A 288,358-nucleotide genomic window follows, 5' to 3' on the forward strand; every position below is an offset into this window, starting at 1 on the left:
TAACAACTAACCTTTAACAATTAAGCTACAGACATTTCACAAGCTATTCACAGACTAAGAGATCCTGTGCTGTGGAATATTCAGTAAGAGGGTGAGTCATCTCAGACTTAATATAAAGTTTACCTTATTCAGTTACGACAATAATTATTTCTAATTGCCTGTGTCTTAAAAAAAGCCTTCCATCTATGCACAGGGAATAAAGCCATGTAAAATTAGACATTGGTAGGTTACTGTACTTCATGTTACCCGAAAGAATATGAAAATATTTTCTTCTTCTCGTGCTTTTATGCCAGTGAGAGCCTGGAGTCTATTACAGTTTTCTGAACCAAATCATTTTATAAACTGTTTCAGATCCGAAGATTTTGAGTCCGTGAATGAGAAAGGAAAACGGGTTAATATGAGCAGAGCCTGGGGCTGGGGTTCTGAAATGTCTCTTCCCGTCTCTGAGTGTTTTTCTCTCCTTGAGGCTGTCTCTCTGTGTTCCAGAGAGGTGGTGATTTGAAATTCCAAATATTCATTGACAATTTCATGTGAGACGGAAAAAAAATAGAAGGGTTGTATTGTAAGCCTTCTGTACCACAGCGATTCAGAGAAAAAAACTGTATTCACCTTTATTTGGTCGTTCAAATCATGTATCCGATTGCCTTAAAGTGAGGACGCAGGCATACCAAGGAATGCTAGTAAATTCCAGGGGCATAAACACTCTGGTGACTTCTAGAACGGCTGCTTTTAGTTTTCAACATCGAACAAACACCAGTCTGGCTGAATTCTGGCGTGGTCCCAACCTTAGAACACAGAATTTAAATGAGCTCAGAATCGTCTTGGAGACATGGCTAAGGCATCTTCATACCCATGACATTTTGGACTGAAGCTCTGTCAGAACACCTCCCAAACAGTAACTGATAAAAATCACAACCTCCTTCAGGAACCGGTTTCAGAAGAGAAAACTAAAGCCTTTTGAGCTATATCCACTGACTGTCTACCCTGAGAAAACAACCCATTGTTCTGCTGTGCAAATGACTAATTTGACTAATTTTTTCCCCTGGCTTGGCAGAATCTTTTATTGAACTGATTGAAATGACCAGATGTTTTGGCAGCTTATGTAGACATAATCTTAGAGACTCAATAATTGACTTAAGTAAACGTAGCAGGATGTGGACTGGCAGCAGGATTGGGGATTCTCTGTTCTGTGATGACTTCAAATCCCTTTTTAAAAGGCAGGCTGCTTGGGTAATTGAAATGCATCGAGATTGGCACCATCTCCTTCATTTACTTTGGTAATTTATAGCCTATTTAGATCTGAGCATCCCTGTAACTTTTGAAAACAAGCAAGGAAAAGCCTGAGCATTAGAGGTCTAGAAAAATTGTCTGTGAGGCTGTCTGCTCAAAGTGAAATGAAATATTTCTCTGCATAAAAATCCCCAGATGAAAAGATTGGACAAAATTTCATTTGACTCAGATTATCTAGAAAATGATACGATTGCATCTTTCTTAAGTTTGGAGTGTTTTCTCGGAGAGGGTTTCAGACCAGAATTTTCCGTGTTATTTTTTAAAAAATACTCCACTTTGCTTGGGGCACTCTTGCTGGGTCAGAATCTCTACTGACGATAAAAATATTCCTTATAAATAACTCAGAGAGGTCAACTTTCTCTTCAAAGCCTTTCCCCAGAAGAAAAATTTCGAATTGTGGTTTAGTCCTTAGAAAAGGAACAAAGCTGCATGTCTTTCCATTCCTCAGAGCCTGCTAACCTACGCTGATCATAGGACAGAAAGATGGGACAAATGTCACACTTTGGGCTGGACCACTCCCTTAGCTGCATCCCCCCCGACCCAGAGTAAGGATGCCTCCTGAAGTTGGCTAGTAAGGAAGCTTTTCAAATGTTCCTTCTTTTCAAATGTCTCTTATTTCCTTTTTTTTTTTCATTTTCTTTTCTTACCCCTTAATTCCCATATTAAAAAAAAAAAAAGTTTACAGAATCGGCACAGGCAGGCGTGCACGCATCCTCCCCTCTGCACTTAGACCTAAGTAGGTAATTAGTACCTGAGTCCAGAAGTTTGTACAAACTTCCTCTTCCTTAAGAACTTGGAGAGCAGAGGCCATTCCATTCTGACTGGCACTCTGCACCCTGTGTTCTCGGGTAAATACTGTTGTGTATTAGCATAATAACAAGCACCGCCAGCACGTTAATCATTCAGAGCTCTCTGCGAGCATGGTTTTTCCTTCATGTGGTCAGAAGGCCGACTGGCTCCACAAGTCTGTCCCTGCGCTGGCTGACACAGGAACCTTCTTGTCCCTGATAAGAGCCCATGCCAATGACCCCACCAACCGCTCTTGTTCTCTTTGAAATCTTGCCTCACTGGGTTGGTTGCTGGCCGGCCCTGTGTTAGGGAAGATGACAGAGAATGCACATGAAACTTAACCGAGGCCTGCTTGAAGCAGAGGAGAGAATAAAAATACTTTACAAGATGACTTGGATGAGATGTCACCCAGGAGGTGCAGGATCACGGCTTTTTGTTTTTTGTTTTTTTTGTTGTAGTTGTTGTTTTTTTCCCCTGCAGACAAAACAAAACAAAACAAACAAACAAACAAACAAAAAAACCAACCCACCCACAAAAACCCTCAACAAACCAAAACAAAAAAACCTAACTATAAATGAGCCACTCTCTTGTGAAGTGCTGGTTAGAATGATTGACACCTGCAGATGTGCTGAGTCTGTGGCTGCAGGTGCCAGATGTTAAGTAGCACTTAGGGACTCTTGGTGGCCAGGGCCATTTCCTTTAGTTAACGATGGTCCCTCACTCTTGTGCCGGCTTCTCCCTCTCTTTATTTCTTGCTTGATCCTGTGTGCCATCCAACCCCAAACACACAGGAAACACCAGTGGCTCGGATGCTTTTTCAAAAAAGTGCAATGGTTTTTGAAAGCGAGTTGCTTCTTTTATTGAACTCGAAGTAAAGGCAGTGGGAGGACTGGTATTTCGTGAGTTAGTGCAGTGCACACAATCCACCATGGAAGCCTCCAGAAAACCTCTGAGTAGGCGAGTGTCATCCCCTCTTATGGTTAAAGATCAGAGGCTGAGAAATTACTAAGTGCTTGGGCTGGGGATGGAAGACAGGTTTGCCTGACTCAAAACTTCTTTCCACTTAACCCCAGACAGCCAAGGCACTGCTTCTTCACACACTTAAAAGTGATTCTTCTCTTTTGTGGCAGCATTTTCATTAGTGAGGGGTTTTGAATATGAAAAAAAGGGTCAGAGTCAGTGACGCTCTAAACGTCCTTACCTATTTCTACAACATTATGAAAAGATAAGAATGATGCAATTTTTTCCCCTGGCTCTATCATTTGAGCTGATTGAGACCCGCAGACAGCCACAAGGCTGTTTAATGTCAGGAGAGCACAATTTTAAAAGGGAAACAATCAGCAAAACAACCAGTTGACTTTTTTGTTTGTTTATTTTTAACAAGTGCTTTTAATCTGGATACCAAGCTTCTACAAATTTGGAAACATTTAAATGATGGGCTGCATTCCCACTCTTCACATAAATGTTAAGTGCTCTGCAGATACAGCCATCATCTTTTTTTTCCCCCTCCAGTTTTAACTTTTCCTCCAGAAAGATGTTTTGAGAAAGAAGGGCCTATTCAGACATTTCCAAGCCCACTTGTCAAGTGGACTGCATTTGTGCCCTCTCTTGAAAAGACGCTTTACAGTGTATGAGAGCAGTTTTTGTAAATTAATATCGTCATTAAAAATAAGCTGGCTTTCTTGTCCACCTCTTTTAACTTCTTGTCGTGCAAGGCTGCCGTGCTGGGCTCTGCAGGCAGCAGTTTTGGCATGGCCCTGGGGCCCAGGGGGATATTAACTTACAAGGCTTTCCCTATTTTGCTTTTACACGTCTGAAATGATTTCAAAACTTAGCGACTGAAATACAAGTTATTAAACACACTTTACTGGAGTGTAAGGAGTGCTTTTACTCACCGTCTCCCACTTGGAGAAAAGACAGTTGGGAATGAATTCCTGTACTTGTAAGACTCATGCCCTGGCCGTGTCTGACATCTCTGTCAACACTGAGCCCCAGATTATGAAAGAAGAATTAAACTAAAAATGAAGCCCAATTCATTCATCTAGAGTTAGGTCCCAGATGCAATTTCGATGCTGCTCTAGGATTTTTAGATGCCATTTTGTTCTATTACATTTCAGGTGTTCTAGTTGAGGGGAGATACTGGGTGTGAGCTGAAATGGGAAAGAGAGATTCTTTAGTTTCTAGTTGTCAGAGCCCTTTAACTTTGCACAGGTGTCTTTCCCCGCTTCTTCCTGGCTGGTTTCTATCCCTGAGAATCAGGCGCCAGATTGGGGAGGGGGGCGCTGATCTCCTGAAGCCTCCTGGGGGTGTGAATTTTTATCCCCTTCCATGCCCGCCCCAAACAAGGGGGCTGGGTACAGCCGGGTCTGTTCCTCTCTGTGTGTGTTCCTCCGGTAGAGGGGCAGACATTGCTGGGGTACGGTCACAGGAGGCTGGGAAGTGTCTGTGGGTCTCCAGCAGCTGGAAAAGGTTTGAGGCTCTTTGGCAGATGTTTGCTGTTCCAGCCACTTCATTAATGTTGGAAACTAAACCCCCAACTATTCCTGACCAAAGCTCCACTTTGTGATTGACAGCTGGGGTGTGCTTCCTCCTCCAGAAGCCCTCTACAGTCTGAGATCAGAAGAAAACGACTGAAAAGCTAGAGAGAGGAGCAAAACAGGAGCTGGGCTAGATGCTGTTGCTGAAAAGACAAAACTATAAAGGAAAGAGTGATTCATTTAAGGCGAAAGACAAATTCGGTACAGCTAGTGAAGATCTGATGTCCCACCATGCTTTCACACACATTATAGAATTATCCCAGCTTTCATGCAGTAATTTATTTATGACCTTTACTAAGAACCTACTATATGCCAGGTGCTATGTTGGTATTGTTGATATAAGATGAACTGTCCAGTGGGTGAAAGAAACATGCAGAAGACAATGACAGAGTAAAGGAACTCAACTAAGATAGAGGTAGGACCTCAAGGGCAGCCTTGGGAAACCCGGGTCTTTTCCCAGAGAGGTGACATTTGAGATGGGCTTGGAATTAGTTTTTCAGACAGTGAAGGAGAGAGGGGATGGGGGGATCTGAAGGAAAGAGCTGTCTGTGTAAAGGCATGGACTATGAAAGGCCAGCTTTGTGAAGTAGGTATTAAGATGATCATTTACAACTGAAAAAACCACTAAGGCTCGGCTCTGATTATAAGCGACAGAGAGCTGGAGGCTCCAGACTCCAAGATCGGAAATCTCTCTCCACTACAGCTGGGGGCTTGTGCCCTCAACCCCCCCTGTGGGATTTCTTGCCTCCGTGGTAGAAAATAGGATGGAAAATCCAAGGAGCTATTATTTAATGTATTATTTAGCTATTTGAAACACAGCCGATTTCAAATCAAAGGACCAGGTGCGGCAGAGTCTGAGCAGATTTTGTGCCTGTGCTCGAGTGGACGCGGGGGAGGGGAGGGGGTTGGAGGGCGCGACTGGCAGAGGCGAAGCCGGTTCCTGCCACGCCACGCCGGCCGGCTGAGGTTTCGGCGCGGTCCCAGCCTGCGAGGTGCCCGCAGGCGTCCGGGTGGCAGCGCTGCGACGCAGGGGTACAGGAGCGCTCCTCCAGTTCTGGGTCTGAAGACAGGGTCGGAAGAGAGGGATAGAAAGAGCAAGGAAAAGAGGAAAGAAAAAAATCAGGATGGAAATGCAGAGGAGAGAAGGGGGAGGTCAACCGAGCAGAGGCGGTCCAAAGAGGTAGGAACAGTGCGGGGAAAAGAAATGGGCAGAAGGAGATGAAAGGGGCCAGTGGCGGTAGGAGAACGGGAAAAGCCGGTGGGGGAAAATAAGCCCAGATGAGGTGGAGGGAAAGGCGGGCAGGGCAAATGCACCGCCTGAAGAGTAACCCGGGCGCGCACGTTCCGTGAGGGCTTGACACAGGGTCCAAACGGCTAACGCTAGACCTCGCCAGGGTCGCCGGGTGCGATGCGGGGTCCCAGGGATCGCCCCCCCGCCGCGCTCTTCAATCCCACCAAACACCCAGTTTCTAGGCGCTGCTGACGGCGCTGCACTTTCCAGCGGGAAATATAACTCGCCATCCAACACTGTCCTCGGCGCGTACTCCGCGCCCCTGGGACGGTTCCCGGCTGGTAGCTCTGCGGGTCCCTGCCCTGCCCCAGCCCAGGAGGACCCCTCGGTCTAGCCGAGCGGCGCTTCCGGGCTTTGCGGGGAGTGTCCTCGGCCCCGTGCCGGGCAGGGGACAAATCGGCGGACCCGCCACAATAGTCTGGGGCGCTCTCGGGCCCAGCGCGGCGACCTCCGGGCCCTGCAGCGGGAAGCGCGCAGCTACCGGGACACTCGGCTCTTGAACCGCCTCCGCGGGAGGAGAAGAATGAGTGTAAGGAGATATCATAAGAATAAACGAAAACCAACCTAGATGGAGAGGAGGAGGGAAAGAAAGCCAGGGCACACGCAAACACGTCGGAATGAAGTTCCTCAAAGGCGAGTTGCGGGTCACGTCTAAGGCAAGGCTCTGATACGGTTGATTACTATTTTCTCTAAGTGCCTGATTATTAGTTCTGCAGGCGTGTCTCTTCCCTCTGAGTTGAACCACCCGCCCAGGAGCGCGCGTCCACTTGCTTCTGCGGCGACCCCAGCTCCAGGGCGAGCAGCTCGGCAGAGAGACCACAGCGACCCGGGGCCGCGAGAGGTCACCAGCCCCAAACTCGGTCTCAGAGAAGGCCATTCGCATTCATAATTCTCCATCTCCCTACTGTGCATTTCCCTTCCGGCCCTGCGCACACCAATTCCCAGACAAAATCGCGCGAAACCCGCGGCACCGGGCAGTTTCCGCGACCGCGGGTGAGGGGGCAGGATACGGGCGCCGAGGCTGGGTGGGGACCCCTGGCCCAACAATTCCAACTGAAAACAAAAGTTCGTTCAGTTACTGATTGGAACAGACTCGGAGGTTAGGCGCTCAGGAGACAGAAGGCAAACCACCCAAAGATCGCCTGACTTCGCGGCTTCCCGAACCCTACGCATCGCCAGGGACCTAGGGGACAAAAGCCGCTGTGCCCTAGTGTCTCGCGCCAGAAGCCGAGACCGGGCTAAGTGCCCGAGGGCCAGCCGCACCCGGCAGTCGCGCTGCGCGGGTCTTTTCCGCGAAGAAGAAAAGTTTGTAAACAGAGCTTAAGAATAAAAAGGAACACGTGCTTTTGTTGATTACCTTTTTTTTTTTTTTTAAACAGTTTACTACTGAGATAACGGACAGGGCAAGGGTCATTGACGGTTGGAATCTCCACGGAGCCGTCAAGTTCTCGACCTCGGCGCACACGCCGGATGCCGGAGCGCGCGGGCTGCGAGCGTAGGGGACGCGAGGGGAGGCCGCGGTCCTGGGGAAATGGCTTGCAGGGGTCAACGCGGAGAGGGAGGCACCCGGGTCCTGAGAGGCGCCAGCTCTGGGGCCCGCAGTCTCGGGAGCCTCGGCGAGGACTTGATTTGTTTCTACTAAAAGGCCTGGACCTGCCCGCCCGCCCAGTGCGGGCGATGGAAGCGGGGCCGCGAGCGGGACATGCGGGGCGCGAGGGAGGCGCGCGGAGCTCTAGCCGGGTATCTGCCAGCAAAGGCCTGGCCGGCCGGCGGGGGCGGCGCGCGCTCCCCGCACCGCGCGCACACACACGGGCGCGCACACGGCACACACACCTGGAGCTCGTCCCAGGAGGGGGGCGGGGAGGCGAGCCAAGGCGAGTGTCTTAAAATAGGCAGGCAGAGGAGCGCGAGACACTGAGAGGCGGGAGGAGGCAAGAGAGAGCGGCGGGCACGAGGCGCACAGGTCCGCGCCGGGTTGCACAGGCAGGCTGGGCGGGGTGGGCGCCGACGCCCCTCAGCGGCCGGCCCTCCGGGCGACTCCGCACCCAGCCCCGCAGGAAGCGCGCACTGATTGACAGCTGCGCTGTCCCCAAAAGGCTCCGCGAAGATGCTGATCGGGTGGGTGTAGACGCGCAGCCCGCGCGCCCTGTGCCCGCTCCCCTCCGCGTGCCTCCCAAGCCCCACCGCCTCCCGGCAGCCGAGGAGCGGGCCGAGGTCCCCGCCGGCGCGCCAGCCCCGCGGCCCCGGCCGGCGGGCGCTCGCCGGAGCTCACCATGCACTGCCACGCGGAGCTGAGGCTGAGCTCGCCCGGCCAGCTCAAAGCAGCCAGGAGGCGCTACAAGACTTTCATGATTGACGAGATCCTCTCCAAAGAGACCTGCGATTACTTTGAGAAACTTTCCCTCTACTCCGTGTGCCCGTCGCTGGTCGTGCGACCCAAGCCTCTGCATTCCTGTACTGGTAAGACGGCGCAACGGGGAGCGCGGTGGGGTGCGGCAGCTTTCGCGCGGGTGTCGGGCTCGTTACAGCCTCCGTCCTTCCACGCGAGGGCGAGAGGAAGGGGCCTGGGGATTCTGTACCGCTGCAAGGGGACTGGATTCGACCGCCGGTGGGCATTGCAGCAACGCCTGCAACCTGGGAAGGGCCTGGCAAGGTGGTCGATGGTCAGATTGGAAATGCAATCCCGCGAGAGCCGGCCGCGCTGCAGCGCCTGCACCTTCCCCTTAGCCAGCGCCGCTGTGGTTTTCATTCTGAAAGTTCAAACCCTTAACCAGGTTCAGCGCCCTAAATCACGGTTTCAGGAAGTGGTGTTACTTCTCACCTCTATTTAACTCGTCCAACCTCTTCTTTCTGCACTCGGGAATTTTACAAATAAATCAGTACCCCGAGGTTCCCAGCCAAATCCTGAATTCACTGAACTTAAAAGGATCTCCCTCTAGGGAGGTAGTTCTGGAATTTGTCTTGTTGTGGGGCAGGCTGAGGAGGTCAACCCCGTTAGTTCTAAGAGACTAAAAAGAAAAAAAAAAAAAAAAAAAAAAAGCTTACAATAAAAACCTTCATCAAATCTGTCTTCCTTTCTCCACAAGAGCCGAGACCTAATAGGAAAGATAAAGAACACTTCATAAATATATTGAAAAGTCATAGGTTTATGTAGAAAATAAATCCAGAACTTTGACGGCGTTAAGAGAAGCTTCACATTTCACAGTGCCCTGCCATTGTAAGGATTTTAGGATTTAAGGATACCAAACATGGGTATGATTCAAATTGCTCCTCCGGGGAAAAAAAAAAAAAATTGAAGCAATTTTTATCCAAAAAGTTATTGACTGTAAAAAAAAGGGAAAAATTAGTATTTCCAAACCAAAAGGCCCTTTGAGCTTAGGTTTGTTGCATGGGCGGCATGAAAGAAATTAAATTGTGCTTACATTCAAAAAGTAAATGAAGAGCTAGCAGCGTTTCGGAAAGACATTTTTGGAAGGTTCAGGCCAAGAGCTGCTAGTACACAATGCTTGGAAAAACTACATTTTCTGTTAGTTTCATTGGTAGTCCCTCTAGTACCATCAGTAAATATGTGTGTAAATACATAAAGTTCGTTTACAACCAAGTTGTGCCTACAGGTGTTTGGTAATAAAATGAATATTATATTCAGTTACTCCTTTGTGAAATAAATTTTGTCTGTAAGGTGGAATTAGGCCTGCTGGCCCATAACAAGGCTTGTCCTACTGGATTTTAAAAGCCAAGAAATAGGCAAAAGAAGAAAAGAAGAAGAAATTTTAGAAACAAGATTTCTGTTGATGTTTTTACTTTGGCGTGTCTGTCAGGTGTTAACCCTGGGATGTAATATAGATCTTGGTGAGGGGAGGTGGGCTGAATCTTGTTTGGAGCATAATCATTTGTCGCAAGAACTCAAAGCCCTTCAAGGGAAAAGAGAAGACCTGTATTAATCAGAAGTCTCCAGGCACCCTGTGGAGACACTGCATATCTGGAGGTTCCTGGGACAAAGCTGAACAGCTTCTCCTAAACACTCAGGCATAGCCTACTGCCCACAAACTATTTAGTGACTTTGTGCCATGCATTGACTGGAAGGCCGCCTTTCCTGGCTTTTAGCAATCATAGAATTGGATCAGAAAGGAAATCATGCCTGAAAAAGAGTAATAAATAGCCTCCCACAACAATGACCTAGTCATCATTGAAGCTGAACAAGTTCTGTTTTAGTGAACCTTGTGTGGGACCTAAATCAGAGGAAAATAAAATGATTCACATGTACTTTTGTGAGTTTTAACAGTGAACTGTGCATATTTCACACCCTATGAGTTTTGCTCAGTCTTGTGCTTTTGAAGTTCTTTGATGGTTTGTGGGAGAAGGTGGCTGCTGGCACCGGCATTCTGGCCCCATCATTCCCGTGCTTGGCTTCTTTAGGTGTTTCTTTTGAAAATGTGTTGTGATTTTGCTCTGGCTGAGATTTAAGATATAAAAACTGGGATTTGCCCGTGGAATTAAACCCGTAAAAACTGGCTACAAGAGTCCACACTTTCAGATCATAAGCTTGCAGTGGGTTTACGGTTACAGTTAAAGCCTTACATGAATTAGATCATGGGAATCCCATTAGTGACTTCTCAAAGGTTTGGCAAATACCATCTTTCAAAGCACTTTTGTTGTTTTTAACAGTTATGTTCAGGATCAAAAATCTTAGATTGGATGAACTTAATCTTTTTCATTAATTAAAAAAACAGCAATAAGTTGCTGGCATCCATAATGAAACTATATATGTCTCTATATTTTTTTGGATAGAGATAAATATTTAGCACTTTTGGTGGAACCAATGCATAAAATATTCAAATCTCATGGAAGGCATAGGTTGGAATTAAAGTTATTGAACTTTCTCATCCTTTTGTTTGCTGTTTTAAGATTTAAATAGCTAGCAGAAGTGAACTTTGTCAGATAAAATAATGAAAACCAAGGTAAAAAGTAACCTCCCCCTCCTGCCCTCTGCACAATAAGTAGGTAAAATCATGGTGGAAAAAACCTACAGCATTAAAAAAGCTTCTAAGTAATTAAGCAATCCAAGTTGTTTAGATTTAGCTGTCCAAATGTCAATTAATGATACTGATCTCCTAGGCACAAAAGCATGTATTCAAGTAAACTGAGAAATGGAAACGTTTTTCATCAGGCAGATAATCACCTGACAGTAATTTATTATTAGATCCTCTGACCTTGATGGAATACTCATCTTCAAAAAAAAATTATTGTTTATTTGAACAGGCCCGTTCTTATTCAAATACAGTCGTTTGAGTTTTAGGAAGTGATATCTACATTGATCTGTTTCTCCATAGATCTCTTACATGACAAACTAGATATTGAGAAAAGAGAGCCTTTTCTTAAAGCCAAACTGAAGGAACATTTGTCATTAAATTTAAAGTAAAATAAAAAAACCAAGCCCCAGGAGAACCTCTCTTTGAAAAGAAGTGTGTTAATCAGCCCATTGAAGAGATGTGAAACATGTTTACAGTTAATTTAGTTTATAACATATTGGTTTTAGTTTAAAACCCGGTAACAGTAATCCTCATTCAGAATGGAACTGTGTTGCCTTTTAGAAATCGGTGACAATCTCTTATAATCATGAGAACATTGACAGGGATTTCAGGCCAAAAATGAGGTGCAGCTTATGCTTACACTATCCCACCAACACAAGGTACAGTTTATGATATCATAAATAATATTTACCTCTTGGGTGTTTTGTTTTTCTGGTTGTGATTAAGGTTTCTTGGTGGAAAAGTCACTTGAACTGGCTTCTCAGGACTGAATAGGTTCCAGAGATATGGGCATGCTTACTTTTTTTTTTTCCTATTTTCTTTTTTTGTTTGTTCATTTTTTAATTTTTTTGAAGTGTGGTTGATTTACAGTGTGTTAATTTCACTGTACAGCAGAATGATTTGGTTATTCCTCTATATTCTTTTTCATGATGGTTTATCATAGGATATGACATATAGTTCCCTGTGCTATACAGTCGGCACTTGTGGTTCATCCATTCTCTCTATAAAATAGTTTGGGCACGGTTACTTTTGAAGGATCTCTCTTTCAGTTTGATCTTTAGAAACAGGCAGAGTTTCTAAATTTGAGGGGCACTTGGAAAAAGTGAGCAACTTGCTTGACAAATAGGTTGAGGTTGTAGCAGTTTACCCTAAGAGTTTTCATATGAGATACTGAGAAACCAACGTACTGTGCATAACCACTTATGACTTAATATAAGCATTGATGTGTATAACTTGAAATTGCCCTAGACGTCACACACACATGCGAGGAGGTGAATATGGGTATTTGCACATTTTACAACCTGTGACCACATGACTTTTAGTTATTTCACTAAAACCTATAGTCTAATGCCTTTCCTCTCCTGGAAGGAGAAGGGGTCTGTTGATTCTCTCTGTGACTTCTGATGGCCAGTCTTACGGAGGTGACTTTGGAGTTTTAGAGCTGGAAGGGATCACATAGGGATCACAGATCCACCTTCCCTGATAGAATTTTTTTTTTTTTTTTGGCCAAGTGCTGGGGCCATGCTCATAGTAGCTTCAGCCCACTCTGTGCCCCACTGTCCTTATTAGGGTCCTCAGAAATCAGGAAGCCTTTTCCAGCTCAGTTACACACCCGGGATAAATCCGTGCCGTCACACCCCGGGGACCGTCAATCAGCCAATTAAAAAGGGCATGTGGGGAAGGGTGTTTATCTTAGGAGGTGGCTTTGAGAACATTTCATTCTTTGGTGGGTCCAAGAGAAACAGGTTCTTTGGGGTGGTGTCTTTGGGTTCATTTTTATCACAAAGATTGGGTGTCATCCTGGTGGAAAAATGAAATGAGGTGTGGATGTGTGTGATGACTTCTCTGGGAGTTAGGGAACTGGCTGCTGCTTCATGGGTTGGCTCCAGTGATTCTCCAAAATTTAGCTTGGTTTTTTTAGTCGGAGACCAAAACCCATAGGATCTTGGGAACCTGAGAGCTGGGCATGGAATGTTAATGGAGAAACGTAAACTGGGGTTTGGGAAAGTGATCTTTATCAACAAGCATTTGTATTTCTGCCAGAGGCAAATAGGCTTTTATTAGCAATTACTCATAACTGCTTCTCCCGTCCCCATTCTAAGGGTAAATAAATTGAGGCATGCACGGGATAAAGAACTCATCCAGAGTCAGAATATATTTGGAGCTGAGCTCTTTTGGTCTCCCCAGCTGTTGTCTCCTTACTCCTTAGGTTTTATAACACTTTTGTGAAACAGAGATGCCAAGGGATTCTTTAGGAATCAGTTTTAACTGGTGACATAGTTCTTTAGCAGTTTCTAATAGCTAAATTTCTAATAGCTAAATAGTTCTTTAGCAGTTTCTAATAGCTAAATAGCTAATTAGATTTTTCTAATAGCAAATGGGAAATTGACTCCAAATTTGGCAAATGAAAATGCCTTTCCAAAGGTCTGTAATCTTCAGTGTCATTTAACTCAATAATTTAATCCAACAAATATTTATCCTTGCTTAGTGATGGCACTGCCATTATTTTGAAGTTTATTCTAAATCTCAACTAATAATTGGAATATTTTAAACCTTTCTCTGAAGCACCTGTAGGACCACTGCCAAGCTCTTCTTTGTGGTTCTGTAGAGGCCGCGTGGGCATTTTGGAATCGGCATGGGGAACATTATGACAATTTAATCCTTTTGCTTACCATCTGGAATTTTCTCTTTGAACTCCACCTAAAGGGTATTATCAGCACCAAAATTGCCATATGCACCTCCTTAAATACAGCTCAGTTGAAATCATCTATAGAGTAAATCTTTTGTGAAACCGGTTTCCTACAGGGTTGGTTGTGCCTCTGGGTTGAAAACAGAATTTGTGATCCCACTGTGGCCAGTATAAAGTTGCTAGTTTTGACATACCTCAGGAATCTAAGTGGAAAGATTTGTGGTTGCCAAGGGGGGGAGGGAGGGGGTGGGATGGACTGGGAATCTGGGGTTCATAGATGCAAACTATTGCCTTTGGAATGGATAAGCAATGAGATCCTGCTGTATAGCACTGGGCACTATATCTAGTCACTTGTGCTGGAGTATGGTGGAGGATAATGTGAGAAAAAGAATGTATGTGTGACTGGGTCACTTTGCTGTACAGTAGGAAACTGACAGAACTCTGTGAGCCAACTATAATGGAAAGAATAAAAATCATTAAACAAATAAAAAAGAGGAGTTCCCATCGTGGCGCAGTAGAAACGAATTCGACTAGGAACCATGAGGTTGCAGGTTTGATCCCTGGCCTTGCTCAGTGGGTTGAGGATCTGGCGTTGCCCTGAGCTGTGGTGTGGGTCGCAGGCACGGCTCGGATCCCGCGTTGCTGTGGCTCTGGCATAGGCCAGTGGCTACAGCTCCGATTGGACCCCTAGCCTGGGAACCTCCATATGCCTCGGGAGCAGCCCTAGAAAGGGCAAAAAGACAAAAAACAAAACAAAACAAAACAAAACAAAAAAACCCACATAAAAACAAACAAACACCACCTCCTTGAGACCAGAATGGAAAACAGCATTCCCCAAGAGAGAATGCAAAAGGAGGCTCTGATCTCTACATCTCACCAAAGCCCTGCAGTCCTCTAAACATATTTCAGCGAAGAGTCCACCAAGGGGTTCAGCCATAGGACTGGAAATGACTTCACTCAGGGCCAGGAGGAGTGACGAGATGGCCCAGCAGGCTCACCAAGAGCCCCCAAAATTCCCAGGTTCCATACAGAGGAGGGAGCCTCAGGTCTGAGCCCTACCTAACTGCCAGCTCCATTCCTCTTCCTCCTGACCTCAGAACAAAGGGCAAATAGCCCCTAAAATGCTTCTGGGTTAACCCTGATCTGGTCCTCTACTGGGAATGTGAAATGCCTGGCAATGTCAGGCTCCAGGCTCTTCCCTTAAAGGGCCTTAGCAGGTGCCCAAGGCAAATCAACTTTGGGCATTTACTCTCCATGCAGAGACAGAAGAGTTTCAGAAGCCACCTACATGTTGCCCCAACAGCCACTCCAAAGGACCCTGCACTACATACAAGGTAGAATCAAGTGGCTTCAAAAGTTTCAAAGAAATCTACTCTTTTTCTTTTTCCCTTATTCCTTCCCTTTTTTCATTCTCACCTCTCTTTACAATCTAAACAACGCTTTACTGTCCTTACTGCTTTTCATGTAGACTCCTAGGATGTATAAACCTAACAATTTTCTCTCTCTTTTTTTTTTTGGTCTTTTGATCTTTTTAGGGCCACACCCGCAGTGTATGGAGGCTCCCAGGCTAGGGGTCTAATCAGAGCTGTAGCCTACGGCCTGCGCCACAGCCACAGCAACGCCAGATCCAAGCCACATCCGTGACCTACACCACAGCTCACGGCAACGCCGGATCCTTAACTCCCTGAGCAAGGCCCGGGATCAAACCCTGCAACCTCATGGTTCCTAGTCGAATTCGTTTCTACTGCGCCACGATGGGAACTCCTCTTTTTTATTTGTTTAATGATTTTTATTCTTTCCATTATAGTTGGCTCACAGAGTTCTGTCAGTTTCCTACTGTACAGCAAAGTGACCCAGGAACTCCAGAGGCGGTGTTTTTAGTGTGGCAGTAGAGAGGGACTCCACTCAGCTGGATTATCCACCTTCTAACCCAGACCTTGCCAGAGCTCATGGGTGCTCACTGGACTGCCCAACCACTCGGCTTCAAGTCTCTTGGGAGCAGCAGGACAAAGAGGAAAGAGAGAGACAAGGACTAGAACATTCAGGTAATGGCTTCCCACGTATGGAGAAGGCCCTCAGTCCGCCTCGCATGCCTGCCTGCCTCTGTTTCAGCTGCTGTGAGGTTGTTATTGTGGTTTCTCCTTCCACAGCACAGAGGATAGGGTTAGAATTTACTAATAATAGGGCTCGGACCAGGACGTTGTACCAACTTGGCGGTATTAACAGAATAAGACATATGCTGATTCCAGGAAGATAGGTTTATGGGTTCCCCCCACCCCCAGAAAACCTCTGCAAACCCTCAGGATTTAATTTATTATTATTTTTTGTTGTTGTTGCAGCTTCATAACAGTTAGAAAAAGGAATGTCTTGTTTATATATAAAAACAGTTAATTTTCCATTACAGTGTCTAATTACTTATCATCACCACAGCATTTTTATATGGCAATTTAACTTCTTGGAAGTGGAAACTTGGCATACATTTAAGAAGAAGGGAGTGCACCTAGATAGATATCAGAAGATGGTCTAATTATATTTGGGCTGGAGTTGACTCCTATGTACTACGATTGCTCTGCACAAGAGCGGAGGAGGGTCACTGGGGAAGTCTCTGGTTTCTTTAGTCCTGGTTGAAACTGAATATGGAGGGAGATAATTCTGAATGTGAGATGAGGTGCAAGTACATGTGAAAAGGGACCCTGCCAGTCACCAGTTGAAGCTGATGTCAGGAGTACTTGATCAGCCTGGAGGTCAGCTGTACATGCTTCCTGACTCCACTGGCAAGGTTCATAAAGACGAACATGGCCTTTCTCCAAGGAGAGGCCAAGATGCAGCTGAGTAGAAGCCAACCTGGGAGGATCTCAGCACGAAACTAAGTATGTTAAAGAGTTCAAGCAGAGAAGCTTATGTGATTCCTTTTTATTGCATCTCCCTAGCTCACCACCTTATCCTTAGAACATGTGCTTCTGTATATTGGGGGTAGCAAAGTATTTCCTTCCTTCTTTCCTTTCTTTTTGGCAGTGTCAATGGGATGAGGAAGTTCTCAGGCCAGAGATCAGACCTGAGCCATAGCAGTGACAACACCAGATCCTTAACCACCAGGCTGCCAGGGAACTCCAGAAACACGTATGCACAGTACACCTGCCATTGAGGTGATGTCAGTGTACTTTTGGTCATTATTAAAAATAAACGCTTCTGGGGAGTTCCCATCATGGCTCAGTGGTTAACAAGCTGGACTAGGATCCATGAGGACACGGGTTCGATCCCTGGCCTTGTTCAGTGGGTTAAGGATCCGGTGTTGGCATGAGCTGTGGTGTAGGTCGCAGACGCGGCTCACATCCCGAGTTGCTGTGGCTGTAGCATAGGCTGACACCTACAGCTCTGATTCGACCCCTAGCCTGGGAACTTCCATATGCCGAGGGTGTGGCCCTAAAAAGACAAAAGACAAAAAGACAAAAAAAAAAAAAAAAAAAAAAAAAAAACCCAAAACACTTCTGGGAGTTCTCTTGTGATGCAGCAGGTTAAGGATCTGGCGTTGTCACTGCAGTGGCTTGGGTTGCTGCTGTGGCGTGGGTTCGATCCCTGGCCTGGGAACTTCCATTTGCTGTGGGCGTGGCCAGAAAGCCAAAACAAAAACATTTCTGTAGGAGATAAGTGATATGATGATTGTCCTTTCACTTTTCTTATGAGAGGATCGCTTATGACGTGGGACATGGCGTCATCTTGGGTCTGGTGGCATTGCATGAGGTCATGGCTGTATTTACCACCCCAGGAATACTTGACTGCTCCCTAGTACTGATTTACCTGCCAGCTTCCACTGCCCACTTCCCTCTTCCCAGAGTTCTCCTCACACAGGTACTTAGCCATTGTTGGTCACAGACAAGATCACAGCCCCTTGTAAATGGGAGGATGTCAACTGTGATGTTTAGTATTTAAGTGCTCTCTGGGAGAATCAACGGTGCACACTTTCCTGATGGTAACTTGTAAATCACAGAGTCCTGATATTATGCTTTGAATTGTGGGGGAATCGGAGCCAGGAAAATTGCTGAGACGCCTGGTCCTGAGTCCTGCAGCATTTATCCCAAAGGGAGCTGCAGTCTGGGGAGGAATGCTGGAAATGCATACCCTACCCCCTGAACCTCATTATTCATGTTCATAGCAGTAATGGAAATGGTGACTTTTTATGTGTGCTCAGCATGTAACAGGACTGAGTGCTTTCTGATCAGCTTCAAGTCATTCCTAAGAGACATTGCCTCCACTTTCCTGACGGGAAGCCCAGATACTCAGTAACTTTCTCAAAGTCACAGAATATGTAAAGATCTCTTCCAAAGCAATAAGAAGAAAGGCAAGTAGAAAAATTGGCAATTCAGAGAAATGAAGATGCAGATGTCCAGTGAACAGGAAAGGATGTTCCTGGTAATCAGGAAAGCGCACATGAAAATGAGGTGTCTTTCCGTACCCATCAGAGAGGCAAACATGAAAGAGTGAGTATTGCACGATGACGCGGATGCAGGGCGACCTGCATTCTCCTTCCTGGATGGTGGGGAAGTTATTTGGTGCAGTGCCTTTCAAGGCAGTGTGGTAACACTTCGAAGCTGTGGCTATACACATGCCCTCAACTCAGCAGCCCCCACCTCTGCTTATGCCCTGAGAAATCACTGCATGTGTGGGACAGGACCCTGGCAGAGGAATGCTTGTTTCTACGTTGCTTACCGTAGAGAAAACTCTCATATAGTCTCACTGCCTTTCAGAGGAAAAAGGATAAAATCGTCTGTGTTATATTCAGGCAGTGATGTTCAGTGCAGCAGTGAAGACAAATGACCCAGATCTGGTATGAATACAGATAAGATTTAGAAATACAAGGCTGCAGGGAAAAAATACGTTGTAGATGGATATTTTCCACCTGATAATGTTTATGTAATGCTTGAAAACATGCAGACTAATACTGTGTACTGTTGAGGGAGGTGAGGATGTGGAGTTGGGAGGGCTACACACAGATTTTTACTTTCCTGCATAATTATTTATTTATTGTAGAAAAGAAAAGGCCTGATGTAAGTACAGCCAAGCATTAAGATTGGACAAAATGTGGCAGTAGGTGCATGGAAGCTCAAGACATTACTGTTTGTACTTTCCGTATGTTTGAAATTTTCTATAATATAAACGTGGAAAAATGACAGTACGGGAGACCCCACGGATCTGTGAAACTCTTGCTCCTGGGGGACTTGGACATCTTTCTTAATAGTTTTCTATCCTGAAATAGAAGCTTTTAAATATAAGCTTCTTGCACTCAGCCTCACTGTGGGGAAAGAAGAACTTTATCATCAGACCCATGTGCACAACTCACCCTAAAACAACTGCTGCGGCTTCTGAATTGGCTTTTAGATCTCACCTCCCGTGGCTGGGTTGGGATGCCATTTATCACCAAGATAACTGCTGTTCCCTAGGTAATGCCTTGGCATATGAATGAATGGGCCCTGAGCTGGGCACTAGGGCTGGAGGGAATTGCTGGTGGAGTACGTTTGTGTTGTCTCCAAATATACATCAATGATCAGGCAAGCAAGAGTTGTTAGCTTTTTTCCTTTAGGGGTGTTTCAAATCACAGTGAGTTACCTTTGATGGCATCTTGCTTTTATACATATCTGTTCATATGATGTACCTCCCTTGGCTTTTGACCAGTGATCATTGCTATTGACACTTTAACTTAAAAATTGTCTAGGGACATCTGTGATTACCAGAGAATCCAGAAATGTTAAAGTGTGGCTTCCTGGCAGGGAAGAATCGTGTTGCTATTGGCATAGAAGCTGGCTGGCTGAGTTCCCTTTATATGCTGTAACCTCGATTTGATTTTTTTTTTTTTCGTCTTTTTGCCATTTCTTGGGCCACTCTCACGGCATATGGAGGTTCCCAGGCTAGGGGTCCAATCGGAGCTGTAGCCACCGGCCTACACCAGAGCCACAGCAATGCGGGATCTGAGCCGTGTCTACAACCTACACCACAGCTCACAGCAACGCCAGATCCTTAACCCACTGAGCAAGGCCAGGGATCGAACCCGCAACCTCCTGGTTCTTAGTCGGATTCGTTAACCACTGTGCCATGACGGGAACTCCTGATTTTTTAAATTATAGTTGATTTATAGTATTCCTTCAATTTCTGCTGTACAGCAAAGTTACCCAGTATATATATATATATATATATATATATATATATATATATATACACACACACACTCATATATATATATTTACATTCTTTTTTTTTTGTACTATCTTCCATCATGTTCTATTCCAAGAGATTGCACATAGTTCCCTGTGCTGTCCAGTAGGACCCCATTGCTTATCCTTTCTAAATGTAATAGTTTGCATCTACTAACCCCAAACTCCCCATTCATCCCACTCCCTACCCCCTGCCCCCCAGCAAACCCCTCTGCTTTCCATGATTTGATTTGAAAACTTTGGTGTGTGGTATCGGGGACTGTTAGGAAGGGATGAGACTCGTTACCGTGGTAATCACACAGAGAGCTGTCTGTTGGGGTGATAAATGGTCGTCCTGTGCTTTGGAGAGGTTAAACTGGACTACATAACTCTGCAGTGACAGCCGTGGTGGCAGGTGCTTTGTTCAGCCTATCTCAACAGCCACGACATTCTTCTTTTCTCTGTGAAACCGTTCCATGTAGAAATGTTGCATTAAGCTACCTTGACAAAAACCTGGCCCATTGGGAGGTCTATCTTTCTATGTCCCTTCAGAGGGAAAAAGTACTCCTTAGTGGGAATGAAACGGTTTGTATAGTCCAGAGGTTGCCAAAGCATTTCCCCTTCTGTCTAAATCCATTTATAAACAGAGAAGCAAATAGATCAAGGCACTCAGGGCCCATGTCCCACCCCAGCCGTCTATAGCCAGGGTCGCTGTGCTGTCTTCGGTGCTCGGCTGTGCAGCCGTGGTCAGCAGGAATTAAAAACCTTATCCACAGGATGGTGGCCAAATTGGACATGATCAAAGAGCCAGTGGATCAATCCGGGTTGCTGCTGGGGACAGACTTTCAGGGCTGCAGGAGCGAGGCCTTCTGCATCTTATCTTACTTGGGTGGATGCACAGGATGGCTGAGGTGAACGGAACAGACTGGAACTTCCCGTGTGCCTTCCTCAGTCCCCCTCCTGGGTCTTTCCAGTGAAATCTTAGTCTTCATAAAACAGACCCGCCAGGCTCGAGGCTGTGTGGAGCAAACGTTATCAAGAGAGTCTTTCCGAAGGGCTGCGAGTGGCTGTCCAGGGTCAAATGGAGGCCTCACTCCTCTATCCTGACAGTCTCCTCACTGGCCACAAGTGTGACCGTGCCACCTTGGATCCTCTCTTTGGAATAATAACCTTGGAAAGGACAAGTGGGGAGCAGAGATATTTAGGGTAACTTGTAACAAGTTCCACTGAAGGTGAGAGATCTATTTTAATAAGGTTCCAATGCAAGTCCTTTCTTTTTCATGACTGAACATTTCATTGAAATAATTGGTAAATCACTCCAGAGGAGGTTTTTTGGGGGTGGATGTTGTTAATTTTGTTATTCCTGGATATTTTGGCAACTCATTATTGCTCTTAGCATGTCAGACAGATGTGTGTCTTTTTTTTTTTTTTGGCTTTTCTAGGGCCGCACCTGTGGCATATGGAGGTTCCCAGGCTAGGGGTGTCATGGGAGCTATAGCTGCCAGCCTATGCCATAGCCACAGCAACGCTGCATCCTTAACCCACTGATCGAGGCCATGGATCAAACCCGCAACCTTATGGTTCCTAGCCATGGCAGGAACTCCAGCTGTGTGTCTTGAAAGCATGCTTTCAATCCTCGGTTTGGAGAGCAACATAAAGGAATGTCCTATTGGAGGACTGTTTTTGTATTTTTTTTAACCTGAGACACTGAGCTTTGGCAGTTCAAAAAATTAGCTGCATAAAGAGAATGTGTCTCACTTTTAGGGAACTGGAAAATAAAAATCACCACGATTACAAACTGTACCTGAGTGCCAGGCATTGGGTGCCAGGCATTTACACTAAATGGAAACCCTGTAAGAAATAGTGGTTATCACTGCCTTTGGGTGAGGAAGGTGCAACCCTGGGGGGTTAAGACAACGACAATGCGGGCACATGAGGAAGTGGCAGAGGTGAGATTGGAACTCACGTCTGTCTCATTCAATGTCAAGTTCCATTTTCTATATCATCATATGAAAGCATGTCCGTTGGAAGGCAGGTCTCTCTCTTTTCACGGAGGCTCCACCGCGCTCTACGTTAAAAAAAGGTCAGCGAGTGTGCCGGCTCCTCGGGTATTTATTCCGAACCCATTAACTCCTTCACACACATTTATAAGCATTTGATGTGTGGCAGTCTGTCATTTCCTGTGATTATTTGGGCTTCTGAACGATTCCACATGAATTCTAAGCAGCAGTGCTATCTTTGGAGGGAGTAGTTGGGAGATTTTGCACCTGCTGCTGTCCGGCTGGGCAGCCCTGAACTCATTGCCCCTGGATGTCAGTGTCCGTATCTGTGTGACATCCCAAGCGTCCTTTGGTCACCGTGCTTCCATAAGCTGTGGGTCTCTGGACAGAGCTTTCCCGTGGGAGCCAGGGAATTCCCCTCATTCATTCATTCATTCACTCATTCTTGTGAGCAGAGAGAAAGTATGTAACCCCTCTAGGCCAGCCAACTGCTTGAGAATTAAGACTTGGAATATTTTTCACTAAATACTTATTTGTAAGTTCAGTGGAAAACAAAAGGTCTGGCCCTTTGTTTGGCATTGAAAGAAACAAAAGAATCTCAAATTCTTTTAAAACAAAAGAATAAGAGATTAAACTTTTTTTCACATTATATCTTGTCAAGCTGGGGTGAGTTCTGGGAATCTGTTTTTTAACAGGGATTATAATGAAAAGTCAAGTTTGGAAGTCATTGTAAGTGACAGCTTGAAGATGAGATGAAGGCAGTTTGCACTCCATGACTCAAATATATGACGCCATTTAGGTGAAGTGATCCTTGAGTCAGATGGTTTTGGACTTGTTTGTGCTTTATTATCTGTGTGACCTTAGGCAAGTCACTTGGCCTTTCTGACACTCAATTTCCTCATCTATAAAAGGAAGGTAGTAATAACTACCTAATAGGGTTAGTCATGTAGGTTAAATAAGATAATGATAATCAAGCTTTTAGCATAGTTCCTGGTATATAAGTGCCAGTAATTGATAGCTTCCATTATAAATAATTATCTTACAATAATAACCTCATCATGGTTGGCTGAAGCCCAGCCCTTTAGAGAAAGACTACTCTTCTTGGTGAATGACGCTCAAGAAAAATGAAATATCCGTAAAAAACCACTTCACTCTAGGGCATTCTTGTGGGTTATGTCATTGCACTGGCTGCCTGTTAAGGCCTCTTGCAACCTGGGTGGTCTGCGAGCTGCTTAAATTCAAGTCTTTATGTGTAGGTTATGTTCCATTCCCCCCCTTAGCTTTCGGTTTTATAGGTGTGAATTCAGAATTTTGTAAATTCACACACGAGTGGCCCAGACAGGTCAAGGACTATGGCATCACAAAATGTGCTTTGTGACTTTCATTTTTACTAAAGGTGCTCAGGCTCCATTCCCCCAGATGTTTCATCACGCAGCTCTGCACCTCAAGGACCGTTTTGGAAAAGTGGCAGAATTTCTGAGCAGGTTGCCTTTCTTTTCCTGGGGAGCATAGAATTAAGCATAGTCTTTTTCTTTGGGAAGAAAATATGAGCATGTTTATTCTCTTATCTCAGAAGACTAAGAGAGAAAAAGAATCCCTTTGAGTCCTTCTCTTCTAATTGGTGGTGTGGAAAAAGGCAGCAGATTGGGACTTCATCATTGTCCTTGTATATTGTTAGGTCTGTGATTCAGAGCGAGTTCCAGATGAAACCCCTTTAAGTAACTGGTGGGTCTAGTTTACGATTGCATTACAGTCATGCAGGGTAATGATGACTGTTGTGTGGAAGGGGCCGCATGCACAGGGCTCTGCATGGATTTTTCCTGGAATTGGAATTGGAATTGGAACTAGTCACTACTGTCTTTGGAAGCCAAGGAGCTGCTGATGAAATACTTTAATCGGTGAATCCCCTCCATAGGCTGAGAAAACTCCTTTTGATGAGGCATCCTCCCCTTCCATGGTGTTCCTTCGTCCCTTCGTCCAGATGTTCATGGTGATGATGCCTACGAGCAGTCTCTAGTGACGTCATCCAGATTCAGGGACAGGTGGGGGCTGGCTGGGAGCAGGTGGGCTAGAAGGGTGGCTGTGTCCTCCTTGGAGAGAACACTGACTCTGTCCCCGCTCAGAACCGCCGTGGGAATAGGACTCGGCTGGAGATGTGGATTTTTGGCAGCTTGTTGAAAATATTCTGTTCAGCCTGTGAAGTCAGAGAAGCGAAGTGTTTTTATTCTGGTGGGAGGAGAGGAGGCAGGAATGGGTAAGGGTGGAAGGAATGTCGGGGTGGAAGGAGAGAAGTGAGGAGGAAATAAATAATTCTCCTGAAGCATCCATCCTTCTGCGCTTGTTTAGCGTTTGTGGTCCACAGTAGGAAGCCCCATTTGACAAAGAGCACGGAACACTTCGTTGTGGAAATGGCCCCGTGAGTACGTGCAGAATTCTAGGCAGAGGTGTTCCTTGTGATTGACAGTGACCCGCCCAGCCACACAGGCTGCTCATTTTCATTGTATTAATGATGCAGTCAGGAATTTCACCATCCCCAGCACGGATCACTATTATTCTACTAGGATGCAGTAATAGTGTTCACACGGTGCCCAGCAGGAGGTGCATGCACTTCAGGTGAGCAGGCAGCATGGGGCAGGGTTCAAGGTGGAGGTGCGCTCAGAAAGCCTCCCCTGTAGCCCCCGTCGGCTCATTCTGGGCCAGCTCCATGCCTCAGTTTCTGCCACTGATAAAACAAACCCCCTTCCCCAGTGAGGTGGGGCAGAGTGGTTGAGTAAAGAGTATCAGTGTAGGAGTTCCCGTCATGGCGCTGCGGAAGCGAATCCGACTAGGAACCATGAGGTTGCAGGTTCGATCCTTGGCCTCGCTTACTGGGTCAAGGAACCAATGTTGCTGTGAGCTGTGGTATAGGTCATAGACGCGGCTCGGATCTGGCGTTCCTGTGACTCTGGCAGAGGCTGACAGCTACAGCGCCGATTAGACCCCTAGCCTGGGAACCTCCATATCCCACCGGTGCGGCCCTAAAAAGACAGAAAGACCCCCCCCCCAAAAAAAGGAGTATTTATGTAATGCTCTGAGTAGATAAAGATGCACAGACTCCACATGAGGGAAGCCACGGGGTCTCAGGGTTGTGTGTTTTTCTAGATCACTAGATCCCAGAGAGACCAAATCTGACACCTGCCTGTCTGCCTATTTCCACCAGCTAAGGATGGTTTTTACATCTGTGTGTGGAAGAAAAGAAATCATAGCAACATTCCATGACATGTGAAAATTATATGAAGTCCAGATATTGGTGTCCATAAAGTTTTACTAGAGACAGCCTCTCCCCTTTCTGTACATGTGACATCATTTCTGCAGAGAGAGTGTGTGGCCCACAGAGCCTGAAATACTTACTTGCTGGCCCTTTGTGGGAATAGTTTGCAGATCCTTGAAGGAGATGGCTGGAAGCAGGGATTCCTGGACAGTGAAATGAGGTCCTTACTGATCCACAATGTAGGGTGTCCTCCGAGGCCACAGAAATACCTCCTTCGATTCCCCACAGACTGGAGTTCTGTTGTCATCCTGTGAGGCCTGAAAGTGGGAGGTTAGTGGAGAATTTTGCAAGGACTCGCTTAAACTGAGATCAGGCTCTTGGCTCTATGGAAATGTTTCCAGACTTTCCTGCACAGGGAGGGGGTCAAAAATATTTAAAGTGGTTGGGTTTCCACTGCATTTGGGTGGTGGGGACTTTACAGTTCTCACTATCCCGGGTTTTCCCAGAGGAAATCTGAGGATGTCAGCTTATGGGCTGGGAGCATCAAAACGACAGGCCTTTTTCAGTCTGGGGTTTGGGTGACTTTTACATGCTTCTTTGTAATGTGTTGCCTGCCCTCCCTTGAAATAATAGTAATAATCATGCGCATTGTGCAATCACATTAGCACAGCCCCACCCGGAAGGGTTTGCATAGCTGGATAAAGCACTTAATTGCTTTTGTACTTTCTGCTGTGGAAGTGCACGTCTGTAGGTGCCTGTGGAATTGTCAGCTCTCCAGGGTCAGGGGCCGCCAGGCCTTTCAGGAAGCATGAAGCATGATTCCCCCAGAGCTTCTGTCCCACCCTCACCTCTGTTTAAGCACTGGTTCCCCTGAGGCTTCAGTTTCCCCAGGCAGCCTTCAAGTAATGAATGAAGTGCTTGGCCAATGAGAGATTGAAATTAACCTGGAGATTGAAATTGACCTGACCATGGCTAACTTCCTAGTCATTGTTGGGCTCTTCCAGCCACTAGGCTGGAAATCCTTTAGAGTTAGCCCTGGCCACGGGGTGGAGAGGGATAAGGACAAGTGGAAGGCACAGTGACTTCAAAGGAAGAAGTGACTGATGTTGCAGGTGAAATTCTGCCTCGAAGGGGTTTGTATGTGGTGCACACTGCATCTGACTTTCTTACTCCACATCCGAGTTGAAATCATAAAGAGACAATAATAATAATAAATATGAAAACAAATAAATATAACACCAAACTTACTTGTATATGATACTTCCTATGCACCAAGCATCACTCTGAATGCCTTATGTGAATTAACGTTTTTTTTTTTTTTTTTTTGCTATTTCTTTGGGCCGCTCTCGCGGCATATGGAGGTTCCCAGGCTAGGGGTCGAATCGGAGCTGTAACCACTGGCCTGCGCCAGAGCCACAGCAATTCGGGATCCGAACCGCATCTGCAACCTACACCACAGCTCACGGCAATGCCGGATTGTTAACCCACTGAGCGAGGCCAGGGATTGAGCCCACAACCTCATGGTTCCTAGTCGGATTCGTTAACCACTGCGCCACGACAGGAACTCCTGAATTAACGTATTTAATCCTTACCACAATCTTAGGAGATACTATTATTCACTTAATAGATGAGGAAGTAGATGGAAAGAAGCAGAGAGACAGACCTCTTCTTGGATGGGGTAATGTGGAGAGGCGAGGATATAACATTTTGGGTTGCATAGAGATGGACTACGTCAAAGGATAATCTCTGATTTCTATGATGCTAGTAATGAAAGGAAAAAACCGTACTCAAACAACAGAGGAGAATCCAAACCTTGTCACCCATAGGAAAATTGTGTTGACGCGTTTGGCGCTTAGATGCCTGAAAAAAAAAAATTAAAAAAACCCCACGATGCCGGATGCAGAGTTGATCTTCAGCAATATTTTTACTTTTTCATTTTATGACCACACCCTCAACATATGGAAGTTCCCAGGCTGGGGCTCAAACCCGTGCCTCCACAGCAACCTGAGTGGTGGCAGCCAGACTCCTAACCCACTGTGCCACAGTGGGAACTCCTCCATAATATTTAAACATTTTTTTCTTTTATTATGGCTCTTTGACTTTCCTTACTTAGCTCTTTATTTCAAGGCTATAAAAACACCCTTAGTGGAGTTCCTGCTGTGGCCCAATGGGATCAGTGGTGTCTTGGGAGTGCTGGGATGCAGGTTCGATCCTTGGCTCGGCACAGTGGGTTAAAGCTCTGGTGTTGCCTAAAGCCGTGTAGGTCATGACTGCAGCTGGGATCTGATCCCTGGCCCAGGAACTCCATATGCCGAAGGGCGGCCAAAAAAGAAGAAAGAAAAAAAGAAAAAGAAAAATACCCTTAGAGTGTTTTTTTCCCCAAGGAGCAGTAAAGTTCTTAAACATCTAGAACTTAGATGTTCTAACCTAGGGAAGGTTTGGTGCCCAAATTTGCCCAGGGAGTTAATGATGGATGCAGTTCACTTTTTTTCACTGTTCCAGGCTGGATATGGTTTAAGTAAATTTCACCTGATTATTAATATTTAAAAAAACCTAAACTGTGGGTAGATAAAAATATCATCTATATATAGGATATAAAAATAACAATACAGAGGGTATAAAGAATAACAATACAGAGGTATGGAGAGGGATGGAATGGGAGTTTGGGGTTAGTGGATACAAACTAGAATATGTAGGATGGATAAACGACAAGGTCCTATTGTAGAACACAGGGAACTATTGGAGTTCCCATCGTGGCGCAGTGGTTAACGAATCCGACTAGGAACCATGAGGTTGTGGGTTCAATCCCTGGCCTTGCTCAGTAGGTTAAGAATCCGGCATTGCTGTGAGCCGTGGTATAAGTCACAGATGTGGCTTGAATCTGGTGTGGCTGTGGCTGTGGCTGTGACTGGCAGCTACAGCTCTGATTCAACCCCTAGCCTGGGAACCTCCATATGCCACGGGAGTGGCCCTAGAAAAGGCAAAAAGCCAAAAAAAAAAAAAAATATATATATATATATATACACACACACACACACCTATGTATAATCCTTATATCTATATCTGAATCACTTTGCTGTACAGCAGAGATTAACACAGCCTTGTAAATCACCTGTACTTAATTTTTAAAAAAGAATAACGAACACCTGTGACCCATCATTCAATTTAAGAAAAAGGACGTATCATGTAAGGCTGCCTATGCCCCTCCCCGAAACTGTCCCTGGCCTTTATTATCCAGTGTGTAACATATTCCACAGTAGATTTACCTGCTCCATTGATGGCCTTTCCAGTTGTTTCCAGTTCTTAGTGTAGCTATTGCTGCTCGATCATTATTTATTAAATTCTTTTAAAATTTTATTTATTTATATATTTTTGCCAAACCTGTGGTGTGTGGAAGTTCCTGGGCCAGGGATGGAATCCGAGCTGCAGCTGTGACCGGCACCACAGCTGTGGCAACTCTGGATTCTTAATCCACTACACTGGGCCAGGGATTGAACCCATGCTCCCAAAGCAACCTGAGCGGCCATAGTCAGATCCTTAACCCACTGTGCCACAGTGGGAACTCCTAAGTTTTTTTTTTTAAAAAAGACAATGGTCAGGAGGATTCATTTAATTAATTCTTCCATTAAAAACATAGTCTTAGAGCGTAATTAAAATTATAATATCTATTCCTTGCACAGATTAATGGAGTTTTCATTTTGGCACACATACAACATACTAAATGGGTTTATTTATTTTTTAGTTTTAGTTTAAAAATTTTTTTTGGCTCTTTGGCTTTTAGGGCCGCACCTGCAGCATATGGAGGTTCCCAGGCTAGGGGTCAAATCAGAGTTGTAGCCACTGGCCCACGCCACAGCCACAGCAATGCGGAATCTGAGCCATGTCTGCAACCTTCACCCACAGCTCATGGCAACACCAAATCCTTAACCCACTGAGCGAGGCCAGGGATTGAACCTGTGTTCTCATGGATACTAGTTGGGTTTGTTAACTGCTGAGCCATGATGGGCACTCCTAAATGGATTTATTTTTAATTACTTTTTTGGTTAATTTTTTTCCAGAATAGACAACGATTTGTGTACTTTATCTTCTAAATGAATCGAAGCATTTATTGTAACTATCACTAGAAAAGAACCCTGTCCAGTTTTACAATAAAGGCTTTGTAAATAATTTGATTTAAAAAATGTGAAAAATATTAATTTTCACTAGTGTGTGAAGGACTTTCTTCTCTAAATTAAACATTAAATAAGCTTTTGTCATCCAGAGCAACAAACACTATTGCCTTATGTAGGTAACATGGGCTTTGCCTACTCCTGTTTATCTGTAGACTAGAAAAGAAATTTTGAACATTTTTCAACTGGAAAAGATTGGTCTTAAAAGCTTTTGAAATCATTTGAATCATTTATAGAGTTGTGCAAAGGCACAGAGGTTTAAAGCAGAGAAAGATCCAGAGTCCACTCTGCTTTTCTTTGACTGCAAAGAAAACCAAAGCTCAGAGTAATTAAATTACTTCGCTACAATCACAGTGAGGCCCGCCAGCCTTTGCAGTACAACTTCTCTAAAACAGCTATGCGACTCTTTAGTGTCATTCCTAAATTAGAAGCCACAAGCTTCTTTTCATAATATATTTGCTTTTGCTTCACTGTATCTTCAATTACTTAGTATCCTTTAAAAAAGAAAACCATTAGTACAATCTATCATGACAGTTGGAGGTTTGATTTTTCAAATTGCTTTTCTGCATCCTGTCGCCTGTGCTGACCCGGGAGAGGTTTTAACTTGGTTCCCATAGCCTGGTTTTTGGCATCGACAATGTCCCCATTGTCTTACACCTCAGGTGTTTGAAGGCAGCCACGGAACTCGAAGGATCCTGCTGTCGTGTCAACAAATAATAGCCAGGCCTGGCTTCAGCAGCTTGTCCCCAAACTGTCCCCAGACATTCCCTCTTAAGGAAGCAGCGGCTTTGCAGGCGCGATCTTAATGAGGTCACTTGGATCAGGCCGGGCAGTGAGTGCCCCACGTTTGGGGTTGGGTGTGAGGCTTTTCGAGTTCCTGGAATCTCCCCTGGCCCTCCTGTCACACCCTCCAGCGTCCCATCCAGCCCTCTCCCTCTGCCCCATCCTGAAATAGCTATGGTTCAGCGTGGAAGAAATGTGTGCCTCTAATCCTCAGGAGCTGGTGAGCTCTGCCTTTGCCAGCCAGGGGTGTTTTAACTTTCTTCTTCTTTCAGGAGAATCCCCGAAAGCTTAAAATCGGTTTTAAAAAAACAACCTGATAGGAAACAAAACAGGACGCAGAGCCCCACTGCAGAGACTCTTTCCAGCTCTGTGCCTCTCTCAGTGACTTTGGACAAGCCACTGGTGCTTTCCTGGGCCTCCCCTTTTCGGTTGTGAAGTAGGTCTAACAACACCACTTCTCTGGGGTTTACTGGAGAGGCTGAATGGGCTGAATCTCCCAAATCTTATATAGACAGAGGATTTCGCCTCTGAAATACATTCAAGAAAGAAGAATCTGTAGTTCCTGTCATGGCTCAGTGGTTAACGAATCCGACTAGGAACCACGAGGTTGCAGGTTCAATCCCTGGCCTCGCTCAGTGGGTTAAGGATCTGGCATTGCCATGAGCTGTGGTATAGGTCACAAAAAAAAAAAGAAAAAGAAAAGAAAGAATTATGTTCTATATCAGAATCAGGAGCATACCTCCAAGCAGCCAGAGTGATAGAGCGTGGTTGCTGGATTGACAGCCTGCCCACCCCATCATACCCCAGCTGCCCGCCTCTCGGTGCTCCAGCAGGACCTGCTCAAGTGCCTCAACACATAGAAACTTTCTGTCCAACTGTCCCTCCCTTGGGACTTTCTACTTCCATCAGGCAAGGATTGTGCCTTTTTCAAAGAAGTTCTTTGAGCCACCAGCATCTATCATATTTGTGGTGTATCATAGATGCTAAAAGACATGTGGTTCTGCAGGTTACTGATCTGTTGAGAATTGTCTGTGCCTAGTGTTGCTTTCCAGTCTTTTTCTCACAGTCAGCAGTAGGTTTCTTGTTCAACCTTCCTTCCTTCTTCCATGGAGCCGAACTTCCTCCTTGTCTGGGGACCACCTGATCCTACACCTGCAGTTTTCAGATGTTGCTGCTCCTTCCCACACCCACTTTTTTTGGGGGGGGGATTAAGAATTTATAATATGCAGCCTGCCATGCTTAGGTTATAGACTGTGTTAGCTGGAATGGTTAGCTGCAGCATGAGGATCCTTACATTGAAGGCTTTCTTTATCTTTGTTAAAGCATCTGCTGGAGTTCCCCTGTGGCATAATAGAAACGAACCCGACTAGTAACCATGAGGTTGCTGGTTCGATCCCTGGCCTTGCTCAGTGGGTTAAGGATCTGGCATTGCCATGAGCTGTGGTATAGGTCACAGACGTGGCTCGGATCCCGCATGGCTGTGGCTGTGCTGTAGGCCAGTGGCTACAGCTCCGATTTGACCCCTAGCCTGGGAATGTCCAGATGCTATGAGTGCAGCCCTAAAAAGCAAGGAAAAAAAAAAAGTGTCTGGTGTTTTTTTTCTTTTTTAATTCTCTCAGTTCATCCTAATTATATTTCAACATGAGGTCTAAGGGTTCATTTCAAGTTAATCTATGAGACTCAAGTGTAACCTCTTTGCTGGGGGACCGGAGTTAAACGGCAGCTGTTAAATGGTGCATAGCAACTCCTCACAACGGCTTAAACATGAAAAAGGAATTGGAGTAATAGAATATGCTGGAATTTGATGAGGACACTGAGTACTACAGGATGCAGGATGTGAACTTGCAGTCGTAGACAATGACCGCGCCTCCGAAGACCAGAGCTCCTGAACCTTCAGCCTGGAAGAAAAGCTGTTGGGGTTACCAGCAGGGTTCCAGCTCAGCTTGTGGATTTTTACCTTCTGTAATCACACACCACCCGTTCCTTTCTTCCTTAAAGTTCCATATGATAGAGATAGAGACATCCACACTTGCCACCTTCATGAATTGTAAAGTTGATGATCAGAATAACTGCAGAACCTTTTAAAACTTTCACAGAGGAAACGTGGTAAGACATTGAAAGAAGCTGTCACCTACCACACAACACTGGCGTTAAACATCTTTTCATGAAAAAAAATCTGACTTGAGCTAGTGGATATCAAAAAATGCCCTAAAAATGTTTAAAGCATCATTTGAGAGTGAGAACCCACTTGGAAATAAAAATGATAAAAATAAAAAATCACTTGCCTCTTTTTTTGTGTGTGCACTCAAAATTAGACAAGTGGCTGTGATTTTTTTTTTGGATTTTTTTTTTGGTGAATTAGGAGTTCCTGTTGCGTTTCAGCGGTAACGAACCTGACTAGTATCCATGAGGATGAGGTTCGATCCCTGGCTTCACTCAGTAGGTTAAGGATCTGGTGTTTCCGTGAGCTGTGGTGTGGATTGCAGATGTGGCTTGGATCCTGTGTTGCTGTGGCTGTGGTGTAGGTGGGCATCTGCAGCTCCAGTTCGACTCCTAGCCCGGGAACCTCCATATGCCACAGAAAAGGGGGAAAAAAAGAAAAAAGAACCTTAGTGCATTAAATCTAACCCCTTCATGGCTCAGCAGTTAACGAACCTGACTGGGATCCACGAGGATGTGAGTTTGATCCCTGGCCTCTCAGTGGGTTAAGGGTCTGGTGTTGCCATGAGCTGTGGTGTAGGTCTCAGATGTGGCCTGGATCCTGCGTTGCTATGGCTGTGGTGTAGGCCGGTGGCCACAGCTGCAATTTGATTCCTAACCTGGGAACTTCCATACGACGTGGGTGTGCCCCCCCCCCAAAAAAGCAGCGAAAATCTAACAGCACTTATTGTTTCAACTATGGTTCATTAGTAAAAAACATGATGGCGTATTCCCCCTTCAGGGGTTATGCTGGGACTGTGGTTATGATGGGAACAGAGCGTCACAGCTCTGCCCTCGTGGCTGTGGAAGGGAGGTGCAGACACATACATGCGGAGTCCTCAGCACAACAGGTCTGACACGTTCCAGGATGGGGCAAGGGTGGTGTGTGGAGGGGCACCTGACCGGGGCTGGGACAGGGGTAGCAATAGGGAAGGCAGCAGCCTTAAGCTGACACCGCAGGATGAGGAGGTGGGCTGAGAGCAGGGCCCTCACAGAGGTAGAACATTTCTAAAAAGAGTTCATGTCCCTGAATGCCATAATGAGTATAACTGAACTTTGTTTGGTGTTTGAAGATCTTAGGACCTGCAGGGTAACTTTTTTTTTTTTTTTTTTTTTTTTGTCTTTTTGCCTTTTCTAGGACCGCTTCTGCAGTATACGGAGATTCCCAGGCTAGGGGGTCTAATCAGAGCTGTAGCTGCCAGCCTACACCAGAGCCCCAGCAACACGGGATCCGAGCTGCGTCTGCAACCTACACCACAGCTCACGGCAACGCCGGATCCTTAACCCACTGAGCAAGGCCAGGGATCGAACCCGCCACCTCATGGTTCCTAGTCGGATTCATTAACCACTGAGCCACGACGGGAGCTCCAAGGGTAATTATTTTTACTACCAGCCTTATATACCATGTTGTCGATGTGGTTCTATCAAATGCAGTAGAATGTGAAAGACAGCACTATCTGATAGGCATCTTTAGAAAGTCATGTTTTAAAAATAAACCCCACATAAACTCAGCCTAGTACTGGTGTAGTAGAAAGACAAGGTGAACTATGAGGGTGAATCGTGTGTTTTTGAATCATGACTTACTGCTGCTTTACAAATCTTCCCCCCCCCCACTTTTCATCATTTTTTTACCCGGAGCATCAGGATGTTGTCCATGTCTCTTGATGATGTTAGGGCTTTGTTTTACCGGGAATGGAGGTGCATTTGATGTACTGAGTTTCCTTTTAATTTTGAAACGAGCCTCTGGAGTGACAGGGGAAAATTGTTTCACTTCCTTTGAACTCTTTTCCTTTTGAACAGAGATATTCTCATTGGTGATGTGCTTGGAGGTTCTTAAATATCAAATAGGAAACTTAGGAAAATGCCAAATATAACTCTGTAAGTACAAATGGTTGCCTGTTCCAAGCAGGTGCATGATAAATATGTCCTGAAGGAAATTGAATGGAAAATTTACCCATTTACAGTTTATCGTGAAGCATTGGGATCCTAGTTGCAACAGGTGAAAAAGAATATGTCACTGCCATTCCCGTTGGAATTTCAGAGCTTCGTGTGTAAGTATTTTTGATTCTGGTTCATTCATCATTTGATGAGCTAAGTTCATCGGCATCTGCACGGGAGATCAGGAAACGCGTTGGCTCACTATGTACAGAACACAGTTCAGAACCGTTTTGCAAGAGGTGCGTTTGATTTGAGTTCGAGGGCTTGGCTCATGCAACCTCAAGAGAGCCAAGTGCCTGGGCTGGGGTTTGTGAGAGAAGGGGGCTGGGTAGCTGTGGGTTTTCTTGTCCTCAGAAGGCTTGGGATAACTGCGTTTTGTTCCTTTGTAACGCAGTGACTCAGAGAATATCACGCAGGACTGCTCGACCTCTCCACCTACCACTTGGGGATTGCGGTTCGTCCCAAGGGATATTTTCAGAAAGAGAAAAAGTGTAACCACTTTTGTCCATAGCTGTTCAAGGAACATCATGCAGCCCACCTGATGGTCCATAGATCAGCTCATGTCCCTCTAGGAGCGTGGCCCAGCAGTACTGACTTTGCAAGACCCAGGGCCCCAGCACTGTGGGCTCCCCTGGAGTGCCGTTAATTACCTTATTGTTTGGATTACTGTTCTCATGCGAAGACTTTCGGATTGACTGGAGGGGCAGAGTGGGAGGACACACCAGTGGTTCTGGAAGCCAGGAGAACAGATTAGCCTATAAGCCAGCTGCTGCATCTCCTATGCCTGGAGAGTCTGTGGTTCTTTGATGAGAACCCTAGGCCTTATGCCTGGGATGGAGTAATGCTGCTTATCTAAAGCACCTTTGTTTGGCGGAGGAGAAATAGAAGTTTGAGTCAGTTCAGAAAATATTCATTGAGCGCCTACTCTTTGCCATGTTGAAGGAGCAGCTACAGGGATGAATGACCCCCTCAAAGAGCCTACTGAGTCGTAGAGTAACTGCAGACATGCCACGCGTCAGTGTAAATACTTTGGAGGGGCTGATGAGCACAGAGGCACCGAGAAAGCACAAAGGAAGGGGTTCAGCCCAGTCCGGGTAGGGAGGCAGCAGAGGCTGGGGGAGGCTTTATGGGTGAGAAAACCTGAGCTGACTCTTAAAGGGTGGATGGGAATTAGCCAGGGGAATGAGACTCCTGGGGCAAGGCAGGGGCATCCTGGGCAGAGAGGAAGGGTGACCAGAGATGAGGTGGCTGGAGACAGCATAGGGTGTGTCTGGGAACAGAGGGCAGCACAGTAATAATGGGATGTCAAGTGCAGAGAGCAAGAGAGGTGGGGTCTGGAAGGAAGGGGCACGCGCCATCCCTGTGTTGTTGTGTAGGCCCTGGAGAGTCACCACATGGGTCTAAGCAAGGGCATGGCACACGTGGACTTGGGTTTGGGAAGAATCATCACGGAGGGTGACTCGGACAGGGACAAGACCCAAGGCAGGAGAGCCATTTGGGAGGCTGTTGCCATCATCCAGGAAAAAGATGAAGAACTCGGGAAATGGCAGGAGTGGGCCAAGGATGGAGCCTGGGAGGAATCCCAGCATTGAATGGGCAGGAGAAAATTTGGAGCCTAAGCAAAACACTGTCAAGGGAGGTTAGAAGGAAAAATCTGGGAAGAGGGTCAAGAAAGAGGATTTCAGAAGGAACAAGTGATCGGCCGTGTTCAGAGCAGCTGAGGGATCCAGATGACTAAAGCCTGAGAGGTGTTGAGAGCCGTGGTCTGTGGGCTGGCAGTGCCAGCAGTGCCTGGGAATTTGTCACGAAAGCAGACTCTTAACCCACACTTCGGAGATATAGGTTGGATGCGGAGATGGCTGCTGACAACTGGACTCAGCATTTTCATTGAGATGGCTGGGGCAGAATCAACATCACATGCGATTTGGGAGTTCATATAAAATGAGAAAGTGGAGGTAATCTAGTCTTGCAAGAAACCTGGCCAAGGCTGAGAAAGAGAAATTGTTAGAGACAGGTTTAAGTCAAGAAGCTATGTTTTCGTTGCATGGCCAAGACTTGAGCCCTTGTTTTTTGGCTTAAAGGAAAGTAGGAGATTGAGGTTTCTGATAAGGAGGTGGATAAAGAAGAAACAGACTTGCAGAAGATGTAAATATCCTTCCCTAGTAGCCTATGAACACATGTAAATTATTGTAGTGTGGGATGGAGTGAAATGATTGCTGTCCTGGGGTCTTGAGGCTTGGAGTTTAGTTCTGGCTCTGTGTTTCCAGAGAAAGCTTGTGTGTTAATGATACAATGTCTTAATAATAGCCACAGCTTTTTAAGGCTCAGACCTGGTTTGAAATCTGAGTCCCTCACCATTAAGTGAGTACAAATGGGCAGATTACTCAGACACTTTTAGCATTTGTTTCCTTGTTTCTAGAAAAGGCATAATAATACCCACTCTGGCGAGTTAACGCAGCGATGAAATGAGGAAGTGTGGATGCAGATGCTCGGGTGTCCCCATACTAGCATAGACGGGATAAGCACTCAACAACTGTTTGAAGGAATGATTGAGTTGATGTAAAAAAAAATCAGTGCAGAACTAGGCAGGCTGTTTAATACTGGAATGTTGCAATTTCCCCATATGTGGAATAGGGCTCATCATAGTGCCTTTTCGTTTGTAGGATTTTATAAAGAGAAAAATGAGCTATTTAGGAACCACTTGTGTAAAATTTAATGCTTTGGAAGTTAAATGAATCATTTTTACACTGCGAGTACCAGACTTTCATGGTGTGTGTTTGGGGTTTGCTGATTGGTTACCTCTTTTTGTGACTGGTCCCTAGAAGATCTTCTGAAAGGGGAAATCAATCAATGCATCAGCCAACAATCGCTAATGATAACATTCAAGAATACTGGGGGAGAGCCAAGATAAACAAACAAAAGGAGGAGCTTCAAGTCAAACAAAAGACAAGACATTGCGGGAAGGGAGTGATTCTGGCCAAGGCAGGAACACAGACAGCTCCCAGTTAAGAAGTTGTTCCAAGGAGGAGAATGGCTTTGGCGCATCACTTCTTTTTTTTTTTTTTTTTGTCTTTTTGCCTTTTCTAGGGCCGCTCCCGTGGCATATGGAGGTTCCCAGGCTAGGGGTCTAATCGGAGCTGTAGCCACCAGCCTATGCCAGAGCCACAGCAACGTGGGATCCGAGCCACGTCTGTAACCTACACCACAGCTCATTGCAACACCGGATCCTTAACCCACTGAGCAAGGGCAGGGACTGAACCCGCAACCTCATGGTTCCTAGTTGGATTTGTTAACCACTGCACCACGATGGGAACTCCAGGCGCATCACTTCTTTCTGCAAATGTGCCGTGGTTGGAGAAGTTGGTCTCTGCTAAGACCGGTGGTGTGGACCACTTTCAGTCCTTGAGCTGCGATAGCCTCCCTGCCAGCTCCATGGCCTCACAGAGCCGAATCCCCCTGGCTGCTCAGCCTCTGTATGACTCTTGGGAGGGAGCTGGGGGCGCAATGGGGATCACTCTCAGTCTCTTTCTTCAAAACTTCTTCCTTTCCACTACTTTTTACCTGCAGAATCGCTGGTGAGGGATATAGATACAACAGGACAGTAGGGCACACTTGATTTCGATGATGGAAATTGGGTGATTTCTGCCTTGTCTTCATGGACTCACTTTCAGGTCTGTGAGATTTGGACGTTATTTCCGGTGCACCCATGAATCTGGTTTCTCAACCTTCAGCCTTCCATTGGCGGCCTCCACTTGGGGACCACCACTGACCGACATGCTCTCCCACCTTTGGCCCTGGTGCTCACTCAGCTCTGGTCTTTTCCAAGCCAGTGGTGATGGTGGAAGGCACATCTGTGCTACCATGTAAGATGCTGTCTTATGTTTCCATAGAAACAACTGGCATTTTCTGTTGTCCATCCAATAGGAGGTTGTGGGTACCTGGATGTGAGAGCAGTAACTTAGCCTCCACCCCTGATTCTTGCTGAGATTGTCCTTGATTTTGGATCAGATGGAGATTTTATACTTTTCTGCACACAAAGGTCAGTAGGAGGAAGGATGGTACCAGAACGAGGGCTGGCTGAACCAGGAACCCATTCTATATAACGATTTGATCAAAATGACCATGAGAAATAATCTCATGTCCATTTCACCCTGAAATTTTTTCCAGAAATTGAGACCCACGGCCACAACCTGCTAACACAGCCATTTGGGTTACAGTTCTGACTGCTGTTGCCACATCCTGAAGTAAACCCAGTCTGATTAAAGAGGTCATGGTGGGAGGCCGCAGGCTGACATGGGGAACAATGCCCTATTCACAGGTTACAAGGGCAGGCCTGTCTCCTGTGCCAACCAAAATGGGCCCGGGAATAGGTGGCACTCTTTGAGTCTTGCTTCAGGTGATTAGAACCAATTAAGAGGGTGACACATAGCAGAGATGGGAAAGAAGAACACAGAGGGTGTCAATTCCTTCCCCTTGGCCCAAGGAAGAAAGCGAGTGTTTGCCATCTGCCTGCTTCGCAAGTCTCTCGTACGCTGCTGGACACCTTCAGCCCATCGGCTGAGCTTTCCCGGCTCTCCTTTCCCTGGGTTCATAAAACAGCAGAGATGCTACCTGCTCAGCGAGCATCACGTTGTCTTAATGCACCTGGTAGGAAGTGCCTTTCTCTTTGGAGAGTCTGGCTGTTATTTCGAGTTTCCTTCCCAGGAGGAGCACAGAAAGCCTGTCCATTTGTGTGAGCAGTGAAAGGAGGAGCCTGACAGGTGCCATGGGAGCTTCTGGTGGAGGAGCCGTTCGGAGGGCACCAGGCTTGTTTTGATCTTCGCTCAGAGGGAAGGCTTTAGTGGGCTACCCCCCAGGCTGGGAGGGGGACCCTTTGATCTCCCTTGGCCTAATAGGCAGAACCCTCTTCTCTGTTTCCTCTAAGGACAAAAATAAACAGAGAAGCTGAGTTTGTGAACAGCTGCATAAACAATGCAATTTGGAAGCATGCGAAGAATATGTGGGTTATATATACATTTGTACGCATATCCTCTTGATCTGCCTTTGCATCCTTGTGACCAACGCTTGATCTGGGAGAGATTTCCATCGGAGGCGGTAAAATCCAGTTGCCTAATGCTTCGAGGGGTTTGAGGCCTCAGAACATTTGGGCAGAAGCATTTCTCCCCCCTGGACTGCAGCCCTCCTGAGACATTCCAGCTCTAATAATTTCAAGTATAGTCAAACAGCCCTCCTTAATACGCCAAAAGTAGGCTTCTCACACTCTGGAGGGTGAGTAACTTGGTGATTGTCTAGCAGAGGTGGTGAATTTATACTCAGATGATAGAATCTGTAGGTCTTGCAAATCCATCTTCTTTTCTGAGCCCCTCCCTCCCAAAGAAGTCTTTCTTTTGACACCTATCCCTTATTTAATGGGATCACCATTTGCCTGCTCACAGGCTCGAAGCTCTGGAGGGTCCTAGATTTGTCTCCTTCACTCCCAACCTCCCATCAGTCTCCATAAATTTTCTCTTTTCGTCGTGTGTTCATTGACACTTAGTTTAGGCCATTATGACCAGGACTAATGCAACAGTTTCCTGACTGATAATATAACCCTGCATTTAAAGACGAAAAGCAGAATTGTTTGGATAATAACATGAGAGGGTGGAAAGCTCACAAATACTCTTTATTATTGTTTTTTATTGTTGGCCACACCCCCAGCACGCAGAAGTTTCCAGGCCAGGGATCGAACCCATGCCACAGCAGTGACAACACCAGGTCCTTAACTGCTAAGCCACCAGCGAACTCCACATTCACTCTTTAGATGCTTGGAAGACTAGAGAAGAAACAGGGACTTTGGAAAGACAGCAGAGGTTAAACGCAGAGAAACTGTTTCACATGAATGCTTGTTTCTAGTTATTTTCCATGGCTTTTCCTCCCTGACCTGTCCTGCAAGTTTTTGTTTTCACACCTCTGTCACAATGCTCCCTCTGCCTAGAATGCATGCAGTCCTTCCTTCTGCCCAGCAGAATCCTCTCTGTTCATCTCAGTGGCTCATGACCATCTCCTTCCGCAATCATTCCAGGCTGAAGTCTTCACTCCCTTTACTGAATTTCCAAAACTTTTATATTCTTTATTCCACATTCAGTTGAATGCCTTGCTGTATAGGCATTCAATTAGGTATATATTTTTCCTTACCCGTCTCCTTGCTTGGATTATGAATTCCCAGACAAAAGGGTTTTTTAATTGTATTTTTTTTAAATGAAGTGTATCTATTTGCAATATGGTGTTAGTCCCAGATGTAAAGTGATTCAGTTATATATATATATATATTTTAATTATTTTCCATTATAGGTTATTATAAGATATTGAATATAGTTCCCAGTGCTATACAGTAAATGCTTGTCGCTTATCCTTTTATGTGTAGCGGTGTGTATCTATTAATCCCAAACTCCTGATATATCCCTCCTCTCCCTCCTTTTCCCCTTTGGTAATTGATTGTAAGTTTGTTTTCTGTGTCTGTTAGTCTGTTTCTGTTTTAGATGTAGATTCATTTGTATTGTTTTTTAGATTCCATGTATATGATGCCATATGGTATTTGTCTGTCTCTGACTTACTTCACTCAATATATTCTCTAGGTCCATCCATGTTGCTGCAGATGGGATTCTTTCATTCTTTTTATGGCTGAGTAATAGTTCATTGTATATATAATACATCTTCTTTTTTTGTTTGTTTGTTTTTTTTTTTTGCCTTTTCTAGGGCCGCTCTTGCGGCATATGGAGGTTCCCAGGCTAAGGGTCTAATCGGAGCTGTAGCTGTTGGCCTACACTAGAGCCACAGCAACATGGGATCCAAGCCTGTCTGCGACCGGCACCACAGCTCACGGCAATGCCGGATCCTTAACCCACTGAGCAAGGCCAGGGATTGAACCTGCAACCTCATGGTTCCTAGTCGGATTTGTTAACCACTGCACCACGACAGGAACTCCCTATAATACATTTTCTTAAACCAATCATCCATTGATGGAATTTTTTTTTAAACCTCTTTGTTACGTACAGAGGTAGCATGGTGCCTGCATAATGTGACTCTTAAATAAATACCTTAAAAAGCAAATAGTACCAACCATGAGGACCTAATTCACCTAATATCCCCTCTGCCCATTATTTCTGTTTCCAACTTTATTGAAGTTGTGTTGACGTAAAAAATTGTTAAGCTATTTAAAATGACAATGTGATCCTGCTGTGTAGCACCAGGAACTATGTCAGGTCACTTGTGATGGAGCAAGATAATGTGAGAAAAAAGAATGTATACATGTATGTGGGACTGGGTCACCTTGCTGTGCAGCAGAAAATTGACAGAACACTGTAAATCAGCTATAATGGAAAAAATTAAAATCATTATAAAAAAATTAAAATGTATAATGCGGTGATTTGATACACATGCATATTGTGAAAGGATTTCCCCCCATGGAGTTAATGAATGCATCTGTTACCTCACATAGCTACCTTTTGGGGGGTGGGTAGGAACATTTAAGTTCTACTCTCTTAGCGAATTTCACTTGTGCAGTATGGCATCTCAGTTGTACGCACCGTGTTATATATTAGAGCCTCAGATCTTATTCATCTTGTAGTTGGAACTTTGTACCCTTTGGCCAACATTTCTCCAATTCTCCCACCTCCCAGCACCCCCAGCCACCATTCTTCTCTCTGCTTCTATGCATTCAACCTTTTTTTTTTTTTAAGGTTCTACGTATGTGATACCACCCAGTATGTGTCTTTCTCTGTCTTTGTGCCCATTATTATTATTATTTTGGCTGCTCCCATGGCATGTGAAAGTTTCCAGGCCAGGGATCGAACCCACGTCACAGCAGCAACCAGAGCCACAGTAGTGACAACACTTGATCTTTAACCTGCTGTGCCACCAGCAAACCCCCATTTTTTTAAATTGAAGAATAGTTGATTTATAATTTAACATTAGTTTTAGATGCACAGCAGAGAGACAATATTTTTATAGATTATTTTCTATTTAAAGTTATTATAAAATAATACCTATATTAGCCATGTTGTACATATATATTTTTATTTATGTTTTTTTATTACTCAATGAATTTATTATATTTATAGTTGTACAATGATCATCACAATCCAATTTTATAGGATTTCCATCCCAAATTCCCAGTGCATCTCCCCACCCCCCAACCTGTCTCCTCTGGAAACCATAAGTTTTTAAAGTCTGCAAGTCAGTATCTGTTTTGCAAGGAAATTCATTGTGTCCTTTTTTCAGATTCCACATGTCAGTGATAGCATTTGATGTTGGTGTCTCATTGTCTGACTGACCTCACTTAGCATGATAATTTCTATGTTGCTAAAAATGCCAGTATTTCATTCCTTTTGATGACTGAGTAATATTCCATTGTTTCTATGTACCACATCTTCTTGAGCCACTCCTCTGTTGATGAACATTTAGGTTGTTTCCATGTCTTGGCTATTGTAAACAGTGCTGCAATGAACATTGGAGTACATGTGTCTTTGCGAGTCGTGGTTTTCTCTGGATAGATGCCCAGGAGTGGGACTGCTGGATCAAATGGTAGTTCTATGTTTAGTTTTCTGAGGAATCTCCATACTGTTTTCCACAGTGGTTGCACCAATTTACAATCCCACCAACAGTGTAATAGGGTTCCTTTTTCTCCACACCCTCTCCAGCACTTATTGTTTGTGGACTTTTGGATGATGGCCCTTCTGGCTGGTATAAGGTGGTACCTCAGAGTGGTTTTGTTTGCATCTCTCTAATAATGAGTGATGTTGAACATCTTTTCATGTGTTTTTTGGCCATCCCATGTTGTGTATATTTAATTCATTTATTCACTCAGTAAACTTTGAGTGTCTACTAAATTCAGTTCTCCAGATGCTATTTCGAGCATACGGTTCTAGACTAAGGTGGAGTTGTGAAATTGCACTCAGTCTAGTACGAAAGACAGAAGAATAAACAGAAGCTACCCATAGAGTGTGATAGTGCTGTGATAGAAATGATTACAGGATGTTATACAATCACAAAGGAGGGGCAGTGGAGTTCCTGTTGTGGTTCAGCGGGTTAAGAACTCCACACAGTGTCTGTAAGAATGTGGGTTCAATCCCTGGCCTTGCTCAGTGGGTTAAGGATCTGGTGTTGCCACAAGCTGCAGCATAGATTGAAAATGCAACTTGGATATGGTGTTGCTATGGCTGTGGCGTGGGCCTCAGCTGCAGTGCCTCTTCGACCCCTAGCCCAAGAACTTCCATATGCTGCATGCGTGGCCCTAAAAAGACCAAAAAGGTGGGGGTGGGGGTGGGGTGGCATTTAACCAATCCTTTTTTTTTTTTTTTTTTTTTTTTTGCCTTTTCTAGGGCTGCTCCCATGGCATATGGAGGTTCCCAGGCTAGAGGTCAAATCCAAGCTATAGCCGGGATCTGCAACCTACACCACAGCTCACGGCTGGTTCCTAGTCGGATTTGTTAACCACTGAGCCACAGCAGGAACTCCTTAACTAATTCTTTGGAATGAAAGAAGGTGGGAAGAGGGAGAGAAGGGTTCTTGGAGGGTTTGGTACTTCTGTCAAAGCTTGGAGTACAAAAAATGTAACCAGGAGGAGAAGGAGAACCAGACATGCAGAATAATAACCTTTGTAAGTGTGTGGGGTATGAGGAGGCCTGGGGGTTTTTGGAGGACTGACCAGAGCAGTGGGTTCCATGGTGAGAGCGGAAGCTGGAGCGGTAGGCAGGGCTTTGCAGGCCCTGCTAAAGAGATTTTGTCTTGAAAAGCCTTGAAGGATGTAATTGTATGTTGATTTTATCCCATTCTAAGCTTTAAAAATTCTTTGTCTTGCAACATATTTTTTTTGTGACACGAAAGGATTTGATGAGAAGACTGTTTGTATTTCCAGATAATTGTTGGGTAAAAATATTGGAAAAGGAATAATAAAACAAGAATGGAGGGATTTCCTGTTGTGACTCAGTGGTTAACGAACCTGACAGGTATCCATGAGGATGTGGGTTCGATCCATGGCCTCTCTCAGTGGGTTAAGGATCCATCATTGCTGTGAGCTGTGGTGTAGGCCGAAGACAAGGCTCGGATCCCATGTTGCTGTGGCTGTGGTGGAGGCTGGCAGCTGCAGCTCTAATTTGACCCCAAGCCTGGGAACTTCCATATGCTGTGGGTGCAGCCCTAAGACGCAAACAACAAAACACAAAACAAAACAAGAACAGAGGCCCCTGACATGAAGATAGCTGTTGAGCAACGCTCAGTATGGACAGTCGGCCCTTCCCATCTCCCCAGACTCCTGCTGTGTTCATCCAGGTCCTCTCTGCTGTTCTTAGAACATGGCAGGCTCTTCCCTGTTTCTTTCCCTTTTTTTTTTTTTTTTTTGGCTTTTTAGGGCCATACCCGCAGCATATGAAGGTTCCTAGGCTAGGGGTTGAATCAGAGTTACAGCTGCCAGTCTACACCACAGCTACAGCAACAGAGGATCCAAGCTGTGTCTGTGACCTACACCACAGCTCATGGCAACGCCAGATCCTTAACCCACTGAGCAAGGCCAGGGATTGAACCCACAACCTCATGGTTCCTAGTCAGATTCATTTCCGCTGTGCCTAGACGGGAACTCCCTTTTCCCTGTTTCTGGTCCTTTGCCTGTGTCATTTCACTTCCTGAAACTCTCAGTCTTTCTATGGCTGGTTCTTCTCAACCTTCAGAACTTCTTTCTTTCTTTACCCCCAGACCTCACCCAGGTATGCCCCATCACTCAACCTGAGGACTTTCATAGCACTTATTACACGTTGTGATTATAGTATTGGTTCCTTGTTGTGTTATTTGTTCATCATCTCACTCTCTTTCTCTCCCCTTCTCTACACTGTAAGCTTTCTGAGATGAGACCATGTTTCTTTTGCCTACCGCAGGTGTTCAGGCAATATTTAGGTGCCCTTAAATGAGACGATTTCTACATGAACATCCACTGAATGTGGTTGAACACGAGCCCTACGAGATGGGCAGTGACCTTTGTTGACCTCGGGCTAATCGAAGGGGAGTCTCCTTACCATCCAGGACCCAGAGGGATGGCCACATGCAAATAGACAAGGCTGAATTGTTACAAGAGTCTTTCTAAGGACCTTCTTGGATAGGCTTGAGGTCGGTCTGTTATTCAGAAGGTGTCACAGTCCCTCTGATTGTGCTATGGTGACCCTCTTGAGCCGAGTCTATAAAGAAAGGCAGAGAGTAGGCTGATATGAATGAGCATAACAGTGGACATGATCGAGTTATGTTCGATTCAGAAGCCCTTTAAGTCGTGGGGGAGCTGTGCTTACATGAGAATTCTGTCACTATTGGGGGGTGATAGGCGAGGTGACATCAGCAGTGGAATGGCCACGAGGCTCATCTAGAGCAAAGTTCAGACAAAATAGGTTTCTTAACTTAGAGACAGGAAGACTGGGAGGCTTGTTCTAGTTTATAAGCTTGTCAATCCGTAAGTCAACAAGAATGTGCTGACTTGCAGTTTGTACTTGGTGATGAGCTACTTCTCAGCCCTGTCTGTGCAGAAGACTCCCCAGACCCCAGCACAGGCCAGTTATATTTAGGGGTGGGGTCTGGGAAATTAATATTTTTTAAAGCTCCTGAGGTCATTTTAACTTTCAATTGAGATTGAAACCCATAGGCATGGGGTCTCTTTGGAAGATATCAGATATAAAATAGGACTCCTGGCCTTCAGGTGCTTGAATGGATTTTGAAATTTAAGTGGAAAACTTAGGTAGTTTGTAATATATGTAGATGAGATTGGAATAGGGAGATGTTTTTGTACTTGGGATAGTTAGGGACAGTTCATTGAGTGAATTGTACACCCAGCCCTGGAATAAGTTTTGAAGGAGATACAGAGGAGGGGAGCACCCAAGAAACTTCTATTCAGATAGAGGAAAACAAAACAAAAAAATGACAGACTTGAAAAAAGCAGGGGCTGTTATTTGCTGCTGGTAAATTAGGATTGGGTGTTTATGTGCATTAAGTGCTTGAAGGGGTGATACGTTTGGAAAATAGTTTCTCGTTTGCAAGTGGAAATTGACTTTCACCTTGGAGAACTGCAAAGAACGAATGTAATTTTATCATTTAAAAGGCAAACAGTGAGGGCATATGTCTTCCCAGGCACCATGCTGAGCACTTCACATGGATTATTTCATTCAGTTCTCACAGTGTGCTTATGAGCTGTGTGTTATTATATCTCTTTTGCAGGTGGCAAAACCAAGGCTTATCGAGGTTAAAGACATTTGTCAAAGGTCACCCAAGGTATTAAGTGGTGAAGTTCAACTCAAAACCAGGGCCTGTATGGCTCTTGAGCTGGCCATGTAACCACCATCTAAAGGACCAGCATGAGCAGAGGAGGGAGGCCAGGGTAGGCAAAGTGTATTTCTTGCACGTCAAGTAATTAGCAAGAGAGGTTGAGTAGACCTTTGATTGGAAAGGTGAGAGGGGGCCCAGTTCAGTTTATCAGGGCTTCTGAGTGCCATTAGGTGGACTTTATATCCGAACACTGTGGAGTCCTTGAAGGGTTTTGCGGCAGGGAGTGCCGTTTTTATAAAAAGCCATCTTTTTGGAAGACCTTCAAGCCTGAAGATGTGGAGACCATTTCAAAAGATGTCTCAGTGGTCAGGGGCATGAAGGCCAAAGGGCCTGAGCAAAGGTCAGTGGCAGAGGGACAGGGAAGGACAGAGAAGGTGTAAGGCTCTTTGGAGAAGAATGACCGTTCTTTATGTTCAAAGACAGCAGGACATGTGGGATTGAACAGTAAAACCTCGGGGGTCATTTTGGTTTGACTTCTGTTTGAATTTCCTTCTGTTACACTAAGGTAGGGAAATTTTGGAGTTGAGAAAAAGGCAAATGGCAATTTTTCTGAAATTGTTTCACTTGTATCTAAATTAGCTCTAGGCTCGTTAAGATCATATGACCTTTGATTCACTTCCGTTCTGGATATTATTTAATTTAGGCCCTGTGACTATGCTGCTTTATACATACCGCATATCTCTGAGCTTCTGAGATAAAGGAATTACCTAAATTCAATCTTCTGTTCTGATGCAGGACTTTGGTGATATTTCTCCATGTACCAGTAAGCCTCAGTTCTCATTTCCTTTGTTTTCTTTAGTATTTTTTTTTTTTTTTTTTTTTTTTTTTGCCATTTCTAGGGCCACTCCTGCGGCATATGGAGGTTCCCAGGCTAGGGGTCTAATTGGAGTTGTAGCCTCTGGCCACAGCCACAGCCACAGCAACGCCAGATCCAAGCTGTGTCTGCAACCTACACCACAGCTCATGGCAATGCTGGATCCTTAACCCACTGAGCAAGGGTAGGGATTGAACCTGCAACCTCATGGTTCCTAGTCAGATTCATTAACCACTGAGCCATGACGGGAACGCCTGTTTTCTTTAATATTGATTACAGCCCCTGGGTTCAATATAGATCTTTCTTTAATAACCTGGGACCTTTTGCTACTGAATGAGATCTTCTCCAGGTCTTAGATGGGAAGCCTCTCCAGACCCTTTCTTAGGCTCCCATAATGCTGTGTGGATGTGTGTGTCTTCAAGTCCTGTGTTGGCACCGCACGCAGAAGCAGGGGATGGAGCAGTCTGCTCGGAGCTCATTGTGTTCACTGCCCTGTGCTCGCTTAAGACAGACCCTGCTCTGATTAGGAGGATCCTGGGTGTGTGAAAATACTACCTGAGCTGGGTATGAGAAATTCAGATGCATTATTGCTTTTTTTTTTTTTTTTTTTTTTTTTTGTCTTTTTGCTATTTCTTGGGCCGCTCCTGCGGCATATGGAGGTTCCCAGGCTAGGGGTCTAGTCGGAGCTGTGGCCGCCAGCCTACGCCAGAGCCACAGCAACGCAGGATCCGAGCCGCGTCTGCAACCTACACCACAGCTCACGGCAACACTGGATCGTTAACCCACTGAGCAAGGGCAGGGACTGAACCTGCAACCTCATGGTTCCTAGTCGGATTCGTTAACCACTGCGCCACGACGGGAACTCCGAGATGCATTATTGCTAATGATTTTCATAAGGGATAAAGTGTTCAAGCTGAAAATAATTAGAGTGAACAATAGAGCTGTCAACAGAGCTCCCAAATAATGAGACAGCAATTAATGAAATGAATGGGCTCATTGTCCTTTTGGCTCTAGGGCCTTATGCCTTTCATTTTAAGTCAGGATGACTATTGTGATAGTGTTCATTTATATCTTTAGTTAGTAGTTATTTTATACCTTCATGTAATAGTTATGTTACTTTTACTTTTATTTTAATATCTTTATTTTCTACCTTTAAGTTATTTTATACTTCTGCTAAATAGCTATTTTATACCTTCATTTAGTAGTTATTTTATACCTTATTTTGTAGTTATCATATACCTTTATGTAATAGTTATTTTACTTTTAATGTCAATTATCTTTATTTTATACCTTTACCTAATAGTTATTTTATACTTTTATTTAATAGTTATTTTTACCTTTATTTAGTAGTTATTTTATACTTTATGTAGTAGTTATTTTATACCTTTATGTAATAGTTATTTTATTTTTAATTATTTTACTTTTAATATCTTTATTTTATACCTCTATGTAATAGTAATTTTACTTTTCATGTCAATTAAATACCTTTATTTTATACATTTAGTAGTTATTTTATACCTTATTTAGGAGTTATTGTATAGCTTCATGTAATAGTTATTTTACTTTCAATTATTTTACTTTGAATATCTTTATTTTATACCTTTATTTAATAGTTATTTTCTCCTTTCATTTAATAGCTATTTTTACCTTTCTTTAGTAGCTTTTTCATATCTTTATGTAATACTTATTTTACTTTTAATATTTGCTTTTTATACCTTTAGTTGTTATTTTATACCTTTATTTAATAATTACTTTTAATTTTAATTTAATATCCTGCCTTTTATTTTAGTTAAAAAATTAGCTGCTTCTACCCCCTACACCCACCCCATTATAATAAGCCTTATGGGCAAGGATGGTTTCAGTGCTTTGTGACGTTCTAGTTCCTTCCCTGTGATAGGCTACTCATGAATGTTTCCGTGGTGTCCGTGGTGAGGAGGAGGATGAGTTTTAAGCATGCTGGCATCATCCAATAAGACAGACCCTTTGATGTTTCTATGACTTCATGGTGTGGGGCCGGGCCAGCCAGTTGTTCTCCTCATGGGCCTTTTCCCCTTTTAGATCCACAAGCATAGGAAAAGCCTCTCACCTTATTTTTTTAGCCAACCCTCCAGGATGTCATGGGAAGTGCCCTCGCACAACTATTTCAGGCAGCAAGTGACCCTTCCTTCAGCTGCCCAGGGATTTCAGATAAACGGTGTTGGTCGCTCCCCTGAGTCCATTTATTGCAACTTGTATATTAAATGCATCTCCCATCACCTTCACCATCTCTTTCCCCAGATGCTTGCAAACCATTTCCCTGACCACAGAGCACAGGGTGCTGGACGCTTCTGGCTCCTTCTCATAATGAAATTGTTCACAGTCATAAATGGAGGAGTGAACTTATCCTTCGTTGCCTGAGATATGTGTGGTCAAGACATTTATAAGACTTGGTTTAATAAACTCCTCTCACCTCATCCCAATTTTTCTTTGCTTCCTTCCTCCTGCAGGAAAAAGGGCCAACAGGCTATTTTAGGTTTTCTTTGAAGCCTTAGCTGACCCTGATAGTTTTGAAATAAACGTGTGACTGAAGACCCACCAGTTTCCCTGAATCTTCCAATGATGCTGCTTCTTGAGGCCACTTCCTCTGGGGTCTGACATCCCCTAAGCCCCCTTTGTAGGCTTCTCAGAGTCCAGGCCTGGAGAGCCCCATCCAGTTTCAGAGATGTGGGTTTTTAGAAGTCTCCTGTCACTCATTTCATCTGTGTCTTTTGTGGAAAGGATTGGATTAGATGGGCTGGCTGATCTCCATGTGGACACTCACTCCCTTGGGTCTATAGGGGGGCTCAGGGCTGGAGCTGGAGCTGGAACAGAGGGTTAAAGATGGAGGTGCCTTTTTTTTTTTATTTTTATTTAAAACTTTTTTTTCTTTTCTTTTTTCTTTTTTCTTTTTTTTGTCTTTTAGAGCTGCACCCGAAACATTTGGAAGTTCCCAGGCGAGGTGTCCAATCAGAGCTATAACTGCTGGTCTACACCACAGCTCACAGCAACACCAGATCTTTAACCCTCTGAGCGAGGCCAGGGATCGAACCGTCATCCTCAAGGATACTAGTTGGATTTGTTTCTGCTGCGCCAGGAAGGGCACTCCTGGAGGTGCTTTTTAAATCCCCACGTGTAGCTCTGAGTTGGACCTCTTGTCGCAGTGCCTGGAAATCAGGCCATGTCTGGTCCTAAACTGTTTATGCAGCTTTGACATATGGTGACGCTGGTGGTGGCTGTGGAGAGAGGAGGGTGCGGGGAGGGGCGCGGGTGGGAGCGTTGGTTAAGAAAGGCTAGAGAATGTTCATGCATGGTTAGTGGGAGGAATAGTGCTGGAGATGGAGAAGTTTGGCAGAATAGGCCCTTCCTACACGAACTTTCTCAGAAGCTTCTCAGGAATGAGCTGGCTCCATGTTTCTGAAGGACTCGCTTTGGCTACAAAGCCCAAAGATTTTGAAACGAAGGATCGTATAGACCCTTGCTAGTTAAGAAAGAAGAAATCGTAGAGGCCATTCCTGTACTTGGAATTGGTATGTTGGGCCTCATTATTTCCCCTTTGAACTCAGTCCGGCTCAATGACCTACTCAGTAAGTGAGGGGGTTAACAAGTACCTCCACTAGTTTGTATTTAATTGCTACCTTAGAGAAGTGACAGCTTGAATTTGACTCTAATAATTTCAATTCTAGGCCTAACCATGTAAAAGACCAGCCGTGGTTCTTTTCTCCTCTGTGAATGCATGCTTGCTGCTGAGATATTGGTGGGGTGTAGTTTGGCTGCTGTTTGAGGCCACTTTTGGAGGCTTTTGCAGCGTCCCAGGAGTGCATCTCTCCAGTGTCTTTATTTGTACTTTTCATGACATTACAACACCTCTGCCTTCTGCTGGTCCTCTGTAGAGCTGTGGGGATAATGATGCAGTCACAGTGGGTCAGACAGGGGCCCCACAGTGCTCTGACTCTCTTTCAGCTCCACTCCCAGGGACAAAGAAGATACTTCTCCGGGGGTAGCTCTCATCTCAGCTCTCAGATGTGCAGTGAGAGAGGGAAGGTGGAATCTGGCCTGAAAGGATGCTGCGTGGGTGCTGGGGGCAGAGCCTGGGGGTTTGGGCCATTGGAAGAGAGCTCCTGCCTCCTGGGCAAACTGCCTGTTAAGCTCTTCTCATTGGGACCTGAAAGTGGCTTTTGTCAAAAGCCCTCTTTTCTGTATTGAATGTGAAGAGCGGAGATGAGTACTTTTCCATTGCTGGAGAGATGTGGGCCCACTGAAGAATTATATTGAGTCTGAGCCGAGAGTTATGCTTTGCCTGGGAACTGGGTTCTGTCGTATTGTGCCCATATGTCCAGGGGTCTCTGCATGTGTATTGCCGTCCATATAAGGTGAAATACATCAGTGATTACACTGTCATTTGTATCACTTGCGATTTTCAGATTAAACTGCCAAATCTTGTTCTTGTATTCATCTTATTAAATAGGCAGAAGAGAGCCTAAATTTAAAATGTATATACTTGGGAGTTCTCATCATGGCTCAGTTGTAAGGAACCCGACTAGTATCCATGATGCAGGTTTGATCCCTAGCCTTGCTCACTGGGTTAAAGATCTGGCGTCGCTGTGGCTGTGGTTTCCTAGCTTGAGAACCTCCATATGCTGTGCGTGCAGCCCTGAAAACCACTCCCCCAAAATATATATGTATATACTCATTTTTAAAAAATCTATGCTTTTGTAAACCACCTATACTTCAATTTAAAGAAATCTGTGCTTTGGAGTTCCCGCTGTGGCACAGTGGGTTAAGAATGCAACTGCAGGAGTTCCCGTCGTGGCGCAGTGGTTAACAAATCCGACTAGGAACCATGAGGTTGTGGGTTTGGTCCCTGTCCTTGCTCAGTGGGTTAACGATCCGGCGTTGCCGTGAGCTGTGGTGTAGGTTGCAGACGTGGCTCGGATCCCGTGTTGCTGTGGCTCTGGCGTAGGCAGGTGGCTACAGCTCCGATTCGAACCCTAGCCTGGGAACCTCCATATGCTGTGGGAGCGGCCCTAGAAATGGCAAAAAGACAAAAAAAAAAAAAAAAAAAAAAGAATGCAACTGCTGTAGCTCTGCAGTAGCTCTGGTTGCTGCCGAGGCGCAGGTTTGATCCCTGGCCCTGGAACTTCCATATGCTGTGGGTGCAGCCATTAAAAAAAAAATCTGTGCTTTGAAGTAATCTTAGTAAAATTCTGTACTGCAACTTATTGACCTTATTATTCTTTCTGCTAATAGAATGACAGATTTTGAACCAATAATCCTGAGCGCAGAATCTAGTGACTGAGAGGAAGTATTTATTTGTGTTTGCACAACTTTTCTACAGTGTTTGTTAACTTGTCACCAGTTGGGGAAATGCATTTGACTAATTGCGGAAATAGTATTGATATATATCTCTAGGAATAATGGTTGCAAGTTCTATAAAAATGCCTCTTTGCTTCTCACATGGCCAGTGGGGAGATAGCTCATGGAAAATAAGGAAATACCTGGGTATTTGGCTACGAGTCCAAGTTCTTTGCCCATGTGTGTGGCTTGGCTTGCTTCTTTGGTTTTGGTAATAGGCTCATTATTTCTGTGTTAGATGGATTTCAGAATGTCATAGGTTGTTTCAACCCAGGCTGTTCCCCAGGAAACACAACTATTTGTCCTCTTTTTCTTGCCTGGACTAAAACCATGGTGCCATCTTTCTTCCAGGCAGAGCTGAGCCTGTCCTAATGGGGCCTCCTACATCTTTCAGAAATCCATGAGCTTTGCTGGTTTTTCTGCATGGGAGTATACACCACTTTTTTTGGTGGCTATATTTCTGTAGATTTAAATTTTCTCCATTGGAACGTGTTGCTTCCCATTGGGGAAAAAAATAATGTGACTTAAGAAAAAACAAAAATACTATATCCTTTGCCTCTCTTGCTGGGGGGGAGGAGGAATAGTACACTGAGTTACAAAAATCATGGGGCCTTGAGATAAGTATTAATTATTTTTTGCTTTTTTTAAATTGTTTTTTAGGGCCACACCTGTGGCATATGGAAATTCCCAGGCTAGGGGTCAAATCAGAGCCATAGCTGCCAGCCTGATCCATAGCCACAGCAACATAGGATCTGAGCCACTTCTGCAACCTCCTCCACAGCTCATGGCAACTCCAGATCCTTGATCCACTGAGCAAGGCCAAGGATTGAACCTGCATCCTCATGGATACTAGTAGGTTCGTTTCTGCTTCATCACAATGGGAATCCCCAGCAGTAACTATTCTTATGCAATGCGAGCCAACACCAGTGTCCAGCTCAAAAGTACAGCCTGGAAGAGATGAGGATTTGCTTGTTTTTTAATGACCACACCCATGGCATATGGAAGTTCCTGAGCCAAGGAGTGAATCCCAGCCACAGCTTCAACCTAGGCTGCAGCTGTTGTCATAACACCAGATCCCTTAACCCACTGTGCCGGGCTGGGGATTGAACCCATACCTCCACCGCAACCCAAACCCCTGCAGTTGGATTCTTAACCCACTGCGACACAGCAGGTAGAGGGTTTTAACTGTGCATGAATGTCCATTGGCTGACTGGACACCAGAATGACAGGAAGGGAGGTTCCCGGTAACAGTGTATTTTAGAACTTTGGAAGGTAACATGGTATAATTATAGGCATGATTCACAAGCAGATTTCTGTTCAGTTTCCAGATAAATGTCCTTGGATAATTTTTGTGAAAGATTAAAAGAGATAGATGTGTGTAAAGTCTAACCTGTGGTGGTGCTCAATAGCTTTCCTGCCTTTGTCTCCTCCGTCAGTCCATCACCTTGAGATTCTGGGTGGAATTTCAGGCACATGAGATGATTGAGAGGCTTGTTGAAACTCTCTTCTTCTGAAGAGACTGACCCTTTTAAAGATCCTTACTATGGGGGGAGTTATTATCCTTTAATGAACAAATCAATGTCAGTGTTGCAGGATATTGAGTCGTAATATAATCAAAGGTCCCCCCTTACTTCTTCCTTTCTTCCTGAACATGTATTAGCCCAATGTAGGAAAAATTTGCAAGCACAAGTCTTTGCAACTGGCTGGTAGAATATCAGATTATTAGTTGTTAATCTCAAATACGCTCAAGTTTCCGAAAAAACAGACCGCATGATTATAGTCATTATGGAAAACAGTACAAAAATTCCTTAAAAAAAATCTCACTTCTGAGTATGTATCCAAAGGAGATAAAAATCATCTTGAAGAGACAACTGCCCTCTCATGTTTCATGCGACAGTATTCACGACAGCCAAGACGTGGAAACAACCTGTTTGTTGACAGATACGTGGATAAAGAAGGTGTGAGATACGCACAAACACATATATACACATACATGTTGGAATATTATTCAGCCTTGGGAAAGAAGGAAATTCTGCCACTGTGACAACATGCATGAACCCGGAGGACATTGTGCTAAGTCAGAATGAGAAAGACAGGAGTTCCCATCGTGGCTCAGTGGTTAACAAATCCGACTAGGAACCATGAAGTTGCGGGTTCGATCCCTGGCCTTGCTCAGTGGGTTAAGGATCCAGTGTTGTCGTGAGCTGTGGTGTAGGTTGCAGACGAGGCTCGGATCCCCCAGTTGCTGTGGCTCTGGTGTAGGCCAGCAGCTACAGCTCGGATTTGACCCCTAGCCTGGGAACCTCCATATGCTGTTGGAGTGGCCCAAGAAATGGCAAAAAGACAAAAAAAAAAAAAAAAAAAAAAAAAAGAATGAGAAAGACAAACACTGCCTGCTCTCCCTTTTAGGTGCGATCTAAAATAGTAGAACTCAGAAGCAGAAGAAGGTGGTTACGGGGAGCTGATGGGTGGGGGTAATAATTATATATCATACACTTGAAATTTGTTCAGAGAGGAGATCTTAAGCGTTCTTCCCATGCACAAAAAAAGGTAACTATGTGAGATGCTGTGTTAATTAGCTGGATTGTGGTAATCATTTCACAATGTTCTGTGTATATCAAATCATCACATTGTGTGCACACTTTCAGTTATACAGTTTTTATTTGTCCATCATGCTTCAGTAAAACTGGAAGGAAAAGAAAAGACGTTTCAAAAGCCTAGAAACTTCCAAGGTACTCTTTACCCTGTCTTACCTTATTAAAATCATAGTGCTTTTAACACCAGGTTGCAGAATAAAAGAGTAAACGATTAAAAAAACACAGACCACATGAATGAGGAAGACAAGGACTTGGGGGCCAAACAGCACTGAGCATTTTAGTAGCGCTTGTCTAGAAAAGCAATAAAGTGACCTGAAAAGGACATTTGTCCTTTCCTTTTAGCTCTGATCCTAGTTCAGACTTTTGTTTAACACTTTATCCCATCAAAGGCTGGGTTAGGAAAAAAAAAAAAAATCTCGGTTTTGTTATTTGATGTGTCATTCGCTATAAATCACATAGCCTCAAAGTCTTAATTGTGCATGGTGAGATTTATGCAAAGATAGTCTTTGCCTTTATAGTTCAATGACCTGGATCACCTGTGAGGATGTCAGATGAGTAAGCAGTTTATCACTCCACTCCCTTGTGACCTGACAAGATTTAGTAGTTCTGGGACATTTATGTGCATGCATTTAATACTCTTGCGCTTAGCGCACTCATACTCATTTAATTCAGCTAATATTTATTTAGGTGATACCATTTGCCAAGTATGAGAAGTACAGTGTGGGAAACAGACGAATAAGACACAGACTTGATAGTCGAGTTGAGAAATGTGAGGTGCACTGTGTCGGAGTGTGGCATTGCTCATCAAGTCACTGCATCTTGGTACAAAAAGGGACCTTAAGACCCAGCCCACTCCCCCATCTATGAATGAGGAAAATTCAGAGAAAGCGTGACCTCATTGCAGACCGAAGCCAAGGCAAGCTGAATGACATTGTTGGGTCTAAATAGACAGGAAGTGGCTCAGTGCAGAGAGCTTCTTGGTGTAGCGAGCAACTGCCTTTGGTCTTGGTTGGCCACTTGGGTACCATGGTCCTCAGGATTCACATTCACTGTGTTGAAGAATCTTATTGCTGTCACTCCTATTACCAGTTATGACTGTTCTCCCTTATGATCTACAAGAGCAAGACTGAACCCTGAGTAAATATTGATGTCTGCTGTACAGCCTTCCCACTACTGCTTGGGGAGCACTGATGCTGGCTGCCACTTGCTCTTGACACCTTGAGTAGAAGAGAAAGGGAGAGGAATTCTTTCATTCTTTCCAGCATGAGCCTTCCACCAAATATACAGCTGTCATCAGTGTGATGACTTGATACACACAGACATTGTGCAGTGATTACCACACTCCAATGGGTAGATTCCTCCGAAGTCTGAGTCCTTTCTGCAGCATAGCTCTGTGTCCCCGGACCTCGAGCTGCCTGGGTTTTAAGGCTATGCTTTATCAGAAAATAATGGAATATCAGGAAGAGGAGATGTAACCATCGAAATCACGTGACCGTCTGCATGCCATTGAGGCATCCTGATGGAAATGCCTGTGTTATGCCAGTCACAGCAGAGGGCTATGTTCTGGTTATTGACTGTGTTGGGGGGGCCTTGCCAGACACCGGTTTGTTTTCGAGGGCCCCAGTTTAATGTTTGGCCTTAACTTTCCAGCAGAGAATTTTCCCGTTTGGCCACACTCTCCAGAAGCAGTTTCAACATGAGAAGTTATGAAGCTATTCCTAAGTAAGGCCCAAATGCCTTTTCATCCTGTGTGTTTTTGTTTTGCTTTCTTTCTTTTTTTTTTTTTTTTTTAGTTCCCTTGTGGCACAGCAGGTTAAGGATCCAGCATTGTCACTGCAGTGGCTTGGGTTACTGCTGTGGCATGGGTTAGATCCCTGGCCCAAGAACTTCATTTGTCACAGGCGCAGCCAAAAAATGAGTAAAAATTTTTTTCACAGTAATTGGCAGATTTGTATACTTTTACCTGTTTCTTTTTATTCTCTGATTGGAATCTCAGCTTATGTCATCCTTCAGTTTAAATGACACTCTTGCAGGTGGATCCTGATCACCTGTATTTGGTTAAATCTTAACTGAGTTGCTTCTTTGTTAACTGTCTGCCATCCATAAGGTAGGCAAAGACTTGGTCTGCCTTGTGTACTATTTTATTCCAAGTTCTTGGCACATGCTAGGTATTCCATAGTTGGTTAAACTGAATCGTATTCTTTTTAAATCCCACTTTGTTTCTGATTCTTTCCAACTAAAGGCAAGCTGTAAAGAATATACTTAAGCCAGGATTAGAATGCATAGGGAGAAGAGGGAAATTAAATTGGATTTAGAAAATTACTTTTTGGCATTAGATGTTCTGAGTTTGGCAGATGATTCTCCTCCTGAGTAATTAAGAGCTAGCCTGTGACCCACAGGGCCACTTGCAGAAAGAAATCTCCTGTGGCTTTTCCTCAAGACTGCCCAGTGCCTTGGCACAAGGCACGTTCTCCCGGTCCACCTGGTGGAGATTCCTGTGCCATGAAGCTAGGTCTGGAAATATCAGAGAAGGGGAGTTTTTTCAAACCTATGTCAAAAGATTTCCTAGTGAGTAACCTTATTGAAAGTGTATCATTCTCCTAAATTAGGAGTTTGGGGTTAACATATACACAGTACTGTATATAAAATAGATAATCAACTAGGACCTACTTATAGCACAGGGAATCTACTCATGGGAAAAAAATCTGAAAAGAATGGATATGTGTATATATCTATACAATGGATATTCACTTTGCTGTACACCTGAACCTAACACCACATTGTGAATCAACTATCCTTTGATATGAAATAAAAATTAGATTTTAAAAAATGACACTACCTCCCCAAACCCACAATACCAGTTTTATCATGAGCAAAACATCAGAAAAATCCCAGTTGAGGCAATTCTACAAAACACCTGACTGATACTCTGCAAAACTATTGAGGTCATCACAAACAAGGGAAGTCTGAGAAGCTCTCACAGCCAAGAGGTGCCTTTGGGGACATAACAATAAGATGTAGTGAGGCTCCGTGGATCCCAGGTAGTGTCTGTGAAGATTCGGGTTGGATCCCTGGCCTTGCTCAGTGGGTCAAGGATCTAGCATCGCCATGAGCTGCGATGTAGGGTCTTTGGTGCTGCTTGGATCCCGAGTTGCCGTGGCTGTGGCGTAGGTCTGCGGCTGCAGCTCCAATTCGACCCTTAGCCCAGGAACTTCCATATGCTGCAAGTGTGGTCCTAAAAACAAAAAAGAAAAAAAAAAGTAAGATGGGATTCTGGACTGGAAACAGGACATTAGATAAAAACAGAGGGGGAAAAAAAAAAAACCTGAATAAAATACAGACTTTTTTTTTTTTTTTTTTTTGTCTTTTTGCTATTTCTTGGGCCGATCCCATGGCATATGGAATTTCCCAGGCTAGGGGTCTAATCGGAGCTGTAGCTGCCAGCCTATGCCAGAGCCACAGCAACGCGGGATCCGAGCCGCGTCTGCGACCTACACCACAGCTCACGGCAACGCCGGATCGTTAACCCACTGAGCAAGGGCAGGGACCGAACCCGCAACCTCATGGTTCCTAGTCGGATTCGTTAACCACTGCGCCATGACGGGAACTCCTTTTTTTTTTTTTTAAGTGTATCATGTTGACATCCCCTGGTCATTTTCATTGAGCCTGTCTTACGTGTGCTACTTGCCATGTAGACTTCAATGTCTGTCTCGTTTGTTGGCTCTTGTTTCTTTTCCCAGCTCTGTTGAAGAAAATGTACACCAAGGCCCAGTCTTTCATCCTCTGTTAGTCTTCTCTTTCTTCTTGGGAGGTGAGTCCTCTTTTCAACCCTTCAGCTCTTGTTCTGTGTAAAATCCACATCAGAGTCCTTCAGGGAACCCTAGGTTGTGACTGTCCATGCCTGCTAGGAATTTTCACTACAGCGTCTGATTTTACCGGACGAAAGAGGCCCCTGCAAGCTTCATCTGTTTTCCTACTGAAATGTTCACATATGGCAGAGGCAGAGGTGCTCGCATCCTTGCAGGTACTGCTGATGCCTTGAGTCTTCCTGCAGCTTCTGTCTTCCCTCCTCTCCCAACCCCCTGTAGTCAGAACCCCAGTTCCTCCTCTTTTCACAACCAGGCACCGGCACTGGACGCTCTTCCACCCTGAAGTCCCATGGTTCTTGTGCCATTAAGCCTTTGCCACATGCTTCTTTGTTTAATTTACCTTTTAAAAAATATTTGTATTAAAACTCTTTTTTATTATAGTTGATTTACAATGTCCTGTCAATTTCTGCTATACAGTAAAGTGACCCAGTTATACATATATATACATGCTTTCTGTCACATTATCCTTCATGTTCCATCACAAGTGATTAGAAATAGTTCCCTGTGCTATACAGCAGGATCTCATTGCTTATCTATTCCAGATGCTATAGTTTGCATCTACTAACCCCAAACTCCCAGTCCATCCTACTCCCTCCCCTTCTCCCTGGGCAACCACAAGTCTGTTCTCCATGTCCATAAGTTTGTTTCTTTTCTATAGATAGGTTCGCTTATATTTGGAATCATGTATTAGATTCCAGATATGTGATATCATATGGTATTTGTCTTTCTACTTCTGACTTACTTCACTTCATTTGAGAGTCTCTAGTTCCACCCATGTTACTACAAATGGCATTATTTTGTTCTTTTTATGGCTGAGTAGTATTCCATTGTGCATATGTCCCACCGCATCTTAATCCATTCATCTGTTGATGGACATTTAGGTTGTTTCCATGTCTTGGCTATTGTGAATAGTGCTGCAGTGAACATAGGGGTGTATATATCTTTTTCAGTTTAAGTTTTGTTGGGATATATGCCCGTGAGTGGTATGTACCCTTTTTTTTTAATGTCTTATGTTTCCAGTTAATCAGCTTCTTTTTTTATTTTTATTTTTTTATTTTAATGATTTTTATTTTTCCGCTATAGTTGGTTTATAACGTTCTGTCAGTTTTCTACTGTACAGTAAAGTGACCCAGTCACACACACACACACATACACACATATATATAAACAAATTCTTTTTCTCATATTATCCTCCATCATGTTCAATCACAAGTGAGTAGATGCTGTTCCTTGTGCTGTACAGCAGGATCTCATTGCTTATCCACTCCAAATGCAATAGTTTGCATCTATTAACCCCAGACTCCCAGTCCATCCCACCCCCCCCCCATAGCAACCACAAGTCTGTTCTCCAAGTCCATACGTTTCTTTTCTGTGGAAGGGTTCATTTGTGGCATATATTAGATTCCAGATATAAGTGATATCATATGGTATTTGTCTTTCTCTTTCTGACTTACTTCACTTCATATGAGACTCTCTAGTTCCATCCATGTTGCTGCAAATGGCATTATTTTGTTCTTTTTTATGGCTGAGTAGTATTCCATTGTGTATATGTACCACATCTTCTTAATCCATTCATCTGTCGATGGACATTTAGGTTGTTTCTATGTCTTGGTTGTTGTGAATAGTGCTTCAGTGAACATAGGGGTGCATGTATCTTTTTCAGTGAAAGCTTTGTCAGGATATATGCCCAGGAGTAGAATTGCTGGATCATATGTACCTTTTTTTTTTATCTTGTGTTTCCAGTTAATCAGAGGTGAGGGATTGTTTCTCTTCCTGTCTTTAGCAGTTAGCACAGAGCTAAGTAGCTGTTCTGTAGACTTGCTGATGGTGGTGACAGTGAATCAGAGGATTCCTCCTGGTCAGCTGTGTGGAGTCTCTATCTCTGTGACAACAGGCCCTTAACTAGGAATTATGAAGTACAAGGGACGACACAGAGGGATGGATGAGCACAGGAAAGCAGTATTATGACTCCTTAGTGAATGGAGGCATCTCTAAAATTTGGAAAGTTAGTGCTTTTTGGCTCTTGGGAAGAATGACTGTCTTTTTTTGGTACAGTTCTTCATTATTTAAAAAATTCTTTTATGCTCATGATTCAGTGTTATCCTTCAGCAGCCTTGGGAAAAGCATAATTAGTGCCATTTTATAGAAGAGAAAGCAGAAGCTTGGAAGTGTGGTTTGATCAAGGCCACAGAGCCCAAAGGTGTCAGGACCGTGGGCCCAGCTGCAATCTTCTGATTCTAGGTAAAACCAGTTCATAAATGCACTTTTAAATTTTGTCCTAAAGATATTCTCAATCTAGTGAGAAATAGATGAGTAAACAAATGAACTCTTGCTCCCAGTTTTGAATTAAGTCAGGGTGAATAAGGACACAACCCAAAAGCCATGGGAGTGTGAAGGTGGGAGTGATTAATTCAGTCTTTGTACTAAAGAACAGCAGCTGCTCTGGGAAGCTTCCCGTCTGCGAGTGGCTATGAGGTATGTCTGAAGGCAGGTGTGGGTGTATGTAGACAGCAGAATGGCCAGGAGGAGAAAGACAATGCCATTTCCAGTGTGTTCTTTGGTGGAGGGTGACGTGGAGTGGCGATGGCTAGCGGGTGGATGATGGCCACCTTTGGGGGGGGCGGTATGACATTTTCGGCAGGATGGAAAGGTCCATAAACCCACTTGCCAGGCTTAATAGAGTTAATGGAACTTAATTGAGTTCATGTAGCTCTCGATGCAGCCCGGCATTTTTTGTGGGCGTCTGTGGTTTTGATGACATTGCAGGTTGAATGTGAGAAGATGGAGTTTGTCTCTTTGCAAAAACGAGGACTCTGAAAAGACAGCGTGATGCAATCAGCCTACCAGGGTTGCTTGGATGGCCTCAGTGTATTTCCCAAACCTTCGTTTTTCAAAATCCCAAAATGTTTTCTCCCCACTGCATCCCTCAATTTTTCAGCCCTTGTGCACCTTCTTTAGTTTTTAATTTAACTAGATGCTTATTCCAGAGGCGACCTCATGGAAGTTGCCTGTGGATTTTTGAATAAATTTATTCCACATGTTTCTAATTCATTTGCACTTAACTCATCAAAAATGCCCACCTGCATTTTTTTTAATGAGGTAGTTAATGGCTGAGATGTTTTGTCAGCCTTTAGTTGGCCTCTTAAAACATTTTCTCTCTTCTTAAATCATACATAAGGGGGCATCTTTTCCATTAACTCTTGCTGGGTTAGAAACTTCGTGTCACAAAGTTAAAAGGCCACTCAGAGCCTCATTGTATTTCCTTTCCTCCCTTTCTTGCCATTCTTACAGATTATCTGCATAGACAAGCAAATACTGAACTTTCAGGTCTGGTTACCAGTTACCGTCAGCTCAGCCTTTCCTTAGTCCACATTCAGCATAAGACAAGGCAAGTTAATTTTAACCACCCCATCTCTGTCTTCCCTGAAGTTTTTAGAATTTGACTTTGGTACCATCCCATGTCACACCAACTTCATCCTTCTTTGCCTACAACTAACCTTGGGAAGGGCTGTGGATTTTTTTTTTTTTTTTTTTTATAACAAGTCTGTAAAAACCACAGTAATTGTCCCTGGAGCTTGATGATTTCAGGGGAATGTCTGGCCAGGTGAACCATCCCACTCATTTCCTTTAGCCCTCTTATTGCTGTCAGTCGTCGTTGTATGTAGCAGTCAGGGCATTTAAAGGCTACCATCTGGCAAAGAGAAGCTGGCAGGTTCTAAGTGTTGCTGAATCTTGCTTCCCATACGAATGCACAGAGGATAAGAAAATAAACATGTGTTGTTCCCAAGCAGGTCTGCTTTCTTGATAACAAGATCCATCTACTTGAATCTGGCTCATTCACAGAGCATCCAGTGAAAAGAGGAAAGGAAAAAGAACTAACAGTAATTAAATGCCCACCAGGCACTTCACATATGTTAATGCATTTAGTCTTCACAATAATCTATAAGGGAGAACTAGTATTAGCCCTACTTTATAGAAAGGGAAATTGAAACCAAGAAAGTTTTGATAACCTGCTCAAGGTCACTCCATGAACCAGTGAGGTCCTGTTTTTTCCACTGCCCCAAATTACCAGCTGATGGGAATAATTCAGTGTGGGTGGTTTTATGATTTTTCCTAGGAAACTCAGCCATAGCTACCCAGTTGTTCCACTATGAGTCTCTGTTCAGGTTAACTGAATGCATCTGTCTCTGTGTCTGTGTGTGTGTTACTGGTGTCCCTCTGAAGCTTTCTGTGTGTATATAGGTCACACATTCCCGGGATGTAAATCAGTCAAGCAGGCAGCTTAGAGATTCTTATCCATTCAGACCTTTGACCCTTGCTTGTGTCAACCGGAAGTGTCTTGTCAATTGCAAGTGTCAAACGCATGGAGAGCCAGTTTGGGATCTGGGTTGTGGGAGGGATGGAAGAGGCGCCCACGGAAGGTGTGTAGGAGAGAGCTCTGTTCTTTGGGGCTTCTGCGCTGGGGTTCAAGTCCAGCTGTGGCTTGGGGGGATTGGCTTCCGCAGGGAAGGAGGAATGAGGTGGGGGTATGTGCCTGGAATCAGCCACCCTGGACTGTGCCTGGGCTTGGCCCAAGTGTGTCCCCGTGCAGAAGCTACACTCAGTTTGCAGAATCAGCGTGCCGGAAAGTTCTCCCAGATGTTTCACGTTTCCCCAGGCTCCCTATGCGTCAGTGGGATCAGGTTTTCTAATCCAAAACCAGACTAATCCAAATCCAGAATGGCCACACGTTTGGCAGGCAACTGTTTCTAGGTGTACGATGCACCCAATTATATGGTAGCCATCCTCCAGCCAAACCGTGGTTTCAACCCAACCCGTGGGGATGGGTTGGAAGAAAACAACTATTAGAAAAACGCGTTCACTGCGGTCATGTTTACACTCCTCTTGTCAACTACACATGTGTTTGTTTAAACAGTGTCTTTGGTTTATTACAGTCATTACTCCCTCTCAGTAGCAGATAATGTGCTTGAAACGGTCCAGAGGAGCAGGGCAGCTGCTTGCGTCAACATTTTAACATAGTGATAAGTCTCAGGGAAAGAGAAAGGCATGGTCCATACACCGTGCCATATGTTTTCTGCCTTCTTGGTAACCAAAGTACCCTCCCTAATGTGTATGGTATAATTTTTCGCCGAAGTTATAATTTCCTCCCATTTGTAAAACCTAAATTTGATTTTTAGCCAAAATATAAATAGATGGCTAGACTATCACACCGCGCCTTTGTGAGAATATGAAACGGGGAGTAGGCAAGTGCTTTGTGAAACGAGAGCTCTGGGCCAGTGCTGTTTTGGTGGAAATCAGGTCATAAGTTAAAACAAGGAAAGACAGCCAGCAGCTGGCTGGCGTATGTTTGGCCTCTCTTCTGCTCCATTGGTTTGCCTCTCAGGAGATGTGGTGCTTTGCTGCACACACTTTACACACCCTGTGTCCCTCCTGGTCCAGCCACGCTTGCTCGTTCTAGCCTTAGGGACACACATCAAAAACAACACAGTGCCTCACTGCCATTATATTTGTTTACAATGATGGTCCTCTTGACCCTCCCCCGAAACACACAACATTTATCAGCATCACAGTGGCCCTGATGTCTGATGTCTCCAACATGAGATGGTGTTCTCAAATTTTTTCACTAAGTTTGCATCAGAACATTGAGTCAAGTTTCTTGAAACTATAGGCTTTGGTGATTAGGATGTTGCCTTAAAGCACTGTCATTCTTCAGGGTTTTTTTTGTTTGTTTGTTTCTTGTCTTTTCTAGGGCCACACTTGTGGCATATGGAGGTTCCCAGGCTAGGGGTCAAATCAGAGCTACAACTGCCAGCCTACACCAAAGTCATAGCAACGCCAGATCTGAGCCATGTCTGTGACCCACACCACAGATCACGGCAACACCGGATCCTTAACCCGCTGAGCAAGGCCAGGGATTGAACCCGCAACCTCGTGGTTCCTAGTCAGATAGGTTAACCACTAAGCCACAAGGAGAACTCCCTCTTTAGTTTTTTAATGAAGGTGTTTTCGTTAGGTTTAAGCTTTTTTTTTTTTTTTTTTTTTTTTTTTTTTTTTTTTGTCTTTTTGCCATTTCCTGGGCTGCTCCCGCAGCATATGGAGGTTCCCAGACTAGGGGTCTAATTGGAGCTGCAGCCACCGGCCTACGCCAGAGCCACAACAACGTGGGATCCGAGCTGTATCTACAGCCCACACCACAGCTCACAGCAGGATCGTTAACCCACTGAGCAAGGCCAGGGATCAAACCCGCAACCTCATGGTTCCTAGTCAGATTCGTTAACCACTGAGGCACAATGGGAACTCCATCTAAAAGCCATTTTTAAAGAACAGCAATTGCTTTCAAGCTACCGGAGAATAAGATCATGCAAAGAATCAGCTTTCCTAGCATAATCTATAAGGTCAAGGTTGGTCCAGTAAATGTTAAGCAGGATTTGCTTTTTTGGAGACTAACAAGTTGATTCTAAAATTCAACCGGAAAAATGAATTAATGACAATAGCCAAGAGCATTTTGTAGAAAGGATACAAAGGGAAAATTTGTTCTACCAGATAATAATAATTTAAAAAATCCCTTAAAATCCACAGTAGTAATGTAGAATGGTCCTGTGATAGGATCATATATTAATTCAGAAGAACAGAGTCCAGAAACAGACACATGTACATAATGTAACCAAGCTATTTCTAGGGCCCCATATGGCCCAGTGTATCTATAGAATTATACTCAAAGACACAGAAATCTGATTATAGAAGACTTGAGCAGGAAGAGCTTCAGTGTTTCTGGAAGCAGTATATTCATAGATTTTACCCAGTACTCCCCCTAAAAGGTTTTTCAGAAATCCTCTCTAAGCAGCCTTCACTCTCCCCAAAGCTGCAGATTCATGGCAGACTCAAAAAAATTGGCCCCTCTCTCTGATCCACCTGGTTTCCTAACTCTTCCTGACCCCTCCTCCTCCCGACCTCACCCCCCCACCGCCCTCCGGTTAACAGCAGCACAATTGTGCTTCATGTTTGTGAACCACTCTTGGGAAGGGTGATTCTTGGCCCAATTTGGCTGATTTTCTAGAAAATAGGAATTTCTCAGGCTTCTGGTGACTAAAATTCCCCAACAGACTCCCCCAAATTCTTCTTCTTCTTTTTTTTTTTTTTTTTTTTTTTTTTTTTTGCTTTTTAGAGCTGCACCCCTGGATGTTCCCAGGCTAGGGGTCAAATTGGAGCTGCAGCTATCCCAGCCTACACCACAGCCACAGCAATGCTGGATGCTTAACCCACTGAGTGAGGCCAAGGATCAAACCCGCATCCTCATGGTTACTAGTCAGGTTTGTTTCCACAATGGGAACTCCCTCCCAGAATTCTGATAAACAAAAATTCCCAACTTCATTTCTTTGGGAACTTACTGTATCTTGAAGCTGGCATTTTAAGTCACAGACTAGTCAACAAAGGGTTTGGGGATTGAGGAGGATCCTTTTAGAAAAAAAATGACATTTATATTGAATGAGAAAAACACTTTGTAACTCTGTGTTTCAGTAGATTAGCATACATTTTACCAGATTGGGAATATATGCATGTTTGTATATACATAGGAACAATTATGGAAGTTTACGCCTGGAAATTGGGGTTGAAAACTGTGAAGGGAGACTTCTACTTTATATATTTCTGAATTGTTATAAATTTCTTTTATAATAAAATGTGTCACATTAGTAGTATAATATAAACAAAACAGCAGTTAAGATACTGACTTTTTAAAGTTTTTTAATTTATATTCAATAAGAATTCACTATTTTAGTGTATGGTTATGAGTTTTGACAGATGCATGAAACTGTGTAACCACTACCACAATCAAGACACAAAATAGTTTCATCATGTTACCACCCCCACCATTCCCTTATGGATAACTCTCTTTGTAGTCAAATTCTTCAACAACCCTTAACCTCTGGCAACCACTGATCTGTTTTTCATCTCTAGTTCTGCCTTACCCAGAATGTCATACAAATGGAATTATATAGCCTTTTAGTCATTTAGGGAAATGCATGTGTGATTCAGGCATGTATCAAGTTTGTTCCTTTTTTTTTTTTTATACTTCTGAATATGTATGTATGTACCACACTTTATTTACCCATCCACAGTTGGGTGATATTTAGATTGATTCCAGGTTTTGGTAATTACAGTCAGCCCTCTGTAATCCCAGGTTCTGCATCCATGGTTTATGCGCTATTTATATAGTGTTTGTACTGTATTTGATATTACAAGTAATCTAGAGATCCTTTAAAGTATACAAGAGGATGTATATGGGTTATATGCAAATACTATGCATTTTATATAAGGGACTTGAGCATCCTTGGATTTCGGTATTGAGGGGGTGGTCCTGGAATGAATGCTCTGAAGATACCGAGGATGACTGTACTGATAATGTCATTGTAAACATTTGCATACAAGTTTTTGTGTTTTCACCTGTATTAATACCTAGGAGGGAGAATGATGGGTTATATGATAACTCTCTATTTAACTTCATAAGAAATTGACGTTCCCGTTTTGGCTCAGTGGAAATGAATCTGACTAGCATCCATGAGGATACAGGTTTGATCCCTGGCCTTCCTCAATGGGTTAAGGATCTGGCGTTGCCAAAATGTAGGTCACTGATGTGGCTCGGATCTGGTGTTGCTGTGGTTGTGGTGTAGGCTTGCAGCTATAGCCCTGATTCGACCCCTAGCCTAGGAACCTCCATAGGCCGTGGGTGCTGCCCTAAAAAGACAAAAAAAAAAAAAAAAAAAAAAAAAAAAAAATTAAAAGGCAAAAGAGACTGCTCAGCTGCTTTTCAAAGAGGCTGTGGCCTTCTGCATTCCCATGTGAGACCATGTATGAGTGTTCCAATTGCTTTGCCTCCTCATCAGCACATGCTATTGTCAGCTTATAAAATTTTTAGCCCATTCGGACACATGTGTAGTGGTATCTCGGTGTAGTTTTAAACTGCATTTCCCTATGACCAATCATGGAGCATCTTTTCATGTGATATCTCTTTTGGGGACATGTCTGGTCAGAACTTTTTGGTCCTTTAATTCTGGGGTTATTTTTAAGTTGTTGAAAGTTGAGAGTTTCCTATGTATTCTGGACACAAATCATTTGTCAGGTGTAAGATGTGCAGATACTTCCAGTCTGTAGCTTATCTTTTCATTTTCTTCACAGTATCATTTGCAGAGCACATTTCTCTGCTTCCACAGTCACCCCAATCAGTAGTCCTCCACGCCATAGCAGTGGGAATTGGAGACAGATATCAGATCATGTCCTTTCCCAGCTCACATCTCATCCATGGTTTTTATCTGAAATAAAAATAAAATCCAAATTGTATGCTCTGGCTTTCGAGACCCTATATGATCCAACCGCAGCAGATTGCTCTGAAATTTTATTTCCTGTGACTCTGCCCGCCCTTGTTTCATCTGCTTTTATGCTATTCTGTTGTTACCAGCCAGAACCCTGGGCTGGTTAATCAACAGAAATTGATAAGAGGCCAGATGAGAAATTCAGGCAAGGCTTTAATGAGACCCATGCTGCAGCAGGGGAGCAAAAACAAGTAACAGGTTTCCTTGCTTGCTCCTTGAGGGGAAGTGAGCAGGTCCCTTCAATGGGATGGGGCGTTGGGGGGGGGGGGTTCATGAGTTGGGCTGGAAGGTAGCTTGGGTGGTCCGCCCACTCCCTTGGTGGTGCTGTGTGAAGGCATCCTGCATAGTAGGCTCCTCTTGCTCTCAACAGCTCAGACTGGCAGTTGGGTTTTTGGTCTTTTTGTATCTCCTTCTGCTGCTTGTGTGCAGTTATTTTTAGTCCCTTATAGTTTCTTTGTATTCTGTTAACTGGAGGAGACTTTTGTCCAGGTGCAAGCAAGCACTGCAGCAAAGGACCCCAGATCCCAGGTCCCGGACTGTCTGACTTTGAACACAGCTTCTCCCCACTTTGGGGCTTTGCATGAGCTGGTTCTCTGCCCCCAGGGTGTTCTTCTCTGCATTTCCCAAGGCTTTCTTCCTCACTTACCTGCAGAAATGTCACCTTTCCCATAGAGGCCTTCCCTTGACCCACCTATCTAAAATACCTGCCCTCTTCCTTACCTGCCCCACCTTCATAATCTGCTATGCTTTCCTTCATAGAATTTATCACTACTTGGCATTATATGGGTATTTATTTGTTTGCTGTCTACCTCCCCAACTGAAAGATAAGCTCCGAGAAGGTGAGGCTTTAAATGACTCACTGCTGTATCCTCAGCTTCTAGGACAGGGTACAGCCCCATAGTAGATGCTTAGTAAACATTTATGGTGGGATTTGAATACCGGATTAGAGTAATTTGTGTAGATTCAGGAGTTCCTGTTGTGGCTCAGCAATAACGAACCCGACTAGTATCCATGAGGATGTGGGTTTGATCCCTGGCCTCACCTAGTGGGTCTGGGATCTGGCATGGCCATGGGCTGTGGTGTAGGGTGCAGACGCAGATCAGATCCCACGTTGCTGTGACTGTGATGTAGACCGGCAGCTACAGCTCTGATTAGACCCCTAGCCTGGGCACCTCCATATGCCGTTGGTGTGGTCCTAAAAAGACAAAAACCAAAAACAAAAAACATGTAGATTCCTTTTCACCCTATTTCACTCCCTCGCCTTCTCCAGAGGGAATCACTGTTAATAGTTTGATGACTAACTCAGTGGACTTGCTTTAAAAACACATTTATTGGAGTTCCTGTCGTGGCCCAGCAGTAACGAACCCGACTAGTATCTGTGAGGACTCAGGTTTGAACCTAGGCCTCGCTCAGTGGGTTAAGAATCCAGCGTTGCTGTGAGCGTGGTGTAGCTCCCTAGCCTGGAAACTTCCTGTGCTGTGGGCGTGGCCCCATCAGTTTATACAGATATTTTAGATATTTTTAATAGCTATATTATAATCCATACTATGGATGTTTCATAATTTCTTTAACCATTTTCCTGTTGATAGATAGATGGATTGTTTCCCCTTTTGCACCATTATAAAAAAGGCTGCCCTGACTATGCTGGTATATAAAGCTCTGTGCACATAGGCAAATAAGACTCAAATTGTGGAATTTCCTGGTCAGTAATTTGATAGCTACTACTTAGTCTTTCTAAAAGGTTATACTCTTTGGAGTTCCCTGGTGGTTCAGCAAGTCCCTTGACTGTTGCTGCTGTGGCTCAGGTTCGATCCCTGGCCCTGGCATGTCTGTATGCCATGAGTACAGCCAAAATAAATAAATAAATAAAAAAGATTATACTGTTTCATACACTCACCAGCAATAGGTGAATATGTGAGTGTCCATTTCCCCATATCCTTGCCAACACTAGATATTACTACACCCTTAAAATATTTTCCAACAGGCAAAAAAAAAAAAAAAAAAAAGATTTAACTCTATTATAAAAGAGGAAGCTGAAACTCTGGTGATTAAAAACCTTGTTATTTCAGGCCAGGTAACTGGCTACTTCTTATATTGATAAGCTTCTAGGTTTCTAGATTATAAGTTAGCCTGCTTAATAAAGAAAGTTCCTTTTGAAAGAAAAGGCAGTCCATCGACAGAGGAGTGGATCCAGAAGATGGGTACATATACACAATGGTATATTACTCAGCCATTAAAAAGAACGAAATACCAGCATTTTTTGCAACATGGATGGACCTAGAAACTATCATGCTAAGTGAAGTCAGCCATACAATGAGACACCAACATGAAATGCTTTCACTGACATGTGGAATCTGAAAAAAGGACAGACGGAACTTCTTTGCAGAACAGATGCTGACTCACAGACATTGAAAAACTTATGGTCTCCGGAGGAGACAGTTTGGGGGGTGGGGGGATATGCCTGGGCTGTGGGATGGAAATCCTGTGATATCGGATTTTGATGATCCTTATACAACTACAGATGTGATAAATTCATTTGAGTAATAAAAAAATGGAAAAAAAAGAAAGAAAAGGCAGAATTAAGGGAGTAGAGTGCTTTGAGATGAGAAACGTCTTATACTCGTATAAGAAACTTTGAGATGCTTTTGTTATTAAAAAAAAGTCATAATGTATACAGATGCAAAACCACTGTCCCAGGAGTCCTAATTTTCTCATTATAAACTATCATTCCCAGGCTCTTTTTTTCTTCTTCTTCATTAAAAGAATCCATACCAAGAAACCTCAAGTGTTAGGGTTGGCTGGAGAGTTAATGGCAGTTGTAGCCCTGGGTGATTTATTGTTTAACAACTTTGTGGTTTCTGCTGGGCCTTACTAGAAGTGTAGTCACGGAACAAGAGAAGTCATCTGGTTTCATAACTAAAACTGACGTCCAAAACAGGAGCATGGAAATGAAAGAGAAGAGAAATGCTAATAACCCAGAGGAGAAAGAGAACAGGCGGAGGTGCCTCTGTGATGGCTCAGTTTTAACCTGGAACCACTGTGAGGGTCGTTGGGCTCTGATGCTTAAGGTGCTTTTGCAGTGAGTTGTCAGCGCTGGGCTGTGTCCCAGAGGGAAGCCCTGAAATCTTCTCTGTTTTCGTCAGCTATCCAGATGGGCTTGGGATAAAAGGTGTTTTTGTGACATTGGTATATTAGGGTTCCAAAAATGCTTCAAAATCATCTACTTCAACTCACATATGGATAACAAAACATTAGCCCAGAGGGATAAGATGATGTACGTAGGTAACGGTCATGACATTTTTAAACCCAATACTATGGAACAATGAAAGGCAAGAGCTTTTTCACTTGAACTTTAAAGATATAACCGGTTCTTCGACTAGGATCCATGAGGATATGGATGGGTTCAATCCCTGGCCTTGCTTAATGGGTTAAGGATCTGGCGTTGCCATGAGCTGTGGTATAGGTCGCAGACGTGGCTCTGATCCCATGTGGCTGTAGCTGTGGTGTAGGCCAGCAGCTGTAGCTCCAATTTGACTCCTAGCCTGGGAACTTCCATATGCTGCAGGTGCAGCCCCTAAAAAGCAAAAACAAAAAAACAAAACAAAAAAAACCCCACAAAACCCCCAAAACGACATAACCAGAGTTTCCATCATGGTGCAGTGGTTAATGAACCCAACTAGGAACCATGAGGTTTCGAGTTCGATCCCTAGCCTTGCTCAGTGGGTTAAGGATCCGGCATTGCCGTGAGCTGTGGTGTAGGTCACAGATGTGGCACGGATCCTGCATTGCTGTGGCTCTGGTGTAGGCCGGTGGCTAAAGCTCCGATTAGATCCCTAGCCTGGGAACCTTCATATGCCTCGGGTGCAGCCCTAGAAAAGACAAAAACAAAAACAAAAAAACAACATAACTGATTCCTGGACGGAAAAGTCCTCTTGCCTAGAAATTCCTAAAGCAGAAGAGGCACAGAACTAGCGTGGGTGCCATCACACCCCACCCCTGCAGGGCGGTGGCAGACGTTCATCAGCCTCAGCTCACTTTCCTCAGCTGGGCTCTGACCCAGCCTGAGAATTCTTCTTCGCACAGTGCCGGAGGCAGCTAGTGTAATGGCTCTGAGTTTTCCTGTGAATTAAAATCATTTCGGCCCCCTCTTCTAAATGATGCTTCCATGTGATTCACCGTGAGGTAAAAGCTCTGGACTTCAAGCCAGAAGAACCTGGTTTGACCCCTGAATCTGCCTGTTCCAAGCTCTGTGGCAAGATCCAGTCCCTTAGCCTTTCTGGAACTGTTTTCTTGTCTCTGAAATGAGGAAGTTGAATTAAATAATCTTTAAGCATCCTTCCAGCTCTGAAAAATGTTATGGTTCTTTTTTTTTTTTTTTTTTTTTTTTTTTTGTATGTGTGTCTTTTTTTAGGGCCACATCCATGGCATATGGATGTTCTCAGACTAGGGTCAAATCAGAGCTGCAGGTGCTGGCCACAGCCACAGCCACAGCCACACTAGATCCGAGCCACATCAGCAACCTACACTGCAGCTTTCAGCAATGCTGAATCCTTAACCCTGAGCGGGGCCAGGGATCGAACCTGCATCCATGAGGATATCAGTCAGGTTCTTAACCGGCTAAGTCACAATGGGAACACTGAAAAATGTTATGATTCAAAGTCTATACGTTTCTCAGAAAGAATTTATATTTACAACCATGTATTTTTATAAAGACTGGAGGTGGCTCTCCAGTACTTTATATATTACGAATCTATTTTGGATTCCTTAAGAATGTGCTTTTAGCTTGATCTGACTACTTCTTTCCATCTGCTCAGTGTCATTGACCCATATCTCTGAAACCAGAATTTAAGGGTTCCGAAGGGACGGCTGGAGAAAGATGCTCTTAAAAACCAGAGGAAGTGTGGGGACCCTCTTCTTGGCCTTGGGGAACTTGAATGTACTCATACACCAGGCATGGGTCCTGCCAGCCATGAGAGGTCAAGGAGGTTGAGTTACCTCTTTCCCTTCCTCCTTCTGTACCTCCTGGAGCCCAGGAGGCCCTGCCCGTCCACGGGTCTCAGCACGGGGTCCACTGAAGTCCTCCGGCCTCCGTCCACCCCACTCCTTCTTTGTCTTCCAGGCCCTGCTTCCCTTCGGGCCTACCCTCTCCTCTCGGTGATCACTCGACAGCCCGCAGTCATCTCCCACCTGGTCCCTGCCGCCCCGGGAGTCGCCCAGGCTCTGTCCCGCCACCCGGCCACCGAGGCCGCCTGCACCGAAGCCCCGGGTGAGAACCACGGCAGCAGCGAGTCGGAGACAGAACAGCCCGCGCCCCGGCAGAAGAAGCCCCGCCGGAGCCGCACCATCTTCACTGAGCTGCAGCTCATGGGTCTGGAGAAGAAGTTCCAGAAGCAGAAGTACTTGTCTACCCCCGACAGGTGAGGACCTGGGGAGGGGACTGTCTGCAGGTAGAGCCCTTGAGAAGGGAGATGAGACTCCTTTTGCTGTCGGTGTGGGACGCTGTGAGGACTGTTCTAGGAGTTTAGAGATGCAGTACACTCTGGCAGGAAGCGCGCCTTCACGAAGCTCATGTGATCTCAGCCTTGGTTTAACAGAAGCCAGCCCACACACCTTCGTGACACTCAGCTCCAGGAGCCTGCCTGCTGCTGAGTCTTTACTCCTTACCATCACTCCGTATTTGAACTTAAGGACTCCAGTACAACAGGCAAGGTCAAGTTCAGCCAGTGGTTGCCCAGGCTCTCAGCTGGGAAACAGGTTTAGTGTTTAAAGCCACTTACACTTAGAATCCCATGCAGGGGGGCTAGACCTGGAATTGGGACCCATGATCCTCCCAGGCTTCTCCCCCGCCTCCAACCCCCAACCTGCTTGGTGGGCTTGCCCGGCTCCTACTTGGAAGGGCTGGATTGACGGGGCTGCAGAGCTGTCAGATATCCTTGTGGATTTGAACGGAATCAAGTCAGGACCATTTGGCTGACACCAAGGAGGACCAGGAGGAGGGCCCTTCTTTAAAACCTTTTGAGATCCCAGTGAGGGCCACTGTGACCCCTGCTTTTACTCAGAGACCTCAGCACCTCCTCCCTGTCTTTAATCTAGCATCTTAACTGCAAAATATGCAAGCATGTGTGTCTTACCTTGTTCCTTCAAACTCACCCTGGAATGGCTGAGCTAATGTGTCATCCTATTTATTGGGAGGCTTTTCCAGGTAGCTCTTCTCTTCTCTTGCTCTCTGCCTTGTCCATATGAGGGTTTGACCCTACTCTTATTCAAGAGAAGGGAAGAAAGCTCAAACGCATCCCTTAAACTTTGGATTAGCTGGTTGACAAAAATTTAAGTGAGAGGAATATGCAAACCATTGACGAAAAGGGAATTTATTTACCAGTTCAGTTAGTTGAGTACCCATTAGCCGTGTGGCAGGGATTACAGGTCCACAAAGTAGCAGACAAGAGTAGAGGAGGTCACGGGCAAGGATGCGACTGCGGTAACTACATCACAGTGTAGGGGGGCCTGGGTGCTGGCATGGTCCTTCAGGCGGTAGCAGCACTGAGGTATTGCTGAGTGTGTTGGACTGAGCTAAGGAAACCTTCTTGGAGGAGGCAATATTTAAAGAAAGCCGCGTTCAAAACTCAGGAGGGAGAGGGCACTCCATGGAGGGATTGACACAAAAAAGACACAGACATGCTCACTGGGCCCTGTAGGTGGTCAGGTATCTCTGGCTTCAGGTATGGGGAGGCGGGTGGAGGGAGATGATGTTGCAGAGGTGGGAAGGACCCTGTGCATCTGGCCACAGAACATGGACTTTGTCATTTAGGTTGCCCATCAGTAGACATGAAGGGCTGGAAGCGATGTGGCCAGGTTTCCTTTTTTTTTTTTTTTGCCTTTTAGGGCCGCACCCAAAGCATACAGAGGTTGCCAGGCTAGGGGTCAAATCAGTAGGAGCTGCAGCTGTCAGCCTATGGCACAGCCACAGCAACGTAGGATCCAAGCTGCATCTACGAGCTGCACCACAGCTCATGCCAATGCCGGATCCTTAACCCACAGAGTGAGGCCAGGGATTGAACCTGCATCCTCACGGATGTTAGTGATTCACTCCTGCTGAGCCACAATGGGAACTCGCGATTTACATTTTAGAATCCTTACCTCGGGTACCATGAATGACTAGTGAGAGAGGGAAGAGATGGAGTAGGGAAAGTAGGTAGGAGAGGGTCCAGGGAGGGTCCCTGAAGCCCTCAGTGAACGTGGTGACAGTGGGACAGAGAGGAAAGAATAGACTGGAGAACACCTTTGAGGATGGAGCAGACAGAATTGACGTCGGTGTGAGGAAGAGAGAGGGGAGTTGAGAATTCTGTGGTTCCTGGATGGGCCACCAGGTAAGAGAGGGACAGCCATTAACCGAGGCTGGAAGGCTGAGGACAGAGTGGGTTTGGCAGAGAAAGTGCCTTCTGTTTTGGACATGGGCAGTTTGGGTCACCTTCAGGCAGATAGTGAAGATAGGTCTGGGAAGTGGGTATTAATCGATGGGATCTCTAGGTATCAGATGGCTATTCTGACGCCCCCCAGCAGGTTAACAGAGAGCCCTGTGTCGTTAGCACCCGGGTGGGGTAGACACCCCGATTTATGAAGCCGCATGCTCATGTAACATTTTGGGCTTATTTTAGGAGCCAGAGAATGTTCTTACAAAAATGGTAGTTCCAATGTTAGCTTCCGGATACCTGCCCAGGCACCTCTCAGGTGACCTACGCGGGCTTGATTCACTTGCCTGGGGAGGAGGACCATCCGGCTGGCATGGAAGCTGCCGCCTTCGCCACCCTCCCAGCTGTTCCACACCTCTGTACGTGACCGGGGCCATGAGCCTCTCTCCTCCCACAGCCTCCGCCCTCTTCCTCTTTGTTTGTTTCCCCTGTCTCCTAGGTGACCCCACTTAAGCGCGTGTGCAGGGAGGTGAGAATTTGTAACGGTGGCAGGTAATGAGAGAAAGCTGATGACAGGGAAGCGTGTTTCTGTAGCCAGAGTGAGTCAGGGGCGCGTTTTTCCCAAGTGAGCTCACCCCGTTTGCTAACACGCGGTGGCAGAGTTGTGAACTGAACCTTCCATTGACTGATGCACCTGATGGCCTCAGGTGAACCAGCGGGGAGGGCACAGGGGGAGCCGGGGGATACCTGTCTCCAGGGAGGCCTGGGAGACCAGAAGTCTGTGGGATGGGCCCCTGGGCTCTTGGTTCTTAATGACTAGCAGCCTGGGGAGCAGGGCTTCGTTAGTGGGGAGAGTAAGTGCTGTTGGCACTGGGAATTTATTAGCTTCAGTCTGTTAATCACTTTCAATAAAACCGCCAGCTTCCAGGAGCCCTTTTCCTGAGACAGCCAGATACGTGCGAATGCAGATTTAAGCCAGGTTCTCAAGGTCCTTGAAGGAAAGTGGGTTTTATTATTGGAGGTTAAAATTCGGCCCACTGGTCAAAGCAAGGGGGCTGGGCAGCTGCACCCGGAGCCAAGAGTTAAGCACCAGGAACCTTCACTCTTGTACCCACTGGTCTTCCTGATGGTGGGATATCGTTCACTACTCCCCAGTTGCGGAACATTGCAGCTGAGAGTCGCCATGGCCTAGGCTGGGGGCTCTGCAGGCTTCTATGAGATGCTGATGGACCTTATGTTCCCAATTGTGATCCTCGGAAATCACGGGGCTGCCCAGAGTGATGGTGACTGCTCAAGCTGTGTCCAGGGTGCTTATCCCAAGCTGCTGCATGGCAAGTCTCTGGCTGCTCCAGGAGCCAGGGGTGGGAGTGAGAGGTGGTCCTTCCTGATGGTGCTTGGGTGGACTTGGGGTTCTGTCAACACAGCTCAAGGCTTATACAACAGTCTCGGGGACTGAGGTGGGCAGCCTGGTTCCTTTTCTCTTTCCCAATTCATTTGCTCCACTTGGGTTGCATCCCTGAGTTCCCTCCACGAAAGCCTGGGCAAGTGCTACCCTTCGACAGATCCAGCTTGTACCAAAATACAGTGAGTGGAGCGAGCCCCTGAACAGGAGGACTTGAGTAGACCTGAACCCTGCTTCCATCTCTTACTCTTGGACCCCCTGCCAGGGCTCAGCACAGTTTTTCTGTGCAGGGCCAAGGTGTAGATATCTTAGGCTCTGTGGGCTATGTGGTCTCTGTCACAGCTACTCAGCTCTGAGGCTGTAGCATGAAAGCAGCCACAGACAGTATGTAAATGAATGAGCGTGTCTGTGTTCCAATAAAACTTTATTTATAAAAATAGGGTGTGGCCGGACTTGGCAGTGGTTGCTGGGAGATTCTAATCTCTCTGAGCCTCAGCGTGCTCATCTACTTTACCCCACAAAGGAATAGATGCAAAAGGAATAAACGAGATGGCATGTGTCTGGGGGGTTAGGGCCCAGCCTGGGACATCAGGAAACAGCTATGGTGTAGTCAGAATTATTTCTAAATACTTCACTCTTCCCGGGAATGGCTTTGACATTCAGGACTTTTCAGGAGGCTCCAGGGAAATGCAGAACCATGCTTAACAGGGGACTGGGAAGCAGGAGGGGCTACGTGTTTCTTTTGGGATCTGGCATTATAACAATTGAGGGCAGCAACAGTGGATGAGTCAGTCCGTCGAAAGGTATTTTTGTGAAAGGTATTTTTGAGCCCTTGTTCTGGATTTGGAATGCGATAGGCACTTTCGTGATTATAGAAGAAGCAGAGGACATCCTCCGCTCTTGCAGTTGAATTAGGGAGGCAGAAATAACTCATGTGAGGCAGTCAGAGACTGCTGGGAACTTGCAGCCACCTGGGCCATGGTGGACCCGTGTAGAGGAGGCAGCCCGGGGGATGGAGTTGGGTGGGAGGCTCACCCACAGGGAGGGAGGAGCTTGAGCTGGACCTGAGTGATGAGTGGGAGTCTGGTAAGGGGAATAATGGCTTGACCTTTCCTTCTCAGTCTGGATTTGGGGTCAGAGTCTTCCTGTTGTACAGGATCAGAGTGGAGTTCGTCGGTCAGGAAAGAGGACTTTGCAGTGAAGGCTCAGAAATCCTTTTTGTGTCCAAAGTGGACAGTCCTTGGGCCTGGGCATCTCTTCCTTAGCTTCCCAGAGTTTCCTCCATAGGATCTGTGAAAGGAAAGCAAAGCTCTTTGGGGAGGAATTGGTTGAATGGGGAGGTCCCCGTGTTGGGAGCAGGGCCTGGACTAATTAACAGGACCCCACCTCTACTGCTCTTTCCCTTCCTCCTCATCCTTCTTCTGCTCTCGTGCCTTCCAGGTTGGACTTGGCCCAGTCTCTGGGACTCACTCAACTGCAGGTGAAGACTTGGTATCAGAACCGCAGGATGAAATGGAAGAAAATGGTAAGAAAGAGAGTAAGACTTAGCACGGGCCTGTCATCACAGGAAATACTCATAGTACGGGGCTAGGGTGGTAGGAAGGCAGGAAGGACCATTTGATGTTTTGAACCCCAGAGATTGGAAGGCCTTGTAAGATGCTGGCAACAGGGGCGGCTGTTGGAACCAAAGGCGAAGCCATTCCTCCTGGCCTGATCAGGAGGATGTCCTGACCAGAAAGATATTCTTTTTCAGAGTTTCATTAGAAATAAAAGAAAAAGCTCCCAAGCTTCTCAGTTGCTGATTTAACCCCACTTGCTAGCCTTTGCAAAGAACTTCCTTCCCTCTCCCACGAACAGCTAAGAATAGAAGTCAGTTCTCTGTTTATAGGACATATACGGCACATCTGTTCTTGTAGTTGTGGGTCCTCTAGTGCAGGGATTCTCGAACTTTAGGGGCATCAGAGGAGCCTGGGTGGCAGGTAAGAATGCAGAACTCGAAGCCCTTCCCAGGATTCTGACTCTCTGTCATGAGGCGGGGCGTGTTGAGTAGCACCCAGGTTCCTCTGATGCAGGTGGTATTGTGACTCTGCTTTCCCTGATGCTCTTCTAGTGCCTGGCTGATGAGTCATTCCATATTTGGTTTTTATTTTATTTTATTTTTTAATGTTTTGCTTTTTAGGGCCGAACCTGCAGCACACGGAGGTTCCCAGGCTAGGGACTGAATCAGAGCTGCAGCTGCTGGCCTACACCACAGCTGCAGCCATGCAGAATCCAGACTGAGTCTGTGACTTACACCACAGCTCACAGCAACACCAGATCCTTAACCCACTGAGCAAGGCCAGGGATCAAACCCACGACCTCATGGTTCCTAGTTGGATTCATTTCCACTGAGCCACGATGGAAACTCCCATATTTGTTTTTTTGTTTGTTTGTTTGTTTTGTTTTTGGTCTTTTTGCCATTTCTTGGGCTGCTCCTGTGGCATATGGAGGTTCCCAGGCTAGGGGTCCATTCGGAGCCGTAGCCGCTGGCCTATGCCAAAGCCACAGCAACACCGAGCCATGTCTGCAACCTACACCACAGCTCACGGCAACGCTGGATCCTTAACCCACTGAGTGAGGCCAGGGATTGAACCCGCAACCTCATGGTTCCTAGTCAGATTCGTTAACCACTGAGCCACGATGGGAACTCCCCCATATTTGGTTTTTAAATGAACTTATTAGAATAAAAATGTTTTTTACCTTTCAGGAAAAAAAAAGTTAATAGGTAGTAAGTACTAGGTTTTGAGACATTTTCTCCATTCTGTGTTTGTGTTCAATATTTTTCTGAAAACTTGAGTTCTTGCTCTTACCTGCTAACAATGCAAAGAATAAATAAGTAAATTGCAAATGAATATTAATGGAGAAATGAGAAGAAAGCCACGGGGGCGTCATTCATTATATCCCCACGGGGAAAAAAAAATTCCTGAGCAAATTGCCAATTTTTCTCTCCAAGATGGAAGGATTTTTAGGTGGAGATGGCCTGGCCTATGAGTGCTCCCCCAGTGAGGCCGAGATGCCAGGTACAGGTACAGACACACGGACGGTGCATGCATTAGCAGGTACCATTCAGTGTCTCTGATGAACCATGCCTCGTCCTAGGCACTCTAGGAAGTCAGGGAGCAAAATATAACCCTGTCTTCATGGAATTCATGATCGAGCTGAAGCATCATAGTCCAGGAAGCAGCTGGGGAGCACATTATAATGAAGCACTGTTGTCTCTTTATAGATTTAGAGCCTATAAGAGTTGAGAGGAGAGGTACTGGGGGAAGTTGAAGGATACATAAGATTCAATTAAGTACGTCGTCACCCTCAAACTTCCAGAATGCTAAGACACCCGTAAAACCCTTCCGGGGGACTGATCTCTAAGGGAACCAAGATTTGGGAGCTAGAAACACTGCGCCGTGTTCCCAGGCGTGCCCCTCCCTGGTGGTTTTGGGCAAGTCTCTTCACTGCTTTCTGTGCAAGCTGCACCACCCACCCTTGTCCTCGTCCATCATCGGCGTCAAAAACCATGTCTCCCGAGTGGCAGAGGCATTGTTTCACTTGCTTATCAGCGATCTCTCATGAGTCAGATGATGAAGAACTGACAGCTGCCAGCTGCGCCAGCACCGCCCGGTGCCTGTGGGGCACCGCGTGTGCCTCTGCCTCTGACGTCACCTGTTTTCCACCCACCCTGTGCTCCTGGCACAGCCGTGGCTGGGTATTGGTGGCTATCGATGGCGTACAAAAACCAAGTGGAAGTAACGTCACAGATTTGACCTCGAGAGCATGCCACAGGCCTGCCGGATTCAGGCCCCTTTGGGAAGCCAGCATCCTCTTCATTTCATCCAGTGAACTGACCTTCTCCAGACGTCACTCCTTCCATTAAAAAATAAAACTCAAAAGAAGGTACTCAGTCAAGTGGGGGGAGGCAGACCTGTAAACCAGTAACTATACAGAACAATCAGGGTGACGGTGAAAGGGTTTACAAGACTCAGAGTCAGTGTAGAGAAGGGAGGGCTTCCTGGAAGAGGTGTGGATGAACAGATACCAGGTGAAGGTGGGAGGGGTGTCGCAGGCAGAGGGAAAGGACAGAAGCACATGGGGCCCAGAAAGGCCCTCGGAAGACTGGAGCGGGTCACGTGCAACTCCCCCAGAACAGCCAGGCATTGTTGGGATCCCCATTGCTTCATAGTTTTCCCTGGTAAACTCTTCCAAGGCTATCTCTTCAGGGACTAGGGAGGAGAAGAAAAAGATAATTGGGTAATAAAGATGTCTCAAGGCTAGTAACCTCAGTAGAACTGGAAAAAGATTAGCACTTGCTTCTCAGAGTCATTCTCGAGGCTGCCAAAGACAGCCCTAGCAAAACCAAGATAGCATCTCTTGACTAGTTTTTACCCGTCTGCATTTGAAACCTAGAGCGGGCTAGTAAATGTGACCTTGCTCACTTGATGGCACACCCACCCTCCACTGCACTTCTGCTTGGCTTAGGTTTAAGGGTCCGCAGACAGGGCTTCACAGCTCGCCAGATGTACCTCATCATTTGTGGTCCTTTCCAGCTCCAAAGTGTATGGTTCTGTTCCACGAGGGGTCCAGATGGGCAGCCCCTTCCTCCCCAAGAGTCTCCAGCTAGTCAGCAGTTCCTGAAGCAGTTCAGTTGTTACCTGTGTGATTGTGGGCAGGTGACTTAAACTTGGTGGGCCCATTTCCTGGTCAGTAATGCCTGGTGTACCGGTCATAGGGATGTGGATGTGCTGAGCTCCCAGGAGGACTCAGGACAGCGCCTGCCCCATAGGGTACCACCAAGAAATGTTAGCTGCTGGTCATCTTCTTATTATTATGTTAAAATTATTTACCTGTCCACAGAATTCATGACTCTAGAAAATCTTAACTTTTGGAGGCCAGGAGATATGGAGGTTATCCCGCAAATGAATTCTCTGGGTTCCCGGGACGCTGGTTAAGACAGTCCTGGGCCTTTGTGTGTCCTTCTTGTCCCCCCCGCCAGTCTTCCCCAGTCAAGTGCCTTAGCATCTGGGCTCGAGTGGAGTGGAGCCTCCCATCTTCAGGTGGAAAAATCTACTCACCGGTGTGCTGGGGAGAAATTCATGCTAGACAGTGCAGACTTCTCAGCTTTGTGGAAAAATCCCAGTTCCATGGCTCTCACTGTTCCATAGAGCTGCCGATGAAGAGGGAAAAAAGGAGGCAAAATAGCACTGAGTTAATGAGCCCAGGGCCTGGGATCTGCGGGGTGATTGAGTAGATGCAGATAAATACTGGAGTCAGAAATAACAGGCCCATGTTACGTATCCCTCCCACTTAGTACACAGATAAAATACTGGTGAGAGTGTTAGATTCACATGGTTGGGGTTGTGTGTTCGGATCTCAGCATGCTCTCTCCCGAGATGACAAACCACGTTGGCCAGCTCAGCTTCCTGCCTGGACAATGAGGAAGGGAGAGGTTCTTCTCTGAGCTGATGTCCGCCGTTTGATGCCTCAGCCTATCCTGACACCGTCAGCAGGAGGGCCCTGGAGTTTCTAGTTTTAGAGTCAAAGGAGGGCTGCCAGCGGGCCGGGCTCATAAAAGCAGATGCTGTGCTCGGTGTTTTTCCGAGAGGTATGTGGCCTCATGGGAAGTCGGATGTCTGGCCTCTTTGGACCAAGGGGACTAAATTGGCCCTGGGGGTTCCTGGGGAGGAGGGGTCCTGGGAGAAGGGCCATGGGGTCCATGGGAATGTGTCGCTCCTGGTGTGGGGGGTGGTTGTGAGATGATGGCACGTCTCAGGTGCGCTGGGAGGCAGGGGGCCAGAGGTCGAGTGCGGAAAGCAGCCAAGTGGGTCGTTATCTCCTCATTATTGCTTGCGCTGGAATGTTTTATTCCATTTAGAAAATGGTCTGATTGTTTTGATTTTTTTTTTTTTTCCCCATGCTGTAGGAAAACAGCCAGGTGGGGTCTATCCAAGCTGTGTGGGTGGTGTTCTCTAATTGCTGGGCTGGACTTTCTTTTGCCAATTAGGTGGCTTCCTTAGACCTGCCCTTTTAGAACCTGATTACTACATGGGGCAACTCAATTTTGTATAACCTCTTTCATACCGAGTGGAGCTGCTTTCAACATGTCAGTTCCACCTTGGCACATTTGGGTGCTTTCAAAGCCCGTGCTCAAACCGAAATCAAAATCAGATACTGACTTATATGAAGAGGAGTACAGGGACATCTTCTCCCCAGAGGTGGATTCTGTCAGCATCTCTGCCTTGTTAGAGGTCCCCTTCACATCTGTGTGTCAGCTGTTTGGGTTTAAAGCACAGTGGGTGGACAGATCCCCAGCTTGGAGGAGGCTTATGGTTTTCCTCACACCATACACAAACGTTAATGCAAAAGGAATCCTAAGTCTAACTATAAATATCAAAACTAGAGAGAACACTTAGAAGAAGATACTTATTCTTGGAGTAAATGTTTATGACCTTGAGTTAGGCAAAATTAGATATGACACAAAAGCACAAGCAACAACAAGAACAAAAAATTGGACTTCATCAAAATTTCAAGATTTTGAGGAGTTCCCATTGTGGCACAGCAGAAATGAACCTGACTGGTATCCATGAGGATGCAGGTTCAACTCCTGGCCCCGCTCATTGTCATGAACTATGGTGTAGGTCACAGACACATGGCTCAGATCCCACGTTGCCGTGGCTGTGGTGTCAAGCTGGCAGCTATATATCAGATTCGACCCCTAGTCTAGGAACTTCCATACACTGCATGTGCGGCCCTGAGAGGCAAATAAAAAAATTTGTGCTGGGAAGGACATCATCAAGAAAGTGCAAAGGCAACACACAGAATGAGAGAACATATTTGTAAATCTTACATGGGATAAAGGCCTTTTATTCAAAGTACACAGATAACTTATAACTCAATCATAAAAAAGACAACCACATTTTCCAATGGGCCCAGGATTTGAATAGACATATACCCAAGGAAGATGAGGCAACTGGCCTAAGCACATGAAAAAATGTTCAACGTCATTCGTTGTCGGGGATGTAAAAATCAAAACCATGATGAGATACCACTTCACAGCCACTGAGGTGGCTAGATCAAAGAGACATCATTGCAAGTGCTAGCGAGGAACCGGGGAACTGGGACCCTCACATACTGCGGATTGGAATGCAACATGATGCAGCTGCTTTGGAAAACAGTCTGGAAATGCCTCAGAATTTTAAACAGAATTTTAAATTCCACTTCTGGTCCTATACCCAAAAGGAATGAAAGCAGGGATTCAAACAGATAGCTGTACACCCATGTTCACAGGAACAGTATTCACCGTAGCCAAAAGGTAGAGGCAACCCACATGGCCATCAACTGATGAATGGGTAAGCGGATTGTGGTATAGCCATACAATGGATACTATTTGGCCATTAAAAGGAATGAAATACGGACATATGCTACAACATGGATGAACCTTGGAAACCTAAGTGAAAAGAAGATAGTCAAAAAGGATGACATATGGTATGACCCAGTCATATGAAATATCCAGGACAGACAAATCTGTAAAAACAGAAAGCAGATTCATGGGTGCCTAGGGTTGAGGGGGAGCAGGGGAGAAATGGGGGGTGCCTGCTAATAGGTATGGGGTTTCTTTTGGGGGGTGATGAAAATGTTCTAAAATTGGATTCTGATGAGAGCTGCACAGTTCTGGGACTGCACTGGAAAATCACTAAATTGTGCCCTGTAAATGAATGAAATGTGTGGTGTGCAAATAACATCTCAATAAAGCTGTTCAGAAAAAGAATTTACGGTTGTTGAGTTACTACGTTCATCCTTACAGTTCAGTACCTGGAGGTCCTTTGCTGCTCTTAGAAGAAGAGCCGTAATCAGTAAATATTTAGTGACTGCATAGAAAGTTTGTGGCTCAGTGGAAATGAATCCAACTAGTATCCATGAGGATGTGGGTTTGATCCCTGGCTTTGCTCAGTGGGTTAAGGATTGGGCATTGCTGTGAGCTGTGGTGTAGGCCAGCAGCTGCAGCTCCAATTTAACCCCTAGCCTGGGAACTCCCACATGCCTCAGGTGTGGCCCTAAAAAGCAAAAAAAAAAAAAAAAAAAAAAAAAAAAAAGAAAGAAAGAAAACAAGTAAGCTGGAAGTTAGATGCTTGCGGCACAAAGCAAGAAACAGATGTAGGATTTACATTTGAGGAGCTTTCATTCAAAGGCAGAAGCTAAGATTATCAAATTACCGTAGGTGTGTAAGTAAGTGGCAAAAATATATCCCACTCCTAATTACCTGTGCTAATCCAGGTCTTCCTGAAGCCCTTCTCGTGAGCTGCCCAGAAAATCAGCAGCTGCACCAGCCAGGGTTCAGAGCCAATGGAGGAAGACATGTCTGTTTTACCCCAAAGTAAACATATAAGTACTTTAAAATTTATCCCTGCCTACCTCATGGGATTCTTATGTAAGTCACAAATTGGGATAATAAATGTGCGAGTCGTTTGAAATCAGTGAAAGCCATTGGGTTGCTATTATTTTGCTTACTGTATATCTCCTTTCAATCCTGTGGAAAGATATGCTGGGGATGGTTAGTTCATTCAATGACAGTTGCTGAATGCCTGCCATGTGAAGGGCTGGGTGGGAGGGACAGGTAGCTAAGCAGGCAGTGACAGTGGTTTATGAAAAGTGCTCTGCTGGGTTGCTCACAGGGCACATGAACTTAGACTTGGGAGGTCAGGGAAGGCTCCCAGGAGACACACTGTCTTAGCTGAGATATCCAAGTTACACATGGCTGGCAAGCAATGGTTTAGGGAGGCCGCGGGGGTAGGAAAGTGGAGGGAAGGAGTTATGTCTTAGATGTGATGACTGTTCTTCTCTCATGCAGGTTCTTAAAGGTGGACAGGAAGCCCCCACAAAACCCAAAGGTCGTCCCAAGAAGAACTCCATCCCCACGTCAGAAGAGATTGAGGCTGAAGAGAAGCTGAACAGCCAGGCCCAGAGCCAGGAGGGCCAGGAGCCCTCCCAGGCCCAGGAGGGGCTCTGTGACACACAGGAGCCAAAAGCACGCGGTGTCGCCGTAGAGGGGGACCGGTCCCCAGGCCAGCCCCAGGCATTGCCAGTAGCCTCTTCAGAACCCCCGCCATCAAGCTAAAAGAAAACTCTCTGGGGGGGGAGGGGGAGACTGGGAAGAAGGGAAGGAGAGATGGCAGGGAGAACCGGGAGAGGAAAGCTTCCGGAGCCGGCGACCCGGGGAGAAGACCACTGCCAGCTCCCCGCTCCCATCCACAGGTCTCACTGAGCATCTGAGGAAGTCTTGCTCACCTCTGCCTGCTCTTCCTGAAAGGCTGCTTTAGCCACAGATACCCTTGACTAAGGGACACAGTGCCTTGGAACTGCCAGCCCCAGCTGGGTGGTGCCACGGGGCTGTCCCAGGTCCCAGCACCTGGCGCTGGGAGAATGTCCCGCTCCCCCGCCAGCTTCTGAGCAGCCAGTCATCAAAGCAGAGAGAGATGGAGGAGAGGGCGGCAGCCCAGGCGCCTTGCTGACTCAGCACTTACTTCTGTAGTTTTAAGAGAGAATTTAATGTTTGTGGTTGTTTTTTTTGGGGGGAGGGGTTGGTGAGGGCGGGCCAATAAGAGTTGGGGGAAGGGAGTTCTGAGTTAATAGAATAAAGTTTGTTTGTTTGAAGACACGAGTGCCTTTGTACCCATTATAAGAGGGCCAGGCGATCCCACGACTGATGAACCCTGTTTTCCCTGCTTCATTACGTTGCCATCCCTAAAGATGGCTGATGCAGATGTGTTAAAATGACTTTTATTTTTTAATTAAAAATAAATCTTTCAAAAGGGCTGGGTGTATTGTTTCTTCTTGAATATGGCCTATGGAAAGAGAAACCCAGAGGTGGCCTGGCTCCCTGGGCTTTAATTTCCCCAGATAGAACACTGAAGATTGGGCCAGGCCACCGGTGTCCAAATGCAGAGCAAATGGAACCGGGCTCTGTGTTCCCCCCCACCCCCCACCCCCAGCCACCTCCTGCTCAGGTGGCTCTGTTGTGGCCACTTTACATGGTGAGCTTCCAGCTTTAAAAAGTGTTTTGCTTTCTCGAAGAGATAATAAATTCATAGGTTTCAAAAGCCAAAGCTATGTAAAAAGTCTTGCTTCCCTCCCCTCCATTCTCCAACCAATAAAAGGAACCAGTTTTATTGGTTCGTGTGTATTTTTCTGTATTAAGTAGCTACTTGGATGCAATTTTTTTTTTTTTTTTTTTTGTCTTTTCAGGGCCGTACCTGCAGCATATGGAGCTTCCCAGGCCAGGGGTCTAATCAGAGCTATAGCCGCTGGCCTATGCCACAGCCTCAGCAATGCCAGAAAAGAGCCAAGTCTGCAACCTACACGGCAACTCTGGATCCTTAACCCACTAAATGAGGCAACTCTGGATCCTTAACCCACTAAATGAGGCCAGGGATCAAACCTGCAACCTCATGGTTCCTAGTTGGATTCATTAACCACTGAGCCACGATGGGAACTCCAATGCAAATTTTAACAAAAGAAAATTTGAGGACTACTTGACTCGATGTGTTCTGTGATTGTAAACTTATAAAAAGATGTCCCACTTTTAATAAGGCCAGGAAAGAAGTAGGTTCCAGACTTCCAAAAGTGAGAACTCTGACTCCCGTTTCTTGTCTGGTCTGACTGTCCTGCAGACCAGCCCAGAGGCCTGAGCCCACAGATCAGGTGTCTTTGTCACCATTTACCTGACATGGTCACTTGTGATGTCCTATGGGGCAGAGTGCTCATCTTGTGGCTTGCCAATCACGCATTACTCAGGAATTCCCAATTGTGGGCTTTGGAAATATAAACTGACTTTAATAACAGCCTCAACTAGGAGGACAAGCCTGTCACTAATTCTATAGAACAAATCATATAATTTTTGTTAAAGTTAAACTGGAATGATCTGCTTGCTTTTAGTAATCTGGCTCCATTACCACGGATAGTGACTGCAATTTTGACTTTGCTAAGGCAGTGCCTTCCTTCCCTTGGCCGTTGAAATCAACAAAGAGAAAGCAGTCTCTTTTTTCACTCTTGTGAATAGACAAAGGAGGTAAGGATTTGGTCTCTGAGAACCAGTCTGTGCAGACCACACCCAGCTGTCTGCAGGATTTCTTGCGCTGTGCCTGTGGAACGCCATCTCCCTCACCTGCAGCCCACCCCACACACAGTTTTATGATCTGCCTACAGTTGTGTCACAACTGCCAGGTGAGCAGGTGGGTCTCTGCCAGCTACGTCTCCTCCTGAGGAACTAGGCTGTCCTACGCACCACTTCCCCCCGCCCCCGGCCCCTCAACAAAGGCCTTGTTTGGAAGCTGTTTCCCTATGATGGTTTTCGGTCTCTGGCCCTGGGCTCTCACACTGTCCTTCTCTCGGTCTGATAGGGACCGTCATTGCACAGGCAGAGATCCATGCACACACGCTCAGGTTTCTTGAGCCCTGGTTCTGGGCACTCTTTCTGACCCAGGCTGAGTTCCTGGCCTGCCAGCTTTGGTATTGTTTCTTGGCCCTAAGGGTTGAAGGGATCGGTGGGGAGTTTTAAGGGCTTGGATGACCTTTCCTCCTGCTTTGGAAGCCCCAAGCCCAAGGTTACCTACACGTACAGGCTCTGGGCTTGTCCTCTGGCCTCAGCTCTGTAGAATTCCATCCTGTGCCTCAAAGATGGGCCTTTCCAATGCAGGTGGCCAAGCCCTGCTCCTCCTCCACCTCCATCCTTCCCTTTTCCCTCCTGTTCCCGAGACTTGCGACCAGCACCAGAAACCAACTCTGCATATTTCCTAGGGGCACCATTTCCTGATTTCTTGGAGGCCTCTGGATGCTGGTGCTCAACAGTCACCTAATTTTAAGGACCTTGCTAAACAAAAGCATTCTCTTTTCTCTGGCATCCAGAATGATGACCCTGAGGGTTCAGAGGTTTATTTTAAGGTCTGGTCACCTGCTGCTTTTTGTTTTCCAGAGGAGGGGACAGGGCCAAGGCAAAGGGACCACAAGGGACTCCAGCTTCCTCTGTGATGACTGGAGAGCCCTCTTCCGAGAACTCTGAGCTGATGCTGCCCCGAGGGCTGAGAAATGGGCTGTTTCCTCCAGTTTTACGGGATGCCCATTAATCAGAGTGAGGTTAAGGGTCTAACCCTGGGCTGTGTAGCTGGTCAGGAGCCACACTGAGAATGAGGCCCAGGGGTCTGAGTCCTTGCAGACAGCCTTCCTGTGAGCCTGCCTTCTCTCCCCTCCTTGGAAACTGGTCTGCGCCTCTTTGCGGGGGCTGGAGGGTAAGCTTCCAGCAGCAGTCTGCCTCCTGCACTCAGCTTTGTCCTAAGGCGGGATACGGACGGGCCTCCCTGGTGACACAGCTACCTCCACCTGGATTCCTGGGGCAGGTCCCAGACCCTCAGAATGCCTGCACTTGTGTTTGTGTTGGGGGCACGGTGCCCCCTGATTCTCTTCTCCACTGTCTACAAAGTTTTGCTGAGCCAACACTCACCCAGCCTGACTCAGACAATCCCCAAATAGGTCTCATGCTTCTAGCCCTCAAAGTAGTCTCAACAGATCTATCAGAAATCAGCCTTAAATGGGGGTGGTTTCATGTTTGAGACTGGGCAGTTCTAGAACTATCTTGGGGTGGGGGGGATCTGGGGTCCTCAGTGACCTGCCCTTCAAGTTGTTAGAGTTCCCCTGCCCTTCCATGACCTTTCAACTTCATTCTACCCGGTCTGGCCCTGCACCCTGGGCCGGGCCTGGGCCGGAGCTGGACTGACGGCCATGAAGCTCTTTCCTCAACAAGCTGTGCTCTGTCAGCCTAGTCACGAGACATCCACTCAGCAGAAAATGAGCGGGACCATGTTAAAGACTGTGCCCAGGGGTGTCCCCAACAGTGATCCTGCCTGGATCAGCCACCAGGTGACTGCCTGATTGATCCTCTGGCAGTTTTCTGCAGGTGCCGCCTAAATCTCACCCCCATCACATTTGCAGAGCAGGAAGTATTGGGGCTAAAAAGTTGAAATGTGCTTTGCACACATATGCACACACATACACAGCACACCTATCTCTCAGGATGTCTCTGCACTGAATTGCCTGTTTGCCACCCCTGCAAGGAGCTGCCACTGCTCTGTGTCGATACAGACCTGCCCCTCCCTGCTGCCCTTGCCATGGTGCCTCTTCCAGGTTTCTCCAGAGGCTTCTCCCTCCTCTGTTGACTCTTCCGCTCCTGCTCTGTGCCCAGGAGACAATGCCCTTTTCCTCCCTGCCCCAGCTCCCTCCCGCTTACCCTGCTCAGCATGAGTTTGAAGCCACCTCCTGCTGTTCCTTAGCTAACCTCACCTCCGCTCCAGTCTAACCTGTTCTTCCCTCCGGATGCTTCCTCTTAGGGCATCGGTTTGCCATCATCACTGCGGTCCTGCCATTACCTCCAAGAGCACACAGTTTTGTTGTGGTTCCCTGCTAGAGTGTAAATTCCTTGAGGCTGTTGTTCAGTTTCTGTGTTCCCAGTTTCTTTCTCTGCGCAGAGGCTCCTGCGGCCCACAGACGCTCCTGATCTCCTGCCGACACTGTTCCTGGCCCAGAGATTTTGAGTTCTCAGCAGTAGGGCGGGTCCAGCTCATGGCCACAAAAAGCTCTCCAGGTCACTGACCACTGTTGGCGCCACGTTCACCGACTGTGGGGCCTGAGGTCGCCTGCACATTTCAGAGACAAGGGAGAAAGCAGAGCAAAAAGCTCTGTCCCATCACCCAATGGAAGCAGTGCCCAGCCACTTCCCAGGGAGAGTGTGGAGGGTGATGGGAGCCTACACGTGGAGGCCCTCAAGGCCCAGGGTCAGTTCACCCTCTAACTTGATAACTCTTAGGGGGAAAGGGGTGACAGGCGCTGCAGAAGCTGCCTTCAGATTTCCTTCAAGGAGATCACAGGGGTGGGGACTGCAGCCAGCAGCTGGGGAGGAAGACTTCTACTGAAGTGCTTATCTAAAACAGAATTAAAATCCTGTCTAGGAGTTCCTGCTGTGGTGCAATGGGATCGGCAGCGACTTGGGTGTGCTAGGATGCAGGTTCAATTCCTGGCCCCACACTGTGGGTTAAGGATCCAATATTGCCATAGCTACAGCTTAGGCAGCACCTGCGGCTCAGGTCCTATCCCTGGCCCAGGAACTCCATATGCCATGGGACGGCCAAAAAAAAAAAAAAAAAAAAAAAAAAAAAATCCTGTCTAGACCTGAACCATATTTGTAGCTGATGGCAGCCTGGTGAGGCAGTGTGACCGGCCTCATGAGGCAAAGTTCAGAGGTGGCCACAGGGGGGCTTAGTTAGTCCTGGATGATGGTGAGGGAGGGGGCAGCTGCACCAGGGCTCAGCTCTGAGCACTGGAGCCAAGTCTAAAGCCTCGGGAAGGGCAGTAGCCAGACATACCCTTTCTGCCTACAGAGGGGAGGCTGGGGGAGATGGCAGCCCCTCTTGCAGCCACATTGGAAGCTGGCACAGTCCTGGGCCCCAGAAAGCAAGACACCCAGCCTTCCAGGGCCACCAGCAGCATCAGCTCCAATTAAGTCAGCAGGCACTTTCCCGGTGTCCCCTATGCCCTGTGTTGGTGCTAAGGGCAGGGGAGGCGGAAGGGGGCCAAGGAACACTGTGCCTTCTGCCCTCAAATAAGCTAACATCCTGCTGGAGACACTTACACTTCAGTGAGTTTCGGAGTGAGGGCAGGGGTTGCAGCTAGATTTTTGTGGTATTTACACTGCTCTGCTCTGAGATGGTGTTCTTTTAGGGCAAGGAAGGTGACTCATGAAGATACACCCCCACGATGTCCTCATCAGGCTGGGCTGCCAAGAGAGGGTTAATCCCTCAGCTTGGCCCCTTGTGCACCTGGAAGGCTGATTAACACTGGAACAACAGGTGTTCGATAAGTCACCTGAATATACCTCTAATCCCAGATAGTCGCCCAAATCCTGGGTGGAGGGTGGTTTGGGGCGGCCGAAAGGTCCTGGTAACATCGCCTGTAATCTGGGTGTGGATCCTGAAAGGGATGGGACTCAGCACCAGCCTGTTTCGGCCTCCCTGCCTCCTGCACTTGCCTCTCCAGTGGGCGGTGGGTGCGTGGTCCACCCTGCCTCCTCTCCTGCCTCCGTGTGTGCCCAGCCAGCTGTGCACCCATTCAGCTGTGGGCACTGGGTCATCGGTGGCCAGGAGGGTGCGGCCAGCGGGGCTGGTAAATCGCCGTGACAGGCTCCTTTCATACCTGACCTCCTTTCCTTCCCAAACCCTCTTCCCTTCTGTTTATTCTGGCTGCAGATTTATTAGACACCCAATGAAGTGCCCATTTAACTCTGCAAACTGTCATTACCCCTGCTTTATGGATAAGGTCGTTTACTGACAAAACCCTTTAAACATGCTTTAAACAGAAGGTGGGGAGGGATGAGGGAGAGGAGAGGACGAGGAAACAGTGCCCCAGGTCAGTGAGGAGGCCAGGAACAACCGAAACCAGAGGGCAGCCTCTCCTGCAGCTCAAGAATGTAGCCAGGGCCTGGAGCTGCCTGGAGCTCACCCCGTCCATCAAGATGTGTGTCATCAAGCCTGCGGGACGGGGGTCTGGAGTTCACTCTGTCTCAGCTGCGAGCACCTGCCTTGAGTGGTGGCCAAGAAGCCCAAGGCCTGTCGGTTGAGTCTTTCCCCTGGGGGATCCTTGGTCGGCGTGCTGGTCCTGCCCAGGCTCCCCTCCTCCATGTGTACCTTCTTCCCTAATACCTGGCTCTTTAAACACACATGCAGCCCGGTCCAGAGGGCAGACCCTGGTCCCGTGTCTTTCTCTGCACTCTGACCCACACGCCACGCCCCACAAGGAGGTCTGTTTACATCATCACATCCAACACCTCTACAGGCAGCCCCGTGGAGGCGGCACTATTAGCATCTCCACTCAGAGATGGGGAAGCGGAGCTAACGTGGTAAGGTCCCTGGCACCACTCCCCTAACACAGCTGGGTGTCCTTCTCACCCCCAACCTTGGCCTGTGCTTACGTCTAAGGAGGCTGAGACGACTGAGCCTGGTCTGAGGTCAGCAGACCCCCGTGTCCCTCAGCACCTCTGCTCCCACACAGCTCTAACTGGGGTACTTTTCAAAGCAGGCCCTCACGGTGGGGTTCAGGAAACAGACCTCAGTCTGCCCCTCAAGTGTGAAAGATCAAGCCCTCCATCTATGCTCCTATACCTGCAATGACACTCGCTACTCCCCCCGCCCCACCTTCTGTTGTGTTTCCAGAGGCTTGGGAATAGCTGGGAAAATAGCTGGGGTACCTGGGTTATCCCAGGGACGTTGGAAGGGTGCTAGTATCTGGAAGGAGCTCAGTGGGAGGGGTCATGTCTGGGGCCCAGCCACAGCACAGCGTCCTCCCTATGGAGTGGTGAGCATGGCTGGCGGGCTTCCACCGCAAAGCTGGAGGGGCAGAGAAGAAGCTGGGAGACCCCTGGTAGGGGCTGCCTGGAGTAGTGAGGCCTCTGTTCTAGCTCCAGACAAGGATGCTGCTCTTTCTCAGCAGTCCTGGGTGACCTCTGAGGTCCAGGCCAGTTTTGGAGCCCTGGTTCTGGCCCTAGGTCACCATGCTGCGACCCCTCACAGGCCCGGGGCTAGTCTTCCTTTTCCTCCCCAGCCTCCTCCTCTTGATTTCTCCTTCAGCCGTTTATTTCTTTTTACTGGCAGTATGTGTTCCATGCAAATAAATTCCATAATATGAGAAGTACACCATGACTCAAAGCACAGTTACACAGACACAATGACAATCCAGACAATCCAATTCAACATGCAAATAAGCAAGGAGTGTTCATTCACACACACAAACGCTGGAGCTGCGCTGGAGCTGGTTGTTTTGTACTGCTTTCTAAGGATGGCAAATATTTGCATTTGTTATCAAGGCTACTGTGCCTGTCTGGACCCTGAAACAGCAGTGTATGGTCACGGCAATCAAAGAAGTCAATGAATGTGCATGTCTAAAAAAAAAAAAAAAAAAAGCTTCTGCACAGAGGGAGCTGTACAAGACCTACTTTGCAGAATCAAGCTGGTTTTAGACTGTGTCAGGTTCTAACTATTTAAAATACTGGCTGACACAGAGTGTGCCTCAAAGCTAGCTTTATTCACAAAGGTGAAAAAGAAAGTATTTACAAAAATAGCATGAGAGAATTTTTCTGAGCTCAATTCAGGCGAGTTTCCAATGTTCAAGTTACCTCATTTTTTTTTTAACTTGCAAGATTTACCAAAAAATGCTCAGTGGATCTTTAAAATTTTTACATATTAGTTTACATGTGCTGAAGCCAAAAGCATTAATTTAAAGTTATTTGAGGTCATATTCTTGTGGCTAAAAGAACCTGACTCTCTTTTGGTGAATGGGAATATGTGAAGAGAAATGTCCAGCTTTTAACCTTTTTACCTAATAAGCAAGATTTAGTGATTATCTTGGATTTGGTGTAGTTTCCTATCCATCACTACACTGGCACAAGTTGATTACTTTCAGCAAATCCAGTGCAAAATCTTGGAGATAATTTAGCTCCCAAGGGGGTAGTGAAGGCTTATCAATAGAAATCTTCGTCCAGAGTAAGTCAGCACTAAATCAGTGCTGCCTAAACAATACGAAGAGGGTTCATAATAGAACCTGGGGGCTCCTTCCACTGTGCACATAAATAGGAGCATGCAAGCCTTTCATACTACCTAATTATTTAATAGCAGCATGGCTTTAACAAAAGTCAAAACCCAGTCTCCATCCCACGCTCTATTCTTTTACTCTAGACCAAGGTAAAATCTTTTTATGTCCAAAGTGGAGTTTGGGGTGTCCATATTTCCTAAGCCATACTTAATATATATATATATATCTCTTCAGGCTTGTGCAAGAAACTGCATTTCCCAGATTTAACACTGGCATCCATCATCCAGTTAAATCCCTCAGATGTTCTTCAAACCCAGTCACATTTGGGAATCTTGGTATTTTCTGAATCATATTTGTGTCAATAAAATTAAGGAGTGAAATTTAATAGTTTTGGTAAGGATATTGTGATTCTTTTTTTTCCCCCTGCGCCCATGGCATATGCAGAAGTTCCCATTCCAGGGATGGAACCTGAGCCACAGCAGTGACCCAAGCCACAGCAGTGACAACGCTGGATCTTTTAACTACTAGACCACCAGGGAACTCCAGGATATTTTGATTCTTGCTTTTGTTGCCATCTGGACTTCAAGATGCAGCTGTCTCAATTCTGGAAGATGAGGTAGGGAAGTGAAGCTGGGTTTTGGCCAGAGCCGAGGTCTTAAGTCCAAGCTAAAGAGCTGGTTGTTTTATATCTATAGGTTTCCCCTCCATCTCTTTTTTCAAACTTGCAATGTATTTGTAAATTGGATGTTTTGTTTCCATGAATGTTAAAGTGATTTATATCAGGATGAACTCTTGATGTATTTTTATCTTAAAAAAAGAAAAGAGTTTCTAAGCTCTGCCTTTGGAAAAGAACCAAAAAACAACCCAGTGGCAATGGAAACTCCAGGCACCTAGATGATGGTCTCTATATTTTATTTCCCACTAAAAGGAACCAGGACTCCTTGGAAATGGCTCGTTCCAGGTTTGCAGCAGGGATTACATAAGTCTGTCTTGCACCAGAAGGCAGTGGAACTATTAAACACCGTGAGGTTGTGTCAAAAGGATGTAAGGGACACAGGTGCTAACTTGAAGAGGCCTCCGCTGATTACAAATGGGACAACCAAGTGTTGGTGAGAATAACAACTGCAATGGGTTGAAAGGCATCAAATGTATCAGTCTACGTGTTCAGCCTTTTAAAAGTAAAATGAGTTCATCACCTTTGGAGGGATGCTAGGAAACCAACTTGTGATTTTGAAAACTGGTAAATAAAAGAGAAAACGTCAAGCATTTACCCTCTGTGAACTGTGCCACCAGGTAACTAAATAACTGATGAGGGGAGTTTCTCTTTATAGAAAATCATAAGGGAACAAAGGATGACTGATTTAGAAGGTCACCACTCCAAACCTCACGGAATTAGCAAATCTCAGTGACGATCACCCGTGTACGTTAGCACCACAGAATAAGACACGACCAGACATTGCATTTGTCTTGATAAAAGGAAAGAGTTTTGCAAAAGAAAAAACATACAAACAATCCTGAACCGGATTAAGCTTCTACATCAAAATATCAATTTACAGGACACAAAGGAACAGAGAACATGTGAAATGATGCTCCAGTGATGCAATCAGCAAAGTCCAGACAATCTTCCCATTGGCACATCTAGAGAGACTTTCTCAAGTTCCCTTTCCAAGTCCCCTTGGCGTCCAATTTAACAGTCACACTGTGAACTGTGTTACCATCCCAAACCTACCTACCTTGAACATGACTAATTCAGGCATTTACTTTTCTGCTCTCTGATCACAGCATTCAATTCTTCCCTTTTTTTTTTTTTTTGTCTTTTTAGGCCACACCCACGGCATATGGAGGTTCCCAGGCTAGGGGTCTAATCCGAGCTGTAGCTGCCAGCCACAGCCACAGCCACACCAGATCCAAGCCACATCTGCGACCTGCACCACAGCTCACGGCAACGCCGGATTCTTAACCCACTGAGCAAGGCCAGGGATCGAACCCGCAACCTCATGGTTCCTAGTCAGATTCGTTAACCACTGAGCCACGATGGGAACACCAATTCTTCCCATTCTTAATTCAGCTATTTCCCTGACAATTATTTTCAGATGCCACCAGGACCCCCATTTCATAGGTTTATTTTCTCATAAAATATTAGCTTTCGCCTTTCTTAATTTCACTCCTTTTTCACCTAAGATTTCACGCCCCATTAATATCCTGAACTTCATTTCTGTTTATCTTTCTGTCATCGCTGTCTAGCAAGATCGCCAACCCCACGTCAACTGAACCACTTCCTCCATGTCTGTCTACACAAGGGCAGCAGATTGCTGCTGGAGGAGATCCCATGGAAGGCTGAGTGTTACCGCTGTCTATTTATGCCACACAGTCTCCTCTGGTGCTCCCCGGAAAACATTCTGCCTTCTTTTAAACACATTGTATTACATCTGCAGTGACTATTTCAAACCTTCTCCACTTCACTCTCAGCAGGTGATTTTGCCTCCCACCTTTCATTCAAAAAAGAAGCCGCAAGATGGGACCCTGCCCCTAACTCTCTGCTGCCAAACCTACAAAATATTTCTGTTCCCTGCCCCTCTTTTTTCCCTCCTGTGATCAAAGGGGTGTCCTTGCCTGTGTGCAAAATGACTTTGACCTGTGTTTTGGACGCCTGACCTCCAACCTTTGGAAAAACTTTCCGTATAGATCAGACCTTCTCATTCCCTCCTCTATAATCTCTGGATCTCTCACAGAAGTATTAGTTTCATTGAGGCACAACTGACATGCAATAAAGTCCTGTCTAAATTGTGTAACTTGGCAAGTTTTGATGTATGTTTATACATGTAAAACCATCACCACAATCAAGACAGTGAACATGTCCACCCCCCAGAAGGGCTCGTCGTCCACTTCCTAATCCTTTCCTCCAGCCTCTTCCTCTCCGTCTTTCCCAGGCAACCGCAATCTGCTGTCAGTCACTGTAGATTAGTCTATGTTTTCTAAAGATTTATGCAAACGGTATCATACAAGATGTACTCTGCTTTTGCCTGTCTTCCGCTCAGGTTATTATTTTGAAATCCATCCATGTTGAGCATAGATATTTTATTCTTTTGTATTGCTGAGCAGTTTTCCAATTACGTGTAAAAACCAAGATTTGTTTATCCATTCACCCCAATGATCGACGTTTGGGTTGTTCTGAGTTTCTATTACGAATAAAGCTAACAGTAAGAATATTAGTGTACGAGTCTTTGTGTGGCTGTCTGCTTTCTTTCTCCAGGAAAGGCTAGGTAAGGATAGGCTTATGTTTAGTTTTTTTAAGAAAATGACAAATACTTTTCCCAAGTGTTGTACCATTTGACATCCCTACTAGCAGCGTGTGAGAGATCTGATTCCTCCACAGCTTCATTAACTTAGAATGGTCACTCTTCTTACTGTTGGTCTTTCGAATAAGGCTGTTGTGGCTTCTAAGTGGGGTTTTAATAAGCATTTCCCTGGTGACGAATGATGCTGAACATCTTTTCATGTGCTCATTTGCCATCTCTATATCTTTTCTGTGGAATGTCTGTTCAAAATTTTTGCTCATTTTGAACTGGGCTATTTGTTTTCTCAAGTTTTGTTTTGTTTTGAGTTTTTTTTTTATATTCTGCGTACAAGCCCATTATCAGATATATTCTTTGCAAACATTCTCCCCCACACACTGTGCCTTATCCTTTCATTCTCTAACAGTGCCTTTTGAGAAGCAGAAGCTTTAAATTTTGATGCTGTCAAATTTATCAATTTGTTCTTTTATGGATTGTGCTTTTCGTGTCGTATCTCAGAAAATTTTGCCTAACCCAAGGTCACACAGATTTTCTCCCATATTTCTTCTGGAAATTTGTATTTTTAGATTTTACACTTAGGTCTATAACAGGTTTTTGAGTACCTTTTTGTATAAAGGATGAGGAATGGACCAAAATTCTGTCTTTTCTTTATTCTTTGCTTCTGTCTCTCTTTTGCACATGGATACCCAATTTTTCCATATCCATTTATTGAAAAGATTTTCCTTATTCCACTGAAGTGCCCTATTTTTTTTGGGTCAAAAATCAGTTGTCCAGACTCACTTATATGTCTGGACTCTGTTTCACTGAACTATTTTCTCTGTTCATGGCAATACCAGACTGTTTTAACTACTGTAGCTTTATAGTAAGTCGTGAAATCGGACAGCATTTTTCCTCCAACTCTTTTCTTCCTCTGCAAAATTTGTTTTGCTATTTTGGGCCTTTGAATTGCCATATGAATTTCAGAATCAGCTTGTTAATTTTTTTTTTTTTTTTTAGGGTCGTACCAGCAGCACATGGAGGTTCCCAGTCTAGGGGTCGAATCGGAGCTACAGCTGCCGTCTTGCACCACAGCCACAGCAACACTGGATCCAAGCTGTGTCTTCAACCCACACAGCTCACGGCAATGCTGGATTGTTAACCCACTGAGTGAGGCCAGGGATCAAACTGGAAACCTCGTGGTTCCTAGTTGGATTTGTTTCCGCTGTGCCACTATGGGAACTCCTCATCTTGTTAATTTCTAAAGAAAAGATTGTTGAGATTTTGACTGGAAATACATTTAATCTGCTGATCAATTTGGGTAAAACTGACATCTTAACCATACTAACTCTCCCCGCCCATGCATAAGGTCTATTTATTTGTCTTCTTCAATTTCTTTTAGCAATTTTATAATTTTCAGTGTCCAAGTCTTTCATATTGTTGATCATATTTATCCCCAAATAGTTCATAATGCTGATACTATTGTAAATAATCAGTATTCTGCCAAATACTTAAGGGGGCCATCTGCAGCTTTCTGACGTTCTCCCTCTGAACAGCATTCTACTTATTGGTACTCTGTCCTGACAACTCTGACTGCCTCTGGTTTCTCCAGAATATTTGCTTTGTCTTTTCAACTTAGGAAGCCCACCTGGCGTTGCCTGAATTCCCTGTCCCTGAACCACAGCCTGGAAGTTCTCTCTCATTAGTAAACTGGAGCCATTACATGGTCACCTCATTTCCTTTCCATTTCTCAGGGCTCTCTGTCCTTGTTTCTCATATTTTGTTTCCTATGTTTTTGTCATATTCTTTGTTGTTACCGTTTCAGGAAGGAGGGAAAATCTGGTCACTGCTATTCCATCTCGAGCAGAAGCTCCTTCAATCTATTCAAATAGCAACTCCTCCTGAGTTCCCGTTGTGGCGCAGTGGTTAACGAATCCGACTAGGAACCATGAGGTTGCAGGTTCGATCCCTGGCCTTGCTCAGTGGGTTAAGGATCTGGTGTTACTGTGAGCTGTGGTGTAGGCCGGCAGCTATAGCTCCGATTAGACCCCTAGCCTGGGAACCTCCATGTGCTGCGGGTGCGGGCCTAGAAAAAAGACCCAAAAAAAAGGACAAAAAAAAAAAAAATCAACCCTTCCATCTTAAGAAACAAACGACCTTTTTGAATACACCTCTGTCTCCAGCTACTGACCCTTCCCCTTCCCCAGCCACGTTTCCTGACAGAGTTACCTGTATCCACAATTTCCATTTTCTTACTTCCCACTTGCTGTTCAGTCGACTTCTACTCCGTCACTTCACTGAAGCAGTTTTTTATTGAGGACAGCAGTGACTTTCATGTCTCTGAAGCCAGTGGACAACTCTCAGTCCTCATCTTGCTTGAACTTTCCGCATAGTTGGCCATTCTTGAGTCCTTTCTCTTTTGGACCTCACAACACCATACTCTTCCCTTCTTCCTCTTCAGCATCTTTCTCTTGAGTTCCTTTGCAGGTGCATCCTCATCTATCAAGGCTGTTACATTCTTGCATCTCTCTAGGTTCTACGCATACTCTCTATTTTCTCTATAAACTAGACTCCCTAGGCCATCTGATAAAAATCCACAACCTCAAATAGCACCCAACTCTCTACCTAACATCCATACTTAGCTGCTGAGAAATGCATCAGAAACCCAACATATCAACATTAAACTCGAAGGAGTTCCCACTGTGGCTCAGTGGGTTAAGAACACAACACAGTGTCTGTGAGGATGTGGGTTCGCTCCCTGGCCTTTCTCAGTGGGTTAAGGCTCTGGCGTTGCCACAAGCCACAGCATAGGTTGTGGATGTGAAGTGGACCTGGCATTGTTCTGGCTGCAGCACAGGCCTGCAGCTGCAACTCCAATTCGACCCCTAGGCTGGGAGCTTCCATATGCTGCAGGTGCGCTCCCCCCACCCACCCCCCAAAAAATTAAACTCACAATTTTTGCTCAAACTTGGCTTTCCTTCCTTCTTGATAACTCATTTCTTTTTGCTGCTGAATAATATTGCAGTGTCTGGATATACCACAGTTTATCTGTTCACCTGACGAAAGACATCGTGATTACTTCCGAGTTTTGGCAATTATGAATAGAGCTGTTGTAATTACCCATGCACAGTGTTTCATGTGAACATAAGTTTTCAACTTTAGGTAAATACTAACGAGCATGATTGCTGATTGTAGGGTGAGAGTATGTTTAGTTTTATGGGAAACTGCCTAACTGTCTTCCTGGGTGGCTGTACCATTCTGCACTCCCACCAGTAAGGAAAGAAACTCCTGTTCTCCACATCCTTGCCAGCATATGCTGTTGATAGTATTTTGGATTTTGACCATACTGATAGGCATGTAGTAGTACCTTGTTCTTTTTATTTGCATTTCTCTGATGACATATGACGTGAAGCATCTTTTCATATGTTTGCCATCTGTGTATTTTCTCTGGTGAATGGTTTAAGATCTCCGGCTCATTTTTAATCTGGTTGGTTGTTTTCTTACTGTTAAGTTTTAAGAGTTTGTTGTGTTTCTTGGATAGCAACCCCTTGTCAGATGTGCTTTGCTAATATTTTTCTTACAGTCCGTGGCTTGTATTCTCATTCTCTTGGTCATGTCTTTTTTTTTTTTTTTTTTTTTTTTTTTGGCTTTTTGCCATTTCTTGGGCCACTCCTGAGGCATACGGAGGTTCCCAGGCTAGGGGTCGAATCAGAGCTGTAGCCGCCGGCCTACGCCATAGCCACAGCAACTTGGGATCCAAGCCACATCTGCAACCTACACCACAGCTCATGGCAACGCAGGAACCTTAACCCACTGAGCAAGGCCAGGGATTGAACCCACAACCTCATGGTTCCTAGTCGGATTCGTTTCCACTGCAGCATGACGGGAACTCCTTGGTCATGTCTTTTGTAACAAGTTATTAAGGCTTTTTTTTTTTTTTTTTTTTTTTTTGGTCTTTTGGCCTTTTCTAGGGCCGCTCCTGCGGCATATGGAGGTTCCCAGGCTAGGGGTCTAATTGGAGCTATTGCTGCCAGCCTACGCCAGAGTCACAGCAACGCGAGATCCAAGCCGCATCTTCGACCTACACCACAGCTCACGGCAATGCTGGATCCTTAGCCAACTGAGCGAGGCCAGGGATCGAACATGCAACCTCATGGTTCCTAGTCGGATTCATCAGACACTGTGCCACGAAGGGAACTCCCCAAGTTGTTAAGTCTTAATCAAGTCTAGCTTATCAGTTATTTCTTTCATAGATCATGCTATTAGTGGAGTATCTAAAAAGTCATCATCAAATCCAAGATTATCTAGATTTTCTCCTATTTCATTTTCTAGGAGACTTGCATTTCACATTTAGGTCTCTGTTCTGTTTTGAGTTGATTTTTTGTAAATAGTATAGGCTCTGTGTCTAGGTTCTTTTTTTTTCTTTTTAACATGTGGATAACCAGCTATTCCAGCATCATTTGATGAAAGGACTATCTTTTTTTTTTTATTGTATTGCCTTGGCACCTTCATCAGAAATCAGTTGATTACATTTGAATGGGACTATTTCTCCTTATTTTGTTCCATTTGTCTATTTGCATATTCTTTTTTTTTTCTTTTTTTAGGGTCACACCTGCAGCATATGGAAGTTCCCAGTCTAGGGGTCAAGTCAGAGCTGCAGCTGCTGGCCTGTACCACAGCTTGTAGCAATACCAGATCCCTGACCCACTGAATGAGGCCAGGGATCAAACTTGTATCCTCCTGGATCTACCCATGTTCTTAACCCAATGAGCCACAATGGTAACTCCCTACTTGTCTATTCTTTTGTCAATATCACACTGTCTTAATTACTGCCTTTAAAATCAAGCTTTATAATAGCTCTTGAAATCAGGTAGTCTCTTTGTTCCTCTCTTTCAATATTCGGTTGGCTATTCTGGGTGTTTTGCCTCTCCATATACACTTTAGAAACAGTTTGCTGATACCTACAAAATAACTCCCTGGGACTTCGATTGGGATTTCACTGAATCTATAAACCACATGGGAATAATCATTTTTTAAAAGAAGATAAAGATACAATTTTAAATGGAAACTTCAGGCCTTAGAGGATACTAGTGGCCTTTTAGAGACCTGTGATGTTGCATCATACTTGGTGATGGGAGACCCTGGTTCTCTTTGTCATTCGTTAAGTAGATGATATGGAGAGTGCAGACCTCAGGGCAATATCTCCGAGCCACTGAGCCTGGGCTGTGCCTCAAGAAGCTCCTGCTGATCCAGCCTGGACACTCCTCCAGCAATTGTTCTCATTTCTTCCTCTCATGGTTGAGCTTCTTGAGTTGTCTAGACTCATGTTGTCTCTCACCATCCACTCCAAAATCTATTGCATTTGGTCTTCTGCTCCCACACCTCAGTTCTTGCTGCACTTACGAGTGACTTTCTCATGGCCTCCCTGCAGTGCCCCACATCATTGGCCACCCACTCCTTCCTGGAACTCTCTCTTTGTGACCCGCCCTCTCCTAGTTCTCCTCCTCACTCTCCAAGAACTTCTTTGCCTCCTCCTTTAACACTTTCCCTCTATCAGCACATTAAATACGGACCTTCTCTAAAATGTAGCCCCAGTGTTCTCTCTACTGCAAATCGTATTCTCCTCCATAGCTTCAATTATGATCCATATTACAGGTTTCTCTAACCCCATCTTCAGCCTGGGTCACTCTCCCGAAGGACTATGCTCCACCTGCCAGTAGGACCTCATCAGCTAAATGTCCCACAGGTATCTCAAGCTGAGATGCATCCTTTTGCCTTCCCCACTCCTAATCTTGAACTTATTCTCTTTTCCCGTGCTTCCTGGTAAACTAGGACCACAACCACTCACCTCAAAATCCTGGGAGCTTTCCTCAACTCCTCTTTCCCCTTTCTGCTTCCATCTAAAATGTTCTGTCAGTTGTTTTTAAGTGCATCTTCAGTTGCTGGTTGTCACATCCACACAATCCAGGCCCTCATGATCTTTCAGTGTTGCAACAGCCTAATAATCTATCTCCTGTCCTCTTGCCTTCCTTCCTATTCATTCTTTACTCTGCCCTGAAAATAATCTTTCTAAAATACGTATCTGGACATGTAACGCAGAGCTTAAATACCTTGAGGGCTCCCGGTGTAAGATAATGTCTAGATTCCCACACATGGGCCACAGGCCTTCTCAATCTACCTCCTTCCTGTTCCCAGGTTTACACACTTTTCCTGCCCCACCCAGTCCTCAAGAACCCCATTCTTCAGCCACACCAAGCTACTTGCCGTTCCTGGAACACTTCCTATAGTATCAGACCCACGTTGCGTCTCAAGTTTTGATTCTTAAGATACTTGGCTGGCCTTGCATACCTGCTGGGCTCCACTGTGTTTTCTAGTTACCTGTTTACATGTCTATGTCTACCCCACAACCCCCACCAAGACTATAAACTGTTGAAGAGTAGGAGCCATTTTTCACATCCACCTTTGTGTCCCAAGAGCCTATCCTGGCACCTAGAAGTGGTGGGGTTTTTTTGTTTGTTTGTTTCTTTTTAGGGCTGCACCTGCAGCATATGGAAATTTCCAGGCTACAGGTTGAATGAGAGCTGCCACTGCAGGCCTACGCCAGAGCCACAGCAACACCAGACCTGATCTGCATCCACGACCAACACTGTACCTTGTGGCAACGCTGAATCCTTAACCCACTGAGCGAGGCTAGGGATCGAACCTGCATCCTCAAGGACACTATGTTGGGTATCTAACCCAATGAGCCACAACAGGAATGCCTTTGGAAGTGTTTGTTGACTGACTGAATGGGACAGGGTGACAGGGGCACCGTTTAGTAAAGAGAAAAGCAGTGTTGATATAAAATGAGAGATGGTCAATTATTTGGGGCAGAGGTATGAGAAGAAGAGCCCACTTACCCGGTGTATTCTACCTTTCCAAATTCAGTCACTCATGGGGTGGAGGAGCAATCAGACCACACCAAATTTTGGTCCTGCTTCCACCAATTACCTGCCTAAATTTACACTTGTCATGAACTATTTTGGGGCCTCAGAATCCTCATTTGTAAAATAAGAGGAATTTGTTTAACTTCTTTCCAGCTCTAATAGTTTGGTTTTCAGTAACTAGAGCTCAAAAACATGGAAGGGACAAATGAGGCTCAGATATAAATAGTTTAGAAAACTAAAGTGATTGGGAGAGAGAGGAAGAAGAGGAGACACATGTGCATTAATAAAAGTTTGATTTTTCTGGCAGAAGGTAAGGGGATGCTAAGGCAAGAGAAAGACATGGTTTGAACCAAGAGAAGACAACTTTAAGAGTAAACCTATAAAGGAATTTGAGAAAAGGTGGGGATACTAGTCACGGTAAAAGATGGAGAAAAGGTTAAAATGAGGAAAATATACGGAAGAAGAGCCAACAGTTCTTGGAAGTCTAATCGGTGACAGAGAACATAGGCGGACAGAACTACCTACTGGGTTTGTTGTGGAAACAGTGAAGCTAAAGAGATTGAAACACAGGCTCATGCCCTCATCCCTAGACAGACTGCAGCATGAGTCAAGTGAAAAAGAAGCCATAGATGAAATGTGTCATGCCTTCGCTGCTGCTACCCTCCTTGGGGTTGTCCTTTCTGACTAGTGGCCGGAGGACACTGCAGATGAAAGCTTTATGCTTTATGGGTCACATTATAAAGATAACTGAATAGAGCTGCGCCACCATGTCATTACCAAGTATGGATTTTACACCAACATAAAAGAGTAACTTAATCTGGAGTTCCCGTTGTGGTGCAGTGGAACCGAATCTGACTAGGAACCATGAGGTTGCAGGTTCGATCCCTGGCCTCACTCAGTGGGTTAGGGATCTGGCATAGCCATGAGCTGTGGTGTAGGTCACAGATGCAGTTTGGACCTGGCGTTGCTGTGGCTGTGGCTGTGGCCAGCAGCTGTAGCTCCGATTAGACCCCTAGCCTGGGAACCTCCATATGCCACAGGTGTGGCCCTAAAAAAAAGGCAAAAAAAAGAATAACTTAATCCCAACATGCTTAAGGGAAAAATAACGCTTATTTGAGAAAAAGTTGATTTGCACATAGCCCTTGAGAACACATACCCAGTAACATAAAGACACTCCTCCTCCCTCTGGGCCTCACTTCCCACCTTTGTTAACATGAAGACTAAAACAAAACAATCTTTTGTGAGACTAAGACAGAGTGTAATTAACATACACATTATAAAAGAAGAGCAGGTCAACTTCAAAGCCTTGTCTCTAGAGTCCCAAGCATCAGAGGAGACAGAGGTGAAGCAAGGGCTTTAGAAACTCACAACCAGATACTTGGAAGGCAGACCCGCTTTGTTCGGCTAGATACCAGTTTACAAGGTTCACCCAAAGCTGTGGGGTGTGTCTTTCTACCTAGTTTGTCCAGAACCAAAGGAAAAGGAATGAGAATATAAGGACTTTCAAAGAGGCACAGAACTGAACAAGCTGCAGGAGGAGAAATGAGGCATTTCCAATTCTAAACTCTGTATTTCCTGTGACTTTACTGGGACAGTCGTTTACTATTTTTCCTTCCTAGTGAATTCTTTTCGAATTTTAACATGATACTTCCAGCCTTAAAGCAGATTTGAAATTAAGAGTAAGTTGAACAGCAAAACCAAAAGGAAAAAATGTATTAAAAACAAGAGTCAGGAGTTCCCACTGTGGCACAGTGGGTTAGGGACCTGGCATCGTCACTATAGTGGCTTGAGTCACTGCTGTGGCATGGATTTGATCCCTGGCCAGGCAGCTTCAATACATTGTGGGCGTGGTCAAAATTTTTTAAAAATGGATTCACATCACTATGAAGCCAATGGGAGACCAGCAGAAAGCCATGTGCAGAGAACAGGAAGACAGGAAATCCCTTTAGTCTGTAGATGATCTTTGCACCTTAGAAATGCAGCCTGCGTGGGCTAAGCCTTCTCTCCCCTGACTATTCTCCTGAAGCTCTAGGTCTCTTTACTACCAAGGCCTTCTAAGTTTCTTTTTTTTCCTTTTTGTCTTTTTTTTTTTTTTTTTTGCCTTTTCTAGGGCTGCTCCCTCGGCATATGAAGGTTCCCAGGCTAGAAGTCTAATTAGAGCTATAGCTGCCAGCCTACGCCAGAGCCATAGCAACGCGGGATCCGAGCCGTGTCTGCAACCTACACCACAGTTCACGGCAACACCAGATCCTTAACCCACTGAGCAAGGCCAGGGATCGAACTTGCAACCTCATCATTCCTAGTCGGATCGTTAACCACTGCGCCACGACGGGAACTCCAGGAAAGGAAAAAAAAAAAAAAAAAAAAAAAAAAAAAGAAATGCAACCTGTTTGTTGGACTAAGCCTTTTCTCCCCTGACTATTCTCCTGAAGCTCTAGGTCTCTTCACTAGCAAGGCCTTCTAAGTTTCTATGAACTTAAAGCACTGGTTTATCTGTCTGTCCAGCTAGGCTGTAGGCTCTGCCAGTCAGAGGTCAGGTCTGCCTTGCTCACTTCTGAGCGTCCCAAACAGAAGCTCAATAAATTCACGTTGAATGACTGAAGGAAGAAAGAAAGAAATGACTGCCTGCTGTCATGCAACTTCTGGCATGCTCCAGAGTCACCAAGGAGCAAGTTAAAAGCACGTGTGATGGGAGTTCCCTTTGTGGCTTAGCAAAAATGAATCCAAATAGTATCCATGAGGATACAGGTTCAATCCCTGGCCTCACTCAGTGGGTTAAGGATCCGGCATTGCCGTGAGCTGTGGTGTGGTTTGAAGATGCGGCTTGGATCCAACATTGCTGTGGCATAGGCTGGCAGCTGCAGCTCCAGTTCAACCTCTAGCCTGGGAGCTCCCATATGCTGCCAGTGTGGCCCTAGGAAAAAAAAAAAAAAAAAAGCACATGTGACAGCTGTAGACTAAAATCCTTGGAGGGGGAGACCTGGACATGTTTTTTGTACAGACCGCAAGCTAAGAATGGCTTAAATTTTTTTTTTTTTAATTTAAGGGGTTGAGAAGAATCAGAAAGAGGAGGAACAGAAGGGGGGATCTTTGGCACAAGTGGCTGTATAGCCTTAACCTTTTGTACATCTGTTTCTTCATCTGAAAAATGGGATATGACAGTAAATACTTCAGTGATTGTTACAAGGATTTGTAAAGTGCTTAGAAAAGTGCCCCATGCAGAATAAGTGCCATATAAATGTTTGATATTTGGGACATAAACAAAAGTGAGACCCTGTAATGATTAATTTTATGTGTCAACTTAGCTAAGCTGTGGTGCTCAGGTGTTTGGTCAAACACCAGTTGAGATGTTGCTGTGACGATATTTAGATGTGATTAACATTTATATTCATTGGAAAACTGTATAATGTTTCCTCAAAAAAAAAAACCAAACAAACAAACATAGAGATCCAGCAATTCCACTCCTGGTGGAATCTGAAGAAAACAAAAACATTAACTTAAAAAATATATCTGCTCCCCCTTATTCAGTGCAGCATTATTTACACTAAGGTATAGAAGCAATCTAAGTGTCTATTAATGGAGGGATGAATAAAGAAAATGTAGTGTGTGTGTGTGTGTGTATATATAAAATGAAATATTACTCAGCCATAAAAAGAAAGAAATCTTGCCATTTATGACAACATAGAGGGATCTTGAAGGCACTGCTGAGTGAAATAAGATAGAAAAACACATATATGATCTCACTTCTATGTGAAATCTAAAAAACAAAACAAAAACAAAAAATACCACATATACACACCCCCAACCCCGCCTCCAAACTGAGCTCATGGCTACAAAGAACAACAGATTGGTGGTTGTCAGAGGTGGGAGAGTGGGCAAAACGGGTCAAAGTGGAAAAAGCTGCAAACTTTGAGTTATAAATTAAATAATACCTGGGGATGTCAGGTACAGCATGGTGACCACAGTTTGCGATACTGTGTTGCCTATTTGAAAGTTGTTAAAAAGTTCTCAGAATTCCCGTCATGGCTCAGTGAAAATGAATCTGACTAGCATCCATAAGGACACAGGTTCGATTCCTGGCCTCAGTTAGTAGGTTAAAGATCTGACGTTGCCATGAGCTGTGGTGTAGGTCCCAGACATGGCTCAGATCTGGCTGTGGCATAGGCCGGCGGTTACAGCTCCGATTCAACCTCTAACCTGGGAACCTCCATATGCTGTGGGTGTGGCCCTAAAAAGACAAAAAATAAAAATAAATAAATAAATAAAAAAGTTCTCATCACGAGAAAAAAAAATTTGTGACTGTGTAATGTGACGGATATTACTGTGTAATGATTGGATATTAACAAGCCTTAACTTGTAGTTAGTGATCATTTCACGACACATACACAAATATCAAATCATTATGCTGTACACCTAAAGCCAAAATGATGTTATATGTCAATTCTATCTCAATAACAAAATTTTAAAATAGGCAAAGTAAAAAAAAAAATCTACAATCAGCAGCAGACTTTGAGTAAAGCAGATTATCTTCCATAATGTGGGTGGGCTCTATCCAATCAGTTGGAGGCTATAAGGAAAAACACTGAGGGCCCCTCCACCCCCACCCCCACCCCCACCCCGGCCAAAAGGAAGAAATTCTGCTTCCAGGCTTCCTTCAGACTCAAGACAGCAATCAAGTCCTGCTGGAACTTCCAGCCCACCACTCGGCCTCACAGATTTGGGACTTGCCAGCCTCATAATGCATGGGCCAGTTCATATCTCCATCTTTAGCTCTATTATCTCTATCTATAGATGCTCTATATCTCCTGTGGGCTCTGCTTCTCTGGAGAACTGAGTAACACCCTCCCCGAGTCCCATGTGCAGCTTCTAATTCATAAACGGCAGGGAAAGAGCTTGTTTCCCTGCCCTGCATCATGTCTCTTTTCTTCTGCCTCCTTTTCTTTGTTTGACTTGTCTCTGTCTTTCATGTTGGAGACTCTCCTCACCCATAATCCCTTTCTAACTATATAAATGATGCACGAGGTAGCCAATGGAAACCACAGGCAGGGTATTGACTGATGAGCTTCATTTACTGCAAGAGATTTCAGGCATGGACCTGGCCTCTTTGGAGGGAACCTATGTTTGTAATTTGTTTGGAGGAAAGGAATTTATCAAAGAAATAAATGATATATTTCTAAGAATTTAAGTACATTCATTTGTAGATGAAGAAAGTCTACCATATGCTTAGCACATGAATGAAAAAAGAAAACCTCCATCGAGGCTACTGGCATGAAAGTCGGGAACACACAGACTTGGAAAAGACGCTTGTGCATGTTTCCTGGAGCATGTCTCCAAGTATCTCTAGAACAGACACCTGGAACTACCAGTGTCTGCTAGTCTGCACATTACCAACTTGAGAGATATTGCCAAATCACTCTCCTAGGCTACCGACTGACAGCAGTGAATGGGAGTGTTATTTGGCTTAGTGTTTTGCAATCTAATTGGTGTGCAATGGTATTTAATTATCATTTTAATTTGCACTTTTCTATTTATTAGTGAGGTGGGGCATATTTTCACATACTTATTACTCAGATTTATTTCTCTGTGACTTGTTTGTAAATATCCTTTGTTCATTTTACTTACTAATTTGAGAAGTTGTTTATTATAGATATTAATCCTTTTTAAAAAATTCAATGAATTTTATTATATTTACAGTTGTACAACCATCATCACAACCTAATTTTAGAATATTTCCATCCAAACACCCAGTCCATCCCTCCCCCTCTCAACCTGTCTCCTTTGGTAACCTTAAATTTTTCAGAGTCTGCGAGTCTGTTTCTGTTCTGCAAATAAATTCATTGTATCCTTTTTTAGATTCTACATAGAAGTGATAGCATATGACATTTGTGTCTTACTGTCTGACTAACTTCACTTAGCCTGAAAATTTATAGGTCCATTCATGTTCCTGCAAATGCCATTATTTCATTCCTTTTTAAGGCTAATATTCCATTTTGTTCATGTACCATATCTTCTTTATCCACTCCTCTGTTGATGGACATTTAGGCTGCTCCGTGTCTTGGCTACTGTATACAGTGCTACAATTTACAGTAGGGTACATGTATCTTTTCGAGTCATGGTTTTCTCTGGATGGATGCCCAGGAGTGCAATTGCTGAATCAAATGGTAATTCTATTTTTTAGATTGTTTTTTGAAAACTTTCCATACTGTTTTCCACAATGGTTGTACCAATTTACAATCCCACCAACAGTGTAAGAGGGTTTCCTTTTTCTCACACCCTCTCCAGCATTTATTGTTTGTAGACTTTTTGATGATGGACATTCTGGCAGTGTAAGGTGGTACCTCATGGTGGTTTTGATTTGCATTCCTCTAATAATGAGCGATGTTGAACATCTTCAATGTGTTTTTTTAGCCATCTGTAAGTCTTTGGAGAATTATTTGTTTAGATCTTCTGCCCATTTTTTGATTTTTTTTTTTTTGGTATTAATCTGCAGGAGGTGTTGATATATTTTGGAGATTAATCCCTTGTCAGTCTCTTCATTTGCAAATATTTTCTCCCATTCTCTGGGTTGTCTTTTCATTTCATTTAAGGTTTCCCTTGCTGTGCAAAAACTTTTACGTTTAATGAGGTCCCATTTGTTTATTTTTGTTTCTATTGTCGTTATCTAGGAGGTGGATCTGAGAAGATACTGCTGTGGTTTATGTCAGAGAGGGTTTAGCTTATGTTTTCCTCTAAGAGTTTTATAGTATCTGGTCTTATAGTTAGGTCTTTAATCCAATTTGAGTTTATTTTTGTGTATGGTATTAGGAAGTGTTCTAATTTCATTTTTTTTTTTACATGCCACTGTTCAGTTTTCCCAGCACCATTAATTGAAGGGACTGTCTTTTCTCCACAGTATATTCTTGCCTCCTTTGTCACAGGTTAGTTGACTGCAGGTGCATGGGTTTAATTCTGGACCTTCTATCCTGTTCCACTGATCTATATTTCTGTTTTTGTGCTAGTACCATACTCTTGATGACTGTAGCTTTGTAGTAGAGTCTGAAGTCAGGGAGCCTGATTCCTCCAGCTCCATTTTTTCTTTCCCTCAGGATGGCTTTGGCTATTATGGGTTGTTTGTGCTTCTAAACAAACTTTAAAATATTTTGTTCTAGTTTTGTGAAAAATGCCATTGGTAATTTGATAGGGATTGCATTGAATCTGTAGATTAGCTTTGGTAGTATAGTCATTTTGACAATATTGATTCTTCCAATCCAAGGGTTTGATTAATATGTGTTGCAGGCTGTTCCTCCTTGTGTTTATTTTATATGGTATTCATTGCACTTCCTGGATCTGAGTGAATGATTCCTTTGCCACATTAGAGAAGTTTTCGGCTATTACCTCTTCAAATATTTTCTCTGACCCTTTCTCTCTCTCTTCTCCTTCTGGCATCCCTATAATACAGATGTTGGTGTGTTTAAAGTTGTCCCAGAGTTCTCTTAAACTATCTTCATTTTTTTTTCAATCTTTTTTTTCTCTTTTCTGTTCCTCATCAGTGATTTCATCAGTCTGTCCTCCACCTTGCTTATTCTTTCTTCTACCTCCTGTATTCTACTTTTATTTCCTACTAGTGAATTTTTTATTTTGGTTATTGTATTTTGCATCTCTGCTTGCTTAATCTTTAAATCTTCAATTTCTTTTTTAAATTATTTTTAATAGTTATTTTCCCAATACAATTGTCTTTTCTACTGTACAGCATGGAGACCCAGTTACACATACATGTACCCATTCTATTTTCACACATTGTCATGCTCCATCATAAGTGACTAGACATAATTCCCAGTGCTACACAGCAGGATCTCATTGCTTATCCATTCCAAAGGCAATAGTTTGTATCTATTAACCCCAAGCTCCCCAACCACCCCAATCTCTCCCCCTCCCCCTTGGCAACCACAAGTCTATTCTCCAAGTCCATGATTTTCTTTTCAGTGGAAAGGTTCATTTGTGTCTTATATTAGATATGTGATATCACATGGTATTTGTCTTTCTCTTTCTGACTTACTTCACTCAGTATGAGAGTCTCTAGTTCCATCCATGTTGCTGCAAATGGCATTATTTCATTCTTTTTTATGGCTGAGTAGTATTCCGTTGTGTATGTATACCACATTTTCCTAATCCAATCATCTGTTGATGGACATTTGTTTCAGATCTTCAGTTTATCTGTTCAGTATTTCTTGAAATTTATCAATCTTTGCCTGTGGTTTATTTCCAAGATCATCAATCACCTTCACTATCATCAGTCCATGGGGGCTTGCCACAAGCTTCTTGATAGAAGGGTCTCCTGTCTGCTCATTGGTAGGTACAGCTGATACTTATCCCTCTGGTGGGTGGGGCTTTGCCCCTGGATGTGATTAGAGGCAACTGTGTGTCTGTGAGGTCCTTAGGTATCCTATTTGCTCACAGGCGGGGCTGTGTCCCACCAGGTTTGTTGTTTTGCCTGGGGCTTTTGAGCCCTGATGAATGGGGCCAGATTTTTCCAAAATGGCCACGTACAGGAGAATTCACACTGATGATTTTTCCCAAGAACTTTGCCTCCAATGTCCTCCTCACAATGAGCAACAGTCACCCTGTTTTGCCAGGAGATCCTCCAAGAACCACAGGCAGGTCTGACCCAGATTCCTATGGAGTCTCTGCTTTGCCCCGAGAACCTATACACATGAAAGCCTGTGGAGTTTTTCATTTCAAGAGTGGAGTCTCCATTTTCCCTAGTCTTATGGAGTTACTGTGCATAAGCCCTGCTGGCCCCCAATGCCAAATGCTCCAGGGGCTCCTCCTTCCCTGCCAGAACCCAAGGGGTGGGAACCTAATGTGGGGGTTGGAACTTTCACTTCTATGGGTGAGCCTCTGTGATATAGTTACTTTCCAGTCTGTGGGCCGCCCACCTGGTGGGCATGGGGTTGCTTATATAGTGTGATTGCCCCTCCTACTGTCTTGATGTGACCTCCTTTTTGTCTTTGGGTGTAGGATATCTTTTTATTGTTTCCAGTCTATTTTGTTGATGTTGTTCAGCAGTTGGTTGTAATTTTGTTGTTTTCATGAGAGAAGATAAGCTCCAGTCCTACTCTGCCATCTTAATTCTGTCTCTGATATTAATCCTTTTTAAATAATAATGTGTTGCAACGATCTTTTCCCATTTTCTAGTTTTTTTCATTTTCTGTTTTTAATATTTTCTATATTTTTTCTGTAAGTGCTGAATGTTTCTTTTCAAAGATTAATAATCTCTGGATTGTATACTTTTCTGTGTATGATGTTGGGTAGGGAGACAGTTTTCTTCTCATATGGATAACTTGTAATGACACCAAGCTTATGTTTATATATACTTAGACCTGTGTCTGGGCTGTCTGTTCTCTCCCTTTGTCTTTTGTCTATTCATGTTATAGTAACATGCTCACTTTATTACTTTACTTTCTAGTGAGACTACCTATAAGATTAACTCTTCTCCATAGTTTCCTCATCTACACAATTGTTTTGGATATTTTAACTATTAAATTTAGAATTAAATAACCCAATCATGTGAAAAAAAAACCTAACTGGTCATTTTATTTTTTGCATTGAATTTTTTACATTAATTTGGAAATATATGATCTATTTAACACTCTCTGACATCAACATTATGAATATTTTCTCAGGTCAGTCTCCCAAAGCAATAGAAATTAGAGCAAAAATAAACCCATGGGACCTCATCAAACTGAAAAGCTTTTGCACAGCAAAGGAAACACAAAAGAAAACAAAAAGACAACTTTCAGAATGGGAGAAAATAGTTTCAAATGATGCAACCGACAAGAGCTTAATCTCTAGAATATATAAACAACTTATACAACCCAACAGCAAAAAAGCCAATCAATCAATGGAAAAATGGGCAAAAGACCTGAATAGACATTTCTCCAAAGAAGATATACAGATGGCCAACAAACACATGAAAAAATGCTCAACATCATTGATTATAAGAGAAATGCAAATCAAAACTACCATGAGATATCACCTCACACCAGTCAGAATGGCCATCATCAATAAATCCACAAATAACAAGTGCTGGAGGGGCTGTGGAGAAAAGGGAACCCTCCTGCACTGCTGGTGGGAATGTAAACTGGTACATCCACTATGGAGAACAGTTTGGAGATACCTTAGAAATCTATACATAGAACTTCCATATGACCCTGCAATCCCACTCTTGGGCATATATCCAGAGACTACCTATAAGACTCTACTTAAAAGAGACACATGCACCCACATGTTCACTGCAGCACTATTCACAATAGCCAGGACATGGAAACAACCTAAATGTCCATCAACAGATGATTGGATTCAGAAGATGTGGTATATATAAACAGTGGAATACCACTCAGCCATAAAAAAGAATGACATAATGCCATTTGCAGCAACATGGATGGAACTAGAGAATCTCATACTGAATGAAATGAGCCAGAAAGACAAAGAAAAATACTATATGATATCACTTATAACTGGAATCTAATATCCAGCACAAATGAACATCTCAGAAAAGAAAATCATAGACTTGGAGAAAAGACTTGTGGCTGCCTAATGGGAGGGGGAGGGAGTGGGAGGGATTGGGAGGTTGGGCTTATCAGACACAACTTAGAATAGATTTACAAGGAGATCCTGCTGAGTAGCATTGAGAACTATGTCTAGATACTCATGTTGCAACAGAACAAAGGGTGGGGAAAAAAATGTAATTGTAATCTATACATATAAGGATAACTTGATCCCCTTGCTGTACAGTGGGGGAAAAAATTGTTTTTAAGTTCATTAAGTTCCTTTAAATAATTTTAAAAATAATTTTTTACACAAGTCTTATGAATCATTGTTAGAATTATTCCTAGGTATGCTATAGTTTTTGCTGATGTTGAAAATGGTATCTCTTTTCAAAATTATCCTTTCCATTTGGTAATTGTTGGTCTCTAAGAACAATGATGATATTAATATATCGATTTTATATACAATTTTGCTAAAATTCTTTCATTATACTAATATTGGGACTGTAGACATGCTCAAGTATTCTAAAAAATAATTATATCCTCTCACTGGCATTTTTGTTTTATTCTTTCCAATCTCCCTTCTCTCTTCCTACTGAATCAGTTTTAATGATTATAAGTTGGTTCATGTTCTTTTTTTTCTTGGATCAGTTTTTAAAATCCTATTTTCCTGGGAAAAAGCCAAGCTTTTAAAATTATTCTGTTTATTTACTTAGCCAAGCTTTTAAAATTATTCCGTTTATTTACTTAGGTATAATTGACATAAATTATATTAGTTTCAGGTGTACAACATAATGATTTGATATTTGTATACACTTCCAAATGATCACCACATATGTCCTGTTAACATTCATCACCAGGCATAGTTACAGATTTTTTTTCTTGTGATGAGAACTTTCAAGATCTATTCTCCTAGCAGCTTTCAAAAATGCAGTATGGTGTTACTAACTATAGTCACCATGCTGTACATTACATTCCAAGGACTCATTTACTTTATTACTGCAAGTTTGTGCTTTTGACCACCTTCACCCATTTTGCCCACCCCCACCTCTCACCTCTGGCAATTATCAAACTGTCCCCTGTATCTATATGCATTTATGAGCTTGTTTTTGTTTGTTTTGTTTTGTTTTAGTTTACACATATAAGTGAGATCATAAGGTATTGCCTGTCTGACTTATTTCACTTTAGCATAATGCCCTCAAGGCATATGAAAAGATTTCATTCTGTTTTATGGCTGAATAATATTTCATTCATACACACACACACACACATATATATATATACACATACATACATATCACGTCTTATTTATCCATCAATGGGAACTTAAGTTGTTTCCATATCTTGGCTATTGCGAAAAATGTTGCAATGAACATAGGGGTGCATATATCTTTTTTTCTTACCATAGTAATATACCATTTTATCTTTTATTTAAAATCATGCATCTTTTGGAGTCAGTGTTTTCATTTTCTTCAGATAAATAATGTGGAATTGCTGGTTCATGTGATAGTTCTATTTTTAATTTTTAAAGGTCCTTCCATACTGTTCTCCATAAACAAAACCAGTTTACGTTCCCACCAACACTGCACAATGGCCCTCTTTTCTCCACATCCTCACCAACACTTGCTATTTCTTTCTTTTTGATAATACCATCCTAACAGGTGTGAGGTGATATTGTGGTTTTGATTTGCATTTCCCTGATTATTAGTGATGTTGAGCATCTTTTCATGTACCTCCAGGCCATCTGTATGTCTTTTCTGGAAAAATATCTATTCAGATACTCTGCCTATTTTTTATTCAGATTGTTTTCACGCTATTGAGTTGTATGAGTTCTTTATATATTTTGGATATTAACTCCAAAATATATCAAATGTATCAGATATATGATTTGCAAATATTTTCTCCCATTCAGTAGGTTACCTTCTCATTTTGTTGGTGACTTCCTTTGCTGTGCAGAAGCTTTTAGTTTAATGTAGTTTCCTTTGCTTATGCTTTTTTGGTTGCCTTTATTTTTGGTATCAGATCCAAAAAGCCATCACTAAGACTGATGTCAATGGCTAAGCTTTTTTTTTCTTTAAATTGGTTGGCCTATTGTTTTCACAGCATTCTCCTAAATTTAAAAATAACTTTACCTGTATTATTTTCACTTTTAAAATTCCTGATACTACTTACTGTATTTAAACTTTTTTTTTTATGGCCACGCCTGTGGCAGATTGAAGTTCCCAGGCCAGGGTTTGAATCTGAGCCACAGCTGTGGTCTATGCTGCAGCTGTGACAACAGCAGAGCCTTTAATTGACTGCACCAGGTTGGGGATCGAATCCACACCTCTACAGCAACCCCAGCTGCTGCAGTCAGGTTTTTAACCCACTGTGCCACAGAGGGAACTCCTACACTTTTTTTCATCAAGTTTTGCTCTTTCCTTTATTATACTTTCTTCTTTTTTCCCTCTGTATGCCTCTGTATGTGTGTTTAGTCCTTTGCATTATTTCTAAATTTTTATTTGCCTATTATCTTATTAATGTTTAGAATATCTTTCACTATAATATACACACATTAGGCTATGAATTTTCCTGTAACTACTGCTTTATCTGCTTTATCAGAATCTTCCTATCCTATTGTTCCTATCCTGTTGTTATGATTTAGCTTTAATTATAACTTCAATCTTTGTTTTTTCTTTGACATGTGAAGTACTCAAAAGTATGTTTTATGTATTAAAAAATACTTTTACTGTGGTCAGAGAACATGGTTTTGTGATATCAATTCTTTTGATATTTGCTAAGATGTGCTCTGCAGTATAGGAGCAGTCACATTTTAGAAATATTGTATATGTAATTAATAAGAAAGTAATTGTCTAATATAGATTTTCCAGTCAAATGTTAATTTCACTTTTTTGTGTCCTCATGATTCTAGGTGTGTTCTTATAAAGAATATATATTCAGGAGTTCCTTGGTGCCCAGCAGTTAAGGATTTGGTGTTGTCACTGCTGTGGCTCAGGTTTGATCCCTGGCCTGGGAACTGCCATCTTCCATGGTCACAGCCAAAAAAAAAAAAAAAAAAAGAAGGAAAGAAAGAAAAAAGAATATATATGCATATGTATAATTTTAAAAAACATTATTCAGTGGTTTTTCATTAATATCAATCTTCCGTAGGTCCTCAAACTAATTTAAGAAGTTTCCCAAGAATGTGCTTTATTTTTATTTGATGCCAAAACTCCAGGTTGAGATTATTCAACAAAACACAACTGGAGTAATGTGAGAAAATGTTGAATTTGTTATACCACAGAACAAAGCTGGTTATTTTTATGGACTTGGAATTCTAAAGATGTGGTCTGTGATTGTGCCCCAAGTCAGTTTTAAATTTTGAGCATAAATATGTAAGTATGAAAGTTTCTATAATTATATTTTAGGTATTTATCTGTTATGATATTTTAAAAGTAAGCTTTACATTGTTGCATTGGAGGTAGAAATTGTTCCATGTATTATAGAAGTGTTTTAGAGAGTAGTTAGGAAGTAGATGTGTTATTTTGGTCTGTTGTTAACAGCAACTAAGTCAGTAGGTTGGATTACTGTTCAGAACAGTTTTCTAGGATGGTAGAAGTATAGATTCAGCTCTGGTTAAATTTCTTTAGTCATTCAGCAACTACAACACAGGCCTCAATAAGTCTGACTACCAAGTGTGAACATTTTCTACATGTTTTCTGGGTCCTGACTCATTAAAATCTCTCAGACCCACCAATTTTCTCATTCCCAGGGCCTCTGCTCTGGTTCTGGCCCTTATTCTCTCTCACCTGGACTGTTTCAATCACCTTCCTAGTGGTTATCTTGCTTCTAACATCTCCTCTTACCATCCAGGCACCTGACCTGTTTTTATCTTTTAAGAAATTAATTGTAGGAAATGACGATAGTGTATTCTTAACTAAGTACTATTATTAACCAAGGTATGTGTAAAAAATGTAACATTTATGTAAATTATCAAACATAATAAATATTTGTGAGTTTACCACCTAGCCTAATTCGATTACATCTACTGATGTGGTCTCCAAGCTGAGCCTTAGGGATCTCATTCAAGGGGCTCTAGCATCTCTTAATGCCTCTCTGTGTCCTCTGTGTCCATCTAGCAAATGAGGGGCAGCAGACACAGCGGATGTTCCAGGCCCACAAGTGGGATGCATTCCTTTGCCTGGGGTGGCTAGAACTTAGTCACAAGCTGTACCTAACTGAAGGAAATCCAAGAAATGGAGTCGCCCTGTGTTAGCAGGAAGAAGAGGAAATGGGTTTGCTGCCAAATCAAGGATTATCTTTATTATGATCACAGCTATCTGAAAAAGGAGAGCACACTGTCCCTGGCAGTTCTCAGGGGCCAGATAACCGTTCTTCTGATGGAACAGAATTGGTTACATATTGGCTTGAAAGTTGGACTAGATTATCTTTGAGGCATCTCCCAGCTTCAGAGAAAGCTAAAGGCCACGTAATAGCCACAGCAAGAAAAGAGAGTTAACATGTTTACAAATCATGGTTCCACTTGCCTTTCTATTCTTTAGGCCAATTAGCTGTGTCTGTAAGGCTTTCACTGTGATTAGAGGTGATAACAAATGTTTGGTGAGTGCGGCTAGATTAGTGAATTTCAGACATATTTGAGAAAATATGAGTATACTTTTGTGCATTACTCTCTATAATTAGGCAAAAATATTTACTTATGTGAATAACTGCCTCTGGCGATAAAAATAAAAACTAAAGCACAGTGACAATGCTTGCTAATCACCAGCCTTTGTTGTACCCTTAGCCATGGCATTAATCTCACCCTCTGACTGGTAGCAATCTTTGTACTAACCCTGAATTACAAAATGCCGGGGGAGGTCTCACAAAAAAGATTCTCTCTCACCGCCCTAAAGATTCAGGGGCTGCTCTTCTTTATGGGGAACCTTGAACATTTTAGTCCTTACTTTGAATTTTCTTTTAGCAAACTTTCTATGTCATGTGAAAACCTGGTCATTATACCACTCAGCCATTAGGAGCACAAGCAATATTGCAAAAGGAGGAAGTTCATAGGCAGAATGGAAGTAGTTTCTACCATCTATAATGTTTTATCCTATATATATTATACAATAATACACAAATTACATATTTTACATTTATGGATACATTATAAATATACAATTATAAAGCATGTTCGTTCTTTCTGTCCTTCAACCAGTATTTATTTAGATCTTAGTTGTAGCAGGCAATGCATTCGGCACTGGGACTTAAAATGAGTAAGATACAATTCTTCCCTTAAGGAGCTCTTCGTCTGGTAGAGGGATACAAGCACGTTTTTAAAATGTGTTAGAGGAGTCCCCACAGTGGTACAGTGGGTTAAGGACCTTGTGCGACCACAGCTATGGCGTAGGTCACATCTGTGGCTCGGATCTGATCCCTAGCCTGGGAACTTCCGTATGTTGCAGGTCCAGCCTAAAAAGAAAAAAAAATTTAAAAATTAAAAATGTGTTACAAAGCTCTACAAAATACAATAGAGCACAAAGGGTGAAGTGATTATTTCCAACCAGGGGCTCAGGAGGCTGGGAACAGACGAGTTCCATCAAAAGGGTCACGGTTGAGCTGAGCCATTTATCTTATCTAATCCTGACAATCAATATCCCCAGAGGCAGATATCATTTCTGTCATTCAGATAAGGAAACCAAGACTCAGTGAAGTCACATGACCTGACCAAGCAGAGCTGGGTGTGGTATCCAGGCCCCCTGGGCTTTGGTGCTGCTGTACTTACACAAACTGCACACTGGTTGCTAAATTATAGATACACAGCAGAGTTTCAGAGCCCAGCTGATATCTGCCTTTAGTTCCCTCCTCAATAGGTTAGCTAAGTTCTGGTTGGGGGCAAGGCCAGCTCAGTTCTCCGATGAGGAGACAAGTCCCTTTGGGCTGGCTGTGCTCATCCAGGCCACCCCCTCTCCCCACTTCTGGGTCCTGGGTTCCTGTTCACGGAACTCAGGCAGGTTCACCTTCTCTGTAAAGTCCTGCCCTGTGTCCTGGCCTTGCAGAGCGACCTCCAGCTCTGATCTCTGTCACTGAAACAGACATTAATTAATTATTCCTTAGTGGATGCCTCTTGCTCCGGGCCCCCCACCTTCCCCAGACTGTGGGCCATTCAGGCAAGGATCATCTTAGAGTGTCCCCTATCCCTACCTCAGCCAGGGCTGAGCCCACACTCAGGACCCCACCAAGTAATGCTTATGGGGGTTTATCCAGGAGACATAAATGGCAATATCTTTTTCTCCTGATGTTTTATAATATCTTTATTGAGAAAATAGATGGCACCTACATTGAGTCTCTCCATAGTATGTGTTTGTGTGTGTGTGCACGTGCAATTACACACACATATGTAAACCTTGTTGGCCTATGAAATCTAGAACTTGGATCTGCAGCTCTAGGGGGAGGGTCCTAAGTCTGGGATTTAAGAATCATTTGGGGCAATAAGAAACAGATTCCTGGGGGAACTGTGACTCAGTGCGTTATGAACCTGACTAGTATCCATGAGGATGTGGGTTTGATCCTTGGCCTTGCTCAGTGGGTTAAGGATCTAGCATTGCCATGAGCTGTGGTATAGGTCACAGACACAGCTCAGATCCCAAGTTGCTGTGGCTGTAGTGAAGGCCCACAGCTGCAGCTCTGATTCAACCCCTAGCCTGGGAACTACCATATGCTGCAGGTGTAGCCCTAAAAGCAAAAAAAGAAAAAAAAAAAAGATCCCTGGGTCTCATTCCAGGACTAAGGAACTAGAAAATGAGGGTCCAGGGAATCTGTTTTCTTTAAAAAAAGACATGCAGATTATTCTGTGTTTTTTTTGTTGTTGTTTTTTTCCTTTTTTTTTTCCCTTTGCTTTTTAGGGCTGCACCCGCGGCAAATGGAGGTTCCCAGGCTAGGGGTCTAATTGGAGCTGTTGCTGCTGGCCTACAGCAGAGCCATAGCAAGGCCAGATCCGAGCCACGTCTGTGACCTACACCACAGCTCACAGCAACACCGGATCCTTAACCCACTGAGCAAAGCCAGGGATCAAACCGGCAACCTCATGGTTCCGAGTCGGATTAGTTTCTCCTGGGCCATGATGGGAACTCCAGCATGCAGATTATTCTGATAATAGATGGCATTTAAATTATGGCTCAAACAATTAGGAGAGTTTGGAGGATGACGTAGGAGGGAAGTGTTGGCAGAAAGAGGCCTTCAGAGCAAATATGTGATCAGAGGGGAGGGGTGGAGAAGCAAGCTTTTGGAGTGGCAGGTGTCTCACAGGGATTAGATGGTCCATTTGGGGACAGAAGAGGCACTGGTCGAAAGGTAAGGTGGTGGTTAAATCGTGACAAATTGAATATTTTACTGAGAAGAGTAGAACTTCGAGGGGGGATGGGACAAGAAAAGGAAACTTACTGAAATCCTTACATGCAACAATCATTATCTTTGGGCAGAACAAATAATGTCCCGTGTATTATTTTGAATGGATGTGGATCGTGTTTGGATTAACAAATTATAACTTAATATATATAGAAGATTTCCTGAATTATAAGCATTTCTATGATGTGGGAGGCTATGAATTCTTTAAAAAATTTTAAATTATAATTGATTTACAATGTTCTGTCAATTTATGCTACACAGCAAAGTGATCCAGTTATATATACATTCTTTTTCTCACATAACCCTCCATCATGTTCCATCACAAGTTATTAGATATAGTTCCCTGTGCCATATAGCAAGATCTCATGGCTTATCTATTCCAAATGATGCCACAGTTTGCATCTACTAACCCAGGCCATCCGACTCCCTCCCCTTCCCCCTTTGCAACCACAAGTCTGTTCTCTATGTCCATGAATTTGTTTCTTTTCTGTAGATAGGTTCATTTGTGTCATACATTAGATTCCACGTGTACGTGATATATGGTATTTGTCTCTTTTGGATTTCACTTAGTATGAGACTCTCTAGTTCCATCCATGTTGCTGCAAATGGCATTATTTTATTCTTTTTAATGGCCAAGTAGTATTCCATTGTGTATATGTACCATATCTTCTTAATCCACTCAACTATCGATGGACATTTAAATTTTTTTCCATGTCTTGGCTATTGTGAATACTGCTGCAATGAACATAATGGTGCATGTATCTTTTTCAAAGAAAGTTTTGTCTGGATATATGCCCAGCAGTGGGATTGCTGGATCACATGGTAGTTCTATCTTTAGTTTTCTGAGTTACCTCCATACTGTTTTCCATAATGGCTGTACCATTTTACATTCCCATCAACAGCATAGGAAGGTTCCCTTTTCTCCACACCCTCTCCAGCACTTGTTATTTGTAGACTTATTAATGACAGCCATTCTGACCAGTGTGATGTGGCACTTCATCATAGCTCTGATTTGCATGTCTCTAATGATCAGTGATGTTGAGCATTTTTTCATGTGCCTCTTGGCCATTTGTATGTCTCCTTTAGAGAAATGTCTATTCAGGTCCTCTGCCTTTTTTTTTTTTTTTTTTTTTTTTTGGTTTCTAGTACCATTCTTTAGTGATTTATTTTTATTTTTTTAAATTGTTATTTCCTGGATTTCCTGTCATGGCTCAGTGGTTAATGAATCTGACTAGGAACCATGAGGCTGTGGGTTCCATCCCTGGCCTCGCTCAGTGGGTTAAGGATCTGGCATTGCCATGAGCTGAGGTACAGGTGGCAGACTCGGCTTGGATTCATGTTGCTGTGGCTCTGGCATAGGCCAGCAGCTATAGCTCTGATTAGACCCCTAGCCTGGGAACCTCCATATGCCGTGGGAAGCGGCCCTACAAAAGGCAAAAAGACACACACACACACAAAAAAAATTGTTATTTCCCCAATACAATTATTTTTTCTACTGTATAGCATGGTGACCCAGTTACACATACATGTATACATTCTGTTTTCTCACATTATCATGCCTCTGCCAATTTTTCAATTGGGTTGGTTTTTTTGCTGTTGAGTTGTATGAGTAGTTTGTATATTTTGGAGATTAAGTCCTTGTTGGCTGCATCATTTGAAACTATCTTCTCTCATTCCATAGGCTGTCTTTTTTTTTTTTTTTTATGGTTTCCATTGCTCTGCAAAAGCTTGTTGGTTTGATTAGGTCCCATTGGTTTGTTTTTGTTTTTATTTCTATTGCTTTGGGAGGCTGACCTAAGAAAACATTTGTACAGTTGGTGTCAGAGAATGTTCTGCCCACGTTCTCTTCTAGGAGTCTTATAGTGTCTTGTCTTATGTTTAAGTCTTTAAGCCATTTTGAGTTTATTTTTGTGCATGGTGTGAGGGCGTGTTCTAGTTTCATTAATTTACATGCAGATGTCCAGTTTTCCCAGCACCACTGGCTAAAGAGAATATCTTTTTTCATTTTATATTCTTGCCTGCTTTGCCAAAGATTAATTGACCATAGGTGTCTGAGTTTATTTCTGGGCTCTCTATTCTGTTCCATTGGTCTGTATGTCTGTTTTGGTACCAGTACCACACTGTCTTGATTACTGTGGCTTTGTAATATTGCCTGAAGTCTGGGAGAGTTATGCCTCCTGATTGGTGTTTGTTTCTCAGGATTGCTTTAGCAATTCTGGGTCTTTTATGGTTCCATGTAAATGTTGGGGTTGGTTGTTATAGTTCTGTGAAAAAATGTCATGGGTAATTTGATAGGGATTGCAGTGAATCTGTAGATTGCTTTGGGTAGTATGGTCATTTTAACAATATTAATTCTTCCAATCCAGGAGCATGGAATATCTTTCCATTTCTTTGAATCCTCTTTAATTTCCTTGATTAATGTTTTATAGTTCTCATGAATCCTTTTAACTAAAAGATTGAGAAAGGCTTGTGGATGCAGGGTGATCCCCTGGAGATTTGTTTTGGTGCTATCATTTTATTAATTTTCTATTGAAATATATCTTACATACAAACATGTGTACAACATGTTAATTTGATATGTTTTTACATTGTAATATTACTGCCATCATAAGCAAAAATTTGCACCTCTATCATGCTACAAAATTATCCTTTCTTTTGGTGGCTGGAATAATTAAGTTCTAGTCTCTTAGCAAATTTGATGATTATAATACAAATCTCTAGGACTTATTTACCACTTGCTGCAAATTTGTACCTTTCAACAACATCTGTCATATCTCCTCACCCCCATCTCCTGGTAACAACCATTTTACTGTTTTACAAATTGATTTTTTTTAGATTCCACATGTGATATCATAGAGTGTTGTCTTTCTCAGTCTAACTTATCTCATTTGGCATAATGTGCTCAAGGCCCATTCAGGTTGTTGCAAATGGCAGGATGTTCTTTTTTCTCAAGATGATAGTATTATGTTATAGATATATGTTATAGATGTATATTTATAAAATCTCCCTTATCTTCTCTACCCAACATACACTGATTGGCATTTAGGTTGTTATCTCAACTATTGTAAATAACACAGCTATGAACATGGGGATGCAGACATATCTTTGAATAACAAAAGCAATCCTAGGGAAAAAGAACAAAACTGGAAGTATTGTACTTCTTGATTTCAAACTACTCTGCAAAGCTATAATAGTAAAAACAGTAGGGTATTAACATAAAACTAGACACAGAGACTAATGAGACAGAATAGAGAGCCCAGAATTAAACTTCCACATATATGGTCAGCTAATATTCAACAAGGGAACCAAGAATATCCAGCAGGGAAATGATACTCTCTTCAACAAATAGTGTTGGAGAAACTGGGTAACCACTTGCAGAACACTGAAACTGGACACCTATCTTACGCCACTCACAAAAAGTAATTCTAAATAGATCAAAAATCTAAACATAAGACCTGATACCTTAAAATTCCTAAAAGAAAACATAGGGAAGAGGCTCCTTGACACTGGTCTTGACAACGATTTTTTGGATATGACACCAAAAGCACAGACAAGAAAAGCATAAAACAACAAATGGGACATTAAAATTAAAAAGCTTCTGCACAGCAGAAACAATGAACAATGTAAAAAGGCAATCCTGAGGGTTTTGAGCAGAGGAATAATGGGTGCTCAGTGCAAACTGAGGAAGGGAACTGTTGTAGGTGGAGACACTGGCGAGGAGGCTACTCAAATAGCTCAGGATGAGGTAATAAGGACCTGCAGAGAGGTGAACAGCCATGGGGTTGATGTCAACACCGTATTTTGTAGTCTGGTTATAGGTCAGATACTCTCTGATTTTCTTTTTTACATACTTGTCCAGGCCCCCATGTCTGCACTGAGCTGTATGCCCTGGAGGCAGGTGATGTGCCCTCTGCTTCCCTCTGTGCAGAAACCCAACAGACCTGGTAATGAGGTATCTGATTTGTCTTGCTGATGATGATCTTCCCACATAAACCTCTGGCTTAAAAAGAGCCCTCTGAAATAAGGGATCTCTTTCTCTGGATCAGATTGTAATCCTGAGTGAATGATAATAGGAAAAAAAAAAATGGGCCAAATAACAGCCTACTAATAACTCAGAAAGATCAGATTTAAAGAAGTGGCAAGCCTTTAATCCCAGGTGATCTTGCTCCCGCTGCGAACCCTGGAGTCCACATCACCATACAGACGAGCCCTGGCTGTTCTGCAGTCACCTGATCCCCAGAAGGGGCAGGGAACATTAGCTCTTCCAGAAATGGGCATAAGGGCTGGCTCTTGGGAGGGTCGGGGGGGCTGGGCACTGTAATTTAAGCCACAGCCTGCCTCCATCTCTTCTGGGAGCAATTGGTGTGATCAAGATAGGTCCAATAGGTGCCTAATCCTATTCTGGCACCAAGGCATCCTGATATTCGCCAAGGCTCTTCTACCCAGAAATCCTGCTTTATAAATAGAGGAACCAGTGTGCAAGACTGCAGCCAGGGACACTGAGGCATGTTGCACGGTGACAGAGTGATGGACTTTACAGGAGGGAGGGACATTCTTGGCACCACATCTGGCCTTCCTATCTTAAGCAGGACTGCATTGTGGGCTAATTTGGCTTCTTTATATCATCTGCATTTCCATTTTACTGGAGGAAAGTAGTACAAAATCTAAACTAAGGACTTGACCGCACCCCAAAGCTCAGAGCTCTTTGGGCAACTGAAATTGTGTGTCCATATATATTAACTGCTCTATGGGTAGCAGTGGTTACAGATGGATGCAGAATATTAACTATGACGTAGTGTAGTAGACATTAATTATTTGTGGTCATCTTACAACTTTTAATCCCTCCTTACATTTTGGTATCTTTCCATATTATGACTCCTCTCTTCCTAAGGTAGAAGCCAGAAGGTTCACAACTGCACACCTCACCAGTTACAGTGCAGTCATGGAATCTATGCTCTGGCAATCAGACACATCCTCATGATACATGTATTCAGAAGTAAGAAATACGAGGAGAGGGTCACTCACGAGCAACCATGCTTCAAGCAGGTGAGGCAGCAGAAGACTCCAGATCTTTTGCAGCAGCAGTGCTGGTTCCTGGCTGTAAAGTGTTATAAAAACAAGTGGCTGACATTGTTCTGGCTGCTTACCTTCTGGGTTTGGCTCTTTCTGTCTCCAGAAGATTAGATGAGGTTCCTAAAATTCTTAAACCATATTTTTTAGCTTAAAGAGCCAGTATAGCTTCTGCTGTTTGCTAGCTGAGATAGTTGGGAGTGATTTTAATGGTTTCTCATTTGGTTGGCGAAAATTTAGTCTCAGCAGGGATCTATGCCAAATGGAAATTGAGATGCTAGACATTGTTAAGGAAAATGCAGAAATTCCAAACTTCAGGAAGAAAAGAAACATTGGAGTGGATTTATCATATGTGACTCACTCAAAAAGCCCCTAGTTAATGTCCTTGAAAGAGCCCAGAACACTCTCCACACCTGCAAAGCTGTCTGAGAAATGTTACTTTCAGATTTTCAGCCCCTATTGTACAAGGAGGATAAAATGAATAGCCACCGTAACAACCAGCATGATTTAGCAGGGCTAAAGCAGCAACTAGAATGATCATTAGCAGTGACTAAGGGATCCCAAGTTCTCAAGGGCTGAAAGAGATGGTCAGTCCATTAGTGTTCTATTTGATCGCTTGAAGAGAAAAAAAAAAAAAATCTTAGGTCTGATGAAAAGAGGTGAGTCTTAGGCAATTACAACAGAGTATCATGGGACCTTACCAAACAACCAGTTCTCACAGTTTGAAACGCAGCAATTCCACAGTTCCCTGGATATCACAGAAATGTGTGTAACTTTCAAGACTAACTATGCAGGTATAATGATTCCTATTATGTCTCCATTTCACTCATCTGTGTGTAGAGGAGAGACTGTTTGAGCAGCCAGCATTTTAAAATATCCTCCTACTCTTTTCCTAATATCCTTTAAGAACCACTATTCTAAGAAGCCAACTAAGGTGCCTGAAGGAATGTGATCTAGATCCTACCAACCAGACCCAGTCTGCTAGGACCTGAATTCAGAAGTGAGTCACTTGAGGAAGTGGCTACATGTGGGGGAATGGAAGACAGGGAAGGAGGGAGGGAGGGAAGGAGAAAGAAAGGAAGAAATAAAGGAAAGGAAAGGAAAAGAAGGAAGGAAAGAAGAAAGAAAGAAGGATGGAAGGAAAGAAAGGAAGAAAGAAAGAGAAAGCAAGAAAGAAAAGAAAGAAAGAGAAAAGAAAGAAAGAAGGAGGGAGGGAGGGAAGAAGGAAGAAAGATGGGTAGGGGTTAGGCAATAGAGAAAGTATGTTCTGGGTTCAGCAGACACTTAGCACAGATTTTCAGGCCATCTACATAAACAGGGTTTGCTGTGAGAACAGACATTCACTGAGACTCTGCAAGGTCCTCCACCAGGACAAAGGGATTCTGGATATAATTCTTTTTTTTTTTTTTTTTTTTTTTTTTGTCTTTTTGCTATTTCTTGGGCCGCTCCCGCGGCATATGGAGGTTCCCAGGCTAGGGGTCTAGTCGGAGCTGCAGCCACCGGCCCACGCCAGAGCCACAGCAACGCAGGATCCGAGCCGCGTCTGCAACCTACACCACAGCCCACAGCAACGCCGGATCGTTAACCCACTGAGCAAGGGCAGGGACCGAACCCGCAACCCCATGGTTCCTAGTCGGATTCGTTAACCACTGCGCCACGACGGGAACTCCCGGATATAATTCTTTTGTCAAATATATGTGTCTTGCAAACACTTTTTCCAAGCCTATGGTTTGCTTATTCATTTTCTAAATGTATCTTCTGTGGAGCAGATGTTCTAATTTTGATGAAATCTAGCTTATCAAATATTTATTTTATGGTTATTTCTTTCTGGGTCTTGTTGAAGAAATCTTGACCTGTCTTTTGGTCACAAAGATATTCTCTTAAGATTTCTTCTACAAATGTTACAGTTTTAGTTTTTATATTTAAGTCTATGATCCATTTTGAATTTATCATATGTAGTATGTGGTATATACATATTAATCATTTTGAATAAATCATATGTGGTATGTACATATTAATCATATGCGGTAGGGATCAATTATTTTCCATATAGATATACAATGGTTCCATTATTTGTTGAAAAGACTTTCCTTTCCCACTGGGTTGGTTTCAGCATCTTTTTGAAAATCAAATAATTGTATAAACATGAGTCTATATCAGGGCTCTCCCTATTGTTTCATTGATCTATTTGTTTAGTCTTATGCCTGTAGCACACAGTCTTGATTATTATAGGTCTAAAATAAGCCTAAGTCAGATAGTTTGTCTTTCAACTTTGTTCCTCTTTTTGAATTTTTATTTTTTAGGTTAACATGTAGTAAAAGCACCTCTTTTATATTGTACATTCTAGTAATTTTAATACCTATATACATTTATGTAATCATCACCACACTCATAATACAGATCAGCTGTACCCATCCCCTCCTCCTAAACCCTGGCAACCACTGCCTTTGTCATTATAGCTTTGTCTTTTCAAAAAGGTCATATAAGGGCAATCATACAGTATGCAAAATTTTGAGACTGGCTTCTTTCCCTCAGTAAAATACCTTTGAGATTCAACAAAGTTGTTGTATGTATCAATATCATTCCTTTTCTTTGTTGGGTAATACTGTATCTTATGGTTGTCCTGCAGTTTGTTTATCCATTCACTCATTGAAGAACATCTGGGTTGTTTCCATTTTGTTGGTAATTATAAATAGAGCTGTTACAAACATTCTTGAGCAGGTCTCAGTATAAACCCATTTTCATTTTCTAAGTGTTGTTTGCTGACATGAGTGTAAGGTGGTGCTGATAGATTTTTTGTGTGTGGGGGGGGGGGTTTGACTGGATATAATGGTCCTTAACTTAAAGTATTCTGTCTTGCAAGGCTACCCCTTTCCTGGTCCTCTGGCCTGAGAGAGTAAGCTTTTTAAAATAAGCATTAACTGGCATTTCCAGGTTGCTGGCTTCTTTAGTTTCAAGTCCAGAACACACAAGGCAAAACAAAACAATTAGGAGCTCATTCCTCTGGTCCCAAGGTTTCTATGGTTTGATTTCTTTTCTCCACCTTTAAGAATCTCTCGCAGCATATGGAAGTTCCTGGGCCAGGGACTGAATATGAGCCACAGCTGTGGCAATGCCAGATCCTTAACCCATTGCACTGGGCCGGGGGGACTGAACCCATGCCTCCAGCAGCAACACAAGCCACAATGCTGGATCCTTAATCTGCTATGCTACGGGAACTCCCTTCTTGTGATTGTCTTATATGTAATGTCCAGGGGTTTTAGTTGTACTTAGCAGGAGTAATAGGGGAAAATATATCTACTCCGTCTTCTCAGAGAAGAAAACTTTACTTGCTTTTATACTTTGTTGTGGCCCCATGGTATAAGGAAATGCCAGATTCACATACATAGGCATAACAGATGAAAAAGGTAAAGGTTCTAAAAGCATAAATTTTAATCTCAAATTTTTTTGTGTGCTTAATTGCTTTTTCCTCCCTCAAATTAACTTAAAAAAATTCTTTCCTAAAAACACCTGAGTAGGCATTTGATTTATCCTAGAATACAGACCATGTTTAAATAAGTGAGAATGATGTTTTTCTGCTCTTACTGCTTTCTCTGACACTCCTGACCCTTTTTTTCTGTGTCTCTCTCCCAACACCCTCCAATCCCAAGTTACATCTTATTCTCAAAAAAGGTAATTTTATATATTTCAGAAACAATAATCAACAAGAACTTCTGAAACCTTTGCTTAGGTTTAATATTCAGCAGAAACCCATACAATCATGTTGCAAAGTCATTTATGCATTTCTGTAACTGGTTACTATATGTTGTTTGATCTGACTCCTTAGAAACTAAGATTTACAAAGACTTAATATATATTATATTCAACATATATTCATTTGATAAAAATGATATACTTTGGAGTTCCTGTTATGGTGCAGCAGAATTGGTGGTGTCTCTGCAGTGCCAGGGCATAGTTTTGATATCCCACCCAGCACAGTGGAATGGAGGATCTGGCATTGCCACAGGTGCAGTGTAGGTCACAACTGTGACTCAAATCTGATCCTTGGCCTGGGAACTCCATATGCTGTGGAGCAGCCAAAAAGAGAAAAAAAATGATATATTTTGCCTTGCATTTATAAAGATGATACCAATGATGGTAAATACAATTTAGGAAACATTTATTAAGTACTTATATGTCAGGCATTGAGGATACAAACACATATTGAATTCAAGAGAAGCAGAATTGTCTCTGTTTGCAGAAAACATGGTATTATACACAGAAAACCCTATGGACTCCACCAAAAAACTGCCAGAACTAATAAATTCAATAAAGGTGCAGAATAAATATCAATATACAAAAAACAGTTGCATTTCTATATGCTAACATGAACTATCAGAAAGTATGAAAGAAATCTCATAATTGCATCAAAAAGATTAATCTTTTTAATCTTTTTAATCTTTTTTTAAAATAACTAAGAAGAACTTTAACCAATGAAATGAAAGATCTGCACAATGAAAACTAACACACTGATGAAAGAAAGTGAAGACACAAATCAGTGGAACGATATCCCATGTTTATGGATAGGAAGAACTAATATTGTTAAAATGTCCATAGTACCCAAAGCAATCTACAGATTCAATGCAATCCCTATCAAAACAATGGCTTTTTTTTTCCACAGAAATAGAACAAACAACCCTAAAATTCATATGGAATCACAAAAGAACCCCTGAATAGCCAAAGAAATCTTGAGAAAGAAGAACAAGGCTGGAGGAATCACAATTCCTGATTTCAAACTATACTCCAAGCCTGTAGTAATCAAAAAAGTATTGAACCAGAAATAAAAACAGACACATAGATCAATGGCACAGAATAGAGAACTCAAACTCATGCATACATGGATATATGGTCAATTAATTTTTGAGAAAGTAGCCTCTAATATACAATAGGGAAATGATAGCCTCTTCAATAAATGGTATTAGGAAAACTAGACAACCACACGCAAAAGAATAAAACTGGATCCCTGTCTTACACTATACACAAAAATAAACTTAAAAGAAATTCAAGACTTAAATGTAAGACCTGAAACCATAAGACTCCTAGAAGAAAACATAGGGGATAAGTTTCCACACATTAGTCTTGACAAAGATTTTTTTATTTGATACCAAAAGCAAAAACAACAACAATAAAAAGCAGAAATTAAAAAAAAAGAGTATATCAAACTAAAAACCTTCTGCTCAGCTAAGGAAACCATGAACAAAATGAAAAACACAACCTATGGAATGAAAACACTTGCAAACATATATCTGATAAGGGGTTAGTAGCCAAAATATACAGAATTCAAACAACTCAGTAGCAAAAATGCAAACAATCTGTTAAAAAGTGGGCAGAGAATCTAAACAGACATTTTCCCAAAGAATACATACAGGTACATGAAACGGTGCTCAGCATCACTAGTCATCAGGGAAGAGCAAATAAAAACCATAAAGAGGTATCACCTCACACCTGTTCAAGCGGCTGTCATCAGAAAGACAAGAGATACGTGTTGGGGAGGATGTGGAGAAAAGGCAACCCTTGTGTGTGCTTGGTGGGAATGTAAATTGTTTCATTCATTACGGAAAACAGTATGGAAGTTTCTGAAACAGTAAAAAGTAGGACTACTTTATGATATAGGAATCCTATTTTTTGAGATATATCTCAAAAGAAATTAAAACAGGATATCAAAGATATATCTGTCCTCCCATGTTCACTGCAGCATTATTTCATTAGCCAAGATATGGAAATAAACTAAGTCCCTGTCAATAGATAAAGAAGTTATGGTATATACGCACACCCTGGACTATTACTCAGCCATATGAAAGAAGGAAATCTTGCCATTTGCAACAACATGGATGGACCCTGAGGGCAATATGTGAAACAAGCCAGACAGAGAAAGACAAATACTATATGGTATTCCTTAAATGTGGACTTAAAAAAAACCCCAAACTCATAGAAACAAAGAGTAGAAAAGTGGTTGTCAGGAGCTGAGGGGTGGGGAAAATAGAAAGAGGTTAGTGAAAGGGTACAAACTTGTAGCTCTAAGATGAATAGGGTCTGAATACCTAATGTAAAACATGTTGACTAGAATTGATAACACTGTATTATGTAATTGAACTCACTGAAAGAGTAGAACTTAAGTGTTCTCTCTCTTTCTCTGTCTCTCTCTCTCTCTCACATACACACACACACGAAATATATGAGGTAATGGAAGTGTTATCCAGATGATATGAATCCTTTCACAATGTATATGTGTATCAAAAAACCATCATGTACATTTTAAACACCTTACAATTTTTTTTTTTTTGGACCACACACAAGGCATTTGGAGGTTCCCAGGTCGAATGAGAGCTATAGCTGCCAGCCTACACCACAGCCACAGCAATGCGGGATCCAAGCCATGTTTGTGACCTACACCACTGCTCGCCAGCTCACAGCAATGCTGGATCCTTAACCCACTGAGTAAGGCCAGGGATTGAACCTTCATCCTCATGAATCCTAGTCAGGTTCATTAACCGCTGAGCCATGAAGGGAACTCCTAAATATCTTACAATTTTAATAGTCGATTATAACTCAAAACTGAAGAAAAAAAAATAGAAGCAGGGGATATGGGGAAGATGGCAGCGGTGGTAATTTGAGTATCTTCTAATCTGCCCCCCCAAAGTAAACAACCTATAGAACACAAGCTAAAAACCCACGGACAGATGGAAGACAATATAACAAGTAATATATGGGTCACTTTGCTGCACAGCAGAAATTGGCACAACATTGTAAATCAACCACAATTTTAAAATTTAAAAAACGAAAAACATGGACAACACTTACTTTAAAACTAAGCATACATCATTCAACAAACCACACTAATATAAGTAGATGGAGATAAGCCATTTGTAGCTATAAGACACAGGTGGTATCATCATTTGTATGGGAGTGAACAGAGAATCAGCACAGGGGCATCTGGTGATCCTGAAAAGAGGAGAACTCCAATCACCAACAGGTACACACTGGAAATTCCATCAGATTTATCTGCGAGTAGCAGCCCAAGCTAGGAGACGATTGTGCTGCACACTTCAATTCTTAAGTGAATTCAAAAGGCCTATGGTACGGAGAAGAATATCCTCCAAAGGTGCCTGTGTTCTAATGCTCAGAATGTATGCATTTGTTACCTTACATTTTATGACTTTACAAAAGGGGCTTTGCAGACAAAGAGCATAGATTCTGAGATAGAGAGACTATCCTGGATTATCCAGATGGGCCCAAAGTAACAGCACGAGTTCTTGAAAGTGGAGGACTTTCCTGGCTGGATGAGAGATACAGTGATGGATTAGAGATGTGACAGGAGAAGGACGGAACCACTCTGCTAGTGCTGAGGATGGAGGAAGAGGGCTGTGAGCCAAGGAATGCAGGCGACCTGTAGGAGCTGAAAAGGCAATGACACTGATCCTCCTCTAGAGTGTCCAGAAAGAGTGCAGTTCTGCTGTCACCTTGGTTTTAACTCAGTCAGACCTGTGTGGGACTTCTGACCTAGAGAACCTCAAGATAAATACATTGATATAATTTAAGTCATTAAATTGTGATGTGATCATTTGTTAGGGTGGCAACCGAAAACTAAATTAGTGTTTGTGGAAAGCTCCGAAGGTGCTGGAGTAACCCAGACTCTATGAACTCTCGAAACCAACAAACCGATTCTCCCTTCCAGGATGAAGTTCCTTACTGAGGAGAACATGATAGAGAAGGATCAAAATTGAGCAGAGCAGAGATAATAGGAACAAAGGAAAAAAGAAGACCTCAAAAAAAATGGGAAGTGTAGAAAATTAAACAGAGCGCGGAGAGGACAAGGCAATTAAAACCATTTTAATACAGAATAGTAAAATACAGAATCTAAAAATACAGAAGAGGAGGAGCTCTCGTTGTATCTCAGCAGGTTACAAACCCAACTAGTATCCATGAGGATGTGGGTTTGATCCCTGGCCTCGCTCGGTGGGTTAAAGATTTGGCATTGCTGTGAGGTGTAAGTCACAGGTGCGGCTCGGATCTGGGGTGGCTGTGGCTGTGGCTGTGGTGTAGGCTGGTAGCTGCAGCTCAGATTCGATCCCTAGCCTGGAAACTTCCATATGCCGAAAGTGTGGCCATAAAAAGCAAATACATATATGGAAATTATAGAGTGATGAAACCAGAAAAGGCATCTTGATCTTCTCATCCACTCTAATATTAGAGGAAAAATTATTTCACTTAAAAATACAGAAGCGAATAGGAACATGGACAAACCCCACACAGAAGTATTTGAAGAAAAAAGAAAGTCAGGAATGCAGAGATATCCCTGCAGTCGCTGAGAGATGCAAGAAAGACACCCCACTAGGCAGATACAAAATCCAACCTAATATTCCAAAGGGAGATAAGAAATTAAGAAAAGGACAGACTTTGTTAAAGAACAACTGAAACCTAACTAAAAAAAGTTAGAAACAAAGTGGCTTAGAGAAAGAGAGATACGAAAAGAAGTTGAAAGAACAGAATTAGCAGAATTAGCAATTTTCTGAAATGAAAAATCATTTCAGAAATGAAGACTAAACTGTAAAGAATAAGAACAAATAAACTGAACAGGTAATTCATAAAATGAGATTGAAAGGTTTCAAAAAGAACTGAGAAACATAAAAGACAGGTCAAAAGCCAAAATGCAAGTAATAGAAATCTCTGAATAAGAAAACTAAAACAATGCAACAGAACAAATGCTAAAATCTCTAATTTAAGAAAGTGTTCCTGAAATGAAAAGATTTAAAACTACGCATTGAAAGCATGCTATCTACCTAAGAAAACTTAGAATAAGCAACATTGATACTATTGGATTTTAAATTTTAAAATTAAAAATTAAAAAAATCAAGTTATAGAAGTTCCCTGATGGCTCAGCAGGTTAAGGATCGGCATTGTCATGGCTGTGGCTTGGGTCACTGCTGTGGCTTGGGTTCCATTCCTGGCCTGGGAATTTTTGTAGGCCATGGGCGCAGGCAAAAAAAAAAAATTTTTTAATAAAAAATTAAGTTACATATAAGGGTAAGAGAAACAGTTTGTCATGAGAATATTTTTTTGGCCACACCCATGGCAAGCAGAAGTTCCTGGGCCAGGGATCAAACCCATGCCACAAGCAGAGACCCAAGCTGCTACAGTGACAGCACCAGAGCCTTAACCTACCGTACCACAAAAGAACTCTGTCATTAGAATTTTTGACAGTGGCTCTTTACATCTGAAGACAAAGGAGTAACATATTTACGATATTCAAGGAAAGAAAATGTGAGTCAAGGATTTCATGTCCAGTCAATTATACTTTTAAACATAAAGCCTTCAGATAAACTGTCATCAACATGCAAGAACTCAGGGAATTTTTCTGTGACCTTCCTGAGGAACCTACAAATGAACTTTGGGAAAAAAAAGACTAGAGAAGCACAAGACATGTATTCTATGAGACAACAAAATCTCCAGGTTCCTGTTCTCCTTTTAGCAGATGCCCTGAGGGGGGAAACTGTTGGTGAATGTCTGATTCATACCAATGTGTTGCCTTCTCTTGGAAATGTGGCTCCTTGAGTTACAGTCGACTTTGTTTTTTCTGGGGCCATAAAATAGCTTTGTTCTTTTAAAATTTAATTTTCATAGTTGCTTTTGGTGAAATAGTTGCTCGGATTTGACCATACGTCCTTACAGCTGGACAAAACAGAATAGTCTGAATTTGGGTTGCAAAGTTAGCAGATGAATTGTGACACATTTTTTCTTTTTTTTTTTTAATAATTTTTTTCATTTTCCCACTGTACAGCAAGGGGCTCAGGTTATCCTTACATGTATACATTACAATTACATTTTTTCCCCCACCCTTTCTTCTGTTGCAACATATCTAGACAAAGTTCTCAATGCTATTCAGCAGGATCTCCTTGTAAATCTATTCTAAGTTGTGTCTGATAAGCCCAAGCTCCCGATCCCTCCCACTCCCTCCCCCTCCCATCAGGCAGCCACAAGTCTCTTCTCCAAGTCCATGATTTTCTTTTCTGAGGAGATGTTCATTTGTGCTGGATATTAGATTCCAGTTATAAGTGATATCATATGGTATTTGTCTTTGTCTTTCTGGCTCATTTTTTCTTAAGAGTCATTTCCAGAGTTCCCGTCATGGCCCAGTGGTTAACGAATCCGACTGGGAACCATGAGGTTGGGGGTTCGATCCCTGGCCTTGCTCAGTGGGTTAAGGATCTCGTGTTGCCATGAGCTGTGGTGTAGGTCGCAGACACGGCTCAGATCTGGCATCGCTGTGGCTCTGGCGTAGGCCAGTGGCTACAGCTCCAATTAGACCCCTAGCCTGGGAACCCCCACATGCAACGGTGCAGCCCTGCAAAAGAAAGAAAGACAAAAAGAGTGTCATTTCCTAGCACTGCCCACTAAAAGGGCCAAGAAACAGTGACCAACTTAGTTTTAACAGGGACCCTAGTGCTTAGATTGTAACTTCTAAGTATTATTTCCTGCTAAAAGGAACCAGTGCTTCTTGGAGATGTGGTTTGCCCAGGCATATGGCATTATATATACAAGATGAGCCTGGGATATTTTGTCATACCAGAAAACCAGAATGCTGGCAAATGTTTATTACGTCAAAAGGACTCTGGAACCACCCTGAAAAAGCTCCCACTAATCATAAATGGCACAATCTGGCCAATGAACTGAAACATATCATATATGTTAAAATCTATGAATTCATAATGACATAAACAAATTAAAAATTTTGATGCATTTGGAGGATGTTTGTGAACAAAATTACTATTTGGAAAACTGGCAAATAAAGTAACAAGCATTTATCTTTCCTTTCCTATAATAACTGTGCCTCAAATTGATCCGAGAGTCAACTGGGGGAGGTTCTTTTCACAGAATTATAAAGGCCAATAAGGAAGGAATGATAAAATTAGAAAGAACCTTATTGCATATCGTCTGGTATGACAATAATTACCAATGGCTCCTAACATCGCAAAGAGACAAACAGACATTGTACATCTCATGAAGGAAGGCTATGCCTTCAATGAAACAGTCTGGTAAAAAAAAAAAAAATCAGTTCCCATCGTGGCTCAGTGGTTAACGAATCCGACTAGGAACCATGAGGTTGCAGGTTTGATCCCTGGCCTTGCTCAGTGGGTTAAAGATCCGACGTTGCCGTGAGCTGTGGTGTAGGTTGCAGACGCGGCTCGGATCCCGAGTTGCCGTGGCTCTGGTGTAGGCCGGCGGCTACAGTTCCAATTCAACCCCTAGCCTGGGAACCTCCATATGCCGCGGGAGCAGCCCTAATGGCAAAAAGACCAAAAAAAAAAAAAAAAGAAAAAAAAATCAAATGTAAGTTTGATCAAGCCTCTAAGATCTAACTACCAATTTACCAGGAATACAATTTACAAGAGAAAGAGAAATAGCAAATAATGCCATGTGATTTGTTTCTTTTAAACAACAGCAGCAACAGAAATTGCAAAGTTACAAAAAAATAGACAGGCACCTATTGGTTAAATGAGATTTTTAAAGATATATGAACCATAGCTGGATCTTAATTCAAGTAAATCAACTGAAAAAATAAACCAGCAACCATCAAAACAACAAAAAGTTATTAACACTATGTGGAAACTGATAGGACATGTAATGATATTAAGGAATTATATTGAATTTTTTGGTGTGGTAATACGGATGAAATTATGCACCTGGGCTTTGCTTCAAAATAATCCTGAGAGAGGTGGTAAGGAAGCAGGAGGGTTATATATGAAACAAGATTGGTCATGAGTTGGTAATTGCTGAAGTCCAGTGATGACTGCATGGGAGTTCATTATACTTGTGTAAATCTTTGAAATTTTCTATCATAAAATGATAAAAATAGGAATTCTCTTCTGGCTCAGTGGTTTAGGATCAGGCATTGTCACTGCAGTGGCTCAGGTCACTGCTCTGGCATGGGTTTGATCCCTGGTCTGGGAACTTCCACATATCATGGGCGTGGCCAAAAAAAAAAAAAGATTAAAAAGCTAGAATACAATTTCTTTCAGAGTCTATACTCTAAATGGGAAGATAAATATATAAGTAAATGCCTTTAATGCAATAAAATATCTGCTATAACAGAGACGTGCGTGAGAAAGCTTTGGAAAAACTGAGGAGGCAAAAAAGAAAGTGTGGGAGGTGGGGGGGGGATGTACAGCTTACGAGTGCCATGATGTACCTGGCACTTTCTATACGTTAAATATGCCAAAGATACTGAAATTTGTGCATATATATTTAACACTATAAATCATTTAAAAATATGTTGATATGAGGTATTTTAGCTGCACTTCTATTGATGACAAAATGAATTGAAGCTCAGAGAAGGTAAATCACTAAATAACGGTCATAAGAATATGTGCCAGGCACTTCCCATATATTATTGCATTTAATCATTAATATAATCCCACAAGGAAAGGGTTATTATCCCTATTTCACAGATGAGAAGGTGAAATTATAGAGGTAAAGTAACTTGCTAAATCTTTCACGTTGCTTGTAAATGAAAGGACCAGGATGGCAACCTGAGATTCTCTCATGCTGAGGCTCAATACTTTCCAAGAATTGTGCTAAAGCAGGATGAGAAACAGCAAGCAGGGGGTTCTTTACATAGAAATGTTATATAAACTGGGCTTCAAAATTTCAGTAAGATTTAGTCAACCAGAGGGTGAGGGGGCAGTCAGTTTAGGGAATACATAGCACAAAAAAAAAAAAAAAAAAAGAAAAAAAGAAAAGAAAAGAAAAAGAAAAAGAAAAAAAACAAACCCCCAAACCAAAAATCAAACAAACAAAAAAAGCATGTCAACAAGAGATCAAGCCATAACAACACTTGGGACATTTAGGGAACTGGAAGAAGAACTGAAGAGCTAGATCCTAGGCTGCAGAGAAGGGAGTACTAGGGAATAAAGCCAGTAACGTGTGCTGGGATTAGATTTGGCAGGTGTTTGAAAAACAAGATCCTTGCCTGTAAGAATTGGGCAATGGTTGGTGGCCATGCAGCAGCTCACTCTGGAAGCAGAGGGGAGGGTGTTCCAGAAGAAAGAGAGGCCAGTAAAAGGGAGAATGTGGGGGCTCCTATAACCAGTAACTGAAGCAGAAGATGAGAATGGTTCCAACTGCTCTCCTGGGACACCTCTGCTTGGCCTGAGTGGACTTGGGGGCTTCTAAGAAATGAGGTTAGGCCTCACCTGCTTACCCCCCGCCCCAAGTTCTTAACTCTATGTCCCCACATGCACAAGACTCTTTCCCCTCAGGAAAATCACCCAGAGGAAGTGGCAGGAGGTTTGGGGAAAGAAGAGGAACTACTGAAGAGAATGGCGGAAGGACCTGACAGCTGTCTGTGGGACTGGCGTGGAGACTCTGGGAAGAAAGCTCAAAGGGAAAAGAGCCCCCAAGACAAACCTGAAGAACCCCAAACACCTGGGGAGACTCTGGGGAAGGGCTGGATTTCCTCACGGCAGGTGCGTGTTCAGATCTGGGAAGAGCAGAGAACTCATGGAAGTGTGCTTCACTGGTATTCACAGACCTGTGAAACTTTGGGACAGGTCACCAGGTCAGGGGCAGTCGGGATCCAAAAGTGGGGAATGGAAGCAGGAAGTGTTTAAACGGTGGAGCCCACAAAGCTGGGTGACCAGATGGATGTTCATGTTGTCCAGTCAGAGCTGAAGATCTCAAACTTCTGCCAACAGCACACACATGAAGTGTGTCCTGGGACCAGGGGTCCTGGATGCCTGTACCCTGGTTGTTTAGGCTTTTTCAGTTGTCTGGTCCCTTTTGAGTCTTGAGTCGGCCTCGTCTCCAGACTCAAGGCCCCTGATGGCTCCTGTTGTAAGTCACTGGATTCTGCCCCTTCGAATGCATCTTCCAAAAGGAAGCATTCTCAGCAATCAAACTGAAGATCAATCTTTTCTGCTCAGGCCAACAGATAGAGTCTAACTAAAACACCAAGGCCTAGGAAAATGCAAAAGAAGGAGGAATTATAAGTCTGATAGATGTGAGTTTAGAAGTGTTTCTGGCTTTTGTTTGTTTTGAAAAAGATTTGAGGAGAAGGCATGGGGAGAGCATTTAGCTATCTTGTGTCACCCAGATGGTAAAGTCACCTTGTTCAACGACCTGTCGTGCTTAGTCTCATCTGAAAAGTAAAGGAGGAAGGGGCTGAGCTTCATATTCCCCAGCAAAACATGGGCCCACGTTCATTCTTTCTGGTCAGATTCAAACCCAGTTAGAGGAGATTGGGCTTGCCAGAAATCAAGTCACTAGCCCTCTTTCAGCCCTTGTCCTGCATGTTTTTTTCTTTTTGTTTTGTTTTATTAGGGCCACACCTGTAGCATATGGAAGTTCCCGGGTCTAAGTGGAGCTGCAACTACCAGCCTATACCACAGCCACAGCCACAGCCACACGAGGTCTGAGCCGCATCTGTGACCTCTGCAGCAGCTTACAGCAATGCCAGATCCTTAGCCCATTGAGCAAGGCTAGAGCTCGAATCCCCACCCTCACAGAGACAAGGTTGGGTCCTCAACCTACTGAGCCACAACTGGAACTCTGTCCTGCATGTTTGATGACTTTGCCTTGCCAGGACGTTACTGTGCCATCTAAAGTCGGGGTGGCTGACGAAGCTCTCTCAGGGGATCAGGCTTCCTCTATGGGTCCCCAAGGCACTGAGAAAGATAATTTCAACTCCCAACACTACAGTTTTTCCTACTGGAAAAAATAAGTATCTACTAAAGCCCTGGTTTTGTCCTTGGCTCTCAGGTTATAGGTAAAATGATCCCTGCCACTGAGAGGCTTACAAGTATGTTGGGACTCAGCCATGGAGATGAGGCAGGTAGACACACAGAATTGAAGGACGTCAGAGGTGGCAGGAACCTGGAGATCATGAGTCCAACCCCCCACTAAAGAAAAGGAGACTGGGTCCCAAAGAGGCGATGTGACTTCCTCAAGATAAGATGAAATTCCGACTGCACCCTGGTAGGGTGGGTATCAAACTCTCTCATTATATCAGCCACCACTTACCAAAGCAGAAGTACCATATGCTAAGTGCTTTATAATTACATTACTTCATTTGATTCCCTCCAATAGCTTCCTGATGTATAAATCCCATTGTACGGATGGAGAACTATAGTTTAGAGAGAGGTAGGTATGCTTTTCTAGGACCACCCAATGAATAAAGGACAATGCCAGGATCTGAACCCACCTGGGCCACCTGACTTCAGAGCCCATGCTCTGACACAGCCCTTTGTGCACCCCAGTTGCCCTGCTCTGCTCCTCCTGCCTCTGAGTGATAATGCTGCTGCTGCTAGTGATGGAGAAGCCAAGACAAGTGGTGTCAGCCTCCTCTCTCACTGCCTTTCCTGGGGCTGCTTGTTTTGAACCCTAACCTGAATCTCACCATGTCAGAGGTCCTTGAGAGTGCCTGCGCTGGAGAAGGGGAGGGATGTGGTCTTGAGCAGTGAGGGCCTTCATTCTCATACTCCAAAATACCCCAGACTTCCAGAAAGACAGAATCCACGGTATCTGAGTGACCTCAGGCCATGAGGGAGCCCTGAGCACTGTGAAGGCCTGCACGTGGACTTAACCTCTCCTCCGGGCATCTGCAATCAGGTATTTGACTCCAGGGTATTGTATGGACCTGAGAGCTTGGTGTAAGCAGAAAGAGCTGGCTTTGAATTTGTCTCTGTCCCAACCATGTGCCCTTCCCCCCTCCTCCCCTCCCCTCCCACCGCTTCAATGGTCTCAAGTTTTCCTTTCAGTGGTTTCAACGGCCTCAGGAAGACATGCATAAAATGCACACCGGCCTTAGAAAAAGCCCAGTGCAGACACAACAGGAGCAAGAATGGGTGTAATCCAGGAGGACTTCCTTCAGCAGGTAAGTCTGACCAAGGACTTTGAAAGTGCTAGACCCTGATCACCCTGGAAAGCACACAGATGCCAAGGATACCCCAGAGGTCACTGGCAAGTCCCCATCCATCCGGCACCCCTCACGGAAGCACCACATCATCTGAGCTCGGCCTCCTTGGCTCCTACCTCAGGCCTTTGGGGAGAGGTTGACATTAGCCAACAAAGGGATTCTTTGAGAAGCCTGGGAGCCCAGAAGGCAAAGCGTGAGCCAGACTCTCTCTGCCTGCCTGGCTGTTGTGTAAGAGCTGGGGGGCGGGAAAAGAGGAGAGGCTGGGGCAGAGTGGCCCACAGCAGCTGCCTGGTCAGGCTGCGCCTCTCTCCCTGGTTTTCCCTGGGATGAGACAAAAGAGGAATAGAAAGCAGGAAAAGGGTGAGGCCTTAAATAGAAATTAATTAACACAAGTTTTCTTCCTCTTTCTAAAGGTAATCTCTTAATCCTAAGAACTGGGATTCATGTGTGCCCTTGGTCTGTAACCAACAAGGGAAGGAGTCCATCACGTTCAAGGTCTTGCCATGAAATTTACTTTTCTCAATGGCTCTTTGTGTGGCACCCTCCTGTAAAGTGAAATAGGCTTTCTAGGCTCTGACTAAGATGGGACAATCATGGCCAAGCATGGCTGTCACCAGGAAAGCGCTGGTGTGGAAAGACTGGTAACAGCAGGGAACCTGGCCTTCCAGGACTTGAGTTACATGGGGAAGAAGAGGGACAGTAATTGTTTCTCAAGGGCTGTCCAAATAACTCTTCAGTCCATCAATAGAATCTTCTCTATATCCCATTAGGGCTCTACCTTCTCTCTGCCTTCATCAGTCACTACATTAAGGACTGAGAAGTCAGAGGCCTTGACATTAGAAAGTTCTTTTTGAGGGTTTTTTGGGGTTTGTTTGTTTATCTGGGCTCCTTCACAATGAAGATAGGAAAGCCTTTGCTATCCTGGCCTCCATCATTTGGAGATGGGCAGAAGGAAGAAGAATAGGGATGACCGGAAAGGAAACAGGAACAGTCATTTAAGACCAACTGGAAATTGGAAAGCCACCCGCATCCTTTGCCTAAGTAAAGGGACCACCATTCACTCAATTCAAGCCAGACAACCTGGGCATCACAGATCCCTTCCCTCAGCCCCTCTGGTCCACAGTGAGGGATCCAGGCCACATGACCTCTTGCCGGCATTATTGGGATGATCTGCTCTAATGTATCGCTGATCTCCAATAAAACTTGCAAATCACAACCAGAATATTCTTTCTACAACAGAACTCGATCATATACCTTCCCTGCTTTAATTGCTTCCTATTGCTTCCAGAATAATTTCCAAAGCTGGTGGGGGTACTATTTAACTGGGCATGTGCTCCCTTGGTGCTAATGGTGGACCTATGAGGAAAGCTGGCTGTCCTGTGAGCTTTAAGCCTGAGTCCCTGGGATTCCAAGGGTGTGAGAATGGGGGAAGGAGAGCAGCAAATGTGAGGGAGAGGGGAAGGTGAAAGGAAGAATAGTGAGGATGGGAGAGAATGAAGTGACTTGGGACAGAGATGAAGTAGAGCGAATTAAGAAAGAAGCATTTAGCTTGAGGTCCAACCTAAGCTGGACAGTTAAGGAACGGAGCAAATGTGCCAAAAGAGGTTAATGACTCCAAAGTGACAGAGCTGTTAAAATGACAGAGCCGAGATTTGAGTTGTCATCTATGTGACTCTCAGGTCCATGCTTACCAATCATCTGGTCTAAGCCCTTCTTATAACAGATGGAGACAATGAGGCTTTGAGAAATGAAGTGATTTGCCCAAGGACACCAAGATATGCCAACAAAACTGATCCTAGAACCACCAGAACACTCCTTCCAGGCCATTCATGGCTTCCTATCACAATCAGAGAGGAAGGGAGGTGGGTGGAAATATTGAATCACTACAAGGCTCTGAAAAAGCCTCTTCCCTCTGAGCTGGTCACCTCCTTGGTAAACTAGGGAGGGTGTTGACGATGTGACACAGGGAATGTGAGGCACTTGGAAAATACAAATCCCTCTATTAGGAGAGTCCAGGCAATTATTTACTTGTCAATTTAGGAGGGTGGGGCAGGATTAATCTGAGCTCACAGGATCAGGGTGAAAACAAAGGTGTATTATTACTACAATAATGGTAATCATTTATTAATCTGCAGATTCTATGCAGATATTACCCCACCCTCGAGAAGATTACCTGTTGTAACTGGGGATAAGCCAATGGTAGAGGAGGGATGGGAAGGAGGGAGGGAGCTGGCCCAAGGAGGGACAGAAGGTAAAAAACAAACTGGAGCAAGAAAGCAGGCTGCCTGGCTAGGGGTGGGAGGGTGGAAATGGTCTGACCGACAAGAAATTTTATAGAGAGTCCTAAGCTATTTCTATTAGGGAAGATTCTTCAGTGGAACCCAGATTTCTCGTTTTTCTTATTAGGAACTGAAGTCAAGAAATGTTAAGTAAACTGCCTAAGGTCACATAGCTTGTCAGTGATAGAACTTGAACTAGAATATGGGTCTTTTTACACTTAGTTCTGTGCTGGTTCAGTAAGAGTCCACAGGGGTGCTGGAGAATTCAGCACACTGGAGAAGGGAAAGACCAGAAGAAAAGGTGTTCGTTCACTACGATCAAAGGCCCATCTCTGTTTTCCATCTACATCCTTCCTGCAATACCTTTTAAAAATTGTAAGAGGGCCCAAGTGTGAGGAATAGCCTTTAAATCTCCATATCCAGGGCTGCTCCACATCAAACCAGCTTGTAAGAATGACAGAGAGGGAGTTCCCTCAGTGGCTCAGGAGCTAACAATCCTGACCAGGATCCATGAGGATGCAGGTTCCATCCCTGGCCTCGCTCAGTGGGTTAAGGATCCAGAGTGGCCATGAGCTGTGGTGAGGGTTGCAGACATGGCTTGGATCTGGCGTTGCTGTGGCTGTGGTGTAGGCCAGCAGCTGGAGCTCCAGTTTGACCCCTAGCCTGGACACTTCCATATGCTCCTGGTGCGACCCTAAAAAAGGGGGGGGGGCAGAGAAATTGTTGCTCACAGTAAGATTACACCACCAGAGGTTTTTTATTTTTCCAGAAGTGAGAATCCACATAAAGGAAAAAGAAATGAAATCATGAGCAAATGCCCACTAGTAACCATCCTCCCTGCTTGAATCAAGTACCATCAGGCCTCCTATGTACGTGTTCTCGTGGTAACATGCTCTCCTTCCTGGCAGCACTCACCACTGAGATGACTTTACCTGGATGCCTCCCTTGCTGGGCAACACGTGTGGTCAGAGCAGAAAGGCTCTCTGCTCTGATCACCGCTTTGCCTTTGATTCCTGCTATGCAGTTTGACTACATGTGGTGGATTAAGCTGTGGCACCCAGACCCCCTTCAAGGAAGAACCTGCTGCCCATCTGTGGGGACCCCAGCCAGCAGACCGGCGCAGAGAGTGGCATCTCCGAAGGCCATGCCTTTGCGGGGCAGCCCGCATTTGGTGACTGAGTGAAGTAGCAGGTAGTAGATTGAGTGGTGGACCCCAAAAGATACCTCCATGCCCCAACCCCCAGAACCTGTGAATGAGGTCTTTTAAGTTAAGGATCTCAAAAGGAAACCATTTTAGATGTAGAGTGGGCCCCAAATCCAGTGATAGATGTCCTCAGAAGAATGAGGCAGAGGGAGATTTGAGACTGAGAGACACAGAGGAGGAGTCGTGAGAAGGCAGGGGCAGAGGAATGATGCTGCCACAAGTCAAGGAGCACCTGGAGATGCCAGAAGCTGACAGAGGCAGGAAGATGCTCCTCGAGAGCCTTTGGAGGGAGCATGGGCCTGCTGTCAGTCGTCTGGCCTCCAGAACTGTGAGCGGGGTATGGCTGCTGTCATCAATGGCATCCATTTACACAGGGCTCTGAAGGGCCACATCCAGGCCACTGTAGCATGACTCATGATTAGTCCCTGCCCAAGGTCACTGCTGGGGGCCTGAGGTTCCATCAGGCCTGAGTCATGTGCACGCTTTCTTCTGACCAGTCTGCTCGCTTCCTCCTTTGACAAATTTCGATCCCTAATAAGCACCTTACACTCTGAACTCTGTCTCACTGACTGCTTTCAGGGAACCCAGCACGACACACTGCAGAGTACTTGTCAAGTGAATAAATTAAGTAGACAGTGAGCTGCTGGAAGGCAACGTAGGTCTTATTCATGTTTGCAACCTTAAAGCCTAGCACAGTGTTTCATATATAACATGTGTTCGAAAGTATTCCTTAAATGAAAGAACAAATGCGTGAACATATAAACAGACTGAATTGAATGTAGAGATAGAAATGAGTTTTGGTCAAGTACTTCTGTGCATTTTTTGTGAGCCTACACTGAGGGAGGAAGGGAGGGAGGGAGGGAGATAGACTGATTGTAGCTTGCTGTGTCCTGAGCTCAGCTAAGCATTGTCTTCAGGCTCCTGTGAGGGTGGGAGGAGAAAGGACACCAGCTCCATGAAGGACAGTTTTTCTCCTTGGGGGCAACATTTTTGTTCTCACCAAGCTAAGACTCTCCCCATCAACATGCAGAAATAATTTCACCACCCTGCCTCTAGCCATTCTGACATAAATCCCTATGGATAAACATTTTCAGTGTAAAGAGCAAAAATAAAACAGAAGGGACATGTTCCAACAAGGCGGAGGAATGTGGGTAAAGGAGAAAGAATCGCCACTATTTTCAACAGTTGAAAAGTCTCTGGGAAGGAGATGGGGTTTGAGAACGACGTTCCATCACAATGTGTTTCAGAGGATCAGGAGCTTAGCGGTCATCCACGGCAGCACCTTCTTTAATAGATGAAGAGATTGAAGCTCAGAGACAGCAAAGGATTTGCTCAAGTTCCTGCTGCCAGGTGTGCAGTGAAACGAGGTCTTCCCAATAAATCTGAATGGGGCAGCAGAAAGGAAGGAAGGGAGAAGGGCAGGAGGAAGTGGGGAAAGGGTTTTAGCCTGTGTAAGGGGGAGGAAATCATTTGGCTCTGGCCAGCTGCTGGCAAGGTACTAGTTTCTATCATTTATTCCCTGTAACACCTATGTGAGGCAAAGTCTGCTTTCTTCATTTCATCATTTAGGATGATGAACTCAGAAACACTGGGTGAGTTTCCCAAGTAAGGGGTAAAGCTAGGGTTCAAAGTCTAGTCTGTGTGACTTGGAGTTCCTGTCATGGCTCAGTGGTTAACAAATCTGAGGGTGCAGGTTTGATCCCTGTCCTCGCTCAGTGGGTTAAGGAACCAGCATTGCTGTGTGCTGTGGTGTAGGTCACAGACACGCTCGGATCCCATGCTGCTGTGGCTGTGGTGTAGGCCGGCAGCTGTAGTTCCGACTGGACCCCTAGCCTGGCAACATCCATGTGATGCGGGTGTGGCCCTAAAAAGCAAAAAAACAAAACACACTTTTCCAGGATGGCATGTTGCAAGGGAGAAGGTGAGAATAAAGTGGAAAATAGAATGAAGGAATAGAAATAGGTGGGTTACCTGGGAGGAGGGAGAACAGGAGCGGGATTTCAGTAACTCGAGAATCCCCGGAAAGAGCCTTAAAGCTCAGAGAGCTAGTAAAGCAATGGGAGCTGTCTTCTTGTTTTCAAATGTCTAAGGAGAGAGGAGATAAGGCAGCAACGTCTGTGTCTGGAGTTGAGGTAAGAGCCGATGTTAAAGGGAGAACCCCGGGTAGCCAGAGGACCGTGATTATTCCCTTGGGGAGAGAACTATCACTTGGCAGTATTATGAGCATGACCCTGGACCTGGCAAGAAATAGGGAGATGTGGAAACTCTGAAGACCTACAGCCTAAGAGGGAGAGCACACCAGCTGAAGACAGAGCCTTACAAAGACGGCCCTCAAGTTAACCTAAGTCGTGTTGGATTGAGGAGACCTGGTCCTCAGGTGCCTGCCAGAGGAGAGAGGAAAGCTGCTCTAGAGTGAGAGGCTGTCATTCAGAACCTCTACAGTACTTCATATACACTATCTGAATCCAATAAATAATTGCCAGACATATAGAAATGGAACCAAGGGAAAAGGCAGAAAATGGAAATATATGCATAGGTCCTCCAGATAGGAATTACCTGATAGACTTTAAAATAATTATGACTACATTCATGAAAACACATGGGAAGAGAGGAAAACTTACCATAAAAACAGAGTCTTTAAAACTGTCGAATAGAATTCTAAAACTGAAAAATACAATAATAGAAATCATGAAATCAATAAACGGTTTAAAGAGCAGATTGGATACAGCTGAAGAGAGGATTGGGGTGCTTGAAGACAGAAGGAACTAGAGACAGAATAGACTTGTGCTCAGATGTTTAAAAATATGGGAAATACAGAAAATAACAGACACATGAAATATTACGATGTTTAAGTATATGTATAACTGGAGTCTCTGAGGGGGAGAAAAGACAGAAGGCACAGAAAAAGAATTTTTGGCCATGTTCATGGCATGCAGAAATTCCTGAGGCTAGGGGCTGAAACCGAGCCACTGCAGTGACAATGCCAAGTCCTTAATCACTAGGCCACCAGGGAACTCCCATACAGAAGAATATTTTGAGATAATGACCAAGAATTAAAAAAAAAAAACTTTAAAAACATCAAAAGATACTAAATAAAAAAGGGATAAATACAAAGAAAAACCACACTTAAGCACATTTAGTTAAAAGTAAAATTACTGAAAACCAACAATTAAAAAGAAAATATTAAAAATATCCAGAGGAAAATAAAGACCCCTTCAAGAAAAGAGCAAAACTAAGGCTGACAGCTGACTTAGCTCATACAAGAGCAGCCAAAAGAAAATGAAACTGTGGAAAACATCTTTGAAGTACCTAAAGGAAAAAAGGGTTACTGAAAGAAAAAATCCAGAAGACATCTTTAAAGTACCAAGAGAAAACAACAAAAAAAAACCCCTGTCAACTAGGAATTATTTACACAGTTAAAATAGTCTTCAAAACTGAAGGCAAAATAGCATTTACAAAGAAAAACTGAGAAAATTTGTAGCTGGAAGAGTTTTACTAAAAGAAATTCTAAAAGAAGTCTGTAGGTGAAGAAAAATGGTCCCAGATGAAAACAAAAAAATGAAGGAAGGAATAAAGAACAATGTAAACCATAAGTATGTGAACACATTTAAATTAATATAGATAAAGCAATAACAATCATTTCTCATTAAGTGTGAAATAGATAAAGAATTTAAATGCATGACTATAACTTTTAAAAAGTAAGAGGAGGGTAAAATGAATTAAAGTATTTTAAGATTATAGCATTGTTTGGGAAAAAGCCAAAATAATAATTAATGTAGGCTCCAATGACTCCAAAATGCATCTTGTAATCTCAACACTAACCACTAAAAAATGGTAAAAGGATATAGAACTAACAAGTTATTAGAGGGTTAAAGTACAGCAAAAAAATTGAATAATCTAAAATAAGGCCAAAGAAGGAGAAAAAAAGGAACACAGAACAGAGAGGACAAATGGAAAATAAATAGTAAGACAGTTCATATAATTGTATATATTAAACATAACCGTCAAACAGTCAAATAGACAGAGAGATTGATAGGCTGTATTCCAAACAAAATAGTCATATGCTGTTTATAAGAGACAAGGACACAGAAAGTTTAAAGTAGGAGACTTTAACATACCTCAATAGAACAAGCAGACACAATAATCAATACAGTTAGAGAATATTTGAACAATATGATTAATAAACTCGATATAACTGACATACACAAAACTCTAAACCCCCAAACCTTAGGACATACCTTCTTTTCAAAGGAAATAGAAAATTTGGTAAACAGACCCTATTCTGAGCCATAAAGAACTACTGGTAAATTTCAAAGGATTGAAACATTTGGTGAATATTCTGCCCAGAGCAGGATTAAGCTAAAAAGCTACCAAAAAAAAAGCTGCAAAAAAAGAAAAAATTAGAAAATCTGCAAATGTTTGAAACTCTTCCCTTCGGGAAAGAGGTGGGTAGTAAGAGGAGGGGTTGGGGGGCTTCGGGGTTCTGGTCATGTTCTATTTCTTGATCTATTTCCTGACTGGTTACACTGATGTGTTCATCTTACGCATTGAGCTGAAACTTATGACTTGCTTACTTTTCTCTATGTACATAATGCATAATAAAAAGTTCACATACAAACAAAATGGGACTGGGAATGGTAGACTTGGGACAAGAAAATGATGGAAAGAAAGTTAAGAGAAGGTTTAAAATCTACTGATTTTGAAATTGTAGTGGAAGGAATCCTGCTCAGCAATCAGAAAAGCTGAGCTCTCCTCTGCATGATGGTGAATAATCATAACTTTGCTCTGGCCGCTGTTTCCTCATGAGTATAATGATCACATAGGCCCAGGTCTGACCCGTGATTTTATCACAGACTTCATGTGCATGCTAAGTGGAAAAGCCTTGGTCCCTCCGGCTACAATCTATGCTCACATATCACTCCTCGCTATTTGTAACATCATTCTCTCAAAGAGAGGACATTGCAATCCTGTCTTAGCAATACCTTACTTGCCAGTGACAAGGACGTGACAGGACTTCATCAGCACTCCAGTATCCTACTTTGGGTCTTCAGAGTCTCCCTCCCTCTGGAAAAGTATCTTGACCATTTACCATTAACCAGCTTTGCCTACTGGTAAGCAGCTATTTTTCATCCTCCTCACCAGCTTGCTTTCTGTACTGGGTCCTGGAAAAACCTGGGACAGGGTGTGTGTGTGTTGGAAAAACCTGGGACAGGGTGTGTGTGTGTGTGTGTGTGTGTGTGTGTGTGTGTGTGTGTGTGTGTGTTTTCCCGCACCTGAACAATTCAGTACTAAAGCCATCAGGAAAAGCTGAACAGGGTAGGCATCTGTGCAGTGACTTGGGCAGGGGTGAGGGGGCCATAGTGGCCCAGGGCCGAGCTGGAGCCCGAGCAAGATAAGGAGGTGCCCATGTGGGGAAGGGGTGACCCGGCACAGAATGTCAGCATCTGAGGCAGGTGGGAAGAATATCTGCCTGGGAGGGGGAGAAGGGACAGCAACTGGAGGTGGGTTACACACAGAGGGATTGGCCAAATAAGTAAATATATTAAGTATAATAGGAGATGGGTTTTTCATGGTTGGAAAAGGCAAGTAAAAATAAAAGGGAAGGGAGGAAAAGAGAATAAACCCTGCGATGTCAGATTGAAATGGGGGTATTGGTATGAATTCATGGTTGTCAATGTATAGATTGATGTATAGATTGATAAATACAGGTGTGTGTGTGTGTGTGTGTGTGTGTGTGTGTGTGTGTGTGTATGTGAAATAGGGGTATCGGCATGAATTCATGGTTGTCAATGTATAGATTGATGTAGAAATAAATACAGGTGTGTGTGTGTGTGTGTGTGTGTCCACTCTGTCCACAGAGAGGGTAAAAGGGTCTGGGAAAAATGACATGTGAAAGCAATGAGCACACTTAGCACCCAGAACTTGGTTTCTAAACACCACACATCAGTAAAAGAAACTAGGGCTCCTTGAAGAAACACATGACTCCTGGGATAGGGCTGGGAAAGCACAAGATGAGCTTGGAACACCTTGTTATGCCAGAAAGTGTCCAGTGATTAATGGGGACATGTCAAAAGGACACAGAAGCCTGCCTGAAATGGTCCACAAATCTGGGATAACTTGAGCATAAAATAAATAACAGTAACATGTTTAACCTAGTGGGGAAAAGGGAAAAGCCTGTATCCAAACTGATATAGATAAATAAGTAAATTTAAAGTTTAATGAGGAATGGGATATTTACAGTCTCAAAATCTTCCCCTCCTCTCAAATTATTTATTTTGTACAATGTGCAAAAGAGTGCATTTACAGTGGAGAAGACTGGCAGATACCACCCTACTCAAATGCTCAAAAGGCAACCATCAGTGAGGGGTCGTATTTAAACTGTGCATCACCACCTAGGATATAACAAGAACCCACAGCATCTTACTCTGATATTCCTGTCAGATATACATAACATGAACCCAATCAAGAGGAGACATCAGGAGTTCCCATTGCGGCTCAGTGGGTTATGACCCCAACTAGTATCCATGAGGATGCAGGTTCAATCCTTGGCCTTGCTCAGTAGGTTAAAGATCCAGCGTTGCTGTGAGCTGTGGTGTAGGCCCGCAGCTGCAGCTCTGATTCGACCCCTAGCCTGGGAACTTCCATGTGCCTTGGGTGTAGCCCTAAAAAGCAAAAGCAAAACAAAAAACAAAAAAACAAACAAACAAAAAAGCAAGAGGAGACATTTGACAAACCCAAACTGAGGGGTTTTCTAGAAAAAGACTGGCCTATAATCTTCCAAAATGTCAAGGTCACAAAAGTCTAAGGAAAACTGAGGAAATGTTCCAGATTAAAGAGGGATGAAAAGGTCTGACAACTAAATGCAATGTGGGATCCTAGATTGGATCATTTCTCTATAAAGGGCATTATTGGGACAGTTGTTGAAACTGGAAATGATGCGCAGGGATCAGATGGCCTCTGTTGCAATGCAGCAATGTTAATTTCTTGATTCTGGTTGTGGAGTTGTAGTTATATGGGGGATACCCTCGATTACAGAAAATTCTAAAGAACCAGGGGGCAATGGGCCTCAGGTCTGTGTTCTCAGATGATTTAGGGCAAAAATCTCGTTAGGTGGTACTTGGAGCAATTTGAGGAACTGTTTCAAGAGAGCAGCACTGGGATGCATCATGTATCTCCGTGTGTCTTCAGAGCACATTCCTTGGGCATCTGCTCCAAGCTGGGTCCCAGGAATGCAAGGAGAGAATCTCTGCTGGAGGAGATCACGGCATCTGAGCAGGAATGTCTTCTCTTCACATGCGTTCACCTAATCCTGGTTAAGCACCTACCCTGGAGCTAAATACACCAGCTTCTCTCAAGAAGCCAGTAGATTAATATTTCTGGTGGACCAGGCCCTTCCATGCTATGAAAGGCTTCATATTTGGATAAACTAGGTTGCATTTCTAGCTTCACCATTTGACAGCTTTGGAATCTTGAATAAATTAGTGAACTGCTCTGAGCCTCAGTGTGCTTGTCTACCAAAAAAAGGTGTTAATTCCTTCTCCACAGGATGTGCATGACCATTTAAATATGTAGACATATTTTACACCAGTGCTTTTTGGTGGTGGCCTTATGTCCTGGGTCGTGCAGACTTTGGGGTCTGGCTAGGAACCACGTCTGCGTCGCTCGATGATGGGCTTAATTCCTGATGGAACCCCGTATTGGCTTATCATAGTTGCTGCTTTACAGGAAAAGCTTTCCCCCAGCCAGGGTTTCATTCCAAATGGATTTGGGACCAGAAACTCAAGGTGTGAGGGGAGGAGGGGGCCGAGTGGAAGGTGCCTTTTCCTTCACAACCTGGATTTTTGGTTTACTAGTAAGCAGTGGGATGGTGCGGGTGAAACAGCGCTATGGGTCTGATGCCAACCCCCGGACAGGCAGGTGCAACAGTGTTCTTTACTCACTGAGGTAGGTCTTCAGGGTCCAGGCGGGGACTGAATAGCTCTTTGGCACCACCTCAAAACCCTCTGGGCCTCACCCCTTAATCCAGCCACGGCTGTGTTCAGAGTTCCAGGCTGAATGGATGGATTTTGCACAGGGATAATCTGACAGGATCTCACCTTGGGCTGGGCCCAGGACCTCCTGCTACCTGCTCCCCACACACATTGGTGACCTGGAGTGGGTGTATGGGGTTAAGCCTATTGGACCAATGCACATGGGAGCAGGTGGAGAACACATCTCTTTTGTCTCCTGGGTGGGCTGTTTGGAGACATCCACTCGGGCTTCTCAGGACTCAGCATGTTGTGCTCCAGGCCCCGCAACCCCCAAAGCCCCTCTGCCCATTGTCAGACAATCGCTCCAGCTTGCTGACTCATATTCCCAACCCTCCATGCCAGCTTTGGCCTCAGGCCCTACTTGGGGAGCACCCCAGGCTGAGATGGGCTGAGCTCTGTTTCTGGGCAGTGTGGGTATGGGAGGGGGCCTGCGGACCACCTAGAACCCTTGCTGCAGCACTTTGGGAACAGGAGGGTCTTTGGAACAGTCCCTGCCCTCTCCTCTGAAGGCAAAATGTTGTTGGTAAGCAGACCGTTCTCCAGAGGGCCTCCTGCCAGACTGGCACCTCCAGCCCCACCCCTGGAGCTCTTACTGGCCAAAACGGCTACAGGAGGCCACATACTGGAGGTTGTTTTAAACCAGCCAGCCATCTGGAGACATGGGTCTGTACTGGGAATGTTTAACTTAATTACATGTACACCTGATGTTTTAAATCACCTGTCTCAGGGAGGGTCCTGATCAGCTTGGTCTCCCCAGCAGTTGCTCATTCGAGGCCCCAACTAATGACGTTTGTGAAGGGCAGACACTGGATCTCAGAAGTGTGATGTGCTGGCCCTGTTATAAGACTGTATATTCTTTGAGTCCAAATGCACCTGGCTTTGAGCACCAGGCCCATTAGGATGGTGGCAGGTGCCTCTCGGTCACTGTGGGCAGCACAGCGTGGCAGCGAAGAGCCCCGATTCTGGGCTTGCCCGAAGGCTGCCTGTTTGCTCTGAATTCCAGCTCTGCCACTTAGAAGCACTATGACCTTGGGCAAATCCCTTAGCCTCTCTTTACTATGATTTGTCTTGTAAAGTGGGGATGATAATAGTAAATATGTAATAAGAATAAATGCTTCACTGGCTTTTTTTTTTTTTTTTCCTTTTAGGGCTGCACCTGCTACGTTTGGAAGTTCTCAGGCTAAGGATCGAAAGAGAGCTCTAGCTGCCTACACCACAGCCACTGCCACACAGGATTTGAGCCACATATGCGACCTACACCTCAGCTCACAACAATGCGGGATCCTTAACCCACTGATCAAGGCCAGGGATTGAACCCGCATCTTCATGGATACTAGTCAGGTTTGTTACTGCTGAGCCACAACAGGAACTCCTTCATCGGCTTCTTGTGAGGATTAAATGAGCACATGCAAGGAGAGGACCTTAGAACACTGCCTGGTGACCTAACCACATTAACTAGGGAAAGGTAGGTCAAGGCTAGATGCAGATAAAGAGACAAAAACTGCAAAGAATTTACAGTTTTGTTGTCTTTACAGCTCCCTGTACCCAAGCACACAGCATACCATGCAGGGCCACTGAGGGAATCACCAGGGCATGAGGCTGGAGGGTGGGGGACCTATGGGCAAGAGCTTTTGAGGGAAGGGACAGGCAAGCAGTCCCAGGATTGGGTGGTCTGAATAGTTCCCATGAGCTCTGAGGCACAGGGCTGTCCCTGGTTGGCTAGTACCTGGCCCTGGGTGATCAGTGGGGGTGTAACAGTGGCCTAAGTGTAAGAGCCTTAACTGGCTGCTCAAAAAGGGGAACTGACCTCTGAAGCCCTGACCTCTCAGGGCTTCAGAGCCAAGTCAGGATAACATTTTTTTTTTGGTCTTTTGTCTTTTCAGGGCCGCACCCACAGCATGTGGCGGTTCCCAGGCTAGGGGTCGAATTAACACCACAGCCACAGCAACACCGGATCCTTAACCCACTGAGAAAGGCCAGGGATCAAACCCACAACCTCATGGTTCCTAGTCGGATTCATTAACCACTGAACCATGACGGGAACTGCCCCAGGATACCATTTTTTAAGAGCTATATAATATGGGCACATGGAAATTTCTCAGTAATTGTCAATCCTTATAAGCAGGGGCAGAGGTCAGTAGGGAAGCTCTCACACTCCCCAACCCCTGCCCAGTGCTGCACGAGAAGTTTAGGAGCATCACATGACACCAAAGAAAGGAAGGGCCTGTTTCTCATCCCAGCATCATACAGGTTTCCATGGCTGCTGTAACAAACTGCCCCAGCACTTAAAAAAACACAAACGATGACCTTGAGGTTCTGAAATCAGCCACCTGAAAACGGGTCTCCCTGGGCTAAAATCAATGTGTCAGCAGGGCTGCATTCTTTCTGGAGGCCCCCCGGGTGAAATCACTTCCCTCGCTTCTCTAGCCGCTGGAAGCTGCCTGCATTCCTTGGTGCGTGGCCCTCCATCTTCAAAGCCAGTGGCATAGTGTCTTCAACTCTCTCTGTGACTGTAAATCTCCAGCCTGGGTCTTTCACTTTCAAGGACCCTGTGATTATCTTGGGTCTAGCTGGATAATCCAGGAATATCTTCCTATCTCAAGGGTCCTTAACTTGATCTGCAAAGTCCCTTTTGCCGTGTAAAGTAATAGAGGTACAGGTGGCACGGATTAGGATGTGGGCATCGCTCTGCCTACCTGACACTCACCACGAGCTCTTCATCATATATGCCTACATGGTGTCTTGAAGTCAGGTGTTCCTGCAGCCTCCCCACCACGACTGGGCCTGAGAATCTTCATGGAAGCGGGAGCTCTGAGCCTCCCTGGTGCATCTGAAGCCCTTTGCCTCTGAGGTCCCCCTACCCCACAGGTCTCCTCTGCTTGCAGGTCTTAGAATTTCATCTGCTTCCCAGCCCTGGGGACCCTCACCGCATCTCACAGCTTTTGTCTTTCTCCTCATCCTTTCCAGCCAAGTCATCCAAGAAGTTTCTCTGGCTTTTGGAAGATAACAGACAGGAACTGGAAAGTCTGCTTTGACTTAGCAATAGGAGTTTTCCCAGAAGTCAGGGAGACCCAGCAGAAATAAGTTTTCCTGCCCACCTTCACTGGTGCCCCTTGTTTTAATGTTTGTCTTCCTTCTGAGACTGAACCTCTGGACAGAAGTGTCTGCACCCCAGACCTGGCAGAGTAAGATGCTCAAGAGACAGATCCTTGGGTGCCTTCAGCTCAAACAACCTACACTCTTCTTCTATGCTATTATCACCATCTCTCCTCTAGAAGGAAAAGCCCCCTAGCTGGCTGTAATTTTGTCTCTCAGAGGCTCTGTGAGTGAATAAAAGTTCCCTTCTCTGACCCAGAGAGCTTGTGTCAGGATGAATACATAAACACAGGAACAAAAACATAACAAAAGTTAGCTGCCCAAAACCTCTGTTGTCTGCTTTTCCAGAGCTGTCTGTCTGCAATAACAACGATGATATTATTACTAATTATAATAGCCACATTTACTGAGTGCTTACTTTCTTCCCCCTCCAGGACTAAAGGCTGTGATATACCCAAAGTCGCACACCTGGCCAGCAGGAGAGCCAAGGAGAAGGGGTGCCTTTGCCAGGGTGATGGTGCGTTCAGCTGGCTGCTTTACGCAGAGCAAGGCAGCGATGGCTACCCTGGACAAAGCGCAGACTTCCTAGTTGCAGGGAAGGGTGCCAGGTCACAGATGGAGGAAGTCGACAGAATGGGAGCTTTCTCTGTGGGACCTCATTCCCCACTGGCTAAGCTGATGGCTTTCCCATTTTCTTGCCATGGGATTCTCCTGCAATGAGACAAATTACTTTGTCAACCCTCCCTTTGCCAGCAGCTGAAGATGCCAAGCTCGCCAGACGATCTCCTGCTGCCTCCCCTCTGCTCCGGCCAGTTGCAGGCTAAAGTCCCATTAGCAAGAGCCATATGCGCAGAACCGGACTCCCAGTGTGGGGCCACGGAGGGACTTCAGAGTGGCCTCGAGGTGAGCGAGCGGGGTGTGACAGAAAGAGAGGAGACAGCAGGGAGCACCCTCCCCCCACTTGCTGCTTCTCTGCTCCTTCCCCTTGCTCCCTAAAACGTCAGGAGCTGAGCTCAGAAAGCATTTGTTAAGCCCAGGACCCTGTGCTGGGCAGCTACTGTGCCAGCCCAGACAGTACCCACACCTGCCTCTGCACACAGGCCTTCTCCCTTCCTTAACACCATCCCAAATCGTACAGGACCCTCTGGGGTCACAGCCCCCTGTGGAGCTCTTCCATCTCTGAATTCTCTAACAGTTTACCTCGGGCACAGAGACTAACAGACGTGGAACTTCACACACTAGATTCAATGCGTGCAGGACTGAGTGAGTACTTGAGCAGAGCTGTGGCAGGTGTCAGTGATGGGGCAGGAAGCAAGACTCAGCCCCCCCCCCACAGGGCTTATACTCTAGCATGAAAGACAAATTAAACAAGGAAATACAAGTATAAGCATAGGGACAAGGGAGGGAAGGGCTGCTCAGGTGCAGAGAACAAAGGAACTTATCTGAATCACAGGATCCAAGGAAAGCCTGCCGGATTCTGAATTCTCTAGCTCTTCAGTCATTTGGTGCATGGCAGTCCAGTCTCCACTATAAACTGCGGATGCTTCAAGACTGAGAGCCATACATGATGTAGCCCTAAAGTTCTCCATGATCATTAGTTTGTGTGAAACCATCAGAAAACCAGAAAGACGGCTACTGTAAGCGGCACCTACAAGGCTGGCACACCCGCCCCACTGGCCACGTGCAGTCCCATGTTCCACTGACAGCACCCAAGGACACTTGAGGAGATCTGTGGGCTTCACGAGGAAGGAAATATACATGAATTGCATAAATGTTGCAGCCCCAATTCCCTTGCCTTGCTTCCTGCCTTAGTTTCCTCTCTTTGAGCCACCCTGGCTTTGGCCTAGAAGAATTCCTAACCCCCAGGAAAAGGCAAACATGGATCTTGCACAAACCTACATTAAGATCACTCAGTAGAAAAGCACCAGGACCCTGAACTCAAGAGCCTGAGCAGAAGGCAGAAATACTGACTTTCTCCCTGAAATGCCCACAAGTAATTCACTTTAATAAAATTCATTTCATTCAATGTTTATGCAACTAAACTTTGTGCTCAGAGGTGTGTAGGCACTGGGATGGGACACAGGTGGCTGGGATGTGGTGAGCCCCTCAAGGAGCATACAGGTGAGTCAGGGAGGGAGTCCATGACAGTTTCTGGTGAGTGGACATCACCCAGTGCCAGGCGCCCAGGGCCTCGTGTCTGCTGGCTTCCCCCTCACCCCATCCTTCAGGTAAGGCTTTAGTGTTCCCATTTTTAGGGTGAGGAAACAAGCTTTGAGATTTTTAACCTGCCCAAAGCCACAGCAAGCTAGTTACAGAGGCAGGATGAACCCAGCTTCTTTGTTTACCTCCTAGGTCTGTATTTTTTTTTCACTAATGCCTGCTGGACACAAATCAAAATGGACTTTTTTTCATTTGATAAAGCAGAATGATATAAGTGCTCTACAAAAGACATAAGTTGTCATAAGGATACAGAAGGATCAGATGGTGGGAAAGGGCTCAGGAAAGCAGCAATTTTTAAATATTAATTTTTGTTTTGTGTTTGTCTTTTAGAGTCAGAAGGATTCTTATTATTAACTAGTCCAGCATTTCCTGTGTGTGTTCTATAGGGCAATATATTCCTTTAAAGTGTGTGTGTATGTTTGTGTGTGTGTGGTTTTAAATCCTAAAAAAGGGAGGGGGCCCAAATCAATAAAATTAAAAATGAAAAAGAGTTACAGTTGACACCACGGAAATACAAAGGATCATAAGAGACTACTACAAGCAACTACATGCCAATAAAATGGATAACGGACAAATTCTTACAAAGATACAATCTCCCAAGACTGAACCAGGAAGAAATAGAAAACATGAACAGACCAATTACGAGTACTGATATTGAATCTGTGATTTTAAAACTCCCAACAAACAAAAGTCCAGGCCTCACAAGTGAATTCCATCAAACATTTAGAGCAGAATTAATACCTATCCTTCTGAAACTCTTCCAAAACATTACAGATAAAGGACTACCTCTAAACACATTCTATGAGGCGACCATCACCCTGATATTATAACCAAAGATACCACAGAAAAAATAAAATTACAGGCCAATAACACTGATGAATATAAAAGCAAAAATCTTCAACAAAATACTAGCAAACCAAATCTACAACACATTAAAAGGATCACACACCATGATCAGGTGGCATTTATCCCAGGGATGCAAGGATTGTTCAATATCCACAAATCAATCAGTGTGATCACCACATCAACAAACTGAAGAATCAAAGCCATTTGATCATCTCAATAGATACAAAAAAGGCTTTTGATAAAATTCAACATCCATTTATGATTAAAAAAAAACTCTCTAGAAAGTGGGCATAGAGGGAAACTACCTCAACATAATAAATGCCATATGTGACAAATCTACAGCAAACATCATATTCACTGGTGAAAAGCTAAAAGCATTTCTCTAAAATCATGACCAAGACAAGGATGCCCACAGTTGCCATTTTTATTTAACATAGTTTTGGAAGTCCTAGCCACAGCAATTAGAGAAGAAAAAGAAATAAAAGGAATCCTAATTTCTTTTCCAAATTGGAAAAGAAGTAACACTGTCACTGTTTGCAAATGACATGATATTATGCATGAAAATCCTAAAGACACTACCAGAAAACTACTAGAGCTCATCAATGATTTTGGTAAAGTTGCAGGTTACAAAATTAATACACAGAAATCTATTGCATTTCTAAACACAGACAACAAAAGATCAGAAAGAGAAATTAAGGAAACAATTCTATTTACCATCACATCAAAAGGAATAAAATACCTAGGAATAAACCTATCTAAGGAGGCAAAAGACCTATACTCAGAAACCTATAAGACAATGATGAAAGAAACTGAAGACAACAATAGATGGAAAGATATACCATGTTCTTGGATTAGAAAAAGCAATATTTTCAAAACGATTATACTACCCAAGGCAGCTACAGATTCAATGTAATCCCTATCAAATTACCAACGGCATTTTTCATAGAACTAGAACAAGTAATTTTAAAATTTGTATAGAAATAAAAAAGACCCTGAATAGCTAAAGCAATATTGAAAAGTAAAAATGGAACTGGCTTTCTGACTTCAGACTATACTACAAAGTTACAGTAATTAAAACAGTATGGAGTTCCCATTGTGGCTCAGCAGGTTACAAACCTGGCTAGTATCCATGAGGATATGGGTTCAATCCCTGGCCTTGTTCATTGGGTTAAGGATCCTTCATTGCCCCAAGCTGTGGTATAGGTCACAGACACAGCTCAGATCTGGCATTGCTGTGGCTGTGGCATAGGCTGGCAACTGCAGCTCGGATTTGACCCCTAGCCCAGGAACTTCCATATGCCACAGGTGCTGCCTTTAAAAGCAAAATATACAAACAAACGAAAAACAGTATAGCACCAGCACAAAAATAGACATATAGCTCAATGGAACAGGATAACCCAGAAATAAACCCACACACCTGTGGTCATTTAATCTATGACAAAGGAGGCAAGAATATACAATGGAGAAAAGACAGTCTCTTCAATAAGTGATGCTGGGAAAACTGGACAGCTGCATGTAAAAGAATGAAATCAAAACATTCTCTAACACCATACACAAAAATGGATTTAAAACCTAAATGTAAGGCTGGATACTATAAAACTCCTAGAGGAAAACATAGCCAGAACACTCTTTTTGGTTATTAGTAAAATACTTAGTTCCCTGTGCTATACAGTAGATCCTTGTTGGTTATTGATTTTATATACAGCAGTGCGTATATGTTAATCACAAACTCCTAATATATCCTTCCCCCTCCTTTCCCCTTTGGTAACCTTAAGTTTGTTTTCTATTTTATGGGTCTATTTCTGTTTCATATATAAGTTCATTTGTATAATTTTTTTTTGAGATTCCACATACAACAATATCTATGATATTTGTCTGTCTTTGTCTGATTTACTTCATTTAGTATAATCTCTAGGTCCATCCATGTTGCTGTGAATAGCATTATTTCATTTGTTTTATGGCTGAGTACTATTTCACTGTATGTATGTACTACATCTTCTTGATCCTTTCATCCAGTGTCACTGATGGATACCTAGGTTACCTTCATATCTTGGCTATTGTAAATAGCACTGTTATGAACACTGGAGTGCATATATCTTTTTGAATTATAGTTTTCTTCAGATACATGCCCAGGAGTAGGATTACAGGATCATATGCTAGTTCTATTTTTAGTTTTTTACGAACTTCCATACAGTTCTCCAAAGTACCTGCGCCAATTTACGTTGGTGTAAGAGGGTTTCCTTTTCTCCACACCCTCTCCAGCATTTATTGTTTGTAGACTTTTCAATAATGGCCCTTCTGAACAGTGCGAGGTAGTTTTGACTTGCGTTTCTCTAATAATTGGCAATGCTGGGCATCTTTTCATGGACTTTTTGGTCATCTGTAGGTTTTATTTGGAGAAATGTCTATTTAAATCTTCTGACCATTTTTTGATTGGGTTGGTTTTTTTTTTTTTTTGAATTACGAGATATTTGTATATCTTGGAGATTAATCCCTTGTCGGTTGCCTCATTTACAAAGAGTTTCTCCCACATCTTATAGATGTCTTTTTGTTCTGTTTATAGTTTCCTTTGCTGTGCAAAAGCTCTTATGTTTAATTGGGTCCTATTTGTTTATTTTTGCTTTTATTTTCATTACTCTAGGAGATGGATCCAAAAAGGTATTTCTGCAATTTACATCAAAGTTTGCAAATTATATCCCCCTCCTGGCGGCTCACAATGCCCAATAGCAAATTAAAGGCTCTGAGAAGTTCTGTGGTTAGAGCTGACCATACCACCCTCTTTTGAAAAATTCTATGAACATCCCAGGGAATTCTTTTATATTCCTACTTTTTAAAATTGAGATATAATTGTTATGTGACATTATATTAGTTTCAGGTGTACAACATAATGATCTGATATTCATATATAGTGAGATGATCACTGCAGTAAGTCTAGTGAACGTCTGCCAGCATACAGAGGTAAAGTTTTTTTTTCTCGTGACCTACTTTTAAGATCTATTCTCTTCGCAACTTTCAAAAGTACAATACAGTATTATTAACTATAGTCATTATGCTGTACATTATGTACACAGGACTGACTTATTTATAACTGGAAGATTATATTTGGACCCCTTCCACTCATTTAACTCACCCCCAACCCCAGCCTCTGGCAACCACCAATCAGTTCTTTGTACCTGTGAGCTCACTGGGGGTTTTATTTGTTTTTTAGGTTCCGCATAAATGAGATCATACAGAATTTGTCTTTCTCTATCTTATTTCTCTTGGAATAATGCCCTTAAAGTCCATCCATGTTGTCACAAATGGCAAGATTTCCTTCTTTTTATGGCTGAGTAATATTCCATTATGTGTATAATACCACATTTTCTTCATCCATTCATCCATCAATGATGTCACGTAGGTTGTGTCCATAACTTGGCTATTGTGAATCACGCTTCAATGAACATGGGGGTACATATATGTTTTTGAGCTAGTGCTTTTGTTTTCTTTGGACAAATATGCAGAAATGGAGTTGCTGTATCATAGGATAGTCCTACTTTTAATTATTTGAGGAGTTTCCATTACTGTTTTCCATGGTGGCTAGACCCATTTACATTCCCACCAACAGTGCACAAGGGTTCCTTTTCCTCCACATCCTCACCAAGATGTTACTTCTTATCTTTTTGATGACAGCTATTCTGACAGGTGTGAGGTAAGATCTCATGGTGGTTTGATTTGCATTTCCCTGATGATTAGTGATGCTGAAGGACCTTTTTATGAACCAGGAATTCTTATTCCTCAGAATATCCAGGTAGTCCAATTCCATCATTTTAAAGGAGAGAAAAGCAAGAGCAGAGAGGGCCAGTGCTGGGCATGAGACCCCAGCAAGATAGGAGTCAGACCTGACCTGGCACTGAGCAGATCGGTGCAGGTTGTGAATATTTTGTCAGCCACAGGCATCAATGTGAGTCAACTTGTGGAGGCAGAAAGCAGTACTTCAGTTTGGAGAAAGGAGAATAGCCTGCCTTGGCCTCTGTGCAAAGTACCTGAGGAGGTAGGAAGATGGTGAAGCCCAACAGAGGGATGGCCTGGAGGACAAAGGGATGGGCAGGTGTTTGTCCTTTTCAGTAGCAGGGAGCCACTTCAGTCTGAAGCCTGGGAAGATGTGATCAGACCTGTGCCGCAGGAAAACTTCAATGAAGATGTTAGCAAGTTAGAACTGGGAGGAGAGACTGGAGGCAGAGAGATGAGGGCAGGGAAGAGGCAAAGGATACCATGAATTAGATATGGCTTCATCCATTTCGTAGAGAAGGACACCAAGGCAGGGAGCAGAATTTACTTGGTCCAATGTTACACAGCCAGCAGTAAGCAGAGCCAACAAACTGTCATATTAATGACGATTTATTCATTTTAAGCCAGAATGATTTGCTACACATTTTTTAGCAGCTTTATTGATGTTTATGTCACATAGCATACAATTCACCTATTTAAAGGATGCATTTCAATGGTTTTTAGCATATTCACAGATTTCTGCATCCATCACATCAAAAAGAAACACTGTATCCTTTAGCTATTGTTTCCCACACCCTCTAGCCTGTAAGCAACTGCTTCTGTCTATATAGTTTTACTATATATAGCACTACATATAAATCTACTTTCTGTCGACAAATTTTCCAACTCCGGAAACTTCCTATTAATGCGATCATTCAATCTGTTGTCTTGTGACTAGATTCCTTTCACTTCGCATAATGTTTTCAAGGTTCATCCAGCTGAGAAATGAATCAGTACTCCATTCCCTTTTATGCCCAGATAATAATCCACTGTATAGTTTATGCTACATTTGGTTCATCCATTCATCAGTTGATGGAACCTTGGATTGTTTCCACTTTTTGGCTACTATGAATAATGCTGCTGAAGCATTCATGTGCACATTTTGGTGTGGACAGGTGTTTCCATTTCCTTGGGCACACATCTAGGAGTGGAACTGCTCAGTCATGTGCTAATTCCATGTATAATATTTTGAGGAACTGCAAGACTGATTTCTGAAACAAATGCCTTACATTCCCATCAGCAGCGGATTAGGGTTCAATTTCTACACATCTTCTCCAATACTAGCTATTGTTTGTCTTTTTAATTTTAGTCATCCTAGTGGGTGTGAAGGAGTATCTCACTGCGGCCTTGATTTGCACTTCCTTAGTGACTAATGATGTTGAACATATTTTCATGTGCTTATTTGTATATTTGTCTTGGGGAAATGTCTATTCAGAGCCTTTGCTTATCGTTTAAATTTGGTTATGTGTCTTATTATTGACTTGTGTGAATTCCTTATATATTCTATATATAAGTCCTTTATCAAATATATAATTATATTTTCTCCCATTCTGTGGGTTGTCTTTTGATTCTTCTAATGGTGTTATTTGAAGCACAAAAGTTTTAAATTTTGGTGAAGTCCAGTGTATCTATTTTTTTTCCTTTGTTTCTTGTGCTTTCTGGTGTCATATCTAAGAAACCATTGACTAACCCAAGCTCACAAAGAGGTAAAGGTCCAACTTAATTTTTCTGCATATGAATATCTAACACCATTTTTTGTTTCTGTTTGTTTGTTTGTTGGCTGCACTCCATAGCATGTGGAAGTTCCTGGACCAGGGATCAAAACTGCACCACAGTAGCAACCCAAGCCACCACAGTGACAATGCTGGATCCTTAACCCACTGTGCCACGGGGGAACTCCAATCAAACAAACACCATTTGTTGAAAAAAATTTCCCCCATTTAATTGTCTTGACACCCTTGTTGAAAACCAAGTGACCTTAAATGTAAAGGTTTATTCTAGACTCTCCATTCTATTCCTTTGATCTATATGTCTAGCCTTACTACTTGACCACACTGTCTTAATAACTACAGTTTTGTTGTAAGTTTGAAGTCAGAAAGTATGAGTCCACCAACATTGTTCTTATTTAATGTTGTTTTCAACATCCTAGGTTCCTTGCATTTCTATGTGGATTTTACAACGAGATAGTCAGTTTCTGTAAAAATTCCAGCTGGGATTTTGATAGCGATTATGTTGGATTTAGAGGTTACATAGGGGATTACTGCCATCTTTGCAGCAGTAAGTCTTTCCATAATGGATGTCTTCCCATAATTCATTCCTTTTCTTTGCTGAATAATATTCCATTGCATGGATATAGCACATTTTATTTATCCATCTGGACATTTGGGCTGTTTTCTACTTTTTAGCTATTATGAATCACATTGCTATGGATGTTCCTGTACATGTTCTTGTGTGGATTATGTTTTCATTTATTTTGGGTAAATACGCAGGATGAAAATGCTCAGGTCATATGGTAACTCTATATCTAACATGCTGAGGAACTGCGAGACTGTTTTCTGAAGTGACTGCACTATTTAACATTCACCATTTCCATTCTCAACGATATATAAATTCCAATTTCTCCACATTCTAACATTTGTTATCTAGTTTAGCCATCCTGGTGGGCGTGAAGTGGTTTTGATTTGCATTTCTCTGTTGGCTAATGATGTTGAACTTCTTTTTATGTGTTTATGGGCTATCCGCTTCTCTTGCTTCAAGGGCTTTAAGCAATGAAGAGCTGCAGGTACTCAGGGTGGTTGACTGGTCACACCAGGCTTGAGTGATGGGCATCCAGACACAATGAGCAGTGCCCACCACCTCACCCATCAGTTATGGGGGGCACAGTATGGTATGGCATGCCTGGAACAGCTCCTGCAGCCACAGGGCAGCAAGTTGTCCAGGTGTAGTGCATAGAAAGGTTTTGATATAGAAGGTAGCTCATTCTGAGCCCAGCTATTTGCTGAACTGCTTCCAAAGGAATCTGCTTATTTCTTTCCATTTAAGACAGATAACATATACAACCACCCAGACCCCTGAATCCTGATGAAGACAAGCAAGTGACAAAGAGGTGGCATCCTGGGGAATCCTGGCAGGAGCAATCAGTCTGTCTGATGTGAAAAAAGAGGAGACACAGAGAACTGACAGTGCCTCCCGGGCATCAGGGCAGCACAGCAGGGAGGCATCTGATACCTGGGTATTGGCTGGGCCTTGTGGCAGCTCTGCAAATAAAGAGGTCCAGCTCCTTGCTCAGAGCCCCATGACGTGGCAACTCAGAGAAAGTGCCAGTCTTGAAGCCCCTTGGGATCACTGGTTAGCTGAGCATCCTAGTCAAAACCAGCTGTGGGAGGAGGCATAGACTCAAACTCTAGCTGTTCCTTCCTCTGCATTAGAATGTCCTGAGGCCCAGGGCAAAGCCGTGGGCTTGGGTTGTCAAGGTCAACCACGAGCTCTATGGTCTCAGTCGGTCTGTTCCCACATATGCAGCACTACTAGAAAGTGGGTGTCCAAGGAAAGTGAGGTGGCAGCCCACCCAACTCCACATGGGAGGGAAATGGGCTTCTAACTGGTCCTCGGTAACATGGTAGGCACTTGAAGTAGAGATGCTAGAGGTGAGCAGTGGTGACCACCTTGTTATGTCATGGGGGTCTTAAAATGATACTTCATTTAGAGAAAGAGAGGACATAAGAAAATGCAGTAACTCCTTAAAATTGCTTAAAGCAAAGCTGTTAAATGGAAGAGGAACTAGCTTTTCTGCATGTGACTCTAGGGAGCAGAGCTAGGACCCAGTGGTAGAAATTACACTGATATGATTTGAACTCATTTTAACTAAGAACTTTAACAATATGAACGATCTGAAACCAGAACTGACTGCCCTGTAAGGTAATGGGTTCCCTGACCCTAGAGGAGTTCAAGCAGAGGTTGAGCAATCATTGGGTTCACATAAACGGCATTCAGATATTTGAAAGACACCCTGATAGTCTCAAAAAACTTCTGACTCTGAAATTCTCTGAACCTATTTTGGTTGAACCATATGAAATTACCGCTATTTCTCTCTCTCTGGCCAGTAAGACTTCTCGAGAATACTCCAGGCAATTCTTCATCATCTACACAAAGGAGAACCTACATACGTGTAACATCCAAACCAAGAGCAATTTGCCAAACTGATGAGGTTTTATCTTACAGTTTGGTTTGGGGGCATCTTGTGATGCTTTACTTAGCCAGGTTGTTTGAAGATTTTTCTCACACCATTGGAAAGTGTGCTGTGTAAGATACTACAAGAAACAGACTACTTGTTAATGGTAAGACCTTCTGGCATTTCTGGCAACCAAACCATGTAGCTCAGAGTCTGCAATGGATTTGTGCAGGAATGAGTTACAAGCTAAGGGGAATGTCTCTGTTTAGGAAAGATATATGCTAAGGGAGCATTCAGGCAAATAAGCCAGATTATGTGAGAGGCTATTCTAAAAATAAATCTTGCCAGATGGGAACCTGTGGGATTATTCAAACCCTATGGAAGAGGGAGATGCAGCCTGAAATCCTCCTCAGAACACTGTCCTGGGCCTGGGCCAGGCTCCGTTTGTGAAGAGCAAGTATTCCTGCTGACCAGCCCTCTGGTGCAAAGGGCTGGTAAATGGATAGATAGAACGGAAAAGAGAAAAGGTACACACATGAGTAGATGCCCACGCTTAACAGCTTTTTATCACTGCTGATTCTTCAAACTGAAATGAACTTGATCCGTAAAAACAACAAAAAACTCAGACTGAAAAAAACAGCATGTCGATTTTTAAAAACAGGTTTTAATTGAAAAGAAAACATTTCCTTCATCCTTGTCCGGCACTGCTGCTATCTTTGGCACTGCGGAGGAAACTAAATGATGTAATAGTTAAGAGAGTTTGATCAGGAACCAGACCTCTTGACTTCTGAGCCCTGGTTTGTTCATGTGCTGGCTGGCTCTGTAACCTGCGGCAAATTATTGCTCTGAGCCTCAGTTTTCACATTTGTAAAAAAGATGTGGGCGATTACAAAACTATCTACTTCATTGAGTATTACGAGGTTTAAATGTAAAGTACTTAGAATGATAAGTAAATTCTCAATAAATGTTATGTTTATTCCTAAGAGCTTTTAATACCCTTGAGCGCTCCGTTCACAGTTCTGGACATGTTAGCTTTATGCTTTCTGAGGACAACCTGCAGGTAACACTTCCCTGAATGTTTAGCATGAGCCTGGACAAAGCAAACGTCAAATTCCCATGAGCAACTGCCAACATGCCCAGGATTCAGAAGTCATGTTGAGGCTCAGAAAGGCAGCAGCATTTGGTTTCTATGTCAAGGCATAAAGATATGAACTAGGATTAAAATTTGGGATTTCTGATTCCAAAATACCACTATTATATTATATCACTTTATCTTACATTGCATGAGAAAAGACCTGCCTTTGCCATTATTCTAATATTATAATATAGGGACTTTGAAGAATATGATCCCATCATAATTTCTCAGAGAATTAGTGGTATACTTTCTCTTCAATAAAGTCATTATTTCCATGAAAAAATAAATGTCATGTTTTATCATCATATGATATTACAACAGCTAATTTTCTCACAATGGGAAATTAAGCCCCGGGTCAACTAGAGGGACAGGTAGGGCAGAGAAGGTGGGGATTTTTTCTGATGGTTTCAATAAGCAAGATGTAGAATCAACGTATTTGATCAGAACCATGGTTTTCTATACTTGCTACACACTAGAGTCAACTGGGGAGCAATTTAGACAATTAAAGACTGGCGGTATCAGACCAATTCATATCTGGGAGTGAAGCCCAGGCTGCCTTGTTTTCCAAAAGCCCAGCAGGTAACTCTGGTATATAGTCAGAGCTAAGAATCACTGCTTAGAGTGTGGTTCAGGGATCCGCAACCTCAGATGAGGGTCAGGGCTACAGAATCTCAGGTCCCACCTTGCCCAGGACCTACTGAGTCAGAAGCTGCATTTTAACAAGGATCTCTGGTGGTTCACAGCCACCAAGACGGTTCAGGGGTGCTGGATTAGGTGACTTCCAAGGCTACCTCTTGCTCTGAAATAGGTGTCCAATAAATAAATGGAATAGCGGCACAGTTACCCGATGCTCCTGAAAAGTCCCAGGCAGAAAGGCTTCTGGAACCAGGAAGAGGCGGGGATGCCATGTGAGCCAAAACTGGTTTTTCCCCAGACCTAGACATCCTGACAAGAGCACACCTGTGTTCCCAAGCCACAGGCAATTAATTAGCAGGATGCCCCCAACAAGCTTCTGGGGTCAGTGTAAAGGGATGACGGGAAGTGACAGAGATGGATAGCAATCAGAAGAGTAAAAGAGATCGGATAGCTGCATCTTCTCTAGTCTCAATGAACTGTGGTGCTGATGGAATTCGGCACTGTGGACGGCAAACACTGAGTCACTCACATTTAGAAGTGAGTGCCGGCTGCCTCCAAGGAGATGTGCTCACCACTCACAAGGGCACTCTTCACGCCCGTCTGCTGTCTCCTTCCCTGAAGTCCCCTTTCCCCTCCTTTGCCACTAGGGCACAGCTGAACACTCCTGTCAGCCTCAACCATTTCTGTCCTCTTACGTCCCCCTCCACTTACCCTGAGTTTCCCGTCTCCCTGACACACCACCTCCTTCACAAGCTGGTGAACAAGGCACTGCTGTGTGTGCTGATGGACATCAGGGGCCCAGGGGTGGCCACCGTGCCAAATGGGCATCAAAAATTCAAACCCTGGGAGTTCCCGTTGTGGTGCAGTGGAAACAAATCCCACACAGAACTGAGGTTTTGAGTTCAATCCCTGGCCTCGCTCAGTGGGTTAAGGATCTGGCATTGCCATGAGTGATGGTGTAGGTCGCAGACATGGCTCGGATCTGGCATGCTGTGGCTGTGGCGTAGGCCGGCAGTCGTCACTCCAATTGGACCCCTACCCTGGGAACCTCCGTATGCCACAGGTGCGGCTCTAAAAAGCAAAAGAAAAAAAATTCAAACCCAGGTTGTGTCTGCATCTCCTATCAACTAAGCAAAGGGAAGACATGGTGGTAAGTACGATAAACAAAAGCTCAGTGGACTTCCAGAACTGCAGAAGCCCAGCGGAGGACAAAATTGGTTCCTTTGGCTGGGGACTTAACCCTCCACTTTGTGTGGTGAAATATACATAACAAAACCTACTGTCTTTACTATTTTTTTTTTTGGTCTTTTGGGGGGCCATGCCCACGGCATATGGAGGTTCCCAGGCTAGGGGTCAAATCAGAGCTACAGCTGCCAGCCTACACCACAGCCACAGCAATGCAGGATCTGAGCCACGTCTTCAACCTGCAACACAGCTCATGGCAATGCTGGATCCTTAACCCACTGAGCGAGGCCAGGGATCAAACCTGCAACTTCATGGATACTAGTTGGCTTCTTAACCCACTGAACCACAATAGCAACTTCCATTTTTATCATTTTAAAGTGTACAGTTCTGCGGCACTAAACACCTTCCCACTGTCGTACAGCCATCACCACTGACCGTGTCCAGAACTTTTTCATCTTCCCAGACAGAGACTCTGTCCCCATTAAACACTCACTTCCCATCCCCCCAGCCCCTGGTACCCTCTATCATACTTCCCTGTCTTTATGAACTTGGCTACTCTAGGGACCTCATGTAAGTAGAATCAACATTTGTCCTTGTACGATGGGTTTATTTCGCTCAGCATAATGTCTTCAAGGTTCATCATGTTATAACACGTATCAGGATTTCCTTCTGGGTTTTTTAACCCAACATCTTGCCACTCTGGGAGACAATGAAAAACTGTTTATCTAGACAAGGTCACTCTGTTTAGTGGGGAGAGGACAGAGGGGGGCGTACAGCTTGTCTCTGCTTTGTCCACAACAGCCATCAACAAGAAAAGGGACCCTGGATGAGGGGTCAGGGCCTTTGTCTGTGAGTAACATTGGAAAACACTGCAAGACAAATGGGAGGAGCCCACAAATAGGAGACTAGGACCAAAGACCCAGAGGTGGGGAAAACTCCACAGCTAGCTTGGCTGCCCAAATTTCACCTCTGGGCACCGTTTGTCCTTGAGCACTGGCTTGCAGAATGCCGTCAAAAGGGAACACAGCTGGAAGGAACCTCATCGGTGCCCCATCCTCCTTTCCTTCTGAGGAAACTGAGGCCTAGGACAGTGGCACAACCTGCTCAGAGTCCTACTGTGGACCTAAGGCAAGAATTCAGTCTCGGCTGTCTCCTCAAGCTTCGGCTGCTTCTTCCTAGCAGTGGTCGCTGCAGCAACAGCAGATGCTCATGTGCCCCCTCCTTGCCAGCCTCCAGGCCTTCCCATTGACTCAATCCCTCGGTACAGTAAGAGCCCAAACAGAATAAGAAATTATTGTACAAACTGAGTGTCGCCATGTAGGACTTGACATCCCCTTCCCACCTGAGCAGCCTGCCCAGCCCCCACCCCATGCCCCTCTTCACACAGCTTTGTCTCCAGGCCGTCCCCCCGCCACACACACACCTCTGCTGCTCTCTTGTTTCCATGAAATGACTGAAATGCCCTAAAAGGGACAGCTCAAGATTTGAAATTACCACTGTATTGATTCAGGCAAGTTCTTCACCTTAGGAATTTTGGACTGATCTGGGCAAAAATTTTTTTGAACGTTCCAACACACCTACTTTAATCTCATTAGTGCGAATGCAACTGACAGGCACTGAAACAACCCTGGGGGGTGAGGGCCTGAGACGTGCAGACACTTACAAGGGGCAATTTCCTTTGCACCTGGAGATGAGAAATCACAGTTGTCAGCCCTCGCTTTGAAAGGCCGGAAGATGGGCGATAAAGTCTGAGCTGCACGCAGAGCATGGAGGGTTCTACACCCTCCCAGGGAGGGGGCAGGAGCACAAAGCACAGGAGGACAGGCAGGCATCCCCAACAGCTCACACCTCTCGAGAGGGAGAGTGGGGATTAAAGGCATCAAAACAAATCAAACTGCCTCTCCCTTGGCTCCCCTACCGCCTCCACGGTGAGCACCACCACATCTGCTGTCTTCATCAGCAGAAGTTACGTACAAGTTCCAAATCTGCGCCTGTCCTCCGAGCACTTACTCCAAGACTGTACTTGCTCCTTTTTCCCATGTATCTCAGTGATTCCCCAGCAGCAGCTCCAAGAATTTAGAGCTGGAGACTTCCCTTCTGGTAAAGAGTTGCCAGTTTTGGGTTTTTTTTTTTTTTTCATTTTTCATTTTTTTGTATTTCTCCCCCACCCCCACCATACGTGGAGTTCCCCAACCAGGGATGAGATCTGAGCCCCAGTTGCAACCTACAACGCAGCTGTGGCAACACCAGAGCCTTAACCCACTGTGCTGGCTTCTGCATCCCTGAGCTCCAGAGGCGCCACCTATCCTGTTGCGCCACAGCTGGAATGGCAAATTGCCAATTCTTTATTTTGTCAAGTCAACATGCTAGAACACAACAAAATGGAAAACAAAACAAAACAAAACTATCATCACATGATTTCTTCTTCAAAAAGGGGCACTTTAAAAGACCAAAAAAAAAAAAGGAGTCTTTGATTTTGGAGTTCCAATCGTGGCACAGTGGTTAACGAATCCGACTAGGAACTATGAGGTTGCGGGTTCAATCCCTGGCCTTGCTCAGGGTTAAGGATCCCATGTTGCTGTGAGCTGTGGTCACGGAGGTGGCTTGGATCCCACATTGATGTGGCTCTGGCATAGGCCAGTGGCTACAGCTCCGATTAGACCCCTAGCCTGGGAACCTCCATATGCCCCTGGAGTGGCCCTAGAAAAGACAAAAAAAAAGGTAGTCAAAAAGGGGCACTTTAATGCCAAATAGATAAATAAAGCTCTTCACATAGTTCTAATTTCCTCATTTTGACTTGGTCTTTATTTGGCCAAAGAGATAAAGCCCCCCCTCCCCCTCCAAGGCGAGGTCTTTGGATATGCCTTTGGATAACTGAAAACTACATCTCCCAATTCAGGTGCTACCACTGGCCCTGATCTGCTTCTCTCTCCTAAAATATAGCCTTTAATCCATCTCAACAAACTAGAAGATACCATGTCTTCCACCTGCTATACCTTTGGAAATGCCTCCCCTTCCTCTCTGGAGGCTCTTGCTGATCCTTGAGCCCCTCTTCTTCAGAGGCCTCCCCCTTCTCTAGAGACAGAGGGCTGCCCCTCCTTTGCAACACAATTAATCATACTGCAGTATAACTGGAGACCTCTGCCTCTCTTCCTCCAACTTCTTGAGGGCAGAGATAATCCCTCTGTCATCCTCATAGTACTAAGCATCCTATAGAAAGCACCTCCCCCCCACCCCCGCCACCTCCAGCAGCAAGGGTGCTCTGCCACTGGTAGAGGAGGGAATGACCAACATAGGGGTTGAGAATTCAGCAAACAGGTACCCAGGTCGGTGTCAGCATTACTAAGGCTATGCCAAAGTAGGAAACAAGGGCCTTGCCCTTGGGGAGTTTACTTTTAGGGAATTGGGTAAACCAAACAGACTTAAATGAGACAATACAAACCATTTGGAATTGCTGTGACTCAGACTGTGGGCATAATAGCTGAGGGAATTTAAAATGAAGGGGAAGTCATCTCAGGGCGGGGTTGGCCAGAGATGGTTTCATGGAAGAGTTGAGCTTTAATCTGGGCCCTGAAAGAAGTATAGAATTCAAATTGGCAGAGACGCAAGGAGAATCAGGGAAGGGTAAAGAGTAGGAGAGAAGGCTCGAAGGGATCAGGCAGTGGCCAACAGCAGCTGAGAGCCAGGGTTAGGGCTGGTGGTGAGAGCTGAGGGAAGTCCTAAGTTCTAAGAGGCGGCAGGTTGGGTGGAGAAACTCAGACAAGCCAATACGGGAACCTAAATGCCGAGCACAGCGATCACATTCTATTTGATTTTTGTTGGAAAGCTCTGGCATCCTCCAGTCCGACCCACTCATTCACGGATAAGGAAAGCGAGGCATGGAGAGTTTTCCCAAGGTGGTAGGAATGGCGGCATCGCTAGGAACAGCAGATTCAGTGGCTGCCTTGTACGGCACTCTCCCACACTGAGCATTGCCCCCAGCGCTTCCCGAGCACATTGAACTTAATCCTTACGATACCTCCGGGTAGGCACGCCACTGATCTCCACTGTGCTGAGCAGAAAGCTGAGCAGTTGAGCAGCTTGCTCAGGTTCACAAGGTCACAGGGACAAATGACAGAGTCAGCACTCTGCAACTGATCTCACGGGGCGCTGGTGCTAATGGAAAGAACGTTGGATTTAGAGCCAAAGGACATGCATTCAAATTCTGGCTCCACCTCGGTAGTCATGTGACCGCAGGCAAGTTACCTAGCCTTCCTGATCCTCTGTATCCTTGTTGGTATAAAAAAGGATAATAATTCCTATCTCACAGGATTTCTGTGGGGATTAAATAAAATTATATGTGTCAAGTTCTTGGCACACAGTATGTACTCAGTGAACACTGGTTCCCTCCCCATCTCCTCCTTCCAGGAGCCTTGACACCTCCTCTATGGTCCTAAAGCTGCAACTCTTCCCCTCACCCCCATGACTCCTCCCTCCACCCCTGGACACTGTTCTTCCACACTTCAGGGTCCCGCCCTGGGAGTAACTGCAGGGTGGGCCTGGGAACAGTGGGGCAGGAGTCGGTCTTTCCTGGTAGATGGGCCCCATTTGCATTTGGCTCTGGTGATGTTAGCAGCATAGCTGGCAGGACAAATTTGCTCCCCTGCTTGGGCTGAGGTGCAGAGGGCCCACAATGGACCATCAGAAGGACACAAGCTGAACTTCCCCAACCCTGCGTGGCCTAACCTCTCCATGGCTCAAGCTCTTGGCTTCCTGGGTTCCTTGAGTTCTTATTCCCTCTCACTCTCTTTGCCCAAACTGTCTTACATGCTGACTTGTGCGGCTTAGCGGTTCAATAGGAGGCCTCCAAAAATATGTCTAGGGAGATTGGTTGGTAGGACTCAAGCAATTCTATCAAGAACTTTGCTCAAACTAGATTGCCTGCAATGGAGACAGAAGATGCATACTGTCATTCCTTGCTAAGAGACAGGATAGGATGAAACATTCCTCCTTGCAAATTTTAAATGTTTAGATCATTTGACAGCTTCTTGACCTCTTGGTTGCAAACCACCGTCTTCTACCCCTCAGGTATCCACAAGTTCAACATTCCTCCCTGTAAAGGTTAAATGTTTAGATCATTTGACAGCTTCTTGACCTCCTGGTTGCAAACCACCATCTTCTACCCACTCGAGCATCCACAAGTTCAAGCACATCTGGAAATTTGTGTTGGGGGGGCTTTGGAAGTGAATTCACTGGGTTATCAAGTCCCTCTGAAGAAAAGGTCATTTAGGTGAACCAAGAGTTAATGACTCTGTGAGTTGTAGACTCTGTTTCTACTGGGCTTAAATGATGGCGAAGGAGACTCGGAGAAGACATTAGGGGATGGGACCGAGCATTCTGGAAACCCCCCACTGTGTGGCTCTGTGCCAATGCTCTGTGTATGCTGTTTTCTCACTCTCTCCCATAACCTAGGAAGCCAATGACATGGAAGCACCCAGCCTGCAGTCCTGGATTGTCATCACATCTCACTTCCCAGCTGCCTTGATTTCCACGCTGAAAAGCAGAGACAGCAGCACCCATCTGCTGGAGGAACTGCAGGATGAAGGATGGGGAGCAGGGCTAGCCCAGGGCTCCCGCTCGGAACTAGTTGGGGCTGTGAGCGGAGAGGCTGAGGAGTCTGGGGAGGACGCGTGAGGGCTCTGCTCTGAAGCTTGGGATGGATTTGATTGTGTCTTGACACATTGAAGCGAGTTCCCTCTGCTGAAAATGAGTGGGAGCGGCCTCTGGTGTGTTTCAGAGAGTGTGACAGCGCCCTGGGGGTGGGGTGGGGACCCCCCCGGGACCCCTCGCCTGGCTGCCGGGTCATGGGCCTCAGTTTGTGTACCTACAAATGATACACTGGACTCGGTGATCACTGCAGTTCCTCCCGGCTCAGCAAAGAACCCCATGTTCCAGAACAAATTCATTTATAGAATCTTAACAGACCCATTCTGGCTTTTCAAATGTGACAGGCAGGCAGCTTAGGAGGTACAAGGAAAATCTCTCCTGAGCAGTTTCAAAACAAAACAAAGAGAGCTACGGGTGCGGCCTCGGCAGTGGGTGTGTTTTCCACTTCTTACCCTGTTCACCTGCACAGGGAACAAAAACAAGAAACTTCTCTCTTTCTGCCCCCCCCCCCGCCACTTTTTTCTTAAATAACACACACATTGTCTTTCTACCTGACTTTCCTTGGGCCGGGTGCCAGCAACGTGGATAAGCTCCTTCAGGAACGTTCCTCATGTCACATACTTATGCAAATTGGCAAAGTGTTGATAGCAACGGGCACAACAGCACCGGGAGGTTTCAATGAGAGAGAAGCAGGGCAACTGGAGCGCCTCTGAACACTGTAGATACGGCAGGACAGCTCCAGAGCACAGAGAGAGAGGGTGGATCCACGGCGAGGATAGATTCTGGAACACTCAGGCTCCGGCAGAGCTGACACCTGGCCACACCAGTCTATCTCCTGAGCCTGGGTTTCCCATCTGCACAGTGAAAGGGCGTGGCGGTTCCATTTCGTCGGTCCTTGGGCTGCTGGCCGCACACACGGGGTTGGCTGCCCACCCATCTAATGCCATCTTCTAGCACAGGGACTCGGGGGCCAAGCCTCAGCAACCTCTCCAGTCTGGAGGCCTCACTGAAGTCAGGAACACTGGCCCTGGGCCCTCGTGTGTGGGGCCTTTACAAGCTGGGCAGAGCTGGAGGTGAGGCCTGGGTCATGGCCACTAATGACTTGCTCTGTGACTTTGGGCAAAACACTGCCCTTCCTTGAGTCTCTCTTTCCTTATTCGTAAAACAGTGAGACGTGTGGGGGATTTTTTTTTTGGTTTTTGGTTTTTTTTTTTTTTCATTTATAATGATCAGACTTGTGTTTTAGGCACAGCCCCACTTCTAGCTATGTGGAACGCACCCACCTCACTGGGCTACTTGGGAGCTAAATGTTGATAAAGAACGTCCACCATGCCCAATGCACCAGAAGCATCAATCAGTGGGCACCGTCAGGACACCAGCATCAAGAGTCCCAGGATGGATGCAGGGAGGGGGCAGGGGAGTGGGTGTTAATAGGCAATACTTGAAAACCGTGTTCTGGGGTCGGATTGATGAGGGAGGTGCTAAGCAATGGAGGAGGATCAAAGGCAGATGCCCATTCCCTCCTCAGACTCCTCGAGGTCAAGGTGAGAACTGGGCCTCCTGACAGGTGGGCGTTCAAGTGCTTGTTGTTTCCAAATTGACATGTCCTCGGTGTCCTCAGAACCCCCTTTCTTTGTGGGCCATGTGGGGACTGGCGATCCATGAGGTACCTCTGGGAACTCCACACTGAGGCCTGAATGGGAGAAGAGGAATCTCAAAAAGAAGTACCTGGAGTGAGGTGACCCGCAGGGCTTTGGAGGACAAAGCAAAGATAAAGGACTTGGAGAGAAACGATATGGACAGCGTGTGCGCAGGCGCCACCTGGACCCACTGACAAGCACGCACGTCCAGGAAGCTCTGTTCACACAAGCTCTAAACACACCCTGAGGGAGCCAGGCTGGACTGTCCCCATGTCACAGATGCCCCAAGTCAGGCGCTGACAAGCTAAGCTACCAGCTCAGGACAGTTACTCACAACCGGGGCGCAAGCCCAGTTCCTCTTATGTCAAGTTCTAGAGGTTTCTGTGTGAATGAGAGGAAGGCTGATCATGCCAACTCCACTTAGCTGGAGATGGTTCAATAATTAAGATCAATTTTGGTTTATTTTTGGCTTTAGCTGTCACCTGTTTCCCACGTTTACATTTGGAACATCGTAAATGTGTGCTCTGTTGAGAAGCGTAATTGGAACCTTATCCCCAACACTTCAAATGAGTCTTAGACTGAGATGAATCAGGTGCCCCCTTCTGGCCTCTCTTTCTCTCTAACCCAGTCCCTGTCGGAGCCTTGGGTAAAGTCTCTGGGACTCAGGTAACCCTCCTCGGCTTTATGACCTCACTGCAGATATTTCCGAAGTCAGCCTGATTCCTTCACAGTCCTGAAGGATAAGGAAAAATCCCAGAGGCCTGTAAATAGTGCAAGAAACAGCACCCCACCCAGCACTCTGTTTAGCTTGGGTGAAAAATGCATGCAGTGACAACACCAAGTGCAAAGTAGATGTTCCTCTACCTCATTGCTTGTTGATTAATTACCAGGTTACACACAGAGCGACATGGGCTGTGGAGTTACAGGTGGGGCTATGTGGGTGGTGGGGTTGTTCCCTCCCTCTCTTGCTGCATGTGCTGAACCAGAAACCGTCCCAGCCAAGGGAAGAAGCACAGCGTAAACACTCCAGTCTGGGGGTGGGGATTGATGAGGGATGGGGAGGGGGGTGTCTGTCACACCTAAGCTTCTCAAAGCCAGCTCTCAACACCTGGGAAGGCATGGGGAGAAAGGCCTTTCTCTCCTCTTTGTTTTGATGGCTAGCTTTGGGGTTTTGTTTTTGTTTTTATTGGGAAAGCAAATTCAAATGGAACCAAAAGGCTTGCCCTTAAGTCCTGGGAGATTCCTGGAAGAAGCCTGGGTCTGAGGGCTGCCCACCAGGAGCTCGCAGGCCAGCTGACATGACAAGATCCTCAACCCAAGAAGAGGGGGAAAGATAAGACAGCGTAGTATCCTGGGAGGCTGGAGTGGACATCCGTCATTTCTGTTGGCTCTGTGAAGGGGTCACCCTTCCGCAAGGCAGCGGGTGGGGTGGGTAGAGGTGGCCATCACCATCTGATGTGCCCCCACTCCTAGCAGGAGACTGAATGAGGGAGCTGAGCCCTTCTACAGAGGATCTGCATTTTGAGGGGGGACACAAAGGGAAGAAACTGAGGTTCAAAGTGTTTGATTTCCGCAAGGTTACTGCCTGAACTGAGGTAGAACTGAGCCTTGAAACCAGGTCTGTCTGGCTTGGAGCCTGGGCTCTCCCCCGCAATGTCACTTTAACCTCCAAGAAATGGAATAAAGAAGGGGAACCCACCTTCCCTATCCATTCGTCTGTGGATGGACACTTAGGTTGCTCCCATATCTTGGCAATTATAAATAATATAAATATAAATATAAATGCTGGAGTGCATTCACTTTGTCAAATTAGTGGGGGATTTTTTTGGATATATACCCAGGAGTGGAACTTCTGCGTCATACAGCAGCTACATTTTTAGTTTTTTGAGAAATCTCCATACTATTCTCCACCGTGGCTTACCAATTTATTTACATTCCCACCAACCGTGGTTTCCTCTTTCTCCACATTCTTGCCAACATTTGTGATTTGTGTACTTTTCAATGACAACGATTCGGACAGGTAGAGGTGGTATCTCATTCTAGTACTGATTTGCATTTCTCTGATGCTTAGCGATGTTGAGTATATTCTCAAGTACCTGTTGGCCATCTGAATTTCCTCTTTGGAAAAATGTCTATTCAGGTCTTTGCCTATTTTTAATCAACTTGGAGCTTTTTGTTGTTTGTTTCATTTTGGGGTACCCCAAGGCATATAATTCCCTGGCCAGGGATCAGATCCCATCTGCAGTCTTGACTTAAGCCACAGCTGCCAGCAATAGAATCTGCATCCCAGCTCTCCCAAGATGCCGCCAATCCCATTATGCCACATCAGGAACTCTAAGTTGTTTGGTTTTTTGTCTCTTTGTTTGTTTTTGATGTTGATGTATGTGAACTCTATATACTTTGGATATTAATCCCTTACTTGTCATATCATTTGCAAATATTTTCTCTCATTCGGTTGACTGTCTTTTCATTTTGTTGATGGTTTCCTTTGCTGTGCAAAAGATTTTAAGTCTAATTCGGTACCATTTGTTTATTTTTGCTGTTCTTTCCTTTGCTTTAGGAGATGGTTCCCCAAAATATTGCTATGATTTATATCAAAGAACATTCTGCTTATGTTTTCTTCCAGGAGTTTTATGGTATCTGGTTTTACATTTAGGTTTTTAATCCATTTTGAGCTTATCTTTGTGTATGGTGTTAAAGGATTTTCTAATTTCACTCTTTTACATGTATCTGTCCAGTTTTTACAGCCCTACTTACTGAAAAGACAGTCTTTTGTCCATTGTATATTCTTGGCTCTTTTACTGTGGATTAATTGACCATAGTGTGTGGGTTTACTTCTGGGCTCTCTATTCTGTCCTATTGATCTCTGTGTCTGTTTTGTGTCATCACCATATTGTTTTGATTGCTGTAGCTTTGTAGTATAGTCTTAAGTCAGGAAGCCTCATTCCTTCAGCTCTGTGCTTTTTTCTCAAAGTTGTTTTTGGCTATTTGGGGCCTTTTGTGATTCTATACGAATTTTAAAATTATTTATTCTACTTTTCTGAAAAACACCATCAGTATTTTAATAGGGATTGCACTGAGTCTATGTGTGTGTATATACACAGTCATAAAAATAATGAAATATTGCCATCTGCAGTAACATGGATGAACCTGGAGAGCAATAGGCTAAGTGAAATAAGTCAAAGACAAATATTATATGATACCACTTACATGTGGAATCTAAAAAATACAACAAACTAGTGAGTATAACAAAAAAGAAGCTGACTCACAGAATACAGACTAATGGTTACCAGTGAGGAGAGGAAAGGAGAGAAATCTTGGGGGTAGGGGATTAAGAGGTACAAACTATTAGGTGTAAAATAAGCTACAAGGATACAACATAGGGAATACAGTCAGTGTTTCATAATAACTATAAACGGAGTATGGCCTTTAAAAAATGTGAGTCACTAGGATGCATATCTGTAATGTATGTAATGGTACAACAACCATACTTCCACTGAAAAATAGAATTGGAGTTCCTGCTGTGGTGCAGAGGGTTAAGGATCCTTGGCCTGATGCAGCGGGTTGCACCTATGGCTTGGATTCAATCCCTGACCCCGGAATGTCCATATGCCATGAGTTTGGCAAAAAAGAAAAAGAAAAGAAAAACAGAATGAAATAAAAAGAAGTGGAGCCCAGAGTGTCCCACAGGAACTCCTCTGTGGGGAACTGCCAATGCCAAAAGATGACCTGGAATATGTTACTGTGAAACTTCTCGGGGAAGAAATCATTTGAAAAGAGAAGGACCAAATTTAACATTCAGCTCAAGATACTGGGCAACAGACAAAGGGCAGAAACTGTGTCTTACCCCTCTTTTCTCCCCAGTGCATAGCCCTTGTTTATGAAGCAGTCTAATGCCACACCGTTACTTCCTAGGAATAGCAGTGTGATTAAGAGCAGGGCTTTCACGGTGGATAAATCTAGGTATCAGTGCCCCCTTCACTGGGAAAAGGTGGTTTTTTACCGGAAATAATTAAATTAACAAACACATATGAAGAATAAACCTATAAAGAGATGCCCACCTCACCAACAACCAGGAAAAGGTGAATGACATTGCATCCTTATAAGATTCCAGTTTACACTCATTTGACTGACAAAGCAAAGAAGTCTGACAACACCAAATGTTGGCTACCTACAGGCTCTCATACACATTGCTGGTGGAAACTGAAAAAGCATTTAATGTCATCTTGTAAGGTTGAATACTTGCAAACCCAGCAAACCTATGAGGTATACACCTGACTTCTGTACGGACAGACCCAAGAGAAAATTTAGCACATGTAAAAGGAGACACATGTATAAAAAATATGGTTAAACTTATCAAAATAGCAAAACACTGGAAACAATCTCAATACCTACCGAAAGAAGAACACATAAATACATCATAGTATATTCATAAAATGGAATAAAAACAAAAGAGCCAAGGGCACTCTTCCACATGGATTCACCCATGCTCAACGAAAAAATGCAAGTCCCTGAAGGCCACATATAACCTGACAGACTTTATAAAGTTCAAAAGGTATGCAAAATGAAAACTAAACCTAAGCCCAGCTGAATAATATGCCATTCAAGCACACACAGATGGCTGTTAAAAAAAAAGTTTTAAAAGAGGAAGGAGAATGCTAACCACAAATTCAGGGTAGAGTTTATCTCTGGGGAGAAAAATGGGGATGGGAAGAAGAAAACACAATGGGAACTGTAAGTTACTGGTAATATTCTAGCTTTGGTTTGGGCAGGGGGGCCAGGCCTATTTATTATATTATTCAGCATGTGTACAGACATAAAGGAAAATAAAAGATGGCCATCAGTGGACCAAAGGGGATAATGTGCCAGGAACCAATGATTATGATTAATCCAATTATGTGAAACTAAGACCCAACCAACCGATCAATGGGAAATCCTGGGTCCATTACATGCTACTTTTATGAGCCAGGTTAAGCTGCTTAACACATTTTAATCTCAGTCTTCTTGACTGTGGTATAAAACCATGAGTTATTATGAAGGCTAACTTAGCAATAAATGGGAGCTAATATATATTTTTATAACAGCTGTATTGAGACAGAACTCATATCCCATACGAGTTAACCATTTGAAGTCAACCCAATCTACAATTCAGTGGGTTTTGGTGTATTTATAGAGTTGTGTAACCATTACCACAACCAATTTAAGAACCTTTTCATCACTCCAAAAAGAAACCCCACACCTATCAGCAGTCACCATCACCCACCAGCCCCAGGCAACCACTAATCTATTTTACATCTCTATGGATTGGTCTGTTCTGGACATTTCATATACATATAAATGTAATCATGTAATATGTGGTCTTTTGTAATGGGAACCAATTTTTTAAATCTCGCCCTAAAGCAGAAATTCTAGGGTATAGCGGTTGGCTTCTCATATTAATGTCAGCTGTCATCATGACCACCAGTATAGTTTTCTTTTAAACAACTGAGCACGCTCTGTCATCAAAACACTGTAATATGTGGTCTTATTCACACAAGTCTAACAAGACCCTGTGAAGTAGGCATACGTGGTCAAGGTCCTGTGGTTAGCTATCAGATGAAAGCAGGGGTTCATTCCCAGGTCTGACTCTGGAGCTCAGGATCTTAATCCCTACCTGATAATGCCTCTATAGGTGATGAAATCTATTCCTTTGGAGGGAAAGGGCTGTAATCAGCTTAATTTTAATACAATGACTTTTGTTGTTGTTCTGGTGGAAGGTAATTTGCAGTTTCCACCAGAATGGAGTAGGGTTAAGGGCTTGAGGTATTCTTTGATGAAAATGATCCAATATTGCATCGTTTTTTTCCTAGAAAAATTTACCTGTGGAAAGAGCAGCAATTATCACTCAAGAGCACATGTGCCAATGAATGAGTAGGAGACTGTTGACTTAAGGGCTGGTAAAACAGAGGCCACGCTAAGTCCTTAATTACTGATGTTTAGCTAAGGATCTACTTCCCTATTCTGATGTCCCTGTGGGAACTAAGTCAGAGAAACAGGACCTGGGGTTTTAGGGCACCAGGACAGATGTTCCCTGAGTGTATAGCAGCCACCAGGGCATACTGGAAGCAAATGACAGATAACAAAGAAATGAGGAGGCGGAGCTAGTGAAACCTAATTTGATTTAACACATATATTCACACTACTGTGAATACTTTCGCTGTGCAAGGCCATGGAGATTCCAGAATTTCTATAAAGGGAAGTCAGTGTTTGAGCTGGAAGAAGGCACTCAGGAGGGCATTCTGACACTCGTTTTACAAAGCAGAGAACACTGTATTTATTTGGATTATACATTTATTTAGGGGAAGAGCTGTTGCTTTTGGAAATTTATCTTCCTACAGAAAAGACACAAAATTCATGGCCCCTTCTTTCCCACTTAGCCTCGAGGGAGCTTAACGGGGCCTGATGAAGCAAGGAAAGTCATCAAACTTTGTTAGACAGCTCAGAAATCCCTGGAGTTGAGTTGAGTTGAGTTTTAGGTGAAGGTTCATGTTGGTGTCAAACCAGTTCCTGCCATCTTGTCACTTGTGCACACTGACAGCCAGGGGACACGCACTTGGGTCTGAGCCTGAAGAAAGAAACACCTGGCTGCGATTACCTACAACTCTACAGTGAATTCTTTATTAAAATAGTTTCATGATCCATTTCCAGGAGCACAAGGATGTCAAACACAGCCCGAGTTCTAAGGGTCCACCTTTCTGTCCCTGTCTGCTGGTCTGGCCTCCTTCCCACTGTTTACTGCAGAGACTTCCAGCTTTTTCCTCTTTGAAGGATCCCTCCCTGACCCCCACCCCAGTAAAAGTAGACAATAAGGCATTGAGTGACATGATAGAACTTCCACCCAAAGTGGCACAGTGACTCTCGGTCTGCCCCAAATCCCAATTATAGGGAAAAGAGATCTGAATTCATATCTTACTTAATCAGGGGAACATCCTTCCAACTTAGAGAAAACACAAAACAGCCTTGGAAGAAATCAATCTCTTTTTTTTTTTTTTTTTTTTTTTTGTCTTTTTGCTATTTCTTTGGGCCGCTCTCGCGGCATGTGGACGTTCCCATGCTAGGGGTTGAATCGGAGCTGTAGCCACCAGCCTACACCAGAGCCACAGCAACGCAGGATCTGAGCCACGTCTGTGACCTACACCACAGCTCACGGCAACACCGGATCCTTAACCCACCGAACCTGCAACCTCATGGTTCTTAGTCGGATTCGTTAACCACTGCGCCACGACGGGAACTCCAAGAAATCAATCTCTGAGTCGGCTAGTTCTTGGCAAAGGAAGTCAGTAGTGGCTGATGTATGTCTACGAAGAGCTCAAGTTACTTCAGTTTATTCTTACCTGGAGCAGGGTTTGGCTGGAGCCTGGATGGTAAGTTAAAGCAATACAGATGGAGAATATGAAAGAACTCCATTAAATCTGGGCTGAACCAGAGTCTTTTTCCAAAGCTGACTAGTACATAAACCTCAAGAGGGCAGGGATTTTGCTGTTTGGAACTTATGAGGCTCTTAATAAAACATTTTTACATGAATGTGTGAACGCCAATATGGACTAATGTCATCGGTGACAGACAAACCTATTTCCACCTGCTGATAGGACTTAGAGCACAGAGAGAAGCCTGCACCCCGGAGAGGCTACCACACCTATCGCTACCCGCACTGCTGTCACCCCAACTGCCACTGTGCGCTATTATTGTCTATGCTACGTCAGATATCCTACCAGGCAATTTATACTGACACTCATATTCAAGTTGAACTTCACAATAGCCCTGTCAGGTAGGTATTACCATTCCTATTTCACAGATATGGAAACTAAAGCTCACAGAGGTAACTTGTTCACAGCGTCACCATTAACCAACAGCAAACCAAGGATTTTAAGTAGATCTGACTACCTTGGATTTTTTTTTAAATCTTTTTGTAAAAATACACTACCAAGAAGCAAAGGGGAAAACAATACCTATTTGTGTTGTTATTGATAGGCTCTAAAGGAAAATTATGTGAATTGTTAGGAGAAAAAAAATCATCCCTAGTTACCTCCAACATGAGTCAACCATTTCCATGCTAGTGTTGTTATTTGTGACATATTCTCCTAAAATTCATCTCAAGTGTGTAACGCATGATCAGACACTTGTTTTTGGTCTCACTAATTTACAGTGTTAAGTGCAAAGAGCATGCTCGATGGTACTTAGAAGATTGTTAGTGACTGTGTAGAAAGGCCAAGCATCTGACACTTAAAGACTTAAATAGTTTCCTGATGCAACATACTTATTAATTAGTTATTGTAAAAGATTATGAACCATGTTATGCCGCCCCTGGAAGTAATAAACCACCGCACCATATAATTACCAGATTATATTCTAATACATGGCACAAGCATTATCGATGCCTCCAAAGACATATAACCAAATGTCAGCCTGCTGGAACAGAGAGGGCATGGCACAGCAGATAGGCAGCCAATATAAAACGTCAGGTGGTCTCCTTGGCCTGCTAAATACCAAAGAGACTAGAAATCTGCACAAAATGCTGATACAAAAAAATGAACATACCCCTCACCATTTAGTGAAAGACACAAGGCAGAGCTGAGATGACGGGGCTCAGGGGGAAAAGATGAAAATAACCTTTCCTCCCATCCCCTCTCCCGGCTCTATGCTAAGGTCTTAAAATTCATGTCAATGGCTCCATAGTTGCATAACTAATTAATAAGTTAATCCAATTTTTTAAAAGTCACCCTGACACCCATTTTCCTCCACCTAGTGACCTATCTCTCTGATCAGCTTTCCAGAAAAAAATTCCTCAAGAGCTGCTTGTATGAACAGCTAGCTCTCTGTTAAACCACTAGAACTGCTCTGAACATGATCACCAGTGACCTCTGAGCTGCCAGGTTGAATGGTCAGCCCCGGTCCTTCCTCTTAGGAAGGAATCACCCTTCCTCCAAGAAATGCTTTCTCCACTTCACTTCCACAACATTAGTCTCCCTACCTCACTTTAGTTTCCTGAGCATCATCCTAATTCCTTTCATCTCTAGAAGGTGGAGACCTCCAAGTTTCAGTCTTTGGGATGCTTTTGTTCTCTAGGTGATCTTATCCAGTCCTTCCTATATAAATACAAACCCTGCATCAACAACCCCACATTCACAACTCTGAGCCTGCCCACTCCCTGAATGCCAGACGGGCTTACCTTCTGCCTACTTCACATCTCCACTTGTATATCTAATAGGAATTTCAAATCTTAATTGTCCAAAACTGATCTTCTGATCTTCCCCACTTGTCAAACCTGCTTCACCCATTATCATCTTCATCTCAGCTGATGCAACTCCATTCTCTGGATTATTCTAACCAAATATCTTAGTGGCATCCTTGACTCTTCTATTTCTCCTGCATCTCTTAGGAAACCCTCTTGGCTCTACCATAAGTGTTTCCAGATTCTAACCACCCCTCTTCATCTCCATAGCTTCTGCCCTGGTTGAAGCCACAACTACCTCTAGCCTGGATTACTGACACTGCCTCCTAGCTGGTCTCCCTGCCTCTACCCTGGTTTCCTACAACCTATTCTCTCTAAGGCAGCCAGAAAGATCCTATGAAAGCCTGAGTCTGATTACATCACCTTCTGTTTAAAACCATCCAGTGGCTCCTCAGTGAAAGTCAGGGTCCTTACAGGGGTCGATGAGGCCTTATGTGACCTGTCCCTCATCATCTCGCCCAACCCTTTGCCTGCTACTGTCCCCTGCACTCCCTCCCAGTTTCAATAGTCTCCTTGAAATTTCAAACCCACTTCAGCCTCAGGGTCTCTGCACTTGCTGTTTTTTCTACCTGAAGTGCTCTGATATCCACACAGCTTCCTCCCTAACTTTATGAAGGTACTTGCTTAAATGCTGCTGCCTCTGGGAGCCTGCTTGACCAAAACCCCACTCCTCTACCCCAATCCTCTACCCCTGTCCTCTTAACTGGCTGTATTTTTCTTCATTGCCTGTATCACCAGCTGATACTTTATGGATCTGTGTGGTCTGTCTGCCCTTGTTTCTCTGCAATCTCTACAAATGCAGGAATTTGGGCTCTTGTATCCCAATTTCTAGAACAGCCCCTGGTGCCTAGGAGGTACTTAATATTATTGAATGAATGGTTCACTTCCTAGAGGGACTGAATCTTAAAATAATTCCTATATTCTTAAATTTGTTGACGTTTTGTGCCCCAGTATGTGGTCAATCCTTGAGAATGTTCCACGTGCACTTGAAAAGAATGCATAATCTGATTTTTCTGGATGTAATATCCTGAAAATGTCAATTAAGTCTAAATTTTCCATTGGGTTATTTAGGGTCTCTGTTGCCTTACTGATTTTCTCTCTAGAGGATCTGTCCATTGATATGAGTGGGGTGTTAAATTCTCCTACTATTATTGTATTCCCACCAATGTCTCCTTTTATGTCTGTTATTTGTTGTATCTGGGTGCTCCTATATTAGGGGCATATATATTGATGTTCTTGAATTGATCCTTTTATCATCAAATAGTGTCCTTCTTTGTCTTTGTTTATGGTCTTTGTTTTAAAGTCTGTTTTGTAACCCCTGCTTTCCTGTCTTTTCCATTCATGTGAAATATCTTTTTCCATCCCTTCACTTTTAATTTATATTTCTCTGCGCTAAGGTGAGTCTCTTATAGACAACATATTGTAGGCTCCTGGGTTTTTTTGGGTTTTTTGTTTGTTTGTTTTTAATTCAATCTGCCGCTCTAGGTCTTTTGATTGGAGCATTCACTCCACTGATATTTAAGGTGATTATTGGTAAATATGTATTTATTGCCATTTTAAACCTTTTTTTTGCAGTTAATTCTATATTTCTCTTTTGCTCCTTTCTTTTTCTTTTTTTTTTTTGGTTGGATGATTTCCATTTATTTTATGCTTGTGTCCTCTTCTTTTTAGTCTTTGTGGATGTAATGTTTGGTTTTGATTTGTGGTTGCTCTGTTTTTCAAGTATGTTAACCCCTTCCTACATCTGCTTGCTATAGTCTGATAGTCTTATAAGGTTCAAACACATTCTAAAAAAGAGTCTAGATTTTCTTACTTTCCTTCCCCACATTTTATGATTTTGAAGTCCTTTTTTAACATCTTCATGTTTATCTTTTTGCTGTCCCTTGTGTTTATTGTCACTTTTACAACAGGGTTTTTTTTTTTTTTTCCTTATAGATCTGTGTAGTGGCTTATTTAAGCCATTGATTTCCAGTTGTGATAGGAAATCCCATTTCTTCTTACTTCCTTTTTACTTAGAGGGGCCCTTTCAATATTTTTTTTTTGAATGGGTTTAATATTGTTGTACTTTTTTAGTTTTCATTTGTTACGGAAATTCTTTATTTTTCCTTCTATTTTAAATGATACTCTTGCTGTGTAGAGTATCCTAGGCTGCAAATTTTTCCCTTTAAAAACTTTGAATATGTCTTGCCACTCTCTTCTGGCCTCTAGTGTTTCTGTAAAGAAATCAGCTGATAGCCTTATGGTGGCTCCCTTATAATTAACTCTTTATTTTTTTCTTGCTGACTTTAGAATCCTCTAACTTTTGCCATTTTTATTATATTATGTCTTGGTGTGAACCTGTTGGGTTCAACTTGTTTGGGGCCTTCTTGTGCTTCCTGTTTCTTGATATCTGTTTCCTTTAGATTCGGCAAGTTTTCAACCATAATTTCTTCAAATGTACTTTCAATCCCCTTTTCTTTTTCTTCTCCTTCTGGAATCCCTATCATGTGTAGATTGCCGGCTTTATATTATCCCGTAGATCTCTTATATTGCTTTTATGTTTTCTGTCTGCTGGCCCGATCGGGTGAGTTACATTATTCTGTCTTCCAAGTCACTAATTTATTCCTCTACATTATCCATTTTGCTCTTCAATGCCTTTAACTCAGCTTGCATCTCTGCAAATGAATTTTCTAACTTTTCTTGGCTCCTCCTTATATTTTCTAGTTCCTTTCTAAGGTAATCTGCATTACTGTTCATATCTGCTCTTAATTCCTTCATTCACTCTTAATTGCTTCAGTATTTTCACTATCTCCTTTTTGCACTGGTGTCTGTTAGAATACAGAGGTCTGTTTAATTTTTTGCTGCTTCAGGTGAATTTTCTTGTCCTTTTACCTGGGAATAGTTCCTGAGCTTCTTAACTTTACTTATATTTTTCTTATTCTGTGAGTTTAGGGAAAACAACTACTGTAGTCTTGGAGGGCTATTTATATGTGCAAGTACGCCTAGGTATTTTGTGAGAGCTTGCTTCTTATTTAATTAATTTATTTGCTTTTTTAGGGCCACACCCACAGCATATGGAAGTTCCCAGGCTAGGGGTCTAATCGGAGCTGTAGCAGCAACACAGGATCTGAGCCACATCTGTGACCTACACCACAGCTCACGGCAACACCGGATCCTTAACCCACTGAGTGAGGCAAGATCAAACCTGCATCCTCTTGGATACTAATCAGATTCATTTCCACTGTGTCGCGATGGGAACTCCTTACTTTTTACTTTTAAAGTGCTCCAAGTGCTTCCAGGGAGATGGAGGCAATGGGCAGGACTAGTAGCTAATCCCTGGTTGCTGGGCCCTTGACACTGGCAAGGAACCCACAGGAAGGTGGCGCAGGCTGCTCCTAGTTGCAGGGCCCTGGGAAGTGACAGTGATCAGTCAAGTGTAGGCGGTGCCCAGAGCATCTGGCAGCAGCAGCAGCAGGCTGGGTGTGTTACCAGGGGAGTTAGAGTGACAATGGGTGGTGCTCAGTTGCAGTGCCTTCTTTGCCGACCTCTGAGGTGACTGGGGCTGCAGGTGGTGCCTGTTCACAGACCCCTAGTGGTGGCGGGCCACGCTCACCTCTGCTGTCTGAGATGACTAGTGTGGTTCGCCCCCACTGCCTGTAGACCAGGCAAGAACACCCCCCCCCCCCGCCACTGCCCTTAGTCCACACAAGAGGTGCCTGGCCACCCACAGCCTGCATAAAAGGCGGCCCCTCACACACAGCCCTTGCAAGTGGCACCTCACCATCTGTAGCCTGTTACCAGAGGCGCACAGGCAAAGGTCCTCCCCATTAATACTTGTGTCCTTCCAAGGGTCTCTTGCACAGCGGGACCCTGTCATTCCAGGGTCATCAGGCCACTGCTGATGACTTGTTCCAGAGTCTTGAAGTCTGAGTTGGCTAATTGCTCCTCAGTTCAAAAGTCCCACCTGAGAACGAGAAGCTGAGGGCCGCAGGCAGAGAGGAAGAGAAGGTAGAAGAGGAGGGAGGAGCTCTCAGATTAATCCTGTGAGTTCATTACCTGGGAAAGGTGGGTCCAGAAAAGCCATGTTTGGCAGGTAACGGGCCTTGCCCAAGTGACCCAGCAGCCTCCAGCATGGCAGCCACCCTGAATCAACCTAAAGAAGCCCAGTTCCCCAGGGCCTGACGAGTGAGCTTATAAAGAGCTCATGGAAACGCACTGCAATGCCATTCCCTGTCCCAGCAAGATGCTTCAAAACCAGGCCCAGAACTAAGCCAACAAGAGGGCGTCTTGATCCCAGTTCACAATGCATGTGGGCAAGTCACCCAGCACCTGCCAGGAGACCTTAGTTCCATGCAAACTGGGAAGCTCAGTCCCACTGAGTGTGCGGCGCATTAGTAGAGGTCCACTGGCTCCCAAAGGCTCAGGGATTTAAGTACTCAGCCTCCACAATGAGGCTGCTTCATGCTTCTCTTGCTTCTTCCACTGAAGCGTCCCAAAGTGCTTTCCCAGGAAGGGTTCTCTGTCCCACTACGTGGATGAGGCTCAGAGAAGCCCAAGTCTTGCCTGCAATCACCTGGCAAGTCAGTTCCTGAGGTCGGAACTGAGACCCAGACCTCCCAGCCTAGCATGGCTATTGGATGGCATCCTCCCAGATGCTAGAGGAGAACAGAGGCCAGAGGGTGAGCCTGCCTGCGTGGGAAATGAGCCAGGCAAAGGGACTGGGTCTCCTGGGGGGGGGGGCTGTCAGTGACATTTTCTTTGTAGATGAAGGGCATCAGTACTGAGGTGAGTAGTTGTATAACCGTAAAATGGCATTAGAAGAGGCCTTGGGAGATGTCAATCCAATTATTTTTGTTTCCTGGTGAGGAAATGGAGATTCGGAAAGACTAACTCGCTGCTCAAGGTCACAGAGTTGGCCCAGGCCAGAAGGAGGATTGGAGCCTGTGTATCTTAAGCATTGACCCCATGCTCTTTCCAAATGCCAGGCATTCTTACAATAATTACCTGTTCTTTGACGGCACCTTGAAAGAAATCTCAAACCACCATCTCAAACGTCAGTCAGCTTCTCTCCTCTGCTTTCCTGCCATCTGCACTAAAATGGCATGAAGAAACCAGGAATGAAGGGGTGGTGTGTGTTGCTCAGACCTGTAATCTAAGACTCAGAACCCCCTGAATCTTCCACTCCTTTGGTTTTGGAGCCAAAATTAACACGACCATGGAAAGAACGGCTGGGAAAACTCGGACAGGTTCTCGGCGAGCCAGCCTCGGGGAGCTGGTGAAGCTGGTCTCACCGACGTGGTCGGGCCCACTTTGGGGCAGGTCTCTAAGGGAAACGTGTCTGGAACAGTGCCCTCGGGCTGCGTGCCTGGGCCTCCCATTCCACCAAGCAATGATCATGGCTCTGGGCAGAGGTGGCAGGTGCCAGAGGGAGGCTCTCCCATCACTCACCCACCAGGTGTTCTTCCCAGCAACCACAGCAGCTTGGCAGGGAGTGCCATGCGGGGTGCTGGGATGGGCAAAGGGGTGCAGCCCTCTCTCCTCTGCCATCCAGGTGTCAACAGATGGGTTATAGATCTGCCCCTCCCTTACCAAATAAAGACGACTTTTTTAGGCTGACTAATCCCACACGGGATAAGCCAGGCTGTCAGTTATCCAGGTTTCCCAGCCAGGGTCTAACCTCCTTAGGCCCAGATCACAGAGCCAGGCCCAATTCCTGTAAGGAGCAGTGTTTTAAGAAGACTGGCCATCCACAGAGCAACTGTGAGGCTGCACGTTCCCTGCCACAGAGCTAAAGGGGGCCAAGAGTCCTGGGAGCTGCTACTGGCCCTTTAAACACCACCCCCCCCTCCCCCGCCGCCTTGGCAAGTGTCCTGTTCCAGTACCTGCAGTCTTCATGCTCATGTCCTGTACAGCCCATCCTCCCACTCGGCCCAGAGAGAGGAGCGTGGAGCTGCTGATGAGAGGACCAAAGGAAGGAAAACTCCCCCTTGCTGAGAACGGCCTTAGCCCCAAACTCTCCATCCTTCTGACTGCTTTCTAACCTCAGTGAAACAGGCCAGACTCTTTGGTCTTTCTCCTCTGTTTTCTGATCCCTGTCCACTGCCTGGCCTCTGAGCGAGAAGGCTGGGTCCTGACAAGTGAAAAAGGGGCACTGGCGGCAGGCCAGAGACCAGGTTAGAAGCTAAGTCCTTGAGCCCAACTGTCACCTGTGCCACCTGTAAGAGAGAGCGCGTGTGGAGCACTAGACTGGGAATCAGATATCCTGGGGTCACCTGCTTAGATGTCATTTACTTTCCTGAGCCTCAGTTTCTTCATCTGCACAATGGGGATAGTCATATCTCCCCTCCCCACCTAGTTATGAGAATGAAATGAGGTAGAATAAAGGAAAGCTTTGACGTCCTCCACTCCAGATCCATCTGCACCATGCTCCCGTGGGCAGTCCTGGCCTTTCACACCTGGCCTGGTTTAGCCACTTCCAGCCCTTCTGATGGACAAGCTGGGCTCCAGCCGAGGGAGGGTGAACAAGGTAGACCCTGGGCTGCTCACTCGCCCTCGCTCCTTCCTAAAAATACTCTACAAGCACAGTGCCAGGCCCTGTTCAAAGGTGCAATGGAAGAAATCCCTGTCAAGGGGTCAAGGATGGTGGCAGAGCTCACTCCCTGGTCCAGCCCATGACAGGGACTGCTTGGGGGCAACACCCATGGTCTCAGCCTTCAGCCAACACCAACCGACAAATAACCATTACTGGTGAGAGAACGCTCTGGGTCTTTCGGGCCCAACCGCCAGCTGAGAACCTGGGAAAAGCAGCAATCCCATTTCTCTGAAGGTCACCCACCTCCACCTTCTGACTGCATCAGAAGGGCTGGAATCTTCGACTCACAGGAGCCTGTTTTTTTGCACAGGGTCAGGCCGGGGTGAGCTGTCAATCCCCAGCACTGGAGCGGCTCACCTCTGCCTTAGGCAGAATCTCCAGGTTTTTTTATCTACCGAGCCATGAATTGGCACTTTTCACTGAGGGATGACTACTGGGCCCTTTAGAGCCTCATTAAGCTCCGTGACTTAATGACTCTCCTGTTTAATAGAAGCAAAAGCTGTTTAAGTGGCCACAGCTGCCAGGAACTTGGGTAAAAGAGCGAAACTTTCCAAGCAGGTCGGGAGCAGCGGCACTAATCTCGGGCCCACCGCCCCTCCCCCGCCCTCATCTCGGCCTGTTTTGACAGCACCCCAGCCGGTCCCACGGGAGAGCAGCAGTGCTGCGCCTTCCCCTTTCCACGGCCCTCGATCTAGCCCATCATGTGCCGCAGGGGGGAGGAAGAAACAATCAAGCATTGTCTTGTTCTGGCCCGGTGTGTCAGGGCTTCACGAAATAAATATTATTTGCCTGTGAGGGGAACTGGCTGGGAGACAGCTCTCAGCACAGGGTAAGGGTTGTGGAGGAGGAGGGGCAGGGCGGTGATGTTTGGCTTTGGTTTTATTTCGGAGTTTAATCTCTGGCTCCCTTAGTTCTGCACATTTTCCTTGCATCCGCACCATCGCCACCCCCCGCGACCCCAAACAGGTCATTAAGCAGGAAGCCAGGGCTGTACAGGGGCTCTGCCAAGAAGACACAAAAGGAATTTTCTGAAGCCTGTGCCCTTGTCACTCCCTATCCAGCTCCGCGTGAGCAGAGCGTGTACATTCTAGGGACTCTCACAGGCTGAAAAGAACATCTTGGAGCATTCCACCTGCCACGGCAGCCCCTCAGCACCCAGATGTGGTTTGCGGCTCTGTCCTTTAACTTCTCAGCAGAAGTTAACTCTGTGCCGCTCCCTCTGTGGGTCTGGGGAGACTGGACTCCCAGATATCCCAGTCAGGCAGCATTTATTAAATTCCTACTGTGTGCTGTCCACCAGGTGCTTGGGCATGCTGCATCTCACTTCGGCCTCCTGTCTTTGCCTCTAGAAAGCCTCACGTCTCTCCAGAAGAAAAAACTAAAGACCAACCACTGACTATGAGATGCACATGTGAAGGGCTGCTCCAGAAAGGCCTAGCCCCCTGGTCATCTCAGGAGAGGAAATGAGTAGGAAACCCAGGCCTCACTGCCTGTGCCAGCCACCGAGCACAGGGGTACTGAAGAGGCGCCTCTGCTGTGAGTCAAAAGTCCCCCTTTCCTAACCACAAATGTTTCCTCCATCCTTAAAATCCACTCTGGGAACAAGCCACCTACCAAACAACTGTTAACAGTAGCCAGCAGTGATTAAGAACTCATTCTGTTGGGAGTTCCCACTGCGGCGCAGAGGAAACGAATCTGACTAGTATCCATGAGGTTGCAGGTTTGATCCCTGGCCTCACTCAGTGGGTTAAGGATCCACCTTTGCCATGAGCTGTGGTATAGGTCACAGACGCAGCCTGGATCCTGCGTTGCTGTGGCTGTGGCGTAGACCAGCAGCTACAGCTCCGATTTGACTCGACTCTGTATCGGACATTGCACTAAGTACCTTAAGTGTATCATCTCATTTAACAGAATGGTCCCTGTTCAGCCCAATTCCATAGATGCTTGGAGAGGGTACAGAACTTGTCCACACTTACACAGCTCCTAAGAAGGCCTCAACCCCACCTCTATCTGCCCCCAAAGTCTTAACCGATCAGACACACCTCCCCCTCATCAGCCTTCGCCAAAAAGGGACACTTCGGGACCGCTGCTCTTGGGCCATCCTACCACCTTCATGCACTGGGGATCCTTTGTTCCCAGAGGGCGGAGACACTGTCCATGCACCTTTAATTATTTTTGTATACAAAATAGTTCAGTGCTTTGCTCAGTGCCACGTACAGTTAGAGATTTAATACATGCTTTTTAAGGGTGATAAAGATCTCACCAGCCCAGCCAGTGAAATAAACATTGCCTCCCCCACCCGGCTGGCTCTCAAAGAGAAACAAAAAGCCAGAGAAGGCCAAGCCATCCCCGGCACTCAGCTCTGTATGTGGAGATCATGGGTGTGTGAGGCCAGACCTGGCGCTGGATCCTGGCTCAGCCACACACTAGCCCGGTGCCTGTGGCAAACCAGATGACGTCACGAGGCCAGGTTTCTCCAATTGTGGAGGAAGGTCACAACACAAAGACAATAACCTTATAAGTTATTTTGAAGATTACGTGAGAAAGTGCCCACAAGCTTCTAGCAGGCTTACCTGGAAGAGCAGGTGTTCAGTGTTTGTTTCCTGACAGAGCATCTTCCTTCTTTGAGTGGAGCTCTCATCATGATACAGTCTTGATTCACCTCTGCGTTGCGGATGTTCCCACCACCACATGCTGCTGGAACTCAGAGCCTCCATTTCTGCATCTGTAAAATGGGAAGGAACAAACGACTTAATACGTATAAAATCCTTAGAATGGTGCTTAGTACATAGCAGTTATTAAGTAAGTATAGATTATTCTATAAACATTGTCATGGTTACTATCATTCCCTCTCGAAGTTTTGTGAGTAAAAAATGAGATGAAGGATGTGAAACCACATTATAAGCTGCGAGGATTAGGGACAAGCAAACATATACACTGAGAGGATAAAGGAGAAAAAGACCTGGCCTTAGACACGTTCTATGATCAGTCTCAAAACCCTCAACATGAAACACAGAACTACTCCAAACAGCAATCATTCCTCTTCTGTTTGTCTCTTTATTCTCTTTCAAATTTTTTTCTTTTATTTTTTGAATTGTTCACAGGCTAGGATCCAATCTGAGCCACAGCAGTGACAACATCGGATCCTTAGCCCTCTGAGCCATCAGGGAACTCCTCTCCTTCAATTTTAGACCAGATCTTTCCTGTTATGTATCTAGCTGTTTGCATTTCATTTAGAATCCCCGATTACCACACATCATGGCATTGTTAGAGAAGCAGCCCCCTGAGCTGAGCAGCCCATAAAGGGCAGTGATATAATGAAGGGTTAAATATTATTGTACAGAATGCAAATGCTGGAGCACAGTAGAGAGATGGGTGGAAGCTGGAATGGCAAGAAGAGGTTTGTTAGCAGGACCCTAAGGGGGGAGGGGGTGTAGGAGCTGCACTGGTGGGAGGGAGAGGAGCATTCCGAGTTGGGAAAACTGGCATGTCTGCAGCAGGAGTGCACCCTAATTCCCCAACTCCTCATTGTTCTGCAAGAACCAGGAAACTAAATTCCTCCGGGTAATAAAACCAGTTGAGGGTGACCCGATTGTCCTTTTTTGCCTCCCACATTAGCTATACACGAACTTGAGCAAGTCACGAACAGTACTGCTCTCCTCCCCTGCAAAAGGGGGTGACAATACACGCTTAACAGTCACAGTGAGAGTCCCGGGGCCGAGTGCTAACACAGGTAAGGAGGGCCTTTCTCCCCTCAACTCCCGGTTCCCGGCTCAGGTTGCAGAGACAAGGAGGGAGAACCAGGCTCTGTGTTGACCTTCATCCAGGAGGAGAGGGGCTGGTGGGTGCAAGAGGAGCCTGCCTCGGCCCCCCCACCCCCCGAAAGCAGGACTGCCCCTGACCGAGGTGGGGGTGGGGGGAACGGAACAGATACCTTCCAACTTGAACGGGACCTTCTGAACCAAGCCAGGGATCCTGCAGGGACCAAGGGACCCTCCTTCTCCAGAGGACAGAAGTGGGACTGGCCTAAGGAGAACCTCTCAGAAGTGCCCCAGGAATGGAAATAATGGTGGCGGGGTACAGAGTCGCCCTAACGACCCCAACCCCATCAGAGACAACGCCTAAGGAGGAAACATCTTGTTTGGGAGCAGAAGCGGTGGCGGCTGCTTGGGTGAGAAACAAACCACCGACTGAAACTCTCTGGAAGGAAGCAGCAGCTCGTGGACCAGCCCTGAGCGCCAGGCCCGTACCCCCAAAGCGTCCTAGGCCTGATTTCAGGGCTCCCGAGTCCAAGTTTCTGCCACAGACCCAGGGCTGAGGCTGTTTCCAAAGCGCCCGCGGCTCAGCGCACCTGCCTCTCCTCCCATCCCGCCGCCCAGACGGAGTTGCTGAGAAAGGAGCCGGCGGCCAGACGAGGCCCTAGAGGGCTGAGGCCGTGGGTCGTGGGTGGGCCGTGGGCCGCCAGGTCCGGGGGCGCCATCCCGCCTGCCTGCAGCGCAGAGCCCGGCGGTGCGGGCGGAGAGGAACCTCGGGGGCTCCGTCTGCGGGGCCTCGGCGCCGGGCCCGCCGCGCCGGCACAGAACAGAGGCCCTTCGCCGGCGGTCGCGTGCTGAGCGGCTCCTCGGCGCACGCCCGCGTCTGCTGCCCGCCCCTCCACGCCGCGCCCTGGGCGTGGGACAGGGTCGCGCGGCAGGGCGTGTGTGTGCGCACGCGTGTGTGTGCGTGTGTCCGTGAGCGCGCATGTGTGAGCTGGCGGGTATCCGTGCGTGTGCGTAGGCGTGCGTGCTGCGGAGCACGAAAGGAGGTTGCGAGGCAGGGGGCAGGGCCAGTGCGCGCGTGTCCGTGCGTGTGCGCGCGCGTGTCAACAGGAACCGAAAGGGGGCACCCTCCTAGGGAGTTCTCAGCAGCCTAGGAAGGCGTGAAGCCACTGGCTGGAAACCCCTTTGAAGGCAGGCTCCCGGAAGGGGGACTTGCATTTGGTTATTCACTGCCTTTTCCCCAGTGCACATTAAGGTACCTGGTACTTAAGGGGCGCTTAGTACATAGTTGTTGAATTAATGACTGTGTCCCCGAGGGACACAGATGGGGGGCATTCTGGAACTGAAGAGAGTGGAAGATAAAGCCACATTTCACTTGCTTGGCTAGTCTTCTTGGTACCGGCTCTGGCTCACCCTTAAGGCCACCCCTTCTCCATGTCCAGATTTTCTTCCCTGTTCCCACTCCTACACCTTCTCCCCCTAACTTCTCTGTTTCCTGTGTCCTGCCAGTCCACTCACAGCTGTCAGAGAAGGTAGGACCGGAAAGCAGGGGAGGAGAGCTCTGCCAAGGGGGCCTCCCCCTTCTGGGAGCACATGGTATGATGGGGTCCTCTATTGGGGTGTTTAGACATTGACAGCTGTTACACTGTCTTACAGGGTTGTTGTGAAGAGTCAAGGAGAGAGTAGAAGAGAAAGTTCTAGAACTCGGCGGCAGGTCCTCCAGAAATGTTAGTTTCTTTTTTCCAGAGGAGTAGGCAACATTCTGGGAGTGCCCCCTGGGGGATTAGTTATGGTTTGATAATCACTACCAGAACACCCCTCCTTTTGTCACAAGATGCCTTGAGGAGAATTTAATGGTAGCTGAAGACTGCAGCAAGCTTCATTTCTAAAACGTTCAGAAGTTAATAGGCTAGGAAGTCATGTATTCTGCTGGGGCCCCCTCACACTCAGGAGGAAGGTTTTCTGAGGAATTAATCACATTGCCACCAACCTGAAGTGCCCCAGCTCTGGCCTCAGCACTTGGGGACCTTCCTCTGCCCACACCTGCGGTCTCCACAGCTCCCCTGGGGGCGATTGGCAACTTCTTCCTTCAACTCCAGAGGGAGACACTATGTGAAAACCCAATCCTACAATAACATTTTTCATCACTAAAGGAAGGATCAGATTTCCCCTCTCAACCTGATTTAAGGACCCACCAGAAATAACAACCTTCATGGGGTAATTAGGAAATTATCCTCTTACACATTGGTAGATGTCTTCTTTCTTTTCCTTGGGACAAGATGGGAAGGGTATTATTTTTCTTTCTCCATAGTGAAGCTGCTGCGATTAACCACACCACCCGGGTAATTGTTCACTTGTGGGTAAGCTGATAGCCTGCTGTTCCAGGGCGTGCCTGCTAACACACTCCAGAATAACATGTTACAGCCTCCTTGCGGCCCTTCCTGATGAAAGGAGAACTCCAGTCGCATTTAGTTAAAGGAGCTCTTTAAACCCAGCCTGTCAATACCCCGGAGGTGGAGAATTACACTAAGGTGAAGAAAAGGTTTCCTAGAACTGGCTAGACCCTTGTTTAAAGGGTTTGGTTGCATTCATCCTGAGCCTGATCAATATTGCCTGTTTCTGCATTTATGGAAAACTGTGAAATTTTTACAGAGAACCCAGGAAGTCCCTGAGGGACTCAGGGAAGATTTTTATGTGATAGAAAGGAAAAATCCCTAGCGGAAGGTTTCTAAGTCCTGGTCTGTTTTAATTTAGAAATCTTCTAAGATGTTATAGGAAATGAGACCGGAACTCAAAGGTAAAAATGGAATTAACGTCAGCCTCCTTTTTCCACCCTGACATTGTTCTGGCTTACTCCCCTTTTCTGTCTCTCGCACACATGTATACACACACACACACACAGGGCAGCCATCCAAGAGGCTTGTGAAACCTCTTGAATTCGTTAAGAGTCTTGTGGAATGTTCAATAGGCCAAAAAAAAAGTACTAAAAGATACTTGTGTGTTTGTGTGTGTAACATACACATCTTCTAGCACTTCTTTTTAGCACTTGATATATCCTGAGAGCTCACACACGTTCTCTCAATAAAGTCGCCAGAAGAAAGGCTGCCTGGCAGGGACCATTAGCCCCAATTTCACTAAGGAGGAAACTGAGACTAAGGCTGAAGGAGGGGAAGTGACGTGGGTAGTCTCGTGCTCTCAGGATACGGCACAGCATGGATTTGAACCCATCTCCCCCCACCCCCAGGTCATCCACCATACCCGAGAGCTTGTTAGAGACAGCCAGTCCTCCAGCCCGGCCCCAGAATTGCCCATTCAGAAACACTGGGGGAGGGGCCAAGCAATCTGTGTTAGCCACCCCTCCAAGGGATGCTGGTGCATATGCTCAAGTTTGAGAACCACTGCCTTATAGCCTACAAGAGAATACCCAGCCCCTCCCCAAGGCTAACCCACCCCCATGGGTCCCTTAGAGGCCGACTATACTCACCCGACATTCACTGTTCCCTAAGGATTTCTTTTTCATGTATTTTTGATACCACGTTCCTGTTATTTTGAATGGCACTTCTTCTCTGCCTGACCAACTCTGGCTAATCATGGCAAACCCAATGCAAAGACCTCCCCCTCTCAAGATTTCACCTGTCTCCTCTGGCAGTTCCACTTACCCCCTTCCCTATCCCCTGCAGCACCTGGACACATGTTAACAGCATTGTCACACTGTGTTCTTCAGTTTCTCTGCATTACCCTGAGGATGGCCTGTGAGAAGGCTGGGGACTTATTCCTCTTGGTCCTCCTGGTACCTAGCACTGTACCAGGGATACAGTAGGTGCTTAATAAATATACACTGAATGAATGAGTAAGTGAATGCATGAGCCCAAGTATTATAACTAGTGTGTTGAGTAATAGACAGGCATCTGGCCTGTGGAACATAGCTGGTTGCTTCAGAGCGTGGTCTGACCCCGAGGCATCCTCACACCCAGCCTAGGATAGCAACTGTTTCATTGGTTTCACCTAGACTCCAGTCTTTAGGTAATTGTTAAATAAGAGAGTCATTTTTTTGGCTACTTTGTGACAGATAATTATGCCAAACACACAGAACAGGTAAAATCCTTCCCTGTAGGCTATAGCGCTGTGACTTGATGAGGTCACAGCCTCTGTGAGTTATCTCTGCATCCCTTTATGTTTGTATTTATATATGGCATCTATCGCAATGGTATCTAGACCAACTAGTAAACCATTTATAATGCCCAAGAACCAATTTGTGGCAGCCAGCAATTAGCTCCATTCATGTTTTAAGTTTTTCTCCCTTTGAAGTTTAATAGATGGTTATTATGATGTAGTCTTTACTGCCTCCAAGTCTGTAGGCTGCTCACGGCCTAAATCCGCAGCAAGAGATTAGACTCTAGAGGGAAACTGCACATAACCAAAAGCGACTCTTTGCGTTCCATTTCTCAGTCTGCTGCTTTATCTGGGTCTTCTTCCTCCATGAAGAGACTCGGGATGAAAAAGGATAAGGAACACATCCATTTGTTCATTCATTCATAAAGCACACATTTAGTGAGCCTTGCTACATGTTAGGTGCTAGAGACACCCAAGAAGCAAGTCACAGCCTACTGGAGGAAGCAAGGGTTGTGAATAGGATTCACGATCTACTGTGATGGGTGTTAGAGGGGGCACAGGGAAGGAGCGATACCTACCCAGAGAGCTCCAAGGGTGAGCAGCCTGAGCCAGCTGGGAGGGAGGGCATGCCTGGGGATAAGAGAGGAGAGGGCACTCCCAAAGAGCTGAGGATAGTTCCCATGGCTGGACTCAGGCTAGACGTCGGTCTGCATCTTGGGTGAGATGCCTTGAAATCCAGGTAGGATGCAAGAGAGCCCCAGGCTGGGAAGGATGGAGATGAGTTACAGTCTGGTGCTAGGACAGAAGGAGACGGGGTGGTGGGCATACTTTCTCAGCAGTGTCTTCTTGTCAGGGGCCGGCACAGCCAAAAGTTTGCCTCAAATTGGTTTTGAATCAAGAAGACCCTTATTTTTTCATGCCATCTGTGACTTCGAGACCTAAGGAGAGTGCAGAAAACAGGGAGTTGTGAATAAAGGATCAGAACTCATCACTCATTCCCTTCCTAAAGGCTCCTTCTTCAGCTTATAAAACATACTTAAAAGTCTTTCATCCTTAAAAAAAAAAATTTGACCTAATACAAGGCTTCCCTTACTTTGTGATATTTGCAAGCTCTTTATACATCTCTTCCCTTCCTTTGATAACCAAGTTCCTCAAAAAAAAAAAAAAAAAAAAAAAAGCACCCTTACCCTGTCCTTTCATGCTCCTTCCACCCACAGCCTCCAGGCTTATGTCTCTATACCCACAGATACCGCTATGATAAAGGTGATGGGTGGTCCTCAGTGGCCATATCCACTGGACTCCCTCATTCAGTCAACAAGGTTTTGTTTTGTGTCGGCTCTGAACCAGGCACTGTTCCAGGCCCACAGATAACGTGGTGCAAAGGCTTTCTTAGAGTTTACATTTTAGTGGAATCCTTTTAGTTCTTAAGTCTCCGTGGCATTTGAGCTTCGCCTTCTGGAAACACTCTCTTGCTCTCCATGACACCTATCTCCTATGAGTCTCCTATCTTTCTTCTCATTCCTTCTCATTTCTCCTTTCTCTACCTATTCATTAAAGCCTGACTTTAGGTAGGTTGTATTCTAAGCTCTAGACTTTTATCCTCCAAGATTTTTTCTTTTCCTCTGATTTTTTAGTTCTCATATATGTATCTCAATATCCATATAAGCAGCACCATACAGACAGTGTCCACCTAACCAAAGCTGGACTCTGGGTGCTGTGTCCTCATGCTCTCCCGAGTTGCTCTTGAGAGATCTAATTTGGGAGTGAATCCTGCTGTGCAACCATGTGCAACCATGGAAGATGAGAGTCATTCCAAACTCAAGTTATTCTTTTTTTTTTTTTTACTTTATTTCATTTTTATTTGTTTGCTATTTTAAGGGCCACACCAGAGGCAGGCTAGGGGGCCAGTTGGAACTGTGGCCACTGGCCTACACCACAGCCACAGCAAAGCAGGATCTGAGCCATGTCTGTGACTTACACCACAGCTCACAGCAACACCAGATCCTTAACCCCCTGAGCAAGGCCAGGGATCCAACCCGTATCCTCATGGATCCTAGTTGGGTTTGCTAACAGCTGAGCCATGAAGGGAACTCCTTTTTTTTTTTCAATTTTTTTATTATAGTTGATTTACAATGTTCTGTCAATTTCTGCAGTACAGCAAAGTGACCTAGTTATACATTTACATACATTCTTTTTTTTCGCATTAGCCTCCATCATGTTCCATCACAAGTGATTAGAGTTCCCTGTGCTATACAGCAGGATCTCAATGCAATAAATTGCAGCTACTAACCCCAAACTCCCAGTCCATCCCACTCCCTCCCAGACTCATGTTTTTCTTACTGAGTGCTCCCTCCCAGGCTTCTGTCCTGGCTTAGGGCCCTCACCGTCTCTCCTGGAACACTGCCATGGTCTCCTTGCCTCCAGACTGACCCCATCTGGCTCATTTTCCATGCTGCTATCAGTGACCTTCCCAAACTGCAAATTTGACCATGTTCCTCCCCAGTATTCTCCATCTTCTCTGGCAGCAGTTCTCAAGATGAGACCCCAAGACACTTTTAGGAGGCCCACAAGCTCAGAACTATTTGCATCATGATAGTGAAGCATCATTTACCCTTTTCACTGTGTTGACATCTACCCTGATGAGGCAAAAGGGATGGTGGGTAAAACAGCAGGTGCCTTAGCATGGGTGACGGCCATGGAACTAAATGGTACTTGGTACTAGTAGTTCTTAACACTACCCACTCTCGAAAGAAAAGAAAAGAAAAGACACTTTCAGGACTTCCTGTGTGGCTCAGCAGTAACAAACCCAACTAGTATCCATGAGGACGTGGGTGCAATCCCTGGCCTCACTCCGTGGGTTAAGGATCTGGTGTTGCCATGAGCTGTTCTGTAAATCACAGACGTGGCTAGGATCCTGCGTTGCTGTGGCTGTGGTATAGGCCAGCGGCTACAGCTCCAATTCAACCCCTAGCCTGGGAACTTCCATATGCTGAGAGTACAACCCTAAAAAATAATAATAATAAAATAATTTAAAAATTGTGTTTTAAAAGCCAGTTTCACTTCATATCCCTGACAAAGCAGTTAAAAAAAAATATTAATTTTATCCATCTCGCCCATTGAATGAGCATCTTTTTAGTATTTTGTGTCAATATGTAAAGTACACATAAAGCAATTCTATGTACCAAAGTATGATGGCTGTCTCAGAGAGAATTGGTGTGAGTTGCAAGCTGAAGGAGGCCTTCCCCCCCGCCCCATACCATTTTTATGTGAAAGCATGACTGATGAATGGAGTGTGATTATTCAGACTTGGGTCTTTGGCGGGCATGTTCTTAAAAATGAATGAAGCGACCATGTCACTATAAGGAAAAGAGCTGACAGTGTTGGTTGCCAATGGAGAAACTTGAATCTTTCAAGCAAAAATCAGAATTTTGGAAAGCATGCATCTGCCACTATGAGCATGACAGCTTCCCAATACTTAATGACTTTTACGGTGAGACTGATGGTGGTGTTAACAAATATGTTGGGTTTGTCTTGGATCTTGTGTAATGAGATGTGTCAACATTCAGAAGGATTACACGACTCAGTCAATATTTTCCAAATGGCCAAAGGTTGATGTCACAAAATCATGCATAAGTAAAAAAAAAAAAAAAAAAAAAAAAAAAAAAAAAAAAAAGATCTATTTAAGTATTCAAGGGCAAGATGGATCAATGGGTTTTATTTTTTTTTTTTTATTTTATTTTATTTTTTTTTTGTCTTTTTGCTATTTCTTGGGCCGCTCCTGCGGCATATGGAGGTTCCCAGGCTAGGGGTCTAATCGGAGCTGTAGCCACTGGCCTACACCAGAGCCACAGCAACGCGGGATCCGAGCCGCGTCTGCAACCTACACCACAGCTCACGGCAACGCCACTGAGCAAGGGCAGGGACCGAACGCGCAACCTCATGGTTCCTAGTTGGATTCGTTAACCACTGCGCCACCACGGGAACTCCCTCAATGGGTTTTAATGTAGCTGTTTGAAACATTCATTAATATGGATTCAGATGCCACATAGCAACTCTCCTTATCAACTGCCGCTTATCAAAGTTTAGTGTCATATCAAAAATATTCATAACAGAACATCCTACTGTATAGCACAGGGAACTATACCCAGTCTCTTGGGACAGACCATGATGGAAAATAATATTTTTAAAAACATACATAATATGTATGACTGAGTCACTCTGCTGTATAGGAGAAATTGGCACAACATGGTAAATCCACTATAATTTTAAAAATAAAGTCAAAAAATAATGATTATAGAGGAAGGCTATTAAAATGCTTCTTTCTTTTCTAGCTACATATCTGTGTGAAGCAAGATTTTCTTCATATACTTTGACTAAAATAATATATTGTAAAAAATTGGATGTAGATGTGAGAATCTAGCTATCTGTTATTAAAGCAGTCATTTCTTACAATTTTTTGTCTTGGACAGTACAAATGTGTTATTTTTGTTATGTTATTTTTTTAATGATTAACAAAATATTAAATATTCTTAATTTCAATTTTGAATATAATAAATATTAATATGTATCACTCACATAAACACAAAATCCTTTGAATCCTTGATCATTTTTAAAAATGTAAAGGAAAAATAAATAAAGTGTAAATAAATAAATAAAGTGTAAAGGAGTCTTAAAGCCAAAAATCTGAGAATGGCTAACTATAGGATTAAGGTCCCAATTTTTTTCTAGGTATTTTATTTTCAAGGTTTGTTTTAATTCTACAGGCTAATTTGACTCTTCACGTTTGAGGTTAAAATACTGATGGCTGCTAAGTAATAGTAGCTTGGGAAACCATTACAACAAAAAAAGTTAAATCTCCAACACTGAGAAATGGTCTTCCTTAAAGCAAATGATTTGCTTTATTTATTAAAAAAAAAGTTTAGATTCTAATGTGGTACAATTAACCAATTGTTTTCTTTTGTTTCCTGTGCTTTAGTGTCATGTTGATGAAATCATTGCTAAATCAATGTCATAAAACTTTCCCTCTATGTCTTCTTCCAAGAGTTGTATAGTTTTATCTCTTACCTTTAGGTCTTTGATACATTTTTAGGTAATTTTCATTTATGGCAAAGGAAGGGCCCAACTTCTTTGCACAGCATATGAGGTTGCTCACTATGTGGCCTCCACCAGCCTCTCCAGCCAGCCTCCGTTCTCAGGACTGTGCAGCCACCACCATCCCATTGCCACCCCTCCCCCTCCAGCCACAGTGACACTTGCACCATCCCCATGGGCCAGCCCGTCTCCCTCTGCTTGGATTGCCCTTTTCTTGTTTTCTCTTTCTTCTTCTTCTTTTTTTTTTTTTTTTTTTTTTTTTTTTTTTTTTTTTTGTCTTTTTAGGGCCACACCCGCGGCATACAGAAGTTCCCAGGCTAGGGGTCTAATTGGAGCTGTTGCTGCCGGCCTACACCAGAGCCACAGCAATGCCAGATCCAAACCTACACCACAGCTCATGGGCAACACCAGATCCTTAACCCACTGAGTGAGGCCAGGGATCGAACCAGCAACCTCATGGTTCCTAGTCAGATTCGTTTCTGCTGTGCCAGGATGGGAACTCCTCTTCTAACTTTCAAACACCTATTCATACTTCACACACTACTGTCATCTCCTTTCATGAGACCCCCGCCCCCAACTCCAACAGGAAGACTTGATCACTCCTCCCTTTGTGGATGTAGGGACTTCAACTGGGGCACCCATCACACTCCTTCTCCAACTTAAACTCCAGGCCTTACCCTGGGTGAGATCATGGACCGTTCCCTAATGTTAGGCAAATGGGTTGTTGCTATTTTTTTTCTCTTCCTAGCAAAGCCGCCTTGTTACAGCTGCACGTGTCTCCTTGGGCACTCAAACACACCGCTCAAGACGAGATCCTTGGAAGGGGGGTGACTGTGTCCCAGGGTGTGGGCATCTTTACCTTTACCAAGAATTACTAAATTGTTCTCCGAGCTGGTTCAACCAATGTATGTCCGCAACAAATAAAACCTTCTGATGCCCCCATATTCTTATCTTAATCAGACTTAAGTGTTAAGATAACACTTAATGTGATCAGACTAAATTTTTTAAATTGATGGCTGTGAAATAATATTTCATTGTTACTTTCATTTTCATTTTCCTAATTACTCATGAAGTAAAAATCTTTCTATAACCCACTCAGGTTTCCTCTTCTGTCTATTGCCTGTTCAGAAATCTCCTTGGTCTGTTTTTCTTTTGGGTTGTTTGTCTTTCTTCTACTGATTTGTAATTCTTTATATATTCTGGATACTCATCCTTTTTTTTTTTTTTTTTTTTTTTTTGCATTTTAGGGCCATACCTGAGGCATTTCGGCATATGTAAGTTCCCAGGTAAGGGGTCTGTCTAATTGGAGCTGGAGCTGCCAGCCTAGCCACAGCCACAGCCACACAGGATCTGAGCCACGTCTGCGACCTATACCACAGCTCACAGCAATGCCGGATCCTAACCCACTGAACAAGGACAGGGATCGATCCTGCATCCTCATGGATACTAGTCGGATTCATTTCCATTCATCAAAGCGGGGACTCCCTATTTTCTTCTGCTACATGCATTGCAAAATCCCTCCTCCCTATGAATGACCTGTCTTTTATTTTTTTATCTCAGTGAATTTTATTACATTTACAGTTGCACAATGATAATCATAACCCAGTTTTATAGCCTTTCCATCCCAAACCCCCAGCCCATCCTCCCACCCCCAACCTGTCTCATTTGGAAACCGTAAGTTTTTCAAAGTCTGTAAGTCAGTATCTGTTCTGAAGAAACACAAAGAAGTTCATTGTGTCCTTTATTTAGATTCCACATGTAAGTGATAGCATATGACGTTGGTGTCCCACTGTCTGACTAATTTCACTTAGGATAATTTCTGGGTCCATCCATGTTGCTGCAAATGCCATTATTTCTTTCATTTTAATGGCTGAGTAATATTCCATTGCATATATGTACCACATCTTCTTTACCCACTCCTCTGTTGATGGGCACTTAGGTTGTTACCATGTCTTGGCTATTGTATATAGTGCTGCAATGAACACTGGAGTACATGTATCTATTTCAGTCATGGTTTTCTCTGGCTAGATGTGCAGGAGTGGGATTGCTGGATCAAATGGTAATTCTACTTTTAAGCTTTCTGAGGAATCTCCATACCATTTTCCAAAGTGGTTGCACCAATTTACATTCCACCAACAGTATAACAGTGTTCCCTTTTCTCCATACCCTCTTCAGCATTTATTGTTTGTAGACTTTTTGATGATGGCTATTCTGGCTGGTGTAAGGTGGTACCTCATAGCGGTTTTGACTTGCATTTCTCTAATAATTAGTGATGTTGAACATCTTTTCATGTGTTTTTTGCCCATCCATATGTCTTCTTTGGAGAATTGTCTGTTTAGATCTTCTGCCCATTTTTTTGATGGGATTGTTTGTTTTTTTGGTATTGAACTATAGGAGGTGCTTATAAATTTTGGAAATTAATCCCTTGTTAGTTGCTTCATTTGCAAATCTTTTCTCTCACTGTGTGGGCTGTCTTTTCATTTTGTTTAGGGTTTCCTTTGCTGTGCAGAAACTTTTAAGTTTAATTATGTCCCATTTGTTTATTTTTGTTTTTATTGTCATGACTCTAGGTAGTGGATCTGAGAAGATGTTGCTGTAGTTTATGTTGGAGAGTGACCAGTCTTTTATTTTTGTGTGTGTGTTAATAAATGGAGAAGTCATTTACTCCATTTAATATAAATTATCAAAGTTCAACTACTTTTCCCCAAGTTTTTAGACCTAATATAACAGAATTACTAACCATGTGAGTAAAAGTTAGCTCTTTTTAATGTTACCATTTAGACTAATTAAAATGATATTTTATGATTTTGTAAAAAGTACATGAGCTGATAAAGTATACCAGTTGCAATATCTATCATTCCACTTTGTGACTGTAATCGAAAATTGCTGTGCTGTGCCTTTAATGTGACCCAATTAATAGTTACTGTATCACATAATTCAGAACTTCACATAATCCAGATGGTCTCATTCATAAATGAGTGACCAGTCTTTTCAATCCATCTATGAAGTCTTCAGGTGTACAAAATTTTCCGTTCTTCATATAATCAAATGTATCAATCTTTTACTTTATAGTTTAAACTTTTTATGCATTAACAGATTCTTCCCCATCCCAAGTTCATATGATATTGCATGTATTTTTGTCTAAAACCTTTCACATTTAGGTCTTTAATCCTTCTAGAATTTTTTTTAGAAAGCTATAAGGAGGAGACCTACTTTTATCTTCTCCCATATAAATAATCAATTTGTCCAAACCCACTAATCGAACATGTCATTCTTTCCCAATTGATCTGAAATACAATTTGCTATTGGCCTTTTATTTTCTTCCATTGGTCTTTTTCAAGAGTCAGCAAAATTTTCTGTAAAAGGACAGATAGCAAATATTTTATAGTTTGTGGGCCATAGGGTCTGTGACAGTTGCTCAACTCTGCTGTTGATGTGCAAAAGCTATGAACAATGTGGCTGTGCTCCAGTAAAACTTTACAAAACAGGTGGTGGGCTAGATTTGGACACAGGCCCCAGTGTGTTAACAACCCCTACTCTATTTATCTACCTTTGCACCAATACGGCACCATGCAATTTTGCATAGCTTTATCTTTTATCTCTGTTTGGTAAAGTCTATTTCCCCTTGTTTCTTCTTTAAAATTGTCAAAGCCATCCTTGGCCCCTTTTCCTTCCATATAAATAAGATCACCTTAGAAATTCCATCAAAATTCCTGACTTAAAAGGAGGACGGGTTTCTTCTATTTTACTTTTCTAACTTCTTGAACTAGACCATTAACTCTTTGATTTTTAAATCTTCCTTTTTATTATACATTCTCCTTTAGCCATTGCCTTATCTATGTCTGACATGTTTGAATGCTATTCTTCTCATTGCTGCTGTTATAAAATACTTTCTAACACCCATCATGACTTCTTGTTTGAACTGTGGGTTATTTAGAAATATGCTTAGGAATTCCCGCTGTGGCTCAGCAGGTTAAGGACCCAACATTGTCTCTGTTAGGACGACGATCTGATCCCAGGTCTGGCTCAGTGGGTTAAGAATCTAGCATTGCTGCAAGCTGTGGCGTAGGTCACAGATATGGCTCAGATCTGGCTTTGCCATGTGGCTGTGGCATAGGCTGGCAGCTGCAGCTCACACTTGACCCCTAGCCTGGGAACTTCCATATGCCACGGGTGAGGCCCTAAAAAGACAAAAAAAAAAAAAATCATCTGAAAATTGGCTACACACATCAGAACATCTCACTCCTAAATATTTCAACACATTCCCAAAATAACATTTTTTACACACTGCATTACCATTATGACACCTAGGAAAATCAACGTTAATTCAATAATATAATGTTCCAATTTTCCCAATTGTGCCAAGTATTTGCTTTCTAGCTGTTTTTCCCTTTTGATTTAGGAACTATTCAAAATATCTGTACTGTGTTTGTAACAACCCATACAGAAAAAAAAGAATGGATATATGTATATGTATGACTTATTCACTTCGCTGTACACCTGAAACTAATACAGCACTGTAAGTCAACTGTACTCCAATAAAATTAAATTTTAAAAAATATCTGTATTGCGTCTGGCCACTGGTTCTTTAATTTCCATCAATGTAGACATCTTCCCACCCCCCCACTGCCTTCTGTTCTCTATGCCATTGAATCCTTTGTAGAGTCCAGGCCTGTGGTCCTGCAATCAGTTCCATATTCTGGATTTGTCTGACTGTTTCCCCATCATTAAATTCATCTTAAACTTTCCTGGAAAGAGCACCAGGTAGGAGACGGGTGTATATTGCAGGCAACCCCAAGCTCGACTCCTCAGTTAAGTTAGAAACTGTTGGACTTCTTCAGTCCAAAAAGGCACATTTTCTCCTTTCTAACCAAAAAGTGATCTGTGGAGGGATGCCTTAGACTAAGTGAACATCTTTCACTCAGTTGTGTGTGTTCACTGATGATCTTCTCTTGCATGGTTACCTCGAGGAGTGACAAAATAGTATAATAGTATATTTCAGCGGGCACCCTTCCATTAAAAACAACTAACATTCCTCCCCCAGCCCCATCTTTCTCTCTTTCAACCTCTCATTCTTTCTTCTCTCCTTTCAACTTTGTTGAGGTATAATTACACACATTCAAAATATATGACTTGATGACTTTTAACCTCTGAATAACCCCATGAAACCGTCACCACGATAAAGGTGGGAACATTTCTATCACCTCCAAAAGTTTCCTCATTTTCCGATCCCAGGCAGACAACCACTGATCTGCTGTCACTATAAATTTGCTTACCTTTTTCTAAAATTACACATATATGGAATCATACCTGAAACACTTTTTTGCCTAGCTTCTTTCATTCATCCATGCTCTTTTTATGGCTAACATTCCATTGCATGAATAGACCGCAGTTGGTTTATCCACTCCCCTATAGATGAGCATTTGGGTTGTTTCCAGTTTGGGGCTAAATCCTGAACCTAAAAAACCAATAATAATAATCAGTGGAGAAATCAGAAAAATGAGAGAAAGTACTATAATTCTCCCATGAGAATTAGAGCTTAATTATTAACATAGGGCCACTATTGCCTCAGAAGAATCCATTCCACATCAAGGCAAAAGTCAGAGCTGGGAACAGCGAGCTGCAGAGCTGAATGTCAAAGCTGGTGTCGCTGGGAACCAGGACAGGGACGTGCAGGAGAGATGCAGTCAGTCTTGCTTGTGGCTATTGGCACTGGTATAAGTATGTTTTCATGGCCCTGTCTGCTGATAATGATGTCATTATTGCAAATAAAATAAATATTAATATGTTTTCACACATTGTTCACTTCTACGAGTGGTATGTTAAGAAATAAGTTTTGGAAGCCAAATTAATTCCCTACTTGGGCATTTGGCAAGTCGTTCTGTGATTACTGGTTAGAGGCTATGAATGTTATGTTATTCGATCATTACTAAATGTTCATGGGTGTTTCTAGTGCTTAAATATTCACCCTAAGCTTTAGTTCTTTGCAAATATTTTGACAAAAGATATATAAGGAGGAAAATTGGATTAATGTCATTATATAATGATCTAATTAGAGACCAGAAACTGATCTAAGATTTGAATTTGTAAAAAAGCAATGTTTATTACAATGGTAAAAAAAACCCCAGGGGAAACAGACAAAATATTTTTGTTGTTTAAAAAGAAAATGATCTAATTTCAAGCAACATATTCATTAATCGCCCAATTAAGATGCTTTTGAATACATTTTCAACCAACCAATTCCACTAAAAATTGCAATTTATTATTATTATTGGAATTTATTGGAATCAATACAAGATGAAAGACATTCTTCTACATTTGGAAAGCTTGTCCCCAAACAAGAATTGACACTATCAAACAGAGAAATTCATTCTTGCGTGATTTCTAATTTTATTTTAAGAATAATTTTTAAACATTAAATATCTGTGATATTATCTTTCAATTTTTAAAATGATTTTTACTTGGCATTTATTTTCTGTTCGTGTTCCCTTCTTTTAATCTTATCTTCTAATTATTATCAAATGTCTATATTAGGCAGAGGTCATTTTTGCATATTATTGGAATATATAATTTTGTCATAATATCTTGGTTCAAAATAGTAATAGTCAAGCACTTATTTTTTTTCCTTATTTACAGAAAAACTTTCAAATTTTTAGTACAACTCTATCAGGAAAACTATTCATTGTTTATTATTGTGGCCAATCTCTATTATTTAAAAACACATGGGAGTTTCCAATGTGGCTCAGTGGGTTAAAGATCCAACTGCAGCGGCTCAGGTCGATGAGGAGGCACAGGATCCCTGGCCACTACAGTGGGTTAGAGGATCCCAGGTTTTTGCAGCCATGGCATAGGTGGCAGCTGCAGTTTGGATTCAGTTTCTGGCCTGGGAACTTCCATATGTCTTGGGTGCAGCCATTAAAACAAACAAACACATCAGTAAAGTGTTTATGGAAAAATACCAACTAAATTATGATTTGGGGAATTGCTGGGAATTCCAATTGTCTGCATCACGACAATTATTATCTGTCAGGAAATTGGAAACACTGGACTGTTTTAAGGCAGCCATAGTGAAAGTAAAGAGGAAAGAAAAAGAAGTATTTCGGAGGTAAATCATCAGATTTAGTGGCTGATTCAACATGAGACATAGGGGAGAAAGAACTCAAGAATGATTTTTAAGTGTCTAATTTTGCAGCCGTGGGCGTGGCTGATGAGGATTTCAGGAAGAAAAGCGGTGTGGGGTAGTTAGACTATTGGAACACAGCAAGTCTCAGGAGCCTGAGTCACACACACGGCTGCTGTCCTCTGGTGTCTGGGGCTCAGCAAAGAGTTTTGTTCTAAAGATGGAGGCAGGAGACTCAATCCCAGCACAATGGGTGTCAGAATCACGGGCAGGTCAATATTTGCTCCCAGCTGTTTCAGACTTGTTTAATACATCTGAAATACAGGAGAAGAGGTGGGTGTTTGGGAGCAATATGGGATAATTACTTCACTACCTTCCCAACCTTACACATTATCTTAGTCATTTTGGCAAACACAATAGGACAGCTGGTTATGGTGTTTAGCCTCTAGAATTTCCAATGTTACAGAGTTATGTATTTCAAAAAAGGCAACAAATGCCTTTAGGTTTTACTTTAGTTGAAACCAAAATTTTAGCGAGAGGGCACATCCCCCCCCCACTTCCTTTCTTTTCAAGATAACATTTTATTTTTTGCTTTTAAGGCTGCACCCACAGCATATGGAGGTTCCCAGGCTAGAGGTTGAATTGGAACTACAGCTGCTGGCCTATGCCACAGCCACAGCAACGTGGGATCCAAGCCATGTCTGCCACGTACACCACTTGAAAATGACAGGCTTCCAGGAGTTCCCGTCGTGGCGCAGCAGAAATGAATCTGACTAGGAATCATGAGGTTGCGAGTTCAATCCTTGGCCCCACTCAGTGGGTTAAGGATCTGGTGTTGCCATGAGCTGTGGTGTAGGTTGCAGATGCAGCTCAGATCTGATGTTGCTGTGGCTGTGGTGTAGGCCAGCAGCAGTAGCTCCAACTCGACCACTAGCCTGGGAACCTCCATATGCCGCGAGTGCAGCCCTAAAAAGACAACAACAACAACAACAAAAATTGAATATCTCTGACTGTGTTCTTATTTGTAGGGAATAGAGCTTAGAGTTCAGCAAAGCCTCCAGATATTAGACAAACTGAGGTTTGAATTGTGACTCGACTGCTTCTGAGCCCTGTGACCTGAGGTGAGCTGAGTAATCCCTTTAAGCTTCGGTTTCCGTAGGTACGAAATGAGTCAGCCTGACTTCTCCTATTCTCTAACCCCTCTGTCCTTAGTCTACTAAACATTTCTCATATCTGCCACCATCACTCTATTCCCATTGCCAGTACCAAGTCCAGGCTATGGACACCTTGCGGACAGACCCTTATGATAGCTGCCTAGTTGGTCCCCCACATTTAATCTTGCTCTCTTGAAATCCATTCTCCATCCCACAGTCAAAATGATCATTTGAAGTCACAAACTCTGCAATTAAAAACTCTGATGATTCCCTGGTTGGTCTGGTGACAAGGATTTGGCATTTTACCACCAAGGTCCAGGTTCAATTCCCAGTCAGGGAAGCTAGTTGTCTTTCTGATTACCCACATTCTATGAAGTTCCCTAGTGGCTCGGTGGGTTAAGGATCCAATGTTGCCACTGTAGTGGCTCAGGTCACTGGTGTGGCAAGAGTTCGATCCCTGGCCTGGGGTCTTCTACATGATGTGGGTGTGGCCAAAAAAAAAAAAAAAACTCTATAATATCTCTCCACTGCTCTTAGTGCTTATCACCTTCCTCCACCCCCACCAATGGAGCACCTATCAAAACACTCTCTGGCCTCTGGGTCTTTGCACAAATTGAAGACAACCTCTGTCTCCTCCACTCCAAGCACTTTGAACACTCTGAAGACCTGCCCTACTTTTATCCTTCAAGTCTCAGCTTGGAGGCCACTTTTTCAGAAAGTCTTTCTTGCTCATCCCCACAAACCGCAACAGATTCTTTTTATAGGTGTTCCTATAATACAATATATTTCTCTCAATATATTTCTGCATTCTGTTCTTTTTTTTTTTTTTTTTTTTTTTTTTTTTTTTTGCTTTTTAGGGTCACACCTGCAGCATATGGAAGTTCCCAGGCCAGGGATCAAATTGGAGCTGCAGCTGCAGGCCTACACTACAGCTACAAGGGATCTGAGCCATGTCTGTGACCTGTACCACAGCTCCCAGCAATGATGGATCCTTAACCCACTGAGCAAGGCCAGGATTGAACTTGAATCCTCATGAATACTAGTTGAATTTGTTTCCACTGAGCCACAATGGGAACTCCTAATTTTTGCATTAATTTTTCTTCTTTTTCTTTCTTTCCTTTTTTTTTAAGCCACACCTGCAGCATATGGAAATTCCCAGGCTAGAGGTCAAATTGGAGCTACAGCTTCTGGCCTGTGCCACAGCCACAGCAACACAGATCCTTAATGCACTGATTGAGGCTAGGGACAGAACCCACATCCTCATGAACGCTATGTTGGGTTCTTAACCCACTAAGCCACAGTGAGAACTCCTGCATTAAGTTTCTTTAATAATTATTTATTGTATTAGCTTAGGGGTTTGTCAGAAAAATAGAAGCCATCCTGTATATTTGAAGTATTAAGAATTTTAAGATGGGAAAGTAAGGTTTATGTAACCATGAGGGAAACGAAGATCAAGAAAGCCATCTTTGGGGTTCCCATTGTGGCTTAGTGGAAACAAATCTGACCAGCATCCATGAGGAAGCAGGTTTGATCCCTGGCCTCGCCAAGTGGTTCAAGGATCTGGCATTACCGTGAGCTGTGGTGTAGGTTGCAGACGTGGCTCGGATCTGGTGTTGCTGTGGTGTACGCCAGTGGCTACAGATCCGATTCAACCCCTAGCCTGGGAACCTCCATATGTCTCGGATGCAGCCCTAAAAAGACAAGAAAAAAGAAAAAAAAACAAAAAACAAAGCCATCTTTAGTGCTCTCAGCCTGCAGCACTGAAGCCTGTGGTCCCCAAGAGCTCACCTGGGAAACTACAAAACTTAGGAATCTCTAAGATGCTTCTACCAACTATCTCAGCCTGGCGCACAACTTAGGTGACTCACAGAAAGTATCTGAAAGCTGTTTGAACCTTGCATTTCTCCATGTACCTGCCTCCATCTGCCTCTGAAGAATAATGACCTTCCTTCTCTTCCCCCTTTTCCTGGATGATCTCCCCTGGCATCGTGCAGAGAAGAGGTTCCAGGAAACACAGCTACAGGCAGGAAGGGGATGTCAGTGATCTCCAGCTGACCGCCCACAGTTCAGCACATCTGCCCTCTGAGCACTATAAACAATTATGTTAATAACATTGATGATATTGAACCTAGTAGACATTTTGCCTGTTCCCTGGGCACCAACCCCCATTTTCCTGTAAAATCACAACAACTAACTGGCAACGCACATCCAGTATGGCCCATGCCATAGGCCTTATGACTGGAGGTGAGTTGTTTGTGTACTTTTTATGACTGCGAAGTGGATGGGTGAGTCACATCCTTGGGTCCTACACACAACCCATTAAAACCAACAGGCCTCTACAGACCTGGGGAAAAACAGAGCAGTAGATTCCATTCCTGGCAAGGAGGCCAAAAGTCACAATGTTGTCAGGTGACTCAGATTTTCCAGTAGAAACCAAGCCATATGCAGGAGCTCCTGTCATGGCTCAGTGGTTAGGAAACCCAACTAGCATCCAATGAGGACAAGGGTTCCATCCCTGGCCTCGCTCAGTGGGTTAAGGATCTGGTGTTACTGTGAGCTGTGGTATAGGTTGCAGATGTGGCTCGGATCCTGAGTTTTGCGGTGGCTGTCGTATAGGCCAGTGGCTGCAACTCCAATTCAACCTCTAGCCTGGGAACCTCCATATGCCTTGGATGCAGCCCTAAAAAGACAAAAAGACCCCCAAAAAAAAGAAAGAAAGAAAGAAAGAAACTAAGCTACATACGTTACCAACAGCCGAGGGACAAACTTTTTATAGAAAATGACACAAATGCCACAACTAACTAAATGCAAAGTATGTATTTGTACACAAGTCAGTATAAAGCTTCACGAAATGTATAGCTGCCAAACAGGGTGATATAGAAGCCAAGCATTGTAATAAAATGATGAATTAAACCATTGATATCTTTTCATGATTTTTGTTATATTTACCATAGTGAGTAGAAAGTAAAATCATATTTTTCTTTGGGTCCATGCTGATAAGAATTTTAGGTAGAACACTGAGGAAACTTTTTTGAGAAATAAATCCAGACATGTCTGCCTCTGCTGCCAAGTCTTAGTGCAAATCGGCCTGCCAGCAAATGTACAATGCAACAAAGAATTGGTCATTTAGCACTTGAATTCTATGTTTTACTTTCTGAACTGCTGCTCCACAAGCACTAGCCATTACTTTGTAGTCTATCTTTTTTGGGCATACTTTAAAAAAATTTTTGCTTTTAAGGTGCACCACCTAACAATACTTCGAGACAAATCCAAACAAAACATAATGTACCAGAATTCATTGGGTACAGTGACAGCAGTGCTCAGAGGGAAATTTATGGTTGTAAATACCTGTGGTTAAAAAAAGAAGAAAGAGGGTGTTCCGTTGTGGCTCAGTGGGTTACAAACCCAACTAGTATCCATGAGGATGCAGGTTCAATCCCTGGCCTCAATCAGTGGGTTAAAGATCAGGTGTTGCTGTGACCTGTGGTGTAGGTCACAGATGCAGCTTGGATCCCGAGTTGCTGTGGCTGTGACTGTGGCCTGCAGCTGCAGCTCTGATTGGACCCCTAGCTTGGGAACTTGCATGTGCCACAGGTCCTGAAAACCAAAAAAAAAAAAAAAAAAAAAAAAAAGATTTCAAATCAACACTTTAATACTCTAACTTTACCCCTAAGGAACTAGAAGCAAAAGAGCAAACTAAATACACAACAGCAGTAACATTTGTTGGGAGAGGTGTACCGCTTCTTACAGCCACTCTGGGAAATCTTACCCTCTCCAAGGACAACAATTACCGTCTAAACACTACTGTCACCTACATAAAGCCTGATACTCCCTTACCTTTGGTCTCCCATATAAAAATGCTATTTGAGTGTTGCAATCAATCACAATAGGTTGAGTCAGTGGTTGCCAAACTACCAGGAGGCCCACAGTCTGCCTTTTTATGGTCCCCAAGCTTAGACTGTTTTTTACTTTATTAAATAATTATTAACAACAAATGAACAAAAACAAAGAAGTACATGTGCCAAAACAAACAAACAAAAAAAGTACAACCTAACCTTTGTTTGCACTGAAATTTCCATCATTTTATCTCTTATTACACTGTTTCTGAGTGTCAAGAATCTCCCTTTCTAGCCTGGAATTACAGCCATACTGACTAATGTGCATCATTACGTTGGTCCTGAGTCCAGAAGTGATTCTTTTGCAGCTATGGTTGAACTGAATCCCCTCATGAAGATATGTACTTTCTGGAGTTCCTGTCATGGCTCAGTGGTTAAGGAACCCGACTAGTATCGACGAGGTTGCAGGTTTGATCCCTGGCCTCGCTCCGTGGGTTAAGGATCCGGCGTTGCTGTGAGCTGTGGTGTAGGTTGAAGACATGGCTCAGATCCCTTGTTGCTGTGGCTGTGGCATAGGCTGGCAGCTACAGCTCCAATTAGACTCCTTGCCTGGGAATCTCCATAGGCTGTGGGTACAACCCTAAAAAGACAAAAAAGAAAAAAGAAAAGAAAGAAATGTATTTTGCATTTAAAAAAAGGAGAATGACAAGTTAGAATACTTATATGTTAAAGAGCTGCTTCTTCTCGCCATGAACACACTGGAACACAGAGATCCAGATCCACAGTATTCTTCAGAAGTGGCTGCCATGGTCCAAACATCTCTGGAGTTCCTCTTTGTGAACTGGAAAAATCACCATGATCAGTTTCATTCGCTCTCTGTTGACAGGAAAATTTTCCTTTGTCTGCAGCCTTTCTGTTCTTCCTCTTCCTCTCTTGTTCACTCCACTTTATCGGCTGCCAGCCAGTTTTTTCTTCCACACTGGAGCCAAACAGGAGGGACTGTATGTGCTGGGGGTGAGTACCAGGGAATGAGGATGGTGGAGGCAGAAGGAGGACACCGCACCACCCGTGGATCCCACGGATACTGCCCAGGACAGGGGAGGGAGGCTGAGGTGGAGCTCATCAGGATGGCACATCCAACACCGCGCAATACCAGCCCTGCCCTGGCAAAATGACGTTCATGTGCCCAAAGTCACTGACTAGGCAAGTTTTACAAAGTCTCTGGTAACTTGCATGTTCACATCTGTGAAACGAGTGGACTGGAATAACTAAGCCTTCTTTCTACTGTCACAGTTCTTTGGCTAGGATGCGTGTGGTCTGTATCCTGAGAGGACACAGTAGGTACAATTTACTAAGCCTGAAATGTAAATATGGGCCAGAGGCCAGTGCGAATTTAGGCAGAGAGAGAAAGTGTATACGTCTGAATTGTAATATCATCGGCAAACGGTGAAGATACGGAATCTGATGGGACCCATCCTGGAAAGGTCCTGTGGAGGAAGTGGGATTTTCAGAAACAACTGTATAACGAATGAGAGAAAGCGAATCAACATGGCAGCCTCTCAATTCAAGCAGCCACATACTTTCAGGCTCTGGAAAACGCTGGTCCTCATTACATGAGCTTGTCTGCTCTGCCTCAACCTTTTCCCAGCACCACCTCTTCTCCCAAGTTGCCATGTCAACCTGTTGACTTCCTAGAACTTTTCTAGCTGACTGAGACTCTCTTCTATAGAAATTCTGGAGGTACTGCTGTAAAGGAAACATGCAATATATTTCATCATTCCAGGGAAGTGAGCCAGGGCTGTATTCACTGGGCAGACCATCTTTAAAAAGTCTGTAGAAACTCAGGTGTTTGTGCCATTCGAGTCAGGCTATGACAACTGGGGCATCTCTGCACTCCTATCATTAAAGATCGCCCTGGTACTGATGCAAGATCCCCGAAGAAGGGTGACAGGTAGCAGGAGCTAGGGGGAAACTGCCTCGACAAACTCGAGCTTCCTGCCTTGAGGAACCCAGCGACTGGCCCAGCTCTTCATCCAACGCACCTAATGGCATCCGTACAGAAGAAGCTTCTCTGTCCTTTTTGGAAATTTACTCTGGGGTGCTAGGCAGGGGAGGCAAAGGGTCAGCTCGCATCATTTATAAGCACTTTAGAGCCTCAGTTTTCAGGGCTCAATGTCCTCCCAGGACAGAAGAGGGCTCCATAAATCAAGCCCTTCTCAGCTTGTCAGCCCTGGGTCTGCTGAGTCTTCACGTCAAAGGCAAGTTGGAACAGTGTGGAGACTTTGGCAAAAGACGGTTCCCCCTCTCTAGCTCCCCACTTTAATGAAACAAGTCTAGGGTGAGGTTGGCCCGGGAATTATTTCTCTGACTCATATTCCCTTTGCTCTTTTCACACACTCGGAATGCAACACCTCTGAGTCCTGTGTAGCCCTGGGCAGAGAGAGGCGGGGTTGAGGCAGAGCTGCACTGGGGCCCGCTCCCAAGCTGAGAAGACAAACAGGGAGGTGTCTCTCCCAAGCTGATTTCTTTCATCACCCCGAACAATTTGGGGACACCATTGCCACACACCTCATGAAGAAGCCTCCAACTGGTTCTAGCTCTCAAATAAGCAAGTGGGAATAAGCCCACTTAAGATCCACATACAAAGCTAATAGCATTAAGCTACCCAAGGAGGGAGGTGGTTGGTCTGACATTTGAGTTGCTGTTGGAGAGAGGAGTGAGGAGGACGAGGCATCTAAGAGACTTGGGCTGACCTGGGACATGGAGACATAGACCTTGGCCCAGAAAAGCAGCTGGGCTGCCTGGGAGCATCCTGACCCAGGCTTCATCTTTTTTTTTTTTTTTTTTTTCTTTTTTTCTTTTTAGGACTGCACAGGTGGCATATAGAAGTTCCCAGGCTAGGGGTTGAATTGGAGCTGCAGCTGCCTAGCTTCGCCACAGCCACACTGTGGGGTCCGAGCCACGTCTGGGACCTACACCACAGCTCACGGCAACGCCGATCCTTTAACGAGCGAGGCCAGGGATGGAACCTGCATCCTCAAGAACACTAGTCGGGTTCTTTACCGCCTGAACCACAATAGGAACTCCCAGTCTTCATCTTTCATAATTTGATGGCACGGAAGATGCAAAGTTGACGACGACGTAGTAGCCATCTTCAAGAAACCCAGTGGAGTAGAAACCGCAGAAACCTAAACAGCTTCAGCGTGCTTGAGAAGTGCTGAGGCAGACTCCTGCGTGGAGGGCTGGAACCGCAATAACACGCACATCGCCCGCGCATGCGCACACACGCCCACTGCGAGCAGGACTGGGTCATCTTCCAACCCCATTCAGGCAGGACTGGCAGCTGCACATCTAATGGAGCAAGAGAAGCTCTGGCAACACAGACTTGGAGAGTCTGCGCAAAAGCCGCTCGCGTGCTGCCGATTTCTTACAGGTGCTCTCACTCCCGAAGGTCGCAAGCCCTGGCTCACTCGGTCTGAAACAGAAAGGCGAGTGTACACATCCAGTCGAATGCACAGCACACGCCTCCGCGTGGCAGCTGTGGCGACCTCTTGCACTCCCTGGAAAGCGGAGAGGGCAGGTTGTCAGCTATCAGGGCACAGGACTCCCAAATTCTCTGCCCTGCCCCTTGACCGAGCTTCCATGCATTTCACAATTATACTTGGATTGTATTGTGTGTTAATAGATTGGTGCAAAAGTCACATTTGTGGAGGCGGCAAAGATAAATAAAACGCACTTGCTCTCAAGGAACCTGCCCTCAACGTGAGAGACTTGAGTTAATTAGCAAAAAACTCTAGAAGGGGTGACATACATGCTTTAATGAAAATATACAATTTCTCACAGCAAGCCTGCCTGCGCTGACTTGGCCTTTCCCCCTTATTTCATCTGCACCAAGAAACACTAGCTAAACACAAGAGCAAGGGAAAGAACTCAAACCCAGAGAGAATGGAAAGTGGGAGCTTATATCATAATGGCCCAAGAGGTTTATGAGGACTGCACATAGGTCCCAGGGGCCATGGACTGATTTTCATATTTATGCTGGCATAGTGCACCTGGTCTTGGGCACACATCTCTTTGGAAACTGTAACTGAATCCCCTTCATAAAACTCAGTGACTTGAAGGGTTTCCCAGTCTCTGGAATGGGAACCAGGAAAACTTCATCCATCAGCCCATGGAAGTGGCAAGGAATCTTGCCATCCATTTGAGACTTCGATGGGCTTTTTTTTTTTTTTTTTTTGTCTTTTTTGTTGTTGTTGTTGCTATTTCTTGGGCCGCTCCCGCGGCATATGGAGGTTCCCAGGCTAGGGGTTGAATCGGAGCTGTAGCCACCGGCCTACGCCAGAGCCACAGCAACGCGGGATCCGAGCCGCGTCTGCAACCTACACCACAGCTCACGGCAACGCCGGATCGTTAACCCACTGAGCAAGGGCAGGGACCGAACCCGCAACCTCATGGTTCCTAGTCGGATTCGTTAACCACTGCGCCACGACGGGAACTCCCGATGGGCTTTTTTGAAAGTCATTTATGAGTAGGCAAAACTCCAGGCCTGTGCCCTGTGAGGGTGTGGGGTCTAGATGTATGCTGTACATACAGGTAGGAACTCCAAACCAAGACATCAGCAGATCATAAAGGCACATTCTAAACCACTGAAATCCACATGGCTTCAGTAGAAGCAACTGAAAAGTCACTTTGTAGAGACACTGAAATCAGAATAGACAGGCTCTCCCCCGATGGAAAACACTGTACTCAAGATAAGCTCAAAACCAGAATTTATAAACCACATGAAGAAACAACCAACCAGGGTGTGAGGGAGTGTATGTGGCTGTTAAGCTGATGCAACAGACTCAGCACCTCAATAACTGGAGATAATTATACAACTTGAATTGTGGGTAGATTATACTATATGGATGTTTAAGCTGATCAGACAGATAATTGAAGCTACAACAACCACAGAAGACAGGTTAGAAATGTGAAAGCAAATTCAATGAAGAACTAGGTAATACTTTTACATGTGAAAGAAAATATGGTCACTGAAGATTCAAAACTCCACAGACAGGTTAAATAGCAGACTTTTTTATACAATCACTTAGGAAGAGGGCACCATTGTTCTGAAAGTTTTGCATTCACACGCTCTGTGTCTCAGCAATTCTGTTCCCTGGAACATAACCAAGAGAAGCTCAAGAGACATAAATAATGATGTTGATAGTAGGTCTGTTCATAGGAGCAAAGACCTGGAAACAACCCAGATGCTTGTTGACAGAAGAGTGGATAAATGGTGATACAGTCACATGAAGACACAATGGAACGATATAGTGCAGTCAAAACAATGAATTACAGCTACATGCCGCAAGATGCAAGAACCTTGACATAATGGGGAATGAGAAAACAAGTCCTAGAAGGTAATTTCAGCATAGAATCATATTTATAAAGTGATGAAGTTGTTTTTTATTTTTGTCTTTTTTTTTTATCTAGGGCCGCACCCAGGCATATGGAGGTTCCCAGGCTAGGGGTTTAATCAGAGCTATAGGCGCCTCCCTATGCCAGAGCCACAGCCACTCAGGATCCAAGCCGCGCTTGCAACCTACACCACAGCTCACGGCAACGCCAGATCCTTAACCCACTGAGTGAGGTCAGGGATCAAACCCGCAACCTCATGGTTCCTAGTTAGATTTGCTTCAACTGCACCTTGACAGGAGCTCCGGTAACATAACAGTTTTAAGAGTGTCAAAGAAATAAATGATTAATTACCCCCATGACTGAGGGAGAGAGCTGCCATGAGAAAAAGCATAACAGAGGGCATATGTTTTGAGCTGAGCATGAAAAGACGTCTAGGATTTGGGGGGTGGCAGGAGGGAGGAAGAATTTTGTGCATAATTTATATTTTAGATTAAATTATAATTTAGATAATAATAGTATGAACAGAAGCATACAGGGGTATGTGATTTATTCAGATGCTTCAAAGTAGAGGCTAAGAGCAATTCAAATATTGTAACATAAAAAAGGCTCATACCCTTGATTTCAAGTTATTAGTATTCCTTTGCTTTCCATCAAGTACACCAGTGTGGCATATGGCAGACGTAGTTAGGAGTAAGCCCTGCTCAGTGCCATCTATAAGTATTCTTACTGCAGCACCCTTTCAGAGCACAAAAATCTTGACTGCAGAAGATGATTTGGGGTCCACTTGACCAAGTATATCTAAAGGGGTTCTTTGTTTGTATGTATTTTTAATTGAAGTATAATTGATTTATAATACCATGTTAGTTTCAGATGTATAGCTCAGGGGGGGGGGATCTATTTTATATGTAGTAGTGTGTATATTTTAATCCCATGAAGGGCTTCTTTTACTTGAGGCTATTGAAATATGACGGAAAGGGTTAGATAAGAATGATAAAAGTCCAGAGTTCCTGCTGTGGCACAGCGGGTTAATGATCTTGCTTGTGTCTGTGGAGGCCCCAGAATGATCCCTGGCCTGGAGCAATGGGTTAAGGATCTGGTGTTGCTGCAGCTGTGGCATAGGTTGCCCCTTGAGCTTGGTATTTGTCCCTGGCCTAGGAACTTTCATATGCTGCAGGGGAGGCCAAAAAAAAGGACAATCCATACAACTGAATGAATTATATATAATATGCTACACTAAATGGTTAAGATTATCTCTACAGTAAACTTGAAGCAACATACAAGGTGGGTTTATGATTAAGTCCAATCACTCCTCAATTAGAGAATTAGTGAAACTCTGCCTGGTTTTTCTCAGCTTTGTCAAGATCCTTTCTTCCTCCTGGCTCTGCCTTACCTGCTAATCCTATTCTATGTCCTAGGATGATATTCCACTTTAGTCTACATAGGACTTGGCCCTTTCAGAAATTAAGTTGTTGACTAATTGCAAACAACCATCATTTTTCTACCTGTAACTTTTAGGCCTGCACCTATAGCACATGGAAGTTCCCAGGCAAGGGATTGAATCTGAGCCAAATCCTTTAACCCACTGCACTGGGCGGGGAATCAAACCCACACCAGCACTTCTGCAGTGATCTGAGCCACTGTAGTCAGTTTTTTTTTGTTTTGTTTTGTTTTTTTGGCTTTTTAGGGCCGTACCTGTGGCACGTGGAGGTTCCCAGGCTAGGGGTCTAATTGGAGCTACAGCTGCCGGCCACAGCCTCAACCACAGCAATGCAGGATCTGAGCCGTGTCTTCAACCTACACCACCACTCACAGCAACACCAGATCCTTGATCCACTGAGCAAGGCCAAGGATCGAACCTGTGTCCTCATGGATAGTAGTTGGGTTTGTTAACTGCTGAGCCATGATGGGAACTCCCCGACCCCGATTTTCTAAATGATGGTAGAAGAGGTTCTATGGGGTTCTTTGTTTTCATCAGGATAAACTTGACTTTCAGGTTGAGCCCCACGGAGGTTCAGTACTCCCTGAGAGTACTCAGAGGGTTGAGAGACCTGGGGAAGTCACTGGCCATTCTGACTGCTACTTGCCCTGCAGCATCACCAGGGAGTCCCAAATGGGGCAGGTATGATGAGAGGATTCACCCCAACAGTTATCTTCAGCCCAATATCTCTTCCTTCTTTTGGCCTAAACCCCCTATGGGCAGGGAAAGAGGAAATGCCTTGTGCTTTTTGAAATTAAAATCTTGTTATATACCATTTAAACTTGCCCTTTCTTTCAAGTCGAATAGAAGTCAGAATTTCAGCAACTCTAAACCCACTTAAAAGAGATGAGTCTGGACTAGAGGTCAAGCTAAACAAACCATCAAGCTTAAGACCTGAATACAACTTAAGACATGATCTAGTTCAACATTTTATTTTATTTTTTTGTCTTTTGTCTTATTATGGCCACACCAGTGGCATATGGAGGTTCCCAGGCTAGGGGTCCAATCAGAGCTGTAGCTGCCAGCCACAGCCACAGCCACAGCAACACCAGATCCTTAACCCACTGAGCAAAGCCAGGGATTGAACCCACAACCTCATAGTTCCTAGTCAGATTTGTTTCCACTGCACCATGATGGGAACTCCTACTTCAACATTTTTAATTTACAGGTTAAAAATGAAAAACAAAAACAAAAACAAAATCCCTTCTACATGTTTCTGAATTTCATTTGCTAATATTTTGTTAAGGATTTCTGAGTCTATATTCACAAGGAATATTGTTCTGCTCTTCTTTTCCCATAATGTCTTCATTTAGTTTTGGTATAGAATGATTCTGGTCTTATAAAATGAGTTGGAAATTGTTTCTCCTCAAATTTCTGAAAAATTTGTGTTGAATTTATATTATTTTTTCCTTGTTTGTTAGAATTCACATGTAAAATTTTTTGAACCTGAGTTTTCTTTTGGAGAAGATTTTTAATTACAAATTCAACTTATATGATAATTACCATAGGAGTTCTTGTCGTGGCTCAGTGGTTAGCAAATCCGACTAGAAACCATGAGGTTGCAGGTTCGATCCCTGGTCTCACTCAGTGGGTTATGGATCCGGCATTGCTGTGAGCTGTGGTGTAGGCTTCAAACTTGGCTCAGATCTGGCATTGCTGTGGCTCTGGCGTAGGCTGGAGGCTACAGCTCCAATTGGACCCCTAGCCTGGGAACCTCCATATGTCCCGGGTGTGGCCCTAAAAAGACAAAACAAGATTAAAATAAAATAAAATAAAATAATAATTACCATAGGATAATAGGCACCATATAAGAGGGCCATACAGATTTTCTATTTCTTTTGTGTGTCAATTGTGATAATTTATGTCTTTCAAGGAATTCACCCATTTTATTTAGGTTATCAAATTTATTTTGATAAAATTATACATAGTAGTTTTTATTATCCTTATTATCCTTTTGTCTCTAAGTTCTGTAGTGATTTTCTATCTTTCCCAATATTGACAATTTGGGTCTTGTGTTTTATTTACCAGTCTAGGCTGAACAATAGTCCATTGTATGTATATACCTCATTTTCCTTATCCATTCCTTCACTGATGGACATGAGGTTGCTTCCATATCTTGGCTACAGTAAATAAATATAAATGGGTATGGAAGTGTAGACATTGCTTCCAGAACTTGATTTTGGTAAACTCTTCTCTGTATATTTGCACAACTTGTCTTTTATTTATTTATTTTTATTTATTTTTTTCCCAGGGCTTCACCCACAGCATATGGAGGCTCCCAGGCCAGGGGTCTAATCGGAGCTGCAGCCGTGGGCCCACACCAGAGCCACAGCAATGCCAGATCCAAGCCAAGTCTGCAGTCTACACCACAGCTCACGGCAACGTCAGATCCTTAACCCACTGAGTGAGGCCAGGGATCAAGCCCGCAACCTCGTGGTTCCCAGTGGGATTCGTTAACCACTGCACCACGATGGGAACTCCTTGTCTTTTATTTGAACTGTTCAGACTTTTGGTCAGTGGGGCTGGGGGTTGGGGTGTGCGCACTGGGAGAGGAGGGTGTGAGTACCTCGTCATCCTAGCACTTGTTCCTCTTCCCCGGTCTATATATCAATGTTTCTAGCACTTGCTTTTTAACCTGAGAGTTTCTTAACATGTATGATGTCCAGGGGAATTAATCCAACCTGGACTCATGACAATATGAGTTTTTTGCTAGATACACTGGGCTCTGGAAACCCTAGAGGACATCAGTCATGCCTTGCTCCATCTGGGCACATCTTTGAGTCTCTCAGGGGCAGAGGAAAAGACATCAACCTGGGTTTCCCCAAACTAAAAGAAGTTCTGCTTCTAACCAAATGTGGGCCCCTCTGCAAGTTTTTGATGATCTAGGACCTCTGCAGCCTCTCCCAGATCTAATCTTCTAGGCTATTGATTCTTCTGAAGCATCATCCTAGGTTAATAATGGGAAAGTGAGCTAGACAGGTTCTGAGAACCAGCTAAAAAAGCGCTATGAGTCCACCAGAGTGGTAATAAATTTGGTCTCATCTACCCCAATACAGATTTCCTTTTCCTAATGATTTTGGCTCAACAACATCTGTGACAACAGGCCCTTACCAAGGCTGGAAATTGGATGGGCTGGGCTTCCTCCTTTTTTCTTCTCACTCTATCGCTGCTCTTTCCTCACTGGAACTGTTCATGCACTTGTTGATAAAAGCCCTAGGAAAGCAAGTCCCGGTTCCTTAGACCTCAAGTTAAGAGCCCTTGGAAAAGTCAAATTACCCAAGAAGCTTTTGAGCTGCACTAGCAGGTAGCCACTAGTCATGTGTCTACTGAATCTCTGAATTCTGCCTAGTCTTTTTTTTTTTTTTTTTGGTCTATTTAGGGCCACACTGGTGGCAAATGGAAGCATCCAGGCTAGGGGTGGAATTGGAGCTGTAGCCTCTGGCCTATGCCGAAGCCACAGCAATGCCAGATCTGAGCCATGTCTTTGACCTACACCACAGCTCATGGTAACACTGGGTCCTTAACCCACTGAGTGAGGCCAGGGATTGAATCTGTGTCATCATGGATCCTACTCAGATTCGTTTCTACTAAGCTACCATGGAAACTCCCTGGCTAGTCTTAATTGAAATGTAAGCATGGAATACACACCAGATATGTGACTCAGTATGAAAAAAATATGAAATACCTTGTTAATAAGTTTTATATTAATAGCATCTTGAACTGATAATACTTTTATATATTGGGTTGAAATTTAACATTATGATTAAATTCTCCTCAAAAAAATTAATTTCCCCTCACTGTTGGTTGAAATGTAAATTGGTACAGCCCCTATGGAAAACAGTATGGAGATTCCTTTAAAAACTAAAAACAGAGTTACTATATGATCCAGCAATCTCACTCCTGGGCATATATAATGGAATATTACTCAGACATAAAAAAGAATGACATAATGCTATTTGCAGCAACATGTATGGTCCTAGAGATTATCACACTAAGTGAAGTCAGACAGGGACAGACAAATATCATATGCTATCACCTATTTATGGAATCTTAAAAAATAATACAAATGAACTTACTTTTAAGGCAGAAACAGCCTCACAGACATAGAAAACAATCTTATGGCTACCAAAGGGGAAGAAGAGAGGACGGAAAAATTAGGAGTTTGGGTTCAACAGATACACACTACCAAAACAACCAAGACCTACTGTATAGCACAGGGAACTATATTCAATATCTTATAATAACTTGTAATGGAAAAAGAATCTGAAAAAGAATAATTCTATAAGAATATAGAAGAATATATAAAGAATATAAAAAGAATATATATACATATAAAACCGAATCATTTGATTGTACATTTGAAACTATCAGACTGTAAATCAACTATACTTCAATTAAAATTTTTTAATTAATTTCTCCTGTTCTTTATACTTTTTAAATGAGGCTACTAGAAAATTTTTAATTATTAATATGGCTCACTTTATATTTCTGTTGGAGAGTATTGCCCTCTAGAGTATCACATTTAATACCTTTTGGTGATAATAATAAATCTATTTATAAAGGGGAACATCTGTAATTGGATACTCACTACCCATTATGTAACTTCAGCCACTATACTGAGGGTTTCTTTCACCCTTCTCTCTCTCATAGAATTTTTTTAAAATGCATGTATCAAGACCAAATGAACAAATCTTCTCATGTTTTTCTCTCTCTTTTTTTAGCAAATCCCTGGAGATCTTTGGGGAGGCTAGGGACAGCAGGACACTGGGCATGTTAGTGAAGAGTGAGCCTTTGGGTAAGTCTGGATCTGTTTGTGATCCAGGACAGGGAATTCGGCCAGGAGCTAGTTGTCTATCTAGAAAATGAATTGCCAAAACACCTGTCTACTTCGATAGCTTCCCCACCTGCACTTTGCTGAAATTAAACACACACACACACACACACACACACATTTAATTAGTGGTGTTATATATCAGTGTCAGGCAGTCTTCATCCTGGCTGTTTTTTCATTATCATCATCATTGGTATTGCTTTTCTTTCACTTTCTGTGTCGTGCAAATCTGTGAACCAGACACTTGTTTCTCTCACAGCAGCTGCTTCAGAAATAACAGGAAAGGAATTTGTAATCTAGATTTTCATCTTGAAGTGTTTTGAATCTTGAATGTGTGGAAAATTAGGAGGTGAAGGGGAGGGCTCTGGGTTATGAGAGTTGGGAAGGACCATTTCTAATTCTCTGGTAAAGAAATTTTTGGGGCTAGAATGACTTCTGTGTCCAAAAAGAATTCTCAGAATGAGAAATCTTAGCTGTCTTACATTTTGTCCGGGAACACTGCCTTGGGTGGACATAAACCCTGTGGGGAGCCATCCGATTGCCAGTAGCAGGGAACAGAAGAGCACCTGGTTAGCTGGCTCCTTCTCCGCCTCTCTGCCCCCAGAAGATGCTGTTCCCTCCTCCATCCTCCTCCATCACAAACTTCCAGGACAAGGCAGGCACAGGCTCTTTGTCAAACAACAGTTGATTGCTGGACCCCCCGAAAGGAGAGTGTAAATAGAACAGAAAAGAGGAAGAATTTTCAATGTATAGTTACTGAGAATTTGAAAATTAAATTATGCAATAAAAAGTTATAGCTGGTAAACTAACAAAGAAAATATCAGTGAATCATTAAAAAAAATGATCCCTAAGATGATGGAAAATAAAAGGAAAAGGAAATAAGAAATAGATGGGTAAGTGAAAAATAAATAACAATGTGATAGATTTAAACCAAATGTAATCAATAAATACATGAAGTGTAAGTAGTGAAAACCCAATTGGAAGGTTGTCAATTATGTCACATCAGATGAAAAAGGAATCATATGCTGCCACCAAAAAAATCCCCCTAGTTTAAACATTAAAAACACAAATAAGTCAAAAGCAAATGAATAACCAAAGATACTAATACTAATCAAAATAAAGTTGAAGAGGTTATATAAATATCACACAAAATAGGTTTCAGGAGTTCCCATCGTGGCACAGTGGTTAACGAATCCGACTAGGAACCATGAGGTTGCAGGTTTGATCCCTGCCCTTGCTCAGTGGGTTAATGATCCGGCGTGGCCCTGAGCTGTGGTGTAGGTTGCAGATGCCGCTCGGATCCAGCCGTTGCTGTGGCTCTGGCATAGGCTGGTGGCTACGGCTCCGATTCGACCCCTAGCCTGGGAACCTCCATATGCCTCAGAAGTGGCCCAAGAAATAGCAAAAAGACAAAAAAAAAAAAAAAAAAAAAAAAAAAAAAAAAAAAAAGGTTTCAGAGGAAAGAATATTACCAGAGATAAGGAGGGTCATTTTGTAATGATAAAGGGCTTAAGTTATAAAAATGACAAAAAATCCTAAACTTATTCCCCTTATAACAAATCTTCAAACATGAAGAAAAAACTGATTGAATTGCAAGAGAAATAAATAATTCTACAATTATACACAGAGATTTCAATACCCCCCTCAATAATTAAGAGAACATAGGACAGAAAATCAGTAAGAATATAGAAGATTTGAACAACACTCTCAATTAACTTGACGTAAGTAGCATTCACAGAACAACAACAGCAGAACATACACTCTTCTCAACAGCACAGACCATGGTATACCATATTCTGAGGCATCAATACATTTAAAATTGTTCATATAGTGAAAAGTATGTTTTCTGACCACAATGGAATTAAATTAGAACTCAACAGCAGAAAGTTCTCTGGAACATCTCTCAACATTTGGAAACTAAGTAACGGACTTCTATATAACCTATGTTGTAAAATAAAGCAAAAAGGAATGAAATTTTAGAAAAACATATTGAAAGAGTGGAATGCAACTAAAGCAATACTTAGAAGGAAATATATAGTACTAAATGTCTAAATGTGGAAGGGAAGACAGCCGGATTCAGACATGCTGAGAGGAAAACCAAATAAGACCGACTCACATTATTATAGAGGCAATGGGATATGCTGAAAAAGATACTTACATTAAATTTTTTCAAGAATCAAATTCAAGGGCCACTAGGCAAAGATGTTAAAGCAAAAATAGAAAGAAACATTGCATAAGTGGACAAGTGAAGGATCCATTCTGGAAGATAACATAACCCCAAGAAACAAGGGCCGGGGGCAGGGGGGAAATCCAAGTGTTTTGGATTTAGGGGGAAAAAAAGACAGCGATGAATTCAATGAAACAGACACTTCTCTGGTGGCTTAGTGGATGAAGGATCTAGTATTGTCCCTGCTGTAGCACTAGTTCAATCCCTGGCCTGGGAACTACTGCGTGCCACAGGCACTACCAAAAATAAATAAATAAATAAAACAAATGTAAGTAATCAGATGAGACAATAAAATGAAATGGAAAATGGTCACTATAGAGCTAAGACAAAAACTGAGGAGCAAAATAACAGTTACAGAGGCAAATAATTTTGAAACGGCAAAAAATAAAATTAACATACTTAAATACTAAATTCATCACATTCAGGAAAACATGAAGTAATTCAATGCATAGGAAAAAGACGAAGTTGAAGTGGTTAAGAAGAACATAAAAATACGGAGAATAGAAAATGATCCAACAAATGCGCCCTTGTGTCCCCAAAGGATATATCACAATACATGAAAAAAAAAAGTTACTAATACGAAAAATAAGGAAGAAAGGACTGTGTCAGGAAACTAAAAGGGCACCTGGGGTCCTGGGTAAAAGTGACGCTAAGTGCTCAACCCTAAGACATCTCTTGATGAATTTACCACACTTAAAAATAAGAAGAAAAGGTCTTCTCTACCCGGGGACGGAAAGTAACTCACTTACAATGTGGGTGGAGGGGCGGATGGCAAGGAACACAGAGAATCAAGCAGCATTTAAGGCAGTAATTAAGGTGGCAGAACAATGTCCATAAAGCTCTGAAGAAAAGAAAGTGGGTCAAAAGAATTTTCCACCAAAGAAGTTGTTAATACAGAGGCAATAGACAATGTCAAACATATAAACACTCAGGAAACATAATATCCATAAACCCTTCTTGTAAATAAAAATGAAACACACTCAACCAAGAGATGAATCAAAGGAGTTCAGAAACGGACTCTTTCTGGCATCAGAATTCTTACAGCGGAAACTTTGCTTAGAAAAAAAATACATTGATAAGATTATGGGGGCAGTATAGTATTTCTGCCCCTTACAGACTTTTCCGTGTCTGTATAACATCTCCACTGTCTTTCACTTAATATGTTTCTTTAAAATAACTCAGTTTTTAATTTAGATTTACTTGTTTAAAAAAGAAACCTGCTATTATAAATGCCTAAAAGAAAAATTGGCACCATTTACAGCAAATAGAAGATAGCCAAGTATAAAAATAAATTCAATGAAACCAAAACAATGTTATTAATATCTAGCCAGATAGTCTTGCCAGCTTACAAAGAGCTGAGCCTGAAGGCTGCTTTCTCTTTGATAAAAAGGGAGATGGGTGTTAAATGTTACATGCCTAGTCCCCCCATACAAAGACTTTCTCTTTGACGATGGAGCCTTATTAATAAACAGAGGGTAATAATAATCATTGCGTGATTCCATGTAATTTAATGGATGTCCTTATAGCACCTAGGTCTCTCACTTAGGGAAACACAGGTACAGGAGGATGAGATCCTGTGAACACAGCAAATGGAAAACCATCCTGCTTGGGACGATCAGAGGAAACTGTCTTTGCTCCTCCTAGGAAAGAGATGAGAAAGACATAAAGGAAAAGAAGAAAGGATGTATTAGTCCCCTAGGATAGCTGTAACAAGATACCACAGACTTCTGGGCTTCAAACAACAGAAACTTGTTTTCTTGCAGTTCTGGAAGCCAGAAATCCAAAATCAAGGGGTTGGTAGGGCCATGCCCCTTCCAAAGGCTTTCAGGAAGCTTCCTTCCTCACTTCTTCCCACTTCTGGCAGCTCCAGGCATTCCTTGTCTTGTGACCACACGACTCCGACCTGTGCCTCTGACTTCACGTCACCTTCTCTTCCTTCTTCCTCAGTGTCTCTCTTCTGCGTGTCTCTTAGAGGGACACTAGTCACTGCGTCAGGGCCCATCATAAGTTCAGGATGACCTCATCTCAAGATCCTTAACTTAATTACCTCTGCAACGTAATTTTTTTTTTTTTTTTTTGGTCTTCTGTCTTTTTTTCAGGGCCCACCTGCAGCATATAGAGGTTCCCAGGCTAGGAGTCAAATTGGAGCCGTAGTCTACAGCATATGCCACAGCCATAGCAACACCAGATCCAAGCCACGTCTGCGACAGAGCTCACAGCACCAGAGCTCACCACAGCTCATGGCAACGCCAGATCCTTAACCCACTGAGCAAGGCCAGGGATCGAATCTGCATCCTCGTGGATACTTGTTCGTTACTGCTGAGCCGCAATGGGAACTCGCATAATTACATCTTAAACATGATCTTTTTTCCAAATAAGTTTAAATTCACAGGTTCCATAGAGGTTGGAACATGCATATATCTTTGGCGGGGGTGGGGTGGGGTCATCATTCATTCCACTACAGTGAACAAGAAGATAAAGGAATTAGTGGCATGCTTTTGAGATGGGAATGTATTCGGATGAATTTCCCGGTGGCTAGTCAGCAACATGATAATTTTAATAAGAGGGTATCAAATGTTCCATTTGAAATTATTTAAATTACTATCGTGTAAAACCCCCCTCTTTCCTTAATGTTAACAGCCTATTACAAACACACACCCATACACACATGCTCACACACACAATTTTTTAAACTCTCCTTTATGTATGTATATTTTCATCTCAAGTGCACAGAGCAGGCCAACTCTTCCTTTCATGAAACGCTGTCATTATTGCTCCACACAAGACCCCATTTTGTCCTAATCTGTTCTTTTTTTGTTCACTATTATATTTCTGAGATCTATTCACATTGTTACATATATCCTGAGTTCATTCTTTCCAAATACTAGACAGTAGTCCACCGTGTACCTACAGTATATTTTATTACTTCTGGGTTCCCCTAGATGGACTTGTAAGAACTTTCAGCTTTTTCTACCACAATCAGTGCTGTGATGAACACAGTCTCAATAACTGCTGCGTTCACATGCAAGTCTTTTCTACTAATGAAGTGCTTGCTCACAGGGTATGTGAGCACATAATTTCATTAAATCTTGCTCTGCAAAAAAAGGCTACACCAACTTACAGTTCATCCAGCAACACAGGGAGGTTCCTATTCTTCCACATCCTTGCCAGTACTCACTAGTATGTGGCTTCATAATTTTTGCCAGTCAAATGAGTATAAAGCCTCACCTTATCCTGTCTTTTAGATTTGCATTTCTCTGATTATTTGAAAGAATAAGCATCTTCCCATATATCTAGTTAATAACTATTAACATGTTAACTAGTCATCTTTCCTTTTCTGTGTATTGTCTACTCTAAGCTTTTCCTAGTTTTCTTTTGGGTGTCCATATTTTCTGGCTAATATGCCATATATGAATCCTTCCTTACTTTTAGTCATACCAAATGCCTTCTACTTTATCAGCTTTCTGCTATCTCCTGGCATTCTCTGTTGAACAGAAATGTTTCATGTTCACGTGTCCAAATAAATCATTTTTCCCTTTTATGTGTTATGTTCTAGGAGTCTTCTTCAGCTCAACTTCAAAAATATACCCTTTTAATTTTTCTCTGGTTAGTTTTAGAGTTTGATCTTTTATATTTAGATATTTATTCCATTAAAAATTTTATTTGCCTATATGATATAGAGAAGGAATTCAAACTAGTTTTTAGCCATATAAAGAGCCAATTTTCCCAATACTATTAACCAAATAACCAATTCTAAAGTTTAAACTATTTTTTTCCAAAAGGATTTGGTCTTTTAGGAAACAGCACCTACTCATAAATGAATAAAGAGTAACGAGAGAAATACCCTAAAATTGGGCTGATACATGAATTAGCAATTAACAACCAAAACACCAATGACCAAAGAATATGTTCAAACTCACTAGTAAGCAAGTTACTTAAAATTAAAACAATAATGAAACATCATTTCTACTTCTCAAATTGACAAAGATTGAAAAATTAAAATAATGCTTGGTGAATCAGCATGACATTGTAAATCAACTCTATACTGTAATTAAAAATAAAATAAAATAATGCTTGGTGTTGATAAGCAGATGAGGAAGTGGGTCTTTATAAGCTACTGGTGAATTCTAAATTGTAAAAATATTTAGAGGGTATTTGGAAATCACAAGTACCCTTGACTTACGATTACATTCTTGATTTATTAATTTCTCCCCTAAGAATGTAACCTGTGGAGAAAATCAGAGCAATGCCCATTCAATCAGAGGAAAGCTTTTTGAGGGGAGAAGTATGGGACTTTGACATGTAAGGAAATCTCTGTCATTTCTTAGACTGACCACAATGATAATGAAACAGAAATTTCAGTGACCACATCCAAAAATACTGACTTTGCAAAAATAGTTTGGAAAAGTCACCATACAAATGAATGGCTGGAGCCTCAAAAGCAATCCCTGATGATGAGGAGAATTTGATTTCCAGAATTACCACATTACCAAAAGGTCCAGCTTTCAAACAAAAAGCTACAAAGCATGTAAAGAAACAGGTAAATAAGGCTCATTTACAGGAGAAAAGGAATTTGATAGAAAGTATACTGACAGAAACACAAATATTAAAATTACTAGTCAAAGACTAAATCAATCATCTCAAATATGCTCAGTGAGCTAAAGGAAACCACAGACAAAAAAAATTAAGGAAATCAGAACAGCAATGTATGAACAAATAGGAGATGGAAATTATAAAAAGGAACCCAATAGAAATGTGGAGCTGTATATAATATAAAATATAACAACTGAAATAAAAATGTATTACATGGATTCAATAGCAGATTTGAGTAGGCAGAATAAAGAACTGGCAAACTTAAAGATAAGACCATTGAAATTATCCAGTCCAAGGAGCTAAAAGAAAAAACAAATAAATAAAAATGAGCAAAAGCTATTGAACACCATTAAACATGGCAACATCTGTATAACTGAGGGCCAGAAGGAAAGGAGAAAGGGACAAGGGAAGAAAAATATTTGGAAAAATAATAGCTGAAAATTTCCAAAATTTGATGAAAGACACAAAAATCTCTACATCCAAAAAGTTCAATGAACTACAGCAAGAAACATAGTCACATTGCCAAAAGAAAGGATGAAGAGAAAATCTTGAAATCAGTGATAGAAGCAACTCATTACATAGAAGTGAGCCTCAGTTAAGATAAACATCTGATTTCTCAACAAAAACCTTGGTGGCCAGAAGGCACTGAAATTATATATACATAATCGAAGGACTGAAAAAAAAATATTGTCAACCAGAAATTTCATATCTGGCAAAACTATCCTTCAGGAATGAAGGAAAATTTAAGACATTACCAGATAAACAAAGGCAAAGGAATTGGTTCTTAGTGGACCTGATAAAATTGATAAACTTTAAGTTAGATTGATCTTTTAAAAAAGAAAGAGGTAACAGAAGAAAAGGAAGCTGCAGTCCAATATTCCTTATCAATATAAATGCAAAATTTTTTCACAAAATACTATCAAAACAAATTCAGCAACATATAAAAAGATAAATCACCGTAAACAACATAGATAATTTGGACTTAACTAAAAAAAATTTTAGGAGTTCCCATCGTGGCGCAGTGGTTAACGAATCCGACTAGGAACCATGAGGTTGCGGGTTCGGTCCCTGCCCTTGCTCAGAGGGTTAACGATCCGGCGTTGCTGTGAGCTGTGGTGTAGGTCGCAGACGCGGCTCGGATCCCACGTTGCTGTGCCTCTGGCGTAGGCCGGTGGCTACAGCTCCGATTCAACCCCTAGCCTGGGAACCTCCATATGCCGCGGGAGCGGCCCAAGAAATAGCAACAACAACAACAACAAAAGACAAAAAGACAAAAGACAAAAAAAAAAAAAAAAAAAAAAAAAATTTTAAATTGTGCATCAAAGGATTCTATCATAAGCATGAAAAGACAACCCTCAGAAAGAGAATATTTGTACATCACATATCTGATAAGCATTTCATATCTAGAATATTTAAATAATTCCTACAACTGAATAACAAAAGGACAATTCAAAACATTTCTCCAAAGATATACAAATTTCAAATAAACACATGAAAAGATAGTCAACATTGTAGTCATTAGGATGCAATCAAAATCACAATGAGATACCATTTTGCATCTACTATAATGGCCATAATTTTTTTTATTGTTTTTTGTTTGGTTGCTTTTTGGCCACACACACAGCATGTGGAAGTTCTCAGCCTAGGCGACCTCCACAATAGCTGCAGCAACACTGAATCCTTAACCCACTGCCCCTCAAGGGAACTTCCCATAATTTTTTTAAAAACAGAAAATAACAAGGGCTGGCTAAATGTAAATTAGAACTATCATGCATTGCTTGTAGGAATGTGAAATGGTTGCAGCCACTGTGGAAAAAATTTGGTGGTTATTCAAAAAGTAAACACAGAATTACTATGTGAGGAGTTCCCATTGTGGCTCAGTGGGTTACAAACCTGACTAGTATCCATGAGGATGTGAGTTCGATCCCTGGCATCACTCAGTGGATTAAGGATCTGGCATTGCTGTGAGCTGTGGTGTAGGTCTCAGACATGGCTCCGATCCTATATTGCTGTGGCTGTGGCATAGACAGGCAGGCAGCTGCAGCTCCAATTTGACCCCTAGCCTGGAAACCTCCATATGCCGCAGGTGTGGCCCTAAAAAAAAAAAAAGAAGAGTTACCATATGACCAGGCAGTTCCAATGTTAGGTATATTATGAAGAGAAAGAAAAAGAAAGCAAGAGAAAAAGGAAGTAAGAAAGGAAGGAAGGAAGGAGATAGGGCAGGAGGAAGGAAGGGAGAGAGAGAGAAAGAGGAGTTCCCTGGTGGCCTAGGGGTTAAGGACTTGGTATTGTCATTTCTGTGGCTCAAGTTCAATCCCTGGGCCAGGAACTTCTGCATGCTGTGGGTGCAGCAAAAAAAAAAAAAAAAAAAAAAAAAAAAAACCACCAAAAATAGGGACTCATATACTTGTATGCCAATGTTCCTAGCAGGATTATTCACAATAGCCAAAAGGTAGAAATGACTTAAATGTCTATAAGCTAATGAACTGATAAGCAAAATGTGGTACATACATACAATAGAGTATTACTCAGCCATAAAAAGGAGTGAAATCTGATACATGCTGCAGCTTGGATTAACCCCAAAGACATTATGCTAACTAAAATAAATGACACAAAAGAACAAATATTACATGATTTCTCTTACATGAAATATGTAGTATAGGCAAATTCACAGAGACAAAAAGTAGATAGGAGGTGACCAGGGACTATGAGGAGCCAGGATGGGGAGTTATTTCTTAATGGGTACAGAGTTTCTGGTTGGGATGATAAACAGTTTTAGAAATATTTAGAAATATATAGTGGTCAGTACAGAGAACTATATTTAATATCCTGTAATACACCATAATGGAAAAGAATATATATATAAATCACTGTGCTGTACACCAGAAAAAAACACAATATTGTAAATCAACTATACTTCAATAAAGTGAATTAAAAATTTTTTAAAAGAAATAGTGCTGATGATTGCACATGTGCATGTAATTAATGCCACCAAATTGTTCCCTTAAAATTGTTTAAAAGGCAAATTTTGTTATGTTACCACAATAAAAATTTTAAAACAAAAACTATGTGATCATCCTTCCTAGCAATAAAAAAGAAAGAATTACTGATACCCAAATGACTTGGATGAACCTCAAAAAACATAATGTTAACTGAAAGGAGACAGGAAGATGTCTAGAGAAAAGAGAGAATATGATTCAATATGATTCAGGAAAAATACTCCTGGCAGAAGCTTCGGATGGAGAGGGACTGAATGCAAAGAGGCATGAGGGAACTTTGAGGGGGTGATGAAAATGTTCTATATTTTGTTTGCGGTGGGGATTGACTATTTACATTTGTCAAAACTCATTGAACTCTATGCCTAAAAAATTCATTCTGCTCTATGTAAATTATACCTAAGTAACCTGATTTTTTTTTTTTTTTTTTTTTTTTTTTTTGGCCATAGCTGTGGCATGTGGAAGTCCCCAGGCCAAGGATGGAACCCATGCCACAGGAGCAACCCAAGCCACTACAGGGACAATGCTGGATCTTTAACCCACTGCTCCACAGGAGAACTCCAAAAACCTGATTTTATTTTTTGGGGGTGGGGGGTGCTTTTTAGGGTTGCACCCTTAGCACATGAAGGTTCCCAGGCTAGGGGTCCAATCGGAGCTACAGCTGCTGGCCTACTCTATAGCCATGGCAATGTGGGATCCTTAACCCACTGAGCAAGGCCAGGGATTGAATCCACATCCTCATGGATACCAGTTGGGTTCGTTACTGCTGAGCCACGACGGGAACTCCAATAACCAACCGGATTTTCGAAATACCCCTGGCAAAGATGTTGGCCTGTGCTGGTGGAAAGCCACAAGTGCACCCATCTCAGCAGGTAACCTGTTCCTACAACTTGATTCTATTCTCGTGCAGCCCAGCAGCCATGCCCACTGAAGGCTGTGCAATTGAAAGCGCTTGGCTGGATGACATTTTTTTATTTCCAACAAGTCTCTGGGTTGGGTTTATTTCCAGCTCTGGAAATTTGGCGAATGGGACCTGCTGGCTGGGGATGGAGGATGAGGGAAGGTGACGGTTGGTTGAAGGCCTGAAGCACACGGAATCACAGACAGCGCTGGGCAAGGAGACAGAGAAGGAGAAGGGACCCTGAGCCCCGCTCTTGCTTTCATACTCCTTCTGCCAAAAAGGGAAATTCCTCCTGACAATCCTGTATTGAAAGAGTCTCTGGCAGCTGCTCGCTGCAATCAGGCGAGGAAGCCCGCTCTCTCCTGGCTGAGGTGCTTGTGTCTGGTACCCTCAGCGTGAAACAGATGCCCATTGCCGATGCTGTACCCCAATCCCACCACACTGCCCAGGAAGGGACACTACCTGTTTCCCTCCCAGAGGGGCCCGTCCAGGCCTGTCACTCGTTTCCTCTCCTCTCCTAATCCCGCCAGCATGGCAGGGGTTGCTGGGGGCAGGCCACAGGCTTGCCTCGCCATGGGAAACGGCTCTACTGCTGGTCCCTGCCAGGAAAGGTGATTGCCTTGGAGGAGTTGTACTCAGCTCCCATGGGTGTGGCAGGAAACTCAGCCGATTCTCCTGGCACAACGGGCTCTCACTTCCAGATGCACCTGGGGACCCGGAATGCCTCTGGGGCCAACGGGGAAAGGACAGGAAACTGAGCATGCGCCAGGGAGCATGGCACTTCCTATGGGGAACAGAGGAACTGATGAAGTTTGCTCGATTTGGTCTGCATCTAACACCTCTGGGTTGAGAATGGTTGGCAATGTCCAAGCCAACCATCTCACGCATGTCATCCTACTCCTGAGGCAAGTGCAGCCAGAAGGATGATCTGATTTACCCAAAGTGTCATGGCAGATGAGAATTACTTCTCCTGATGGATGTCTCCTCAAAACCACTGGTGGCTGCCCTCATCTCCCAGAGTAAAAGCTGAAGTCCTTGTGGTGATCTCCACAGCCACCCTATCTGCCTCCTTCCCCTGGCTCCTCCACCCCACACCCAAGCTGGGCAGGTGAGCTCCACATCGTGTCCCCTGTCTTTGAGTCTTGGCTAAATCTCACCTTTTCAAGGAGGCTTCTCAGAACACCCTGTTTAACAGTTCAGCCTCTTCCCCTTGCCCCATCGGGCGCTCTGATCCAACCTACCCAGTTCTACTATTTCTTCTTTCTCAATACTTCCCACTCTGGGAGTTCCCATCGTGGCGCAGTGGTTAGTGAATCCGACTAGGAACCATGAGGTTGCGGGTTCGATCCCTGGCCTCACTCAGTGGGTTAAGGATCCGGCGTTGCCATGAGCTGTGGTGTAGGTCACAGACTTGGCTCAGATCCTGCATTGCTGTGGCTGTGGTGTAGGCTGGCAGCTGTAGCTCCGATTGGACCCCTAACCTGGGGACCTCCATATGCCGCGTGTACAGCCCTAAAAAGACAAAAAAAAGTCAATACTTCCCACTCTTAACATACTCTCCTGTGTCCTTATTTACGATAGTTCCTGTTCCTGTCTGCCTCTGCCAGCAGAATGCCAGCTCCACAAGCCAGGGTGCCCTTGGTACCTAACACAACCAGTATTCACTGAATTAATGATTAAATGAGATGTTTAAAGTGCCCACATGCTATATACTTACTTTTCTTTCTACATCTACCTCCCTAGAGGCTTAATACCAAACTTATCATATGATAAAATTGCTAAAACTACCCCCACAAAAAGAAAAGTTTAAAACTGAAACTGTTGGCCTGACTGTTCCCATCGGAACCCCAGTTGGATGAAGAAGTGTTGTGTGTTTTTGTTTTTGTTTGCTTTTGGGGGCTGCACCTGTGGTATGTGGAGGTTCCCAGGCTAGGGGTCCAATCAAAGCTACAACTGCAGACCTATTCCACAGCCACAGCAACTCAGGATCTGAGCCGTGACCTACACCACAGCTCACAGCAACACTGGATCCTTAACCCAATGAGAGAGGCCAGGGATCAAACCCGCAACCTCCTGGATACCAGTCCAGCTCATTTCCACTGTGCCACAACAGGAACTCCTGGAGGTGCTGTGTTTTTGAGTCACAAAGGGCTGGCACTGACAGCCATGGTGTTGTGGGCACAGACTAAACACCTCACTGGCCACCAGGAGTGGCCTTGGTGGCTCGGTCAAATATTCAAGCAGCTTTTGTAGGCCAGGATCTGCAGTGGATCCCAGGATCCCATTAAAATGCCTGGGTTTTTGTTTTGCTTTTATTTTTAAAAGAGCAGCCTAGGGGTTCCCGCTGTGGCTTATGGTAATGAACCCTACTAATATCCTTGAAGATGTGGGTTCGAATCCCTGGCCCCATTCAGTGGGTTAAGGATCTGGCGTCACCCTGAGTTGTGGTGTAGATCCAAGACACAGCTTGGATCCTGCGTTGTTGTGGCTGTGATGTAGGCCCATGGCTACAGCTCCAATTAGACCCCTAGCCTGGGAACTTCCATATGTTGAGAGTCTGACTCTCAGGAAAAAAAAAAAAAAAAAAAAGACATAAAAATAAAGGAGCAGCCTAGTAAGTCTTCATTATCCCACTGCTTTGGTACTTGGTAAGTTTATCTGATTGACAGTAAACAGGCTGTGGAGGAAGCTACGCTTATTGAGCACCTGGCTTTGGTTTTCACACACATTATCACCCAGCATCCTCCTAACAACCCTGTGACATAGGTGTCATCTCCATTTTCTATTTTAGGAAGTGGAAGCTCAGGGAATGCCAGGGACTTGCCTAGAGTCGTGGCTGGTGGGGGGAAGGCAAAAGGTGCAAAGTCATGTGCTTTCTAATACACCAGGCTTCCTTCTTCAGGACACTCAATAAACACTTTTCTGTTACAAGAAGAAATAATTGGAGGCACAGGAATGTAAAGGACTGAAGCAGAGAATAGGTAAGTTTGAGGAGAAAGGAGGGGCCTGAAAAGGCCAGAGCATCAAGAAGAACCAGTCCCTGCCAGGAGCTGGTGCCACAGCTCAGACAGGAGAACAGGCCTGTTCGGGACCTGGAAGGGCTCATGTCCACGGCACCAGCTGGAGATGCTGACCAGGAGCAGGTGTGGAAAGACAGAGGAGACAAGGGGTTGTAGCCAATCTATCTGATTGGCTCTTCTGCTCCTTGTCTCTACCCTAAGAATGGCAGCATCTCATCTCACATACCCACTGCTCTGTGGCTCTCAAATGCTTTCTGCGCATCTTCACGTTACAGCCTCAGAACCATCTCGTGGGGTGGTATTATCCTTCTCATTTCACAGATGAGAAAACCGGGTCTCAGAGAGACCAAATAACTAGCTCAAGACCACACGCTTATTTAGTGGCAGACCTGGGGTTCCATTCAATCCTTGTGATCCCCCAAGTCCAGTGCTAAGACCTTCCCTAAACAAAGAGGATCTCATCTCTTAGTAACAACAAGTAGCAGCCACACTCAGAGGGAGAGGAGCCCAGGGAGGAACAGTAACATAACTAAGACATTTGACATATAAACTCCTTGAGGGTAGGGCTTGGCACTACGTACAAGATTTTAGAGCACCTGGCTCAGCTGCCCATACCCTGGAGCATCGGTGCCAAATGGCCCCTGCCAGGTGGCTTGTGTCCTGATCCCTGAGCCTACACCCTCCAGCCTCCAGGAGGGAGCTGAAGGCAGCATCTCTTCCCAACTTTCTGCTTAGGAGGTAGTGGAAACACCCTATAGCCCAGGTGGGAACCAGTCCCTGCCAGGAGCTGGCACCACAGCTCAGACAGGTGCCAAGAGAAAAGAAAGTAGGTCCTGGTGGTGGGAGACCTGTACACTGAAAACTGTAACACTCTGATGAAAGAAATCAAAGAATTCACAAATAAATGGAAAGATATTCCATGTTTATGAATTGGAAGAATTAATATTGTTAAAATGTCCACACCGGCCAAAATAATTTACAGATTCAATGTAATCCCTATCAACATTCCCAAAACATTTTTCGCAGAAATAGAAGAAGCAATCCTAACGTGCGTATGAATACATAAAAGCAATCTTGAGAAGAACAAAGCTGGGAGCCTTACCCCTCCTGGTTTCAAACAACATTACAGAGCTATAGTAATCAAAACAGTTTGTCAGAGGCATAAAAACAGACACATAGATCAAAGAAACAAAATAGAAAGCCCAGAAATAAATCCCCACTTATATAATCAATCAACTTAAGACAAAGGAACCAAGAATACACAATGGGGAAAGGGTGGTCTTTTCAATAAATCATGGTAGGAAAACTGAACAGCCACATGCAAAAGAACAAAACTAGCCTACTATCTTACACCATACACAGAAATCAGCTTAAACTGGATTAAAGGCTTGAATGTAAGACCTAAAACCATAAGACTCCTAGAACTATATGTAGTTGGTAAGCTCCTTGACATTGGTGTTGGCAATGAGTTTCTGGATCTGTCTCCAAAAGCAAAGGCAACAAAAGCAAAAATAAACAAGTGGGACTACATCCAACAAAAAAGTTTTTACACAGCAAAAGAAACCATAAGCAGAATGAAAATGCAAGATATTAAATAGAAAAAAATATATTTGTAAATATCTGATGAGAGGTTAATACCCAATAAATACTAAGAACCCGTATAACTTAATAGCAAAACAATCTGATTTTTAAAATGTGCAGAGGATCTGAACAGATACTTTTCCAAGGAAGACACATGAATGGCCAAAATGTACATGAAAAGATGCTCAGCATCACTAATCATCAGGGAAATGCAAATCAAAACCACCATAACACATCACCTCATACCTGTCAAAAAGATAAGAAATAACAAGTATTGGTGAGGAGGTAGGCAATGTAATTTTTTACTAAAGTATAGTTGATTTACAATGTTAACTTCTGACCTACAGCAAAGTGATTCAGTTATACATATGTTTACATTCTCTTTTTTTTTTTTTTGGCACTCTGCAGCATATGGAGTTCCTGGGCCAGGAAAGATCGGAGCTGCAGTTGCAACCTACTTCACAGTTGTGGCAGTGTTGGATGCTCAACCCTGTGCCAAGCCAGGGCTCAAACCTGCGTCCTGGCACTCCAGAGAGGCTACTGATTGCCTTGTGCTACATCAGGAATTTCAGTATTTACATTCCTTTTTATATACTTTTTCATTATGGTTTATCATGGGATATTGAATACAGTTCCCTGTGCTACACAGTAGGATCTTGTTGTTTATCCATTCTATACATAAGTTTGCCTCTGCCAGATTCATACTCCCAATTGATCCCTTCATCACCCCTGTCCCCCCTGGCAACCACAAGTCTGTTTCTGTTTTGTAGATAAATTCATTTGTGTCACATTTTAGATTGCATATATAAGTGATGTCATATGGTATTTTTCCCTTTCTGATTTACTCCACTTAGTATAATAATCTCTAGGTTTGTCCATATTATTGGAAATGGCATTATTTCGATCTTTTTCATGGGTTAGTAGTATTCTGTTGTAAATATGTACCACATCTTTTTTATCCATTCATCCATCAATGGACATTTACATTCCCAACTTACATTTGGTGGGAAAGTAAACTGATGCAGCCACTATGGAACTAGTATGGAACTTCCTCAAAAAATTTAAACTAGAACTACTTATGATCTAGCAGTTCCACTTCTGAGTATTTATCTGAAGAAAATGAAAACACCCCAATGTTCATTGCAGCACTACTCATAATAAAATCTAAGTGTCCACTGACGGATGAATGGTAAAGAAGATGTGGTATATATATAATGGAATATTACTCAGCCATAAAAATTAATAAAGTCTTTCCATTTGCAATACCATGGATGGACCTTGAGGGAATTATGCTAATTGAAGTCGGAGAGAGAAAGACAAATAGCATATGATCTTTCTTATATGTTGAATCTAAACAAACAGAAACAAAACAAGCGCATAGATGCAGAGAATAGATTGGGGGTTGCCAGAGGTGGGGGGTGAGGCAAGGAGGATGCATGAAGGGAATCAAAAGTTACAAAGTTCCAGTTGTAAAATAATGTAGTCATCAGGAGGTAATGTACAGTATGGCAGCTATAGTTATCAACGCTGTACTGTGTGGTTGAAAGTTGCTGATAGTAGCTCTTAAAAGTCCTCATCCCAAGGAAAAAAAAGTTGTAATTACATGTGGTGACAAACATCAACTAGACTTATTGTGGTGGTCACTTCACCATACATATAAATATAGACTCATTATGTTGTACAACTGGTACTGATATAATGACATATGCCGATTATACCTCAATTTAAAGAAGGAGAAGAAGAGGGAGAATGAGGGGAAGGAAAAGGAGGGTGAGGAGCAGGAGGAGAAGAAAAAAGATGAGGAGAGGGAGGGAGAGGGGAGGTGGCGGTGGAGAAGAAGGAGAAAAAGGAGAAAGAAGAAGGAGAAGAGGCAGGAAATAGTCTTGGTATTCTTTATAGCCAAAGAGAGAGCTGGAGCCCAGACCAATGGGTGGCTGGGACCCTTTATATACTGTCAAACAGCAAAGAAAAGAGCTATTCATGATTTTTAAAGGATGCCTTGAAGTGAGGGCACTGCCCAGACTCAATCAATTAATTTCCGACTATGGAATTTGGGACGTGATTGAATCTTGGTGAGGAAGAGACTTCAGTTTTGTTGAAGCTCAGATCACACGCTCTCCTATCTTGCCAAGGTATAAATATGGGTTTGGGGGGAGCCTGCTCTGTTTCCCATCCGCCTTGAGCTCTGGGGATGGCCGGCCTTGGACAAGTGGCCCTTCCCGACCCAAGGTAGATTCAGATGCCTTCCTCCCTCAGGTTCAAGAAGGCGGCCCCCACACCTGCCTGAGAGGAAGGTAGACCCTAACACAGGGCTGCAAGCTGGAAACAGAACCCCAAATAGTGTCAGTTATTCTGGATATGGATCCTCCATCTCACTTTGCAAATTGAGACCCAGTCCAAATGCTAGGAAACATCAGCAACCCTGGGGGAGACCATGAGGATACATGCGAAGGCCCAGGGCAGATGAGGTCACCCCACCAAGAGCTCTAGGATATCAGGACTGGCCCAGCCAGAAGAGCCCCCACCCCTGGTCTCCCTGTGTGAAGATACCCTCAAGGTGGCTTTGACCTCTGGAGACAGAAGGCACCTGCAGGCACCACAGGACAGATACTTTGCAAAGTTCTCTGTGCCGAGCCAGACTCAACTATGCCCCCTGGTGGTGAAAGGGTTATTTGCAGGATGGGTGGGTTCAAGAACTGAACGAAGTTCCTCCTCACAGGGGAATTGAACCCAGTGGCCTGAAGAACACCAAGTCCATATAATGTTGCTCCCTTGGGAGGCCTGATCTGGCTGGACTATGCTGGGGCCTCGCTATTGCAAGACAACATAATGCCCTGTGTCATTTCCTCTGACAAAGAGGGATATTGCAGAAACTAGCGCAAGCTATAGAGCATCTGATGGGTAACAGTATTGCAGAGAGCGCATCAGAGGCTAAGATATACTTGAATAAATGAATGAATGAACCAACAAACGAATGAATGAACAAATTCTCCACAAAGTTATCCTAAGACAGCTTCTGACTAACAGGTTTGTCATGAGTTCCTTCCAGCCCCTGTTTCAAGCCCATGTGCCCTGGGCTTGCTGGCTGTCGGGGCTCACCTGTGACGTGCAGGCGTTTGTCTCAACTTGCCTCTTCTGGGGGTCAGAACCGCAGACCTGAGATGGAGATCAGATTCTAGAGCTTTCTCTTTCTGCACAGGGGCTGGAAAGACTGAAAGACAGAAAAGTTAAAACCCCTAAGCAGTTTTTGGACGACCCTGAAAGAGACTGTTCAGAGTGACTCCATGCCTTCTAAATGATCTCACTACATGGCCTGGAGATGATGACATGGCTTCTAAGCAAAGAGCTGAGATTATTGGAGAGATTAATTTCTCCATACAGGGCAATTTCCCCCCCTCCTTTTTTTTTTTTTTTTTTTTGCATAGGCAGCAGTTCAATAAATAATTAATGCTTGTTAATCTTTAAGTTATTTCTCCTGTCGTAAAAAAATTAATTGGTCTTCCATCATCTATTGCATTGTAACCTAGAGGTATTTGGCCCCTGGCCGCCACCTGCTGAAACTTGCTTCTCCTGACACTCACTGGTGTGTGGCAGTGACATCGGCGTTGGCATGCCCAGCCCCCAGGTTCAGGGCATGAATGGGAGCGCTGAGTTGAGCGCAGGCAGCGCCTCCAGGAGAGCCTCGGCAAACACTGGTTCTTTCTTTCAGAAAGCCCGGGGAGTTTGCAAGCACTCTTTCTCACATCTCCTCCCTAGTTGCTGAGACTCCTGTTTTGCAAAAGAGGTTGAGCAAGATTAACGATCTCTCCAGGCCTCAGACTGGGAGGCCTGGCTAGGATCTCTTTCTGACTTTTGCCACTGAGTTGTGCCTCAATTTGCCTGAGCAGGACTGTCCGATCTACAGGGGGCAAGAAGGGGAGGGTTGGGAAGGGAGAGAAGTCTCCCTAAATGACTTGGTTTCCCCAGCTTCAACCACTACATTTTTTCCTTTTTAAAATCATAAATCAATTGTGCTGCCTCCTCTAGGAAGTTCTCCTAGATTAAACCGGTCGGACTACCCCCACCCAATGCCTGACTCACCCTTTCCCCTCAGTGCCCTTTGGTGATTATCCTAATGACAAGGTTTGTTGATGACAAGTTTGCCTTCTTTGTTTTCTCATATTAGCATTTAAGCCCTGGCAGGGCAGTTGTTCTGTTTGCTCTGCATCTAATATACCTAGCACTTGTGTGGCTGCAAAGAGTTGCATAGCAGAGCTGGGGGCGTCAGCTGGAGTGGCCGAGGAGAAGTTCAAGGAAAGCGGACCACAAGTCAGCACTTGGAATTGCCTCTCTTGGAAAAGCTACGCAGCTACCATGTGGTTCCAAGGGACAAGCACTGTCAGGGGCTGGCTCAAGTTCAAGTTCGAGCCCTGCTCCCTCTGCTGCTTATGAGTGAGATCACCTCACCTCTCACTCATAAGCAGCAGAACCTCAGCCCCAGAACCTCAGCTGAAAAAACGCCTCCCTCCCAAGGCTGTCTTAGGGATGACATGAGATGGCAAACACGGGCAACGTTTGCTAACCGTGGAGCATTAACTGAGTATGAGGAGTCATTGTCCTCACTGAGTGAGTGTGGTCCTCTCTCTCAATACCCTGACCCAGAGCCGTCTTCAGAGACACCATCCTGGGAGCAGCCTGAAACCCAGAGTGCTGGTTTACCATCCTGCGCTCCTGGTTTCTTAGGTAGTTTGTTGATAAAATGCTATAATTGCAGAGTTAGAATGATCCTTTCAGGTCAACAGGCTTCTAATAAAAGACAGGAAAACCAAAGTCCAAAGGGCTGATGCTACTGAGGTGAGGTGCACGCTGCTGAGTGCAGCCCTGTCCAGATGCCACAGCCCCGAATCCACGTTGCTGGGCAGGGGATTCCTTAAGTAGAACATCTTTGGGGAGTTCCCTTCACGGCTCAGCGGTTATCGAACCCAACTAGGATCCATGAGGATGCAGGTTTGATACCTGACCTCGTTCAGTGGGTTAAGGACCTGGCATTGCTGTGAGCTGTGGTCTAGGTTGCAGATGTGGCTCAGATCCCGTGTTGCTATGGCGGTGGTTAGGCCGGCAGCTGTAGCTCTAATTCAGCCCCTAGCCTGGGAACTTCCATATGACGCAGGTGTGGCCCTAAAAAAGAAGAAGAGCACCTTTTCTGAGTGCTCACCTTGTGCCAGGCTCTCTGTTAGGCTCTTTATGTGAATTATCTAATTCAATCCTCATACAACTCTGTGGGTCGGTACAATGTTTATACTCACTGTATAGACAAGATAACTGAAGCCACCAACTAAAAGCAGCAAAGCCAGACTCTAAGCGAGTCCAGAGCCTGTGCTCCTAATTCACTCTGCTGCCTCCATATGCTATCATCTTATAGGTATTCTCTCAGTCTAAGTTCCTTTTGCCTCAACCACTGGATCTCATTATGCACTGGACATTTCCCCAACTGGCAAGATGACCCCAGGCCAGCAGAGAGAATCCTTTCTTTCAGGTGTGGGGAAAGTGGGGCAAACAATTCAAAAATCTTGCATGGCCTTTGCAGGCCTGGTCCAATCATTCCACACCCTTAGCAGATTTCAACTCTGTCACCTAAAACATTTGCCCATTCCTAAGTCACCAACAACCTATGGCTACGGAAGTCTAATTGGTTTCACCAAAGAGGATGGACCAGGTCTCCCATGAATGCCCCAAACTTCCATCCACAGTTACCTGTAGGGCATCCACTGCTGGTTGGGAACTGCACTTAGAGCTTCAGAATAGTCAAAGATGGGGTGACTTTTTGGGGATGGCTTTTTATGGCTTCCAGAGCACTCTCATCCTACTCAAAATAAAGAGGACTCTGCAAGGAAGGCAAACAGATGTGTTTGAACAAAGGCACAAAGCTGAGAAGGGAAAGGGGAAGGTGTACCCGTGAATCAACAAATAAGGGGTCCAAGGTGGCCAAAGAACAAGGCAGCACAGAAGACCATTCTGTGCAGCTCAGGGAACTCAAGGAGGCATCAGGGAGCTGAGGGCCCCATGCAGGCTGTGCCTTGGGGAGATCCTGCACCAAGGCTCAGCAGACAAGTCATGGAGACATCCTTTAGGTATAAGCAGGGCCAAAGACTTGTGAAAAGTTTGCTCTCTGACACCTGCCTTTTGCCTCTAATTCAGACCCTGCTGGAGACAATGCCTCCACCTAAACGAATGAGTCTGTGGTGGGAATACTGTGCTCTCAAGCAGGGGAATGGACACAAAGATTATACGGGAAGCCCGTTAATGTCCCCCACCCCAAGTGCCAACATGTTCTACCTGCATTCAGGTCAAGACATCTGGGTTCCAGCCCTGGCATTGCCACTGGTTGGCTGTGTGCTTTTGGACAGCCCTAACTTCTGTGAACCTTGTGTTCCCTGTCTGTGAATTGGCGACAGTCTCTGCCCTGCTGAGCACACAGGTTTCTGTGGATGAGGCAGTGCACACAGAGCCTTGTCACCTCCCAAGCCCTCGACACATATAATGCGCCACAGTTAGACACAGCCCTGCCTCTTGCCCCCGCAGGCTGACAACCTCTCCTTCTTTCCATGGGACCCTCCGAGTCCCATGGTCTCTCCACTGCTCACTCCCCCATCTAACTAAATGACCTTGAAGAGGCCTCTGAGACTCACTGGGGCCCCCAGCCCAGAACGCTTGAATAGCACGCCTCTTAGGTCAGCACACATTACCCAGGAAACACCTCCATCACATCCTAAGTATTTTCTTCTCACCCCAAACCCCAGAGCCAGCCAAACTACACCAGCAATGAAGTCTTTCCTGATGAATTTGGTTTCTGCCATTCATTCTTTTGTTCGTGCTTAGTGCCAAAGCTACCGTTGGGCTATTGTTTATCCAGCGTATAAAGGTTCTATTTTCCAGAAGATACTTTGCTTGTATTCCATCCAGATCTGACCTGTTCAGAGCACAGGACGGCTAACCCCACGGAACTAAGCCAAGGACCTCCTTATATTTGCTCAAGGAAAGCCCACATTAAGGGAGAACCTCGAGATACCTCTGCGCTGAAAGAGAACCAGGTCAATTCTTGCCCATCGCTCCACTTGGGCCCCCGTGACCGAGTCTCCCAAAGAGGAGATCATGGATTGTGAAATGCTTTAATGGAAAAAACAGCCACAGGGCACAGCTTAACAGGATTGTATCCAAAATCATTATGTCATGAACAGTTTCTTTCCCCAAGTACACACAGGCTGTTTTCCAGCACTTATCCCAAATCACTTTTTATGGGGAGATGGGGCTGAGGAGGCGGGTTTAGGAGTGTTTTATAGCTGGGGAGATGCACAATCCCCCCATTCATCCCTTTTGGCTCTGGAGTCTCTCCCATTAACTCAGGGTTACTTCCCAGCCCTCAGACACTGTACCCTCCCCTTATCTGTCCCTCTGCCATCACCCCCTTTCTACCCAACTCGAGGGACTCTGAACATGAGGTCCACTAAGCTGGCCTTTGCTTTTGTCATACTGCACAAAGCCTTGACTAGAGCAAGCCCTCTAATGCTGGGAGTGAAAACCACCTTCTGTCTCTATAGGAGAGGCCACAGGCTGGGCACCCCCGGAAGGGGTAAGGGAGCAGGTAAGGATGATGTGATGTCGAGGAATGAACACGAGTCTGGGGCTCGGGTTCCAACTGTGCCATGAAATAGCAGCTCACTTACAGGGTCTGGATGTAGCACCAGGACGCCTCCCCAGGTTCCACCCAGTGAAAAAATCCAGTGAGTCTCTGGAAGGACAGGGTCTTGCCACTGGGCTTCACAGAGTACCAAGAAGCATGGCAGAACCCAATACATTTTTGGAGCCAGCATTTCATGACTATGTCTAGAGGAGAGCTAAGGACTGTGACTGAAGGATAGTGGGGAGGAGGTGCTGGCACAGATGATGGGAGATAGTCCTTCTCTGCAAAGGATTTGGAGATAAGGCCCAGGAGTTACCCACCCACTTGAGGGACCACTTCAAATGGTCTGCAGTTAGCCAGTAAGAAAATCCAGGGAGTTCCCGTTGTGGCTCAATGGGTTAAGAACCCAACTAGTATCCATGAGGAAGATGGTTTGATCCCTGGCCTGGCTCAGTGGGTTAAGAATCTGGCATTGCTTGTGGCTGTGGTGTAGACTGCAGACACAGCTTGGATCCCAAGTTGCTGTGGCTGTGGTATAGGCTGGCAGCTACAGCTCTGATTCAACTAGGGTGGGAACTTCCATATTTCTTGGGTACGGTCCTAAAAAGCAAAAAAACCAACCAACCAAACAAAAAAACCACACACACACACACAGAGAGACACACAACAGTGAGAAAATCCAGGGACGGGGTGGAATGTCAAGAATGAGGTCACTGCCCACTCACCTGTGACAGGGAGGATCACTGGTAGAGAGCTGTGTGTGCAGAGGATAATCAGAGCTCTGGGATGGCACTGAGTATGCTCAAGGTGGGAAGAGCCGTCGGCTCCTGACTTACCCTTGTGAAGATTGCCGGGTTTCGACAAATTCCAGCTTCTTGTGTTTGATGTTGGGTTAATTTTTATAAAATATGATGAAGAAAATGTATAAATATAGGCATTCCCTGGTGGCTCATCAGGTTAAGGACCTGGCATTGTCACTGATGTGGCTCAGGTTTGATCCCTGGCCCGGGAAATTCCACAAGCTGCGGGTGCAGCCAAAAAATAAGATGAAATGAAATGGGAGTTCTCATTGTGGCTCAGTGGGTTAAGAACTCCATATCGTGTCTTTGAGGTTTTGGGTTCGATCCCTGGCCTCACTCAGTAGGTTAAGGATCAGATGTTGCTGTGGCTGTGGTGTAGGCCAGCAGCTATAGCTCCGATTCAACCCTTAGTCCAGGAACTTCCATATGCCGTAGGTTCAGCCATAAAAAATAAAATAAAATTATTTTTTAAAAGAAATGTATAAATATAAAACAGATATAGCTAGATTTTTGTACAGCTTTGAGAAGCAAGGCTCTGATGGCTGAATATTAACCTGTGCAGGCTATGGCTTTAATAACCTTCTAGCCCATGGCTAAATCCTTCCTGGTACAGTGTCTGTGGCAAGGGGGAATTCCCAGAATTAACTCAATCCAGCCTCCGCACAAGATATAAATACTAATGCTACATTGATATAGATATCACGAATGATTTCCTGGTTTCAACACTCCAGCAAGAGTAGGGAAAGTCCCAGGCAGAGAACAAAGTTCAGCTGAATGACTTCCCACTTTCATACTATCCTTTAAAGAGTCCCTGGTATCTACGCTTTGAGAGCTCAGGCTTGCTCCCAGGGAACCTCTGAGAACCTTCCCGAGAAGGGAAGGATGAGGCCTCCTCAAGGGCGCTGGAGATCCTGCAACCCTAGGACCAGGAGGCAAGGGAGGCAAACAATGGACAATTCAGTCCCAAGAATAGCACTGACATTTTAGTGTGTATTTTCTACAAACAAGGACCTTTTCCTACATAATAACAATGCAATTTAAGGATCAGGTAATTAAGTCAAATACGTTCCTGTCATGGGATCCCACACCCACTCCAGGGTGGCTAACAGTCCCAGTGGCATCCAGGATCACACACCACTTCAGTTGTCATGTCTTTTGTGGTCTTTTTTTGGAGGGTAGCTTTTTAGGGTCGCACTTGTGGCATATGGAAGTTCCCAGGCTAGGGGTCGAATCAGAGTTGTAGCCACCAGCCTACAACACAACCACAGCAATGCAGGATCTGAGCCACCTCTGTGACCTACAGCACAGCTCACAGCAATACTGGATCCTTAACCCACTGAGCAAGGCCAGGGATCAAACCTGAATCTTCATGGATACCAGTCGGATTTGTTTCTGCTGTGCCACCACAGGAACTCCCTATCGTGTCTATTTAGGCCTCTCTAATCTGAAATATTTCCTCTGTCTGCCTTTGGCTTTTAAAGATGGGCCACCTTTGAAGACTGCATGACAATTATTTTGCAGAAAGTTCCTTCCTTTTGGGTTTGTTTAAAGATTCCTCATGATTGGATTTGGGTGATGCATTCGGGGCAGGAATATGCCAGAAGTGAGGCTGTGTCCCCCTCGTTCCCTGTTAGACAGTGTACGATTGCAGTTGGCCTTTATTACAGCTGATACGAAATTTGATCACTCGATCAAGGTGGTGTCTGCTGGGTTTCTCCTCTGGAAAGTTGCTCTTTTTCTCGCTGTAGGTATGGGACTCTTTCAGACTACAAAAATATACACCAGTCCTCATCAAACTTTCACCCACTAGTTCTTACATTCATTGATGTCTCTTGGCTGAATTCACTATTATGTTGGTTGCCAAACGGTGATTTTTTTAATTCCATCATTCCTTCTAAGTATACTAGTTGGCATTCCACTGCAAGGTAAAGCAGTCTCTTCTCTCGTTTATTTAATCACTTATATATTTACATCAGTTTAGACTTGAGGATTCTATTTCATTCAGTGGGATATAATTGGTTACTAACGTCATTTGCATGTTCAAATTACGCCAGATTTGGTCATGAGAGATCCTTCAGCCTGGCTTCTGTCTTAAGACCTGGTCCATCATTCTCCAGGCACCTCCTTACTAACTAGCACAACGAAATCTTCCAGGGTCTTTATGTTCTTTTCCTGCAACCCCTCATGGAATCAGCCATTTCTCCAAAGAGCTCTGGGTCCCTTTAGTGGACAATGGTATTTAGAAATTAAGATCTGAGCACTAAGCCTCCGTACTGCTATTGGAGAATCACTGTTCCCAGGACCTCTCAGTGGAGAAGATGCATACACACACACACACACACACACACACACAAAATCCACTGTGACAGAAAACAGATCAGTGGTTGTGTATGGTGGTGAGCAGGGTAGGCAAGAGGAATTATAAAGGGGTACAAGGAAACTTTGGGGATGATGGATATATTCATATGTCAAAACTTATCAAAGTGTACCCTGTATTTTTTTATTTGTTTATTTTTGTCTTTTCTCTCTTTTTTTTTTTTTTTTTTTTGTCTTTTTGCTATTTCTTGGGCCGCTCCCGCAGCATATGGAGGTTCCCAGGCTAGGGGTCGAATTGGAGCTGTAGCCCCCGGCCTACGACAGAGCCACAGCAACGCGGGATCCGAGCCGCGTCTGCAACCTACACCACAGCTCACGGCAACGCCGGATCGTTAACCCACTGAGCAAGGGCAGGGACTGAACCCGCAACCTCATGGTTCCTAGTCGGATTCGTTAACCACTGCGCCACGACGGGAACTCCTGTCTTTTGTCTTTATAGGGCCTCACCCGCGGCATATGGAGGTTCCCAGGCTACGAGTTCAATCAGAGCTGTTGCCGCCAGCCTACGCCAGAGCCACAGCAATGCCAGATCCAAGCCGCATCTGTGACCTACACCACAGTTCATGGCAATGCCAGATCCTTCACCCACTGAGTGAGGCCAGGGATCGAACCACAACCTCATGGTTCCTAGTCGTATTCGTTAACCAGTGAGCCACGATGGGAACTTCCCAAAATGTACATTTTAAATATGTACAGTTAGGGAGTTCCTGTTGTGGCACAGAGGAAACAAATCCGACTAGTATCCAAAAGAATTCAGGTTTGATCCCTGGCCTCACTCAGTGGGTCGGGGATCCAGCATTGCGGTGAGCTGTGGTGTAGATCAAAGAAGCAGCTTTGATGGGAACTTCCATATGCCACGGGTGCAGACCTAAAAAACAGAAAAAAAATTAATAAATAAACAGTTAATCATACATAACTTATACTTCAATAAACCGTCAAAATTTTTAATATCCCTAAATTCACCAGGATGTATAATACCCTGTTTCTGAGGTGTTGTTTAAAGAAAAATAATGAGTAGAATTTTTACTTTTATTATTTATTTGTTCTAGGGCTTCACCCACAGCATATGGAAGTTCCCAGGCTAGGGGTTGAATGGGAGCTACAGCTGCCATCCTACACCACAGCCACAGCAATCAGGGATTGGAGCCATGTCTGCAACCTACACCACAGTTCAGCACAACACCAGATCCCCGACCCACTAATCGAGGCCAGGGATCGAGGCCTTGTGATACTAGTGGGATTCATTTCCACTGCACCACAATGGGAACTCCACGGGCAGAATTTTTAAATCAAAAAAATCTATCTTAGGTTCAATACATGTGAAATTTGAATGATTTTTTTAAAACTTTCTAAATAGCTTTGGTAAATTAAAATATAGAACGTGAGTTTTGCTATTTTCTTGGAATTTTTATAATGTTTAATAAATGGGAATGTATTTTGAATCCAAATTTTTATTCGAAATATGAGTGAATTTTCTAAAACAATGATAACTGGTAATATCAATAATTCTATGCAAAATCTTTTGTATGCATGAGAAACATTTAGTAATTTTTTTTGTAAACTTTGTGACCAAAAAAATTATACTTCAAATATACTTTTTTTTTTTTTTTTTTTTGTCTTTTTGCCTTTTCTTAAGCCGCTCCCATGGCATATGGAGGTTCCCAGGCTAGGGGTCTAATCGGAGCTGTTGCTGCCGGCCTGCCCCAGAGCCACGGCAACACAGGATCCGAGCCGAGTCTGCGACCCACACCACAGCTCACCGCAACGCCGGATCCTTAACCCACTGAGCGAGGTCAGGGATCGAACCCACAACCTCATGGTTCCTGGTCAGATTCGTTAACCACTGCGCCATGACAGGAACTCCAAATATACTCTTTAAAAAAAATCTTGGAGTTCCCGTCGTGGCGCAGTGGTTAACGAATCTGACCAGGAACCATGAGGTTGCGGGTTCGATCCCTGACCTCGCTCAGTGGGTTAAGGATCCGGCGTTGCCGTGAGCTGTGGTGTGAGTTGCAGACTCGGCTCGGATCCTGTGTTGCCGTGGCTCTGGCGTAGGCCAGCGGCTACAGCTCCGATTCGACCCCTAGCCTGGGAACCTCCATATGCCGCGGGAGCAGCCCAAGAAATGGCAAAAAGACAAAAAAAAAAAATCTTACATACCCTTTGACCCAATAATTTGACATCTAGTAATTTATCCTAGGAATTAAATTAAAGACGCATCCAAAGATATACGGATAAGTATGTTCACTACAATATTATTTTTAATATGAAGAATTGTTGGAGTTCCCATCTTGGTGCAGCAGAAACGAATCCGACTAGGAACCATGAGATTGCAGGTTCGATCCCTGGCCTCGCTCAGTGGGTTAAGGATCTGGTGTTGCCAAGAGCTATGGTGTAGGTCACAGACTCAGCTCACTTCTGATGTTGCTGTGGTGTAGGCCGGCAGCTGTAGCTCCAATTGGACCTCTAGCCTGGGAACCTCCATATGCCACAGGTGCAGCCCTAAAAAGCAAAAAAAAAAAAAAAAAAAAAAAAAAAAGGCTTGTCATCAATCTAAACATTTGATAAATTATAGTGTAACAATACAAGAAAACTTGTAATAGATATTGGACTATTGTAGGATATTTAATGTCATGGAGACATGTTCATTATGTATTTCAAGTGAAAAAACTGAATATAATCCCATTTCTCTGGCGGGAGAATAAACAAACATAAACATATGTGTAACTTTTTATATACGTAAATTTAGCAAAATGTGGTTGCTTCAGAATGGCAGGACTGTGAATTTTTTTGGTGATTTTCTATATTTTCCAACTTTTATCCAGTTTTATGTATGTACATGTGTATCCGTATAAGCTCATCACATCTTACCTATGGTTTAGAAATTAAAAAAAAAAAAAAAACTTGCGAAATGAAAGTCTTTCGTAAAGTTAGCGCGAACTTGTTTAGCAATGAAAACCTAACCTAAACTGCCACGAGCCTTTCTATAGTCTATAATTATTAGTCTTTACAGAGTCTATATTTATCCCATTTGGTGGAGACAAATTTATATTTCACTGCAGAAGGGATGTTGCCCCAGAAGAGGGGAGGGAGGGGAAGAAAGGAAGGAAGGAAGGGAGGGAGGGAGGGAGAAAACATTTATAATCCAGGTAGAACAAAAAACTCCTGGAAGGGTGCCAAGGGCAAATTACATGTAATAGGTGGTTAAAATGTAACTTGCTATCTTTCTGTCAAAGTTCTCCACCCAAAGGCCACCGGACACACCACTGGGGTCCTCGCTTGTGCAGGGAGGGAGGCGGTGCTCCAGGAGGGAACCACGGGTGTCTCAGTGAGGGGAGGGTAGAAAGAATTGGTTGCAGGATGTAGGCTTTTATTTGTACTTTGGAGGAAGGGCTGGGTGGCAGGAGCTAAAAGCAGACTCCAAACTCAAGAGTGGAAGAGAAAGAGGGGAAGGGGAGGCGGCAAAGAGTGAGGAAAACAGCTCCCCCCTCCTCCCTCCCTACAGGCCTCCCAGCCAGAAGCAGGCCCACCCTGGGGAGGGGACAAGCTCGGAGCTGGCCAGTGACCAAAGCTGCATTAAGTCAGTGGACTCGACTTCACCTCCAAACAAGATTCCCTAACGCTTGGAGGGACCAGGAAAGTGATAGGCCAGAAGAAAAAGATTCAAAGGCAGTTGTGTGACAGAAGAAAGTTGCTTTCTGCTTGCACCCGGCACACAGCTTGTTTCCTAAGTCACCAGAGACCCAGTGATATGCTGGTGAAAGTCCTTGATTCATAGACTTGCTTTAGAGCAGTTTTAGGTTTACAGGAAAATTGAGCAGAAAGTACAGAGAGTTTCCACATACGCCTTCTCCCCACCCAATCACCTGCCGTTGCCCCATTACTAATGTCTTCCATCCGTGTGTTGAGTTTGCAGCAGCGTGAGACTGATAAACCAATGCTGATACACTCTCACTCACCAAAATCCAGAACTTACACTAGGGTCCATTCTTTGTATACTTCTACCAGTTTTGACAAGTGTATAGTGATGTGTTTACATCATTACTATATCACACAGAATAGTTTCACTGCCCTAAAGCTCCCCTCCACTCACCTATTCATCCTTCCCACTGCCCCCCAGCCCGTAGCCCCCACTGATGTTTATACTGTCCCATAGTTTTGCCTTTTCCAGAATGCCAAATAGTTGGAGTCATCCAGTACATAGCATTTTCATATTGGCTTCTCTCACTCAGTAATACATTTAAAGCTCCTGCATGCCCTTTCATGGCTTGATACTTATTGCTTTTTATTGCTGAGTAATATTCCATTGTATGTCTTCCAATTTTTTATCCATATCTTCCAAATTTTGTATTCCACAGTTCTTTTGCCATGAACATCTTTACCGTAAACATGTTTGCAACAAGCATTTTTGCCACAAACATTTTCACTGCATAGATACCTAATTTTTCCACAAAAGATAATATAGCAAAAAAAAAGTGAAGAACATTTAAAAGGACATAATGAAACATGAGAAATGAATAACAAAGTTAAAAAGACTTTATTGTGAAATATAAAACATTTGAATACATTTAAAATGTGTGTCAATTCATGCCAATACTTGGAAAATAACTGCTTTTATTTTGTAGGTTGTATTGTCTAAACACTAAGCACTTGTCTTCCAAGTCTTTTGTTTGAAGAATTATATATATACATTTTTTGCTTGTTAATTCGTCTTCTCCTTTGGCATCACACTGATTGGTTTTTTGCTGAAGTTTCTTCCTTGGTAAGAGAGGTATCAGTTTACAGATAAAAGGATGCATATTTGTATCTGAGCTTTGTGTTGTTTTGGGAAAGCTTCTACAGGGTAGTGTCACATGTCTGTTGATAGATGTTCCGAAGTTCTATGGAAAAGGTGGATTCAATTCTGTCCTCTAACACTCTTTCTCCTCTGGTGGTATGTTTCAAAATAAGAAACCAATTCTTAGGGCAAATCATCATCATTTGTCAGCTTGATAAAGTCACCAGGAAGGCTGATGATGCATTTCAACCAATTAAAACCAAACTGTCAAACAAAAACTGTCAGCCAGTTATTTTACCTTTTATGGGAAAATTGCTTAAGGCCAATTAGCTGCAATGAAAATGTTTTCAGTAACCATGTTATTACAAGGAATTTTATGGTGCTTGGGTTATTTCTGGGCTTTCTATTCTATTCCACTAATCTATATATCTGTTTTTGCGCCAGTACCATACTGTTTTGATAACCATAGCTTTCTGGTACAGTCTGAAGTCAGGAAGTCCAATTCCTCAAGTTCCATGTTTCTTTTTCATATTGCTTTGGCTATTTTGGATCTTTTGTGTTTCCATACAAATTTTAAAATATTTTTTTCTAGTTCTGTGATGAATACCACTGGTAATTTGATAGGGATTGCACTGGATCTGTGATTGCCTTGGGTGGTATAGTCATTTTGACAATATTGATTCTTCCAATCCAAGACCATGATATATCTTTACATATGTTTGTGTCATCCTTGATCTCTTTCATCAGTGTCTTACAGTTTGCAAAGTACAGGTCTTTTGTCTCTTTAGGTAGGTTTATTCCTAGGTATTTTGTTCTTTTTTAATGTAATGGTAAATGGGATTGTTTCCCTAATTTCTCTTTCTGATCTTTCATTGTTAGTATATAGAAAGACAAATACCATATTATATCACTTATATGTGGAATCTAAAATATAAATGAACCTAACTACAAACAGAAACAGACTCATGGACATACAGAACAGACTTGTGGTTGCCAATGAGGGTTGGGGGAGGGAGTGGGATGGACTGGGTGTTTGGGGTTAGTAGACGCAAACTATTATATTTAGAATGGATAATCAATAAGATCCCACTATATAGCACAGGGAACTCTGTCCAATCTTTTGGGATAGACCATGATTATAATATGAGAAAAATAATGTATATATATGGAGCATCCTTTCTTAGTCACTTTTCTGTACAGAAGAAATTGGCACAAAATTGTAAATCAACTATAATTTTTTTAACAGAAGCTTATGGTATTCCACAGTTTGTTTATCCATTCACTTACTAAAAGATACCAGCTGCTACCAAGTTTTGGCTGTTAGGAATAAAGTTGCTATTAACATTGTAGGCAGGTTTTCGTGTGGACAAAAAGTCTTCAACTCCTCTGGATAAATAACCATGAGCTCGATTTCTGGATCCCATGGTAAGACTGTGTCTAACTTTGTAAGAACCCACCACACTGTCTTCCAAAGTGGCTGCACCATTTTGCATTCCCACCAGCAAAAAATGAGAGTGTCTGTCACTCTACATCCTCAACAGCATTTGGTGTTGTCGGTATTTTTTATTTTAGCCATTCTTAGAGGTGTTTCACTGGTAGATTTTTAAACCAGCTCTGCAGGATAAGGAAAAGCCTCAAATGGTTTGTCAACTTTCACGGTGTAAATACTCCCATCATGGCCAATTTAAGCAACCAAAGTGGTATCACTGAACACAGAGATGGGAGATGTGCTGGGGTGTGGGCTGACTCCAGTTCCATTGCCTGTACAGATGCTCATTACACAGAGGGGGCACTTAGCCATGCTGGACAAATCCTGCTGTCATCTTCTTAGACTGGCAGCCACTGCATGATGACTAACAGTTGATATCCTGATGTTTGAAGTGGGGAAATTAAGAAAGCGGCTGCCTCTACAGAACCCAGGCTTAACTGGGCTAATTTCTACCTTACTGACAAAGAGGCTAAGGGTGGCAAGTGGGTGTTTGGCAATCACTAACCCATTCTCTTCAATGCTTGGTTCTACAGCATATTTTCCAATCTCTAGAAACTTGTTCCCCAAGTCATCTAAAATGGTTTATTCCTGCAGGACCAAATCCTTTCCACACTTTACCTTCTCCCTCTTCTCTTTGACCCCACCCCACTCAGCACCCAATGCTTTTCTGGGGTCACCCCCTTTCTCTCCACAGCCAATGGGGTTTCCACGCCTTCTCAGAGGACATCTGCTATAAATGCTAAGCTTTCTGAAATAAGAAAGGAATCACATGTGCACAGGAGTATGTTTTTTTAACCTCAATGAGCGTCCAGTTATACAACTGATCCCTCTCTTCCTAGAGCATCTTTTCTTAGTCACCAATAATTGGAGTTGGTAATGATCATTTGATGATTTACTGTGGGGCAATTATTTGATTAAAGCTAAATTTAGCCTTTATATGGGAGATTAGGCTTTGAAGTGTGACCAGTGAAACCAGGCTCCACAAGAATGAAACAGGTGCAGCCAAGAAGTCCAAGCCAGGGTGTGGGAGCCGGGCTGCTGGGTCCCGTGCCATTGCAGTAGTCCTAATCCACCTGCACAGAGGGGAGACTTTTGTACAATTAGCAGACAGGATTAGTAGGGGTGATCATCCCAGATAAGTGAAGTAATTTGTCTAAAAAGAAAACAGCTCCCACAGCTCTGAAGGCCCGGCCAGCAGCCTGATCCCTGCTGGCTTCTCCTGTCCCTGGTAATCACTCTGCATGAAGCCCACGTCTGACCTTGAGCAGATTATGCAACCCCTTGAGGTTAATGTCCTCATCTGTTACCTGAGACCACAGCCTTTGATGAAGGGCAGGTGATCAAGCTCAGAGGGTACAGCCATGGGCTGGAAGCAGGAGACAGGGAATTTAAAACTGGTTTTGTCACCTGTGGTGCTATGTGACCTTGACTGGGAAAGCGCTTAATTTGAAGCTGTTTCTCTCCCTAAATAAGGATGACAATGATAGTGATGGGCTAGGAAGTTACAGGATGTCCACTATAACCCCCTCGTCCACAGAAATCCTGCTAACCCTGGTCCAAATCCCAAGGCCGTGGCCCTATAGATGTCCGAAGTCCTCCCAGTGGTTGCTGTGAATTCCTGGGCTCACCTTTGCATGATTCTCCTGCCTCCAGGGGCCTCCCGTGTGCGTGTTACCTCCATTCTGGCCACATCAACCCAGATGTCAGCCCAGTTCGACTGCCTCGACAAATGCACTTAGAAGTTCACAAGCACCTGGTGAACAGAGAAAGAGTGGACATGGGGGAGGTGGCCATGAAGTGGGGTCACTCCAGGCACCTCACAGCCTTCACACGCCCCCAAAATCTCCCTAATAGGATGTACAACCCTCTCTATTCCTCCAGGCCCAGGTCTGCCTAAATTCCAGCTTCTGTTCCAAAGCACAAATCAAAGTATTTTCCCAACGATCCAGCTCTCTTCTTCTAAGGGAGATGCTGGTGAGTAACCTCTCCATCTCACTGCAGTTGCAACAACTTATACCAACGCACTTTGTTCCTGGGCGTGTACAGGCCACCTCATCCTGTCCTCACAACAGCTCCAGAATGTGTGACTTTACAGACAGGAAATGGAGGCTTGGAGATGTGAAGTGAGCACCCTGGAGTTCCCGCTGTGGTGCAGGGCAAATGAATCTGACTAGGAACCATGAGGTTGCAGGTTCGATCCCTGGCCTCGCTAAGGATCCGGCATTACCATGAGCCGTGGTATAGGTCGAAGACACGGCTCGGATCCCACGTTGCTGTGGCTCTGGCGTAGGCTGGTGGCTACAGCTCCAATTCAACCCCTGGCCTGGGAACCACCATATGCCACGGGTGCAGCCCTAAAAACAAATAAAATAAAATAAAAGTGAGCACCCTGGGAGTTCCTGCCGTGGCGCAGTGGTTAATGAATCCGACTAGGAACCATGAGGTTGCAGGTTCAATTCCTGGCCTTGCTCAGTGGGTTAAGGATCTAGCATTGCTGTGAGCTGTGGTGTAGGTCACAGACGCGGCTCGGATCCCGCGTTGCTATGACTCTGGCATAGGCTGGCGGCTACAGCTCCAATTAGACCCCTAGCCTGGGAATCTCCATATGCCACAGGAGCGGCCCTAGAAAAGGCAAAAAGACAAAAAAAATAAATAAATAAGTGAGCACCCTGCACACCCAGGAGGGGCCAGTGCCCAAATCCTAAGCCAGGCTGACTCCAAGGCCTATGTTTTCCCTCCACCACCCACCCCTTTGTTTCTGAGGCTGAAGACTGACCCCAGGACCAGCGCAGACAAACACCTGCTCCAGGAGGTGTTGGCAAGCCGCCCCTGCCCCTCCAGGAAGGTGGAGACCCCGCTTCCACACCACCCCCTCCCCAGGAAAGCCTGGTCCTCTGACCACCAAGGAGCAGCCACAATCTCCCAAAGACCTTTCCCAGGAGCCACAGGAAACACGCTGAACGGGGCGGGAGGAGGCCCGCGCTCTGGCTTTCCTCCCTATGTTTGTCCTTCCACAGCCCTATCAGCCTCCGGGCGCCCAGCCAGGACACCCACGTCCTGACCACAGAGAGAAAAGTCCAGGCTGGTGGGTGATTCGGAGACAAAGTGAGAGGCAGGCAGGAGGGAGCAGCGGAGGAAGGAGTCTGAGCGAGGCTGTGACACAGTGGAGGGCCAGTCACAATGGAAGTAATAGGGGTGGAAGCAGAGGACCCACAAGGGCACGGTGAGTCTAAAACCGTCCCAAAGACTGACAAGCCCCCATCAGGTAATGAGGATGAGGAGACGTGGGAATGTATCTTAGCAAAATACGCCTCAAAGATCTGCTGGGCTCTGAAATGCAGCTTGTTTCTCACAGGCCTGCACCAGCCAACCAAGTCTGGCTCCGGCTGGTACTAGGAAGCTGGTAACCTCCTGGTGCACTCCCACTGCCCATAGGGCAAGAGGAAGCAGAGGATGTGCCAGGAGGTCTGGGGTTAAGGATTGGCCACGGATAATCTACAAGATAAAGTCCAGCAGAGAGTCAGAGCTGCAACAAGGGGATGCCAGGGCTGAGCAAGGAGGCGGCGAGATCCAATACAAAAGTGCCATTTAGGAGCTCCCGTCATAGTTCAGCGGGTTAAGAACCTGACTAGTATCCATGAGGATGCAGGTTCCATTGCTGGCCTCGATCAAGGGGTTAAGGATCCGGTGTTGCTGGAAGCTGTGGTTTAGGTTGCAGACGTGGCTGGGATCCCATGTTGCTGTGGATGTGGCCAGCAGCTTGCTGGCAGCTCTGATTCAACCCATAGCTCGGGAACTTCCATAGGCTGCAGGTGCGGCCCAAAAGAAAAAAAAAAAGCGACATTTATTTTTAGGTCACCAAGTAAATGGAAGGTGAAGTTGTAATAATTCCTCACATTTCTACAGCACTTTATAGTTTGCCTAACACTTTCGTGTACATCCTTTCAGTTAGAGAACTGAATCCTCTGGGCTCTGGAGTTAAACTGCCCCACCATGCACTCGTCTAGGACTATATAAGGACGGTTTTCTTTTTGCATCTCAGGCTTCCCATTTGTACAACAGAGGTGCTAACAGTATGCTCCTCACAGGGCCATTATGGGGACTAAGTGAGATGGCCATTCATTCACTCATTCATTCATTCAACAAACAGTTTTGAGCGGCTCCTCTATGCCAAGCTCTGTTTCACAGGGAACAAATTATGCCAAACGCTTTCTCTTCAGGAAATGCTCTCTTTAGTGGGAGGGACAGAAAAATTGGCCATTGAGTGGACTGTACTGAATGAACAAAACTGAGCAGGTAGGTGGGACCACGGCGCCTGGCACTTCCAAAGCACGTGGCAAACACCAGCCATTATCACCCCCACCTCACAGCAACCCTGCGTGGTGGGCAGGCTTAAAACTCACATTTTACAGACCAGCCACGGAGCTCAGAGAGGCTAAAGACCTGCCCAGGGCCACACAGCTAGCCCAGGCCAAGTCAGGACTTGATCTTCTGACTCTCACCCCCGACCCCTCTCCCTGCCTTGTCTGCAGCTCCACAAGGATGAGAGGGGAGACCAGCTGTAGTAAGTAAGAAGTGGTGAAGCCTGGAGGGGACTCACCCCAGAGAAGCTGCTGTCACCGCAGCTCTGACACCTCCTTCCCCGCCCAGCAAGCCCAGAACCTGCTGAGCAGGACACATGGGTGGGCTGGCCCTGAGCGCCTGCTGGGAGGCTGGGTCCTAAAGGAGCCTCCTGAACCAGGGTTCCCACGGTGAGGAGGCTGTCAGGGCGCCAGGGGAGAACTGCCAGCTCGTTTTATTGACTTTCCACCCAGCCGCCTCCTCCAGCCTGCGGGGTAGGAGACAATGAACAGAAGGCAGCAAAGATGCAGCCTGGGCAGCCCCCTGAGGCCACACCTTCTCCCAGCCCAGGGCCTCCAGGAGGCTGGCAGGGCTCAGCCAGGCAGCCCCGAATAGCAGCCAGTCTGCAAACAGGCAGGGAGCAGGCTCCAGGCACACCCAGTTCAGAAGGGGCCCTGCCAGGCCTCAAAGGGGGAAGCGGTAGGCAGCTTCCACACCAGGCCCCAGCCTGCTTCCCCATCCGCATTGCTATGGATGTGGCCAATCATCATCATCATCATCATCATCATAATACAGTATTGCATATTTGAAAGTTGCTAAGGGTGTAGATCTTAAAAGGTCTCATAAGAAAAAAATTTTTTGTACCTGTGTGTGGTGACGGATCTTAACTAGACTTACTGTGGTAATAACTGCACAGTATACACAAGTATTGAATCATTATATTGTGCACCTGAAACCAATATAATATTATATATGTCAATTATACCTCAATAAAAAATTAATAGCTCCCCCTGCACTCCTCCTCCTTAATCTCAATCCCAGAAGTATCCACTCTTAATAACATTTTGGCAGGTATCCTTCCACTCTTTTACACACACACACACACACACACACACACACAGAATTCTTTCACACAAACAAGAACATTTCATGCGATTCTGCACTTTGCTTTTTTGACTGCTGCATGGATATTTTCCCATGCAGGGCATGTAAAGCTAACTCTGGCTTCAGTAGCTGCTGTGGCATTTGCTGCAGAGATGGCCCATGATATGTTTAATTTTTCCCCTATTTGTTTTTGTCTTTTTAGGGCCATACCCGAGGCATATGCAGGTTCCCAGGCTAGGGGTCTAATCGGAGGTGTAGATGCCAGCCTAGGCCATGGCCATGGCAACGTGGGATCCAAGCCACATCTGTGACCTACACCACAGCTCACAGCAACACCAGATCCTTAACCCACTGAGTGAGGCCAGGGATCAAACTCTCTTCCTCATGGATACTAGTTGGGTTCATTAACCACTGAGACACAATGGGAACCCCATTTGTTCCCCTATTGATGTACAGTTAGGTTGTTTCCAGTTATTCACATCTACAAACAGAGCTGCAGTAAACATCTTTGCGCAAACATCTCCTCGAACTTCTGTTTTTCAGTGGGTTCATTTCCAGGAGCACTTGTGATTCCATTTTACTTTGCATTCTTTTTTTTTTTTTTTTTTTTTTTTTTTTTTTGTCTTTGCCATTTCTTGGACCGCTCCTGCAGCATATGGAGGTTCCCAGGCTAGGGGTTGAATCAGAGCTGCAGCCACCGGCCCACGCCAGAGCCACAGCAATGCAGGATCCGAGCCGCGTCTGCAACCTACACCACAGCTCACGGCAACACCGGATCATCAACCCACTGAGCAAGGGCAGGGACCAAACCCGCAACCTCATGATTCCTAGTCGGATTCGTTAACCACTGTGCCATGACAGGAACTCCTACTTTGCATTCTTTGATGATGAGTGAGGTTGGCATATTTTCACCTGTTGGAGGGCACTTTGCATTTCTTCTGTGAATTTCCTGCCTTCTGCTCTGAGGTCGTAGTCAGACTCAACTCTCCAGCCTTCCACTCACAGTCCCTTTATCTTGGCCACCGCCAGCTCTGACCTTCCTCTGCATCAGTACAGAGCAGAATCTACATTCTCATGCTGGTTTGGCTCTAATACAGCCGCAGTAAAAGCACACTTCTTACATAAATTTTCCCAAACAGAGGGGGAAGGACCCACATCCTCCTGCCCATCCAGGCTCCCTTCAGAGCCCTACAGAGCCTCGTCAAGGAGGACCCCGCTCTCACCCAGCCCATGGTGGAGGCAGCAGGCTCTGCAAGGCCCAAGGATCTTGTCAATCAAGGATGGGTGTCCCAAGTGAAAGATGAGGCTGTCAGGAGGGAGGTGTGGAAGAACGTGGTAGGGTCTGGAGAGACACTGGGAATGACGGCATTTTGTCATAGGCCCCTTGGCAAAGCCCTGAGTGATGAGGTCTTATCCTGCCTCCTCTTCCCCCACCACTACTGAGGGCTGAAAGGTGATGAGTAGCTAAATGACATCCCTCATTCTCTGATGATGCGTTGCTTTTGCTCTTGGAGCCCTTTAGGAATTGATACACTTGACCTTGGGAAGGCAGTATGGTGGTCTTTGGTACAAGGGGGCAATGCCCAACCTAAGCAAGCATCAGCCCCCCCCCCAACAGCAGAGGTGATTACAGATGTGACCTAACCCCGAAGCTGCAGTGGCCCAGAGGCCTGTTCCACTCCCTCCTCCCTGCTCCCCTCCAGAAGCCACTAAAGGACACCCTCTCACGGGACAGAAGGACCCTGCTGCTCAAGCGATGCTATTATAACAGAAAATCTTAAAATGGAGCAACAAGAAAATTTGCAGGGGCCCATCCAACCTTATCTCTCATGAATTCTAAAAACTTCCATCCAGGCCTGCGTGGTCACCTCTCCTCAGAACCTTTCCAGGTCGTGAGACTGGCTCTCGCATGGAGTGACCAGCTCTCCTTGGACTGTGGCCGAGGCAGGTGCTTGGATAGTGACCTGGGCGTTGTTCCCAGGCCAGTCTGGGCAAATTTGGGATTGTGTCCCCATGGCTAACACTCTGTTATCTCTTCAGAACAAACATGGGAACGTCACATATTAGAAAGTCACTCTAGATTTGGAAAATACTTAAATTAGCAGAGGAATTCACACACATAACATGAGTGTCCACATGCCATTCTCCTAGGGCCTCGGGCGTTCGGGTCAAATGTGAATATGCGTAAGGGTGCGTTTCATAACTGCGCATTACTACACAGAAAACATCAAAACTGCTGTACTTTTCCATTTCTACTGTATTGCAACCTATTTTTAATAAACTTTGTATGTATTTTAAAAAACAACCCTTGGGTTAAGTTATTGTCACCATGCCTGTTGATAAGGCCTGTTGCCTTATGCAAAATGAACTTCAAAGACATTACGGTACTTGGAGAAGTCACATGGCTGGTAAGTGGGACGCATGAATTGAAGCCCAGGTCTTCAGATTCTACATCCCAAACTCTCTCCATCACCCAAATTGATTACATAATCCATTCACCATCTCCCAAGTGGTGCGGAGCAAAACTCCTCTGTTTTTCTTTCTCTGTTTCTCCGATCTGATCAGTGAGCATCTCCAGTGGGCAGTGAAGAAGGAATCAGGAAATACGGGGAGATCAGTCAAGAGGTGGGAGAATGGCCACCAGTGGAATTGCAGGAGGCCAGCTCACAGATGGCTGGTGGACAGAAGAAGGCTGTCTGAACAGACACCTCCTTCCCACATTCCACCATCCTGGTCAGTGTTGTTGTTAGAGTCAGCAAGCTGAGGTGGATAGGAAAAGGGCAGCCACTTCCAGCTCAGAGACAAGTTCAAAACCAGCCATACTGAGATGCGGAGAAATCACTGGCCTTGGTAAGAAGGGAAGTAGCCAGGAGTTCCCTGGCTGCCTAGTGGTTAGGAGGCGGGTCTGGTTCAGTCCCTGGTCTGGTCCCACACTTCAAAACCTGCTGTGTGTGGCAGGAGGGAGGGAAGGATAGAGAGAGATGGGAAGAAAGAGAGAGATATAGAAAGAAAGAGAAAGAAGAAAGAAAAAGAAGGAAGGAAAGAAAGAAAGAAGGAAAGAAAGAAAGAAAGAAAGAAAGAAAGAAAGAAAGAAAGAAAGAAAGCCAGCCAGCCACCTCAGCCCCTCAGTGCTATATGTGACAACCACAGAAACTCCCCACCATCTGGGCATTCGTGAACTTAACTGGCAGGCAGTGGCATGCTGGCGAATGTTTGACAACCAGATCTCTAGAAAGACCAAAAGCCCTGAGTGGTAGCAGCATCTGCTGGATTTCCATGAGGTAAATACCGCCTCCCAAGGCCAATTTCAAACTCGAATATGATGTCACAGGTGCTAGAGTTGGGAAGAGTCACGCAGTCCTCTCCCAGCTCTCTCAAGCTGGTGCGGTTGGCTCCAGCACAGCCGTGGAGGACCTTGGACCCAGGATGCAGTTGGGACCTGGTGGAGAGGAGGAATCAGGGCCGCATATAACCCATCCGCTTCTTGTTTGTCCTTATTCACTACGTGGGCAAGACCACACACCACTGTAAGCAATGAGGCATCTAAGTCACACAAGTAAGGAGCAAGGGGGACAAAGGTGTCAGCCGAGAATGTCCTCTATTGTTTGAAAGTTCTTTTTAAAGAGAATGCTTGGCTTCTCTCTCTCTCTCTCTTTTTTTTTTTTTTTTTTTTGTCTTTTTGCTATTTCTTTGGGCCACTCCTGCGGCATATGGAGGTTCCCAGGCCAGGGGTCCAATCGGAGCAGTAGCCACCAGCCTACGCCAGAGGCACAGCAACGCAGGATCCGAGCCGCGTCTGCAACCTACACCACAGCTCACGGCAACGCCAGATCGTTAACCCACTGAGCAAGGGCAGGGACCGAACCCGCAACTTCATGGTTCCTAGTTGGATTCGTTAACCACTGCGCCACGACGGGAACTCCGGCTTCTCTTATTGTATTTCCTAACCCCACAGCCTAAATCTGAGCCCTAAGGAGCTTTCAGAGTTGAAGTGATGGAGGCCTCCTGTGGCTGGCTTTATTCCCAGCCCGACCTTCTCGGATGGTCTCAGTATGGAACCTCCTTGTAGAATAAGTCTAATCACTTCCCTCCCCTTGAAATGCTTCCATCCCATCCCGTCTCTTTAACATGATCCGTAAGGTCACTGACAGTCTGTCCCCCGCCCACCACCACAGCCTCAATTCTCTCCTTTGCCCTGAATTCTAGTCATAATGAATGTCTTCCAGCTGCTTGAGCTACTCATTCTCTGTCTCAGCCTCCCACCTCTGCACAGGCTGTTCTTTCTACTGGGGACTCTCTTTGACCTCCTCCCCCAACTGCTCCAAACTCCTCCCTAGGTTTCCAGTTGACTCACTTCCCTGACCTCTAGCCTGGATGAGACCTCGATGCCGTGGTACCAGGACCCCCCATTTCCCCCAGTATCGACTCATCAAGCATTGCTGCTATGACTTCCCGCCAAACTCTACACCCTTCCAGGGCAGAGACCTCTCTGCTCTACTGCCTTCTTAGAACGATGTTTGGCATACGTAAGCACTCAGGAAACAGCTGTCCAATGAGCCTCCAGCTTCTATTCAAGAATGCATTCATCAAATATATGTAAGCACACTAACGTGCTAAGATCCAAACGAGGCCCAGGGATTCAGAAGTCAGAAGTCATCATAGGGCAGCAGCGCACCCTCATTCTCCCTGAAACTCATGGAGCAAAAACAAGAACCAGGGGACCAAGGCGCCTGCCTCTCTGGTAGAGAGCGACCAGGGGAGAAGTAGGAAGCGAGAGGAAAACTGTGGATTCCAGCTATAAATTATACAAATGCCTGGCATTAAAAAAATTATTTTAACCCACCAAATATTAAGTCATTCGTATGCTCTGCAATTACTTTATCTGTCATCAGCACACTTCAGCTATTTGAAGCAGTGACAGATGGAAAGGAGTCCCTGCCAGTTTTTCCTGCAGGTGTGCATCTGGGCGAGAGGAGAGGATTCTGTACGTGCAGGAAGGGAGGGGAAGGGGCAGGGTGACCGGGGTTATGAAACTGGAGCTGATGTGAGAGGCTTGGCAAAAAAATTAAAATGACAAATTTGCATCCTGGATCGCTGCAGGGCATCTTGCTCCCTGGGAACCCAGAGTGATGATTAACCGGGCAGCTCAAAGGAGGTGAAACGGCCTGCTGCCCACATTACAGAAGGGGAAAATCGAGTCCTGGCAGAACGCAGGAAGTTGGCAAGGCAGAGCTAGGGACCAGCCCCAGGAGTTCTGCCTCCTCTCCATTTGTTTGGAGCCCTAATCAAGTCTCCAGGGGCAGCAACCTGGAAAAAGTCAGGCAGATGGGAATGGTACAGAATGGAGGGGGTACAGAATAGCCTAGAGACTGGGGCTCCTCAGAGGCCAGCAGGAGTGGGGAGCAGGTGACAGATGGAGGGATGGAGGGACGGAGGGATGGAGGGAAGATTAACACAGATTATCTGACCCAGGCCAAAGGGTTTTCTAGAAAATATTCTGGCACAGGATATGAATTGCACCTTCAAACCCAGCCTGTTGCAGAACTTCCTGGGTCCAATAAAGTACCCTGCCAGGTGGCATTACCCACTCACCCCCAGCTCCTCTCCAAAAGGCCTCTGGAAGTCAGGGCATGGCTGACGCTTGTCGTCTCAGGCCACCTCCTTATGACTCCACACTCTGCCATTCCAGCCCCATCTTCTGCTTCCACAATCTGCATGCATCCAATCACTCCGATTTCAGATCACATGATCTTAGCTTTTGGAATCAACTTTGCTTTCAGGAGTTCCCATCATGGCTCAGTGGTTAACGAATCTGACTAGGAACCATGAAGTTGTGGGTTCGATCCCTGGCCTCGCTCAGTGGGTTAAGGATCCGGCATTGCTGTGAGCTGTGGGGTAGGTCACAGACGCAGCTTGGATCCCGAGTTGCTTTTGGCTCTGGCGTAGGCCATCGGCTGCAGCTCCGATTAGACCCCTAGCCTGGAAACTTCCATATGACTCGGGTGTGGCCCTAGAAAAGCCAAAAACAAACAAACAAACAAAAAACTTTGCTTTCAGAGCTCACTTCTCCCTCCTTCCTTCCACTCTGTTCCTTACAAATATGGACATGAGAAGACGGTTATGTTTCTCAAAGGAGAAACATCTTTTTTTTTTTTTCTTTTTAGGGCCACACCCGCGGCATAAAGAGGTTCCCAGGCTAGGGGTCCAATCGGAGCTGTAGCCACCGGCCTGTGCCACAGCCACAGCACCATCAGATCTGAGCCACATCTTCGACCTACACCACAGCTCCCGGCAACGCCAGATCCTTAACCCACTGAGCGAGGCCAGGGATCGAATCTGCAACTTCATGGGTCCTAGTCGGATTCATTTCCACTGCAACCATGACAGGAACTCCTAGAAAAACATTTTCATTGGAGCAAAGGTGCCTGCTTTATTCATTCCTTCATTCATTTATTCCTACAAGAAAAGAAACTCATTTCTTACCGTGGACAAAGTATTCCACTAGGCCTGGAGTTATAAAGTTAAGTAAGGCCTGGTCCCTAGCCCCCAGGAGGGCATCATATGACAGAGGGAGAAGGTATGAGAGTGACTAACTACTGACCTTCTTGTTCAGGTGGGTTCTGAGATGTAGGGTGCTGCGAGATGAGGGGAGAGGGGACATCGGACCTAGCTTGGGTCAGGAAGCCTTCACAGAGGCAGGAACGTTTGAGCAAGTTCATAGGAAGCCCAAGCAGAGGAGAGTCTGGGACCCTATAGGCCCAGAAGCAAACAAAACCCACAGAAGTGTGGAGGCTAAACCATCATCACGTCTTCCAAAGGTTCTCCTCCATGACTGAATATCGATGGGAGAGTGGCTGATGCAGGGAGGGAGCCAGGGTGGTGGTGGGCGGGGGGCAGGGGCACCCCCTGAGCTCAAAGATATACACTTACAGGATTGTTACGTTGCAACAGGAATACGCTGGAGAACTTTAAGGAGAGAAGGGACCCAATTGGATTGAGATTTGGAAAAATCACCCTGAGAAGGCTGGACAGGAGAGGAGGAAAGCTGGATCTAGTGAGAGGGGCAGAGGAATTAGGAGGCTCCTGCAGTAATCTGGGTGGAAGAAGGCTGCATGCTGGAATCTATTCCATCCTAGAGATCAACAACACATCACATCTCTCCATCGTTCATCACAACCGTGAATCTAGTGATTTTTTTTTTTTTTTTTTTGTCTTTTTCTAGGGCCACGCCCGCAGCATATGGAAGTTCCCAGGCTAGAAGTCAAATCAGAGCTACAGCTCTGGGCCTACACCACAGCCACAGCAACTTGGGATCTGAGCCTCATCTGCAACCTACACCACAGCTCATGGCAATGCTGGATCCTTGACCCACAGAGCAAAGCCAGGGATCAAACCTGCGTCCTCATGGATGTTAGATGCATTTCCCCTGAGCCACGACGGGAACTCCCAAATCTAGTGATCTTAAATGTCATCGATTTCAAGGAGCAGTGGAGAATAAGATTGGAATAAAAATGCAGAAACTTCAGGGTGGGGGGGGATTGCAGTTACTGCAGGACAGACTCAGAGGAACAAAGAGCAGCTTTAGGAAAAGAAGTGAAGGGAACTAGGAAAAGCCGGGCAAAAACGACCTTCCCATTCCCTGAAGAGCTGAGAGCTGAATTCCAGAAGAAAACTTTATGCTTCTCAAGTATCTGAGTCTTAAGGAGTCTGGAGGAAGGGCCTCCAGTTTGAATGTCATCTGCCACATTGCCTTGAAGCCATTCCTTGTGGGGACCCCGGCCCAGGGGATGCTGTTCCCTGGCTGTCCTGGTCGGCTCTCTCCATGGGTCAGGAACAGAACTGAGCTTTCCCAGCTCATCAGCTCCGACAAGATCTCTGCCCCAGGAGGCCCAGTTCCCTGGCAGGCACCGGCCCCCTTGCCACACCTGATGTCGAGAAAAACGATGCAATCCTCCCAGATGGATGGGGCTGAACTGGGAGACCAAGCCCTTGTCAGTCAAGTGCCAGCAGGGCAGCTCTGAACCTGCCGGCTGGGTGAGTCATCACCCTTATAAAATCAAATACCCCAATAATTAATACGGGAAAAATTAATTAAAGGAAGGGGGCCCATTATGAGCTGGGTGATGATTATTAGCAAACCCAGAAGAGGTTCAGTAAGTGCCCCTGACTCCCGCTTCATTGACGATGAACTAAATGCTGAACACCCGCGTATCTGATGTCAGAAAAAAACAGTGGCTGAAACAGGTGACATGGCCACCTAGGCTCAGCCCTCGGCCTGAGCATTTTACCCATTTGAGAATTTTCTTAAGCACCTCTGTCCTCTGGCTGGTTACAGTTCCAGCCCTCAGGTAGAAGAACCACAGGCGTCTCCCCACGTTTTGATGGGAGAGCAGGAATAAGGGACCTCGATCCTATAACAGCCAGGCCTTGCCTCCACCAGTGCTGCCTTCCCCATCTTCCAAGGAGCACTTTCTAGCTCTGGGGCATCTACCCCCCTTCTCTGCCATCCACCCACCTTCGTCTGGGCTATATTCAAAGGGCTTCTGGATAAAACTTTATAGATGATTGGAAACAGGGACCCCATCCAACCTGTGCTTAATTGGCTTTTTTTTTTTTTTTTTTTTTTTTTTGTCTTTGTAGGGCTGCACCCGCGGCATATGGAGATTGACAGGCTTGGAGTCGAATTGGAGCTGTAGCTATCAACCTACACCACAGCTCACAGCAATGCTGGATCCTTAATCCACTGAGCAAGGCCAGGGATCGAACCTGCATCCTCATGGATGCTAGTCAGATTCGTTTCTGCTGAGCCATGACGGGAACTCTGAGGCTTTTTTTTTAACCATCTCACTCACTTGCTACATAAATTATTTATCTACCCACTGGCTCTGCTCCCTCTCTTCCCAGGTCATGAATAGAAGTGACCCTCCTGGGAGACAAGCGGCCACACAGCATGTCTACCAGGAGGTCAGATTTGTGACCAGCACTGACAGCCTGGCAGGCACCAGCCCTCTCGCCACTCGTGAGGTCAAGAGAGAACTCGTCATCCTCTGGAATGCACTGCATTTACTGCTCATTACCTGTCATCTCCCACTACAGAGAAAGGGCCACAGGGCAGCTTCATTTTATGGACAGATGTGGTCCATGAACTTAGAATGGCTCTTGCTGAGTAAGAGACTGAGGAAGGGGTAAGGAAAGAGACTGGAGTGATTGGGAGGGGTCAGGTCATGTTAGAGAGACTGAACTCAACCCTAAGGCCGATGGAAACCATTGGAAGGCTTTAGGGAAGGGATTCAGGGGAGAGCTTTCCAGCTGGAGGGGTAAAGGGGTAGGAAGGCAGTAAGATTTTGGGGACACCAGCTCAGGGTGGTTGTCACCCAAACTAGATGTGGGCTGGAGTGGGATGGAGAGAAGTGAGGTGGTCACAATGGCTTTCAGCTGAAGGATGTACGGGGATGTTTTTCAAACTTACGGCTTCATTAACAAACAAGCACAGTTAATACTGTTCTGTTGCCCTGGCACGTTCAACAAATATTTTGTTGACTAACACAGTCAGCACTTTTGGGGGGTATATTTTACAAGTTCTGTAGGATCTGAAAGAGCACAGCGGTACCTGTTTCCCATCAGCATCCCTGCCCATCTATTGCAGTGGGGTCTGTGGGAAGCAGGAGTAGGTAGGGGAGACCAGAGCAGCCTTCACACAATCCCAGTCTGTGCAGCTGCTCAGGGACCTTGTGAATCAGCCAGGGCCTGAGAGGAGCTGACACTCACAGGATATGCACTCACACCGCCCCTGGGGATCCTAGGACCACATCTCCAGCAAATTCAACTTGACTCCAGCCACTGGGCATTCCTAGTCCCAACCAACTAATTGCACTGCAGAAATGCAGTGAGCAGCAGTGCTTTCGGCGCCTGCTGGAAACCCTTTGTTAGAATCCCAACCCCTGGCTCTTGGACATGGCACAGCTCCTGGTCTCCAAGTTCCCAGAGTGCCACAGCAACACAGGGTCTGGGCCACATCTGCGACCTACACCACAGCTCAGGGCAACGCTGGATCCTTAACCCACTGAGCATGGCCAGGGATTGAACCCACATCCTCACGGATGCCAGTCAGATTCATTTCCACTGAGCCATGATGGGAACTCCTGGGCTGCAAAATATTGACAGATAACAAAAGGAGAAAATATTTCTTAAATGGATTCAAGAAACCTTTTGCAACCAATCCCTGGTAACAGACAGTGTCACATTAATCCAGCCCTCTGGTAACTGGCCACCTGGGGTTTCATCTCCTTTAATGAGGCTGAAGGTGTAGAATATTCTAGTCGTGAGGCAAAGTGAGCCCCTTAGAAAGAGTGGCAGGTCTCTATGGTCACCTGTCCACACAGAGACAGCAACTGGATTCTGAGGGGAGGTGGTCCCCCTGGGAGCTCCTATCTCTTCACATGATCTGAATTGCTTCAGGGCAACAGAACAGTATTTACTGTCTTGTTAATGAAGCCATAAGTTTGAAAAACATCCCCGTACATCCTTCAGCTGAAAGCCATTGTGACCACCTCACTTCTCTCCATCCCACTCCAGCCCACATCTTACTGCCTTCCTACCCCTTCACCCCTCCAGCTGGAAAACTCTCCCCTGAATCCCTTCCCTAAAGCCTTCCAATGGTTTCCATAGGTCTTAGGGTTGAGTTCAGTCTCTCTAACATGATCTGACTCCTCCTAACCACTCCAGTCTCTTTTCCAACCCCTTTCTCAGTCTCTTACTCAACAAGAGCCATACTCAGCTCCTTTCTATTTTCCAAGACACGAGGCCTGCATCCCTACCAAGTGGTCCATCGTGCTACATCCTTCACAGCCCTCATCTTCCTCCATCCCTCCCCAGTGAACCTCCTCTTCACCTATTAATGCTGCTCATCCTTCTAGCCTACAGCCTGCAGGCAATCTTCTGATCCCCAGACCTGGTTACCTCCCCCTGCTATGTATTCTCATCTGTCCGAACTTAGCCTGTCTTTACCCTCATTAACGCTCGGCAGTGGCAGGCTTCCCACAGGACTGAGAGCCAGCCAGGGTCTGGCATGTTTGCTCCCTGCTGCTTTAGCAACACCCAGCACATTGCTGCATCCATTAAGTGTGTGCTGGACAAAAACATAAACGCATTTCAGAACAGCTACGAATCTCCACCTCTCTGCTACCTCTCCAAACTCCTGTCCATCATTGCCTCTAGTTCTAGGTTCATCTCACACCTGGGATCCTCCTTTTATTCAATCGCTCAAGACCAGTCTTCCTGTTCTAATTCCCTCCGACACAACTTTTTTGTCACTTTTCTTGCCCCCTCTCCCCCAACTTAGCCTCGTACTCCTCCCCTGGTCGGGAAATTCCATCCCACTAAGGACCTCAGAAGTTCCCAGAAACTTTGAGAAATGCTGAAGGGTTGGCTGCTTAACCTTTCGCTCTAAGGGAGGACTGGCACGCCCCCTAGAGGTGACAGTGAGTACTTTTGTAAAGTCACCTGGGCCTTTCGGTGGATCCCTGTCAGCAATTTCCGGAATCCCCAGAAATCACTAAGTGGAAATCTGGAAAGGTCTGGTAGGCGTCCTCTAGCCCAGCTGCCTACATTTACAATGAAACACTTGACCCATAAGATCTCAAAGAGGAAAGATGGTAAAAATATTGGTCAGATGTCCCACCTTATGCCTCCCAGTCCCCTTTGGCATTTTAACCCCCTCCCACTATAAATTCAAAGAGAGAAAAATAAAATAAAAAATAAATTCAATGTAATTTTTTTGAACTCACCCTCCAAAAATACTTTGGATCATTTTTACCCACTGACTATTTTGGATCATTGATTTTTACATTAATTGGTGACATCACTTGGGTGAAAAGGAAAAAAAAACTATTGTTTATAGTGTCTTCTGAGGTTGATTCTGTTTGACTGTGTGTGTGATGATGCAAAGTTGAAACAAAGCCTGGAAAGTTCATTCTTGATCTCATTAACTACTGGAATCATTGTTTTAATCTCTTAGTGGAAACTTTCAGTTGCTTAATTCTGTATTTAAGGATTCTTTTTTTTTTTTTGCTTTTTTGGGCTACACCTGCAGCATATGGAAGTTCCCGGGCTAGGGATCTAATTGGAGATACAACTGCCAGCCTACACCACAGCCACAGCAACACCAGATTTGAGCCCTGTCTGTGACCTACACCTCAGCTCATGGCAATGCCAGATCCTTAACCCCCTGGGCAAGGCCAGGGATTGAACCTGCAACTTCATGGTTCCTAGTTGGATTTGTTTCCACTGCGCCATGATGGGAATTCCTGTATTTAAGGACTCTTTTTCTTTTCTTTTCTTTTTTTTTTTTTTTTTGGTCTTTTTACCATTTCTTGGGCTGCTCCGCGGCATATGGAAGTTCCCAGGCTAGGGGTCAAATCCGAGCTATAGCTGCTGGCCTACGCCAGAGCCACAGCAACGTGGGGATCCAAGCCGCGTCTGCGACCTACATCACAGCTCATGGCAACGCCGGATCCTTAACCCACCGAGCAAGGCCAGGGATGGAACCCACAACCTCATGGTTCCTAGTCAGATTCATTAACCACTGAGCCATGAAGGGAACTCCTAAGGATTCTTTTATATTCTCACAACATATGTAGAAACAGTAACCTGTGAACTATACTTTTCCTTAACTTCAAAATGTATATATATATATATATATATATATATATATATATCTTAAATGAATGCAAGTGCATAAATATTTTTTAAAAGCAAGAGTGGGAGTTCCTGTCGTGGTGCAGTGGAAACAAATCTGACCGGGGACCATGAGGTTGTGGGTTTGATCCCTGGCCTCGCTCAATGGGTTAAGGATTCAGTGCTGCAGTGAGCTGTGGTGTAGGTCGCAGACGCAGTCCGATCTGGCGCTGCTGTGGCTGTGGTGCAAGCCGGCAGCTGCAACTCTAATTGGACCCGTAGCCTGGGAACCTCCATATGGTGCAGGTGCGGCCCTTAAAAAGACAAAAAAAAAAAAAGCAAGAGTGAACTATTTGCACTTTTTGCTAATGCCTCTATTTGCTTGCTTTGGTGTAAAGAATGAGCCAATGAATCTCTGTGTCCTGTGGAAAATATATAATGTTATCTGATACTGCTCTTTGATGTAATGCTAATATAAAATCACAAATAAACAGTATTTTAAGTAGAAAAATAAACAAATAAATTCAAAGAGAGTCAGCCAAGAAAAATGCCTGGAAGTGGACACAAGTCTGCTTTCCTTCCCTCTTTCTTTTCTTTTTTTTTCTTCTCTCTTTAACAGGGCTGAAGAACTGTTATTGTCCTTAGTGACTGTTTGTTTTATAGCCTAGGACATAGTCTAAAGTACCAAGTGAGGAGTTCTCATCATGGCTCAGTGGAAACAAATCTGACTAGTATCCATGAGGATGCAGGTTCAACTCCTGGCCTCACTCAGTGAGTTAAGGATCTGGCATTGCCGTGAGCTGTGGTGTAGATCACAGATGCGGCTCTGATTTGGCATTGCTGTTACTGTGGCATAGGCCAGTGGCTACAGCTCTGATTCAACCCCTAGCCTGGGAAACTCCATATGCTGCAGGTGCTGCCCTAAAAAGACAAGACAAAAAAAAAAAAAAAAAAAGTACCAAGTGAGAGCTGAGGTTCTTTAGTTGGGGGCAAATGGTGGGGGGGGGACATCCAGGAACTCAATTCCTGAATCTCTTTCCCAGAATTATGCATGATGGGATTGCATTGCAAAACCTCATTTCTAACAGAATTCATTCACTCGTGTAATAAAACACCTGGAACACTCTGATCAAATTTAGCAATCATATGAAATGAGAAATATTTACTCATAGACTTTTTATGGTACCTATATGACAAAATGAGTGATACTATCAGATTTTTTTTTCTTAAGTCTGAGGCAATTCTACCCCATGTCTGCTGAGTCTGAAGTGAGATGAACCTATTTCACTGTCAGTATTCTAGGGCTTGGGAAAGGTGGGTGGGTGGGGCTGAGAATTTTATATATATATCACTGTGTAGCAAGATAGTACTTGCACAAAGAGAAGACACGGTATTCATGGGCAGGAGGATTTTCCTCAAAAAAGACGTTCCCTTTTTCACATGTGGCACATCCCAAAAGTTATCAGATGGGTTTTTCTATCACAATGCAACTGTGAGTCAAGACATTAAAAGTTTATACATTTTGAACACTCAGAAACCCTTAAAGTGTGATCTACAGACCATTAAGAGGTCTCCCAAACATTTCTGAGAGTCTGAGGTCAAAACTATTTTCAAAACAATACTAAGATGTTATTTGACCATTTCACAGTGTTTACCATTCACTGGTGGAAAAAATTGCTGGTGCCTTAGTACAAATCAAGGTGGTGATACCAAACTTTGCCAGTAGAACTGCATTCCTTGCCATACACTCAAAGGAAAAAAAAAACCCAGTTCTACTTGAGAATGGCCTTGATGATAAAAAGAACAAAGCTGCAGACAAAACCTTCCCAAACTTCAGACAATACTACAAAGCTACAGTAATCAAAACAGCATGGCATTGGTACCAAAAAAAAGCCATTTAGATCAATGGAATAGAATAGAGAGACCAGATATAAACCCATTAAAAAGTCTACAAATAATAAATAGAAGGTGTAGAGAAAAGGGAACTCCCTACATTGCTGGTAGGAATGTAAATTGATGTAGCCACTACGGAAAACAGTAGGGAGGTTCCTTTAAAAACTAAAAATAGAGTTACTGTATGAATCAACAATCCCATTCCTGGACAAATATCTGAAAAAGTCAAAAACTAATTTGAAAAGATACATACACCCCAGTGTTCACATCAGCGCTATTTACAATAACCAAAACTTAGGAGCAACTTAAATGTTCATCAACAGAGGAATGGATAAAGAAGCTGTGGTTTATACAACTAATGGAATATTATTCATCCATAGAAAAGAATGAAATATTGCCATTTGCAGCAACACAGACGGACCTAGAGATTATCAGACCAAGTGAAGTAAGTCAGAGAAAAAAATTATATAATATCACTTATATGTGGAATCTAAAAAATAATACAAATGACCTTATCTGCAAAACAGAAACAGACTCACAGACATTAAAAACAAACTTACGGTTACCAAAGCGGGTAGAGAGGAAGAGGAGGGATAAATTAGGAGTTTGGCATTAATAGCTAGACATCACTATATATAAAATAGATAAGCAACAAAGATTTACTGTATAACACAGGGAACAATATTCAATATCTTGCAATAATCTATAATGGAAAATAATCTGAAAATATATATATGTCACTTTGCTATACATTTGAAATTATCACAATATTGTACATCAATTATACTTAAATTTTAAAAAAATCCCTGAGGAAACAGCAAAAATATAAATGTTATTGTCTCAGTCCTTGCATACACACCTCTGAAAAATGTAACACACTGAGCACTTTTATTGCACACTAAAGCACACCCCTCTCTAGAAAATAAGCAACTGTGGGTTTTCTGAATTGCAAGCTGCACTGGTTTTTTCATGGGACGCTACTATTACTTGAAAGAGTGACTGACAAACTATGCTTATTCAGACATGGATATTTAGAGACTTGTTCTCAGAAATAAATAAAATGAGACTATCACTTCAATGGAAGCAGTTGACAACATTTGTTGCCAATGATAAATTTTGACCTTTCAAGCAAAAATACAGTTTTGGAAACTTTGTATCCGACACAGTAAACTAGACCCCTTCCAAACACTTAAGGACTTTTCCAGTGAAGTCAGTGGTGTCATTAACCAATGGGACATTTTTTATCTTGTGTAATGAAATTTGTCAACATTTGGAAGATCTGCGTAACTCGGTGAGTCACTATTTTCCAAATGACCAGTCCATGATGTGACTAAGTCACATAGGAGTGAAGAGCCACTCAAGTGCATGACGAGCAGTGGAAATCAATCTAACGGGGTATGAAATGCACCAATGCCGTTTCAGATTCCACACACAACTAACCTCTAAGACACAAATACCTGTCAATTTTTCAGGTCGAAAAAAAATCCCGATTATCTATTAAATATTTTTCCTCTTTACTACTATGTATCTGTGTGAAGCCAGATTTTCACCATAATTTGAACAGAAACAACACATTTTATTCAGAAGAGAACATGAGAATTCAACTGTCTTCTTTTAAACCAAAAATTAGGAAGCACTGTAAACATGTAAAATGATACCACTCTTCTCATTAAAATTTCTTTGGAGAATTCCCTGGTGGCCTAATGGGTTAAGGATCCAGCGTGGTCACTACTAAGGCTTGGGTTCAAATCCCTGGACCAGGAACTTCCACATGCAGCGGGTGTGGCCAAAAAAAAAATTGCTTTGCTTTCAGAAAAAAATTTGTTTATAAAAATTGAGTTATTTGTGTTAACATATGATGCATTTATTGATGCTAATTTTTTTTTTTTTTGGCAATGCCTGCAGCATGCGGAAGTTCCCAGGACAGAGATCAAACCCACACCACAGCAGTGACCTGGCCATCAGATCCTTAACCTGCTATGCCACAAGGGAACTCCATTGATGTTATTATTATTTTTTTTTTTTTTTTGCCTTTTCTAGGGCCGCTCCCACGGCATATGGAGGTTCCCTGCTTTATGTCCCTGCTTATTGTCTAATCGGAGCTGTAGCCACCAGCCTACACCAGAGCCACAGCAATGTGGGATCCAAGCCTCGTCTGCGACCTACACCACAGCTCATGGCAACGCCAGATCCTTAACCCACTGAGTAAGGCCAGGGATCAAACCCACAATCTTATGGTTCCTAGTTGGATTCGTTAACCACTGCGCCACGACGGGAACTCCCAATGCTATTTTTAATTAATAATTTTTTAAACTTCTTAGTTTGCATTTCTAACATATATATGAACAAAAATACCCTCTCACATGATTATCTCCATAGTAGCTGTAAATAAATTAATCTATATCACTCCCCTGATTAAAAAATCTTCCATTAATTCCCATTGCAATTAGAATAAAATCCAAGCCCTTTTCTGCTGCCAATGATGTACTAAACAAGGCCCATGGCCAGCATCTGCTGTCATCCAGGGCCTCCCGCCTGAGCTCCAGTGCAGCCCCCTGCTCCCTATTTCAGACCATATCAAGCTGCTCTCACTTCAGGCTTTCGTACTTACTTATCCAGGCCTTTGCACAAAGTCTGTCACTGTGCAGGCCACCACCACTGCCTCAGGACCCTCTGCTGACCCCCATCCAAAGCAGTATCTATGCCTGGTGCTCGTATCCCTTGAAATCATCTCACCTATTTGTGTTTTTATGTCCCTGCTTATTGTCTGTCATAAATACTTTTATGCACCAGCATAAAAGCTCCATTAGGGCAGTGGCCTCATCTGCCTTTTTTAATCCCTATATCTCCAGTATGTGGAACAATTTCAGGTGAGTCATAGGATTGAAATAAATGCTTTGAATTAATAAATCTTTCCTGTGTTACAGAGACTATGGGAAGGGAGGAAGAATGAAGAAGGATTGAGTGAGAGGGCAGACACATTAGCCAGGAATAAAAAGTCAGTGTATAACAGTGGTGGAAGTGTTACCCAACTCAGTTTTAGCTGCTCGTGGCTCAGGAATCCAATACTGAGACAGAAGTGTTGGGTAAAAGGAAAAATAGCTTTATTGAGGAAGCCAGCAATCCTGGGGAGAAGATGGACCCAGGTCCCAAAGAACCATCTCCCTACCATCAATCAATGGGCAAAAGGATTTTATTTTCTTTTTTTTCTTTTTTTTCATCTTTTTAGGGCCCCATTCTTGGCATATGGAGATTCCCAGGCTAGGGGGTCGAATCGGAGCTACAGCTGCTGGCCTACACCACAGCAACTCAGGATCC

General features: G+C 44.2%; 2 protein-coding genes across 17 annotated transcripts; one reads left to right on the plus strand and one right to left on the minus strand.

Moving 5' to 3' along the window:
• Positions 1-7,817: 7,817 nt before the first annotated feature.
• BARX2 (BARX homeobox 2) lies at positions 7,818-87,151 on the plus strand. Its single transcript, XM_003130069.7, has 4 exons — positions 7,818-8,367; positions 73,624-73,921; positions 78,756-78,840; positions 86,191-87,151. Exons 1-4 carry the CDS (start codon positions 8,181-8,183, stop codon positions 86,455-86,457), a joined length of 837 nt encoding a protein of 278 aa, XP_003130117.4. The 5' UTR covers positions 7,818-8,180; the 3' UTR covers positions 86,458-87,151.
• Positions 68,299-204,872, minus strand: LOC100516455 (uncharacterized). Of its 16 annotated transcripts, none has more exons than XR_014815581.1 (7): positions 200,182-204,872; positions 198,404-198,555; positions 82,418-82,509; positions 81,869-81,997; positions 80,418-81,568; positions 78,702-78,802; positions 77,723-78,626 (listed from the first exon to the last, which is right to left on the minus strand). XR_014815581.1 is itself a non-coding variant. In XM_021063142.2 (4 exons), the coding sequence occupies exons 1-4, from the start codon at positions 200,570-200,572 to the stop codon at positions 68,441-68,443; spliced, it is 639 nt and encodes a 212-aa protein (XP_020918801.1). In that variant the 5' UTR covers positions 200,573-204,872; the 3' UTR covers positions 68,299-68,440. The 16 variants fall into 16 exon arrangements, 9 of the variants coding, with proteins under 9 accessions (XP_020918801.1, XP_084832761.1, XP_084832756.1 ...); XR_014815579.1 differs by having other exon boundaries at positions 80,055-81,568; XR_014815582.1 differs by adding an exon at positions 80,055-80,164 and having other exon boundaries at positions 80,833-81,997.
• Between the last annotated feature and the right edge of the window lie 83,486 nt (positions 204,873-288,358).

Source organism: Sus scrofa, chromosome 9 (genome assembly GCF_054392235.1).
Source record: "Sus scrofa isolate SSC_HxYL_T2T_F1_AM1 chromosome 9, Sscrofa_HxYL_maternal_Yorkshire_Landrace_v2.0, whole genome shotgun sequence".
NCBI lineage: Eukaryota > Metazoa > Chordata > Mammalia > Artiodactyla > Suidae > Sus > Sus scrofa.

What these genes read in the sequence shown, in the direction of transcription:
- BARX2 (XM_003130069.7), top strand. Translation starts at nt 8,181, where the DNA reads ATGCACTGCCACGCGGAGCTGAGGCTGAGCTCGCCCGGCCAGCTCAAA. An exon ending in TACTTGTCTACCCCCGACAG is followed by an intron (nt 73,922 to 78,755) that starts GTGAGGACCTGG and finishes CGTGCCTTCCAG; the next exon opens with GTTGGACTTGGCCCAGTCTC. An exon ending in GGATGAAATGGAAGAAAATG is followed by an intron (nt 78,841 to 86,190) that starts GTAAGAAAGAGA and finishes TCTCTCATGCAG; the next exon opens with GTTCTTAAAGGTGGACAGGA.
- LOC100516455 (XM_021063137.2), bottom strand. Translation starts at nt 200,572, where the DNA reads ATGCGCGCTCACGGACACACGCACACACACGCGTGCGCACACACACGC. An exon ending in CGGGATGGGAGGAGAGGCAG is followed by an intron (nt 198,556 to 200,181) that starts GTGCGCTGAGCC and finishes CCCATTTTACAG; the next exon opens with ATGCAGAAATGGAGGCTCTG. An exon ending in CTGAACACCTGCTCTTCCAG is followed by an intron (nt 180,042 to 198,403) that starts GTAAGCCTGCTA and finishes TCTCCCATTCAG; the next exon opens with GCCTCAGTGTGGAGTTCCCA.